This window comes from Pongo abelii, chromosome 1, assembly GCF_028885655.2.
Source record: "Pongo abelii isolate AG06213 chromosome 1, NHGRI_mPonAbe1-v2.0_pri, whole genome shotgun sequence".
NCBI lineage: Eukaryota > Metazoa > Chordata > Mammalia > Primates > Hominidae > Pongo > Pongo abelii.
In genome coordinates, this window is record NC_071985.2 from 193175390 (window position 1) to 193410970 (window position 235581).

At 42.3% G+C, this 235581-nt stretch overlaps 5 protein-coding genes, 1 long non-coding RNA gene, 1 other non-coding gene and 1 pseudogene across 8 annotated transcripts; 3 read left to right on the top strand and 5 right to left on the bottom strand.

Moving 5' to 3' along the window:
• Nucleotides 1-3705: 3705 nt before the first annotated feature.
• Nucleotides 3706-4201, top strand: LOC100449859 (large ribosomal subunit protein eL21-like). Its single transcript, XM_054537465.2, has one exon. It carries the CDS (start codon nucleotides 3719-3721, stop codon nucleotides 4199-4201), a length of 483 nt encoding a protein of 160 aa, XP_054393440.1. The 5' UTR covers nucleotides 3706-3718.
• Nucleotides 4202-19296: 15095 nt separating this feature from the next.
• Nucleotides 19297-36157, top strand: COL9A2 (collagen type IX alpha 2 chain). Its single transcript, XM_024251520.3, has 32 exons — nucleotides 19297-19461; nucleotides 20920-20994; nucleotides 22195-22230; nucleotides 22315-22377; nucleotides 23810-23863; nucleotides 23985-24020; nucleotides 24115-24138; nucleotides 24487-24540; nucleotides 24887-24940; nucleotides 25055-25102; nucleotides 25294-25350; nucleotides 25434-25487; nucleotides 25813-25866; nucleotides 26263-26316; nucleotides 26416-26469; nucleotides 26587-26640; nucleotides 28379-28432; nucleotides 28868-28921; nucleotides 29136-29189; nucleotides 30433-30477; nucleotides 30844-30897; nucleotides 31754-31807; nucleotides 32078-32131; nucleotides 32216-32287; nucleotides 32508-32543; nucleotides 32635-32679; nucleotides 32768-32800; nucleotides 32982-33128; nucleotides 33474-33528; nucleotides 33837-34025; nucleotides 34758-34835; nucleotides 35268-36157. The coding sequence occupies exons 1-32, from the start codon at nucleotides 19387-19389 to the stop codon at nucleotides 35465-35467; spliced, it is 2070 nt and encodes a 689-aa protein (XP_024107288.2). The 5' UTR covers nucleotides 19297-19386; the 3' UTR covers nucleotides 35468-36157.
• Nucleotides 36158-42614: 6457 nt separating this feature from the next.
• ZMPSTE24 (zinc metallopeptidase STE24) lies at nucleotides 42615-86673 on the bottom strand. Its single transcript, NM_001132985.1, is given in 10 exon segments — nucleotides 42615-44166; nucleotides 45587-45730; nucleotides 50533-50637; nucleotides 63746-63930; nucleotides 72948-73089; nucleotides 74867-75019; nucleotides 76459-76575; nucleotides 77118-77204; nucleotides 83948-84094; nucleotides 86537-86673. Coding segments are annotated over 10 exon segments (1428 nt in total). The 5' UTR covers nucleotides 86660-86673; the 3' UTR covers nucleotides 42615-43941.
• A 6587-nt stretch (nucleotides 86674-93260) lies between these two features.
• Nucleotides 93261-97082, bottom strand: TMCO2 (transmembrane and coiled-coil domains 2). The gene is made up of 2 exons (XM_002810992.4): nucleotides 96669-97082; nucleotides 93261-93664 (listed from the first exon to the last, which is right to left on the bottom strand). The coding sequence occupies exons 1-2, from the start codon at nucleotides 96903-96905 to the stop codon at nucleotides 93347-93349; spliced, it is 555 nt and encodes a 184-aa protein (XP_002811038.2). The 5' UTR covers nucleotides 96906-97082; the 3' UTR covers nucleotides 93261-93346.
• Nucleotides 97083-103953: 6871 nt separating this feature from the next.
• On the bottom strand, nucleotides 103954-184031 carry RLF (RLF zinc finger). Of its 2 annotated transcripts, NM_001131786.1 has the most exon segments (8): nucleotides 103955-109078; nucleotides 113212-113353; nucleotides 122165-122301; nucleotides 142349-142551; nucleotides 149733-149865; nucleotides 154660-154741; nucleotides 156298-156452; nucleotides 183775-184031. In NM_001131786.1, coding segments are annotated over 8 exon segments (5745 nt in total). In that variant the 5' UTR covers nucleotides 184012-184031; the 3' UTR covers nucleotides 103955-104422.
• LOC112130934 (U6 spliceosomal RNA) lies at nucleotides 167497-167603 on the bottom strand. The gene has a single exon (XR_002913105.1). It is a non-coding gene; the product is annotated as a U6 spliceosomal RNA (small nuclear RNA).
• A 116-nt stretch (nucleotides 184032-184147) lies between the features above and the next one.
• LOC129051482 (uncharacterized) lies at nucleotides 184148-197758 on the top strand. Its single transcript, XR_008515760.1, has 3 exons — nucleotides 184148-184452; nucleotides 187611-187715; nucleotides 197190-197758. It is a non-coding gene; the product is annotated as an uncharacterized LOC129051482 (long non-coding RNA).
• Nucleotides 197759-211673: 13915 nt separating this feature from the next.
• On the bottom strand, nucleotides 211674-212737 carry LOC100441615 (ornithine decarboxylase antizyme 1-like; annotated as a pseudogene).
• Nucleotides 212738-235581: the final 22844 nt, after the last annotated feature.

A 235581-nucleotide genomic window follows, 5' to 3' on the forward strand; every position in this document is an offset into this window, starting at 1 on the left:
ATGACACGTAAAATCAGTACACAAAATTAACAGTCACTGCCGGGCGTGGTGGCTCACGCCTGTAATCCCAAAAATTTGGAAGGCTGAGGTGGGAGGATCACCTGAGGTCAGGAGTTCGAGATCAGCCTGGCCAACATGGTGAAACCCCGTCTCTACTAAAAATATAAAAAAATTAGCCAGGCGTGGTGGCAGGTGCCTGTAATTCCAGCTACTCTGGAGGCTGTGGCAGGAGAATCGCTTGAACCCAGGAGGCAGAGGTTGCAGTGAGCCGAGATCGCACCACTGCACTCCAGCCTGGGCAACAGAGTGAGACTCCATCTCAAAAAACATTATAAGCAAATCAAATAAAATTGAAGACTGCCAGATTATAATTTCTGACCCATTATCTTTCACCCAACTTGGTCTTGAACAACTAGTAGCTATTTCTCAAATCCAATCCACCTTCAAGGTTTAACAAACAAATAAAAATATGTTCACACACCTTCAAAATAATCTGATACAAGTTCTGAAGATAGGCTGGGTGCGGTTCACACTTGTAATCCCAGCACTTTGGGAGGCTGAGGCAGGCAGATGACGAGGTCAGGGGATCCAGATCATCCCGGCTAACGGGGTGAAACTCCATCACTACTAAAAATACAAAAAATAAGCCAGGCTTGGTGGCACACACCTGTAGTCCCAGATACTCGGGAGGCTGAGGCAGGAGAATCGCTTGAACCCGGGAGGCAGAGGTTGCAGTGAGCCAAGATCGCACCATTGCACTCCAGCCTGGGCAACAAAAGCAAGACACCGTCTCAAAAAAAAAAAGAAATTAATAATAACCATTAATAATAAATGGTAGTTCTCGGTCGGGCGCAGTGGCTCACGCCTCTAATCCCAACACTTTGGGAGGCCGAGGCGGGTGGATCACCTGAGATCAGGAGTTCAAGACTAGCCTGGCCAACATGGTGAAATCCCATCTCTACTAAAAATACAAAAATTATCCAGGCGTAGTGGTGCAGGCCTGTAGTCTCAGCTACTTGGGAAGCTAAGGCAGAGAATCACTTGAACCCAGGAGGCGGAGGTTGCAGTGAGCCGAGATCGTGCCATTGCCCTCCAGCCTGGGCAACAGAGTGAGATTTGGTCCCAAACAATGAAAATAATAATAATAATAATAATAAATGGTAGTTCTTAGCTGCGGCCTTCATAATGACATCATTTAATTATCTTCTCACACTACAGGCCTGACACATAACGTCCTCAACAAATATTTGTAGGATAAAAAAATAAAAATAGTTTTCAGTCATGTTCTCTGTTAATCCAGCTTGTTGATCCTGGAGAGACTTTCTGGAGGTGGTGTCTTTAATGACCAACAGGAGTTTGCTGAGGATAATTGCACCTTCTATATTAAACAGAACAGTGCCTAGAGACAGAGAAAGTGTTCGGTAAATATTTTGGAAAGAAGAAAGGGAAGAGGAAGAAAGGAAAGGGAGAAGAGAGAAAAGAAGGAAGAGGAAGAAGAGAGGAGTGAAAGAAAAGCTCAAGAAGGGCCTGACACAGTGTCTCACACCTGTAATCCCCACATTTTGGGAGGCCAAGGCAGGAGAATCACATGAACCCGGGAGTTCAAGACCAGCCTGAGCAACATAGTGGGGCCTTATCTCTAAAAAAAAAAAAAAAAAAAAAAAAAGACACAAAACAACAACAAAAATCTTAAGATTTTTTCCTTTAAAACTTAGCCTTCACTTGAAACTCATCAAGGAGGTTTTAAATTTGAGCTAAGGATCTCTGAGACAGGCTGCAAATAGGATCTCTAGCAAGATGTGTTTTTTGTTTGTTTGTTTGTTTTTTGAGACGGAGTTTTGCTCTTGTTGCCCAGGCTGGAGTACAATGGCGCAATCTCGTCTCACCGCAACCTCCCAGGTTCAAGTGATTCTCCTGCCTTGGCCTCCTGAATAGCTAGGATTACAGGTGTGCACTACCACACCCAGCTAATTTATGTATTTTTAGTAGAGACGGGGTTTCACCATGTTGGCCAGGCTGGTCTTGAACTCCTGACCTCAGGTGATCCACCCATCTCAGTCTCCCAAAGTGCTGGGATTACAGGCGTGAGCCACCGCGCCTGGCCCAAAATGTTTCTTAGGGAGCTGATATCAATATACTTTAAGTCCTGATAGTCCCACAAGTTTCTTCTAATGTAGCTGTCAGCACACTTCTGTCTTATCTGAACCCCTACCCCAAGTGTGAGCTCTGTGAAGCTAAGGGCTGTATCTATTTTAACCAATGTTGTACATATTTAGTACAAAAAAGGTGCTCACTAAATTTTGTTAGTTCCTAAACTGGGCTGAGTTCTAGTTCTGGTAATGGCAGAGTAGATTTTATCTGACTAACTCCCTCATAGATAACAACTATAAATTCTGCTAAAAATATTTGGCAACGATAAAAAATAAAAACTGAATTAAGGCAGAGTAAAGTGACGAAAACCAGGCATAAGCTGGAAGGAGATTCAGTGTTTAAATAAAGGAACCACTCTGGGTGTGATCCACATTTATATGGATTTTCCACAAAGGAAAATTCTTCAGTTTTCACAGCACAGAAAGCTAGAATTCGAGCAGAAATTCAGAACTTAATTTGTCAATTAAATCAGAAAATAGAGTTCAGGCTGTTACAGTGACTGAAAATTGAGGGAGAAACTCCAGAAACAAAAGATCCAGAGAAAATAACCAAAAATCTGCAGGTAAACTTCCTCAAATCCTGAGCTAAGCCTTGAATCGCACATGCACAAATAAGACTCCAAGTCACTCAGCGGGGAAACCAATAGCTGGAAGGATGAAATTACTGAGCAAAGATTTTAGCTGCTGCTCACTACAAGGAAGACAATTTGAAGTTGAAATTCTGCCACATTATCAGGGCTTGGTAAAAGACAGTCCATCAAAACCCCAAAAGGACTATACCTAAGGAGAAAACCCTGTATCCTAAGATTAAGAGATATAGCCTATGAGTAGGAGCAAAATAAAAACTAGACTTAGGCCGGGCGCAGTGGCTCACTCCTATAATCCTAGCACTTTGGGAGGCCAAGGTGGGTCGTTCACCTGAGGTCTGGAGTTCAAGACCAGCCTGGCCAACATGGTGAAACCCCATCTCTACTAAAAATACAAAATTAGCCAGGGAATGCTGTTGGGTGCCTGTAATCCCAGCTACTCAGGAGGCTGAGGCAGAAGAATTGCTTGAACCCAGGGGATGGGGGTTGCCCTGAGCCGAGATCGCGCCATTGCACTTCAGCCTGGGTAAAAAGAGTGAAACTGTCTCAAAATAAATAAATAAATAAATAAAGTAGACTTATTCTAACAAAGGGTAAAGTCAAACACCCACAAGTTTGAGATGATCCACCAGTAATTTAACCGCTGGCAAAAAAAAAAAAAAAAATTGACACTATTCAGAGGAGTATAACAGAATTCAGAATCTCTATAACATATCACTCATGGTCAATGTGCAATAAAAACTATTAGACATGCAAAACAACAACAACCACAAAATGGTTGTGATCCATAGACAAGAGGGAAAAAAGTCAATAGAAACAGAGCCACAGACAATTCAAACATCAGAATTCGGAATCAAAAACTTTAAAGTAACCATGACAAATGTCCTTAAGAGTCTACAGGAAAGGATGGTTATATTGGGTTTAAAAATGAAGAATATCAGCCTTACGGCCAGAACCGCCACCTTCCAGTAATTTGCCAAAATGACAAACACAAAGGGAAAGAGGAGAGGCACCCGATACATGTTCTCTAGGCCTTTTAGAAAACATGGAGTTGTTCCTTTGGCCACTTATATGCGAATCTATAAGAAAGGTGATATTGTAGACATCAAGGGAATGGGTACTGTTCAAAAAGGAATGTTCCACAAGTGTTACCATGGCAAAACTGGAAGAGTCTACAATGTTCCCCAGCATGCTGTTGGCATTGTTGTAAACAAACAAGTTAAGGGCGAGATTCTTGCCAAGAGAATTGATGTGTGTATTGAGCACATTAAGCACTCTAAAAGCCAAGATAGCTTCCTGAAACGTGTGAAGGAAAATGATCAGAAAAAGAAAGAAGCCAAAGAGAAAGTTACCTGGGTTCAACTGAAGCACCAGCCTGCTCCACCCAGAGAAGCACACTTTGTGAGAACCAATGACAAAGAGCCTGAGCTGCTGGAAACTATTCCCTATGAATTCATGGCATAATAGGTGTTAAAAAAAATAGAAGACCTCTGGACTGTAAAAATGTTTCTCTTCATTGAATAGAAGTGTGGTGTCCTCTCCCCCAAAGAAATATTTAAAGGAAATTTTAATTGTGTCCTAATTCATTATGCAATGTCTTTACTATTCAAATTTAATGTATTTCTTGCCGAAAGACGTGAGGTAGCTTATTGTGCAACAAATTACTCAAGTGGTTAGAAAATGGCCAGGTATTATGTATGAAATATTTGTATTGGTTTGAAGACAGTGCCTCTAAATCACCAAGGAAGAAATAAAATAATTTACAAAAATAAAAAAAGAAGGTTATCAAGAGAGACTTGAAAGTAGTAGAAAAGAACCAAATGAAAATCCTAAAAAGGAAAATATAACATCTAAAATTTATGTATGTATGTATGTATGTATGTATTTATTTATTTATTTTTAGACGGAGTCTCACCCTGTCGCCCAGGCTGGAGTGCAATAGCACAATCTCAGCTCACTGCAACCTCCGCCTCCCAGGTTCAAATGATTCTCCTGCCTCGGCCTCCCAAGTAGCTGGGATTACAGGTGCACACCAACACACTCAGCTAATTTTTGTATTTTTAGTAGAGACAAGGTTTCACCGTGTTTGCCAGGCTATTCTCGATCTCCTGAACTTGTGATCTGCCCACCTCAGCCTCCCAAAGTGCTGGAATTACAGGCATGAGCCACCACACCCAGCCAATATCTGAAATTTAAAATGTGTTGGATGTATTAAGAGTAGATTTGACATAATCGAAGAAATAACCCATAAGTGTAAATACAAGTTAATAGGATCAACCAAACTGAAGCACAGAGGGAGAAAAAAATTGAAAAAAAAAGTGATCACAATGTTTATGGCCTACTGGACACTGTTAAAAGATCTAATATATGTATAATTGGAGTTCCACAAAGATAAGAGAGAGAGATTGTGGAGAACAACAAATATTTGAGGAAATACTAGCTGAAATTTTCCAACTTTGATTTTTTCTAAGCAGCAATCTATAGACCAGAAGATCAGAAACCCACAATTTGATAAGTACAAATAACACCATATTGGGATACATAATAGTCAAACCGTTATGGATAAAGAAAAACTTTAGGCTGGGCACCGTGGCTCACGCCTGTAATCCCAGCACTTTGGAAGGCTGAGGCGGGTGGATCACGAGGTCAGGAGTTTGAGACCAGCCTGACCAACATGGTGAAACCCCGTCTCTACTAAAAATACAAAAATCAGCCGGGTGTGGTGGTGTGTGCCTGTAATCCCAGCTACTCAGGAGGCTGAGGCAGGAGAATTGCTTGAATCCAGGAGGTGGAGGTTGCCGTGGGCTGAGATTGCGCCACAGCACTCCAGCCTGAGTGACAGAGCAAGACTCTGTCTCAAAAAAAAAAAAAAAAAGAAAAACTTTAAAGTGGCCAGAGATAAAAGACCTACAGGGAATCAAACATATGAATAATAGCTGACTTGTCACTAGAAACAGTGGAGCCCAGCCAACACTGGAGCAACTTCTTTAAAGTGCTCAAGTAGGCTGGGCACAGTGGCTCACACTTGTAATCTCAGCACTTTGGGAGGCTGAGGCAGGAGGATCACTTGAGACCAGGAGTTTAAGACCAGCCTGGCCAACATGACAAAACCCTGTCTCTACTAAAAATACAAAAACGAGCTGGGCATGGTGGTGCACATCTGTAATCCCAGCTACTCAGGAGGCAGAGGTATGAGAATTGCTTGAATCTGGGAGGTAGAGGCTACAGTGAGCCAAGATTGCACCACGGCACTCCGGCCTGGGTGATACAGTGAGACTCTTTCTCAAAAAAAAAAACCAAAATAAAATAAAGTGCTCAAGTAAAAACATACATACACACAAAAACACAAAAACCTGCAAACCTAAAATTTAATATCCAGTGAAAATGTATTTCAAAAATGAAGATAAAATGAAGAAATTTCAAATAAATTAAAGTTGAATTTGTCACCAGCAGAATCAAATGTATGAAATGATGAAGAAAGGACTTCAGTTTAAAGGAAAATTACACCAAATAGCACTTTGGATTTCCAGGAAAGAGGGAAGAACACTGAAAATAGTACATAGGTTGATGTGAAAGATGTTATTCTTTACTTTCTTAAATTCTTTAAAAGTCAGTGGACTCTTGGGGAATAATGTCAGCAAGATGGTGGAATAGGAAGCCCCAGACTTCATTCTCCCATACAGATACTGAGTTAACAATAACATATAGTCCAAAAGCCTTTATGAGGACTCCAGAAACAACTTAAGGAATCATGGGATTCCAGGCAAGCACAAAACCAATAGTAGCCATGCTGAAATGGGAAAAGAAGACAGTATTAAACGTGTTATTGGGATTTAATTCTAAAAATACAAGTGTTATAGGTTCCTATGAAAATAAAGCATTTTTGTTTATTTCTCTTTAAAAATAGTCAATGGACTCTTTAAAGCAGAAATATTAATAATGTATTGCAGGCTCTAAAGCATATGGAGAAATAAAATATATGACCAAAACAGTGCAATGAACAAGAGGAGTGGCAATGGAATAGTACTGTTGTAAGGTTCTTACATTATATATCAGGTGGCATAATATTACTTCTAGGTAGACTGTTGGGGAAATGTAAATCAAAACTATGATGACATACCATCTCACACCAATTAGGATGGCTGCTATCAAAAAAACAGAAAATGGCAAGGTGTGGTAGTTCATGCCTGTTAGCCCAGCATTTTCGGAGGCCAAGGCAGATGGATCGCTTGAGCCCAGGAGTTCGAGACTACCCTAGGCAACATAGTGAGACCCCATTTCTACTAAAAATACAAAAAAAATTAGCTGGACATGGTGGTGCTCGCCTGTAGTCCCAGCTACCTGGGAGGCAAGGTGGGAGGACCACCTGAGCCTGGAAGGTTGAGGCTGCAGTGAGTTGTGATTGCACCACTGCACTCCAGCCTGGGTGACAGAATGAGACCCTGTCTCAAAAAAAAAAGCAAAGCAAAACAAAACAAAACAAAAACCTCACAATATCAACATACAAAAATCAATTTTATTGCTGTATGTCAGCAATGAACATGTGGAAAACAAAATTTAAAATACCATCATAATCACTGAAAATGTTATACTTAGGGACAAAACTAACAATATGGACTGATATGTTGAAAACTACAAAATGCTGGTGAGAGAAATCAAAGAAAATCTAAATAAAGAGAGAGATCTACCATGTCCATGAATTGGAAGACCCAATATAGTAAAGATGCCAGTTGAGCTACAGGTTTAACACAATTCCTATCAAAAATCAAGACAAGATTTTTTTTGTAAACACAGACAAGGTTTTTCTAAAATTTATATAGGAAGGCAAAAAGGAACTAGAATATCTAAAACCAAAAAAAAAACAAAAAAGAATAATTAAAAAAAGAATATCTAAAGCCAGTTGGAAAATGATAAAGTGGGAGGAATCACCTACCTTGAGATCCATCTACCAATGGGATCCATTTAAATTGAAAAATAATTTAGTGATTGAAGGATAATTGGATATCCATAAGCAAAAAAATGAACCATGGCATAAACCTCATATTTTATACAAAATTTACCTCAAAAGTATCATAATTCAAATGTAAAGCATAAAACTATAAATTATTATTATTATTATTTTTTTTTTTTTTGAGACGAAGTTTCGCTCTTGTTGCCTAGGCTGGAGTGCAATGGTGCGATCTCAGCTCACCTCAACCTCCACCTCTCTGGTTCAAGCGATTCTCCTGCCTCAGTCACCTGAGTAGCTGGGATTACAAGCATGTGCTGCCACGCCTGGCTAATTTTGTATTTTTAGTAGAGACAGAGTTTCTCCATGTTGATCAGGCTGGTCTCGAACTCCCAAACTCAGGTGATCTGCCCGCCTCGGCCTCCCAAAATGCTGGGATTACAGGCATGAGCCACCGCACCCGGCCTAAAACTGTAAATTATTAAGATAGAGAACATCTGCTGGACGTAGGGCTCAGCAAGTTCTTAGACATGATACCAAAACCAAAATATGTAAAAGAAAAAAATCAATAAATTGAACTTCATCAAGATTAAAATATTTTGCTTTGCCAAAGGCCTGATTTTAAGAGTATAAAAAGCCAAGTTACAGAATAGGAGAAAATATTTGCAAACTATACATCTAACAAAGGACTCATATCTAGAATATATAAAGAAGTCTCAAATGCATCCAATTAGAAAATAGGCAAAAGACATAAACAGACATTTCAAACAAAGAGGTTATACAGATGGAAAACAAGCACCTGTAAAGATGTTTAGTATTAATAGCCATTAGGAGAGTGCAAGTTCAAATCACGGCAAGACATCATCACACATTTAAAACAGTAGAATGAGGCCAGGCACAGTGGCTCATGCTATAATCCCAGCACTTCAGGAGGCCAAGGCGGGTGGATCACCTGAGGTCAGGAGTTCGAGACCAGCCTGGCCAACATGGTGAAATCCCATCTCTACTAAAAATACAAAAATCAGCTGGGCATGGTGGCGCGTGCCTGTAGTCCCAGATACTTGGGAAGCTGAGGCAGGAGAATAGCTTGAACACAGGAGGCAGAGGTTGCAGTGAGCCAAAATCACGCTACCGCACTCCAGCCAGACCCTGTCTCAAAAATAAAATAAAAGAATAGAACAGCTAAAATAAAAATAGTAAGAACAACAAATGCTGGCAAGTATATGGAGAAACTAGATCTCTTATACATCATTGGTGGGAATATAAAATAACACAACCACTCTGGAAAACATTTTGGCAGTTTCTTTACAAACTTAATATAGGCCAGGCACGGTGGCTCACACCTGTAATCCCAGCACTTTGGGAGGCCAAGGTGAGCAGATCACCTAAGGTTGGGAGTTCAAGACCAGCCTGGCCAACATGGTGAAACCCCGTCTCTACTAAAACTACAAAAATTAGGTGGACGTAGTGGCACAGGCCTGTCATCCTGGCTACTTGGGAGGCTGAGGCAGGAGAATCACTTGAACCTGGGAGGCGGAGGTTGCAGTGAGTCAAAATCTCACCACTGCACTCCAGCCTGGGTGACAGAGTAAGCCTCCATCTCAAAAAAAAAAAAAAGACTTACTATAGGCTGGGCATGGTGGCTTATGCCTATAATCCCAGTACTTTGGGAGGCCAAGGCTGGAGGATCACTTGAGCCTAGGAATTCAAGACTAGTCTGGAGGATCACTTGAGCCCAGGAGTTCAAGACCAGCCTGGGCAACATGGTGAGACCCTGTCTCTACAGAAAAAATAAAAAAAATTAGTCAGGCATGATGGTGCATGCCTGTGGTCTCAGCTGTTCAGGAAGCTGAGGTGAGAAGATTGTTTGAGCCTGGGAGGTCAAGGTTGCAGTGAACTGTATTTGCACCACTGCACTCCAACCTGGGTGACAGAGCAAGACCCTGTCTAAAACAAAAACGAAAACAAAAACAAAAAACTTAATATATACTTACCATATGATCCAACAATCGCACTTCCAGGCATTTATTCCAGAGAAATGAAAATTTAGGTCCACACAAAAATATGTATATGAATGTTCATAGCAACTTGATTCTTAATAGCCCCAAATTGGAAACAACCCAAATATCCTTCAGTGAGTGAATGGTTAAACAGACTGTGGTACATCTATACCACAGAATACTACTCAGCAGTAAAAAGGTACAAACTATTGATACACTCAACGGTTAGGTGTTTCTTAAGGGAAGTATGGTGAGTGAAAAAAGCCAATCTCAAAAGGATGTGTACTGTACAGTTCCATCTCTGTAATATTATCATAGTGGACAAAATTACAGAGATAGAAACAAAGTAGTGGTCACCAAGGTTTAAGGGGCAAGTAGGGGAGAAAGACATGCTACCAGAAAAAGGTAGCATGGGGGATCTTTGTGGAAATGGAATAGTTTTGTGTCTTGATTGTGGTGGTGGCTATACTAATGTCACATGTGATAAAATTACCTAGAACTGTACATGCATGCGAGCACATACGAATGCCTGTAACACTGGTGACATCTGAATACAGTCTGTGGATTGTATTGTCAATTTCCTGGTTTTGTAATTGCTCTACAGGTATGAAAGAAGCTATCACTGAGAGAAATTGGATAAAAGGTCTGTAGCACCTTTCTGTACTATTTTTGAAACTTCCTATGAATCTATAATTAGTTCAAAATAAAAACTTAAAAATATTTTTTAATACCTCACTATTCTGTGGATCAGGAATTTAGGCAAGGTTTGGCTGGGTGATCCTTTCTCTCCATTTGGTGTCAACCCAGGCTTTCGGAGGTATTTAGCTGGTGATGCAGCTGGTCTGGAAGGTTCAGAATGGCTTTAGTCAAATGGCTAGTGCCTTGGTGGGGACAGCTGGAAAGCTGGGCTCAGCTTGACCTCTCTCCTTCTCCGTGTAGTCTCAGGGCCTCTCCATGTGGTTTCCCCAAAACAGCTGTCAGACGTCTTACATGGCGGCTCTTGTTTGATTTTAATATTTCAGAGGTAAGACACTTCTGGAGGAAACCAAACCCCAGGCACAGCCTTCCTTAAAAATACTGCTGAAGAAGAGTTGAGGAGATGGTCACTAGAAAGGAAGTAGTCAAGAAACTGAGAATGCAGCCTGTTGAATGGGTCGTTAAAGAAGTTGTTGATGGCCAGGCACGGTGTCTCATGCCTGTAATCCCAGCTGTTTGGGAGGTGGATGCGGGCGAGTGACCTGAGGCCGGGAGTTTGAGACCAGTCTGATCAACATGGAGAAACCCCGTCTCTACTAAAAATACAAAAACTTGACAGGGCATGATGGGGCATGCCTGTAATTACAGCTACTTGGGAAGCTGAAGCAGAAGAATTGGTTGAATCCGGGAGGCGGAGGTTGTGGTGAGCTGAGATTGCGCCATTGCACTACAGCCTGGACAACAAGAGGGAAACTCTGCCTCAAAAAAAAAAAAAAAAAAAAGAAGTGGTTGAGGCTGGGTGTGGTGGCTCACACTTTTAATCCCAGCACTTCGGGAGGCCATGGTGAGTGGATCACTTGAGTCCAAGAGTTTGAGGCCAGCCTGGGCAACACGGCAGAAATCTCCTCTCTACTAATAATACCAAAAATTAGTTGGGCATGGTGGCGCATGCCTGTAGTCCCAGCTACTTGGGAGGCTGAGGTGGGAGGATTGCTTGAGCCCAGCAGGTGGAGGTTGCAGTGAGCTGAGATTATGCCACTATGCTCTATCTCAAAAAAGAAAGTTGTTGAAGTGCACCGGGTGATGGCAGGATTCTGAGAGGCACACAAATCACTAGTGAGTGAGAGACAGTGACCCAGGGAAAAGAGAATGATGGCAACAAGGAGGAGGGATGATAGAATCAGTTGGTATAACAGCCGGGCACAGTGGCTCACGCCTGTAATCCCAGCACTTTGGGAGGCCGAGGCGGGCAGATCATGAGGTCAGGAGTTGGAGACCAGCCTAACCAACATGGTGAAACCCCATCTCTACTAAAAATACAAAAATTGGCCAGACATGGTGGCACATGCCTGTAATCCCAGCTACTCAGGAGGCTGAGGCAGGAGAATCGCTTGAACCCGGGAGGCAGAGGTTGCAGTGAGCTGAGATCATGCCACCACACTCCAGCCTGGGCAACAGAGCGAGACTCCTTCTCAAAAAAAAAAGAAAGAAAGAATCAGTTGGTATATGCCTAAGAGAGTAGGGATTTCTACAATCAGGTGTCTGGGAAAATATCTAAAGACACAATGTGGAGGCCAGGTGCAGTCTGGCCCACGCCTGATTCCAGCACTTTGGAAGGCCGAGGCAGGAGGATGGCTTGACTCCAGGAATTTGAGGACAGCCTGAGCAACATAGGGAGACACCTCAGCCCCACTACAAAAAAATTAAAAAATAGCCAGGTGTGGTGGTGCACGCTTGTGGTCCCAGCTACTTGGGAGGCCTTGAGCCCAGGAAGTCGAGGCTGTGGTGAGCCCTGATGGCACCATTGCACTGCAGCCTGGGTGACGGGGTGATATCCTGTCTCAAAATAAATAAATATATAATTTTTAACAAGAAACAATGTGGACACTGATTCCACTCCCTGTCCCTGAGGGATGTGGTGTGAGAGGATAATCAGCTTCCGGGTAAGAGGGCTGCAGGGGAGGACTGTTGTCAGGGATCATGTTGAGTTCTGTGGCTTGGAGGCAGAGGACATGTTCCCGGAAATTGAGAACAGTAAGGAAGCTGGCTGATTGTTGAACCCATGTCCCAGAAGACACCGTGGGAAGGTTAGGATGGGAGACTGGCAGAGAACTTGGATGCTGGGTCAGGGGAGGGAAAACAGAACAGCAAGGAGAAAGATTTTGGGAGATGATCAAGGAAATGATGTGAGTCTGGTGCATTTGGCAAGGTGTAAGAAGATGTAGTCCGTGAGCTCCAAACTGAGCTCTGAGAACCTGCCCCTGAGAGAGAAGGGCACAGTTAGGGAAGGTCCTTAAGTAAGGCTCAGCCTAGTGTGGGTTGGGGGTTGATTCAGTGATCTGTTACTTGCTGATTCCGTGGCACACGCCTGTAGTCCCAGCTACTCAGGGGCCTGAAATGGGAGGATTGCTTGAGCCCAGGAGTTCCAGTCTGGCCTGAGCAACATAATGAGATCCTGTCTCTTTAAAAGAAAATCGAAGGACTTCTGCAATTGGGGAGCACAGGGGATGAATCAGATTCAGTCTCTGTTCAAATATAAAATATCTCTATGACTACAGCTTAAAATTGTATTGAAAGAAGAGAAATCCTGAGTTAATTCTAATAAAAAGGAAATAGAAGGGACATTTATCTTCTTCCTATTTTTTGCTCTAGTCCCTAGGAGGGTGTGTCCAGGCTCTGTAAATTGTTCCTTGGAAGAAGGGATGAGGCTGGGGAGGGCACGGTGTCTATGCTCCCTCCTGGTCCGGGACCTGGCCTCTTAGGTCCTCATTTTCAGGCTTGATCCTGCAGAAAAAATTACCATGGTAGGTGGAGCAAAAACAGACATTTGAGTTGCTTTTTTTGTGTGTATCTTGATATGATCTTAAACTCTTGGCATTAATAGATTTTCTCATTTGAAACCATTCTGTCCTTGCTCTGTTGCTGAGGTTGGAGAGCAGTGGCGTGATCTTGGGTCGCTGCAACCTCTGCCTTCCAGGTTCAAGCAACTCTCCTGCCTCAGCCTCCTGAGTAGCTGGGACTACAGGTGTGTACCATTATGCCCAGCTAATTTTTGTATTTTTGGTAGAGACAGGGTTTCACCATGTTGGCCAGGCTGGTCTCGAACTCCTGACCTCAGGAGATCCACCTGCCTCAGCCTCCCAAAGTGCTAGGATTATAGGCATGAGCCACCGTGCCCAGCCCAATCTGTTAATATTTTATATGGGATTTTTGCATCTATGTTCGTAAAATAGATTGGCCTTTAATATTCCTTTCTCTTACTGCCTATCACTGGTTTGGGTATCAAGTTTATATCAGCCCCATAAATGAGTTTGAGAATGTTCTTTATTTTTCTATTCTCTAAAAAGTTTGTAGAATATTTGAATTAGATATTCTTTTTTTTTTTTTGAGAAGGAGTTTCGCTCTTATCGCCCAGGCTGGAGTGCAGTGGCATAATCTCAGCTCACTGCAACCTCTGCTTCTCAGGTTCAAGGGATTCTCCTGCCTCAGACTTCCTAGGAGCTGGGATTACAGGTGCCCACCACACGCCCGGCTAATTTTTTGTATTTTTACTAGAGATGGGGTTTCTCCATGTTGGGCAGGCTGGTCTCAAACTCCCGACCTCAGGTGATCCACCCACCCTGGCCTCCCAAAGTGCTGGGATTGCAGGCGTGAGCCACCGTGCCCTGCCAGATATTCTTTTAAGTGTTTCATAGAGCTTGTCTTATTGATTTATAAGAGTTCTTTGTATGTTTTCCATATTAATGCTTTGTCTTGTAATGTATACTGTAAATTATATAATTTATATATTATATATTATATAAATATATATATTTAGATATGTAATTGTATATGTAATATATATATGTAATTGTAAATATACATTACAATACAGGTGTGAGCCACCACACCAGGCCAACATGGAGTTTCCTTATACAGAAATGTAGATATATGACTCTCCACTTTTGTGACTTTTATCTGTAATTTTTATTGTAAAAAAATCTTAAAAAGTGTGATAAAGTGTAAAAAGTGTGATAAAGTCAACTTTAAGCATTTTTTCTTATCTTTTTTAGGTTTTGTGTACTGCCCAGAAATGTTTTCCATGACAAAAAAATTATTTTTAAAATTTCTTTTAGGCCTTTTATAATTTGCTATCTTTATATATAGGCCCTCAATTAATTTGTTCAAGAATATAGTTTTGGTATGCTGATACAGAAATCTAAGTTGAATTTTTTTCTGAATATATGGCCAATTACCTCAACATCTAGTCTACGCTTTCCTCACTGCTCTTGAATTTAACCTGTATCATAAACTAAATATACATACTTTCATCATAGATTTCAAATATTATATATATACATCTATGTTGCCCAGTCTTGAAATCTTGGGCTCAAGGGATCTTCCCACCTCGGCCTCCCAAAGTGCTGGGATTACAAGCATAAGCCACCATGCCTAGCCATTTGTTTTTACGTTTTTATTTTTATTTTTTGTGTTTCTAGAGACAGTCTTGTTCCGTCACCCAGGCTAGGATGTCATAGGCTAGGATGTCATGGCTCAATCACAACTCACTGCAGCCTCAAACTCCGGGGCTCAAGTGATCCTTCCACCTCAGCCTCCCAAGTAGCTGGGAGACACCACTACACCCTGCTAATTTTTTTTTTTTTTTTTGGTAGAGAAAGGGGTCTCACTGTGTTGCCCCAACTAGTCTTGAACTCCTAGCTTCAAGTGATTCTCCTGCCCGAGCTTTCCAGAGTACTGAGATTACAGGTATGAGTCTCCACAGCCGGCCAACATGGAGTTTTCGTATACAGAAATGTAGATATATGACGCTCCACTTATTCAGGGTCTCCCTGTGCCTTAAGAGTCCTATGTACAAAGTACATACTGAGGAGGCTGAAGTGGGAGGATCGCTTGAGCCTGGGAGGTCAAGGCTGCAGTGAGCTAAGATTGTGCCACTGCACTCCAGCCTGTTTCCAAAAACAAACAAACAAACACCCATATGCAATTGGCTGGAACCTCCAGTCCATGTCTTGTGGTCCAAAGCCTTCCCTAAAATTTATTTTTATATATATATATATATATATATATATATATATATATTTTTTTTTAGACAGAGTTTCACTCTTGTTGCCCAGGCTGGAGTGCAGTGGCGTGATTTCGGCTCACCACAACCTCTACCTCCCAGATTCAAGCTATTCTGCTTCCTCAGCCTTCCTGAGTAGCTGGGATTACAGGCATGCGCCACCATGCCTGGCTGATTTTGTATTTTTAGTAGAGATGGGGTTTCTCCATGTTAGTCAGGCTGGTCTCAAACTCCCGACCTCAGATGATCCACCCGCCTCGGCCTCCCAAAGTGCTGGGATTACAGGCGTGAGCCACCGCGCCTGGCCTAAAATTTATCTTGATTGGTTCCAGCTTTAAGCTTCAGCTACCACTGGATTGGTTCAGTTTATAACCCCAAGTGTGGCAGGATGTATTTTCCAAAGATGGTTGCATCAGTAATAAAAATTGTATCCCCAGGCTGGGTGCAGTGGCCCACACCTGTAATCCCAGCACTTTGGGAGTCCGAGGCAGAAGGACTGTTTGAGCCCAGGAGTTCAAGACAACCTGGGAAACATGACAAGATCCTATGTCTACAAAATATAAAAAATTAGCTGGGTGCACGGCTGGGCACGGTGGCTCACGCCTGTAATCCCAGCACTTTGGGAGGCCGAGGTGGGCGGATCACTTGAGGTCAGGAGTTCGAGACCAGCCTGGCCAACATGGTGAAACCCTGTCTCTACTAAAAATACAAAAATTAGCCAGGCATGGTGGCAGGTGCCTATAATCCCAGCTACTCGGGAGGCTGAGGTAAGAGAATTGCTTGAACCCAGGAGATGGAGGTTGCAGTGAGCCGAGATCGCACCACTGCACTCCAGCCTGGGCAACAGAGCAAGACTCTGTCTCAAAGTAAAATAAAATAAAAAATTAGCTGGGTGCAGCGGTGCATGCCTGTAGTCCCAGCTACTCAGGAGGCTGAAGTGAGAGGATCAGGAGCCCGGGAACTTGAGGCTACAGTGAGTGGTGATTCCTCCATTGCACTTCAGCCTAGGTGACAGAGGGAGACCTTGTCTCAAAAGAAAGAAAGAAATATATAAATAAATAAATTTTATCCCTCATTCTCTTCTTAAAATGTGACACTGGCTGGGCGCAGTGGCTCACGCCTGTAATCCCAGCACTTTGGGAGGCCAAAGCGGGCAGATCACGAGGCGGGCGGATCACGAGGTCAGGAGTTCGAGACCAGCCTGACCAACATGATGAAACCTCGTCTCTACTAAAAAGACAAAAATTAGCCAGGCGTGGTGGTGTACGCCTGTAATCCCAGCTACTCCAGAGGTTGGGGCAGGAGAATCATTTGAATCCAGGAGGCGGAGGTTGCAGTGAGCTGAGATCGTGCCACTGCACTCCAGCCTGCGTGACAGGGCAAGACTCCATCTCAAAAAAAAAAATTTTTAAATGTGACATTAATATTCATCCTTGAGGTGGGGTCTCTGTTCCCTCCCCTTGATCCTGGCCAGACCTTTGTAATTGCCTCAACGGTAAGAATGTGGTGAAGGTGCCACTGCATGACTTCCAAGGACGGGTCCTGAGTGGCAATTCTCTTCAGTCTGGTGCTCTCCTACTCCCTCTGAGCTGCTATAGAGGATATTCAGCTACCTTGAAGCTGCCATGTTGGAGAAACTTCATGGAAAGCCCACAAAGAGATAAAGGAGAGAACTGTCCAAGCAACTCCAGCTGTTCCAGCCCCAGCGGTTGAAGGCTTCCCAGTACCGACATCAGACATGTGAGTGAAGAAGCCTTCTAGGTGACGTCAGGCCCAGCCACCATCTGACTGTGACCTCATAACAGACCCCAGGCCAGACCGAACCAGCAGAGTCACCCCCGAATTCCTAATCCAAAGAAATTGTCATTTTAAGCTACTGTATGTTAGGGTGATTTGTTATGGTGCAACAGGTAATAAATACACCAATGTGTGCTGTCCAGACTGTGAAACTCATCCCCTTTCCATAATTTCCACACACAAAAAGAAAACTTACTCACACAAGGCCTTTTTTGTGGTTAGCCCACAAAAGATGAAGAGATAAATGATGTGAAACCAACAACTTAAAATTGAATTTGGACATCCCAGTTCTAAAAATCCTTTATAGGTTTACCCCACCCACCCCAAGCAATACCCACCATCCCTCTCTTACATCCTCCTCTTGCTCTCATCTTCCAACAAACTTCAAATTCTTCTTCACTCTGTTAGGCAGAGCAATTACATTCTCTCAAGCTCTTTCTCCCAAACTCAGCTCCAGGACAACATTTCAAAATCCAGAGCCCTTTGCTAACCTGCCCAGTGGAGTTGGACTTTTCTAGCTTCAACTAGGTTCATCATTTTAGCTGATCTGCCTGTGGCCAGCTTCCCCACACTGGATGCCAACCTAGTAAAACAGTCATCCATAAATCATAAGGAAAGCTAAAATGTATCAAGCACCTACTATGTGCTGGTTGGAGGTTAAATGCCTCGCATGAGTCATCTCATTCAATTTCCACAAAAACCCTTTAAGATAAGGACTATTTGCTGGGCACGGTGGCTCATGCCTGTAATCCCAGCACTTTGGGAGGCTGAGGCAGGCGGATCACCTGAAGTCAGGAGTTCAAGAGCAGCCTGGCCAACATGGCGAAACCCCATCTCTACTAAATAAAAATTAGCCAGGCATTGTGGCTCATGCCTGTAATTCCAGCTACTCGAGAGACTGAGGCAGGGGAATCACTTGAACTCGCGAGGCGAGGTTGCAGTGAGCTGACATTGTACCACTGTACTCCAGAGCCTTTTAAGACTCTGTCTTAAAAAAAATATATATATATATGGACTATTAGTGTCCCCAGTTTACAGATGAGGAAACTGAGACTTCATAGAGTTTAAGGTGCCGGTGGTCATATCTATCATTGTGACAAAGTCAGATTCCAAAGCATTTTACCAATATTGCCTAAGTGAGTGGGAGGGAAGGGAAGGCTCTCTGGAGTCAGGCTATGCTGGACAGTGGGGTTCGGAAACTCTGGTGAATAAAGTGGTAGTTGTTTCTATGAACATGGAGTGAGAAGGCCCAATCCTAAACACACCAGTGCTTAAGGCAGCTGCAGAAAACTAAAGGCAATAGAAAAAGGGGAGCTGGATCGCAGGAGCTTGGATGGGGAAGACTTCAACCACAGGTGAAGATGCCAACAGCTTCCTGCCTGGAGGACTGAAGAAGGGTTGGGCTTCACTGGAGACCTCCAGGAGACAGATTTGCTTGTTGGGACAGAGGTAGGGAGGTGAAAGCGAGGTGAGGAAGTTGGGGGGTGGGGGAGGTGCACACAGCTCCACTAAAGAGCTGGAAGAGGCCGCTGGAGTAGTCGTGAGACGGCTGATCCAGGAAGGACTGCGGTATATTAATATGGAAAAGGCCTGTTTGTTTGTGCTTGGAGAGGAAGGAGCCAGAGGAGAGGGGAGCAAGGTGGGCGGGAGCTGGGGAGAGCCTGCAGCAAGATCTGCAGAGCCCGAGGCACTCTCGGCCTGGGCCCTGGAGAGGACGTGGGGTAAGTGATGGGGCACAGGCTGTGCGTCGGGGGAAGGTGCTGGGGCCTGAAGGTCCCGAGGGGGACCTCAGACGGCCTTATGCCTTCTCACAAAGAAACTGGACAATCATCTCCGTCCCGCACCTCGGTCGCCCCTCGGATTACTAGGCTGAGGCGCTCGGGAAGCCCGGGCAGAGGACAGAGGGTGGACGCAGGAGGCTGGACCGAGCGGGGCGGAGCTGGATGCCTGGCGCCGGCCTCCCTCCCCGCAACCCTGCCGGTCCTCTCAGGTGACAGCTCACGCCGGCCCCCGCCCCGCCCCCCGCATATTCAGGAGCCCCGGCCCACCCCGCCCGCGAACAGCCAGCGCCGGAGGAGCGCCGGGAGACTCTGCCGTCGGTGCGTGCGCGGACCCGCACCCGTCCCCCTTGACCCCGCCGCCCGCCATGGCCGCCGCTGCGGCCGCCCCCCGCAGCCTCCTTGTTCTCCTCCAGGTGCTAGTGCTCGCTCTGGCGCAGATCGTAAGTTTCGCAGCCCCTCCGCTGCCAGGGTCCAGGGTGCCGGGCCTGGAGTCCGGGATGGAGGAGCTCTGCCTGTGTCCCGCGCCTGCTGACACCCCTAGCCCGAGAGGCCACCTGAGGACAGCGCCGCGGGCGGGTCCCCTCGGTGGGTGCATACATGGTGCCCATCGCGGCACCGTGAATGGAGGTGGCTGAGCCGGAGAGTCAGAGGGGACCCATCCCGAGACGCGCGGCCCGGCCTGGGACAGGCAGCGTGGGGCAGGAGCTGGCGCCCTGTCCTGGCAGCCCGGGGAGCCCAGGTGGCGGTGCATACAATGGTGCTCATTCACCCGCTGCGCAGCCTCCGCCCCCGCCGCCTCCCAGGGGGCGCCGGCTCCAACCAGACGCCGCTGTCGCCCCGAGGCGGCCTCTCGGCCCTGCCCGTCAACCCACGTCTCCCTTCCGAGGGCCTCCGGGGGCTGCGGGCGCGCAGGTAGGGCAGAGACCGGGCCCCGTCGGGTGCTGGGTGTGGTTCCGAGCTCGCCTGCGGGGCGCCAGCCTGGCACTTCGCGGCCTGGGGAGGTCGTGGGCACCGGGACCCCTGCCTGGGTCCGAGCTGGCCTCTTAAGAGGGCCGCCTTTTAAGATCTCTGATCTGTTCAGGGATGGGCAGCAGGATGCAGAATCTCCAGCTGTGAGCTCCCCTCATCTTGATATGACTTGTGACCTCCCTGAAACCTCACACCCATCCAGGGGCATTGAATTGCAGGCAAACGGGATCCAGAAAGAGGGTCTGCTTTCTGGGAGGCGCAGGCTCCTCCTGCTCCCCTGCAGCAGTCAGGACTTAGCGGAGGGAGGACCCGGCAGCTGTGCTGCCGAAGGGGCGCTCCGAGTGGGAAGATAGTACCCGCTTCACCTCCCTACACCTCCTTTCTCTGCGCCTCCCCCACTTTCCCGTCGGGTTTTCCCGCACCATGGGGAGAGGAGGAGGCGCTGTCTCTGCCTGTAGTTCACGTAAGAACAATAACCCGAGCCACCGCTCACTGAGGGCGGGCAGCCTGCGAGGCACAACCTTACATTCCATCTCTGATTTATTTGAGCTGTCCACGTCTCCATCTATTCCCCACCTCGACCGCGCAAGGGCAACCTGGCACAGTGGAAGGAGTCGGGCAGATCCAGGGCGGAGTCCTGGCGCCGCCGCCCACTCTCAGTGACCATGGACCCTTCATGTTCTGAGCCAGTTTCTGCGACTGCAAACTGGGGCCCGTAATAGCGCCCGCCTCCCGGTTCTGAGTATTCTGTAAGATAATGAATGCATGTAATGGCACACAGTGCCTGCTATGCAGAAGGTTCTCAATACGTGGGAGTTCGCGGAGGAGGTGCGCCCCTAGGACCCCGCTCCCAGGGTCGCTTGCAGCCCCGGGGACGCCCAGCTTCCTGCACTGTCTGAGGACTGCCCCACCCCGTGTGTGTTTTTCAGAGAGGTCCACCGGGAGAGCGGGGCCCCCCGGGGCCCCCGGGACCGCCGGGAGTGCCTGGATCCGACGGCGTCGACGTAAGTCTCTAACCTGGGACCAGGGCGGGAGGGAGGCAGCGGACAAAGGAGAACTTTGTGAGCGCTGTGGTGGGGGTGGGGACTGGGGTGCCCCTCGTCGCCAGTAGGCGGCGCCGGCCCGCACCACAAGGACGCCGTTTGTTCTGCAAAAACCTCAAACCAGCCCTGACATGCGGAGCCCGTTATAGCCGCCGACGGACAAGGAGCTGCTGTTCAGTCCGCCGGCCGCAGCTCACAGCAAGGCCTCATCCCCCTCCTCTCCTTTCCCCTCCTTGTGGAGTAGGAGGCGCCTCAACCCCTCACCCTGCCTCTGGCACATCTGGGCGCTTCTTCAGGGTCGCTTGGGAGCCTTGGCCAGACCACCGACCAGCTTGGGCCAGACTCCTGTCTCTTCCCTTCGGTTTTCTCTCCCCGATTTAGAATCAGCTGGGCTTGTTCCCTGCAGGGTGAGGGTTAAATACCTCATTCTGAAAGCTCCCGCAGGAGGGCCGCTTGATGTTTACCAGTCTGGACAGACTTCTATTCAACCTGGTGCCCCCACCCCCCAAACACAGGATGCTGGGCCCCCGGCCAGGCCCTGGCTGCTGAGGGCTCTGAAATGCCTGGAGGCCTCTCTGGGGCTGAATTGGACTCCACCGGCCCTGCCTGCCCACCACCAAGGGTCCTTTGTCACTGGAAGGAGGTCCTTCCCTCCCTGGGAACACTGAATTTCCCCCTTGCAGTCCCCCTTGCAGTCCCCCTTGGTCCTTGCCACTGGCTCAGCTTCCCGTTCTCCTGCCCTGCAGTCTGGAATAGAGCTGCTGCCCAACTCGCTCATCCCCCTTCACGTTTCTCCAAAAGCCCTAACCTTCCTCCCACACGTGCCCAAATCCAAGAGGCATCAGCTTGGAGCCCCCCGCCCTGGTAGTGGGTCTCACAGCTGGCACCTCATGACATCAGCACGTCTGTGCCTTCTTGCATGTTGCTGTCACCCTCTCCAACCTGGCCAGGGTTATTCTCCTGCTCCTATGATTTGTTTTTGGTTTTTATTTTTGAGGGAAAGGGGGCTCTTTTCCCAAAGATTGCAAGGCTTAGGGGACCTGGACAGAAGAGAGGAGAGTGAGGAGGAGAGCCTTTGGGAGTGGCCTGCCAGGGCCTGTGTGTGCCCCCTTGAGGTAGCGTGAGCCGTAGTGTGCTGTCTCACCGACTTGTATCTTGCAGGGTGACAAGGGGCCCCCTGGAAAAGCTGGCCCTCCGGTGAGTGCTTTATCCTCTTTGGCCTTTGATCCTTCCTGCTCTTGCCCTCCTCTGGCTCATGTTTGTTCCATCTCTGTTTTCAAGGGACCCAAGGGCGAGCCTGGCAAAGCTGGGCCAGATGGGCCAGACGGGAAGCCCGGGATTGATGTGAGTAGCTGAGTGTCGGGTGGGGTAGGGTGGGGCTCTGCCAATTGACCTCCAGGGCCTGGCTCTGGCATCTTCACTGATCTGTTCAGAGATGGGCAGCAGGATGGAGATTCTCCAGCTGTGAGCCCCCCTCACCTTGATATGACTTGTGACCTTCCTGGAACCTCACACCCACTCTGGGGCATTGATTTGCAGGCAACCGGGGTCCAGAGAGAGGGTCTGCTTTCTGGGAGGTGCAGGCTCCTCCTGCTCCCCCGCAGCAGTCAGGACTTAGTCTCACATTTCTGGCCTCCAAGGGTCAGGCTGAATATGTTGGGTGGGGCTGTCCTCGTGTGCCCTGTCCTTTCCTCTGCTCTTCCCCCAACCCCTGCCCACAGCCCCAGGCACGACTCAGGAGAGAAACATCATTTAGCTGATACCACAGAGCTCCCAGGGGGCCCCCAAAGTCACAGGCTCTTGAACACAGCCAGCCCCAGGGGCATGAGGACATCTGGTGGGGGTTACACTGGGCCAGTCACTGAAAGATGGGAGAAAGGAGAAAGCCCCATGACTTGCCTCTGCCCTGCTGGCTCATGAGGTGTGACCCCAGGGCTGGGACAGTCACCAGGGCCCCTTCAAACTCATCCACACCCTGCAATGATTACAAGGCGTATTGCCTTCTACATTGCATCGGTTCTCACATCTACCCAGAGAGGCACCCAGATGAGAAACTAAGGCTCAGAAAAAGTTGCCAATGGCCTGGCATGGTGGCTCATGCCTGTAATCCCAGCACTTTGGGAGGCCGAGGTGGGCAGATTACTTGAGGTCAGGAGTTCAAGACCAGCCTGGCCAACATGGCGAAACCCCATCTCTACTAAAAATACAAAAATTACCCAAGCGTGGTGGCACGTGCCTGTGGTCCTAGCTACTTGGGAGGCTGAGGCACAAGAATCATTTGAACCCAGGAAGCGGGGGTTGCAGTGAGCTGAGATTGCGCCACTGCACTCCAGCCTGAGCAACAGAGTGAGACTGTGTCTCAATTAAAAAAAAAAAAAGAAAGAAAGAAAAAAGAAAGAAAGAAAAAGAAAAGAGAAAGGAAAGAAAAAATGAAAAAGTTGCCAAGGCAGGACATCAAGTAAATGACCAATCTTGACCCATGGCTAGGTCTTCTAGACTCCTGAACCCGGAGGCATGAAGCCTGGGTCTGGCATGAAGCCAAATCTTTGGGCTTTGGTTTCTCATCTTTCAAAAGAAGGGAATTGTTCTGCCTGCCTCCTAGGGTTACTATGGGAACTGGGGAAAAGGAAAGAAAGGGGTCGAGGTTCCTAGGCCTTCATGAGCTATGGCGAAAGGGAGCCTCAGCCCACCCAGGAGGGACCCTTGAACCTGCCCTGCTCTGTGGGTCAGGGAGCAGGTTGGCCCTCATTGATCTTACATTTTCATTCTTCCCCAGGGTTTAACTGGAGCCAAGGGGGAGCCTGGCCCCATGGGGATCCCTGGAGTCAAGGTAAGGGGCCTGCTGGGGCCTCAGCATGGGCAATCTAGGGCCAGCGTTTGGGAGTGGCTGTAGAGAGGAAGTAGGAGCTGGGGAAACCCCAGTCTCTGAGCCTTTCTCGTTGCTCCTGCAGGGCCAGCCCGGGCTTCCTGGTCCTCCTGGCCTTCCGGTGAGTACAACCTGCAAGGGCTTCGAGGGACTCTTGGGGGAGAGGGGACCTGCAGAGGGAGCCATGAAGCCAATTTTCTTTCTTTCTGTTCCAGGGCCCTGGTTTTGCTGGACCTCCTGTAAGTCCTCAGGGATGGGGCAGGATCCCCAGAACTCCCAGGGAAGGAGGGACAACAGAAAGGCTTCGAGGGAATGGCTACCATGGGGAGGAGCCAGCTTGCTGTGATAGTGTCAGGAATAAGTGGACCTGCCAGAGACCCAGGGCCAGCCCACTCTGGGCCTGTCCACTGGCTCTGCAATTCTCTGGTCCTTAAAGCCTCAGTCTGTCAGTCTCTCTGCGGTTGGCAAAAAAAAAAAAAAAAAAAAAGTAAAAGTGGAGAAACGGGCTTTGGGTGCCTGTCTCTACCTTCATGCCCAGGGTATCTGACCCTCTGAGGCATCCTGACTGTCAACTCTCTGCTCCCCAGGGGCCGCCTGGACCTGTTGGCCTCCCTGGTGAGATTGGAATCCGAGGCCCCAAGGTGAGCCCCAGCCACCCTCTGTTCACTGCCTCTGGCCTTCTATCTCCAAGCTGGCAAGCTGGGTGGTCTTCTGGAAGTTCCTGGGCCTGCTCCTGGCCACTGGGAAACTCCTCCAGGTCTGGGGCAGAAGCCACTCCTATGAGCCCACCCGGCACTAGGTCTTTTAGGGACGCCAAGGGCTGGCCCCATCCCCTGTCAATCAGGCCTTCATCTCCCAAGATGGTGGATCTCACAAAGTGACCGGGAAGACAGGGTAGAGAGGGCAGCGGCAGGACCTGGAGGAGGGCACTAGGGTAAGCTGGTAAGGGCTGGTCAGGGGTATGATTTGGGCTTCTTTTGCTTCCAGGGGGACCCTGGACCAGATGGACCATCGGGGCCCCCAGGACCCCCTGGGAAACCTGTAAGTGTCCCCAGACCCCCGACATGGCAAAGTGCAGGGGAAGGAGAAGGGTCTTTGAGCAAGCCTGCGGCGGGAAAGGGTCAGGCCAAGCTCCATCTTCATGTCTCCTCTCAGGGTCTCCCGGGAACCATCCAGGGTCTGGAAGGCAGTGCGGATTTCCTGGTGAGAAGCGAGGTCTGGGGCGGGGCTAATGCAGGGGGGCGGGGCCACGGAGATGGGGGTGTCGGGAGAGATGGGGAGGGGCTGCAGTGCAAGGGTTCCACCAGGTGAGGTAGAGGAGAGCACGGGGCTTGGAGAGATGGGGGCGCACTGCCCAGCTGATTACAGGACCCTGTGGGATTTTCTTTTTCCAGTGTCCAACCGACTGTCCACCCGGGATGAAAGGTCCCCCAGGGCTGCAGGGAGTGAAGGTGAGAGCTCCTGGCCTGAATCTTGGGAGGGTGGTGCAGGTGACAGGAGGGGACCTCGTATTGAGCTTTCTCCTTCCCTTCAGGGGCATGCGGGCAAACGCGGGATTCTGGGTGATCCCGGCCGCCAGGGGAAGCCGGTGAGTGCAAGGGCTGAGGGCTGTGGGTCGGGGATACGTGGAGATGTTCCTACAGGGCTCTGTCCCCTTCTTCATCCCTTCCCCTTCCCCTGTGGGTTCTGGGGACAGAGCCTTGAGCTGGGGGCTGGAGGCCTGTGCTCCAGGTCGGCATGTCTCTGGTCATGTCTCCTTGCTTGGCCTTTCTCTATCTGTAACACGGGACTGTAGGGTTTGTAGTAGTCCTTCCTGTCTGCTTGTGCTGGGGAAAAGAGGTGGTATCTTTGCTTGTCTGTATATGTGTCTTTCTATCTGCCTGCCCGTCTGACAGCTCATCCCTGCCCTTTAGGGTCCCAAGGGAGATGTGGGTGCCTCTGGAGAGCAAGGCATCCCTGGACCACCGGTAAGGACCACCTTGCCTGAGTGGCCCTCTTCTCCCTCACCCCAGGAGCCCTTCATGGAGTCATTTCCCTGCTCAGGCCTCTAGCTTGTAAAAGAGACACCTGTGTCTAGCTGGGAGCATCTCTGGATGGGGAGAGGGAGGCTGAAACTGTCAGGAATGAGGGACAGGAACCAAAGCTGTCAGCAAGAAGCCCAGGCTGAGGTCCAGGTCTACCACTGTCCCTTTGAGTAATGCAGTGAGTCCCTCCTCATCTCTGAACCTCAATGTCCCATCCACGAGACAGAGACTCTGCTGCCTACCTCAAAAAGGCACTGTAAGATTGAAGGTGGGCATCAGACAAGGTATCATGAAGTGGGCCTTGCAATTGCCGTTGCTGTCATTTTTCTTTCTCAACAGGGTCCCCAGGGTATCAGGGGCTACCCGGGCATGGCAGGTCCCAAGGGAGAGACGGTAAGTGAATCTTGGGGTGTTCTACAAGAGCTTCCAGGAGCTGCCTTCTGGCCCCTGGAGTTCAGCCAGGACTGACCTGCAACCCTTTCCTCTCCCCAGGGCCCTCATGGATATAAAGGCATGGTGGGCGCCGTCGGTGCCACTGGGCCACCGGTAAGCCTGCTTTTGCTCCCCTACCCCCGAGGCTGGAGCTCCTACAGCTACAGCCAGAGTGGGCATGGCTCCCCCTGAGCCTGTGTGACCTGGATTCCTGCTTGTCTTTCTTGCCAGGGTGAGGAAGGTCCTAGGGGACCACCAGGCCGAGCTGGGGAGAAGGGTGACTTGGTGAGTCCTCAGGCACCCATTGTTCAGTCAGGGCCCCTGGGGAGTACTGGGCAGGACAAGGCGCCACCTAAGGCTGTGTGTGTGTGAGTGCGTGAGTGTGTGTGTGTGAGTGTGAATGTGTAGTGTGTGTGTATGTGTGTGTAGTATGTGAGTGTGTAAGTTTATCTGTGTGAGTGTGACTATGTAGTGTGTGTGAGTGTGAGTGTGTAGTGTATGTGTGTGTGTGAGTGTAGACTGTGTATATATGAGTGTGTGTGTACAGTGTGTATGTGTGAGGCTGTCTGAGTGTGTGTAGTATGTGTATGTGAGTGTGTGAGGATATCTCTGAGTGTGAGTGTTTGTATGTGTGTGTGAGTGAGTGTGAGTGTGTGTGTGTCTGCACAAGTGGGTGACCTGCTGGGGAGGACCATCTGTGCCAAGAGCCCAGTCAGCCCAAATTCAGACTTTAGGAGAAGCCCTGGGATCCAGTCCCATAGTCACTGGGGCCAGACAATGAGATTCCAGCAAATCAGCCATGGGGCTAATGGGATTTGGTCTGGATGCCAGTTCTCTTAACTCTTTTTTTTTTTCTAATTAATAGACCTATTGGGGGAAGCAGTTTTAAGTTTACAGAAAAATGGAGCAGAAAACACAGTTAACTTTTATTATTTTTTAGTTTTTTTAATTATTATTTTCTTTTTAAAATTTAAAAAATTCTTATACTTTTATTTTTCTATTAGACAGCAGAGATCATCTAGTTGTTTTGTTTTGTTTTGTTTGTTTTGTTTTGTTTTTGAGGTGGAGTTTTGTTCTTGTTGCCCAGGCTGGAGTGCAATGGTGGGATCTCGGCTCACTGCAAACTCCGCCTCCCTGGTTCAAGAGATTCTCTTGCCTCAGCCACCCAAGTGGCTGGGATTACAGGCATGCACCACCATGCTCAGCTAATTTTGTATTTTTAGTAGAGACAGGGTTTCACCATGTTAGTCAGGCTGGTCTCGAACTCCTGACCTCAGGTGATCCACTTGCCTCGGCCTCCCAAATTGCTGGGATTACAGGCGTGAGCCAACACGCCCAGCCATATCTACTTTTTTAATGCAATTTTTTAACTATACAGAAAACCAGTGAGAGTGATATAAAGAATCCCCATGTACCTATCACAGGTTCCAATTCAGTTATTAACATTTTGTCATTCTTGTGTCCTCTATCCCCCAACCCCCTCCTTCCTTTGCTTTGCTCTGATGTTTTCAAGTAAATCCTTAACATCCTATCATCTCAACCCTAGATACTTTTGTACATATCTCTAAACAATAAGCACTCATTCTCACATAATCACATTATCACAACTGACAAAATAAACAAGTACTCCCTAACATCATCTAATGGCCAGTCTCTGTTCAGTTTTTCCCTGGTTCTTGTTCAAATCGAGACTCATACAGCATCCACACACTGCATTCGGTTGTTGTGTTCCTTAGGCTGAGTGGAGTGTGGGGCCTTGGCCAAGGTCTCAGTGGATGCTGGCTCCCACCCCTGCTCCGGCTCAGCCCAGCCTGGCCTCCTGGCACTGACTTCTCCTCCCTCCTGCTGGTGCCAGGGCAGGAAGGGTACTCCCAAGGCTCTCTCCTCCGGCCCCTGCACGGTGTGGCCTGTGCCAGAGGAACTCTGGGACCCAGAGGCCACTGTTCTCAGTGGTTCCCCTCTCTGCACAGACAGACAGGGGGCCAACATCCTGAGGGTGACCTGATCTCTCTCCGCTTTGCAGGGCAGCCCAGGTATTCGTGGACCCCAGGGGATCACAGGCCCGAAAGGAGCAACGGTAGGTGCCAGAGGCCTAGGCCCACCAGGACAGAGGCCAGGGCCCAATTGCTTTGTCCAAACCCCCAGAAGAGAAGCCTGGGATGCTAGTCTGAACTCTGCAACTGGTGGGCTGGCTCTGTAACCTCAGGAAATGCGTCCCTTTCTGTGCCTCAGTTTCTTCACCTGTAAACAGGGGTGATGACATAGGGGAGGTCATGGGGAGCTGGCAGCAGTCGGGGACACCACCTTCCACACTAGGGAAGGACTGTGTTCCGTGACCGTCATCCCCTTCCCACTTCAGCTCCCCTCCCCCAGTTGGCCGGTGGGGCTTCCTGGGATGACCAGAGCCACTCCCTCCCTGCACACTGCAGCTGTCGCAGAGGAACAAGGGTGGGTGGCCGGACCCCAGACATCTCCGCATTGTCACTCTCCTTTGAACTTTCCTCCTGAGTAGGGCCCCCCAGGCATCAATGGCAAGGACGGGACCCCAGGCACACCTGGCATGAAGGTAGGAGTGGGGCTGCTGATGGGACTGGGGCAGGGGCAGGGCCTTGAGTCTGACCATGCGGATTCTAGACACCCAGGGCCTGGGGTCCTCAGGTCTGTCGTGGACATGCCCTTTCTTGCCTCTGGATCTCAATTTCCCTACTTGCATCTGGGTAGAAGCCATGGCCCTCTGGCTGGAGCTTTAATTTGTATCTCTGGTTATCTGTCTATCCCAGGGCAGTGCAGGACAGGCGGGACAGCCAGGAAGTCCAGGCCACCAGGGCCTAGCGGTAAGTGTCAGATGGAGCCACAGGGGCTGGCCAGGGGCTAGTGGCTGATGAGGTTAGAATCCACACACACCCAGGGCTCTTGCTCAATCACCACCTCTTGCCTCGTTACCAACTCTGTGACCCCTGGCCTGGCGAAGGCTTCATTACTTGGACAATTACTCTAGCCTTCTCTTTGGCCATTCCAGTCCTCCATGTTGGCTAAATGGGATCTGACCATTTCCGCACTATAGCACCTTGCATGGCTCCCCACCGCCTCCAGGAAAAAGTCATTCAGTCCAGTCCTTCAATAAGTAGTTACTGAGGTCGGGTGCAGTGGCTCATGCCTATCATCCCAGCACTTCAGGAGGCTCAGGCAGGTGGATCACTTGAGGTCAGGAGTTCAAAACCAGCCTGGCCAATGTGGTGACACCCTGTCTCTACTAAAAATACAAAAATTAGCTGGGCATGGCAGCTCATGCCTGTAATCTCAGCTACTCAGGAGGCTGAGGCAGGAGAATTGCTTGAGCCCAGGAGGCGGAGGTTGCACTGAGCCAAGATTACACCACTGCACTCCAGCCTGGGTAACAGAGCAAGACTCCATCTCAAAAAAAAAAAAAAATAGTTATTGAGCATCTGAGGTATACTAAGTGGCAGGTAAACACTTATAAACAGGACAGATGCAATCTTTGTCCTCGTGGCTCATCTTACCACTCAATGACCACCATAATCTGACCCCAACCTGCCCCTCCTGCCATATCAGCAATGGCCCCTCTCTGTCCTTCCCCTTCTCAACAGGCCTTGGCTTTTCTGCCTCCACACCTTTAGGCCTTTGCTGGTCCCTCTGTTTGAAATGCCCTTTCTGGTCTCTTATCGTTCAGGGCCATCTCCATTCCATACCTCCTGGAGTCCAGTCCATGGGAGCCTGCCCTCCCTCCCTGTGGGGGTGCTGAGTGGCCAAACCTGTTTCTGTGCACACATGCAAACTCGTGTTCCTGCGTGCACTCACATGGGCTCAGGCACCTGAGAGCACATACTCATCTCTTCCCCATAGACCCCAGGTCCTGGGAGACAGGCCATTCTCTGTGCCCCACTCCTCTGCCACCACTGTGGGAAAGTACAGTTAAGTTCATGATGCCGTGGCTGGACCTTCTGTTGTTCAGCTCCCACAGGTGGGGGAATCTGGATTGGGGATGGGAGGCAAAGCAGCAGGTGCATGGGGCTCCCCCATGCCAGGGCAGAAACTGACTTCAACTTCTTTCTGCAGGGTGTGCCAGGTCAGCCTGGGACAAAAGGAGGCCCTGGAGACCAGGTGAGGCGATCCCAAGCTGGGGACAGAATTGATCAAGGAAGTCTGGGGCCAGGAAGATCCAGGCCTCAGCCAAGTCTCAGAGGCTCAGCCAGAACATAAGCCCCTTGGGCCTAACCACCTCCCTCCGGCCACCTCCCACCCATCATGCACTCCTCAGCCTGCCTCAGTGCAGATAGGATGGCATGGCTTTAAATCCAGAGGAGAAACAAACAGGAAAATCAGGAGCCAAGAGAACTGAACCAAGAATACCCTCTCTCCCTCCCCAACTCATTTGGTTCCAGGCTCTGTTTAGGCTTCGTTGAGTTTCCCTGAGGCCAAGGGCCTGACTGGGCCACCCAGACTGACCTGAGAACTGTCTTCCTGCAGGGTGAGCCGGGCCCGCAGGGCCTTCCTGGATTCTCTGGTCCCCCTGGGAAAGAGGTAAATGCCCCCTGCCCTGACACAAGGGTTCCTGCTTTAGGGTGAGGCTGTGGGGTGGAGCCCTAACCTAGGGAGAGCTCTGAGTTAGTCTGGCTCTGCCCTGACCCAATGACCCAGGGAAGCTCTTTCTCCTCCCTGGGCCCATTTCCCTATGTACATTGCAGGGAGGGTGAGGACTGGCTCTGTTGTGGAGTGTGACTTTCCTAGATGGCCAAGTTGACGGGCTGGGAATCCAACAGGCAGTGTTGTTCGTTCATTTATTCATTGCATAAACATTCACTAAACACTTGCAACTATGAGTCTCCTCCTCACATGGAGGGTATAGTTTAATGGAAGAAATAGACATGAAATAAATGATCACGCCGGGCGTGGTGGCTCACGCCTGTAATCCCAGCACTTTGGGAGGCCGACGCGGGCGGATCACGAGGTGAGGAGATCCAGACCGCGGTGAAACCCCGTCTCTACTAAAAATACAAAAAATTAGCCGGGGGCGGTGGCAGGCACCTGTAGTCCTAGCTACTCCGGAGGCTGAGGCAGAATGGCGTGAACCCGGGAGGCGGAGCTTGCAGTAAGCCGAGATCACACCACTGTATTCCAGCCTGGGCAACAGAGCCAGACTCCATCTCAAAAAAAAAAAAAAAGAAAGAAAGAAATGATCACATGATAAGTAATTCAAATTGTGTTGGGTCCTTTGAAGGAAAACTACAGGGACCCAAAAGCATGGAACAGGTGGTCTGGGAAACCTTCCCTGATGAAGCAAATTAGCTGAGACCCAAGGGTAGGGAGGGGCTGGCCAGTTGTGGAAGGGTGGGTTCCACCAGGTCAAACGCTTAGCCCCAATTTCTCCTTCCTCCAGGGAGAGCCAGGGCCTCGAGGAGAAATTGGTCCCCAGGGCATCATGGGACAGAAGGTAAGTGCCTGGCACAATGGCCCCTCCCCAGGGGCCTCTGCAGCAGCTGGCACTGCTGGATACAGCACCTGCTCCATGCAGCCCAGCCTGTGAGATGCCTCCCCAGGCAGGGCCTGGGTTTGCTTTGCTGGTCTGCCAAGTGGAGCAAAGGACCCCCTGCCAGTGACAGCAGGAATGGAGGGCACCCTGACCATGCGGTGCCAGGCCTGGGTGCGGGAGGCCACCCCTGCTGAGAGCTGCTGAGGGTGTGACCTTCTCTTTCTATTTCAGGGTGACCAAGGCGAGAGGGGTCCAGTGGGGCAGCCAGGCCCTCAGGGAAGGCAGGTGAGTGCAGGCCAGCTGAGGTGGGCAGGGCGTCATATCCAAGCCCCTCATTCCATTTATTCCTTTGGTTTCTTTTCTCCTCAGGGCCCTAAGGGGGAGCAGGGCCCCCCTGGAATTCCAGGGCCCCAAGGCTTGCCAGGCGTCAAAGGAGACAAGGTGCCAGATGGGGCTGGGAAACACCTGGGAAAGGGGCCCTATAACAGGGGGAGTGGGGTCGGCAGGACTCAGATCCTTCCGGAGCCTCCAAACCTGCGGATCGCAGGGTTCTGGTCTGGTCGGCGAGGCGGATTTGGAAAGATGGCTGTGGCCGAAAGTTAGGTGGGGGACCCCGTGGAGGAGGGAACTCGCCAAACCCCTCACTCCCCGCTTTCTCCAGGGCTCCCCAGGGAAGACCGGGCCCCGCGGCGGAGTGGTGAGTCCCAGCACCCCTGTTCCCAGCCACCCCCAACCCTGCTCCGCCTCCCTGCCGCCACCGCGCGTCTGACCCGTGGTTCTCTCTGCAGGGTGACCCGGGGGTGGCCGGCCTCCCCGGAGAGAAAGGCGAGAAGGTGAGCGCGCGGCCTGGGGAAGGGCGGGGAGCGGCGGCTGGCCCCGGGGTCCCCACGGCTTCGTGACCGCGGCTCCTTGTGCCTGCAGGGCGAGTCCGGCGAGCCGGGGCCCAAGGGACAGGTGAGTCCTCCCCTCCCGGCGTTCTCCGACTTTCCTGGGCAGCCCTGGGACCTCCACTCTCCTGGCCCCTCCCTTCTCCCGGCCCCACCCCCTTCCTCGACCCCCACCACCCACTCTCACCCGGCTCTCACCCGGCTCTCACCTTCTCACCCGGCTCTGCTCCCACCCCCATCCCCCTCAGCAAGGTGTACGTGGAGAACCCGGCTACCCTGGCCCCAGCGGGGATGCGGGCGCCCCAGGGGTTCAGGGCTACCCTGGTCCCCCCGGACCTCGAGGACTGGCTGGGAACCGAGGCGTGCCAGGACAGCCCGGGAGACAGGGCGTGGAGGTGAGTCGGCCCCAGGGTAGGAGGAGATTCTTCTAGGTAGATCTGTTCTGGGGTGCGGCTTACCCGCCAAAGGCTAGGGGTTCCCAGAGACTCACCGACTTCCCCGAGACTGGTTCCAAGCCCCAGAGTAGACAGGAAGGCTGTGAGTGCAGACTGAGGGATTACCCCGCGACCTTCCCAGGTAAGCCCTTGGCCCTGCCCAGGTACAGTCTGTTCCTCAGCTTGGGAATTAATGACTCTGGACACCAGAGTCTCCTCCATGGCGGCCTCACGCTCAGCCAGGTGGGACAGGAGCGGTGGGCCCTTGTGGCCAGGGGCTTCTTCCTGAAAGGCCTCTGCTTTCAGGGCCGGGATGCCACTGACCAGCACATCGTGGATGTGGCGCTGAAGATGCTGCAAGGTGAGGGGCAGCAACCCCTCCTCACAGTCCGTTCCAGGGCATCGCCGCCCCTCACCCACTCCCGGAGCCTCCACGTGTTCACTTGTCTGAAAATCTGGAGTCCTGGGGGCTCCTTCCAGTCCAGTCTCCGAAGGGTTTCGGGACCTTGAATAAGTCACTCTGGGCCTTTGACTTCCGCAAAACAGAGCCCACGGAAGGTGGTGCTTTTCTGTCTGCAAACCTAGGGGCCAGGGCCCATCAGAATGCTCTGCCTCCCCTAGTGTTACTGCTGACACCCATCTCATAGACTTCCCTCTCCCTCCCTCCAGAGCAACTGGCAGAGGTTGCCGTGAGTGCCAAGCGGGAAGCCCTGGGTGCGGTGGGCATGATGGGTCCCCCAGGACCTCCTGGGCCCCCTGGGTACCCAGGCAAGCAGGGACCCCATGGGCACCCTGGCCCTCAGGGCATTCCTGGCATCGTGGGAGCCGTGGGTCAGATCGGCAACACGGGGCCCAAGGGTGAGTGCTCCTCTGCGGCGGGCATGGGGGCCAGGCAGTGAGGATTTGTCCAGGCCGGCCCTTTCCCCATTCCCTTCTCAGGATGACATACAGACCCTTCCCAGGTTCCTCAGCCACATGGTCCAGGAGACACTCCTGGGCTCTTTCCCAGTAGCAAACGGATGGCAATGAATGTGCTATGTTATCACTCGGGGTTTCTGGGGTTTGTTTTTGAATGTGCTTAGTGGTACCCCATAAGCATCTTTCCATGTCAATAGAGATGGGGCGGCACACCAGCAGAGCAGTAAAGCAGGCAGGCTGGAGCCACACACGGGTGTGAATCCAGACTCCCCTTTCTCATCGTGGCTCTCAGACGAGTTACCTACTAATTTCCCTGGGCCTTAGGTTTACCATCTGCAAAATGGGGACACTGAAAGTACCAACCTCATGGTGTGGCAGTGAGGACTATGCTTAGAGTAGTTTACATAGAGTTCGTCTTAGTTCACTGAGACACGGTAAATGCTAGATATTGTTATGCTTACTTTCCTGTAATAAAACTGTATTGGTTACATAATTTTCCATCCTTTGTCTGCACCTTCCTTTATTTAACAAGCCCTGTGTGATCATTTCCAACTTTCCTCTATTACAAACTAGCACAAAACAGGAATCATTTCTGTGTGTGAAACATAGCAAAAAATAGAGGAAAAGCATTTTCCAATTCTGAAAAACGAAGATTCCCTTTTTTGTCTACAGGAAAACGTGGAGAGAAGGGTGATCCAGGAGAAGTGGGACGGGGGCACCCCGGGATGCCTGGGCCCCCAGGGATCCCAGGTAAGCCATTGGCCCTGCCCAGCTGCAGTGTGTTCCTCAGCTTGGGAATTAATGACGTGTGGACACTGGGGTCTCCTCCATGGCGGCCTCACACTCAGCCAGCTCAGTCCTTGATTACCCAGCTTCTGCACCCCTTTGGAGCACCCCGGAGTCTCTGGGTGGTTCTAGCTCTGGAAGCTGGGTCTCTCAGGACTTCCCAGGATCCACCACCATCACTTCACAGAGGTGACGGAAGGGATGTTTGCTCCCAAAGCTCACTGATTGGGAGCTGGGGGTAGGGGACAATCACAGAATCTCTACCTCTGGGGCAGAGTCCCTTCTCCTGTGGCGTCTTTGGCCTCATTTTCTCCATCTGAAAAATTTCCCCACCTTCAAAATTCTGGGCCTGAGACAAGAGGTGCCCCTAATGTCTTGACTTTCTCCTGTTCACAGGACTCCCTGGCCGGCCTGGCCAGGCAATCAACGGCAAGGATGGAGATCGAGGGTCCCCAGGGGCTCCAGGAGAGGCAGGTCGACCTGGCCTGCCAGGCCCCGTGGGGCTGCCAGGCTTCTGTGAACCTGCAGCCTGCCTTGGAGCTTCGGCCTATGCCTCTGCCCGCCTTGCAGAGCCTGGATCCATCAAGGGGCCTTGAGCATCAGGCCCAGACAGAGCCCGGCAGGCATCCTGGCGGGAAGGACCAGGTCCCCTCTGGGTGGACATGTACCCATCCCCAACCCAGGAAACCATCTCCCCCAGGACCTTCTGTCTGGGACCCAGGAGTCCTGAGGAAAAGGAATTCTAAAACATGGGGGAAGGGGAGGTAGAGCACTGATGAGTGAAAAAGTGAGGCCAACACACAGGGCAAGTGGTGTCGATGGAGTCGAAGCGCTGAAGGAAGCGGCTTTCCTTCCAGGGAGCATCATTCGGCTGTTACCAAAACAAACATCTTAATCTGCACCATTCTCCACTGGCCATCTTGTCCTCGGGTCAGTGGAACATGGGCACCCCGGGAGGCCTGGGCCCTGCCCAGCTACAGTTCCACCCGTCAGCTTGAGGACTAATGACTGAGGTCTCTGCCAGTTCCTGATCCCATCTCACTCTCTGGACCTACCAGGTGACTGCTGCTGGGTGACTACCCTGAGGCGGCTATACCCTTAAGGCAGCCCCACTACTTCCTTCCCTGCCTCCCAACTCAGTATTTAAACATCATCTCCCTTCTCTGTCTCGCATAACTCCCCACCCGTTTCTCCCCAATCCACACAGGCCTTTCTGTAAATAAAAGCTCCCAAGTTGGGTACAAACCAGGACATTGGAGTTACTCTATCCTGGAGTTAACCAGGATAGAAGAGTTGTTGGGCTTCTCTTCTTGTGGATGGGGCAGTTGTTGCTGGGCCTCCATTGCCCAGGCAGGAAGGACAGAGGCTCCGGAGGGGGAGGGCAGGATGGGGCGTTTTCTCTGGGCACCTGAATTCTGAGCATTAGGATGGCATGGCAGTTTTGAGGAACATCTGTGGGAGGAACCTAGGAATGGAGGCAGGATGCTGACCTGCTGTGTAACTTTGGGTGAATCCCTTTTGAGCCTTTGTACAACTGTGGCAAGGACTCACCTGTATCTTGTTCATGCCAGTATAGCACACCCAGTGTCTTGCCGGGGTCTGCCACTTGGAAGGTCCTCTGTGAGTTTCAGCACCCACGGTGTGCTGGCCCTGGGGTAGGAGCTGGTAGTGAAAGATTGGAAGACCTTGTTCTTGCCTTCCAGGGGTTTCCAGGTTCATGAGAAAAACAGATATGGACTTGGATGAAAAAAAGTCCAGGAGAGACTAGCTCAGATCTGATCTGCACCACCTGGGGGTTCCCAGCCCATAGCTCTGTAGGCCTTCAAGGAGGAAGAGGAGGGGAAGGGGCTGAGGCTCGGGGACTCCAGCCTGAAGTCCAAGCATGTGCGGAAGCCTAGGCCCTCCCACCTTACCACAAACTTGGTTCCAAGTCCCCTCTATGCTGACGCATCCTTGCCCTCCTCCTTCTTCTCCCCACTACCCTCCACTAGCCCATCCTCCCTCCTCCCTCCTCCTCTCAACACACATTTATCACTAGTGACATCTCAGCCCCCCTACCCCAATCCAGGGGCACAGGAGGGACATGGTGGGGTTAGACTGAGGGCCACTGATGTGGCTTCATCCTCAGTGCTTGGGCAATTCCCAAGTTACAGCATCTCAGAGAAGGCCATGCTGCCACTGTAGCCGCCAAGGGCCCCCTGGAGTGCAGGGCACAGAGGAGGAAGGGAGAGGATGTGAGCTGCAGGAGGCAGCTGAAGCCAAGCCTTGGGCAGGCTCTCAGGTATTACATACCTGGTGGGGAGGAGGGTTCTCCCTTCCCTAGGCTGGATCCCTCACTTGCTCCTAGTGCCTGGAACCTTAGGTTTAGAGAGCCACTCTACTCCTTGAAGTCTCTTGATGCACCTGCCCTGGGAACCTTTCCTTATCCCTCTCTGCAACATTCCCAGAGATGGTCCACTGGAGGGTTTCAGCACCACAGAGAGGCTGATGACTCACAAATCTCATGCAGTTACACCTCATTCCTTCTGACAGCAATTTGAAGGGGCTGAAAGGGGGCTAATTCCTAAGGACCAGTGGTTGGTAGCCTATGTAAGACTCCCTGGTGGGTGAATTTCACTCAGACCATTTGCTGTGATCTACGAATCTCCTATATGCCTTTCTAAACTCACCTCTGTGCTTAGACTCTGGTACATTCCACTGCAGCCATACCAGCCTATGCTGTTCCTCTAACATGTGCACAACACACAAGCCATGCCCTTTGCTTGGAATGTTCTTCCCCAAAATATCACTGCCAGTGACCTTGCTTCAGGTCTTTATTCAAAACTGACCTCATCCTTACCCTGATATTCCAGAATACCATTCTGCTTTATTTTTTCTCTTCCACACTTAGCACTATTCAACATAAAGCACTAGAATATAAGCTCCACGAGGGTAGAAACTTTTGCTCTTATTTGCTGTTCTATTCTGCAGCACATCAAACAGTGCCTGGCACACAGCAGGTGCTCAATAAATATTTATTAAATGAATATGTTCAAGATGCTCAGAGGAAGATCCCACCAATCATCAAACCAGGAAGGAAGGGATCTGGTCTCCACTTGTGTGCGGCTGAGATGTGTTCTGAAATGGCCCAGTGTCTGAGTTTTATTCCCTCACCTACTGAGAACAGGGACCTGCCCTTTGACAGCTGAATCTTGGGAGGCAACAGTCTGATGCAAAAAAAAAAAAAAAAAAAAAAAAGTAGGAATTCAATTCCCCTGTTTACAATTAGGAAAAGGGGGATTTAGAAGCTTAACAGAAAGGGCATTGCACCAAGACAGCCCAGCCCCTCTGCAAAGGTACAACAGCAAACTGCACCTCTAAAATGCAGCCTGTGAGGAGAGTCCCACACCTGCTGCTGCTGACTCCTCTTTCAAACTTCATCTCTCTGGCAATCCTCTCCTCACCCTATAGGCCAGCTGAGTCAGAAACATTTTTTTTTTTTTTTTGAGACAGAGTCTCACTCTGTCGCCCAGGCTGGAGTACAGTGGCGCGATCTCAGCTCACTGCAAACTCCACCTCCTGGGTTCAAGTGATTCTCCTGCCTCAGCCTCCCGAGTAGCTGGGACTACAGGCACCCTCCACCATGCCCGGCTAATTTTTTTGTATTTTTAGTAGAGACGGGGTTTCACTGTGTTAGCCAGGATGGTCTCGATCTCCTGACCTCATGATCCACCCGCCTCAGCCTCCCAAAGTGCTGGGATTACAGGCTTGAGCCACCGCACCCGGCCCAGAAACATTTTAATTTTGTGCTTATTTACCTCATAGCAATTAGGGTGAATTATTAATATCACCAACAAGTATCAATTGTTGAGCTCTTATATTATTAGATACTGTGCTAAGTGTCTGCAAACACTATCTCATACTATCCCTACCACAGCCCTGTAAAGTAGGTATTAACTCATTTGCCATGTTAAAAAATAAAATCTCTGTCTCAATCCCACCTGTAGATACTATCCCAAATTTTTGCTCCCTTTTATGGGGAGGGTTGGTCTCACTTTGGCTTTTAGCTCACCACACTGTTCTCAGATTCCTGCACTGATTTCTCATGTCTCCAGTATCTGAACGTCACTTGGTCCTTAGACCACATCTTTTTCTCTGGCTCCTCTCATATCTCATTCAGTTTCATGGCTTTAAACTCTATCTATGTATCCCCCAGTCCAGATCTCGCTGCTTAACTTGATCCATTGATCCAACTGCCTACTCAACATCTCCCCTTCGATGTCTGATGGGCATCTCAAATTTAACCTGTCCAAAACAACTCCTGATCTTCCCCTCCAGAATCCCCGCTCCTGCGATCTTTCCCATCTCACCCAAGGGCAACTCCATCTTTTTAGTTACTTAAGCCAAATACACTGGAGTCATTCTCCACTCCCACTTTATCTCTTAGACCCCACATCTGATCCGTCAGCACATCCTGTTGGCTCAGTCTTAAAAATATATCCAGAATCCAGCCACTTACCACCTCCTGACTACCACTCCAGTCTAGCATCATTATTTCTTGCAGGAAGGACTGCAAGCCTCTCCCAACTAGTCCCCTGCTTCAACCTTTGCTCCTCAACATAGAAGCCAGAGTGGTCCTATTAAAAATTCAGATCATGTCACTTCTTAGCCTAAAACTCTACAATGGCCTCCTACCACACTCAAGGAAAAGCCTGAATTCTTACAATGGCCTACAAGGCCCTGCAAAATCTAGCGTCTGGGATGCTCTTCCCTCGACACCTCCCTAGAACACCTCACTCTTCATTTCCTTCAGGTCTTGGTTCAAACGTGACCTTCAGTGATGCCTTTTTGTGACCACCCTATTTAAAATTGCTGGCCAGGCATGGTGGCTCATGCCTGTAATCCCAGAACTTTGGGAGGCCAAGGCAGGTGGATCACTTGAGGTCAGGAGTTCAAGACCACTCTGGCCAACATGGTGAAACCCCATCTCTACTAAAAACACAAAAACTAGCCAGGTGTAGTGGTGGATGCCTGTAATCCCAGCTACTTGGAAGGCTGAGGCAGGAGAATCACTTGAACCCGGGAGGCAGAGGTTGCAGTGAGCCAAGATCGTGCCACTGCACTCCAGCCTGGGCAACAGAGTGAAACTCTATCTCAAAAAATAAAAGATAATAAAATAAAATTGCAGGTCCCACCCCCACCCAAACACCTCAGCCCCCCTTTTTTTTTCCAAAACATGTATCACCATATAAATGCATTTTAGTTGTCTGTCTCCCCGATACTAGAATGTAAACTCCAAGAGGTGGCAGATTTTTGTACCTTTTGTTTACCATGTATTCCCCATCACCTAGAGCAGCGCTTGGTAGGGTGGGGACAGATGGAGAAATACAGTCTCCGTCAAGTTTCTCACCCAAAGTCTTACTAGTAAGTGGCATGTTGGATTATAGAGCCCCAGGCTTAATCCTAATACTTTACCTGTTATCGACCATCATCCAGAGAGCCAGAGGGGAGCTCTGACTCAGCCAAGGGCAGAGTAAGGCGAGTCTGCTTCCTGAGTATTGGCGGTCGTGGCTTCACAGGTTTTTAGAACACACAGAGGTTTCTTCCTAGCTGTTTCTGGTCAAACTGTTTAGGAAATCCTCCTCCCTGGAAATCATCCTGGATAACAGAGAAGAGCCCAAGATTTCCTTATCCATATTGTCTAAATGGGACTATCCCATTCCACGATGGATTATATTTGCCTTCCCACAAAACTGAACTCAGCCTGGCACACATCGTTCAAGTTACTTGCTCACATCACTGTGGTCTGAAAATATTTCTGGATAAAAGTTTTGGATTACAAATTATCTGTAATTTTCTGTTTTGCCCTTAGGATAGAATGTAAGGCCCTTAAGTGGTAGTTAGCTTTCTGCTAATGATGGCAGAATACTCAAAACCATCAAAGATACAGAAAGTATATAAGAACATGGCCAGGTGTGGTGACTCACACCTGTAATCTCAGCATTTTGGGAGGCCAGGGCAGGCAGATCACAAGGTCAGGAGCTTGAGACCAGCCTGGCTAACATGGAGTAACCCCGTCTCTACTAAAAATACAAAAATTTGCTGGGCACGGTGGCTCACCCCATAATCCCAGCACTTTGGGAGGGCAAGGCGGGCGGATCCCCTGAGGTCAGGAGTTTGAGACCAGCCTGGCCAACATGGAGAAACCCTGTCTCTACTAAAAATACAAAAATTAGCCAGGTGTGTTGGCCCATGCCTGTAATCTCAGTTACTCGGGAGGCTGAAGCAGGAGAATCACTTGAACCCGGGAGGCGGAGGTGGCAGTGAGCCGAGATCACGCCACTACACTCAATCCTGGGCGACAGAGAGAGAGAGTCTAAAAAAAAAGAAAGAAAAGAAAAAAATACAAAAATTAGCCAGATGTGGTGGCTCCCATGCCTGTAATCCCAGCTACTCAGGAGGCTGAAGCAGGACAATCTCTTGAACCTGGGTGGTGGAGGTTGCAGTGAGCCGAGATCGCACCATTGCACTCCAGCCTGGGCAACATGGTGAAACCCCATCTCTACTAAAAATACAAAAAATTAGCCAGGCGTGGTGGCACAAGCGTGTAATCCTAGCTACTTGGGAGGCTGAGGCAGGAGAATCGCTTGAACCCAGGAGGCGGAGGTTGCGGTGAGCTGCGATCGGGGCATTGCACTCCAGCCTGGACAACAAGAGAGAAACTCCTTCTCAAAAAAAAAAAAAAAAAAAAAGTAGAAGGTTTCCACAGGGAGGGGAATATCACATGTAGGATCAGGGATAACAGTGAGCATATAAAGTATAAGGGCAAGCAGGGACCATCATTTGGTACTAAAACCACTGAACTGAACTGATCCTGGGAATTCTCCTATCCTAAACAGAGGCAGAATTTACAAGCAGTTCTCAGATCTCAGCAAAGGGCCAACTCAGACAAAGCCAGTATATACACACAACAGAGATTCTACCTTAGATTCAGAGCTTAACTCTGCTGGAGTTGTGCCATTTTACCCAAGGCTTTGACCTACTCAATTTTGCCCCTGCTGCACATCCACCAAGTCTTTCTTAGGGTGCAGAGTGCCATCTATTCCTTCATTGGTGGGCCTATCTACTCTTCCCTTGATTGGTCAATTTCTCAGGAACCTACCAGTATCCTTTTGGCCATCCCTATGCCTCTGCCATCCATAAAGTGTGGGTGACTAAGTCAGTCACATATTTAAAAGCTAATTACTGCCACCATATGTAAGGAAAACCAAAGAGGCAGCTGGAGCAGACCAGGCAGGCCCAACAATTTGAGGTTATAAAAATGGAGAAGGAATGATTCCAAATGAAGCTTCCAAGGAAATATCTGCAAGAACTGGTGATACTCTGGAGCAGAGCAGGAGCAAGACACTGAAGAGACTCTGTGTAAAGCACAGTGGTGGTGCTGACACCACTCATCATTAGGGCTATTTCTTCATTCCACTCTTCATTGCTAGCACCCAGTTCCTCTTGGGTAATAAACATATGTTCAGGTAACAAATGATACACAAATTGAACAAATGATACACAAATAACAAACTAAAGACAAAGTACATACATTTGCATTGGCAATGTTTAATGTTTCACTTTTGCAGAACTGAAATTTGTATTCAAAGGCACAGAAGGAAGGAAAGGCAGTTATCAGAGCATGAAGTCACAGATAAAGGATGCTGAATAAAAGGCATAGGACTGCTCCTCTTTAGCCTTAGGAAAATAAATAATGCAGTATTAAACTAGATTTTTATTTTTATTATATTTCCATGTGAAGACATCACCCAAATGTCAGCAGAGCAAAAGACTTTATGGTCAGATACCAAAGGCATACAGTTGATCCCACTTTGGAATAAATGCCCAGAAGGTAAGCATTATCAGTGAGTGAGAGCTCTAGGCACAAAATAAGTTCTCATTCAGAAAGTGGACAGAGATATGAAGCAGTGAAACATATAGCTTTAAAAACTGGAAATCTTTCATGACATTTGTTTTCAAAGTAAACATTATCTGCATTTCAAGAACTGTAATTTTCAAAAGTAGAATCAGGCCTGATTAAGTAGTATTTATGACTTACAGATAAAATTACAAAAATAAAAATGAAAACTCTTCTGCCCTTGAAAGAGATAGAAAACTATATTTTTTTCCCTGTAATGTCACAGAGATTCATCAGTATTTCACCCTTATGTCACTTAAAAAATGTTATTTTTAATTCGTCTTTCCTGTTCTGCCACTTTTAACATAGCAAAACGTGTTTAATATGGCCATCTCTGCTAAGTGAAAGGATGTATTATTTACTGCATGAATGAGAAAAAGCTACAATTTACCCCCAATGGGATCATATCTACCATGTGGGAAAAAAAGATAAAGACAGGGATTTTCCAAAAAACAAAAACAAACAAAAAAACCCCACAAAACTCAATGATTTAAAATATCCTATACATAATTTCTAACTTCAAAGCACTATGAGAAACTCTTGATCACTGTGTAGCAAGAAAGGGAAGAGAGAAATTAAAAATTTGGTAGAATAAGAGAGCATTTTTCTAAATACTTTCATTTAAATAACATTGGCCTTACCAACTATTACCTTTCTTATTTAAAACACTGATTCACCAGGTGAAATCATAACAGCATGAAAGTAAGACCAGATTTCAAGTTAGGTATGAGCACAATGATTCAGGACCACTGTTTCCGCCTCACAGAAAGGATTCCCATGGTGATGCTCCCTCTTTCAAACATATGCCCTCAAACACCTCACATGCAGATTCCATATAAGTATACAAATAAAACAAGTTCTGTATTTTTCCAAATAATTTTACGACTTGATGGTAAATTAGATGTCAAAGATAAAACTATGCCTTTAAAAACATTAAGCTTCAAAATTCATTCAGTGTTTTAAGAAATGAATTATTAAAATCATTTTTGAAATGACATATTAAATGTATTTAAATTGGCTTTTCTGTACTTAATTTTTCTTTTAAAAAAAAGTTTAAAAACATCAAGAGCTGGAACATGCTGCCAGGACAGAAATAATCAGAAATGTCTTCAGTCACAGACCCTAGGCATCTCAGTGTTGCTTCATAGTTTTCAAAGCTTGAAGTCTCTCTAGCAGTGGAGGATGAGAATAATGCCACATTGAGAACAACCAGTCAGAAACGGGGAATCCCAAGTTATCTTTGTTAAGTTTGATTAAAGCAGAATATAAGTCTTTAGCCTTCCCAAGTTTCTTGGCAAATGCATCAGCTTGAAACTCAAATCTGCGGCTTAGGACTGTTAGGCAAAAAGAAAGAACCTGAAAAAGAAAATGAAAGGGTTTTAGCCACTGTCCACCTCTTTGTTGTTACTGAAGGTTCCATGAGCTGAGACTGTACAGGAAGTTTGGCTTGGGATAAGAGGAATGGCAGGACAAAAGAAAGATCACTAATATTTAGGGGACCTAGGGTGAGGAAATTATAAATTGAGCCTTATTTTCCCCCAAGCAAACACGCCAGAAACACATATAAAAGTTAAACATCCCTAACCAAAAACTTGAAATCTGAAATGTTCCAAAATCTGAAACTTTTGAGTGCTGACATGAGACTCAAAAGTCATGCTCAGGCCCGGTGTGGTGCCTCACACTTGTAATCCCAGCACTTTGGGAAGCTGAGGCAGGTGGATCACTTGAGGTCAGGAGTTCGAGACCAACCTGGCCAACATGGTGAAACCCTGTCTCTAGTAAAAATACAAAAATTAGCTGGGCATGGTGATGCGCGCCTGTAATCCCAGCTATTCAGGAGGCTGAGGCAGGAGAACTGCTTGAACCCGGGAGGTGGAGGTTGCAGTGAGCCAAGATGACACCCCTGCACTCCAGCCTGGGAGACACAGCGAGACTCCATCTTAAAAAAAAAAAAAAAAAGGAGTTTTAAGATAATACATCTCAGTTCTCTGCCAAATTTATTTTGTTTATGTGGACAATGCTATATGAATATGATCTATGCCCCTCCATTTTTCTTTCCCGATGTCCCCACCATACATAATAGAAAAATATAATTCATTTAGCTCATCTTAACTCTACAATCTATCCCAAGAAAGAATTCTTCTGAATGGAGATACCTCAAGATCTTCAATATTATTTCTTAGCTCAATTTGGAAGCCTTACCAAACATCATGAAATGATACCATTGTCAGGTTTGTTATATAGTCTCATTAACCTATGTATTATCACTCACACGGAATACCCCTAATGAGCTAACACAGAGCAATGTTCTTAAGTTTCATTTACCACAAAATACCCGATTTTGATTTTGTGGGTTTGGGTGGATCCCTCAAGCTATATGGAGGCAGGTGGTCATGGAGCAGAGGAACAGCCGTACATAGACTCAATTAGTGTTTGCTTTGTCCCCTCACACACGTAAGATTTTTACCCAAGCACTGGTGGCCTAGGACACAACATTCCAATAGTTAATCTCCATCTACCGAGTCCTTTTAGGTGTTCACCGCTGAAGTCTAATTTTCTACTTATATTTTCCTAAGAGTATGCAAACGTTTATTTATTTGGGCTTGAATTTTTCTGCTACTTTGTCATACTGACCAGTGAATCAGGGGACTCAAAGACTTTGTTTCATTTATTTGTTTAAACTGTACTGTTCTATTTCCTTTTTCACTATCCTGAAAGCTCTAGATTTGAAGCAGGCAAGAGCATATGTGTGATAATTTTAAAGATCATACATTACCTCATTGTAAGGTGAAAAAATAAACTGGAAGATGATCAATAGTCCAATAAGAGTGGGTTGGCTGTCATAAAAACCAAATGCAGCAAAAAGCTCCTTTCGACCAATTAATACAGCAAATAAAAAAAAACACAGGAAAGAATTCATCTAGAAAGAAGGACATGAAATTTCTAAGTTATTACCAAGCTGATTTCACTATGGGATCAGTAGCATCCATAAAGTATAAGAAATCATAGTGTGGCCGGGCGCGGTGGCTCACGCCTGTAATCCCAGCATTTTGGGAGGCCAAGGCGGGCGGATCACGAGGTCAGGAGATTGAGACCATCCTGGCTAACACGGTGAAACCCCGTCTCTACTAAAAATACAAAAAAATTTAGCCGGACGTGGTGGCGGACGCCTGTAGTCCCAGCTACTCGGGAGACTGAGGCAGGAGAATGGCATGAACCCGGGAGGCGGAGCTTGCAGTGAGCTGAAATCACGCCACTGCACTCCAGCCTGGGCAACAGAGTGAGACTCCATCTCAAAAAAAAAAAATTCATAGTGTGATTTTAAGAAAGGTATTAGTGTGATCACAGAACAAATTATTTAAGTAGCTTTTTCTGAGACAGATCTCACTCTGTCACCCAGGCTGGAGTGCAGTGGCACAATCTCGGCTCACTGCAAGCTCCGCTTCCTGGGTTCACGCCATTCTCCTGCCTCAGCCTCCCGAGTAGCTGGGACTACAGGTGCCCGCCATCACACTCGGCTAATTTTTTGTATTTTTAGAAGAGATGGGGTCTCACCGTGTTAGCCAGGATGGTCTCAATCTCCTGACCTCAGATGATCCGCCCACCTGGGCCTCCCAAAGTGCTGGGATTACAGGCTTGAACCACCCTGCCCCACCAGTAATTTTTAGTTTCACTTTTATTTCAAAAGTAAAATAAAATGTTCCCAAATGTATAAACTGTATCATTTTCTATAAGAGCAAGCTTAAGTTGAGGCTCCTATCATTGAGGGTTTGAAGTGGTCAATAGCAATGGGATATTTTCTCTCTGTAAAAGGGTGAAGGGCTAGAATGGATTCTGGCCTTGTTTTATAACACTGTAATCAGATACAACGCCTCCCACCTGACTTTGAAGTGGAGGCGCCAAAGAAACAGGCTTCCCTTGAATCCTCTCTAGGCCCACTGGAGCTGTACCGAATAGTTAGAAAGGTCAGGGGAAAAAGTAGATCCATCTTGATCAATAAATGAGAGGAGAAAAAAATAAAAAATCTATACCAAAATACAACCTCTTGGAGTAAGGTTGGAGAACATACAACATTCTTTTTCTGTGCAAATTAGGATCTTGGAGGCCACATGTCCCTTATTTAAGTGTGTTGCTCCAAACCATTTGACCCAAACGAGATGACCCAAGAAGCTGTCAACTTAGAGTGGGGCTCAGAGCATAAGAAGGCTCACCAGCTGCCCCAGGACAAGCAGCTTCGACACTCATCCTTACAACTCAGTGGATCCAATATGACAAGCTCCAACAGAAAACTCCACTGAAGTTTCCTACACTTATAATCTATGCATCAACTTTTGTCAAGTAACCATTGTCCTTTTGAAAAATAACTTTTGGTTTGCTACTGGGCCCTACTACAGACTGAATTCCTGGCCATGGGATACCATGATCCTGCAAACTGAACTATCCCTCCAGAACTGGGTGCTATGTTAATCTGTTAATCTGCCTAGCCAGGAAACTGCTATGCCCAGAAGCACTTCATCCTCAAGGACAAGTGGTAGATACAAGAGTGGAAATGAAGCAAGTTATGAAGGCACCAGTAAGTTAAATAAACAGATGGCTCATACTCTAGTACACCAACTCCTGCCACCAACAACCCTCAACCAACCCTTACTCATATGCCATTCCCTATAATCAACTAGTTGAACAGGAACAAAATCAGAACCTATTTTACAATAACTTAATACCATATGCTGGCACCAGATGAAAGTGGACTGCTGTGGCATTACAGAGCCACTCAGGGATGGTCTTGGAAGGCAGTAGTGAAAGGAATTACTCTCGGTGAGGGGAACTTTAAGATGTATATCTCACTGTCTACTCAGCCTGAAAGGAGAGAGAGCCTGAGGCAAGGATACATATCCTAATTCATTAGCAGTGGGAAACAAATGGTTTGGCTGGATAATTAGGGCCTTGGAAAAAAGTAGAGGATGGCTAACAAGGAGATTTGGAAAAGAGGTATGTGAAAAACTTCCAAAATTACTGCAGAGTTTGACTATAGTTGGCCTAATGTTAATGTTCACCCAAAGAGTCCCATAGTCAAGGAGGTTCTTGGTCAAGTGGGGAAGACACCTGCTCTGTGAAGGTCAGCTAGCCTTTCTCTGTAGCCACTCCATGCCTTGGTCAAGGGACTTATGAATAGAGTGGCCACAGCGACAAAGATGGAGTTAATGTATTAGTCAACACAGACACCCTCCTCACTGGTGCATGCCATTTGCCCGATCTGTCCGGAGAAGCAATCAATCCCAGCCTTGATAAGGTACCACATCTCAGGAACCATTTAACCACCTTGTGGTAGGCTGATTCCATTGGAACCCTTCCCTCATGGAAGGGGCAGTGATTTTCCTTATTAGACTGAAAACTCAATTGAACCTGGACCTGGACTTATTTAATCTTACTCAGTGCCATGTATCCACACAACATAGCTTCAAGCCAAGGAATGCATTTCTATACCTAAAGATATAGGAAAGTGCCCACAGGAGTTCACAAGTCTTCCCATGTAATCCATCACCCAGAACCAGCTGGCCTTTTTATTTTAATTTTTTTTAGAGACAGGGTCTCCTTGTCACCCAGGCTGGAAGTGCAGCGGTGTGATCATGGCTCACTACAGCCTTGATCTCCTGGACTCAAGCCATCCTCCCATCCCAGCCTCCCAAGTAGCTGGGACTACAGGTGCATACCACCAAGCCCAGCTAATTTTTTAACCTTTTGGAGAGAAGGTGGTCTCGCTACATTGCCCAGGCTGGTCTCAAACTCCTGGCCTCAAGTGATCTTCCCTTGTCAACCTTCCAAAGTATTGGGATTACAGGCATGAGCCACTATGCCTCGCTCAGCTAGCCTTTCTAAAGGTCTGAAAACCCACTGAAGATTCAGTTAAGGCCACATATGCTCAGAACTAGTCAACACGATATAGTGCTTTTTCACCCAAAGCCTAAACATCTGTTGGTTTAGAGGTTCTAGAACCCAGAGGAGGAACATTATTGGAATTGCTTTCTTTTTGTATTTTCTACAATTTCCAATGAATATATAGTAACTTTTTTTTTTTTTTTTTTTTTTTGAGACGGAGTCTCACTCTGTCACCTAGGCTGGAGTGCACTGGGGCGATCTCAGCTCACTGCAACCTCTGCCTCCTGGGTTCAAGCAATTCTCCTGCCTCAGCCTCCCAAGTAGCTGGGATTACAGGCGTGCCACCACGCCTGGCTAATTTTTGTATTTTTAATAGAGATAGGGCTTCACCATGTTGGCCAGGCTGGTCTCAATCTCCTGACCTCAAGTGATCCACCATCTCAGCTTCCCAAAGTGCTGGGATTATAAGCGTGAGCCACCACACCTGGCAATGATTTTTAAATGAAAAAAATGTTTTAGACCGGGCACGGTGGCTTATGCCTGTAATCCCAGCACTTTGGGAGGCCAAGGCGAGTGGACTGCTTGAGCTTAGGAGTTCAAGACCAGCCTGGACAACATAGTGAAAACCGGTCTCTACCAAAAATACAAAAAAATCAGCCGGGTGTGGTGGCATGCACCTGTGGTCTCAGCTACTAGGGAGGCGGAGGCTGGAGGATGGCTTGAGCCTGGGAGGCACAGGTTGCGTGAGCTGAGATCACGTCACTGCATTCTAGCCTGGAAGAGAGAGAGAGACCCCATTTCAAAAAAAAAAAAGAAAGAAAAGAAAAAAATCTTTTTAAAAAAGCATTCTAGAGGCCAGGAGTGGTGGCTCATGCCTGTAATCCCAGCAATTTGGGAGGCTGAGGCAGGCGGATCACCTGAGGTCAGGAGTTGGAGACCAGCCTGGCTCATATGGCAAAACCCCGTTTCTACTAAAAATACAAAAAAAAAATTAGTCAGGTGTGGTGGCGTGTGCCTGTAATTCCAGCTACTCAGGAGGCTGAGGCAGGGGAATTGCTTAAACCCAGGAGGCAGAGGCTGCAGTGAGCCGAGATCGCGCCATTGCACTCCAGCTTGGGTAACAAGAGTGAAACTCCATCTCAAAAAAAAGAAAAGCATTTTAGGGTGGGCACAGTGGTTCACACCTATAATCCCAGCACTTTGGGAGGCCGAGGTGGGCGCATCACCTGAGGTCAGGAGTTTGAGACCAGCCTGGCCAACATGGTGATACCCTGTGTCTACTAAAAATACAAAAATTAGCCGGGGATGGTGGTGGGTGCCTGTAGTCCCCGCTACTCAAGAGGCTGAGATAGGAGAATCGCTTGAACCTGAGAGGCAGAGGTTGCAGTGAGCCGAGATCACATCACTGCACTCCAGTCTGGGTGACAGAGTAAGACTCTGTCTCAAAAAAAATTTTTTTAATTTAATTTTAAAAAAGCATTTTAATGTCTAACTTATCTAGGCTTGTTCCTTTTGATCTTCCAAGTTCTTACTCTGGAGGTGATGATAACAATAATTTATATAGTACTCACCATGTTCCAGGTGCTAGTCTAAACTCTTTACATGTATTAACTCACTTAATTCTTAACCAGTCCTATAAGGTATTATCATTCAATGAGGGGACAGAGGCAGAGGTTAAGGAACTTGCCTGAGGTCACACAGGTAGTAAGTCAGGTAGCCGTGATAGGAAACCAGGTAGCCTGGCTGTGGAGTCTGTCTTGGCCTCTCTTATATGACCTCTCATGCCTGCCATAGTTCTAATTTGACTACCATGCCATAAAAAAAGAATTGTCACTCCACACTTACCTGGCTAATAATGATATTTTTGACTGTATGTCCCAACTTCCAGTGCCCCAGTTCATGGCCTAGTACAGCGAGTACCTCCTCATTTTTACATCCTTGTTTCTTATTCTGAATTAAAAAAAATCAAAAATAAATTATTGAGAACCTTTAAAAAGTTTTATCTTTAACCCAGTAATAGCCCTTCACAGATTTTAACTTAAAGAAATAATCAGTTTTGTTCAAAACTGTTGATTGTCTTAACAAAACATTCCCTGAACCACCACTCCACATGACACAGTGGGTTAAGCACTGAAGATAGAATGACGAACAAGATGGACATTCCCAGACTACATAAAGCTCACAGTCTAGACTAACTTAGATTAGGAAAAAAAAAAAACTGGAAGAAATAGAAATCTTTATAATGGGACAATAGTTAAATAAATCATGATAAAGTTATATGATAGTCACATTATATTACAAAACCATTAGAAATTTTGTTTTCAAAGATTAGGGCCAATTGCAGTGGCTCACACCTGTAATCTCAACACTTTGGGAAACCGAGGCAGGCAGATAACTTGAGGCCAGGAGTTCCAGACGAGCCTGGCCAACATAGCGAAATCCCATCTCTACTAAAAATACAAAATATTGCTGGGCGTGGTGGCTCATGCCTGCAATCCCAGCACTTTGAGAGGTCAAGGTGGGTGGATCACGAGGTCAGGAGTTCGAGACCAGACTGACCAACATGGTGAAACCTTGTCTCTACTAAAATACAAAAAATTAGCAGGGTATGGTGGTATATGCCTGTAATTGCAGCTGCTCTGGAGGCTGAGGCAGGAGAATCGCTTGAACCTGGGAGACGGAGGTTGCAGTGAGCCGAGATCACGCCATTGCACTCCAGCCTAGGCGACAGAGCAAGACTCCATCTCAAAAAAAAAAAAAAAAAATAATAATAATAATAATAAATTAGCCAGGCATGGTGGTGCATGCCTGTAATCCCAGCTACTCAGGAGGCTGAGGCACGAGAACTGCTTAAAACTGGGAGGCGTAGTCTGTAGTGAGCCAAGATCATGCCACTGTACTCCAACCTGGGTGAAAAAGTGAGACTCCATCTCAAAAAAAAAAAAAGGGATTATGTTCTGACTTTGGAAAATGATTAGGTGAAGAAAGTAAGACACAAACTAAAAATATATAGTATGATTCTAATTATGAAACAATGTGAATGTGTATATAAAAATATACAAATATAAAAAGTAGACTGAAAGTATATACAAATGTTAACAGTAGTTATTATTATTTATTTTAGATGGAGTTTCACTCTTTTTGTCCAAGCTGGAGTGCAACGGCACGATCTTGGCTCACGGCAACCTCCACCTCCTGGGTTCAAGTGATTCTCGTGCTTCAGCCTCCTGAGTAGCTGGGATTACAGGCGCATGCCACCACACCTGGCTAATTTTTGTATTTTTAGTAGAGACAGGGTTTCACCATGTGAGTCAGGCTGGTCTCAAACTCCTCACTGCAGGTGATCCACCCGCCTTGGCCTCCCAAAGTGCTGGGATTACAGGCATGAGCCACTGTGCCCGGCCTAGTCCCATTCTCTTACTAAGGAGCAAATAACCAAGGACTTACCAGATATATGAGGTAAGCTGTTAAAACAGAAGATCTGATCCACAAAAAAAGCAACATGAAATAAACAAATTATATAAAGAGAAAGTTTAGAAAATTAAGATACTGCACCTAAGAAAAAATAACAAAATGCTGTAAAATGGAAAATTCAGATAAAAAAATTCTTAGAAATCCAAGCTGAAGGCCGGGCATGATGACTCAAGCCCGTAATGCCTGCACTCTGGGAGGCTGAGGCAGGTGGATCACGAGGTCAGGAGTTTGAGACCAGCCTGGCCAACATGGTGAAACCCCATCTCTACTAAAGATCCAAAAAAAAAAAAAAAAAAAATTAACTGGGTGTGCTGGTGCGCACCTGTAATCCCAGCTACTCAGGAGGCTGAGGCAGGAGAATTGCTTGAACCCGGGAGGAGGCTGCAATGAGCCGAGATCACGCCATTGCACTCCAGCCTGGGCAAGAGGGCAAGACTACATCTCACACACACACAAAAAAAAAAAAAAAAAAAAAAGGAAGTGCAATAAAAGGATTAAAAGATGATGAGGGAATTCTAGAAAGTAGAAAGAGATATATTTAAAATGGAAAAGAGGGTTAAAAAGATAGGACAGTTCAGTATAACAAATCCAGCACTCGAGTAAGAGGAGCCCTGAAAACACAGAATTTAAAAAATGGAGAGGAGAAAAATCAACAAAATAATTTCAGAAAATTTCTTACAACCATAGGACCTCGATTTCCAGAATAAAAGGGCCTAATGCATATATCACAGTGGATGAAAACAGTGTGATGCATATAACATGGTAGATGAAAACAGATCCCCATCAAGGTATGTGAAATTTTAGAACACTGAAACAGAGAAAGATCTAACAAACTTCCAGAAAAGCAAACAAAAACAAAAACAAAAAAAGTAACAAAAGGATCAGCAATTTTTTTTTTTTTTTTAAGACAGGGTCTCACTTTGTCACCCAGGCTGGAGTGCAGAGGCAGGATCTCAGTTCACTGCAACCTCCACCTCCCAGGTTCAAGCAATTCTTGTGCCTCAGCCTCCTGAGTACTGGGATTACAGGCGTGAGCTATCATGCCCAACTACTTTTTGTATTTTTTTGTGGAGACGGGGGTTTTGTCATGTTGGCCAGGCTGGTCTCGAACTCCTGGCCTCAAGTTATCTGCCTGCCTTGGCTTCCCAAAGTGCTGGGATTACAGGCGTAAGCCACCATGCCTGGGCCAGGATCAGTAATCTGAATGACTTCAGATTCATCAGCAGTGTTGGAATCAAGCAGGCCATGAAACAATGCCTTCACAATCCTGAAGGAAAAGTATTTCCAATCTAGAAATCTATACCCAGTCTAAGTAGCAAGCCAGTATGACAGAAAAATGAAGGCATTTTAAGCATACAAACTTAAAACTTTACCTATGTAATCTTTCTCAGGAAGGTACTAGAGGATGTTTTCTACCAAAATAAAGGAATAAATTAAGAAACAAAAAGTCATGGACAAGCCTGGGCAACATAATGAGACCCTGTTTCTACAAAAAAAAATTTTTTTAATTAGCCAGGCATAGTGGTGTGCACCTATAGTCCCAGATACTTGAGAGGCTGAGATGGGATGATGGCTTGAACTCAGGAGTTCAAGGCTACAGTGATCTATGATTGTGCAATGCACTCCAGCCTGGTAACAAGAGCAAGACTGTCTCACAAAAAAAGGGAAAAAAAAATGCATCCTAATTTGTAAATGTAAAAAAATAATAATAATTAAAAAAAAGACAATAAGCTCACAGCCAGATGCTTTCAACAGGAAAAACAAAGAAATCCAGAACATGGGCTGGGTGCAGTGGCTCACACCTGTATCCCAGCACTTTGGGAGGCCAAGGTAGGTGGATCACCTGAGGTCAGGAGTTCAAGACCATCCTGGCCAACATGGTGAAACTCCGTCTCTACTAAAAATACAAAAATTAGCTGGGTGTGGTGGCGGGTGCCTGTAATCACAGCTACTCAGAAGGCTGAGGCAGGAGAATCCCTTGAACCCAGGAGGTGGAGATTGCACTGAGCCGAGATCGCGCCATTGCACTCCAGCCTGGGGGACAAGGGTGAAACTCTGTCTCAAAAAAAAAAAAAAAAATCCAGAACACAGTAGAACACTATCTTTATCTTATTTGTTTATTTACTTTTGAGGCAGGAGCTCGTTCTGTTGCCCAAGCTGGAGTGCAGTGGTACAATCACAGCTCACTGCAGCCTTGATCTCCTGGGCTCAAAAGATCCTCCCACTTCAGCCTCCTGAGTACTGGGACTATAGGCATGCACCACCACAACTAGCTAATTTGCTAATTTTTATTTTTAGTAGAGACAAGTTCTTGCTATGTTGCCCAGGCTAGTCTTGAACTCCTGAGCTCAAGTGACCCTCCCGCCTTGGCCTCCCAAAGTACTGAGATTACAGGTGTAAGCGCTTGGCAGAATGATATCTTTAAAGTGTAAGAGAAAGAGCTGTCATTTCTGCATTGATATCCAAGAATAAGAGTAAAATAAAAACAAAACCAGAATTTTCCAAAGAAATTCCTAAAGCATGGCCAGGCGCGGTGGCTCACACCCATAATGCCAGCAATTTGGGAGGCCGAGGTGGGCGGATCACAAGGTCAAGAGATCAAGACCATCTTGGCCAACATGATGAAATCCCATCTCTACTAGAAGTACAAAAATTAGCTGGGCATGGTGGCGTGCGCCTGCAGTCCCAGCTACTTGGGAGGCTGACGCAGGAGAATCACTTGAACCCGGGAGGCAGAGGTTGCAGTGAGTCGAGATCACGCCACTGCACTCCAGCCTGGTGACAGAGTGAGACGCCATCTCAATAAAAAAAAAAGAAAAAGAAATTCCTAAAGCATATACTTCTGGAAGAAGGAAAATGATTCCTAAAAGGTGTGACGTGAATAAGGAATGTTAAGCAGAAAAACAGATAAGCATATAGACAAATCTAAATGATAACTGTATAAGACCAAAAAAAAAAAAAAAAGACAATTTGGGGGATAAACAATGAACAGGATAAAACTAAAATACAAGATGAAAGGGATAATGGTTTCAAAGTATTTAAGTACCCTGGATTGTTCAGCAAACAGTGATGATACTGTGTATTTTAAGATCTTCAGTAATGTGGGCATGCTTAAGTTTTAGCGGCAATCATTAAAAGAATAGTAATACAAGAACCTCCAAAGATGAATAATGACCCAAGCGGAATTTTTTTAAAACTTTCAATCAGTTCTTAGAAAAAAGTGGGAGGGTGTTTGTGTATGTGTTGAGGTGAGGAGAAGATGAGGGTGGAAAACAGAAAAGACGGAAAAGAGAAACAAAGGGCATAAAATAAGATGGTAAAAATAATTCCAAATATGTCAGTAATCACAACATACATAAATAAACTAAACCAGTCAATAAAAAGATAGTAACTGTCAGTATAGCTTTAAAAACAACCATAATAAAACCTATTGACATGCTGTCTTCAAGAGACATTGAAAATATAAGGCCAACTTAAAAGTAAAGGATGAATTAGATAGTGGTTTGGTGATGGTTATACAACTTTTTGAATATACTATAAGCCACTGAATTATACACTTTAAAATGGTTAAGATGGTTAATCTTATGTGAATTTTTTTTTTTTTTTTTTTGAGACGGAGTCTCGCTCTGTCGCCCAGGCTGGAGTGCAGTGGCACGGTCTCGGTTCACTGCAAGCTCTGCCTCTTGGGTTCACGCCATTCTCCTGCCTCAGCCTCCCGAGTAGCTGGGACGACAGGCGCCCACCACCAAGCCCGGCTAATTTTTTGTATTTTTAGTAGAGACGGGGTTTCATCGTGTTAGCCAGGATGGTCTCAATCTCCTGACCTCGTGATCCACCTGCCTTGGACTCCCCAAAGTGCTGAGATTACAGGCATGAGCCATTGTGCCCGGCGATCACTAAATTTTTTTTTTTAAAGTAAAAAGATGACCTCTGAGGCTGGGCGCAGTGGCTCATGCCTGTAATCCCAGCACTTTGGGAGGCTGAGGCAGGCGGATCACAAGGGCAGGAGTTTGAGACCAGCCTGGCCAACATAGTGAAACTCCATCTCTACTAAAAATACAAAAAATTGGCTGGGCTTGGTGGTGGGCACCTGTAATCCCAGCTACTTGGGAGGCTGAGGCAGAAGAATCACTTCAACCTAGGAGGTGGAGGTTGCAGTGAGCTGAGATCACGCCATTGCATTCCAGCCTGGGCGACTGTGAGACTCCGTTTCAAAAATAATAATAATAATAAAATAAAAAATAAAAACGATAACCTCTAACAAACACTAACCAAAGGAAAGCTGGGACACCTGTATTCATATCAGACAAAAATAAACTTTTTTTTTTTTTGAGACGGAATTTAGCTCTTGTTGCCTGGGCTGCAGTGCAATGGCGCGATCTCGGCTCACTGCAACCTCTGCCTCCCAGGTTCAAGTGATTCTCCTATCTCAGCCTCCTGAGTAGCTGGGATTACAGGAATGTGTCACCACACCTGGCTAATTTTGTATTTTTAGTAGAGACGGGGTTTCTCCATGTTGGTCAGGCTGGTCGCGAACTCCCAACCTCAGGTGATCTGCCCGCCTTGGCCTCCCAAAGTGCTGGGATTACAGGCATGAACCACCGCGCCCAGCCAACTTAAAGGCAAAAAGGATTATTTAGGAAGGCCACAACACAATCATAAAAGTTTCAATTTACCAGGAGGATACATTAATTCTAAATTTGCATGTATACACTGGCCTCAGAACATATTAATTCAAAATTGTAAGATTTGCAAAGAAAACTTGACAAATCTACTATAATAAAGGACAGTAACAGACCCCTATCAATAATGGAAACACCAAGCAAGTAAAATATTAATAAAGATATAAATATTTGAATAAAATAATAAACAAGTTTGATTTATTGGACACATACAGTGCCCTGCAACAGTTAGAGAACATATATCCCAGAAAGTTCAGGCTAAACATTTTGAAATAAACTTCAGCTACTAAAAAGAGCAAATTACGTTAAAAAAAAAAAAGATGAACTTGGAATAAATTTTGTTTCACACAGCTGAGAAAAATGCAGCCTCATGAGAACACAGACAACAAGATTTATTGGAATCTAGATATTCTACCACTTTTCCCCCTCTTTCACCAGTTCCTAATTTTTAAGGAAAATGACCACATATAGAGAAGCTAGGTCCCTTGTATGAGAAAGAGGGATAAATTATAATGATTTGCAATACACGACTGACATTTATGACCTCTTTCCTATTTACATTTTAGAGTTTGGGTCAGAGTACATTTCGTAGAGGCAAGAATCACATAACTAACGTCGTTCCTTAAAGAGCTAAGAGACACACACTTACCTTCAGGGAATGGCCATGAAGAAGGAGTGACAAACTAAAGCACCAATTTATAGACTACTCTAAAGGGAAAATTAAGAGTTACAACTGAAGGATTACATACAAAAATACTCACTGCAGAAACATTTTTAACAGCAAAAAATTGGAAACAATCTGCATATTCAATAAAAGGAAAACAGTAAAAAAAATGATAGTTTAGAAGACTAGAAATATATCTAGTATGATGTTTATGGTTTGTTGGATCATTATTTTTGTTATTGATGTTTTCTAACTTTTTTATTTTTATTATTATTATTATTATTTTTTTTTTTTTTGAGACGGAGTTTCACTTTTGTTGCCCAGGCTGGAGTGCGATGGCACGATCTCGGCTCACCGCGACCTCCACCTCCCGAGTTCAAGAGATTCTCCTGCCTCAGCCTCCCAAGTAGCTAGGATTACAGAAATGTGCCATCACACCCAGCTAATTTTGTATTTTTAGTAGAGATGGGGTTTCACCATGTTAGTCAGGCTGGTCTCAAACTCCTGACCTCAGGTGATCCACCAGCCTCGGCCTCCCAAAGTGCTGGGATTACAGGTGTGAGCCACTATGCTGGGCTGACTTTTCTACTTCAATCATAAGCAAAAATATAGCTAATGTTTTTGTTTAATAATAACAGTGATAACAGCTTCCATTTATTAACTGCCTATGTACAGACACTGTATGTATTAGATATTTTACAAACAGTTCATTAATCTTCACTACTATAAGGCAGGTATTAATAGCCTCATTTTACATAAAGTAACATGGTCCTTGGGCTTCTGTTTTCACCAGTCACCTGTTTTCCAATATGAATTATGCATTATTTTATAAAACAACCAATTCTCTATTGTTCAGGATATGCTCTCGTCTCTTGGTTTGATGTCTGGGTTTAGGAAGCTGTTTTAGAACAGCATCATGGTCACACTCAAAGATATGCTGATGTGGAATGATTACAGCTTAAACAGTGTGGATCACTTTCCACAGAAAGGAGACTTGTTTATTCACTAGAGATTCTTAGACCTCGATTTTCTTTTCTTCCCACACTAATTTCACATAAGAGAACAAAAATAGGTATTGCCCATCTATTAGTTTTCTTAGCATTTTCCTTTTTACAAAATTCATACAGTGCCTCATTTGATCCTTACAGCACCAAGTGGGGCAGATGGGAAGTATGGTCTTCATTTTAGAGATGAAGAAAAGGAGCTAAGAAATTAAAATGTCTTGCTACTAAGTAGTGGGTAAAATCCATCTCTCTGGAGCCTGCATCCTTTCTATCATATTTATCAACTGGGAAGACTTTCACATAACCCTATTACTTACTGGGGAAATACTTGCTGTCTTCTATAAAAGGGCAGCTTATATATATTTAAAATTATTTTCTTAAATTGCTTTTGAATATTTTGTATTTTTTAATTTTCTGTAGAGATAGGGGTCTTGCTATGTTGCCCAAACTCCTGGCCTCAAGCAATCCTCCCACCCTGGCCTCCCAAAATGCTGGGATTACAGGCATGAGGCACTGTGCCTGGCCTTAAATTGCTTTTGAGACAGGTTGTTCCAATTCTTCTATTGGTCTTCTGAAGGGTAAAATTCCAGCCAGGTTTCCTAGTTATCTTTTAAAATGTAATAGCCATTATGGACACACTCATCAAAATGTTAACAGTAGTTATCTGTAAGGGGCGGGATTTCATGTAACTTTAGTTTTTTTCTTTAAATTTCTGTTAAAAATGAAATGCTTCATGTTCTCTATACCATCTAGGCTAACACCATCTTTGCATCCCTTACTGCATTGTACATAGTAGGCATTCAGTAGCAAGTGCTGAATAAATCTGCTTCCTAAACTTCCACCACATCTGTGTACCCTCCATGTAATTATTTACTTATTTCTTTAAACCAATCCACTTTTTACAACTAGCCTTATCCTAAGTGACAATACATTTGTATGAAATCATGAGTTTGATACACTAGTTTCATTTTTTCCCTAATATATATTAATAGATATACAACTAATCAAATTTAAAATACTGATATAACTAAAATAACCTCACCAGTGGTACATGTGCTGAAAAGCAATAAAGTTAACTTGAGTCTATCTTTTTTTTTTTTTTTTTGAGACGAAGTTTCACTCTTGCTGCCTAGGCTGGAGTGCAATGGCGCAATCTCAGCTCACTGCAACCTCTGCCTCCCAGGTTCAAGTGATTCTCCTAAGTAGCTGGGATTACAGGCGCCCACCACCATGCCTAGTTAATTTTTGTATTTTTAGTAGAGACGAGGTTTCACCATGTTGGCCAGGCTGATCTCAAACTCCTGACCTCAGGTAAACCACCTGCCTCAGCCTTCCAAAGTGCTGGGATTACAGGTGTGAGCCACTGCGTCCGGCTTGTTGAGTCAATCTTTGACCTTCTTCTTCACTTCCCATAATATCAATATCTAAGGATAGTCATGCATCACTTGATGATGGGGATACGTTTTGATAAGTGTGTTGTGAGGTGATTTTGTTGTGTAAACATCATAGTGTACACTTACACAAACCTAGGTGATACAGCTTACTATACATCTACACTATGGTACAGCCTATTGCTCCTAGGCTACAAACCTGTCTATCATGTTACCATACTGAATACTGTAGGCAACTGTAACACAATAGTGAGTAACTGTATATCTAAGCATATGTAACCTTAGGACAAGTATGGTTACAAACATGGTATTATAATCTTATGATAGCATATTCGGTCCATTATTGACCAAAATGTCATTATGTGGAGCATGACTGTACTTTCAATCTATACTTTATTATGACTCTTGCACTTACTTGGACCTCTCATTCTGGCACAGGCCCTCATTATCTCATGCTTATCTTGGTCATCTTAATGCAGCAGACTCCTAGAAGTCTCCTTGCCTCCAATCTTTGCTCTATTCTGTATTCTGCCATCAGACTGAATCTTCCTAAAATAAGCTTTGGCCTCTACCCAAATTAATCTAAACTTTCCAGGCCACTGGAAACAATCACTTGATGGCTTCAGGAAAAAGTATTCAAAAAACTGGTCCTGGCCTACCTTCCTATCCCCATCTACAAGAATCGATTTAATCATTAGTTTCAGAACAGGCATTGTGAACTTTGTCTCTATTCATTCCTTGCCTTTAACCTGAAAAATCCCAGCCCCAAGTCACATTTCTACCTACTTCAAATAGCCTCACTTCTGGCCGGGTGCTGGTGGCTCACGCCTGTAATCCCAACACTTTGGGAAGCCGAGGCGGGCAGATCATGAGGTCAAGAGATTGAGACCATCCTGGCCAACGTTGTGAAACCCCATCTCTACTAAAAATACAAAAAGTAGCTGGCTGTGATGGTGCGCGCCTGTAGTCCCAGCTATTCAGGAGGCTGAGGGAGGAGAATTGCTTGAACCCGGGAGGTGGAGGTTGCAGTGAGCCGAGATCACGTCACTGCACTCCAGCCTGGGCGACAGTGCGAGACTCCATCTCGAAAAAAAAAAAAAGACAAATAGCCTCACTTCTAAGAAACTTATCTGACCATTAGAATCTGCATTAATATCTCCATTTCTGAAAGCCACACTATATCAGCTGCTGCTCATGACATTTACCATGCCCCACCTTAAACTCTAGGCTATTTGTCTCCTCTACTATAGGTTCTTTAGGGTAAAACTATGTCTATTGTATCTTGTCATGTAATATGTATTTAGACAGTAAAATATTTGTAGTTAATCAATGAAGCAAAGCAGGCTCTTTTTGTTTGTTTTGGAGACATGGTCTCACTCTGTTGCCCAGACTGAAGTGCAGTAGGGCAAACACAGCTGACTTTAGCCTTAACCTCCTGAACTCAAGTGATCCTCCCACTTCAGCCTCCCGAGTGGCTGGAACTACAGGTGCGCATCACCACGCCCGGCTATTTTTTTTTAATTTTTGAGAAGATGAAGTCTCACCATGTTGCTCAGGCTGGTCTCAAACTCCTGGCCTCAAGCAATCCTCTAACCCCAGCCTCCCAAAGTGCTGGGATTACAGGTGTGAGCCACCACACCCAGCTGCGGGCCCCTAAAGCAGCCAGCAAAATAAGTCAAATCCCATTCAACATACTTCAAAGGACCACCCAATTGTTTTTGTAGCCAAAGAAAACTATTCTCATAGACATTAAATGTCTGTAATTTCTGTGCTTTGCTTTTATCAGTGCACCATTAGCTAATGTCTAGGTTTAGCTATAATGTAGTCCACCCCATATGTGGATGCCTCTTAAGCAGGTTAACTTTCTTTTTTTTGAGACAGGGTCTCACTCTGTCACCCAGGATGGAGTGCAGTGGCACAGTCTCAGCTCACTGCAGCTGAGACTCACTCAGCCTCCTGGGTTCAAGTGATTCTCCCGCCTCAGCCTCTGGAGTAGCTGGGACTACAGGCATGCGATGCCTGGCTAATTTTTTATTTTTAGTAGAGACAGGGTTCCACCATGTTGGCTAGGCTGGTCTCTAAATCCTGACATCAGGTGGTCCACCTGTCTTGGCCTTCCAAAGTGCTGGAATTACAGGTATGGGCCACGGTGCCCGACCATAAGCAGATTAACTTTCTAAACTTGCATGATTCTCTAGTGTTATCACTAGGTTATTCTTTCTGGACTCAGTTTTTCTATTTATAAGATGACTTTAAGATGTCTTCTAATCCCTTCACAGCATTTTATTTCATCTACATATTTATAACAGGCTAGGTACTTTACTAGAACCTGTTTTTAGTGTCAAAACAGATGCTCAGATGCTAATCATTTTCTGGTACTCTCTACATTTTGGTAGAGAGTACAAGGTATTTCACACATATTATTTCACTTAATCTTCAAAACCCTAAAATGTAGGTATCTTTAGCCTAGTATTTCTCAACCAGGGGAGACTCGGCCCCACCCCAACCTTTAGGGGACATCTGGCAATATTCTGAGACATTTTTGTGGTTACAATTTTTACAGGTTGTAGGGGAAATGGCCCCTAGTGGGGAGAGACCAGGGATGCTGCTAAACATCCTGTGATGCGCACCACAACAAAAAAATTATCTGGCTCAAAAAAATAGTGTGGAGCTTGAGAAACCCTACTGGCCTCATCTTTCAGTTAAGAAATCAAAGATTTAGAAAGCTTGGCGGGGTGCGGTGGCACACGCCTATAATCCCAGCACTTTGGGAGGCCGAGGTAGGCGGGTAAGTTGAGGCCAGCAGTTCGACCAGTCTGGAAAACATAACGAGACCTCATCTCAAAATAAATAAATACATAAATAAATGAAAGCTTAACTTACTTGCACAGAGTTACACAGACAGTGAGTGAACAGGGATCTAAAATCATCTCTGTATGACACCAAAGGCAATGGCACATTCCATCACACATACAAATACTGATGACCGTTTCTGACAGTTTGTATTGTTTCTTATCATTGTCTCCTCTCCCCCATTTAGTCTTGATACTTTAAATTCTGATAATCAATATCAGTCAATCTTATCCAGGAAAAGGATTCAGAAGCAGCTTTCTCAGACTCTCAGGTCAGATTTGAGAAATGTCTTCTTGTGCTCCAGTTACTATATTTAGAATCTAAAGCTTGACAGTAGCAATTCACGTATTGTACTGTGATTGCATGACTATTTCCCCTTTAGACTGTAAGCTTAAGAGGAAGGTATTCCTTTTTATTTTTGTATACCTAGTGGCAAGTAAAGTCTCTCAGCACAGAGTATACATTTCATAAATGTGTGTTAAGCAAATAAAACAGACTAAATTACACAACGTATCCAAGGATACAAAGCTACTAAATGACAGAACCAGGATTCAAATCCAAGTCTCTCCATTGCCAAAGCCTACAATTACTCTCTTAATAAAGCTAAAAATTAGATGTTTATCTTCTCTTTATCTTGCTTGTGGGAATTCTTTGATCATAAACACATCAGAAATTATATATATATATATATACACACATTATATATATACACACAAGTTCCTGTTTTAAAGATAGCTTATAATCATATGAATTTTCTTGTAAGAGCTTCCAATTTTAATATCCACATTCTATAAAAGCTTGCAAGGTAGTTAGCATGTAATAATAGTGGTAATCTCTCCTAAATACCAGAACTATAAAGGAGCTATGGTTTTTTATTTGATAGTCTTCCTGAATTCAACACTCACTGCCTAGAAATTGATGTTATTTTGAGTTGTCACAGGAACTGTGTATAAAAACTAAGGTAGAATCTCTTAGGAAAAAATAACTCACTTTAACTTTAGCTTTTATTTCTTCACTGTTCCCTTCTTCCTCATTGCGGGGTTCCATGCCAGAATCCTCCTGGATATCTTTGTTTAGTACAGAGTACTCTTCTAGTAGAGTGTCAAACAAAACTATTCGCTTGTTCTTGAAGAAGCCATAAAAATAAGCATTGCTGTGGGAAGAGCGTTTAGATCCTAAGGAAAAGACAGTTCAAAGCATGGAATATAATTAAAAAATTTGGGGTCCTTTGGAGAGACTCCTAGAAATTGAATTACTGGAAAGGACATTAACATTTTCAAATCGTTTAATATGTGAAGAAAAACCATATCAACATAATTCACCACCAGCAGTGGAGAGTGTCTGTTTTCTGCCAATAAATGTGCTCATCACAGCTTTATAGCAGTAAGTAAATAAGTAAAGCCTAAACATCCAACAGTTACGGAATGATTCAATTATAGTAAAACTATGAAATGGAATTTTAAGCGGCCAGAAAAAAATTATACTTCCAAAGAATTTTAACAAGAAAAAGCTCACCAACATATTGTGAAGGATACAAAACTTCACATATATCAGGTTCCATTATCGTCAAGAAAAAATGTACATGTATTAGGTTGGTGCAAAAGTAACTGCGGTTTTTGCATTGTTGAAATTTGCTGTTTGATATTGGAATACATTCTTAAATAAATGTGGTTATGTTATACATCATTTTAATGCACATTTCTCACTTTATGTTTTTTGCTAATGACTTATTACTTGCTGTTTATTTTATATTTATTTTAGATAAGGGAAATTATATTAGACAAAAAGCAAATTCAGCCATGTGCAGTGGCTCATGCCTGTAATCCCAGCACTTTGGGAAGGTGAGGCAGGCGGATCACTTGAAGTCAGGAGTTCGTGACCAGCCTGGCCAACATGGTGAAACCCTGTCTCTACCAAAAATACAAAAAATTAGCCGGGCATGGTGGCGCACGCCTGTCATCCCAGCTACATGTGGGGCTGAGGCATGAGAACTGCTTGAACCCAGGAGACGGAGGTTGCAGTGAGCAGAGATGTCGCCACTGCACTCCAGCCTAGGCAACAGAAGGAGACTCTGTCTCACAAAGAAAGAAAAAAAAAAAGGAAATTCAAGCAGTTTTCTTCTTTGAGTTCAAAATGGGTCGTAAAGCAGCAGAGACAACTCGCAACATCAACAACGCATTTCGCCCAGGAACTGCTAACGAACGTACAGCGCAGTGGTGGTTCAAGAAGTTTGCAAAGGAGACGAGAGCCTTGAAGATGAGGAGCGTAGTGGCAGGCCATCGGAAGTTGACAATGACCAATGGAGAGCAATCATCGAAGCTGATCCCCTTACAACTACACAAGAAGTTGCCGAAGAACTCAATGTCGACCATTCTATGGTCGTTTGGCATTTGAAGCAAACTGGAAAGGTGAAAAAGCCTGATAAGTGGGTGCCTCATGAGCTAAGCGAAAATAAAAATTAAAAAAAAATCATTGTTTTGAAGTGTCATCTTCTCTTACTTTACACAACAAACCATTTCTCTATCAGACTGTGAGTGAGACGAAACATGGATTTTATAGAACAATGGGTGATGACCAGCTCAGTGGGTGGACACAGAAGAAGCTCCAAAGCACTTCCCAAAGCCAAACTTGCACCAAAAAAAGGTCATGGTCACTGTTTGGTGGTCTGCTGCCAGTCTGATCCACTATAGCTTTCTGAATCCCGGCAAAACCATTACATCTGAGAAGTATGCACAGCAAATCGATGAGATGCACAGAAAACTGCAACGCCTGCAACCAGCACTGGGCAACAGAAAGGGCCCAATTCTTCTCCAAGACAACACCCAACCGCACATTGCAAAATCAATGCTTCAAAAGTTGAACAAATTGGGCTATGAAGTTTTGCCTGATCTGCCACATTCACCTGACCTCTTGCCAACTGACTACCACTTATTCAAGCATCTCAAGAACTTTTTAAAGAGAAAACGTTTTCACAACTAGCTGGATGCAGAAAATGCTTTCCAAGAGTTTGCCAAATCCCGAAGCACAGAGTTTTACCCTACAGAAATAAACAAACGTATTTCTTGTTGGCAAAAATGTGTTGATTGTAATGGTTCCTCTTTTGATTAATAAAGATGTGTTTGAGCCTAGTTATAAGGATTCAAAATTCATGGTCTGAAACTGCAATTACTTTTGCACCAACCTAATAAATATTAACAGAAAAGCATAAGCCCATGCCTATTAGGAAACATACCAAAATGTTGAAATGTTTATCACTAAATTCTAGAATTAGGGATTTTTATTTCCTTTCTTTTCCCAAAGACTTTTAAAATCAGCATACCTACTTCTAAAATTAAAGCAATTTTTATAAAGACTGGAAGAAGACATACCTTTTTTTCTTTTGAGACAGGGTCTCTCTGTTGTCTAGGCTGCAATGCAATGGCATAATCATGGCTCACTGCAGCCTTGACCTCCTGAGCTCAATCAATCCTCCTGCCTCATCCTCCTGAGTAGCTAGGACTACAGACACATACCACCACGCCCGGCTAATTTTTTGTAGAGACAGGGTCTTGCTAAGTTGCTCAGGCTGGTCTCTAACTCCTGGGCTCAAGCAATTCTCCTGCCTTGGCATCCCAAAGTGCTGGGATTACAGGTGTGAATCACCACAGCCGGCCCATACCTAAATTTTTAATAGCAGCTAACAGTACCTGAACTACGGTTGATTTTTATTTTCTTCTTTATGCACTTCTTTGATTTCTAAATGTCCTACAGTATGCAGTGAGTTGAGTATAGTGATTAAGAGCATAGACTTTGGGTTCAAATCTTGGCTCTGCCATGTATTAGTTGTGTCAATTTAGAAAACTTTCTTAATTTCTTTAAGCTTTAGTTTCCTATTTATGAAGCAAGGCTAATATCTACCTCATTGGGTTACATTATGGATTACATGAGATATTCTAAGTGAAACAATTAATATGCTGTCTGATCTGTATACTACTACTGTTATTTATATACTTTTTTCAAAAAAGAAATGATACATTTATTTATCCTAAGAATTTGAAGTCTCTCACAAAAAACATGAATTTTCTATCTACTCATATTTCTAATGAAAAGTACTTGGCAGTATGTTTAGTAGTAAAACTTTGACAAATAGAAGCTATTATTTATTTATTGCATTATTACATTTCTTTTTGGTTTGGTTGCCAGGAAGAGCCAAACATGTTTGTTTATTTTGTCTGTGTTACCCTTTGAAGTCCCATCCTTCTATCTCTATCTTTCCTGATCCTAAATTTTTTTTTTTTTTTTTTTTTTGAGATGGAGTCTTGCTCTGTTGCCCAGGCTGGCAGTGGTGCGACCTCTGCTCACTGCAGCCTCCGCCTCCCGGGTTCCAGCGATTCTCCTGCCTCAACCTCCTGGGTAGCTGGGATTACATGCACACGCCACCACACCCAGCTAATTTTTGTATTTTTATTAGAGACGGGGTTTCATCATGTTGGCCAGGCTGGTCTCAAACTCCTGACCTCAGGTGATCTGCCTACCTGGGCCTCCCAAAGTGCTAGGATTACAGGTGTGAGCTACCACACCTGGCCGCTAATCCTAAATTTTTAAATTAATTTAAAAATATTTATTAAACACTATCTGAAGTTATTTATGAAAGTTAAGCAGATTGTATGCACACAAATAAAAGTAAATTAATGTCTTACTATCTCCCACCGGTCCAGGTATCTCAAAGTGTGGTCCAAGGAATACGCCAAAATCACCTAGGGGTACTTGTTAGAAGTAGATACTGGAAACACCTACTAAGTCAGAATCTCTGGGAATGAAGCCCAGGAATCTGTCTTTGAACAAACTCTCAAGGGACTTTTATACTTACTAAAGTTTAAGAATCCCTGGCAGGGTGCTGTGGCTCATGCCTGTAATCCCAGCACTTTGGGAGGCCGAGGCAGGTGGATCATGAGGTCAGGAGATTGAGACCATCCTGGCTAACACGGTGAAACTTTGTCTCTACTAAAAAAATACAAAAAATTAGTCGGGCATGGTGGCGGGCGCCTGTAGTCCCAGCTACTCAGGAGGCTGAGGCAGGAGAATGGTGTGAACCCGGGAGGCGGAGCTTGAAGTGAGCCAAGATTGCGCCACTGCACTCCAGCCTGGGTGACAGAGCAAGATTCCATCTCAAAAAAAAAAAAAAAAAAAAAAGAATCCCTGTACTGTACTGTAAGCTTTTTATATCGTTGTGCCTGGCATATCGCATACAGTCATGTACCGCATAATGACATTTCGGTCAACAGACGACATATAGGACAGTGGTCTCACAAAATTATAATAAAGCTGAAAAATTCCTATCACCTAGTGACCTCATAGCCACCGTAATGTAGCAGAGCACACTATCTTTTCTATGTTTAGATACACAAATGCTAATCATCATGCTACAACTGCCTACAGTATTCAGTACAGTAACATGCTAGATAGGTTTGTAGTCTAGAAGCAAGAGGCTATACCATACAACCTAGGTGTGCAGTAGGTAACACCATCTAGGTTTGTATGAGTATAATGGTGTTTGCACAACAATGAAAAGCCTAATGACGTATTTCTCAGAACATACTGCCATTATTAAGCGATGCATGACTGTATATTCAATGATGCTTATTTACTGAATGGATTAATGATATCGCTTGAGGTATAAAGTAATGTATTTGAGAACTCCAAAAACCAAAACATTCTACAAAAATGTAAGGCATTGCCATTTTTTGTTTAGAATGCTTCCTCTTAACCTCTTAGCAGCATTTAACATAGCTGACCGCTTTATCCTTAAAACACGATCTTCTCCTGGTTTTTGAGACACCAGTTTCTCCTGGTTTTCTTCCTACCTCAAGGGCCTCTCCTCCTTAGCCTCCTTCCTGGCTGTTTCTCTGCTGACTCTGACCCTGGTCCCCTTCTCTTAAGTGCCCTCATGGATAGCACTGAACACCATCTATGAGTCAGATACTTCTAAATCTGTATTTTTAGCGCTGACCTCTCCCTAAAACTCCAGACTCATACATACAGTTACCTATCTGACATCTCCACAGGGATGTCTATAGACATATTTGTTGTTTGTATTCTTGTGTGTAGTCTTTTTTCTTGTCCAATATTAGAATTTCCTTTCAGAGTTTAGGAAGTGTCACACTACGTGAGAGGCTGCTTCTCATTTGAGAAATCTAAAAGGCCAGATATTTGTTTCCCCAGCACGCCGAGCAGCTAGCCCCATGCCCTGGCTCAGTCAATCAGATGCGCCCCTTAGGGACTCTGAATAGTTAGCTAATTACATAAAAAAGCAAAGCAGTGAGGAATTAATTCTACAGGTGCTAGTGGCTGAATCCAGTGTTCTGAAGTAGCCACAGCAGTGTCCTCACCAGACAGGTTCTGCAATATGATTATAAGTTCCTAGCCTTCCTATGTAACAGCCCATTTTCTGAGCTTCGTAAACTTAATTTTCCTGTGGATTTTGTGAGATATCAAACGTTGTTTTTTTTTTTTTTTTTTTTGAGACAGGGTCTCACTCTGTTGCCCAGGCTGGAGTGTAGTGGCGCGATCTCGGCTCACTGCAACCTCCACCTCCCAGATTCAAGTGATCCTCCTGCCTCAGCCTCCCCAGTAGCTGGAACTACAGGTACGCACCACCATGCCCGGCTAATTTTTGTATTTTTAGTAGAGACGGGGTTTCACCATGTTGGCCAGGGTGGTCTCGAACTCTTGACCTCAGGTAATCCACTGCCTCAGCCTCTCAAAGTGCTGGGATTACAGGCATGAGCCACCACGCCTGGCCAAATACTGTTGGGTTTTTTTTGGTTTTTTTTTTGAGACAGAGTCTTGCTTTGTCGCCCAGGCTGGAGTGCAGTGGCACGATCCTGACTCACTGCAACCTCTGCCTCCTGGGTTCAAGCAATTCTTCTGCCTTAGTCTCCCAAGTAGCTGGGACTACAGGCGCCCGCCACCACACCCGACTAATTTTTTTTTTTTTTTTTTGTATTTTTAGTAGAGACAGGGTTTCACCATGTTGGCCAGGCTTGTCTCGAACTTCTGACCTCAAGTGATCCGCCCACCTCGGCCTCCCCAAGTGCTGGGATTACAAGCATAAGCCACTGCGCCTGGTCCAAATATTGCTTCAATAAGCAGTTTTTCTGCTTAAATCAGCCACAGTTGGTTTTTACTGCTTGCAGAACTCTAATACAATGTTTAATAGGTTCCTCAATATGTAATATAGCCATTAGAAGTCTTAATTCCCCACAAACCTACTCTTCTCCCATTTTTTTCCATCTCAGTAAACTACCATATATCCAACTGCTCAGGTCAAAAGTCCTAGGCCATTATCTTTGATGTCACTCTTTCCTTTATTCTCCCAATGCAATCAATTAGAAAATTCAATCAACTCTACCCCTAAAACTTGTCCCAAATGTATCCACTTCTCTCCATTAATTACTATTATCCTAGTCTAAGCTACCATTATGTCCTACCTAGACTCTTGCCTCTCTCTACAACATATTCTCCATACAGTAGCCCAGGATATTTTAAAAATACAAAGCAGATCATGTCACTTTCCTGTCTAAGCCTTCAATGGCTCTTCCCATTGAACTCAAAATCCAAACTCCTTACCCTGACTTACAAAGGCCTATGTGGTCTGATTCTTGCCTATGTCTCAGATTTCATCTCCTAACACTTTCCTGCTATGGTGCAGCCACATTGGACTTCTTCATGGTCCTTGAACAACTTCCCATTGACGTCAAATGGGCAGCTCCTCCCTTTAGGTCTCAGCTCAATCTGATGACCCAATCTACAGTATCAACTTATCAGACCAAACTAGTTTAATTCGCTGCACAGCACTTGCTATCTGATAATATTTTGAGAGCAAGATTCTTGGCTTTTCACTACAATCTCCCTACCAATTTACAAATATGTAATGTGTGTTGTTATTGTCAGCAACAACATTCATTCATTCAAAATATTTTTGAGACTTGTTATTATTGTTAACAACAATAAAAACACACATTATAGATGAGTAAACTGCTGTTTGGCAAAGCTAAGTTGCGCAAAGTCACACAAGTAGTTTGTCTCAAACTCCTGACCTCCCACCTCAGCCTCCCCAGTAGATGGGATTACAGGCTGGAGCCACCAAGCCCAGCACTGGTAATCTGTGATAGAGCTATGATTCAAATCCAAGCCTTTTGACCCTGAAGCCTGACGTCTGAAATGCTGCCCCCAACCTACTCAAATCTTGACTTCCCATTAACACCCAGCTCAGGTCATAACCTTCCATAAAGCCTTCCCTGACTATTTTATCTAAAATGAAAATAGCTCTCATACTCTGGATGTTGTAGGGGGAAAAAAAAAAGATAAAAAGAAAATAGCACCGATATATTTCACATATTGTATTGACTACCTCCACTGTCATAGCATTAACTATTATTTCACGTTATCTGATTATAACTTAAGGGATCAGCAACTTAGGTTGCTCCTTCAGTAAAAGCAGCTTAGAGACTATTCTGTTGTAATGATTAATGATTAACTTTCTAGTTTAATATTACCTAAAAAAAAAAGAGTAGTTATTTCAGAGGCTAACGAAGTAAGTATGAACTGGCTTATTCTACCATTTCTCCACAGACTTTTCAGCTCCTCCAATTATGCCTTTAGTTGGGCTGTATATCCTCAGGAGCCACTAAATGTCTGACATATATACATACATATATATATTTTTTGAGACAGAATTTGGCTCTTGTTGCCCAGGCTAGAGTGCAATGGCTTGCTCTTGGCTCACCACAACCTCCGCCTCTGGGTTCAAGCGATTCTCCTGCCTCAGACTCCTGAGTATCTGGGATTACAGGCATGCACCACCATGCCCGGCTAACTGTTTGTATTTTTAGTAAAGACAGGGTTTCACCATGTTGGCCAGGCTGGTCTCGAACGCCTGACCTCAGGTGATCTGCCTGCCTTGGCCTCCCCAAGTGCTGGGATTATAGGCGTCAGCCACTGCACCCAGCCAGATGTCTGAAATTTCTATGTTCTTCCAGTTGCTGTTGATTCATTCTTTTCAGTTGTGACCATCTCTGTTCTCCTCTAACCCTGTGATTGCTTCTGCTTCTATTCCTTCATCTAACACAGCTGCTTCTCACTGGTAATATTTTATTTTAGAGCAGGGATCAGCAAACTGTAGCTCACAGGCCAAATCCAATCTGCCATTTATTTTCATAAAGTTTTATTGAAACACAGCCACACTCATTTGTTTAGTATTGTCTATGGCTGCTTTTGCGCTATAATAGTAGCACTGAATAGCTGCAACAGAGAACAAGTGGCCCACAAAGCTAAAATATTTACTATCTAGCCCTTTACAAAAAACATTTGTGAAACTATAGCTTAGAGGAAACATAACTGAAACCCAGAAGGGTGAAGTTACTTGTCCAAGATCCTATAACTGGTAAGTGGCAGGGACAGAACTATTACATTCATTTATATGGACTTTATAAATTCTGAAAGTCACAGAACCTTACAACAGTTTCTCTCTACATCTCCGTAGGCTTCTTAGAGACTTTAATAAGTCAACTACCAAAGTCTCAAAGAAAGTAATAGACTGGGTGTTAATGGGAAGTCAAGATTTGAGTAATGGTCCAGAGACCACTTAAATCTCAAAAGTAATCATCAAAAAAGCAGAGTATAACAAATCTGCAGTACTCAGTGGTACTGCAGTCTTTGGTAATCAATCTTCAGGTGAGTCCTCCGGAACACTGGATATTTTGTTGGAGGAGACAAGCCAATAACACTGGCTTTGTTTAAGAGCCTCCAAACTAATACTAAACAGAATTTGACTATTCAAGAGTCCAACTTAACTACCTAAAAGAACTAGGCAGATAACAGAAGTGAATAAATCAGTCTAATATATAACATAATATAACAGAGAGTGAAAAAGCCTTGGCCCAAAAATTTAAAACAATACTGTAAAACCAAACAAACATAGCTGCAGACAAGAGCAGGATTGGGCATCAAGCCACCAGTTTCTATCCCTGGCCTATGTTATCAATTTCTGTAAATCTTAAAAAGCCAAAAGGTAAACTCCTAGCCTTTAAATAACAAATTTTAAAAAGAAAAAAACAAAAACTGATTTATTCTTTTATTAAAATTTTAAGAATAAAGTATCAAATAAAACAAACCACTTGGATAAAACTTTCTTATCCCCAGGTAGCCTTACCTTCCACAACATACACCTTTGTCAAAGGAAAATCAATACTCTTTGCCATTACTTCAATTTCTTCTTTAAGCTTTCCCTCAGGCAGAGGTGTGAATTTGTCAAATAAAGGGGCAATATAATCAGCATAGATTGTGACAAGAACCTGAAAAGTAAATGTCAGAATAACATATGAACATGTTCTTAAAGAAAAACCATTCTTTATTATACAGATTAAATTATATTAAAACAATTATGTTGACCTCAAACTTGAGAACAAGGAACTTACCTGCTCTGGTATTCCCAGGCCCAAATAGTACCAGATAGTAAGAGCATAATATCTGTCTGATGAATTAAATTGAAATGAGTAGTCTGATAACAGAGTAAACTTATGAATTTTATTTTAAAGGATAATGCTACTAACAGTGATTAAAATCTCTAGGTGGTAATAAGTATAGTCCTTTCAAAACTATCTTGGGGATTTCTGATGCTTCATGAGTCAATCATAACACGCAGTTCTGCCTTTTAGCCTAATCACAATAGACCTGAAGTCTTTCCTAAAAAAGAATTAGTAGGACTTGATTGTGTGCTGTTACTTGGTTGGCTTATCAGCTAAAATTAATTACCTGTAGTTCATAATTGTACATTGTGGTTGAAATAGCACTTCCTTAAGCATTTTTAGAGCATTTTCTCTGCTCTTTTTCCTCTTACTTTAATTTGCCATACAATAGATACCTGTAAATCCAACTAGCGCCCATTTTCTGATCTTGATCCCATCAATGGAAAATGAAACAATGAGCATTACGTAATTCAGACTAAAATAAACCTCAGCTGGGGCATGGTGTCACACACCTGTAGTCCCAGCTACTCAGGAGGCCGAGGCAGGAGGACTGCTTGAGCCTAGGAGCTCAAAGCTGTAGTGCACTATGATCATGCCTGTGAAACAGCCACTCTACTCCAGCCTGGGCAACACAGGGAGGCCCTATCTCTAAAATAAGATAAAATAAAATAAAATAAAATAAACCTCATCAATGGAGTTGAAGAGCTGACAGATGATAATTTCTGGGTGCACTGAACAGACCACTTTGGGTTTTTAAAAAATTATTATTTGTAGAGACAGAGTCTCACTGTGTTACTCAGGCTGGTCTTAAACTCTTGGGCTTAAGCAATCCTCCCACCTTGGCTTCCCAAAGTGCCGGGATGACAGGCATAAGCCACTGTGCCTGGCCCTGAACAGACCATTTTGACTGTGTTGTAGTGTTTGTGTTGTGAAGCACTTGAGAGTATGGAAAGAGAAGAGGAATAGGAGATGTGAGGGAGGGAAAAATCAGGGGGAAAAGAGTGAGAGGGAAAAGGAAAGGAGAAGAAGAGAGGCAGGAATAGGTGGCAGTTGGGGAGAAAAGGGAAGACAAAGGAGAAGGAAAGGAAGAAGAATGGGTAAAAGATAGAAGGGGAAGGGGAAGTAGATGGGGCAAAGAAGGGAGAGAGTGTCTAACGGGGAAGGGAAAGGCAAGGGAAGGGAAGCAGAAGAAAGCCGGTTAAGTATATGCTTTCTTTCTCTTGTCCCTCTTAAATCTCATTTCTCTTCAAAATAACCATGATTTTAGGCAGTGGAGGTCAATCAGGAGTCATTAAATTATCACACTTAGTCATTCTGGTGGCAACTCACAAATGCACAACCCAAAACTGCCTGACAACTGAATCATTAAAAGTGACTAACAACTAGTTTCTATGACCTGAAGAGTTAGCATAAGGAGAAGGAAATTTATGGTCAGTCAACACTCCTGTTTCTACAATCAAAAGTAGAAACCAAGGGGGAAATGTATATAAGCACCTATTTATATTTCAGCTGCTTCTTAAGAACTGTTTACATGCCAATGATGATTACAGTAATCTCACCAAGGAACTTTTGTAAAAGAAAATGAAATAAAGATTTTACTCACCAGAGACACAACTAATGTGAACAGCCAGGCATAAATAAAAAAATAGTCACCCCCAATTTTAATAATGTAAAGTAGAAGTGAAGACACAGGCAACAAAATACACTGAGTCACAACAAATTTCTTGATTGCATCTTTCATGAAGAATCCCAAAGTCTGCAAAAAGAAAAAGAAAACATTACCACAACAAACTGAGAAACTGGTTCTGCTTTTTAAAATAACTGATAAATACAAAGGATACATTATTAAAGCAATTTTTAAAATTAACATGCAGTGAAACTATATTATATGACATTAGGCAGCTTAAGACAATGGGTAAATGTCTTGCATTTTACAGCTGAAAATTCATTTAAACATTATTAACTGAGGACGAGTGCAGTGGCTCACGACTGTAATTCCAGCACTTTGGGAGGCCTAGATGGGAGGATTGCTTGAGCCCAGTAGTTCCAGACCAGCCTGGGCAACATAGTGAGACCCTGTCACTACTAAAAATAACAACAAAAAAATTAACCCAGTGTAGTATAATTCACCTATAGTCCCAGATACTAGGCAGGCTGAGGTGGGAGGATTGCTTGAGTCTGGAAGGTCGTGGCTACAGTGAGCCATGATCCTGCCACTGCACTCCAGCCTAGGTGACAGAATGAGACCCTGTTGCAAACAAACAAATGATTATTAGTAGCTGAAAAACAATAGACATTAGTGCTAAAGGAGTTTATAACATAAATTTCTTTTCTTTTTTTAAGAGACAGGGTCTGGCTCTGTTGCCCAGGTTGGAGTACAGTGGCATAATGATGGCTCACCATAGCCTCAACCTCCTGGGCTCAAGCAATCCTCCTGCTTTAGCCTCCCAAGCAGCTGGGACTACAGGTGCATGCCACCACAACTGGCTAACTTTTAGAATTTTTTTGTAGAGATGAAGTCTCACTATACTACCCAAGCTGGTCTTGAGCTCCTGAACTCAAGTGATCCTCCTGCCTTAGCCTCCCAAAGTGTTGGTATTACAGGCGTGAGCCACTGTACCCAGTCAAGACTTTCTTTCTTTTTTGTTTTTTGAGACGGAGTCTCACTCTGTCACCCAGGCTGGAGTGCAGTGGCGAGATCTCAGCTCACTGCAAGCTCTGAGAATGGGTTCACGCCATTCTCCTGCCTCAGCCTCTCGAGTAGCTGGGACTACAGGCGCCCACCACCAAGCCCGGCTAATTTTTTGTATTTTCAGTAGAGACAGGGTTTCATGGTGTTAGCCAGGATGGCCTCAATCTCCTGACCTCGGGATCCACCTGCCTCAGCCTCCTGAAGTGCCGGGATTGCAGGCATGAGCCACCGTGCCCGGCCTTAAGTATTTTTTTTTTTTTAAATCAATGTTGACCAGGTTGGCCTCGAACATGTAGCCTCGCCTCCCTGAGTGCCAGGGCAACCAGCCTGAGCCACCGCAGCCCCCAAGATTTTCAGCTATGATCTTTACCATATCTGTAGTTCCCTTTTTTCTCAATTCATACTCTGAAATAGTAAATTATGTTTAAATTATAAACAGTACAGGATAAAAGCACAGAAGTTTTTCCACATTTAAAAGAGAACATTTGTATTCTTTATTATACCTGTTGATTGAAACCATGTTTTTCTTCTATCACAAAAGTATTATAAAGACTCCATGGCAAACCAGTCAATGCACTGAAAAGTGTAGCCAACAGCAGAAACACCAGGGACTGAGTGATCTAAGCAAAAGCAAAAACAAAAATCCAGTTTTTATGAACTACTAGCAAACAAATGAAAAAGTATTTGCTGAGCACTTACTTACTACATCCCAAGCAATATGCTTGATTCTATGGATAACACAAGGTCTGAAACATCATCCCTGCCTTCAAAAAAATTTACTTTTGAGAGAAGTAAATGAGAAACAAAACAATTCCTTTTTTATTACACAGGCACTCTATGAAAGGTACCTTAAATCATATAGACAAATCCCTAAGATAAAGAGCCTGGATTCTTGGCTTACCACATGGAAGAAAGTCACCTGATAACTAAAAATACTCACACTGGACTATTACGTGATTGAGAAATAAACCATTGCAAATAAGCCTGTGATATTCTTGGATTTGTTATTGTAACTAATGTTATGCCAATACAGCATGGGTAACCAAGGACTATGCAGAGAGGCAAATCTTAACATTGGCAGAAGCCAAAAAATTAACTTTAGTAGAAAGCCTGCCAAGCTAAAAGAAATACCATGACAAATATATGCTAATGAATCACATACCTCATATTCTGGTCCAAAGCCAGCATAACCACAGAACCGTCCAGAAAGTCTCCAGAGATAAGGTATTCCTCCAAAGAGAAGAATAAGCTATAAAACAAAGCATACGTTGATCACAGTTGAACAGTACTAGAAACTATCATATGAGAAAGCATGGTATAAAGAAAGAAAGGACAAAATAATCATCTCTCTATTAAAAAAACAAAAGAGGCCAGTACGGTGGCTCATGCCTGTAATCCCAGCACTTTGGGAGACTCAGACAGAAGCATCGCTTGAGGCCAGGAATTCAAAACCAGCCTGGGCAACAAGGTGAGTTGAGACCCCGTCTCTACAAAAAATTTAAAAATTAGCTGGGCCTGATAGTGCGTACCTGTAGACCCAGCTACTTGGGGGACTGAGGTGAGAGGATTGCCTGAGCCTGGGAAGTCAAGGCTCCAGTGAGCCGTGATTGTGACACTGCACTCCAGCAAGGCAATAAAGTGAGACCCTGTCTCAAATAAAATAAAATAAAATAAAATAACAAAATAAAATAACTTTTTAAAAAATAGACCTATTTCACATTTAGCATAAATTATGCACTTAGATGAGTACTAACCATTGAGATACTAAATTTAGGTGGTTAAAATAACATTTTTGTCTGTATACTATATATGGATGAATTGTATATGAATTGTATGGTACATGAATTATCTCAATAAAGCTGTTCTAAAACAAAACAAAAAAAAAACTTTTGTCAAAAGACCACAACAAAATCACAAACTAAACTTAGAAAGGTTAAACAGCCGGGTGTGGTAGCATATGCCTGTAATCCCAGCACTTTGGGAGGCCAAGGCAGGCAGATTGCTTGTGCTCAGGAATTCGAGACCAGCCTGGACAACACGGTGAAACCTGTCTCTACAAGAAATACAAAAATGAGCCAATTATGGTGGCACGATTCTGTGGTCCCAGCTACTTGGGGGAGCTGAGGTAGGAGGATTGCTTGAGCCTGGGAGGTCGAGGCTGCAGTGGGCCATGATCGTGCCTGCACTCCAGCCTGGGTAACAGAATGAGACCCTGTCTCAAAAAAAAACAAAACAAAAACAAAAACAAAAAAAAAAACCTCGTTCGAAATCCAACAGCTAATGAGTGATAGAAATGGAATTTGAACCACATTAATATGGCTCCGTAATTGTCTTTTCTGTGAAAGAAAATAGTCCTTTTCCATCAGGACAAAGCACAGAAGTGGTGAGTCATGTCCACTTACTAAACTGGGGAACAGAATGGGCTTATCTGTGTCTTTGCTGGGTCAGGAAGAGGTGAGGTAGGGGCCAGGCTTTCACAGAAGGCTCTTCCTCAGCACCACCCTTTGTCTTGGTCTTGGGCAGATAAAGTGAACACAGACATTCACTAAATAACCAGGACATTAGGAGATAGGAAGCAGCTCAAAATTTGAAAAGAATGCATGTTTAAGAAATTCTACCGCCCAAAACACATACAACTTCATGGAACTCATTTGTCAAGAGGAATCAATTTGTTTTTTCTCTCTATAGGACAGCAGCTTAGGAACACAATGATCAATCACATTCCTTGAATAGAAGCACAATATTCCCACTGGTTCAGACATAGTTCCTCATGGTTTGAGGGGTTTTGGTACTATCATATTTCATGGGTACCCTTCCAACCTAATTCCCATTTTCATATATGTATCTACAAATAATATAGTGATTTATGTATGCTTTTAAAGAATGTATATAAATGACATCGTATTGTACTTATCAGTCTACAATTTGCTTTCTGTACTCTAAATTTTCTTAGATCCATCCATGGTGGACTTCAACTTTATTTGGTATTATCAGGATATTTCCTAAAGTGTTTATAACAAATTACACTCCCATCAGCAGTACTCCAGTGTTTCTGTTTTCCCACAATCTCACCCACACTTTAAACTATCCATCTTTTAGACTGTTACCAGTACATTGGATTGGTTTAATATCATGGGTCTCAAATATGGTCTCTGGACAGCAGCAACAGCATCTGGGAATTTCTTAGAAATGCAAAGTCTCAGGCCCTACCCCAGATGTACCAAATCAGAAGGTGGAAGTGGGGCCCAGCAGTTTCTAGGTAAACCTGATATACACTAAAGTTTGAAAATCATTGCTTTAATAAATTGTTTTTTTTTTTAAGAGACAGAGTCTCACTCTGTCACTCAGGCTGGGGAGCAGTGTTATGATCATAGTTTACTGAATTTTTGAACTCCTGGGTTCAAAGGATCTTTCCATGTCAGCCCCCCAAGTAGCCAGGACTGTATGCACCACCATACTTGGCTAATTTTAATTTTTTTACAGATAGGGTCTCGCTATGTTGCCCAGGCTGGCCTCAAGCAATCCTCTCACTGTGGCCTCCCAAAGTGCTGGGATTACAGGCGTGAGCTACTGCACTCAGCCCCAATAAATTGCTTTTCAAAAGGCTCCCCTAACACTATCTCCAGGTATTTCCACTTTACTACAACTAATTCAATCTTAGACATAAACCTTGTTTTCCCAAAAGACACGCTTTGGTACCACTGTCTGACATATGCTCTAGTTGTTGATCTAATTGACCTGGGATGGTATTTCTTTCAGCCAATTCCCAATACTAATAAATAATGTATAATTAAGGATTTATAATGCTTTTAGTAAAGGCTACAGCAACTATTATTAAAAGTCCAGTATTTAAATAAGCATCAAGGGTAGTTTTAATATGAATTCTGAATGATCTATAAATGCATTTGAAAATTGATACTGCAAACCTTGTTTAGTTTCTTTTGGGGACTGAAAAACAAAGCATGGTGAACTGTACAATGTCTCTACGTTGACAATTTCACTAAGCATGCTCCCAGGGTTGTTCTATGGCAAAATTAATGATCCCAGAAAAAATAATTCCAGTGCTTTGACATATATTATTTCACTACATTCCTTTTTTTTTTTTTTGAGACAGGATCTCACTCTGTCACCAGGTGGGGGTACAGCGGTGTGATCACAGCTCACTGCAGCCTCGATCTCCTGGGCTCCAGCAACCCTCCCACCTCAGCCTCCAAGTAGCTGGAACTGCAGGTGCACATCACCACACTCAGTTGATTTTTTAAAATTTTTTTTGCAAAGATGGGGTATCACTATGTTTCCCAGGCTGATCTCAAACTCCTGGGCTGAAGTGATCCTCCCACCTGAGCCTCTTGAAGTGCTATGATTGCAGGATTGAGTCATCATGCCTGGCTTCACTACTACAGTCTTGAAAAACAGGCAGGGAAAAGGGTATAATCATCTCTATTTAATAGATGAGGCAACTGAAACTCTTTAACTGAAAGGTTACTTTAACTGAGAGGTTAAAGTAACTTGTCCAAAGAAACCCAATGACTAAGTAATTCCTATGCATTGAGCTTCATTTATACTATCTCACTCACTTAGTCCTTGCCACAAACCATACAAGGTATGGCTTAACATCCACACACTTCTCATTTTATTTTTATTTATTTTTGAGATGGAGTCTCACTCTGTCACCCAGGCTGGAGTGCAGTGTTGCAATCTCAGCTCACTGCAGCCTCCACCTCCGGGTTCAAGCAATTCTCGTGTCTCAGCCTCCTGAGTAGCTGGGATTACAGGCACGTGCCAACACGCCAGGCTAATTTTTGTATTTTTAGTAGAGACAGGGTTTCGCCATGTTGGTCAGGCTGGTCTCAAACTCCTGACCTCAGATAATCTGCCCCCACCTCGGCCTCTCAAAGTGCTGGGATTACAGGCGTGAGCCACCGTACCCAGCCCACTTCTCATTTTAAAGATGAGAAAACTTAGGCTCAAGAAGGTGAAACTGCTCATATAGAAACATGCAAAAATTAGAGAAGCAACAATTTAAACTTTTCAACCCTGACCTACTCTGCTCCCCAGCCATTCCATTTCTTCAGTGGGCCCTTTATTGATATCTGTGAGATATTAGAGAAAGTGTCTGAGAGAGGCTGGACATTTTCTGTCTGGGTGCAGTGTCGTATTTATGTGAACAGTGGCAACCACAACTGGCCACACAATGATTCTGTTTAGGTTCCCTCAGGTAGAAAGTACTATGGCAAAAAATAAATAAATAAATAAGTCGAAGCTAATCTTCTCACTTGATCTCTGTGACCAAAACATACAAACCTGTTAATTCTAATCAACACAAAATAGAAACTAATGAACTTGTTTCCAAACAAAACAAGGTTTCAAAGTTACCCAAAATATTCTTCCTGCCAAGTGTAAATGCAGCCAGAAAATCCCCAGAGATAAATTTAGCACATTCATGTTGCAGTCTTTAGAGTTTCAAGAATGGTTTTTTCAATGTCATTTTAAAGACTCAGCAGAACAGAGTTTGAAACCCAGTTATCCTACTTATTAGCATGTCCCTTGGCAATTAAACATGCAAGCCCTTTAATTTATCCAAGCCTTTGCTTCCTCATTCATAAAAAGGGAATAATAATGCCTATCCTTTCTACTTCACTGTTGTAAACATCAAACAATAAATATAAAAATATGTATGCAGTGAAAATCATGACAACTATTAACTATTACTGTTCCCAACCTTAGCCCTTCAGTACTGCTTCTAGTTTGAGCCACAGTACATTACAAAGCTCTCACTTTATATAAGTATTCTCCGTATTTCTGTCATCTCCTAGAACAAAGAGCCATTCCTATGGTCACCAACCATAATTATCAAGCTACTGTCTATCTGTCCTGGCACTATTTACCAGGGACAACCAAGGAGACTGAAAATGCTTTTCCTATTATTTTACTATGGCCCTGTAGCAGGTAAAGTCAAAGGACTTCCAAGAAGCAAACATCAGAAAGAGAATAGTGTCTACCTCATTTAATTGCCTTGTCATTATTAAACAGAGAATTCAGACCTTTCAGAGATGAAGAAAATATGGGAGCTATTAATCAGTATAGAACAAGAACTCTGAGTATTACTTCTTCAGGTAGTGTTGTAAGTTGTTCAACAATTCTCTGGAACTGGTGAAACAGAAGGGGAAATGTCAGTTGACAAAACAGCAAAACTCAGCTGTCAGACATCGATTGCAGAAAGAAGAGGCAAATACACTTACCAAGCAACAGCGGGAAAACACGCAAAATATTAAATGAAGTTTGGAAGCAGCTAGTTTTTGGGGAGAACAATACATTTAAGATCTTGGATATGTTTAATGTATTTTTTAAAGTTACTATAATTCTTTTTTGAGCTCCCTTTAGTCTTTTTTGGACCAAGGCCATTATATAAATACATAAGTAAACTCTCTTTCATCTATTTAAAAAAAAAAAAAAATAGTGTCTAAATTAACCACTTCTACTTCCATCTGTCTCTGAAGGATGATTTCCTACTTGTGACCTGTCCCTAACAGAAGAAATGCTCAGATAAATTAACTAAAGCCAAGTCATTATTGAAAAGATTACTTAATAGCAATAGCCGTGTATCCTCAAAGCCAATGAGATTTTGTTTTCCAAATCATTTATTAATTTTTCTAAATACCAAAATTTAACTCTTCTAGAAGCATTGCCATTTTCCATCACCTTGAAGAAATAAGTGCAGTTTCTAATAATTTGGATCTAACCACACTAGTCTTATTATTCCATACTTGTTAAGAAAAATTTTGTGATGAGCTAGACAATTCTGTCATTTATCACAGCTACATAAAGCCAGTTTCTTTAACTCATGAAACAATGACGGTAGCTGATCATAATTCTTTTAAATTTAGGAATCTTTCTCTTAGTGGTACCAGTGGATCTAAAAGTTCTAGAGAAATGATGATGATGATGATCAGGATGATAAAAATAAAAGTGGCAGGGTACAGTGGCTCATGACTGTAATCCCAGCACTTTGGGAGGCTGAGGCAGGCAGATCACGAGGTCAAGAGATCGAGACCATCCTGGCTAACATGGTGAAACCCCATCTCTACTAAAAATACAAAAAATTAGCCAGATGTGGTGACACGCGCCTGTAGTCCCAGCTACTCAGGAGCCTAAGGCAGGAGAATCACTTGAACCCGGGAGGCGGAGGTTGCAGTGAGCCAAGACTGTGCCACTGCACTCCAGCCTGGGCGACAGAGCAAGACACTGCTCAAAAACAAAAACAAAACAAAACAAAAAAAGCAACAAAAAAACCCCACATTATTTCATTCAATAAATAGGAACTACATGCTGATTACGTGCCAGGCACTAGGTATAAAATGATGAACAAGACTTAACTATTTCTTTAAGGAACTACCAGTCTGCCAATTAAACAGTCAAATCAGGCCAGGTACAGTGGCTCATGCCTGTAATCCCACCACTCTGAGAGGGTGTGGTGGCATGCAACTATAGTCCCAGCTACTAGGGAGGCTGAGGTGGGAGGATCATTTGCGCCTAGGAAGCAGAGGTTGCAGTGAGCCAAGATCACGCCACCGTACTTCAGCCTGGGTGACAGAGCGAGACTGTGCCAGAAGAAAAAAAAAAAAATCCAGGCAAATTCAACATAATGAGATAAGTACTCTGACAGGAATAATGATAGGATGCTACCCTATCCACATTCGTCAGGCAGGGAGTTTCAAATGGTTGCTTAGAAGACATGACATCTCAGCTGGATCCTAATGGAAGAGGATCTTTTTCCTACCTGGCTTCAGGATAATAGTTCCCATATTCTATAGTTTTCAACTGACTAAGCAGTTATGTTTCTGTCTTTTTAGCTCCACAGCCGTTACTATCAATAACAAAGGTTAAGAAAGCATTCTGGGACTTTTAAGTGTGGTACCCTCTTTTGTGTTACAAAAATATCAAAATGAAAACAACCAGACAGACTGTCTCTCCAAGAAGTAAATTACTCACAGTGCCTTCAATTTCTGAATAGAGTCCTGACCAGAAGCTGAAAGTGCTTTTATCCAGTTGATAGAGTCGAGATTTCTCAAATGTTTCAGAATCCATGATCTGTCCTAACTCCGGTGGTACATGAGTTGTTGTTTTATATATCCTTCTCTGAAATATTTTAAAGAAAACACTTTAGTGAAAACAGTCGATTGTTTATTACAAGTCATTTATGATCAAACATTGAATGGTTTATAGCTTGCCACTTATATTTGTTGAATTTGCTTTATACCTACACAAATATTGCACTTGATCAAGTACATGAAACGACTGATGCAGGAAAATAAAAGCAGAACAAGAGAACCTGAGGCGACCTGACTGGTAAAACTATAATCAGGGTTGTCATCACACTTTAGTTTGTATATGTAAACCAAAGTTGTAACATCACAACTTTGTTACATGTACTACTCATTCTGGGTATTACATACCTCCTATAATAAGGAAAACAAATTCATGGAAAGGAGAAGCACACATGCTAACCGTGAGTATGAACAGATACTGAGGCTGCTCATTAAATTTGGTCCTAAATGCCAGAAACTTGAGGAGCACCACATGGAAACATATCAGGTCTGTGAGAAAAGATCAACTTTCAGCCGGGCACAGTGGGTCACGCCTGTAATCCCAGCAGTTTGGAAGACAGGGGCAGAAGGATTCCTTGAGCCCAGGAGTTCAAGACTGGCCTGAGCAATGTGGTGAAATCCCGTCTCTACAAAAAATACAAAAATTAGCAGAGTGTGGTGGTGTGCACCTGTGGTCCCAGCTATTTGGGAGGCTGAGGTGGGAGGATCACTTGAGCCTGGAAGGCAGAGGTTGCAGTAAGTCTGTATTGTGCCGCAGCACTACACCCTGGGTGACAGAGACTCTATCTCTTTAAAAAAAAAAAAAAAAAAAAAAAAAGGAGAAAGATCAACTTTCTCATTATACTAAATTATAAAAGGTAAGGGTAATTTCAGTCCAGGAAATGTAATACAGAGAATGGATACCAAATAAAATAATGGGCCACTACAACATGCTTTCCCTATATATTGTTGTGTGCCAATAAAAGCTGAGGGGAGGTCGAGCACGGTGGCTCACGCCTGTAATCCCAGCCCTTTGGGAGGTGGAGGCGGCAGGATGACTTGAGTCCAGGAACTCCAGACCACCCCGGGTAACATCTCTACAAAAAAATAAAAAAATTAGCCAGGCACAGTGATCTGCACCTGTGGTCCTAGCAACTCAGAAGGCTGAGGTGGAGGTGGAGGGGTCGTTTGAGCCCACGAGTTCGAGGCTGCCTTGAGCTATGATGATGCTACTGTGCTCCAGCCTGGGTGGCAGAGTAAGCCCCTGTCTCTAAATACAATAAATAGTCTATCCTGGCCAAGATGGTGAAACCCCGTCTCTACTAAAAATACAAAAATTAGCTGGGCATGCTGGCACGTGCCTGTAATCCTAGCTACTCAGGATGCTGAGGCATGAGAATCACTTGAACATCCCTCCCTCTGCACGCTGCTGGCAGTGTCACAGACACACTCGTCCCCTTGCAGACTCTCCCTAGTCCCTCCTAGTTTCTTGCAGTGAGCCGAGATCACGCCACTGTACTCCAGCCTGGTGACAGAACTAGACTCTAAAATTAAATAAATAAATAAAGATTAAAAATAAATGAACAAAAGTTCAGATCTCTAATCCACGGTTATCTCAGGTAAATTGTTAACTTTCACTTTCTATTTTACCATTTTAATATTTTAAACTAAAATAATGTTGATTTTATGAAAAACGAGAAATATATTTTATTTAATTTTATTTATTGATTTATTTTGAGATTGAGTTTCACTCTTGTCACCCAGGCTGGAGTGCAGTGGCACAATCTCAGCTCACTGCAACCTCCACCTCCTGGGTTCAAGTGATTCTCCTGCCTCAGCCTCCCAAGTAGCTGGGACTACAGGTGCGCGCCACCACACCCGGCTAATTTCTCCATTTTTAGTAGAGATGGGTTTTCGCCACGTTGGTCAGGCTGGTCTCGAACTCCTGACCCCAGGTGATCCGCCCGCCTCGGCCTCCCAAAGTGCTGGGATTACAGGCATGAAGACACCACGCCCGGCCCGATAAGTTTTTGTTTTTGTTTTTTCAAGCAGAAACAATGTATGCAGTTTAAGGAGAAACAAGAGTGCAAGTTCTTGGAAGGACTGCAAAATCCTATGGTTAGGCATGAATACATAAATGTCATTAGGAAGTTGGGTGTCTAAATCCTTTTAAAGGCTTATTCCAAAGATAAAGGAGGCCAAGTCTGGGCCCAAGGATCCCAAGGAAGCTGCAGGGAGGGCACAAGAGCCCAGGCCTTCCTCCAGGGCCTAACGGGATTGGGTCCCATGATAACGTTACAGAAAACTTCCTTGACGCACCAAGACCCCCCTCAATGCCACAGTCCGCCATCGGGCCAAGTTACGAGACTCAGCAGGGACCACAGAGACGAGACTGGCGCGGGGACCGGAGCAATCAAGAGTCTCAGGGTCGAAGCCAAGGCTAGTCCAGGGCTGGCCGGGTATGGGGGTCAGGTTGGACCCTGTCTAGGCTCACCTGCCGCTGTGCTAGGAAGGTCTCCCAAAGATACACTGTCCAGGAGAAGAGCAGCACGGCCCCGAAGATACGCTTCTCGGCCGGCATCTCCCACAAAGCGTCCAGCGATGCCCACATCCCCATGGCCACCCGGTTCCGCCGGCTCCTTCAACGTGCACCTGTGCCACACCGACACTCGTCCCCTCAGAGCGTCCCCGCGGTGTCACAGCAATATCCGTTCTTTCCGAGGGCCCCTACGCCGATACCCGCCCCCATCCCTCCCTCTGCCCGCTGCTGGCAGTGTCACAGACACACTCTTCCCCTTGCAGACTCCCCCTAGTCCCTCCTAGTTTCTACAGGAAAAGCCCCAGCCCCACCTTCCTCACTTCCGGCCCAAAGAGGGCATGGACCCAGATGCCTAGTTCCGGGCCCGGCTGAGCTGTGTTGCATCAACATTCTTCCCCCACGTCGTGACGCTGGGTTCCGGCCTAGGGTTCTGGCTTTCTTCCTGGGTTAGTGAACGCGGCGAAGACCTCCTCTTTCTAATTTCCAGAGCCGCAGTTCCATCCTCTGGGTCAGCGGCTTACCCTGACTGGGCTGCGGTATCTGCCCTCCTTCCCCCAACAAGGCGACAGGTAGTCGGGGCTGGGGCCGGAACTGAGTGGGCCGCGGCTCCCGCGGCTAGGAAGGACTGGACAGCAGCCGACTTCCCAGGCTCTAAAAATCGTGCCTCTGAGTTAGAGCTACCTCAAAAGCAAGACCAGGCATTAGAAATGGAGTCTTTTGGCCAATATTGGGGTGTTCGGAATTCAAGCGTATGAGAGAGTGGACGGTAGCGTTGAGAATTTTCATTTGAAGATCTCGTCTCAACCACCCCAAGTGTAGTCAGAGAAGGCGTTTTCCTTGCGAGAGTGCCCTGGAACAAAGCAAGGATAGCGTGCGTTAGACATACCTGAAATGAAAGCGTCTTACTTTATCTAGGTACATATTTGCATCAGTAAGGCGCAATGCCATTTCTCTCTTGGAATTCAGAAGTGAAATATGGTGACTGGGACGCCTGTACATTGCTTTGACTTAAAAATTGAAGTCAATTATTCTGACCGAAAGTTAATCTGATGATTAATTGGTTAAACATACTATCGTTGCTAATTAGCATAATTATTATTTACAATAAAGTGAGCTAAATAGCTACAACTAAAATATATTTAAATTACTGTGATATTGTGATGCTAAAGATGTGTTGAAATTAATATCTTGAATTTCTCAACCCTGCCTAAATGCCTCTGAGAGTAATTAGTATAATTAAAAGTCACTAGAGAAAGTGAATGACTCTAATAACAGGATAACAAATTCTTTTCAAGTCAGATGGTTTCCAGTTCTTTGCTTTCAACAAAATTAATGGTGGCCCATGAATTGTCAGCTGATGAAGGAACACTATTTGGTTTTTGGCATGCAACTCAGAAAGAAACCAAACGATTGATTGACATGCTTACAACAAAACTACTAGCATTCTCACCTATTTATGTAAAACCATTTCTCAGCACTTGTATCTGTGAAAACAACAGAATTGAAAATGAACCCTGTTAATCTACCAGTAGGAACTATTCATCCAGATAAATGAATTAATTGGTAGGTCAGCCCCATCTATCTCACTAAGAGATGTGTTCCCAATAGAATTTCACCTTTTATAACTGTGTATTATCAATATTTGCAATCGTGTCATTTTGATCCATTATATACTAAAGATTATTGTGATGATTACTCACTTCAGAAGAATTCCAGCATAGAGCCATAAAGTTATGCAAAATTTTTTTAAGGTTTACTACATATGTCATATTTTTATTGCAAAGAAGTGATCAATAAAAGTTGTTCAAACATCAAAGTATTACATTTGAATAACATTTTTTGTTAGAGTACAATCTAAATATGTTAGAGATAATAAAAGAACAATGTTGAAGAGCTCATTAGTGTATGTTTTAATGGATAATGGTGTTATTCAGGTGTTATGTAGATTCTCTTGAATACATTATAAAGAGTGATTTAACAGTTTTTAAAATTCTTTTCTTTATCCTGAAAAGTTGCAATGACTTAACAGTTTTATCTTAAAATGTCAGTATTTACAATTTGCAAGAATTTACATCCATTGCAACTATTTGAATTTATGATGGAACCAGTTAGATACCAACTTAAATATATGAGGGGTAAACACTTTTTCAAAATTTTCTCTCCCTCAGGCCATCATTGCTATGCCCTCTTCACTCTTGACTTCAGCTGTCTGTGAGTCCAAAGCCTCACAGGAGCTTCTACCACCCAAGCTTTGTGGCTAAGGGCACAGGTTAAGAGTCAAGCTGCTTGATTGCCAGCCACAGCTGCACCACGTATTAGCAAGTTCTTTGTCTGTGCGTCAGATCCCCCTCAGTAAAATGAGAATAACATAGTATGTACTTACTTTCTCGTATTGTTAGGATCAAATGAGAAAATTCACGTAAAGCTCCTAGCAATGTAGATGGCCCTGATTGCCCAATAAAGGTTAGCTACTGCTTGGGAGAGGGGCATCATAGCATTGATCTGTCACCGTGTGTCTGAAGAGATAGGAGAGTAGGAGGCCGAGGTGTCAGAAAGCCAAGACTGACTGGAATTCATTCATTCAATAAATACTGAATGTCTGTGAAATGCCAGACGCATCTCCAGGTGCCAGGGATATAGCAGTGAACCAAAGCCCCTCTCCTGGAGCTTACATTCTTAGCTGGGGTGGATGCAGTGTTTCATAAATAATAAGCAAATATTCAATAGTAAAAGTGGAAGTGGTGATAAGTGCTATGAAGAAAAAGCAGCAAAAAGGCAATACAGCATGTTGGTGTGAGGGGTGCTGCTTTACATAAGTTGGTCAAGGAAGCCTTCTCAGATTAACTGGCATTGGAGTCCCCTCAAAAAAGTAAGAGAAGAGGCTGTGTGGATATCTGAGGAAACTGCCAATCAGAGTGAAGAGCAAGTGCAAAGGCCCTGAGATTGGCCAGTGCTTATCATATCTGAGGAATGGCAAGAGGCTGTGGAAAGAGTAAGGAAGAGGGGGAGTGCAGATCCATGCCATCATGCAGTCTTTTAGTTAAAAGACTTTTACTTAGAATGAAAGAATAAGCCATTGCAGGATTTTGAGCAGAGCATTGCAGAGTTTTGAGCAGACAATCCTTCTCACTACAACGTGGAGAATAAATTTAATGGAGACTGGAAGGAGGGAGTGCAGTTAGGAGGCCATTTCAAGAATCCAGGTGATTTAGCAGTTGCCAAGGATATCAGAAAAAAAGAAAAAAGAATCCAGGTGAGAGATGGTAGTGCAGACTAATGTGGTGGCAGTGGAGAACTAGTGAATTATGGAAAGTGAATAATCACTTGTTTCTCTTTTCAGAAAGACAGTACTAATAGAAGGGCTGGCCTGTATGGAGTCTAAAAATGGGAACCTCAAAACAGGCTGTTGGCAGGATTTTGCTAAAGGAGAAAGACTGGCAGGGTGTGCTGGCTCACATCTGTAATCTCAGTTCTTTGGGAGGCCAAGGTGGGATAATTGCTTGAGTGCAGGAGTTCGAGACCAGCCTAGGCAACACAGTGAGACTTCATCTCTATAAAAATAAATAAAGGAAAATGACTGAATTTGAAGGATAAAGATTATTATCCCTAAAGTGATAGACATTGCTGTAGGGTAGTCCATCTACCCTGTCTAACCTAAATGATAGAGTTGCTCTCAAGCTTTTTCCCTATCTTGCCTTGATTCTCTGCTTACCAAGCATTCAAGGTCCCTTAATTGAAACTCTGGCCATAAGTGCTCCAGCCTCAAGAAAAGAATGATCCCCCTTGGCTGGGCGCAGTGGCTCACTCCTGTAATCCTAGCATTTTGGGAGGCCGAGGTGGGTGGATCACTTGAGGCCAGGAGTTTGAAACCAGCCTGGCCAACATGGCAAAACCCCATCTCTACTAAAAATACAAAAAAAAAAAAAAAAAAACAACCAGGCATGGTGGTGGACGCGTATAATCCGGAGGCTGAGGCAGGAGAATCGCTTGAACCCGGGAGGGGGAGGTTGCAGTGAGCGGAGATCACGCCACTGCACTCCAGCCTGGGTACCTTACAAGAGCAGCTGTTACTTCTTTTGCATCTAGCTCATTCTACTTCCTAGCTCATACGTTCTGTCTCTCATATAGGCTACTAATTCTATGTTACTCCCTGTTAAAAAAGAACAAAAACAAAAACCCTATAATGGTCCATTTATGATACTATAAAGCCCAACGTATATATGGTATATATGGTATGACCTTCAAGGTCCTTCATTACCTGACATCAATCTACTCTTCAAAACCCTTCTTTTTTGGCCAGGCGTGGTGGCTCACGGCTGTAATCCCAGCACTTTGGGAGGCCGAGGCGGGTGGATCACGAGGTCAGGAGATCGAGACCATCCTGGCTAACACGGTAAAACCCTGTCTCTACTAAAAATACAAAAAATTAGCCAGGTGTGGTGGCGGGTGCCTGTAGTCCCAGCTACTTGGGAGGCTGAGGCAGGAGAATGGCGTGAACCCGGGAGGCGGAGGTTGCAGTGAGACGAGATCGCGCCACTGCACTCCAGCCTAGGCAATAGAGCGAGACTCCGTCTCAAAAAATATATATATATATATATCCTTCTGGGCTGGGTGCAGTGGCTCATGCCTGTAATCCCAGCACTTTGGCAGGCCAAGGCGGGTGGATCACCTGAGGTCTGGAGTTCCAGACCAGCCGAGCCAACATGGTGAAACCCCATCTCTACTAAAAATACAAAAAGTTAGCCAGGCATGGTGGCAGGTGCCTATAATCCCAGCTACTCGGGAGGCTGAGGCAGGAGAATCGCTTGAACCCGGGAGGCAGAGGTTGCAGTGAGCTGAGATCACACCACTGCACTGCAGCCTGGGCAACAAGAGCGAAACTCTGTCTCAAAAAATAATAAAAATAAAAATATACTTCCATGATGATCCCGCTCAGGAATATTATCTTCCATTTCTTTGACTGCCTGTGTAATCATTTATGGGACACCTCAATGTCACTTCCTTTGCAAAGCCTTTCCTGGCCCCACCCTGTATTCACCCACCTGTTTTTGCATTTAGTGCACGATACAGTGAAGTCTCATCCAGGGGTGGCATTTTAACTCCAGTGGATCAGGCAGAAATTACAAATGGTCAAGATTACCCTTCCCTTAGGAAGATGCCACTTTGGAGACTGCTATTTTTTTTTTTTAAAGACAGGGTCTCACTCTGCCATCCGGGCTGCTTGCTGCAGCAATCTCCTAGGCTCAAGTGACCCTCCTGCTTCAGCCCCCTGAGTATCTGGGACTGCAGGTGTGCACCACCACACCCAGCTAATTTTTTTATTTTTTGTAGAGATAAGGTCTCACTATGTTGCCCAGGTGGATCTCGAACTCCTGAACTCAAGCAATCCTCCTGCCTTGGCCTCCCAAAGTGCTGGGATTACAGGCGTGAGCCACTGCACCCAGCCTTACATTGTGTCTTGTTGAGCAGCATAGCCAGTTTTTCTCCAGCATGGCAACAAATCACTTTATCTGCATACCAGATGAAATGTTTTTTTTCTGTAGACTTCCTCTGTGGGTATGAAATATTTCATTTAGGTGCCAGATAGTTACACAGTGTTTCAAATGACCATGATCTCTCTCATTTATTGGGGCAAAAATGCACACACTATAAAGTTGGTGGAATCTGAGGCCTGCTGAGAGAACCATTTTCTGCCACCTCCCAGGTGGGCCATCTCTCTCTCTCAGGGTACACACTCATTGAGTGGAATCTCTCCATTCTTCCCTCCCTGCCAAGGAGAATTCTCCTCTGTTCAAGATGTTATGGCCAGGTGCGGTGGCTCATGCCTGTAATCCCCGCACTTTGTTATGCCAGGGTGGGTGGATTACTTGAGGTCAGGAGTTCAAGACCAGCCTGGCCAACATGGTGAAACCCTGTCTCTACTAACAATGCAAAAATTAGCAAGGCATGGTGATGCACACCTGTAATCCCAGCTACTTGGGAGGCTGAGGCAGTAGAATCACTTGAACCCAGGAGGCGGAGGTTGCAGTGAGAAGAGATCCTGCCACTGTATTCCAGCCTGGGTGACAGAGCGAGACTCTGACTCAAAAAAAAAAAAAAAAAAAAAGTTATGACCCCACTGTATTATAATTCCCTGATCTGAAATTACTTGTCCATCCAGCCAAACTGAATGCTCCTGAAGCACTCAGGAAAGATTCCTAGGGGTTATCACAATGCTTAGCATAGAGTAGGTATCAGTAAAAGTTGGATAAAATCAGTCTCCTTTATGTCAGTCTGTATCTACTCCCACCCGTGTCCACTTTTGAGTAATTAATGCAGGAGACCCCTGGACTGCATATATACCTTTAGGCCAAAGACCAGCACAGGGGTCAGCCTACCTCTAAAGGACAGTCCACTGCAGGGCCCTCAAACAGCACTTTCCTACTTTTTATTATATTTAGTCTAACCTCGTCAGCATGGACCTCAAGACCATGTACCTGACCACCCTCCCTTCTCTTCCTACAGCCTTAGATTCCAGCCCAGCTATCCTCTCCCATCTATGGCAGCTTATGGTCTCCAGCCTGCTGAGTGTACACCACAATCCTAGAGACATTTTTAACTACCACTATACCCCACTATACTCCACCATCCATACAAGTAGAAGCTCAGCCCTATAAATAGAGAGCCAGTCTTTGCAAGGTAATTTCAATAGCGTTCTCTATCTTTATTGATACACCACTGCACACATGAGGGAAACAGTGCTTTCCTGGAAAAGATTGGAGTCCATCACATTTCAAATGGGGACGTAAACCCTGATGTGGGCAAGGGACTCTGGCAGTCAGAGCAGCTGCAGTAGGGCTCAGAAGAGCAATCCCTCTTTGTGGCAGGTTTTTGAGCAATGATTATCCCCTCTAGGTTCTTCATTTTGTTTTCCACTGTCTGAAGTTTTTTCAAAATTTTCTCTTGCAGACCCAAGGACAGGAAAAGATTATTATTGTCTTGAATTCGGAGACCACTTCCTTCTGGGTTGGCTAGCAAAGCCTCAAAAATATCTGAGCCCTTCTTGTAAAGTTTGTAGAGTGTGATTACTAACAACAATGTTTTCTAAAATGGAACAACAGAAGTTGAGTGTTAGTTGCTACAGTTTACTATCTATAAGAGAAAAACAAAACAAAAACCTAATAGTAACAATAATTCCTCATTCCAATAACAAGTCTCCCATTTAGCAAATTTTTTTTTTTTTTTTTTTTTTTTGAGATGGAGTCTCACTGTGTCGCCCAGGCTGGAGTGCAGTGGCGCAATCTCAGCTCACTACAAGCTCCGCCTCCCGGGTTCACGCCATTCTCCTGCCTCAGCCTTCTGAGTAGTTGGGACTACAGGTGCCCACCACCACGCCTGGCTAATTTTTTGTATTTGTAGTAGAGACGAGGTTTCACCATGTTAGCCAGGATGTTCTCGATCTCCTGACCTCGTGATCCGCCCGTCTTGGCCTCCCAAAATGCTGGGATTACAGGCGTGAGCCACTGTGCCCAGCCTTAGCAAAATATTTTCACACCTATTTCATCTTTTGATTTTCACTGCAAACTGGAGAGGTAGGCAGGTCAGGCACCATTTTCTGAATGTCTGGAAGTTACTTTGCCTCTGTATGATCTATTTATGCAGAAAAAACACAACTGGATAACTACATACCTTCTAGTTTGAACTCTGTCATTGTCCAAGGTTATATATTGGAAGTGGCAGAGCCAGGACAGGAATCTAGAAATTCACACTTCCAAGTACACTTTAGGACATAGTAGTCTGAAAAACTGGATTTCTTGGTCATGGAAAAGGTTTTTAAAATATACTAGGAGAGATCTGGGTACAATGGCACACACATATAGTCCCAGCTACTAGGGAGGGTAAGGTGGGAGGATCACTTGAGCCTAGGAGTAGTGTGCTATGATGGCACCTGTGAATGGCTATTGCACTTCAGCCTGGGCAACATAGCCAGACCCTGTCTCTTAAAAAAATTTTTATATATATATATATATTTTTTTATTTCTATAAAATAAATTATAGGTGTGGACCACTGCATCCAGCCCTCTGAGAGGCTGAGATGGGAGGATTGCTTGAGGCCAGGAGTTAAAGACCAGCCTGAGCAACATAGCGAACGTAGCGAGACCCTGTCTCTACAAAAAAATTTTAAAAATTAGCCAAGCCTGGTGGTGCATGCCTATGGTTCCAACTGCTCAGGAGGCTGAGGCAGGAGGATCACCTGAGACCAGGAGTTTGAGGCTGCAGTGAGCTATGATGACACCACTGCACTCCAGCCTGGGCGACAGAGCAAGACACTGTCTCTAAAACATAAAAAATAAATAAAAATTAAAAATAAAGCATATGCCAGGCACGGTGGCTCATGCCTGTAATCCCAGCACTTTGGGAGGCCAAGGTGGGCGGATCACCTGAGGTCAGGAGTTCGAGACCAGCCTGGCCAACATGGTGAAACCCCGTCTCTACTTAAAATACAAAAAATTAGCTGGGCGTGGTGGTATGCGCCTGTAATCCCAGCTACTCAGGAGAGTGAGGCAAGATAATTGCTTGAACCTGGGAGGCAGAGGTTGCAGTGAGCCGAAATCGCACCATTGCACTCCAGACTGGGGGACAAGAGCAAGACTTCATCTCAAAATAAATAAATAAATAAATAACAAAAGCATATGTATAGTAGGACAGATCCTTGCTAGGATAAGAAAAAAAATCATCTTGTTCCTTATTATAACAACTAGCACCACTTTTTTTTTTTTTTTTTTTTTTTTTTGAGACAGAGTCTCTGTCGCCCAGGCTGGAATGCAGTGGCACCATCTTGGCTCACTGCAACCTCCACCTCCCGGGTTCAAGCAATTCTTCTGCCTCAGCCTCCTGAGTAGCTGGGACTACAGGTGCGTGCCACCACACCCGGCTAATTTTTGTATTTTAAGTAGAGATGGGGTTTCACCGTAGCACCGCTTATTGAATATATGTGCTAAGATTTATACATACAATATCTTCTTTAATCCTCACAATATACATATATATGTGCGTGCGTGTACACACACACACACACACATTCCTGTTCAAGATTTAGGTCAGTTGGTTTACATTAAATGAGATTTTGGAGAAGAACTGAATTTCAAATCCTAAAAATTCGGTTCAAACTCCAATTTTGCCAGCTCTTACAAACTGTGAACTTGGGTGGGTGACAATCAAGTTCTCTTCATCTACAAAATGGAGCAAATAATCTCTCCCTGATTGTTATGCAGGATTGTGATGGTTTAAAATAGAAAGGATCTGTGACCATGATTACTAAACAATAGTGACATATGAAAATAAGTGAATGCTAAAAAATGATCCAGTAACAACTTCTCTCTGCATTTATCAAGTAAACTTGTCACTCTAAGGAAGCCGTTTTAAAAGCCTGTCACCTTAAGTTTCCACTGAACCTCAGTGCAACTCAGTTTCTTCACTTGTCATGTGAAAATAACCTCCATCCATTTCATGGAATTTTTGAGATTCTCAAAGCATTTGACTATATTGTATGTCAACTATTATTATTGGTGACTACACAGAAGTATGTAAAATCCTGTCTCTCACAATCCCAGCCAGTTAAATTCCTACTCCCCAAAGAGCTCCTGTATACTTATGGAGCCTTATCTTGTTAAAACACAATAATGAACACATTGTGATGACTTAATACATATGCCTCCTTATCAGTTACAGAACAATGGCATAGTAAGAAAGGCCATACTCGTGATCCTAGCTATACTTTGGTGCCTATTCTATAAACATAGTAGCACTCAAAGATGAATAAGTGATCAAAAATTTTTGAGGGTAAGGCTGTCTTTTCAGGTTACCAACATGTTTGGTCTATTTTATTACAGAAGACAAGCCAAAGACCATTGTGAGAAAAGCATTTTTATGCCCAAAGCCTAATTGATGGAGATTTTCAAGGATAACCTAGTTTCTGCCAACTTAAGAGACAAAGGTTCGCCTTTGCACATCTGCATGATCTTAAAACTGGTGGCAGCAATATGGGAGAGAACTAATCAAATTTCAATTTATAATTATATAAATGTTTGTAACAAAAGAGTATAACCTGAATTGACTGAATACTTCGTTTCCATAAGGCATATATTCCTATTCCCAATAAAATCAAGAAAGAAATCCTCAAGATGACTTGCACAGCCGGAGCAAGATTATCTAATAGTCCCAAACTTGTTTGCTGAGGTGCACTAGTCTCTCCCAAAAAACTTGCTTGTATCCAATTCCATACTGTGCTCAGAGAGAGAGACTCTAAGAGGTTGTCCCAGCTAGAAGATGAAGATGTTGACATTTTAATAAGCAGCAGCTCCAGGAACTACATGTGCAGAAGCTTCAGGAATCTAAATATGAGTTAGGGAGAGTAGTCTGGGGGCCTAGGTGTTCCAGAGCCATTGTGAGCTGTGCTTTGTGATGTCACTGTTCCAAAGGTCAGCTTGCTTCCCACTCACCCAACCAATGAATCTTACTCAACACCAACCAGGCACCGGCCTGGGTTTTCAGTTCATTCATATTGCTTTATCTGATCTTTGGCTAGTTCTGGCTCTAGCATAGTGCTGTCTAGTACAACTTTTTGCAATAATGAAAATGTTCTTTATCTGCCATGTCCAATATGGTAACCACTAGTTACCTGAAATGTAAATAGTGCAGCAGAGACTGAATTTTACATTTTAACTAAATTTGGCTGGGCATGGTGGCTCACGCCTGTAATCCCAGCACTTTGGGAGGCCAAGGCAGGTGGATCACTTGAGCCCAGGAGTTCAAGACCAGCCTGGCCAACATGGTGAAATCCTGTCTCTACCAAAAATACAAAAATTAGCCTGACATGGTGGTGCACACCTGTAGTCCCAGCTACTTGGGAGGCTGAAGCAGGAGAATCACTTGAACCTGGGAGGCAGAGGTTTCAGTGAGCTGATGTTGTGCTCCAGCCTTGGTGACAGAACGAGACTCCATCTAAAAAAAAATGTTAAATAGCCATATGTGGCTAGTGGCTTCTCTCTTGGTTAGTGTAGATCTACATTTCCAACAATTCAAATGGACAGCAGCTGTTGCAGCTGTTTTCACATAATAAAAAAAACTGAGGTGTATTGAGGTTGAATGGAAATGTGAGGAGATAGGATTTTTTATTTTTATTTTTTTGAGCTGGCATGTCACTCTGTCGTCCAGGCTGGAGTGCAGTGGCGCAATCTCAGCTCACTGCAACCTCTGCCTCCTAGGTTCAAGCGATTCTCCTGCCTCAGCCTCCTGAGTAGCTGGGATTACAGGCGCCCGCCACCATGCCTGGCTAATTTTTTGTATTTTTAGTAGAGATGGGGTTTCACCATGTTGGCCAGGCTGGTCTAGAACTCCTGACCTCAAGTGATGCACCTGTCCTGGCCTCCCAAAGTGCAGGGATTACAGGCATGAGCCACCGCACCCAGCAAGGAGATAGGATATAAACAGGGCTTTTTTTTTTTTTTTTTTTTTTTTTTTTTTTTGAGACGGGGTTTTGGTCTCACCCTGTCTCCCAGGCTGGAGTGCAGTGGTGCAATCTTGGCTCACTGCAACCTCTGCCTCCGGGGTTCAAGCGATTCTCCTGGCTCAGCCTCCTGAGTAGCTGGGATTACAGGCATGTGGCCACCACGCCTGGCTAATTTTTTTATTTTTAGTAGAGATGGGGCTTTACCATGTTGGTTAGGCTGGTCTCGAACTCCTGACCTTGTGATCCATCCGCCTAGGCCTCCCAAAGTTCTGGGATTACAGGTGTGAACCACCACACTTGGCCTTCAGTTTACCTTTAATAGTGGCATCCACCCACTCATCTGTCAGTCACTTCCACTCAGTAGTCTTCCACATCATGCCCTATTAGGACTTACTGACTTGTGCAATACCTACTTTCAAGCCTTTGGTAAATTCTTTCTTTTTTTTTTTTTTAGACAGAGTCTCGCTCTGTTGCCCAGGCTGGAGTGCAGTGGTGCGATCTCAGCTCACTGCAACCTCTGCCTCCTGGGTTCAAGCGATTCTCCTGCCTCAGCCTCCTGAGTGGCTGGGACTACAGGCACGTGCCACGCCTGGCTGATCTCTGCATTTTTAGTAGAAACGGGGTTTCACCATGTTGGCCAGACTGGTCTCGAACTCCTGATCTCAGGTGATCTTCCTACCTTGCCCTCCTAAAGTGCTGGGATTACAGGCATGAGAAATAGCACCCAGTCCGCCTTTGAAAAATTCTTATAGGTTCTTCATTGCCTTTCAAACAAAATCCAAAATCTGTAACATGGCTAACAGGGCACTAAAATGCCTGGTCCCTGCTTACCTACCAAGTCTTCTCTTCCTCTGCCATTTGTTCTTTCAACTCCAGCTATAGTAGTCTTATCAATGTCACCAACACACCAAGCTGTTGAACCACAAAGCCTTGGCACATAATTGGATAGCTCTTGTTCTTTGCCTGGCTTCCCCCTCCTCCCCCAGCTTGGAGTTCAATGCCTATTCACAGGTGCGATTATTGCACAGTACAGCCTCTAACTCCTGGGCTCAAGTGATCCTCCCACCTCAGCCTCCCGAGTAGCTGGGACTACAGATTATTGCCTGGCTAACTTCTATTGATTCTTTAGGTTTCCATTTAAACATTATCCTCAATGAAGCTTTTGCTGTCCTTTTTTGGTCCCCTTCTCATAAGCCCCTCCACCCCTCCTGTTTAAAAGCACTTTTACTTTATTATTTGTACTGTTTTAATGTCTGTCTTCCCTACTGGATTATTTTTTTTGTGGGGGGTGGAGGTTGGGGGGACAGGGTCGCACTCTGTTGCCTAGGCTGGAGTGCAGTGGCCTGATCTTGGCTCACCGCAACCTCTGCCTCCTGGGTTCAAGTGGTTCTCCTGCCTCAGCCTCCCTAGTATCTGGGATTACAGGCGCACGCACCACTACAGCGCGGCTAATTTTTGTATTTTTAGTAGAGACAGGGTTTCAGCATGTTAGCCAGGCTGGTCTCAAACTCCTGACCTCAAATATCCACCTGCCTGTGCCTCCCAAAGTGCTGGGATTACAGGCGTGAGTCACCGCACCCAGTCCCTTACTGGATTCTTAAATCTCTATGATGCAGGAAATGAGTCTTGTTCAACACCTACCACCCAGGGGCTAGCAGATGGTATATGCTTTGTAAATATTTGGCTTCTTAACCATTTAGATAGCTTTCCTACGCCTCTGGTCTTTTTTTTCAGGTTATACCTGCCAAATACATGTTGACAGATTTTTAAATCTCTTGCCTATCCTGGTTACCTTCCCCAGAGTGAATCAAACCTCCAAATGCAGTCTGTCAGAGAAGCCACTCCTGCAGGAGTAGACCAAGAAGGTCATAGAGGGATATAGGCCACTCTCTCTAGACACAGCTCTACATAATAGAGTATAAAATCAGTAGTATAAAGCCAGGAGGTATCGCAGTTTACCTTGGGGTAGGAAGAGGAGCAACTTTTCTGAGTTTTAGAAGTTTCTGGCCGGGTGCAGTGGTTCATGCCTGCAATTCCAGCACTTTGGGAGGCTGGGGTGGGAGGATTGCTTGGGCTCAGGAGTTCAAGATCAGCCTGGGCAACCTAATGAGACCTCGTCTCAAAAAATAACAAAAATGAGTAAGTTTCTTTTAGAAAAGAAAACTTGTCTTTTTCGTAGGTTACATGTTATTCACAGAAAAAAATATGCACGTTTCCCATCTCTATACTCAAATGAAGAAATGTCAGCACCATATGACTGTGGAGTTTGAGTTGAATAACCTGGCTTTCACTACACTTCAAATTGTATTTCCCACTATTCACCTTCACAAACAACACTCACATTACAGAACTGTGGTATTTTTGGTACTTCAAATACCACCTGCAACTTTCCGTCTGTTATTCCTTTATACTAAATGTCCCTCTCTGACATTCTTCTAGTCAGAAGAGATTGGAAACTGGGCTCCACCTCTATTTGTGCCAGCCAGGCAAGACACTTCATCTTGTTCTTTGTCAAATATATTAACAGCACCTACTTCATAGGATTATGAAAATTCAACATAATTTTATGTAAAATGCTAAAAAGCACAATTACCCTGAATTCTCACAGTACTTTCCACTTCCAGGCCAGTGCTTCTAGAAGTTTTCTGTGCCTAAGAATCACCTGGAGATCTTACTAACACGCACATTTGGGTCCAGTAGGTCTAGAGTAGGGCCTGAATTTATGCATTTTTATTAATAACAATTTCCTAGGTGACACCCATACTGCTGGCCCACTACCACACTTTAAGTAACAATGTTCTGAGATACTCCAGCCCTCCCTTCACCTTGTGAAAGCTTCTTGATGGCCCTGACAACTTTGTTTGTTTGTTTCCCATTGCATCTGGAATTGTATCTCTTTAAATGTGTGTACTTAAATATTTGGTGAATGATTATGTCTTAGGCAGTTCAGCTCAGTAGGCCTTTTGGGACTGAGAAAGGATAGATTGAGAATGGAATACCCCAAGGAAGGCTAATAAAAAACTTTCTTCTCCACAGTTCCTTACCCTATTTCACACATGGGCTCATGAAAATGGGGAAAACACTGAAGCAAGAGAATTCTGGGTAAAGGCAAGAATAGAAGTGTCTGGAAGTCTTCATTCCTACTCACCATTTTGGAGGCACTCTTGAATTGAAAAAGCTTTGAAAACAAAGTCAGTGCTTTCAGGTCTGTGCCAGGGTTGGGACAAATTCCAGAGATATCAAGTTAAAATGATTACTACAAGCTAAAAAAAAAACCCTTCGCCCTGTATTATTGTATAGTCACTTATGCTGGTTTAAACATGGAAGTCTTTTTTTTTTTTTTTTTTTTTGAAACGGAGTCTTGCTTTGTTGCCCAGGCTGGAGTGCAATGGTGCAATCTCAGCTCACTGCAACTTCCGCCTCCAGGGTCCAACAGTGATTCTCCTGCCTCAGCCTCCTGAGTAGCTGGGATTACAGGCATCTGCCACCACACCCAGCTAATTTTTGTATTTTTAGTAGAGACGGGGTTTCTCCATGTTGGTCAGCCTGGTCTCAAACTCCTGACCTCAGGTTACCTACCCGCCTCAGCCTCCCAAAGTGCCAGGATTACAGGTGCGAGCCACCGCGCCCAGCCAAAAGTCTTTAATAAAGATCAAATGATGCAAGCTGCTCTAACTGGGATAGACAGTGATCTTAGGATCAACTACTTAGGCTTATATTTGAATTGTTTTTTTTTGAGACAGTCTCGCTCTGTCACCCGGGCTGGAGTGCAGTGGCGCAATCTCGGCTCACTGCAACATCCACCTCACGGGTTCAAGCGTTTCTCCTGCCTCACCCTCCCAAGTAGCTGAGACTACAGGCGTGTGCCATCAGGCCCAGCTAATTTTTTGTATTTTTAGTAGAGACGGGGTTTCCCCATGTTAGCCAGGATGGTCTTGATCTCCTGACCTCATGATCCGCCCACCTCAGCCTCCCAAAGTGCTGGGATTACAGGCTTGAGCCATGGCGCCTGGCCTAATTGGGTTCTTAAAATCTGGGTTTAGTTCCACTGTGAATGGCCTCACGTGGTCCTTCCAGGGGCTACAAGTTCTGTGTGGTTGAATGGATATAGTTCAGTCTTAGTAGATTTCTCTTACTCTGGGCTAACCATCTCTCTCGTATGAGGAACTTTCACTAGGCCTACAGATGCTTCTCATGCTCAAATCACAAAAAGGGACCTTTCACCTCTACCTCCTCCCTTCATAAGTGAGGAAATTAAAGCCACTGAAGAAATTAGCTTGATTCCAAAGAAACAATAGCGGTCTCAGTCTCTAAGATCCTCATTTCTGCCACTTCTTTCAACAGAGTCTTACTCAGATCATTCGGATTTCTCAGAATCCTGTTACCTACTGGGATCTGAGACAATAAATGACTTGGTTATGGGGGTGCTTTACACTCAGGGTGAGGTGACAGAATGAAATTCCTGAAGAGCTGACAAAACAAGAAAATAAGATTTAAGGGTCAGAGAAAAGGTCTTGAAATTCTAACCACAACAGACTGGGCGTGGTGGCTCACGCCTGTAATCCCAGCACTTTGGGAGGCCGAGGCAGGTGGATCACGAGGTCAGGAGTTCAAGACCAGCCTGGCCAAGATGGTGAAACCCTGTTTCTACTAAAAATACAAAAAATTAGCCAGGCGTGGTGACACACGCCTGTAATCCCAGCTACTCTGGAGGCTGAGGCAGAGAACTGCTTAAACCTGGAGGGGCGGAGGTTGCAGTGAGTCGAGATTGCGCCACTGCACTCCAGCCTGAGCGACAAAGCGAGACTCCGTTGAAAAAAAAAAAATCTAACCACAAGGATGAGAGAGATGTTAGTTGTCTGAGTCACTTCATTTTTAGCTAATGAAAGTAGCTGAAAACTTCACAAGGAACAGGAAATAAAGCTGCTGTATTAGGACATACTGCTATCCTTCTCATTAGACACAGACGTCCCACAGTCCAATGAAACTCAACACATCTAAAAGCCAAACTCACCTTGGTTTCCATTATCTTCCCAAATATTCATTCCTTCTTTGTATACCTACTTAAAATGGTTGCATCAGTACCAAATCTTTTCCTTCACTCTCCCAAGCCCCCAAAATCCTGTCTCCTTAAATATCTCAATTTCATCTACCCTGCCCTCTGCTGCAATTGTCAGTAAATACACTCACCAAGCTTGCTTCAATTACTTCAAGTATACTGTTTCCAATTTCAGCTCCTCAAATCAAGTGAGCACTCCACACTTCAACTGATATATGCCTATAGACTCAAATCTAAACTCCTTAGTTTTCATGATTTAGTTCCTGCTATCTCTACAATGATGTCACTCTCTTGTTCCCCTTTTATTGCCAGCGTATCAAATTATTTGTAGTTTCATAGAAACATGCCCTCTGAATTTGCTATGTCCTTCATGTTCTGGTTGGCATATCCTCTCCTTTCTACTCGGCCAACATCTGGACATCCTCTGGGAGCTCTTGACTCCCACAGCTAATTACTCAATCTCAGAATTATCTTTCCAGAAAAACAAAAATTTTAAGATAAAAAGAACCTTGTTCTGGGATGGGCACGGTGGCTCATGCCTGTAATCCCAGAACTTTGGGAGGCCGAGGCAGGAGAATAACTTGAACCCGGGAGGAGGAGGTTGCAGTGAGTCGAGACTGCACCACTGCACTCCAGCTTGGGCAACAAGAACGAAACTCCGTCTTAAAAAAAAAAAAAGAAAAAAGAACCTTGTTCTGAATGATTTAGCTAATAAGAAATAAAAAAATTACTGGGGTAAAATGTTAATGGCATATTTCAGAAAATACAAGTGCAATTTCAGTTTACATGTGGCATGAAAACTCATTATGAGTAAACAACGAATGGGTGAAAAATTGTAATTTATTGAAACTCAACTCAAAAAATATAAGATGCTGTAGTGTACAATATATTACACAAAGCACCCTCAGGTGCACATTCAAGTCAAGTAAGAACTCCATATCCCTTTCCCTAGCCCTCCCACCCTGGGACCTTAGTATTTGTTCCATATACAATCATGCACACTTAATTTGAAAAAGGAAGCCCCAGTATATTTTGATGTATTAATTAGCACCAAACAAGTGTACAGTTCCATTTTTTTAATAAACAAACAAAAAATAAACCCAATCATTAAACCAACTGGAGAGCTAATGGACTCAGCCAATACTGCTGACATAGATATTATACATTCATGTAAATACAGCCTATTCTACCCTAAACAACGGTGTGGCTGCTTCTCAGCCTTTGTTCGAGTTGGCAAATGTCCCCATGTTGCAGTGTTGGAGCCAGTCTGTTACTAAAACAAAATTGCTACTTATGAACTTCCTACACAAAGCTCATCTGTCTTTTTTGTTGGAAATAAGTCTAAAATTGGTGTGGAAAACTTAGATCTTTCAAGAACAACCACTGGCCGAAGATAATGAAGCTGTTTTAAGGCAAGCTCTCCACAGTCTGTTAATGCTTTGTCCAATACGACCCTCAGGTTTTCCAAGGAAGGAACTGTTGTTGTTTCAGCTACTATTAAAGGTGGGATTGCAGTCAGGTTCTCATGAATTGTAGAGTCACTGGAAGAATGAGGTATGTCAACTTCAGGTTCATTGTCATTCACCATATTATTTGCCACAACATCCCCTGTTAAATCATTATTGGACTGTGAAGAATTACTTAATGTTAAGTGCTCTGAAGGCTCCCAATCATCAAAATCATCTTCTTTCTCTTCACTTTCCTGAATAAATTTCAGAAATGAAGATTCAAATCCCATAGGTTTGTAAGTTTTCAAATCAAATGACCGGGGCTGTGAATGTTTCCTAAAATTCTCTTTTGGGACATGGGCTGGATTTTTTACATTGTTTTCTTGCCCTGAACTATGCTGCCTAGTTTCTGATTCTTTGATCCTTGGTAAAGGCAGCTGGAAACTTGTGAAATAAGTCCCACTTTCAGTCCCATTGGGATTAGGTATGGAATTTTCTATTTTACAAGGAGGAGGAGGCTGAACTATATTACATTGTTCTAGGGAAGTGGTTTCTGAACTATGGTTACATTTCAAAGTTCCCCTGTAGAGCAGAGTATCTGCATCAAATACTGAGCTGCTTTCTATGCACCCTTTCTGACCTCCATCCCTTTCACTTGAATGACAGGAATCAGTGTTCTGGATAGGTGCACTACTGTCACCTGGGGAATGGCTGTGTTGTGTGCGCTCTGATTCACAGCTTCTATTTTCTTCTTTCTTTATACAGGGATCTGCTTCAGAAGGGGGTTCCTCCTTAATTTTGGTACCGTACTTAACGCAAACAACAAGGTTCTCCATCTGTTGCTCTAAATAGGCACTACTCATCTGATGAGTGCGTTTGTAATGCCTCACAATGCTGCTCTCCAACTTCACCACAGATAAGCATCCTTGAACCATGCAGGGGTACTGTGTGTGCTCAGAGTGCTCCACACACATATGGAGGGCCTCAGCTCTGGTTTTAAAACTTATTGGGGCTTTCTTTTCTTTGATTAAGCCACATTTTTTAGCCTTAGCATTAAATGATCTCCTGGTGGTCTGATGTTCATGCCCCTGAGTGTCAGCTGTTTGACATACCTTTTCACTCCTTAGTAGTCTCTCATTTGCTACTTTCTGGCTTCTAAACAAATCATCATAATAGTCTTTATGTCGGTAATATACATGTTGTGAGTAATTACTGCGATGGGTGAAAATCTGGCCACAGCCATTAAGATCACAATGAATTTCATAATCTGAATGTATTTCCCCTTCAATATTATGCTGTTCCATCAAGTGGTGCTTCAACTTGTTGAATGTATAAAAAACAGCAGGGCACTGAGGCTGGTTACAAGAAAACCTTGCTGCAGATTCAGCTTCGGAAAGTACTTTAGGCTCTTCAATATGGTCTAGGTTATGAGAGTCACTACAGTGCTTAGCAAGAGCTTTGGAACACAGGAAGCGTTTATTACATTCCTTATATTTGCAAGCAAATATCTTTTTACATTTGACAAGTTCTCTTTTGGTTCTTGCTTTGTCTTTCTCTAAACATAACTGTTCTTTGTTGTACTGATGTACAGTTCTGTAATGGCGAATTAAGCCTTTTAGATTGGTGAATGAGGAGTTGCAAGTTTTATGAATACAATGGAATGGTTTGTGGTATTTATTCAAAATATAACACAGATTTCCTTTAGCAACAGTTCGCCTGCTACCTCTGCCCTCTCTTCCTTCTTGTTCTTCTCTATGGCTGCCTATTGGTGATGAAATGTCAGATGTTTTACTTTCTGTTTCTTCACAAGATGATTCCAAATCTGTTTCAGAACTACATTCATCCTTTTTAGGATGACAGTGTGGTTTCTCAGAGTTACTATTGGGATCACCTCCAAGTTCTGCAGAACAATCACCTTTCAACCTATCTACTGAACATGGGCCTTCATGATCACACTTTTCATTATCTAATAGTTTGTGAGTTGCTCTGTCACTGCCAATTTGATGTTTATTTTTATAATGAATCCTAAGGTGTGTTTTTCTTGTAAATGACCTTTGGCAAATATGACATTGAAATGGGGAATACCGATGTTGGAACATGGTTAACTGAAGGACTTTTTCTTTTGAATAATTATGCTTTTTAAGATAATGCATTAACAGAGCCTCTCTGGTCACAAATTCATATTTGCATCCTTGAAGCTCACAGAAAAACGGCTTAGCCGCCAACTGTGCAAGGTACTGACTTGGCATATTTTCATCTTGATTCTGAAAATTAAGGTCTGAGATAGATGAAACTGACTGAAGAGACTTAGCACCACTGGATGGGTACCCCTGCAATGACCCTGAGAAAGATCCATGTGTTATTGAGTTTTTCAAGCTTAAATGTTTCAAGCGTAACAGAAGTTCCAACATGGTATCCTCTGTACAGGGCCTTTTAGAAGCACAAATGGAGGATTCTGAGGAATAACCTTGATGTTCTCGTTTACATTTAATGTGAATATTGTGATCCAGACCCTCATCTGGGGAGTCACTGTTTGTATCTGAACAGGGTTTAGGTTCTGCATCCAACTTTTCAGTTGTCTGATTATGTTCATTACCCAAAGAGGGAAACAGATCTTTCGTCTTTATCTTTTTGGGCTTGAAATGGTATGGATGAACCTTCCGTAAATGTTTCTGCATTCCTCTTGCATTTTTGTATGTGGAACCACAGCCATCAAAACCACAGGTAAACTTAGTCCCATCAAAACAAACTGCCATACTGGAACATTTTTCTTTTAAACTGGAGGGCCCAAAGACTTTCTCATTAGATAACAATACATCCTGCATAGTTTCAGAGTGATCTAGTGTGTCAATTAGCTCTTCATTCATTGAAGCTGAAGAGCTATGACTTAACTGATCACTAGAATTACTGTCACTGTTTTCTTTCAGGTTTTCTGCAGTTTCTGTATCTATTTGAGAATTAGCTGATTCTGCACAGAAAAGATCTTCAGGTAAATGTGATTTATCAGTTTGGTTAAGTAGATGGGGCTGATTAATACAATCTTGCTTTTCACCTGTTGCAGGCTCCTCAAGTTTCACTGATTTCTTTATGTCTCCATTTGAATTTTCAACATTATGCATTGAGAGGTGATTCTGGTATTCAATTTTGGAGTAATAGAACTTTTTACAGCCAAGAAAGTTGCATGTGTAAGATGCATCCCTAAAGTGTTGTGCTTCATGGTGGTAAAGCTGTCCCAAGTCACTGAAAACAATATTACAGCCATTTAATTCACATTTATAACGCAGATCGTCATGCTTTTGTTTATGGTTAAGTAGCTCATTTACTGATCCAAACCTAGCATAGCAATCTATAGATACACACATATAAGGTTGAGGCCCACAATGCACTTGTTCATGCTCTCGAAGGTGAAAAGCAGACATAAAATGTCGTCGACAGTAAGTACACTTCTCTCTTCTATTTTTCATATCCAAGTAGTGCTTGGCATTTTCATCATTATTTTGGTGTTCAGCTTTAAGATGCACACTTAAGTATTTAAATTGCTTAAACACACGGGAACAGTCTGTACCGGGACATGGATACAAATCTCTGTCTTGCAGGTGGCAATCTTCTAATTTGCTGAATGTGACATATTCATGAGACTCTCCTTTGGCTTGGTCATTCAATGAATGGTTTTGCTCTGGGATTGCAGAGGGGCTCTTAGGACAAATACCCTTTTGAGAGCCTTTTAACAGTAATTTCTTTTTAGAGCGGTCCCTTCTGCTTGGTGGCATTTTAACATGCTCCATCACATGAGGAACAAACATTTCTTTTCTCTTAAATTTTTTAATACAAACTGGACAGGTATAAATTCCATCTTCCATATGCATCTTAGAATGATGAAGAATTCTAGCCTCTATACATTCCCGCTTACATAACAAACAGAAAAACTTATACTGAAGCCACCTCTGATATCTTTCAGAAGAGCCAATGGGTTTTTTGTCTCTTTTCTCCTTATGCTGATCTGTCAAATCTCTTCTTCTATATTGTTTATCTTCTTTACCCTCATCATAGTCACTGAGAAATGACTCTAAAACATCTGTGTCATTAATGGACATTTCATAGCCACTTAAATCATCATCAGAATCTGAGGCTTCTTGTCCTAAAAGTTGGTGGCAGTGTCGTTTTAAAGTTTTCCAGTCCCAAAACTCAGGATCAAAAGGCCAGTGGGCTTTTAAAGCTAGTAAGAGCTCACATCGAAGAGAATTTGGAACTGGTGCATTTTCTTCATCAAATTTTTGATCTGGTTGCAAATACAGTTCTTCTAACACATTAAATCCATCCAAACTGGGTTCAATTAAGAATTCTGTAAGCTGACAGGCTCGTCTAACTTCTAAATCTTCTGGTAAAAGACAGGCAATTGTTTTACAAACTGATGCCTTCATTTCCTCATCTTCACTTGATCTGAGTTGAAGAGCTCTGACACACAGTAAAATTGACACCCCAAGACCAGCATCTTGTGCCTGTAAGTAAAAGAGGATAAAAAAATTATTTTTTTGCATACAGAAAGATTATATAACTTTCACTGATAAGGAATTTTAGCTTGTAAAAACTTTTAGAGTTCCTAAATTTTATCTTAAATCTTTCTTCATGAAAGTTACATTTAGATATTTCTTTCTCAACATGCAAAGAACTGCATTAGATGCTACAACTATGAACAATGTACATTTACTAGGCACTGTGTATTAAAGCAGTTCCTTACTTCCAAGGAATTTATCTGTACCCCGAATGCATAAACAATAAATGCATGTGAATCCAAAGAAATTCAGGATAAAAAAGGTCACTGGAGGATTCAAAATAGAATGATGTTGAGTAGAGGGGCAGGGTTTAAAACGGCAGCAACAGGAAACAGAGGTATAGATGTGAGTCTAAGATTAAATTCAATTTAAGAAATTCTCTTTGGCCGGGCATAGTGGCTCACGCCTGTAATCCCAGCACTTTGGGAGGCCGAGGCAGGTGTATCACCTGAGTTCAGGAGTTTGAGACCAGCCTGACCAACATGGAGAAACCCCGTCTCTACTAAAAATACAAAATTAGCCAGGTGTGGTGGTGCATGCCTGTAATCCCAGCTACTCAGAGGCTGAGACAGCAGAATCGCTTGAACCCAGGAGGTGGAGGTTACAGTTGAGCCAAGATCACACCATTGCACTCCAGACTGGGTAACAAGAGCGAAACTCCATCTCAAAAAAATTCTCTGTATCATGAACACTTGGATTTTTCAAAACTTCAAAGATAAAATAAATGATCCTCTCCATTTCCTCCTGAAAGAATTTGGTAATTTATAGTCACCGTCACATGTGTACTGAATCTCAGCTTTCCAGGGAAAAAACAGAAATCAGAAAATCTTGCCATGGCAGCAGGTTCTCAGAAACTAGTTTAAAATTAGGAAGACTTGGTCATATGTGATAAAAGCTTGGTACATACAAGATAACTCTTTTTATCTGAGAGGCTGAAATAAAATGCGGAAATGACATGAGCAAAGAAAAGCAAGATATGTCAGAGTGGCTTAAAACGCACTGCTATGAGCAGAGACTTTAGAATCAGACTTTGACTGCCTTTGAACCCCAGCTTCACAACAAGTGACAAGTTCTCAACCTCTAAACTTCAGTTTCCTTATTGGTAAAATGATAACAGTAATGGTAATAACAGATTTTCCTCCTAAGGTTATAAAGATGAAATAATAACGCTGGCACATTGTAACTATTTAACAGAATACGATGTAAAATAATGGAGTAAATCCACTGTTTAAATCAGTAAACAATTGGCCAGGTATTTAATTCTGTGTTGGGCATCATTCATTCTAAATGCTGGGAACACAAAGAAATCACTGTCATTGATTTACAGAACCCCTACTACATCCTAGGCACTTATTTGAAATAAACTTTTTTGCACATATTATCCTCATTTTATACACAAAAAAACCCCAACACTCAGAAGGTTAAGTTGCTCAATGTCACTAACCAGTGAGCAGAGGAGTAAGGACTTAAAAGCATTTAGGCCAGGCATGGTGGCTCACACCTGTAATCCCAGCATTTTGGGAGGCCAAGGCAGGCACATCACTTGAGGCATGGAGTTTAAGACCAGCATGGCCAACATGGCAAAACCCCATTTCTAATAAAAATACAAAAAATTAGCCAGGCGTGGTGATGCAGGCCCAAAGCCCCAGCTACTCGGGAGGCTGAGGCATGAGAATCCCTTGAACCTGGGAAGCAGAGGTTGCAGTGAGCCGAGATCATGCCACTGCACGCCAGCCTGGGCAACAGAGTGAGACTCCGTCTCAAAAAAAAAAAAAAGATATTTGGCCTGAAGAGTAGAAGAGATGTGGACTGGTAGGTGAAAAGGGAGTGAGTGAGTGTAGAATCCCTTGCAAACTGAGCCTCCAGCTTTTTTTTTCTTTAAAACTAGTCAAGTGTAATAGTGAGAAGGGGGGAAAGAGTAGAACAGAGTTCAGTCTGTAACTGACTGTGAACAATCAACTGAGATAACTCCCTACCTTTCAGACGAGCTGAGACTCTAGCTTTTTTGAAAGAGAGGCATTACCTAGCCTGTATCAGCTAGGATCTGGTTCTGTTGTGAATGGCAGACTTCCCACAACAGTAGTGGCCTAAAGAATATAGAAGTTTCTCCCTCTCATTTGGAATGTAGTCCAAGTAAAACAGGCCATGTTGCTTTAATGGCTCCACAGGACTAGACCAAAGGTCTCTTGACTTATTAGGATGATGTGATATAAGTTTATCATTTGTAAGTAAGAGCAGAGAGGACTTGGGGAAAGTCAGCTAAATTTTAAAATAATTCACAGTTTCTCAACAAGTTACTAACTCCTTTTGGAAGACTGTGAGGTGGACAGCAAAGAATGGCCATTCTTTCTTAAACAGCCTAATCTGGCTGGGATGATGGTAACATTTGAAAAATCACTAACACCACTTTTCAAAGAAAAGTAACCAGAAATACTATTATATATTCTGAACATATATGCCAAAAAGTTACTGAAAGGAGTAGTGAATAAATTTGAATCAGGATATGGAATGTGGAGCTGAATTTTGAAGAAATTGGTGGGTCTTAAACTAGGAAGGTGAGGGATCAAGACTGACTTGGCATACTGTTGCAAGTGCACATAGGATATAGCCAAGTCATTTAATCTTTGCTTTTTTTTTTTTTGAGACAGTCTCACTCTGTCGCCCAGGCTGGAGTGCAATGGTGTGATCTCGGCTCATTGCGACCTCTGCCTCCCAAGTTCAAGCAGACAGGTGTGGCAGCTTACACCTATAATCCCAGCACTTTGGAAGGCTGAGGTGGGAGAATTGCTTGAGGCCAGGAGTTGAGAACCAGTCTGGGCAACAAAGCAAGACCCTGTATCTACCACTGCTCCCTGCCAAAAAAGAAAAAGCCGGGTATAGTGGCACACACCTGTAGTCTCAGCTACTCTGGAGGCTGAGACGGGAGGATTGCTTGAGCCAAGGAGTTTGAGGCTGTAATGAGCTATGATCACACCACTGCACTACAGCCTGGGTGAGAGAGCGAGACCTGTCTCAACCAAAAACTGAAAACTAAAGTCAGAGATGGAGGATGTCAGGTTTCAAGCACCAACTTGTTGCACCCTTGCTGCTTGAAAATAGAGGTAAAGACTGAGTGTAGCTTCTAGTACCTGAGAACAGACCCAGATTGGCAGCCAGCCAGAAAACAGAAACCTTAGTCCTACAACCACAGGAACTGAAACCTGTCAATGATAAGAACAAGCTTTGAAGTGGATTTCCCACAGAGCCTCTGACAGAACTTAGCCTGGCCAACTACATTTTAGCCAATATGATAATCTTAGAAGAGAATCCTGCCACACTGTGCTGGATTTCTGATTTACAAAACTGAACTGATAAAAATGGACATTGTTTTAAGTATTAATTTTTGTGATGTTATTCAATAATAGAAATTTAGTACCTTTATTAAAGATTTAAACAAAACAAAATGTTCTAATGGCCAATTATAAAGTAATTGTTTAAACAGGCAAGTTCTATAGTTACCCTGAAATGTTCTTTTTTTTTTTTTTAAAAAAAAGACCAAGTCTCACTCTGTCACCTAGCTTGGAGTGCAGCGGTGCAATCTTGGCTCACTGCAACCTCCGCCTTCCCCGTTCAAGCGATTCTCCTGCCTCAGCCTCCAAAGTAGCTGGGATTACAGGCGCCCGCCACCATGCCCGGCTAATTTTTGTATTTTTAGTAGAGACAGGGTTTCACCAGGTTGGCCAGGCTGGTCTCGAACTCCTGAGCTCAAGTGATCCACCCACCTTGGCCTCCCAAAGTGCTGGGATTACAGGCTTGAGCCACTGTGCCTGGCCTCTTAAAATGTTCTTAATGTGACAGGAGACACAACTTCATTCACAGTAATTAGAAATAAATATCACTTAACTTGTTTGACCATCAATTTGTTTCTGATTAATTATAGGAAGTCAATCTGGAGAAACAGTCAGATGTGGTCAATTCCATTAATCTTATTACAACCCATTATTTCTTATCTTCCTTTAAAGGGAATTTCCTGATAAGTTATCTTCCCACTCATTTCTTTCCTCCAGCTACAGTTAGCAGAGAAGGCATAAAGTACTCACTTCAGTTTGTATAACTCTAATGAGGCAAAATAAATGCTGCTGCGTTTTAGCTATGACACCAAACTGACGACAGCGCTCCAAAAAAGTATCTAAAGAAGGGTCAATTCTTCTTTGCAGTTTACTCCAAAAAAGAGTCAGTTCCCTATAAAAAAAGAAGATCATGGTAAAACATTTAAAGTAACTGGTATTTGCTGCCCTGCCCCCGGCAACCCAATTTTTTGATCTGTAGAAAGCTGACAGTAGAGAAAACAAAAACTAGATTAAAAGCTGTCTATATTCACTACTGCTTTCTCCCAAACTGATACAATTGTTAAAAATCCTCCGTAACAATTCCCTGACTTCTCTCTTGTGTTTGGGGGGAAAAATAAAAACAAAACACTACCTCCTTAACAGTGGCATTTAAAAAAAACTTATTTAGATCCCATGTTGTTCTAAAAGGTTTTATCCTTCACATTGGTAATTAATATACTGATTGAATTAAGCCCTGTCCTAATGGGCAGAGATAATCAGCCATCACTAAACTAACAACGAAATATATATACAACAAATAGACACTCTAATGGTACACTTCTATACAGTGATCTTAAGGGCCCTTTCCAGATCTAAAATGTCAGGATGCTACTTAGAGCCTGTAGTTTGGAATGGTTAAATACTACCAGTGAAATAAGTAAAATGGCACTTTTTGGAAATGGCTAAAATACAGGAATCTCACAAAGATTCATTATGGAAACAAAAGGAAAGCTTGAAAATAATAAATTAAACAAAAACATTTAATGGGTAAAACACTCAAGCAAAAAAGCATTAGAAACTCAACAATGCCAAGGATAGAAATGCTAATGAGAATGTAAAATGTGAATGCAAGGAAAGCTAATAGTGAAACTAAAAAGAATGTTATCACTTCTAATAGCAAAACTAAAAAGAGGCCGGGCATGGCGGGTGGCTCACGCCTGTAATCCTAGCATTTTGGGAGGTGAAGGGGGGCAGATCACTTGAGGTCAGGAGTTCGAAACCAGGCTGGCCAACATGGTGAAAACTTGTCTCTACTAAAAATATAAAACTTAGCTGAGCATGGTGGTGGACGCCTGTAATCCCAGCTACTTGGGAGGCTGAGAACAGGAGGACTGCTTGAACCCGGGAGGTAGAGGTTGCAGTGAGCTGAGATAGCGCCACTGCACTCCAGCCTAGGCGACAGAGCAAGACTCCATCTCAAAAAAAAAAAAAAACTAAACTAAAAAGAATGCTATCACTTAATACATGTGGCTCTTTTAAGTAAATCAATGGATACTGATTAAATAATTTTCATTTAAAAATCTGTACTTTTTCATAAGCCAATTTAAAAACACTGATACCCTATATTGCTATTAACACAGACTGTCTCCCAGAAAGTTGGCTACAAATCCAAAGCTTAAGAAATGAAAACATGTAATTTAAAGTAAATATATTTAACGGAATTTATTTTCTTATATTTCTAAAGAGGGAACTTGTAAGGTGATTTTTTTTTTTGAGACGGAGCTTTGCTCTTGTTGCCCAGGCTGGAGTGCAATGGCACGATCTTGGCTCACTGCAACCTCCACCTCCCAGGTTTAAGCAATTCTCCTGCCTCAGCCTCCCAAGTAGCTGGGATTATAGGCATGTGCCACCACGCCTGGATAATTTTGTATTTTTAGTAGAGATGGGGTTTCTCCATGTTGGTCAGGCTGGTCTCTAACTCCCAACCTCAGGTGGTCCGCCTGCCTCGGCCTCCCAAAGTTCTGGGATTACAGGCATGAGCCACCGTGCCTGGCATAAGGTGAAATTTTTAAGTAGTTATAAAACTTGCTTCAAAGATTGAAATGAATATATGGTGTCTCAAAAGATAAATGACTGGCCGGGCGCGAATATATGGTGTCTCAAAAGATAAATGACTGGCCGGGCGCGGTGTCTCATGGCTGTAATCGCAGCACTTTGGGAGGCCAAGGTGGGTGGATCACAAGGTCAGGAGTTCAAGACCAGCCTGGCCAACATGGTGAAACCCTGTCTCTACTAAAAATACAAAAATTAGCTGGGTGTGGTGGTGCATGCCTGTAATCCTAGCTACTCAGGAGGCTGAGGCAGGAGAATTGCTTGAACCCAGGAGGTGGAGGTTGCAGTAAGCTGAGATTGCACCACTGCGCTCCAGCCTGGGTGACACAGCAAGACTCTGTCTCAAAAAAATAAAATAAAAAAAAAATAAATAAATGAATGAAGCTTAACAGGATGGCAAATTTGAGCTATAACAAATACAATTAATTTAAAATACCTTTAAATATTTGCCTTTATTTGGCTAGTGCTACTTTCCTAACCACAAGAAGTGAAAATTGAGATAGGCCAGCTGTGAAAATAGCCACCAACCAGGCAAGCTGGGATAACTGTTCATTTTAAACACACAATTGCTTTCTTCAGATTTAAGCAGGTTAAGTAATAAAAATTTTTGTAATCTGTCATATGTATGTGAAATCTGTCCTATTTGAACAGAACAAAAATTATCAAAGCCAGTAAATCCTGATTGTAACGATAAACGAGTAAATGATGTCAACTATCTAAAATTTACTGCAGGGCTGGGCATGATGGCTCATGCCTATAACCTCAGCAGAGGATTACTTGAGGCTAGGAGTTCAAGACCAGCCTGAGCAACACAGTAAGACCCTAAAATCAACCAAACAAAAAAAGCTTAGCCACTCTTGGTGGCACACCTGTAGTCCCAACTACTGAGGAGGCAGAGGCAGGGGGGTGGGAGGTGCGGGGCAGTCATTGAGCCCAGGATTTAAGGCTGCAGTAAGCTGTGATCTCACCAGTATACTCCAGCCTGGGTGACAGAGTAATATCTTCTCTCAAATAAAATAAAATTCACTAACTAAAGCCGGGCACAGAGGCTCATGCCTATAATCCCAGATACTTGGAAGGCTGAGGTGGGAGAATCACTTGAGCCCAGGAGTTCAAGCCTGCAGCGAGCTTCGATTTTGCCACTATACTCCAGCCTGGCAACAAAGGTAGATCCATTAAGTGGTAAAAGGCAGGTTGAGAACTAAGGTCTCTCAAATAATTTTTTTTTATTTTTTTGAGATGGAGTCTCACGCTGTCGCCCAGGCTGGAGTGCAATGGCATGATCTTGGCTCACTGCAACCTCCGCCTCCCGGGTTCAAGTGATTCTCCTGCCTCAGCCTCCCTCGAGTAGCTGGGATTACAGGCGCCCACCACCACGCCCAGCTAATTTTTGTATTTTTAGAGACGGGGTTTCGCTATGTTGGCCAGGCTGGTCTTGAACTCCTGACCTCAGGTGATCCGCCTACCTTGCCCTCCCAAAGTGCTGGGATTACATGCATGAGCCACCACGTCTGGCCTTTTTTTTTTTTTTTTTTTTTGAGATGGAGTCTTGTTTTGTTGCCCAGGCTCGAATGCAGTGGCATGATCTCGGCTCACTGCAACCTCTGCCTCCCAAGTTCAAGCAATTCTCCTGCCTCAGCCTCCTGAGTAGCTGGGGACTACAGGCACACGCCAACTATGCCCGGCTAATTTTTGTAATTTTAGTAGAGATGGGGTTTCACCATGTTGGCCAGGCTGGTCTCAAACTCCTGACTTCAAGAGATCTACCCACTTCAGCCTCCCAGAGTACTGGGATTACAGGCTCAAATAATTTTTTTCCTCCCAGATGGAGTCTTGCTCTGTCGCTCAGGCTGGAGTGCAGTGGTGCGATCTCGGCTTATTGCAACCTCTGCCACCCAGGTTCAAGCGATTCTCCTGCCTCAGCCTCCCTAGTAGCTGTGATTACAGGTGTCCGCCACCATCCCCGGCTAATTTTTGTATTTTTAGTAGAGACGGGGTTTCAGCATCTTGGCCAGGTTGGTCTTGAACTCCGGAACTCATGATCCACCCACCCTGGCCTCCCAAAGTGCTGGGATTACAGGTGTAAACCACCATGACTGGCCACTCAAATAATTTTTAAAACAGTAAGTTAGAATGTCTAGGGCTTGGTTTATTCCAAATTAAGTATTTCAGGCTCCAAGTATGTTAACTCCAAATAAGCACGATCAAAAATGGGCATTTTATGGTGTATTTTGTAAAAATATTTGCACAGTTATAAATTGATGTAAAATGATTACCCACCCAAATATATAAACATGCCTGAAACCACGACAGCCAGTATGTTACTCATGAGGATGCAAGATGTCACGTCAATCATCCATTCAAATCTGTACACTGGAACACTGAAATCAACATCCAATAGTAACCTACAGCCTGACAGATCAAACATGCACTAGGATAAGTTCTTCTTCAATTACTACAGTAATGTGACTTTTAAAAAAAAAGCCAACCATTGAAAATCACGGAAAATGATTCCATTGTATGTATGCTTCCAATGTTCAGATGATCTACTGTACCCTTGATTAAGCCCATTACCTAGCTCATTTCAACAAATTATATATACATTTATAAAAATCGGAAAGGAAATTTAGCTCTGTTAACAGCAAGAAACACATTTTGGTAGGAATTTAGCTACTAAGCAAGAACTTTAAATTACTCTGTGTTTTGGCCAGTGTGGTGGCTCACCTGAAGTCAGGAGCTCGAGACCAGCCTGGCCCACATGGTGAAACCCTATCTCTACTAAAAATACAAAAAATTAGCCAGGCGTGGTGGCTGGCACCTATAATCCCAGCTACTCGGGAGGATGAGGCAGAGAATCACTTGAACCCGGGAGGCAGAGGTTGCAGTGAGCTGAGATTGCACCATTACACTGCAGCCTGGGTGACAAGAGCGAAACTCTGTCTCAAAATTAAATAAATACATACATACATATATACATACAAACATCACTCTGTGTTTCTACATAGCAAGAAGCCCATGAAGTCCAGTTAACATGTTACACTGAGATTCAGAATTTAGGTATTTTAGGAATGAAGTAAATAAAACTGTGGAATTAAGGGATGATCATCCCCTAAAAAAGGCTATTACAGAAAAAAAAATTTTTTAAAGCTATTACAATAGTAATTGACCTCCATGACCTCTTTTCTCTCCCATACAATTCTGTTAAATAAAACACATATGCTAGTCTTCGCCAGTTACTGAGGACATAACTGTGAATTAGACAACATATTGGTTGGTATATCACAGTCTAGCTGGGGCAGAACAGACATGTAACTACATCTGAAGAAATACGAATGTGTAACACAAAATTTAAGCTTAGACACATTACAGAAAGCAAAGGCCAGTCTATCAAATACTCACTGAAAGCTTACTGTGGAGGTTCAAAATTCAACTTTATGACTTTAAAATGGCTGCAGTAATTACCCCTCTCTATATACAAACATCATCTCACTCAAAATGGTCACCTTTTTCAAATGCATGACTATTCCAATTATGTTACCACTGAGAGGCATCTACAGGGAGCTTACTCCTCTAGCACTTCTTTAATTTTCTTCAACAGCCAAAAATCTCTTGGGGTCAAGATTAATAAATAAGTTAAACAATAACTGCTATAAAGTTTAAAACATTTTTACTTTTTACTGTGGTTTGTAAATGTCTCTGAGCGAAATTTCTAAAATAATAAAAATTGTTCTGAGTGACAATTACATAGTTTTTTGTTTTTGTTTGGTTTTTTGAGACAGGGTCTCATTGTGTCACCCACACTGGAGTGCTGCGGTGTGGTGTCATCTTGGCTCACCACAACCTCCGCTTCCAGGCTCAAGCGATTCTCCTGCCTCAGCCTCCTGAGTAGCTGGGATTATAGGTGCGTACCACTACCATCCAGCCTTTTTTTGTGGTTGTTGTTGTTGTTGTTTTTGAGACGGAGTCTCTCTCTGTCACCCAGGCTGGAGTGCAATGGCGTGCAAACGCGGCTCACTGCAAGCTCCGCCTCCCGGGTTCACACCATTCTCCTGCCTCAGCCTTCCGAGTAGCTGGGACTACAGGCACATCCGCCACCAGGTCAGCTAATTTTCTGTATTTTTAGTAGAGACAGGGTTTCACCGTGTCAGCCAGGATGGTCTCGATCTCCTGACCTTGTGATCCACCCGTCTTGGCCTCCCAAAGTGCTGGGATTACAGGCATGAGCCACCGCACTCGGCCTGTTTTTTTTTTTGTTTTTTTTTGTTTTTTTTTTTGAGATGGAGTCTTGCTCTGTCGCCCAGACTGGAGTGCAGTGGCACGATCTCAGCTCACTGCAACCTCTGCCTCCAGGGTTCTAGCAATTCTCCTGCCTCAGCCTCCAGGGTAGCTGGGATTACAGGCGCACGCCACCACGCCCGGCTAATTTTTGTATTTTAAGTAGAGATGGGTTTTCACCATGTTGGCCAGGCTGGTCTCGAACTCCTAACCTCAAATGATCCACCCGCCTCAGCTTCCCAAATTGCTGGGATTACAGGCGTGAGCTACTGTGCCTGGCCAATAGCTACATAGTTTACATTTCAAATATTATCTTCATGGTAACTACACTCAAGAATGATACTCCCAAGACATAAATTCTAGCATGTGTGTTTAAAAATAAGCATGACTACTTTTATTATTGTATTTTAACTTTATTGTCACATTTAAAAAATACTGATATCTCTCTTATCCAAAATACCACTTAAGTTTTTTTCTAAACAAATACTCCTTATGTCCCACTACCTCAAGCATAACAAAAGAATCTATCTCATATGAACAGAATTCCTGTGATTAATTTTCCTTAGTAAAATTCAGTGTTTTTTTTTTTTTTTTTGAGATGGAGTCACTCTTGTCTCCTGGGCTGGCATGACCTCGGCTTACTGCAGCCTCCGCCTCCCAGGTTCAAGTGATTCTGGTGCCTCAGGCTCCCAAGTAGCTGGGATTACAGGTGTCTCCCAAAATGCCCGGCTAATTTTTGTATTTTTAGTAGAGACGGGGTTTCACCATGTTGGTCAGGCTGGTCTCGAACTCCTGACCTCAGGTGACCCACCCACCTCGGCCTCTCAAAGTGCTGAGATTACAGGCGTGAGCCATGCCTGGCCAAAATTCAATGTTTTATGTTATTCTAATATCCTAACTCCAGCATCCCACTACCAAAAAAAAAAAAAAAAGCTTTCGAAAACAATGGAAGGGGGAAAAAAAAAAAAAAAAAAAGATGTGGCCAGGCGCGGTGGCTCACGCCTGTAACCCTAGCACTTTGGGAGGCTGAGGCAGTGGATCACAAGGTCAGGAGTTTGAGACCAGCCTGACCAACATGGTGAAACCCAGTCTCTACCAAAAATACAAAAATTAGTCGGGCGTGGCAGTGTGCACCTGTAATCCCAGCTACTTGGGAGACAGAGGATGCAGTGAGCCGAGATCACACCACTGCACTCCAGCCTGGGTGACAGAGCAAGACTTCATCTCAAAAAAAAAAAAAAAAAAAAAGATGCAATTGCTCCTTGAATTGCTTGAAAGAAGCTTCCTTTTAACAAAGTGTGAAATGACTAAGATTTTCTTTCCTTTACTCATTATAGCTCCTGAGGAGGCCACAAAGGGAAATCTCTATTAATCTCTTCCTGCTACGGAAGAACAGCATTAATCCTAGAGCCACTAACAGCTCTGGAAGAGTGAATGGTGGCTGACTGAAGAAGGGGAGAAAAATTTTAAACACAATCTATAACACATTCTATATATGATTTAATTATTTGTACTGAAAACCTAGCTATAATGGTGGACATTTTTTCATTACAAAGAAATTATATTTAAGTCCCTATCCCACTATCTCCTTTCTCACAGGAGGTATAACTCTGGCATAGTGGATTTGGTGGTAAAAAACTACAATTTGAATTTCGGCCTACGCCAAGAAAACAAGTATACAGAAGAAAAGCACTGGATTAGAAGTCTAAAACCTGGGCTTGAATCTCAGCTCTACCACTTAAGCCTTGAGACCATGGACAATTACAAGTTTTCTCTGGTCCCTATGATCCCCCCACTGCCTCACCTGTGCAATGATTATTATGAGGACTGGGTGAGATTACAGTACACAAAATTTCTACATAAAATAATAAACAAAAAGAAATATAGTAACATACAATGGTATTAACCATAAAACTATAAAAATAGACAGACGATCCAGAGGGAGATCAATGAGGGCTGAAGTACACAAAAGGCTTTACTAGGTTTTCCTATAAACAAAATGCTCATTTCCAATTTTAAGCCATCCTTAGGTTCTGAAATACTCAGAGCTCCTCTAATCAAGATAATGCAAATCCAACCCATTCTTAGAATTCAATCTCAAATATTACTTCCTCCCTGACACCTTTAATACTCTGGTATACAGTGAACACCTCTCTCTGATCTCCTATAGCATTATCCATACCACTAATCTGATACTTACTGACAGAGAGTCTTACATTTTAGAGGTTTCCTGTGTATCAGGTTTGTCCCTTTGGCCTAAATAGATTCAATACAGTTAGAATGAAAGAACCACAGATACACTTACTGTTTCCTTTTTAGCAACTAAGTATTCTGTAGGCAAACAAGATATAAATTGAATTAAAACCAAAATAATGCAATTCAACTATATAGTTCCAAAGTTGCAAAAGAGATTACTATTCAAATGAATTTCCTTTTTCGTGCTAGTTTGACCTAGAAACCTAGATAATTTGATCCTTTTCATTTGTGGGTTCCCAAATAAGAATGGGGAGTGACTACCCAGAAGATACTAAAAAAATGAAAAGAAAAACAATCTAACACAGGTTTGTTTCATATTGACAAAATTTTATCTTCAAGGTAGAAGACATATATTGGAGTTAACAGACAACCCGTTATGGGATGATCAAGAGGAACATTTTACCTTTTCTTGACTAGATTAAACCAATGATATTTTTAATTAAATGATTGTGTGTGGAAGCAAGAAGCTATTCACAGGTCATGCTAGGTTTTAAATTAGAAACAAATTAACATTTTACATAAACCCTAAATGCTATACTATGTACTAACAAATAAAGAGTGTAAAACTAAATATACTTACCAAGAACAATATACACTTGCAGTTTGGAGCTGCTGGGTAAGGTAAGTCGTACAAAGAACAAATGCTGTGTTATCCTGCCCCTCAGATTCCAGATTACAAATGATGTCTAGTACTTCCTTGCAGTCGACCTTTGCAATCTATCAAAAATGAGATGACTAAGTCAAAAAGAAAATGGTGACTTTTCAGTAAATTTTGTTATATAATGTGAAACTTCTTAATGAGGCAAAAATTAGACATAATTTTCTCCTGCTAATGAATGAGTCTTCTTGCATGAATATTTCACATAAGAAAATATTAAAGAAGGGAGCAGACACTATAAGGAAGTTCTACTACAGTCTCAATACAGATAAAAACATTTTTGCAGTTTAAAAAAATTACTTACGAACATTGGTACTATATAGATGAGTCAAATTATATATAATAATCTCAGGTTATTTTTACCTGAAATATTACTATCTTTTTTTCTTTCCTGTTCCTGTCTTCCCCTAGTATCTATGACCACAGCTGGGTCACTCTGGTTACAGATAGTAAAACATATGGCTTATCCTCAATGTCAGTGGGGCTAAAGGAGGCCAGTTCAGGAACTGTTTTAAATACAAATGCTACATTAATGTCATTTTTTCATAGAAGGAAAATATCTAGTGTATTAATGAGTTTTTCAGACCATCAAAACCCTTTTTAGAAATACATCTTTTCATTTGTATGACTTAAATCTTAAAAAAACAAAAAAACAAATAAAAACCCTCTGGACAAATCAGTCAAATTTTTCTGGGGCTCCTTTCCTACACTGAAAAAGAGTATAAAACAAGTGAACTAGACTTTAAAGACCCTTTCTCTTTTTTTTTTTTTTTTTGGCCAGAGTGCAGTGGCGCAATCTCAGCTCACTGCAACCTCCGACTTCCGGGTTCACGCCATTCTCCTGCCTCAGCCTCCAGAGTAGCTGGGACTACAGGCGCCCACCACCGCGCCCAGCTAATTTTTAATATTTTTAGTAGAGACGGGGTTTCACTGTGTTAGCCAGGATGGTCTCAATCTCCTGACCTCGTGATCCACCCGCCTCGGCCTCCCAAAGTGCTGGGATTACAGGCGTGAGCCACCGCGCCCGGCTTTTTTTTTTTTTTTTTTTTTTTTTGCATCAGAGCAAATGAGGTAAACAGCTCAACTCCTCCAGAGTGCTATGCAGTTACAAGGGGGTGGTTCTAAGGCTCTAATTTTAGTCATATCTTCAGGTAGGTGCAGAAAGGCTTTTTTTAAAACTCAGCTCAAATGTTATTTTCTTACAGAATCCTTTCCTAACTTCTGAGGTCATGTTATTTGGTTCGCTGTCAAACACTCTCAAATTTCTCCTTTGTAGCACTTATTTCTAGAACTTATTTTTATTTTTTCAAATAAGTTTTACTGTATTTTTTTTGTCACATCTCAACATGACATCTGTAATACTGGCAAGGCAGGCAATATTATTTCTATTTCACAAATAAAAAATGAGTCCAAAGTTCATTTTTAAATTAAAAAATGTTTAAATTAGGCTATTTATTCTGCCTTGGGCCAACATTTAACCTACTCATACTGGCCTTTACATTATTTTTAGTTTTTTTAAGACAGTGTCTTACTCTGTTGCCAAGGCTGCAGTGCAGTTAGGGTAATCACAGCTCACTGAAATTTCCACACTTCTGGGCTCAAGCGAGCCTCCTGCCTCAGTTTCTCAAGGAGCTGGGACCACAGGTGTATACCACCACACCCAGTTTTGTTTTTTTTTTCTTTTTTCTTTTAAATTTTTGTAGAGATGAGGTCTCACTATGCTGCCCAGGCTGGTCTCAAACTCCTGGCCTCCAGTGATCCCTCCTGCCTCAGCCTCTCAAAGTGTTGGGATTATAGGCGTGAGCCAATGCCCTGGCCCTATTATTTTACTTTTTTATGCACTTTCACTATGGCTCTCCAGCTAGACTATAAACTTGAGGACAAGAGCACAGCTCTATAAATAATATCCCAAATCCACTGTAAACAAAATCCTGTAAGAAGAAAAATAGCCATATCAAAATGTATGTGCCTAGCAAAGCAGTGCCATTTGCTAAATACCTGCACTGTGCTAAGTACTGGAGATGCAAGCCAAGCTAATTTTTGCCTTAATGGATATCACAGTCTAGTCAGGGTTATTAGTAACGAAGCAGTTACTAAGAATTAAATAGCTACAATGAGAGAGTATCCTTTTTAAAAATATCTTTGGTAAGAAGAATCTAACCCAAATTTGGGGACCAAAAAAGACTTTCTGGGTAAAGTGGCACCTAAGATGAGTAGGAATGAATGAGTAGGAATAAGCCATGGGAAAGAGACAGTGAACTGAGAAAGATACTCCAGGACAAGAAAAACACATGCAGTGGCCTAATAAGAGTGAGCATGGCATAGAAATAGAAATAAAATATTTCAGTATAGTTGTGGGTAACCCAGCAATAATGTGGGAGCATCAACTCTTGAGAGTTGCTAGGAGTAGAAGCACTTTTGTTTTTCTTTTTTCTCTTTTATGAGACAGAGTCTCGCTCTGTCGCCCAGGCTGGACTGCAGTGGTGCGATCTTGGCTCACTGCAACCTCTGCCTCCCAGGTTCAAGTGATTCTCCTGTCTCAGCCTCCCGAGTAGCTGGGATTACTACATCACGCCCGGCTAACTTTTTTATCTTTTTAGTTTCACCATGTTAGCCAGGATGGTCTCGATCTCCTGACCTCATGATCTGCCTGCCTCAGCCTCCCAAAGTGCTGGGATTACAGGCATGAGCCACTGCACCTGGCCAGTACTTCTGTTTTTCTATTATCATTATCTCCATGCCTTCTAAGTTACCACAGGGATTGTTGGTAAACATGCTCCTGCACTGGCCTAAACAAGCAAAGTTTAACTTTCTCTACCAACGTCTCAAATTAAACTTAACTTTCTCCAATTATGCATTTTCAGCAAATACTAACATTCTTTTAATTAGCTCTTAATATTGCTGTTTACCTGGCATTTTAAAATACACGAATATGCCTGATAATTAAATTTCTGATCAAGAGGTTCATAACTCCTAAGCATGGTATCTCACACACACATTTTCATTACCTATTAACTTGACTGTTTTACTTCCATCAAGGTTTCTATTGTGAAGGCGGAACTAGTTTATAGTGGGGGCTTTGTATAAGCTTCCAATTCAAGAGCTCATTTGCCTTGCACTCACTTATCTGAGCTAATAACAGGAATATCACTCTAGACTTACTTTCCACTGTCATTTAACTAAATGAGACATCTGATCATTTTTACAAATGAGAAAAACTGAAGCCAGAGTTTTTTCATATCTGTTATCTGTTCCTCCTTATAGACTCTAAATCCCTTGAAAGCAGGTACTAGATCTTATTTTATACTTTTATCCCCCTTAGCACCTGTTTTAGGATCTTCACATGACAAGCACTCAGTTAATATCCTTTGACTTGAAGAGAATCTCAGTATTATGCCCCAAATACCTGTACCTTCTTGAATATAGAGGAAAAAAGATACGATAAAGAAATAAAAGTAAATAAATAACTGAAAAAATTCATGTAAATTAAAATGAGATAACACCTCACTAATAAAATATGGTTGTACTACTTGTCCTCAATCTTTTGCAATAAATACCTAAGACCACACTAAAAAACAAATATATGCCACAAAATACTTCTCAGCTAAAGTAAATTAAAATGAAGGTCACCAACAAGCTTTTGAGAGTTTTAATGAGCATCTAGGAAACATCTTATACTTAGATACTGAAACAATTTTTTGTTCTTAAATATAATTTCTAGTCCTGGGGCTTACAATTCTATAGCTGGTAAGACAAACTGAACATGTGTTTCAAATAATCAATTATGTTTACTAACTATTTTACCACTAAAATGTAAGTTCCCTGAGGGCAAAAGTCTGTTTCTTTCACCACTGTATCTTCAGTGCCTACAACAGTGCCAGGCCCATGAATGAATATCAATAACTATTTGTTAGAATGAAAAATAACTATAAGATAAATAACATGAAGAATAAATGGGACAGAAGACTGAAGACAGGAAGAATAATATTGACTGAAGTAAGCCACAAAGATTCCAAGGAAAAGATTTCTTGGGGAGATAGCAGAGTCTAGATGGATAGGGGAGAGTGTAGCCCAAAAATAAAAAGCTGGAATGAGCAAATTAATTAACGTGAGAGTAATTGTGGCATGTGAGGAGGGAAAAGGTTATCTGATGTAACGGCAATGAGTGATGTCATGTAGCTGACACTCAGTGAATGAAAGGTTAAATTAAACAAGTTTAGAGACTTAGGATAGAGCTAAATCATACACTGGGGGAAAGACAGACTGAATAAGGCCATGTCACAGAGTTGTGCAGTTTTGCATGGCACAAAAGTAACCAGCCAAGGGAGTTAGTGGGGGCTGAAATTCAGTCCACTTGTCAAGCCCTAATGAGGCTTTTGCCCTCAGAAGGCGGAAGACCTTTGAAAGGCAACCATATGAAGATGGAGTTAGAGGGTGATGGTACTTTTTGCTGATTTCCACAAAGTTATCATGCAGGCCGGTGATAACAGAAGACTAAAGGATCCGAAACTTACTCATGGGGTTTTATGGGGAAAACAGATAATTTTGTTGTTTTCACTTGGATATACATCCAAAAGAAATCACTTGAAATCCATAGTTTGATTAATTACTATTTACTAGATTTCTAATTACAAAAATATTTACGATAGAAAACCTAGAAAACAGAATAAAAATCATCCTTAAATCTTACAGCTCAATGATAACCAGTATTAACAATGTGAATTTTTTTCCAGTATTATGTCTACATACACGTTACACAGCATGGGTTTAATATGTGACTATTGCAAATATATATACATTTTAAAGAAAGGTGATACTATGCTGGTTATATGTTACTTTTTTTTACCTTATGCTATGTCGTGACTTAAGTAGGAGTTGGGTTTTTCTTTCCTTCTTTCTTTTTTTGAGACGGATTGCTCTGTTGCCCAGGCTGGAGTGCAGTGGCGCAATCTTGGGTCACTGCAACCTCCGCCTCCCAGGTTCATGCAATTCTCCTGCCTCAGCCTTCCCAGTAGCTGAGACTACAGGCGTACGCTCCCGCGCCCAGCTAATTTTTTGTATTTTAGTAGAGATGGGGTTTCACCGTGTTGCCCAGGCTGGTCTTGAACTCCTGACCTCAGGCAATCTGCTCACCTCGGCTTCCCAAAGTGCTAGGATTACTGGAGTGAGCCACTGCACCTGGCCCATTTATTTTTTACTATAAGAGACAGGGTCTTGCTCCGTGGCCCAGGCTAGAGTGTAGTGGTACGATGGCAGCTCACTGCAGCCTCGAACTCCTAGGTACCAGTGATCCTCTCCTCCTGCCTCAGCCTCCAAGGTAGCTGGGACTACAGTCACACACCATCATGACCAGTTTATTACTTTTTTGTAGAAATGGAGTTTCATATTGTTGCCGAGGTTGGTCTTGAACTCCTGGCCTCAAATGTTCCCCCAACCTAAGCCTCCCAAAGAGCTAGGATTACAAGCATGAGTCACCATACCCAGCCTTAAGTAAGAGTTTTTACAGATGTATTCAACAGCCCAGAAAAACAGGAGGGTGAGGAGAATATAGAGGCAAAGAGATCAATAAGAACAGAAGTGGCATGAGTGGACATTCTGGCATTCTTGTCTCCTTTTTTGGAGACAGAGTCTCACTCTGTCACCCAGGTTGGAGTGCAGTGGCACGATCTCAGCTCATTGCAACCTCCGCCTCCTGGGTTCATGCAATTCTACCTCGGCCTCCTGAGTAGCTGGGATTACAGGTGCGTGTCACCACACCTGGCTAATTTTTGTATTTTTAGTAGAGACGGGGTTTCACCACGTTGTCCAGGCTGGACTCGAACTCCTGACCTCAAGTGATCTGCCCGCCTCAGCCTCCCAAAGTGCTGGGACTATAGGCGTGAGCCACTGTACCTGGCCTGGTCTGTGGTTTTCTTTCTTAGGATGCCTTTGTTTGGTTTTAGTATCAAAGTAATACTGGCTTCATAGCATAAGTTGGGAAGTGTTCCCTCTTTTTCTATTTTTTGGAATACTTTGTGAAGGACTGGTATTAATTCTCCTGTAAATGTTTTGTCCAGTGAGGCCCTGTGGATGTGGGAAATTTTTAAATTACTCTCTTTACTAGTCATAGGTATATTCAGATTTTCTATTTATCTGTGAGTCAGTTTCTGTGGGTTTCTTTCTCTCTTTTTTTTTTTTTTAGACAGAGTTTCGCTCTTGTTGCCCAAGCTGGAGTGCAACGGCACAATCTCGGTTCACTGCAACCTCTGCCTCCCGGGTTCAAGCGATTCTCCTGCCTCAGCCTCCCGAGTAGCTGGGACTACAGGTGCGTGCCACCACGCCCGGCTGATTTGTTTTTTGTATTTTTAGTAGAGATGGGGTTTTACCATGTTAGCTAGGCTGGTCTCAAACTTCTGGCCTCAGGTGATCCATCCACCTGGGCCTCCCAAAGCGCCAGGATTACAGGCGTTGAGCTTCCGCACCTGGCCTCAGTGGGTTTTATCTTTCTAGAAATTTGTTCATTTCATCCAGTAATGTAATTTGTTGGCAAACAGTTGTTCAGAGTATTCCTTTATAATCCTTTTTATTTCTGTAAGGTTGATGGTATCTCCTTTTTTATTCCTGATTTGAGTATTCTCTTTGTTCTTGTTCAGTCTAACTGAAAGTATATCAGTTTTGTCAATCTTTTCAAAGAACTAACTTTATTACTTTTCTTTATTGATTTTATATTCTCTATTTCATTTATTTATACTCTAATCTTTATTATTTCCTTCCTTCTGCTTGCTTTCAGTTTAATTTGCTTTTTCTAGTTTCTTAAGGTGAATCGTTAGGTTATTGGCTTAAGATATTTCTTTTTTAAAATCAACATTTTACAAATATAAATTTCCCTCCATAAATATTGGTATGTTGTGTTTCATCATTCATCTCAAAGTATTTTCTGGGCTGGGCATGGTGGCTCATGCCTGTAGTCCCAACACTTTGGGAGGCTGAAGTGGGAGGACCACGTGAGCCCAGGAGGTTCAAGGCTGCAGTGAACTATGATTCTGATTCTGCCACTGCACTCCAGTCTGAGGGACAGAGTAAGACCCTGTCTCAAAAACAACAAAACAAAATACAACAAAAAGTTACTTTCTAATTTCTCTTTTTTTTTTTTCTTTAATCCATTGCTTATTTGGGAAGGTAGGTTAAATTTCACTTATTTGCGAATTTCCCAAATTTCCTTCTGCTATTGGTTTCTAATTTTATTTTACTGTAGTTAGAGAACATACTTTATATATTTCAATCCTTTAAAATTTATTTAGGTTTGTTTTACGGGCTAACACATGGTCTATCCTGGAGAAGAGACCATGTGCATTTGAGAAGAATGTATATTTAGCTGCTGTTGGGTGGAGCAGTCTATAGATGTCTGCTCAGTCCAGTTGGTTTATAGTATTGTTTAAGTCTTCCATTTCTTTGTTGCTAGTTGTTCTACCCATTATTCAGAGTGGGTATTAAAGTCTCCAATCTCATATTTGAATTGTCCATTTGCCTCTTTGATTCTGCTATTTCATGCATTTTGGGCTCTATCATTTCTCAGACTGGACAAGTTTGCTGATTCTTTCTCCTGCTAATTCAAATTTGATGCTGACATTCTCTAGTGAATTAACTTGAGTTGCTGCACTTTTTGACTTCAGAATTTCATTTTGGTTTTTTATAATTTGTCTTTTTACTGATATTCTCTATTTACTGAGACATTGTTCTCATACTTTAGTTTTTTTGTTGTTTTTTTTTTTGAGACGGGCTCACTCTTGCCCAGGTGGGAGTGCAGTGGCGTGATCACAGCTCACTGCAGCCTTGACCTCCCAGGCTCAAGTGATCCTCCCACCTCAGTCTCATGAATAGCTGGGACTACAGGTGCACGCTACCACACCCAGCTAATTTGAAAAATTTTTTTGTAGATACAGGGTCTCTACATGTTGCACATGTAGATGTTGCTCAGGCTGGTCTCAAGAGCTCCTCCCACCTCGGCCTCCCAAAGTGCTGGGATTACAGGTGTGAGGCACCTCACCTGGCCTCCTTTAATTCTTTAAGCATGTTTCCTTTAGTTCTTTGAATATATAGTTGGGCCTCACTATTTGCAGATTCTGTATTTGTGTATTAGCCTACTTGCTAAAATTTATTTGTAAAACCCCCAAATCAATAATCAGAGCACCTTTGTGGTCACTTCACAAACATGCGCAGTGTGACAAAAAATTTGAGTCACCTGACAGGCATATTACCAGCTGAGGTCAAAGGTGATATTCCTATGAGATTTCTTTCTTTTTCTTGAGTAAAACCTCCTCAGATTGCTGTAAAGCCTTTTTCAGAGTTCTAAAAAAGTTAATCTTATTCACTCTCTGGTTTCAAATGGTGATTAGAACTCTTAATTTCCAGCTCAGACCTCTCCTCTAAGTCTCACATTGTGTGAACACTGTTGTTTCTCTCCCTTTTGTCTTGTTCATTCTTGCATCCCCATTGCCCAGCAGACACCTCCAATGAATGTATACTGAATAAATGGAAGGCATTTCTGCATTATTTCTTATAATTACATGTGAATCTAAAATTACCTCAAAATAAAATATCTAATTTTACTTAAAAAAGAAAAAGGATCACCTTGGCCACTACAGAAAATAAATTAGGAAAAGGCAAGATTAGCTACAGTTAGAAAGGTTTCAAAATAATCAAGCAATTTAACAACAGTAATAACAGGCATAAGAGGCAGCCAACTGGCATAACAGAAGGTGGGTACAGGCAGCATACTTATGTTCCTAAGTTATTTTCCTGCTTAGGCTATCAATGTAAACTAGTATTCCGGCCAGTGCCATTAATATTTTATCATTACCTTTCTCTAGAATAGTGGTTTTCAATGCCGTATTTCCCTGATTAGTTCTGAGGTATACTGAAAACAATTTGTTCCTAGTAATAGATTTTAAAAATCAAAGTTGATAAATGTTTTATTTTTTCAAAAAGGAATCAAAGTAGATTTAAGCTTATTCATATAATAATACTTCATTCACTTGCATCCTTGAGTAGAAGAAAGGTGGGAGTTACAGTTAGCAAACTTACATTTCAAGTAACCCTAGATATCTTTGGGAAAATCATCTGTTAGGTTCAAAGACATTACCTGGCAAAAAAGGATACTGACCAGTTTTAAAAACATGAGACTCCTTTTAAACTGCAGTAATGCTACACACCAGTACTATGATGCTGCATGGACCTTGTATTATTTCTTAAAGAAATAAATGGTCACCAATGCTTCCATTTAAACCCTATCACAGTGTGTATCTGAAAGAAGGCTGAAATGTCCCGCTGAATTCTTGACAATGATATGTCTGATCGACTCTTCATAATGATCCCCTCCAGTGCAATCATACACCAACCAAAATACCCACACATAACCCATGAAAGTAAGATCAGAAGTGAGATCCAGATGCATACGAAGTTCTGGGAAGACGTCTCTTCAAAGCTATTTAAAAGAATTGTACTTTAGGAGATAAAATATCTGAACAAGTAAATCCTCAATTTCTTTACACAGACTTTCTGTCATTAGTGTATTCTGAGTGTATTATCTCATTCCTTGTATGATCACAAGGATAAAGTAGAAGTATTAAGACTTTCAAAATAATCAGGCAATTAAACACCAATGGTCTAACAGGCAGCCAATTAGCATAAAAGAAGGTGGTGGAGGTGGCATATTTTAAACTTAATTAAACCTTTTGTAATTATTCCTTGTTCAGAATTCATCTTAATCTTGATTCTTACTTAAACTACATCTGGAATTTCTATACTACTGTTTACTTTTTCTTCTACTCCCAAACTGAATTCCCACTGGGTCCTGTTTAAATGTATCTGCTCTATCATTTATACCTAGTGACTGTGTCAATTCCCAACAGTGTTAGGCTGGTGAGTAAATTGGATCCTGTTTGTCCTTTCCCTTTCCCCATCAGGAAAAGAAACAACCATCTGCTATTGTGTCTATCAACCACGTCAGACACCGAAGATGTAGTTCATTCAGGGATTAAGAATGAAATGGACCCCTGCCTTAACTGTGCCAAGAACTCTGCTGACAGATTTCTTGAGCTCTTTAAAATAGAAGTGCTTGATGTTTAAAATGTTATCTTTTCCATGTTGAAAACCTGATCTTTGCAAAGACTTCCCCTTTCAGTAATGAAAAAATATAGGAAACATCCACTTGGGACACTGGGCCACTGCCAAGTCTATAACTTTTATTAAAATCCTTTAATATGTAAAGTTAATAGCAATGTCATCTCATTCAATTCTACATAAATAAAGTGTCACAACCTAAAACTCTAGGATTCCATGAAATTCTTCTGCCTTCCAGACCTACCAGATATCTGAAAGGACTCACTCTTTACCCACTAGGTTCTGAATTTTTACTTTCAGATGACCCAGTCAATTAATCTTAATTGTATGTGTCTGGCTAAATCTTCCCCAGCAGCAGTTTCCCATTACATATGCCTATTATTGGGATACTCCCGGGTGCCAACATACAATGTACTTTTATTCCCAGCTGTTGCTCAAGTTAACTCTTCTCCTGAACTCAGGTGAAGTAGATGGCAATGTGTGTAACTCTGCTACTTTAGAACATATGCTGAATTTAAACTCTAATTAATCAACATCCAGTGACTCACTAGTAATTTTCCAAAGTAGACTACAGATTATTTTTAATTCTGTTGACACTTGCAAAAGAAAAGTATCACTAGGATAAGAGACTGACTAGTGGCTGGGCGTGATGGCTCATGCCTTGTAATCCCAGCACTTTGGGAGGCCGAGGCGGGCGGATAACAGGAGGTCAGGAGTTTGAGACCAGCTGGTCACCAGTAGAAACGGTGAAACCCCGTTTCTGCTAAAAATACAAAAAATTAGCCAGGCGTGGTGGTGCGTGCTGGTAATCCCAGCTGCTCGGGAGGCTGAAGCAGGAGAATCACTTGAACCTGAGAGGCAGAGGTTGCAGTGAGCCGATATCGCGCCATTGCACTCCAGCTTGGGCAACAAGAGTGAAACACCATCTCAAAAAAAAGAAAGGAAAAAAAAAAAAGAGAGACTGACTAGTTATGATGATACGATGATACTAGGGTTCCTTTAAAATAATTTTAAGATAACTTTATGTGTACTAAATGTTTTTGCATTGGTATATTTAACAAATTAATCCACATCATGATAAAAATGTTTTAAATCACACCTATATGTATAAATATGAACAGAATGATATATCACCAAGATGTTCCCAATCAGACCATGGCTTATCAGTGTCTAACACATGGAAATAGGTGGTAGAGTGGAAAGAAGGCTGACCAAGGAGCCAGGTGACCTGCATTCCAGCTGGGCTTGGCCTCTCTAATTAGCTTAATGCAGGAAGGGCCTTGGAAACATTATCAGCTTGGCTTCAGTTTCATCACTTGTAGAACACGGAGGGTTAGGCCAACAGATATTAAACCACTGAAATAGACTGAAAAATTTAATTCTTGTAGAGCAGAGGTTAGCAAACATTTTTCATACAAGGACAGACAGAAAATATTTTCAGCTTTTCTGGCCAGAGAGTCTCTGTTACAACTACTCACCTCTGCCACTGTAGCACAAAAGCACCCACAGACAAGAAATGAATGTGTGACTTCGTGCCAGTAAAACTTTATTTATAAAAACAGGTAGCTGGGTGGGTGCCAACCCCCTGTTGTGAATAGTATCAAATCGTATTTCCTATAACACAGTTCCCTGCAAACTCAACACAATCAGGAAAAATCCTGTTTCCATACATTGTTATTAATAAACCAGGAAAGATCAGGTATAAAACAAAGCTGATCATCTTCCCAGACTCTCCCTTGTCCCTCCACCCATTCTTTCTTCTAATTAGCAGCAGAGCACCACTATTCTTCCAGTCTCCCAAGCTAAAAGCCTTATGAGCCTCTTGAAGGTATCTCTGTACATCCTCCTCTGTTTTTGTCCTGTCAGCAAGTCCTGTCCTTTCTCCTCTTGCTGGCTACAATCTCTTGTCCTAAACATAACACATACTCTGTCTAGTCTTCCTAAAACACCACTTCAGTCATGTCACTTCCTAACTGCAAAGCCTTCTTAATTTCTACTGCATCAAATCTAACCATTAATGCAATGGAGTTTCCAAGCCGTTCTTTTCCAACCCCAACAGGTCTTATTTCTCACAAGACTTCAATATAACCACTCTCTGCCCTAGGCAGGGTATTTATTCTCCAGTGGATCCCTGCAAAGTACTCGTTAGGACCTGTGCTTTACTACCATTCAGTCATCTCCAAACCATTCTTTCCACCCATCCAAACCCCACCATTACTTAAAGCTCCAATTCAAGGATCAATTTTTCTATAAACACAGAATTCTCTATCTTTACACTTCTACTGAATTTAGGGCAGTAATCATAGAGCTTAGTACTTATCTTTCTGTAACTATTTTTGGCAAACAAACTGGGCCATACAGTTTGCTGTATTTGCCAATGCCTAATACAACATTAGAAACAAAACGGGTTTTAATTAAGCCAAGGCTGAGAGAGTAAAGTTGTTATTATTACAGGATGAGGAATCAAACCCAAAATGTAGTGTTTTGCTGCTGCTTTTGAATTCTTTTGGCATGTGTCAGGTGCTGAGAATAACCATTACTACATCTCAGTTTGATTAACTTTCCCAAACATAAAATACTGCAGCTGCTACTAGAGGTAAGCAATCTATCTCCTTACACACCTGATACTGCAAATAAATAAATTAGCATACAGGTTTATAGTTGGTCCCTTATGATCGCTTTTTTTTTTTTTTTTTTTTTAAGATGGAGTCTCACCCTGTCGCCCCAGCTGGAGTGCAAATGGCACGATCCTGGCTCACTGCAACCTCTGCCTCCTGGATTCAAGTGATTCTCTTGCCTCAGCCTCCTGAGTAGATGGGATTACAGGCACACGCCACCACGCCTGACTAATTTTTTGTATCTTTAGTAGAGACAGGGTTTCACCATGTTAGCCAGGCTGGTCTTGAACTCCTGACCTCATGATCCCCCCGCCTCGGCCTCCCAAAGTGTTGGGATTACAGGCGTGAGCCACTCTGCCCAGCCCATATGACTGCTTTTAAAAATGTAGATGAAGTCATAGGAGGCTATCTCTGTGTATACCACATTGTTTCTCTGTGCAAATTCAGGTTTCACCTCTGATCAATCTTGACTTCGACTGATCCTCCCTAGTTCTGCACCCCAGGCTTAAAGAATTCTTATACTAGAGTCTATATTTGTAAGGTGTCTAAAATATGCCAGGAACTGTGTTAAGTGCTTTAGATATTATCACATTTAAACTATCCAGCCATTTTGTGAGACAGCTACTACTGTTGTGCCTACTTTATAGATAACGAAAATAAAGCTACCTGGCCAAGGCTGTATGGCTAGTAAATGACAATGTCAAGATTCAAGCCTACATATTTTGATTGTTGCTTTCACTTCTCTAGATGTCTTGTGAAAAACATACTCTACCTAAGCTCCTCAGTAAATCCAGTCCAGTAATGAGCCACCCACAAGCCTCAGAACTTCAAAGTCCCCTCCCACCTTTTCTGAAGTTTCCCCTCTGGGTAAACAAAAGAAATAAAAACTTGCCTGCACAATAAGCCTACTTTAAGAACCAGAATCCAGGAAGAACCAGAAGGCTGGCAGTGCCAGTGAGTTGGATCATGTACATGAGATGTGTGAGTGTCAGATTAATATGTATAAAAGCAAAGCAGAGGCAGATCACCTTGGATTTAAACCCTGGGCATATCACTTACTGGACATCTTACTACTATGGGCCAGTAATATCATCTCTCAGAGCCTCAGTTAATTTCTATAAAATTCAAAGTTTTTCTATTTTTGAGACAGGGTCTTACTCTGTCATCCAGGCTGCAGTGCAGTGGTGTGATCTCAGCTCACTGCAACCTGCACCTCCAGAGCTCAAGCAATCCTCCCACCTCAGCCTCCCGAGTAGCTGGGACTACAGGCACATGCCACCACGCCCAGCTAATTTCTGCATTTTTTTTTTGTAGAGATGGGGTTTCGCCATGTTGCCCAGGCTGGTCTTGAACTCTTGGCCTCAAGCAATCCTCCCTCCTCAGCATCCCAAAGTGCTGGGATTACAGGCATGAGCCACCACACCTGGCCTAAATTAATAGATTTTTATAAGGATTAGATACCGACATGTTTAAAGCACACAGCACAGTGCTTGGAATAGACAAGTGAGCAATAAATGTTTTCTGCAGTTATATTTAAGGTTCAAGTAGAAAGTCTGAAAAGACAGGCAGTGCAAAGCATTTTATCCTTTGATTTCTTTATCACCAGAAAGTCTAACAAATAAGAACATTTATTAATGAGGCCCTAGGTCATAGCTTCAATCCCCATTTGAGGAAACTACATGTTGTCCACTTCACAGCCACCAACTGGCTGTTTCACCTCTGCATTCCGTATCTGTGCTCCTGTCTAAGGTCATTCCCCAAAACAAAGATGACTAGCATTCTGTCTCTATCTATACTTTCCCTGCCTAGACAATCCTCTCAGATTCAAGTTACTACTAAATCTCAAAGACCAGGCCACAGTGCTTCCAAGTGGAATGTTGCTAACCCAATATCCATCCCAGAATAAAGTCTGTGAGCACTTGAAAAAATAAGTTAGTTGATAGAAATGCAAAGACTACTAGGAGCCAGGACAGAATCACAAATTCCTGGAGTCAGTATTTTGGTCACTGGGAAGTATCTTAGATATAAGTACATCTTAAATTTCAACAAGGGGCCGGGAGTGGTGGCTTACGCCTATAATCCCAGCACTTTGGGAGGCTGAGGCAGGCAGATTGCTTGAGGTCAGGAGTTGGAGACCAGCCTGGGCAACGTGGCAAAACCCTGTCTCTACTAAAAATACAAAAATGAACTAGGTGTAGTGGCGCACGTCTGTAATCCTAGCTACTCAGGTGGTTGAGGCACGAAAACTGCTTGAACTCAGGAGGTAGAGGCTGCAGTGAGCCGAGATCATGCCACTGCACTCCAGCCTGGGCGACAGAGACCTTGTCTCCAAAAAAAAAAAAAAAAATTTTCAACAAAAAAATCTGATAAAAGATTCTCACAGTGGGGAGATATGATCTGGGCCATAGCGGGGCGTCTTAGCCATTTGAAATAACTATTGACCCAAGCACTGATCCAGGATGCAATCAACCTATACAGAAATCTGAATCACAACACTATACTTGGTTTCATCTTGGTTCATATTTTTATAAATATGCAGATAGCATAACTATATTTCAAAATAAAATAAAGCTGAGAGAGAGAATATAAAATCACAATTTTAAAATTCAAAAAGACCTCCAAGCAAAGTTTAAAAACTTACAAAGCATGAGTGGAATGTTCCAGCTTTGACATTCTGGTCATAACTCAGGTAATAAAGCTAGAAATCCTAGTAACAAAAGATCAAGGGATGAGGCTATACCTTTCATTAATTCATTCAATAAGTATTGAGTGCCCACATGGCTAAGCATTCTTCTAGAATACAGGGATATACCAGTAAACAACCTATGTTCCTGTCCTTCCGGAGTTTACAATCTAGTGGGAGGAAATACTGAATAATCAAATATGATGCCTAGTAGAAGTAGTAATGTGTACTATGAAGAAAATACAAATAGGCAGAAAGACAAAGTGATGGGGTCATTTTAAATGGGTCAGTATATATTTATAATAATGACAGCAGATATTTAGGGCAGAGTAGGGGGACAGGATAATATTTTAGATGAGACAGCAAGGAAGGCCTCTCTGATATGGTAATATTGAACAGACATGAGAACATTTAGAGCAGACATGAGGTAAGGGAGTAAGCCATTCAAATTATCTTGTGGAAGGCAATTCTAGTCAGAGGGAATAGCAAGCACAAAGCTCTAAGACAGGAACATCCTTGGCTTGTTCAAAGAACAACAAAGACAAGGTGGCCGGAGAGTAGTGGGCACTAAGATTACAAGATAAGGTGAGAAAACGTTAGAAAAGTAGCCAGGGCCCATGGCACATAGAATAAAGAATTCTGAATGTATTCTGAGGAAGACAGAAAGCTACTAGATAATTGTGTGCAGAGGAGTGGCATGGCATGACAAGTTTTAGAGAGATTATTCTGGCTATTTTCAAGATAAAATGTAGAGGCCAACAGTAAAACCAAGTATGCCAGTCCAAAGGCTTCTGCATTCATCTTTGAACCTCAATGCCTAACACAGCATTTGGCATATAAACCCTAAGGTTAATACCAACAAGGATAATATTCCTTATCCTATGTCTTTATTAATATAATATTACTGGTAGCACACCAAACTCAGGTTTGAATCCCAGCTTAACCACTTTAGCTTTGTAACCTTGAAGCACACAACCTAATCTGAGCCTGACTTTCCTCATCAATAAAATGGAGCTACCTCAGAGCTATTGTGCTGATTAAATGTAGCGAAGTATATAAAGCATTTAGCACGGTGCCAAACACACAGTGAGGACTAAAAAAACCCTCATAAAAGCAAAGTCCAAATATCAGGAATATCAAGAACTTAGTTATGGACATGTTAAATTTGAGATATTAGCTCTATAAGTAGAGATGGTAATTAGGCAATTGGATATGGGTCTGGAGGTTGGAGGAGGGAATAGGGCTGGAAAGAAAAGTTTTGGGATTCAGACCATAGTTGTTATTTAAAGCCAAAGATGAAGGAAATAAGCCTAGTTAAGTGTAAAAAGAGAAGACCCAATGACAGAGTCATTGGGTACTGCAACATGTACTCATTAGACAGCAAAGTAGAACTGAGAAAGGAGTAATCAATGAGATAGACAGAAAACTGAAAGTCATCATTAGATTTAGTGATATGGTATACTGCCAGGGGCAAAGGTCATATTAGAATGTCTTGAAAGAAGAAAAATGGGCCGGGCGCCGTGGCTCATGCCTGTAATCCCAGCACTTTGGGAAGCCGAGGCGAGCGGATCACGAGGTCAGGAGATGGAGACCATCCTGGCTGACACGGTGAAACTCCGTCTCTACTAAAAATACAAAAAAAATTAGCCGGGCATGGTGGCGCACACCTGTAGTCCCAGCTACTCGGGAGGCTGAGACAGGAGAATGGCGTGAACCTGGGAGGCGGAGCTTGCAGCAAGCCGAGATCGTGCCACTGCACTCCAGCCTGGGTGACAGCGCAAGACTCTGTCCCCCCCAAAAAAAAGAAGAAAGAAGAAAAATGTTCGATAGTAAATTAAGACAATTTGTTAAAGAAATTATGCTTAAAAAGCCAGAAGGAAATGGGGCAGTAGCTAAAAGTAGAAACAGGATCTAAAGCAGCGTTATTTTTATTTTATTTTTTTGAAGACAGAGTCTCGCTCTGTTGTCCTGTTGCCCAAGCTGGAGTGCAGTGGCGTGATCTCAGCTCACTGCAGCCTCTGCCTCCCGGGCTCAAGCAATTCCCGGGCTCAAGCAATTCTTGTGCCTCGGCCTCCCTAAGTGCTGGAATTACAGGCATGAGCCACCACCTCTGGACCTAAGAAGGGCTCTTTTTTAAGGACAGAATAAATAATAGCATAAATGCCAATGGGGTGGTTATAACAGAGACGGGGAAATTGATGATGTAATAGAGAAAAGGAGAACTGCTGTAGCATTATCCTTAAGGGAGACAACATCAATTGAAATACAGAAGTGAGGGAGGCTGGCCTTAGCTAGGAGAACAGATATAATTTATCTCTGGTAGCAGAAGAGAAGATGTACATTCACAGATGCTGGTAGATGAATAGATGTTTCAGAGACAGAGCTTATGAAAATTCTCTTATTTATCTTCTCAGTGCTTCAATTTTTTTCAGAGAAATAGGGAGTTAAGTTCAGCAACAGAGAATGAAACAGGGCAGAAAGTATTACAGTATAGTTTTGAAGAGTAAGAAAAAACTACGCAACTATCTAAGAGTGGGAGAATGAATGGGCTAAAGAAATATAGGCTGGGCGCAGTGAGTGGCTCACACCTGTAATCCCAGCACTTTGGGAGGCTGAGGTGGGCGGATCGTTTGACCCTGGGAGTTCGAGACCAGCCTGGGCAACATGACAAGACCCTGTCTCTCCCAAAAAATAAAAAAATAAAATAAAATAAATTAGCCGGGAATGGTGGCTTGTTTCTGTGGTCCTAGCTACTCCAGGGGCTGAGGTGGGAAGATCACCTGAGCCCAGGATTTTGAGGCTGCAGTGAGCAGTGTGCGCCACCACACTCTAGCCTGGAGTAAAATTAGCTGGCAGATTTTTCTCCATGTAAATTTGGCCCCATGAATGCAGGTCAACACAGAGAGAGTAGGTGAAGATTTAGGGATAATCAGGATACCGGTAGTCAAACAAGTACAATTAAGAGAGAGACCAGTGGCCGGAAGCAGTGGCTCACGCCTGTAATCCCAGCACTTTGGGAGGCCGAGGCGTGTGGATCATGAGGTCAAGAGTTCAAGACCAGCCTGGCCAAGATGGTGAAACCCTGTCTCTACAAAAATACAAAAAAATTAGCCAGGTGTGGCGGTGGGCGACTGTAATCCCAGCTACTTGGGAGACTGAGGCAGGAGAATTGCTTGAACCCAGGAGCCGAGATCGCGCCACTACACTCTAGCCTGGGCAACAGACCGAGACTCTGTCAAAAAAAAAAAAAAAGAGAGAGAGAGAGACAGAGGACCTCTCTCTCTTTGAGAGTGATAATGATGATCTGACAATGACGAAGCAGAGTTAAATAGGGAAGTGAGTACATAAGGTGGATAAGGGAGAATGAAAAGGTGACAAGATCAATAGATCTTGATTGATCCTGGTGGAGACTGTATATTAAAGGGAGTAAGGAGGAAAGATAGACAATTGTATTTGGAGAGTAAGACATTACAAGTAAAAGTTTCAGAATTACTACAGCATAAAACCAGATCCTTGGGACTCCTACATCTAATAAAAAATTTCAGTTCAGAGTAAGAATCCATATGTCAGAATTGAATGGCAAATAAGAGGATTAAAGGTAGATGATGAAATAAAGCTTAAGAATCTCTAGTTTTTTTCTGTATAATATGTCAAAAACCATTAGAGAAGTCTAACTCCAAATTTAAGAAACATAATAATTGAGGTTTTTTTTTTTTTAAAGGATGCAATCTGATAGATAAAATAGTTGTTTTTTGCTTTTTTGAGATGGAGTCTCACTCTTGTCACCCAGGCTGGAGTACAGTGGCACGATCTCGATGCACTGCAACCTCCACCTCCCGGGTTCAAGCGATTTTACTGCCTCAGCCTCCTGAGTAGCTGGGATTACAGGCGCCTACCACCATGCCCGGCTAATTTTTGTACTTTTAGTAGTACACGCTGAAGCAGGTGGATCAGTTGAAGTCAGGAGTTCAAGACCAGCTTGGCCAACATGGTGAAACCCCAACTCTACTAAAAAGTACAAAAAGTAGCCAGACATGGTGGCGCATGCCTGTAGTCCCAGCTACTTGGGAGGCTGAGGCACAAGACTCACTTGAATCCGGGAGGCAGAGGCTGCAGTGAGCCGAAATCGCACCATTGCACTCCTGCCTGGGTGACAGAGCAAGACCTTGTCTCAAAAAAAAAAAAAAAAAGACTCAACCCTTATTTTCCATGGTATCTAGTTTGGCCACTTAATTGTTCAGGATGTAGTCATGGAATCTAGAGTCCTATACTTTTCTGCTTACAAAATTAAATATATAAAGTAACTTAAGCTAAAATTAAGTGCCATTTTCTTTAGTTTATCCCTTGATGCCATGATTAACAACTTCTGCATTCCCCAAACATGGAGACGTCATTACTTTAAAAAGAAAAAACAACTTTCACATTTAAAGATTTCGCAGCAAATCATCACCCAAATAAGTAAACATCCCTCTGTATATTCTTTAGTTATCTACTTTTCAAATCCACTCTAAAATATTACATTCTATCTGTTGAGCAGTTAAATATACAATTAAAATCATACATTTTGGTAGCCTGAAAAAAATGAATCTTGGTTTTCATTCTAAAGGGAAAAAATAAACCATGCAATATATATATATATATATATATATAAATCTATTAAATTAATATCAAGTTTGAATGACGACAATTATTGACTTTACTCACCTCCTTAATAGCATCTTCATTAGGGAGCATAGAACATAAACATGTGATATAGGCTTGCTGAAAAGATGACACATTTGGAATTTCTTTAGATTCTGCACATAGTTTTGATAAAGCAGTAGCCTGAGGGATGCAGTTAGATTTCAACAAATGTTTTATTCGCATTTGCAGAAAGGAAGGTCCTTCTTGTGCAATCAATTTATTGACTAGAAAAAATGAAAAATAAGAGTTTGACAACATACCACATAACATGTCAGACTTGCTAAGATGAAAGTTTGAGATCTTTTTATTTGATTTTTAGTTAATAAAAATTTAGTTTATATAAATGGGAAGTTTATTCTGGTCTCAATATTCATCTAATAGAGATGAGAGGAAAATTAAGAAATAGTGAAATGAACTATAAGCATAAATGCAAGAAATGAAGCAAGTAACTTATGTAATATTAACAACTATCAACTGAATGCTTATGAGACATCAAGTTTTAAGCTGCATATTTTTATATACCTCTCATTTATTCTTCACACCACCACCAAGGCAAGTATTATTATCCCCAGTCTAAGGTTAGGAAAATTAATATTCACAGAAGTTAGGTAACTTGCCAAGGATTCCAAAGCCAGTGGTGCTCTTTCCTCTAAACCAGGCATTTCTCAAAGTGTGTTCCACCGACCAAAAGACCTGAGAGATAATCCTAGAAAAAAAAAGGATTCCTTGGTCAAATCTCTGAACAGTCCTGCAATAAAGAAAACTGTTCACTTTTATTTAAAAACCCAATGTTTCCTAAACTGATTTGACCAGAGAACCCTTTTATACATATTAGTAACCTCTAAAACATGTGTTCCTGGTTCAGTACACACTTTGGAAAATGCTACTCTGAAAGCTTCAGAAGTACTGAAGCTCAGTACTTCTGAACTGTACTGAATATTAGGCATTTGGTATTGACTGTACAGTGCTCTGGATGAGCCCTCAATTTTTTTTTTTTTTTTTTTTTTTTTTTTGAGATGGAGTCTCGCTCTGTCACCCAGGCTGGAGTGCCGTGGCGCGATCTTGGCTCATTGCAAGCTCCGCCTCCTGGGTTCACACCATTCTCCTGCCTCAGCCTCCAGAGTAGCTGGGACTACAGGTGCCTACCACCATGCCCGGCTAATTTATTGTATTTTTAGTAGAGACGGGGTTTCACCGTGTTAGCCAGGATGGTCTCGATCTCCCGACCTCATGATCCACCCGCCTTGGCCTCCCAAAGTACTGGGATTACAGGCATGAGCCACTGCGCCCGGCCGAGCCCTCAATTTTTGAATAGTAAATATCCAACAAGTATGTGACATCACTACATAGTATTACTTAAAGAATAGAGGTGAGAATATTGCATGTCAAGCCAAGTGGTGAGTAAACAAACTGCTTTAGGTGGTTAATCTAAAACAGTATCTCTCAGACTTGAAAGTGCCTTCTGGATCACCTAGGGAGCTTATTAAAATGCAGATTCTGATTTATTAGGTCTGGGACCTGAAATTTTTCCCAGGTGGGGTGGGTGTGTGTGTGTGTGTGTGTGTGTAGAGTAGCAATGGTTTATACTAAGTATAAACCACTGAAATTTTTCCCAGGTGGGGTGTGTGTGTGTGTGTGTGTGTGTGTGTGTGGTGTGTGTGTGTGTGTGTGTAGAGTAGCAATGGTTTATACTAAGGATAAACCACTGAAATTTTTCCCAGGTGGGGTGTGTGTGTGTGTGTGTGTGTGTGTGTGGTGTGTGTGTGTGTGTGTGTAGAGTAGCAATGGTTTATACTAAGGATAAACCACTGAAATTTTTCCCAGGTGGGGTGTGTGTGTGTGTGTGTGTGTGTGTGTGTGTGTGTGTGTGTGTGTGTGTGTGTGTGTGTGTGTGTGTGTGTGGGTGGTGTGTGTGTGTGTGTGTGTAGAGTAGCAATGGTTTATACTAAGGATAAACCACTGAAATTTTTCCCAGGTGGGGGGTGTGTGTGTGTGGTGTGTGTGTGTGTGTGTAGAGTAGCAATGGTTTATACTAAGGATAAACCACTGAAATTTTTCCCAGGTGGGGTGTGTGTGTGTGTGTGTGTGTGTGTGTGGTGTGTGTGTGTGTGTGTGTAGAGTAGCAATGGTTTATACTAAGGATAAACCACTGAAATTTTTCCCAGGTGGGGTGTGTGTGTGTGTGTGTGTGTGTGTGTGTGTGTGTGTGTGTGTGTGTGTGTGTGTGTGTGTGTGTGTGTGTGTGTGTGTGTGTGTGTGTGTGTGTGTGTGTGTGTGTGTGTGTGTGTGTGTGTAGAGTAGCAATGGTTTATACTAAGGATAAACCACTGGCCCAATTTTAACTATATATCAGAATCAATCATAAAATTATCCTTTAAAAAAAATAAAGAAAAACATATATATGTAATCACAGATTTCAAAAGGACAGAAAAAGCTATACAGTTAAAGTTTTTCTCCCTCCTACCCTGACCCCAGTGCTCTGGTTTCCCACCCTGAGAAACAACAAGTTTCCAATTTCTTGTTTATCCTTCCAGAAATAGTCTATGAGTATGGAAGACATTTTCTTTCGCCACTTAATATATGATACAGGTTATTCTATCATCTGTGCAGTTACAGCTACCTTCTTATTTTTAACAACTGAATAGCATTATGTGGTATGGATGTACTATAATTTATTTAACCAATCCCCTACTGATATACTTGCAGGCTGTTTCCAGTCTCTGTCAATCATCAATAATGCTGCAACTTACAACCCTATATATAGGTCATCTGAAATATGTGAATAAATCTACAGAACACATTCCTAGATGTGGAATTGCTAAATTAAAGGCTCTGTTCATTTGTAATACCGACTCATACTGCCAAATTGCTCTCCAAAAATTGTACCAATTTACATTCCCATCAGCAATATGTAAGTGCCCATTTCCTAAGGCACTTCAAAAAGTTCTGGATTCCAGAGCTCCAACTCTGGAGATTATGATTTAGCAAGTGGAGTCTGGACCTTGGGATGTATGTTTTTTGGTTTTAAATTCCATAGATACTCTAATATGTAGCCAAGGTCAAAAAGCACGGAGGGAAAACAGGTCACAATCACTTGGACTTTTCTAGTCCCACAGTTACTAAATTCCACAAGATGAACTCACAATCATACCCTTCACTCACATAGCTCCTTATTCCCTACTTCTATTTTCAGCAATGATATTCTCTCAATTATACAACAATAAAATTTTGGCATTATCTTTCCTTGATACTTCCTTTCCTCAAGGAAATCAACTTAGTTATTATGTCCTAGTAATTCTTTTCTTATTATCTCCAACCTAATTCATGCCTATTATTTCCTGTCACATGTCTCCCCTATATCCTATTCTGCCTGCCTAACATCAGATTCTGCTCTATTTATCTGCCATATGAGGTTGTAAGCAATTCTGCAAATCCCACAAGAAGCAACATACCTGACAACAGGCATATTACCTATACAACCTATCGCCTTACAAATTCCCACAGCATTTTACTTCTTTCCCCACATTTAGTTTTCTCGAAGAACAGTGATAAGGGATTATAGTGTACAAAGGTTAACATTTCAGGTTTTAGAATCACTGATCTGAGGTTGAAACCTGATTCTGACACATAGCTGTGAGACCCTTGGACAAATTAACTGACCTCTCTGAGACTCAAGTTTCTTCATCTGTAAAAAGGTTATTATATCCATCTCACATGGATGAACAAATTAAAGAAATACTAGAAATGCAGATAAGACCCACCACAAGGCCAAACATGGAGTAAATGTTCAATAGTACTTACTATTGTCTCTGATATCTCCTTTATTACACTGTCAGCAATTTGTGAACAAATATCATGTCTTGTTAGCCTTTGTATTCCCTACAGCACTAAGCACAAGGCCTTGTATATTATGGATGTTTAATTAAACCATGCACTTAGCAACTGAAGGGTCATCACTCTCCAATCAAAAACATTTTAACGTCACCTCACCTGGGCTCAAATTCTGCCTCCACAATTTTAACTACATGGTCTTGGGTATGTGTAATCTCTCACCTGTTTCATGGATTATATGAGATATGAAAGCACAAATACAGTGCCCAACACATAGCAGGCACTCTGAAAATCGTAGCTATTATTTCTATGCGGTAAGCTATTTTATTCAATAATTATAACTACAGTTAAACTGCTGCTAAATCAATTTTAACATATAGCTCAATCTTGTATTTTACAAATCATTTGAAGATATCAATCTTTAAATTTATTTATTGAAAGGAAATCTACCATATGCTTCAATATTTAAAACAATATGTCTCACTCCCAATCACAATCCTTTCTGTATCTCATTTCTTCAAACATTTCAATACAAAATTTTTTTTTAGTTTTTATATCCTTCCTTCCATCTAGATTTAACAATTGAACTGGTTTGCCATATTTCTTTGCCTTCTCTTTTTCAGAACCATTTAAAAGAAAGGTGCAGACATCATGACACTTTATCTTACACTATATACTTCATTATGTAAAAACAGTAACACTTAAGATCCAGTTGAAAAACAGCTCTGCCGGGTGCGGTGGTGCATGCCTGTAATCCCAGCACTTTGGGAGGCTGAGGCAGGTGGATCATCTGAGGTCAGGAGTTCGAGACCAGCCTGACCAATATAGTGAAAACTCATCTCTAAATATAAAAAATTAGCCGGGTGTGGTAGCACATGCCTGTAATCCCAGCTACTTGGGAGGCTGAGGCAGGAGAATGACTTGAACCCAGGAGGCGGAGGTTGCAGTGAGCCAAGATCAGGCCATTGCACTCTAGCCTGGGCAACAAGAGTGAAACGCTGTCTTTAAAAAAAAAAAAAAAAAAAAAAAAAGAGGCCGGGAGCGGTAGCTTACACCTGCAATTCCAGCACTTTGGGAAGCTGAGGGCAGATCACCTGAGGTCAGGAGTTCGAGACCAGCCTGACCAACATGGAGAAACCCCATCTCTACTAAAAATACAAAATTAGCTGGGCATGGTGGCGCATGCCTGTAATCCCAGCTATTTGAGAGTCTAAGGCAGGAGAATTGCTTAAACCCTGGAGGCGGAGGTTGCAGTGAGCTGAGATCACGCCATTGCACTCCAGCCTGGGTAATAAGAACAAAACTCCATCTCAAAAAAAAAAAAGAAAAGAAAAACAGCTCTTCCATGGCATCTTTACTGATCATGTCAGGTGAATATCAGGTAAAATTATCAACAATTGGCACTTATTACAGAAGACAATCAGTGGGATGAACATCACTGCTTTTTGGTATCAAATATGTTAAATATCTGGCCTGCAGGGGCAGCACAGATATAAAGAAAGCTTTTTAATCTTTTGACCTGAAATTAGATTAAGGGCCAACTGTGAAAGGAGGCAGGCTACATGTTACCCACCACTTATACTGTGGTCCTCAACATGATTCCTTAGATATGTAGGTATCATGTACCTATTCAGAGTCTTAAAGATAGTGAGTGCTTAATTAATATTTACTGAATAGACAGGATACCAAGAATGTTAGGTAAGCAATGCTTCTTCCCATTTCTTGATGTTTTTCTATGTTAAAAATGATTAATTACTGTTAACTCCAGAGGTGGGGTGACACAGTTGATTAGTATATCAGGGGAAAATACACTAAGGATGTTTAACTCAACCCCACCCTTTTTTCCTCTTGGGCTTGGGCCTGCCTGCACAAAACATGCAATTTCCTCTGCCCCAGTCAAGACTTATCTGGATAGGAATCTGCCCAATTCTGGGATGTTTCTGAAATTACCTGGCTCTAACAGCTTTTGTCAATAACAAAGGTGATATTTTAGCCTCCATCTACCTACATTTACAAGGGGATGCCGTTTATTAAGAACCTCAGTGGAAAACTATAAACACCAATCTTTTTCTATTTAACAGCTCTTTTCCTTATTCTTTTTTTTCTTGTCAGTGCAACTGGTAAGCACTAGAATGATCAGAGGAAACGGATCAAGAGAAAATCTAAGTGCCTTTATGCCCATCTTCTCACTATAGAGAGGTCCAAACACCATGTATATGGTAGGTGCTCAAGCTTGGTGAATGGATAAACTAACTGGGATATTTTAAAGGATCGACAATCAAATGGCTAGTTCTAAGACCTAAAGATATCTCAAAATGTGTAATAATTGTTCTAAAGTATGTTTTTATAGCAAAAAATGTACTTAACAGAGTGTAATCCTTTGAACTTTCTACTAACTTGACGTAAATGAAGTTACAGTTGTTGGCTCTATTAAACAAGATACTTTTGTGTATCTAAAATGCAAATGTCAATTCAAATCCATAATTTTTCTGGTCTTCAATTGACAATTTTGCAAATAAGATATTTCATTCTGGCCAGATATGGTGGTTCATGCCTGTAATCCCAGCACTTTGGGAGGCTAAGGCAGGAGAATCTCTTGAGTCTAGGAGTTCAAGAACAGCCTAGGCAACATAGTGAGACCCCCATATCTACAAAAAATAGAAAAATTAACTGTGCACAATGGCGCATGCCTGTAGTCCCAGTTACTTGTGAGGCAGAGGCAGGCGGATCACTTGAGCCTGAAAGGTAGAGGCTGCAGTGAGCCATAATTGTGTCACTCCAGCCTGGGTAGCAGAGGAAAACCTTGTCTCAAATTAAAACAAAACAGAATAAAAACAACAAAAACTTCATTCTTTGCATCTCTCTATAAAACAATGAATTCCAATTATTTCATATATATAAAATAAAAAAGAAATTTTTTTCACGGCCCTCAGTTGTTGCAGCCAAAAAAAAAAGGTATAAGCAGACCGGGCGCAGTGGCTCGTGCCTATAATCCCAGCACTTTAGGAGGCCAAGGCAGGTGGATCACAATGTCAGGAGTTCAAAATCAACCTGACCAACATGGTAACGCCCCGTCTCTACTAAAAAATACAAAACTTAGCCAGGTGTGGTGGCGCGCGCCTGTAATCCCAGCTACTCAGGAGGCTGAGGCAGGAGAATAGCTTCAACCCTGGAGGCAGAGGTTGCAGTGAGCCGAGATCCCGCCACTGCACTCCAGCCTGGGTGACAGAGCGAGACTCTGTCTCGGGGGGAAAAAAAAAGAAAAGAAAAGTATAAGCAAAGCTCTACTACACACCAAAGATTACAGCAGATTATTCATTTCTATCTCAGGAACTTTGTATGAACATTGTTACTCAATGCAAAATTTAAAAATGAGTGCAAAGGGACTTAAAAGTAACAATGCAAGAATCCTTACTTAAGCAAAACATTAAATGCTAATAGTTAATTTTTACTACTCAAAGTAAAAACAGAAAGACTAGATATATACACAAGTTAAATTCCCAAAATTTTAACCCATAATCAATTCCAACTTTCTCAGAACTAAATCCTCATCCAATATAGTCTTAAAACTTACCTTCCTCCGTTTCTACTGGCTGTTGAGACAGAATTTTAAGAAGAACTGGGTTTTTCCACACCCCTTCCTTGGTAACATGAACCAATATTTGTAGGTTATTATTCCCAAATTCCAATAATGCATCGTGTGACTCCTAGAACAAGAACAGCACACCCAGAAAATAAATTAACAATATAAAAATTAGTTTTGCCTTTTCAACATATCTGATACACCTAGGAACTGAAAGAACCTACACTTTGGATTTCCTAAAAATAAGTAACCAAAAAAGACTATACTCAAAGCCTTGTGAAATTCTGTTGCTGTCTTTTTTTTTTTTTTTAAAAGACAGAATCTTACTCTGTCACCCAGACTGGAGTGCAGTGGCGTGATCTCAGCTCACTGCAACCTCCACCCTCTGGGTTCAAGCAATTATCCTGCCTCAGCCTCCTGAGTAGCTGGAATTACAGGTGTCTGTCACCGTGCCCAGCTAATTTTTGTATTTTTAGTAGAGACAGGGTTTCACCATCTTGGTCAGGCTGGTCTTGAACTCCTGACCTCGTGATCCACCCGCCTCAGCCTCCCAAAGTGCTGGGATTACAAGGCGCTGAGCCATCGCGTCCAGCCTCTGTTGCTGTTTTTAGAAAAAAACTAGGATGGGGCCGGGCACAGTGGCTCATGCCTGTGATCTCAGCACTTTGGGAGGCCGAGGCACGTGGATCACCTGAGGTCAGGAGTTCAAGACCAGCGTGGCCAACATGACAAAACTCTGTCTCTACTAAAAATACAAAAAATTAGCCAGGCGTGGTGGCGCCCACCTATAGTCCCAGCTACTCGGGAGGCTGAGGCAGGAGAATCACTTGAGCCTGGGAGGCGGAGGTTGCAGTGAGCCATGATTGTGCCACTGCGCTCCAGCCTGGGTGACAGAACAAGACTCCGTCTCATAAATAAATAAATAAATAAATAAATAAATAAATAAATAACTAGGATGTTTTCACTAAGTAAAAGAGTGCCTTTAAAATGTTCACCTGAATTCCTCCCTGGTAAAATTATCACCACAATTCAAGTTAGGTCCTTGCATTACTGTTGGATATTTGGAGTGCCCTACTATTAGGATCACTCATATTACTAGCAGACTGAAGACTTGAATGATAGCCCTCGTGGAGGCTGATTTATTTTTTTTGTTTTGTTGGGTTTTTTTTTTGGAGATGGAGTTTCGCTTTTGTTGGTTCAAGCGATTCTCCTGCCTCAACCTCCCAAGCAGCTGGGATTACAGGCGCCTGCCACCACGCCTGGCTAATTTTTGTATTTTTAGTAGAGACGGGGTTTTGCCACGTTGGTCCAGGCTGGTCTCAAACTCCTGACCTCAGGTGATCCACCTGCCTTGGCCTCCCAAAGTGTTGGGATTAAAGGCATGAGCCACTGCGCCCATTTATTTAATTATTTTAAAGCCATTGGTGCCGCTTTCTTTTAAAGAATTCTGCAGTATTCACACAGGCTGCCTGTTCCTCTAACAGGAATTACAGGAGTATTACTTAGTGACACAAATCGTTATATAACTGTTTAAATTTGTCTAAAAAATTGCTATTTAAATGACAGGTGGCTCTATATAAAATGTCCTGAAAAGTCTAAGTTATTAACTCAGCAAACAAAATGTACTTACCAATAGTTTGTTCATTAAAGTTCTTATATTCAAGGGTGAGGGAAAGGGAGTCAGAAATGTAATTCAGTATAAATGATTACGTATATGTCTCACTGTCCTCTATTACTACTGAGGATTATTGATTATGGTGAGCTTGTTCCCATGTTCTAAAATTCTAATTTGTTTCCCTTATTTTAAACTCCTGGAATTCTCTAGGAACATAAGCTTCCATTTACGTCAACATTTCTTTGGAAAATATAAGCCAAAAATGTTCACAGGCATAAGAATATAGTTTAGTATTCACTCAAGTGAAAACTACAAGATACAAAGTCTCCCCCATCCCTTAACTTTCATGTTAAAATAGGCTTTTACTACACATATACACCCACCCACACACCCACCCAATATGTTGCATTATTTTCTGCTGAGAAAGGACTTAAAATATGGAATTGATACAGAAAGTAATATTTCTAATTATTAGTTCACCAATAGCAATATTTAACAAATGCTGCGATTTTCCTTTAACAGCTTGACTTGTCCTCAGGCTTCTTTCTTCTTAACTTAGAATGACTCGCATTTACTTTGGAGTGAGGAGAAAGAGTCCATGTGAAAAGTTAAAAATTTGAGGTGTCAGGTTTATCATATTTATAATGTCTAACTGACCTGTACCATTACACTTTAGCAGAAAATACTACCACCCACCATGATATGCAGCAACTGAAATAAAAACCACAGTTTTAGTTTCTTTTTAAAAGTTCTCTACTTTCTCATTTGTTAAAGTTCAAAATACAGTTTACTCAGAATAAGAATGGTGTGTAATCCTTTGTTACCAATAGACATCTAATATAGCAAAGTTATTTTTTAAAAATAACATTAAATCTACAAAACTACAAAAACTATGGTAGCATTTCAAGAATAATTTTTAAACTTCAATTTGTTTCTTTTTAAGGTGGAAATATCCTAGCCCAGTTCTTGAAATCTACAATACAGAAATAATAGCACAAGATGCTCACTCTTTTTTTTTTGCTAAGACCACTCTGCTGCCCTTTTCAAGATGTTCACTCTTGCACCATTTACAATAAATAGCAAGATATTGGTCAATTAAAGGCACAACCACAAAACAGAATTCTAGGTGATCATCAAAACAGGAGATCTACATATGCAATCTTAGATATATGTCCATGATTATTATGTAAAAAACCAAGTTGCAGAAAATAGGCTCTCATTTTTCATTAAAAAATCATTTGCAGAGTATATATTTTTATATCCATAGGAAAAAAGTTACTCAGCTGTAAATAGTAATTGAGAAATATTCTACCTGCAGCCTGCTCTGATAAAAACTGTTCTTTTACCAAAAGTATCCTTAATACCATTTGCTGCCTTGTCCATTTATAATATAAAATAAGAAAAATTAAGAGCTTTTTATCTTTTGGATTTCAACAGGGATCATGTCTTAACATTTATTTGTACCTCTACTACATTTATTTACTGAACACATGTTAAAAAATATATCCTACACATCTGATAAACCTGAAAAAGCTTACGCAAGTGGGAAAAGAGGCAACTATTTTATTCAAGCAAGCTATCTAAGAAAAGAATAAAGAAATATGAGCGATTTCCCTCTAAAAAGGATAGAGGTTGAGTATCCCTAATCCAAAAATCTGAAATCCAAAATGTTCCTCAAATCCAAAACTTTCTAAGCATCAACACGATACTCAAAAGAAATGCTCACTGGAGCATTTCGGATTTTCAGATTAGGGATGCTGAACTACTAAGTGTAACACAAATATTCCAAAATCCAAAATACTCCTAAGCATTTGAGATATGGGATACTCAAACAGTATTAATATAGTAGTAATAGTCCTAATTAGGATTTGCCCTTCTAGAATGCCATATGCCAGAACAAAACGACTGGCAGGCTTTAGAACACAGAGTGACAAAAATCAAAGTGCTACGCATGAAAGATGATTTTAGCAGCTGTACGGATATGTGAGATATTAGCACTGCATTACAGGGATTTAAATAGGCCAAGAACATGACAAAGAATCCTCTTCTCACTAAAGAGAACATTATATCATTTCATTTTGGGTTATGTATTCCAGAGGAAAGAAATGTTCAGATAATGAAGTGTGTCTGTTAATATGCACGTCTTTATTAGTGCCTCCATGAAACAGGTCTAAGCTGTGTCCTCAAGGAAGTAGTCAGCAAAGTAAGCTCAGGGTTTGAAATCTGCGTGTAACTTTGTCCAAGCTAATCAACCTCTCTTCACCTGTCTCCCCATTTGTAAATGGAGATTCAAATAATCCTCACACTATAAGGTTTGTAATTTGATTAGAAGATATAAAACAAGTAAAATGTAGTGTAAAGCAGTGATTGGTACATAATTAGTGATCAATAAATGAAAGACTGCATGCATTTATTTTTAGAGATGAGTCCTATTATTTTAGGGATGAGCCCTGTCACCCAGGCTGGAGTGCAGTGGTGTGATCATATCTCACTGCAGCCTCGGACTCTTGGGCTCAAGAGATTCTCTTGCCTCAGCCTCCTGAGTGGCTGGGACTATAGGTATGTACCACCATGCCCAGTCTATTATTTATTATGTCTCTCTTTTTTTTTTTTTTCCGAGATGGAGTCTCACTCTGTTGCTCAGGCTGGAGTGCAGCAGTGCAATCTTGGCTCACTGCAACCTCTGCCTCCTGGGTTCAAATGATTCTCCTGCCTCAGCCTCCCACGTAGCTGGGATTACAGGTGCCCGCCACCATGCCTGGCTAATATTTGTATTTTTAGTAGAGACAGGGTTTCGGCATGTTGGCCAAGCTGGTCTTGAACTCCTGACCTCAGGTGATCCACTTGCCTTGGCCTCACAAAGTGTTGGGATTACAGCTGTGAGCCACTACACCCAGCCAGGTACAATTTTTAAAGTGTTAGGAAGAAAAAGGTGAACCTTAGATGTAATGAAACAGTGTTTTGTATATTGAAGGTTACCAATAAGTATGCTACGAAGGATCCAAATACTGTTATTTTATAATCGTGTATGATTTTGATAGCTTTATGTTGTCTAAACTTTATGTTTGAATAATGAAACTTTTTTGTTGATTTCTAACTATGTAGAGGCAAACAAAACCAAATGAAAAAAAACCCATTTTTAATACATCCCCTTCATGTGAAGGGCCTTTTTATCATTTCATGACCTTAATACCAATATATAATAAACTTGTTTTTGTTCTAAGATTTCAATTGTAGTTTGCTGGGAGTAATTAATTAGGTGTCTTGGATACAGAAAATTTTTCTGAGTTAAAATCAACTCACCTGTAGAGACTGAAGGAATGGTAGCCAGACTTCACATGGCAGTTCACTTTCAGACACTGAAAGCAGTAATTCAAAACAACTCCTACAATAAAAATGAGTAAGTATATAAAGGTGGTTACAGTAATAAGTAGAGTATGACAGCAATACTAAAAATCTATTTTACATTTGTTTAGACTATTTTAAATGTTTTTACTCTTCAAAATTTGCTTCAGAGTTGTTATACTGACTGTTCAATTTAAAAAGGAGGAAAAAAGAAAGACCACAAGGCTTTATATTTACATTGTTGCTTTAGTACATTTGGTAAGAATATAATAAGCTCTTTAGAAATCACATTCCAAGCAGTTTTATTTTGTTTATTTGGGTGTGAAGAGGCACCCATATAGGACAATTCTAATTCCAGCAGACAAAAATGGGAGCTCATACTACTGTCAATTCAGCTGATAAAATGATAAATGATAAATGATAAATATATGTAAATGTTATCTCTAGGTTTCTGTCACTTGCAGAGGAAGCAGGAAGACTGGCAAAGTCGTTTCTTTACCTTTAAAAAAACCAAGCAAAAGAGTTTTCTTTTTCTGACTATTATCCAGAAGACACAGAAAAGAAATAACAGGAAGATTTTTTTGAAAAAAGAAATGCACTACAACTTGAATAATGAGCAACTCAAAATCCCAATGAATCAACGTCTCTCTAAAACCCTACAGAATAATCCTTTACCCCTTAGGGATTACAACAGGTAAAACAGAAACTAGGACTTGGTAGAAGAAAAAATATGATCATAAAACCAGGAATGCTGGTCTTCCATGAAGGGCCACTGGAAAACAGGTGAGGCTAGAAAAAAAATAAAATAAACCATCTAGACTAGAAGTCATCTCACTAAGCAATCTGTAAGTGGAACAAGGTGATGCCCAGCTAAAACTGATTGGCTGTTGTATCTTTTCAATTTGCAGATGAAAATTACAATAAAGGTGTAATTTTGTCTGCTACTATGCAGCTAAATATTAAAACAACAGCTAAATCACGTTCTTTTTTTTGTTTGTTTTGTTTTAAGACAGTCTCACTCCAACACCCAGGATGGAGTGTAGTGGCGCCATCTTGGCTCACTGCAACCTCTGCCTCCCAGGTTCAAGCGATTCTCATGCCTCAGCCTCCTCCCAAAGTACTGGGATTACAGGCGTACGCCACTATGCCCGCCCTAAATCATGATCTCTTTCTTAGGATGGTAATCTTATACTGTACCCTGATATTTTTTGCTAATAAAATTATTCTTAGTTCAAATATAATCAAATTGCAGAATTTCATGTTGTTTTTGCCAAGATGTTCTTCAAGGACTACCAGTTTCCAGGTATTCTGTCATTTAAATAAATCTATACCTAAGGGATAGAAATACATCATTCTCAGATTCCAAGCCTGAATAGGAAAAGAGACTCTAGAGGCAAGTTAAAGATGATGTTGCTTGGCTGGAGCTTCACTTGGACTGTATCTCCTGGGAACGTGAGTATGAAGGAAATTTCATTCAGTGGTATGACTGTAATGGTGCTCTGAAGAATAAATGTGATGCCACTGTAAAGAGAAACCAGGCAAACAATATGACCAATGGTACTCAATTTTAAGAGTGATTTAAGTTCTTAAACTTACAGTACTAATCTGCCAAGCACTAAGAGGACATCTTCACATTCAGTAGTTAAGTATGGACGTGCACTGGCAAAGCTTTGGATGGCAAGTCGATATACCTCCAGAAGATACACAATATGTTCTGACGCATTCTTGTTGCTTGCATATTGCAATAAGGTCTACAAAATAAAATTAAAAATTATTTACAAATAAAAATAATGAAACAGATTGTCTTTGTCCTCAAACACACCACATAGCTCTCCCATTTTTTTTCTAACAGATGCATATACCTTTTATTTGCCTTTTAAGGCTCTGGTTTGTTTAGAAGATTCTATTTTCATCACTTAATGAATGATTTCTGCTGAGTTAAAGAAATGGCAGAACTACTCTTTTGATGTCAGAATAATTCTAAGAATAGAGCCATAAAATGTCTAGTTGTTCTCACTATAGGTCTGGAGTTGCCATCTCTATAATTCAATAATGAGTTTTCAACCATGTGCCAAGCACTGGGTACACAAGAATAAGACTATGATCCCTGCCTTCTACAACAAGAGATGAATTATTCCTGAGTATGACTCTCAGTTCTACAGTGCCATAAAATCCTTTTTTTTTTTCTGGACACATGGAATTGATTAGGTTTCCAAGGGTTAATTTATGCTAATTTGTAAAAGGTTAATGTTATATTGATATTTTTATTTTTCACTAGCCCTGTATCCTCAACAAAATTATATTTATTTTTTATAAAGTTTATGAAGAAAATTACCATATAGGCCAAATGCCAGTTTATTTGGTTACAATGGGGGGAATAGTCCTCTTACCACACAGGGTACCCTATTCCTCATACTGTGGCATCTGAGAAGTTATCTGGTGAGTATGGAATCTAAACCAAAAGAAAATGAAACCACAATAAAGCCTGATAAATTACGTGTGTCCTATCACTAAGAATTTGTCCAAATGATGGTGGAAAGCTGGCTTATGTTCTCCCTGGACAGTGTTGAAAAATCACTGCCAAATTCATGTTTGGGGACTCTCCTTCTGAGTTCCATGGAGTTGTTTTCTCTCTTGTTCATATATATCTTCCTTCTGACAACTGATTAGGTTTTGCCTATGCTTAATTGGTATATCTAGTTAAGACGTGAAGTATGTAGTACAGCCTAACATAAGCAGGATACAGCCTTCTCCCTGGAATACACATTCTGTCTGACTGGGCTAGGGAGTTTCTAATAGGCTTTTGGTTGGGGATACTTCTATAGGCAAGTCTTATTTTCAGAGGATAGCTTTAACATGAGTGAAATACATCTTATCTGAATTCATTACCCTAGAATAATGTCTTCAAAGATTCCTAACTTCCTGTCTTTGATTTTTCTGCCTAAACAACTACAAATAGCTACAATAGTAGCACAGGATTCTGCTGGATTTTCTGCAGCTTTAGTTTCCACACAAATGGTCCCCGTATAAGTTCTGGTAACTGACTGTTAGCATCATCTTGATTACTTTAAAATTAAAAAAAGAGAGAGAGAGAAACAACTTACAAGGAAATATACCATAGACCATTATACCATATACAGTAAAAGTTCCCTTAACTAATATATTGCATTATCTGATCTTTGCATACCTGAATCATTATAGTCAGTTGAGCTATTTTTAGTATATCCACCTACTCAATTAAGTATCTTGCTACTTGGTCACAGTCACTTTAGATAAATGCCCTTCTGTAATTTCAGAAGAGCATCATGTCACCACTTAATCAAATCTCTAATTTTAATAAAATAAAAAAACTGCATAACATTATAAAACTGACCCCTAAGCAATCCTGCTTCCCAGCTGAATTAGTAGAGAAAGAATGCAGAATGGGTGTCTGTTATATAACTAAGATTTCACCTAATTTATTAAAATCAGCCAGGTGCTGTGGCTCACACCTGTAATCCCAGCACTTTGGGAGGCCGAGGCGGACGGATCACCAAGTCAAGAGATCGAGACCATCCTGGCCAACATGGGTGAAACCCCATCTCTAAAAATACAAAAATTAGATGGGAGTGGTGGCGCGCGCTTGTAGTCCCAGCTGCTCAGGAGGCTGAGGCAGGAGAATCTCTTGAACCCAGGAGGCAGAGGTTACAGTGAGCCAAAATTGTGCCACTGCACTCCAGCCTGGCAACAGAGCGAGACTTTCTCAAAAAAAAAAAAAGAAATTTATTTAAATCTATGTTACAAAAAAATTCTGGTTTAGGTCAGTAAGTTACTTACTGTCTGCATTGGCTAATCGAAGAATTAAGGAGTTTCAAAAATTTATATTTAGTGCCAGATTTTATGTTCCTTAAAGTCAGACATTATGTCTCATCAATCTTTATAGGCCTACCACTCCTCTACCCACTTCCACCCCCACAGGACATTCTCAAGTCTCACTAAATGTCTGCTGAATACATTCACCATTTTATTCATTTGACAAATATTTTTCAATAGATTATCACACATAAAGTGCTAGATGCGGTGGGGGCGGGCAGACATGTGGCCTATCCTCACAGAGCTTTCAGAATGAGTCAATACAACATGATGGCTGAAACCACACATGCAAATTAACCAACTGCTAACTAAAGTATGCAAAGAGAAGGACAGAGTGCATACAGATGGGGTTAGTCTTTCCACAATCCACCTGTCCACTTAGAATGCTCTTGCCACCAATCTAATAGCTTCTGACAGACATTCCACCAGGACTTCTATAAGTTACACAATTTCAAAGATTCAATACTCTTGAGGAACTTCCAGTTTGCTCTATACTAATTTATACTTTTTATATTCCTAAATTTTTACCCCCTCATGTGTTGGTTCAAATTAAGTACTGAGATCTCTTATACCCACTATAAGCATACTCTGGGTATGTGAAGAATGGCTGGAATAATCAATCTTCCTCATTATCACCTTTTTTTTTTTTTTTTTTAAATTGAGAGTCTCATTCTATCACTGCTGGTGATCCTCCCACTTCAGCCTCCCAAGTAGCTGGGACTACAGGCATGAACCACTGTGGCTGGCCAGGCATTTTCTTTTCTTTTTTTTTTTTTTTTTTTAATCAAGTCTCACTCTGTCGCCCAGGTTGGGGTACAGTGGTGCAATCTCAGCTCACCGCAACCTTCACCTCCCAGATTCAAGTGGATCCTTCCACCTCAGGCTCCCGAGTAGCTGGGATTATAACTGTGCGCCACCAGGCTCGGTTAATTTTTCTGTTTTTAGTAGAAATGGGGTTTCACCATTTTGGCCAGGCTGGTCTCCAACTCTTGACCTCAAGTGATCCGCCTGCCTTGGCCTCTCAAAGTGCTGGGATTACACGCAAAAGCCACCTCGCATCCAGCCTTTGTGTGTGTGTTTTTTTTTTTTTTTTTTTTTTTTTGAGACAGAGTCTCACTCTGTCGGCCCAGGCTGGAGGGCAGTGGCACGATCTTGGCTCACTGTAAGCTCCACCTCCCGGGTTCATGCCATTCTCCTGCCTCAGGCTCCCGAGTAGCTGGGACTACAGGCACCCGCCACCATGCCCAGCTAATTTTTTTTTTTTTTTTTTTTTTTTGTATTTTTAGCAGAGACGGGGTTTCACTGTGTTAGCCAGGATGGTCTCGAACTCCTGACCTGGTGACCTGCCCGCCTCAGCCTCCCAAAGTGCTGGGAGCCACTGCGCCCGGCTTTTTTTTTTTTTTTTTTAATGCAAGATTAGGTTGAAAGGATTACAGCCATCCAAATAACAGGATGGCTGTAATCCTTTCAACCTAATCTTGCATTTAAAAAACTGGACTAGGCACGGTGGCTCACGCCTGTAATCCAAGCACTTTGGGAGGCCGAGGCAGGTGGATCACTTGAGGTCAGGAGTTCGGACCAGCCTGGCCAACATGGTGAAACCCCATCTCTACTAAAAATACAAAAAGTAGCCGGGCGTGGTGGCGCATGCCTCTAGTCCCAGCTACTTAGGAGGCTGAGGCTGGAGAATTGCTTGAACCTGGCTAGAGTTCAGTGGTACAATCACAGCTCACTGTAACCTCAAACTCCTAGGCTCAAGTGATCCTCTCTCCCAACCACCTCAGCCCCCTGAGTAGCTAGGACTGGAGAAGTGCATCACCATGCCCAGCCAATTAAATTTTTTTTTTTTTTTGGTAGGGACAGGGTCTCTTTGCTGCCCAGTCTGGTCTCAAAATTCCTGGGCCTCAAGTGGTCCTCCCCCCTTGGCCTCTCAAAGTGCTGGGATTACAGGTGTGAGCCACTGTACCCAGCCACGGTCTCTTATTTTTCTTTAGGAACTGAAATCACAACTGAAGAGAAAAGGGGCAATAAATGATAAAGATGACCTCCTAAAGTTCATTCTACAGTAACCAAATTAATGGCCTCTCTCTTTTGTTTCAGTAAACTCATTCCACAAATACCTACTGTTTTGTACTGTGCTGGGAAGTGAGGATGGAGACTCTATTCCTGCCCTTGAAAGGCTATGATATATACTAAGGGGTCAGATATATATGTAAAAAATTAGCTCACTTAGGCACCATATTTAACTATTCGGTGCTCTCATTCACATCCCAAGCAGATTACCCTCAAATTACTCTCTCAAGTCCTTGCTATATACCTCAACTGCCTATTACATATTTCCATCTGGATGTCCTATTCAAATCTCAAACTCAGCATGTCCAAAACCAAACATCTTCCCCAGCAAATATGCTCTTCCTCCTATGTTCCATCTGCCTCCTTTCAGGAGCCAGAGCTAAAAAACTATCTTTGAAACCACCACACCAAAGTTTGTTGATTCTATCTCAGAAATATCTTTGTCTCCTGTCCCTATGCTTTATCTCTGTAGCCATTCACCTAAACCAGGCCCCCAATATCCCTCATCTAGACTGCTACATTGGTTCACTTCTCTAGGCTAAATAACCTCTAGTTCTCTATATGTGTTATAATCACGTATGTCTGTACATTGAAAAAATTAATGTCCAAGGGGAAAATGACTAGAAGAAATTAAAATGCTTACATGGTTAGCACTGAGGTAGCAGGAATACGAGCAATTTTTGTCATCTTTATACTTTTCTAAACTTCTCAAATTTTCTTTAATAAGCACGACTACATTTCCAAAGCAAAAAAAAAAATCTCCCCTCACCCTCAATTCTCTCTATATTTCTCACTACGTGGTTTCAAGGAGCTTGGCAGCATTCTGACTATTCTTTGAAACTATCAAGAAAGGAGAATTTCTTTCAGGATGGTCAAATTTAATGTTCAAAGAATACACTCCAATTTAAATTTCACATAGTTCAGGATTAACTTCCCTAATGAAATAATTATAGTTATATTTACTGAGCACATAGTATGGGTTAGGCACTTCCTAAGAGCTTTACAGGCCACTAAACTTATTTAATATGCACAACTCCATGAGCTAGGAGTTATTATCAGCCCATTTCAAAAATAAGGAGCCACTGTGAAGTTGTCTTTTGGGAATTTTTTTTTTTTTTTTTAATGAGGAAACATGAGAGATTGAATTATTTGGCCAAAGTCATCCAATAGGTAAGTGTAAGATTCAGGATTTGAACTAGAGCCATCTGGCTCCTCAGCCCACACTTAATCACCATGCTTTCTTTATGCCTTTTCACAATTCAACTATTTTAAGTGTGCTTTTAAATTCTGCCCCCTCACCCCCAGCATCAGCTTTAATATTTTGTAGCAAGTTGTGTCATGGTCATCATTTGGCCTTCTTCCTGAGTTTGCAACATCTAACTTCCATTCTAAAGTGAATGCTTCTGGGGAATATTTTCAAGCAATGGCACTGACAGATATCCTGTACTTCAGAATGCTGGTGGGTCACAGAAAAATGACAAAAGATAGCTAGTGTTTCTTTTTAAAGCTGTATGTTCTATGGCAATAGGAAGTTACGTGTTTTCTAATAGAGAGGGGTTTGGATTATTTCAAATTTTGCACATAAAGCAAGAAACCTGGATTTAAATTTCTCAACATGTGAAATTCCCAGAATTATACATTTCAGTAAAATGTGACTGCACTACAAGAGGTAGACTTCCAGGAAAGGGCAGCACTTGAGACGGATCTCTGAAGTATGAGCAAAAGTGAGGGGAACAGGAGGACTCCAAAGAAAGAACTTGAAAAAAGTCAGAAAAGATGAATAGACAACTAGATGACTAGAACAGATCGGAGTAAATGCTGAAGAGACTTAAATGTCAGTATGAGGAAGCACCTATTGATGGAGGTCTCCCATCAAGAGACTAAGCTGAGAGTGAGATGAAATGAAATGGGGAGAGAACAGCTGGCTGCTTACAACCAGAAAATTAAGTGGCTAGAGTAAATTAAACCCCCTAAGTCTTTAACATATGCTGCTACTATGCCCCCTGCCTCATCTTCTATATTGGTTATAGGTGGTTTTCTTAAAGCCAGTGATATGACTAACTTATTTATCTATCTATCTATCTATCTATCTATCTATCTATCTATCTATCTATACTTTTTTCATCCATCCTGATTAAATTTCACTGGATTCAGTCCATCAATCTCAGCCTACTAAGATTATTTTTAGATACCGATTCTGCCACAGGATTTAACTATGCTTTCTAGTTTTATTTCATTTTCAATTTTTAAAAATGCCTTTTACTGTCTTGTCATAAGTAACATAACACTGTTAAATACATATGCAAAAATAAAAATTTAATAACCCATAATACCACCACCCAGAAACAGACCGCTATTAACAGGCAATACATTAAGCTTGAGGGGTTTTCCTTTTCTTTTCTTTTTTTTTTTTTTTAGAGACGGAGTCTCCCTCTGTCACCAGGCTGGAGTGCAGTGGCGCAATATGCGCTCACTGCCACCTCCGCCTCTCAGGTTCAAGAGATTCTCCTGCCTCAGCCTCCTGAGTGGCTGGGATTACAGGTGCTCGCCACCATGCCTGGCTAATTTTTTGTATCTTTAGTAGAGACGGGGTTTCACCATGTTGGCCAGGATGGTCTCGATCTCTTGACCTCGTGATCTGCTCACCTCGGGTTCCCAAAGTGCTGGGATTACAGGCATGAGCCACCATGCCGGCCGCTTGAGGGTTTTTTTAAATGCCTAAACCGAACATTTTAATAGAATCATGCTATAACGTCTTTCCATTTATTGTAAAGTTTTCTTCAATGTCAGCGTTTTTATGGCTGCACAACTTTGTGTGGATACAATTTATTACCCAATTATTTATTTATGGACATAATGGCTTCTAACTTTGCAGTATTATATATAAAATATTAAGATGAACACCCCTATAACACTAAAATGAGCACCCCTTATCTAATTTTTCCCATGTATCCATGACAATTTTCTTATAATAATGTCCTATAAATGGAATTGCTGGGTGCATAATTTTTAAGGCTTTACACAGTGTCAAATTCTGCTCCGGAAAATTTGTTCCAATGTACATTCCTATTATTGGTGTTACAGGGTGACAGAGTGAGGAGCTGTAACAATTATTAGATATTATAATTTTAATATAACTTGTGAGGATCAGCTTAATAGAAGAAATACAATACTTTGTTTATTCAGTTTACATTCTTTTCATCACTGTTGCAGTTCAAGAAAATTTTTCATATATTCCTTTAATAATCTAAACACCTAATTACTACAGAGTTATCCATAAAAGACACACAGACCAATGGAACCTAACAGAAAGCCAAGAAATAAATCCTTGTATATGTGGTCAAATGAAAATGATTTTCACCCAGGGTGCCAAGACCATTCAAAGGGAAAAAGACAGCATTTTCTTTTCTTTTTGAGATGGAGTCTCGCTCTGCTGCCCAGGCTGGAGTGCAGTGGTGGTGCCATCTCGGCTCAATGCAACCTCCACCTCCCAGGTTCAAGCGATTCTCCTGTCTCATTCTCCCAAGTACTTGGTACTACAGGCACAAGCCACCACACCTGGCTAATTTTTGTATTTTTAGTAGAGATGGGGTTTCGCCATATTGGCCAGGCTGGTCTCAAACTCCTGACCTCAAGTAATCCATCCACCTTGGCTTCCCAAAGTGCTGGGATTACAGGCGTGAGCCACTGCAGCTGGCCAAAGACAGCCTTTTCATTCAACAATGTTAGGAAAACCAAATATTCACATACAATAGACTGAAGCGGGACCTTACCTTACACCATATACATAAACCAACTTGAAATGGATCAAAGATCTAAACATATGAACTAAAATGATAAAACTTCAGGAGAAAATATAGATAAATAGCTTCATTACATTGGATTTGGCAATTATTTTTTGACTATGATACCAAAAGCACAAGCAACACAAATAAAAATATATAAACTGGACTTCATCAAAATTAAAAACTTCTGTGCATCAAAGGACACTATCAAGAGAGTAAAAAGGAAACCCATAGAATGGGAGAAAATACAGCAAATCATATATCTTTTGATGCATTAATATCTAAACACATAAAGACCTCCTAAAACTCAACAACACAAAACAAGCCAATTAAAAATTGGGCAGAAGACTTGAAAAGACATTTCTCCAAGGAAGACGTACAAATGGCCAATAAGCACATGAAAAGATGTGAAACACCACTAATTAGGGAAATCCAAATCAAAACCACAATGAGATACGACTTCGCACCCATTAGGATGACTATTATGTAAAATAAAAGAGGTCAGGCCAAGTGGCTCACACCTGTAATCCCAGCACTTTGGGAAGCCAAGGCAGGTCCATCACTTGCGGTCAGGAGTTCGAGACCAGCCTGGCCAACATGGTGAAACCCTGTCTCTACTGAAAAAAATACAAAAATTAGCTAGGCATGGTGGTGGGCGCCTATAATCCCAGCCACTCAGGAGGCTGAGGCAGGAGAATCACTTGATTCCGGGAGGCAGAGGTTACGATGAGTCAAGATCATGCGACTGCACTCCAGCCTGGGTGACAGAGCAAGACCCTGTCTCAAAAAGAAAAGAAAAGAAAAGAACAGAACAAGTGTTAGCAAGGGTGTGGAGAAATAGGAACCCTTGTGCATTGCTGGTAGAAATGTAAAATGCTACAGTGGTTTGGAAAATGGTATGGTGGTTCCTCCAAAAATTAAACAGAAATACCATATGATCCAACAATTTCATTTCAGTGTACACATCCCAAAGAAGTGACAGCAGATCTTAAAGAGGTATTTGTACACGCGTGTTCACAGCAGCATTATTTACAATAGCCAAAAGGAGGAAGAAACCCAAGTGTTCATGAACAGATGAACAAAAGTGATATATCCATAAAATGGAGTATTATTCAGTCTTAAAAGGGAAGAAAATTCTGACACGATACAACATGATATATCTTGAGGACACTATATTAAGTGAAATATGGCAGTCACAACAAGACAAATACTGTACAATTTCACTTATATGAGGTACCTAAGAATAGTCAAATTCATAGAGACAGATAGTAGAATGATGGTTGCCAGAAGGTGAAGAAAAAAGGGAATGGGGAGTTAGTATTTAATGGGTACACAGTTTCACTTTGGGAAGATGACAAAGTTCTGGAGATGGATGGATGGATGGAGGTAATGGTTGCACAACAATGTGAATGTACTTAATGCCACTAAGTTGTACACTCAAAATGGTTAAGATGGCAAATTCTATGTTATGTATACTTTACCACAATAAAAGGACCAAAAAAAAAAAAAAGAGTTAACTTTAAGTCTAGAGATTTTAGATTCGAAATTTTCAAGAAACTGAAGTGGATGAACGTGCAAAAGGAAGACGACGGGGGCTGGGGGCAGAGAGGATAAATTCAAACTATCCTCCATTTCTGCATTAGCGAACCATTATTACTAAAAGGACTGATTTACAATACTTCTTAAATCTGGAGATTGTAAAGTTCAAACTTCATCATGCTGGGTAAAAGTATTACAATTCTGAGGTAGTTGTGTAACAACAGAGGGAAATAACAGGCATTCTGGCTACAGTTTTCAAATCTCTGCCCCATCAATTACCAGATAACCTCTCCAGGTCTCATTTTCTGACATCAGTCAACTGAAATTGACTACCCATTTTGTACCTGCATCCTACAAAATAGCTTTTTTAAATACGGTGGTAAAGGCTGGGTGTGGTGGCTCATGCCTGTAATCCCAGCATTTTGGGAGGCCCAGGCAGGTGGATCACCTGAGACTGGAAGTTCCAGACCAACCTGGCCAACATGGCGAAACGCTGTCTCTATTAAAAATACAAAAATTAGCCGGGCGTGGTGGCACAGGCCTGTAGTCCCAACTACTGGGGAAGCTGAGGCAGGAGAATCACTTGAACCCGGGATGTGGAGGCTGCAGGGAGCTGAGATCGCACCAATGCTCTCCAGCCTGGGCGACACAGCGAGACTCCATCTCAAAAAATAAAAATAAAAAATGGTGGTAAGGCTGGATACCAGTGGCTCATGCCTGTAATCCCAGCACTTTGGGAGGCCAAGGCGGGAGGACTGCTTGAGTTCAGGAGTTCGAGACCAGCCTGGGCTAAATATATCAAGCCCTCATCTCTGGGGAAAAAAAAAAAACACAAAACAAAAAAGACCATAGCAAGATCCCATCTCTCCAAAAACAAAAACAAAAAAAACACCAAAGACAGCTTTGGGTTCAAACTATTTTTTCAAAATGGTGGTAAAATACATACAAAATTTACCATCTAAACAATTTTTAAGTATATATTTCTGTGGTATTAAGTATTCACATTGTTACATTGTTGTGCTGCCACTGGAACATCTACCCACTGAACTCCTGTCATCTTACAAAGCTGAAACTCCGAACTCATTAAAAAACAACTCCCCATTCTCCCCTCCTTCTAGCCCTTGGCAACCACTATTCTATTTCCTGTCTCTATGTGCTATATAGCTTTCATAGCATATTATATTTTGTTTGAAAATGCAACATAAGAGTGTGGTATTGGCATCAGAGTAGACAAACAGATCAATGAAACAGAATAGAATCCAGAATGAGACACACATGTACGGCTAATTTTCAATAAGGTGCAAAGGCAATTCAGTGGAGAAAGCATAGATTTTTCAACAAATGGTGCTGCAACTTTTAAAAAAATCACTCATATATATAGCTATAGATATACTTATATAACACTCATATATATCTATTGATATATCCATATACCTATCCATATATATATGTTTTTATTTTTATTTTTTTGTGAGCCAAAGATTTATCTGTTCATTTACTGCATTTGAAGTACTCTTCGACGGCATCCTTGGCCTGAGACTCCCTGAAAAATATAGAACACTTCAAAAATTTGCAGGTCATCTTTGCACAGGGGCCAGGCTAATCTTCTCCGTATCGTTCCAATTTTAATGTATGTGCTGCTGAAGCAAGCACGAGTGATTTTTTAAAAGTTCTTTAGATATACCTATATCTATATCTAAAGAACTTTCCATCCATCCCTCACACCATATATAAAAATTAACTCCAAATGAATCATAGAATTAAATGTAAAACCTAAAACCATACAATCTCCAGAAGAAAACAGCAGAACATCTCTGTGGTCTCAGATTAGACAGATTTTTTAGATATAATGGGAAAAACACAATTTATCAATATTAAGAATTTATGTTCTTAGAAATACACTGTTGGCTGGCGCAGTGGCTCACGCCTGTAATCCCAGCACTTTGGGAGGTGGAGGCGGGCAGATCACGAGGTCAGGAGATAAGAGACCCTCCTGGCTAACACCGTGAAACCCTGTCTCTACTAAAAATACAAAAAAAAAAAAAATTAGCCAGGCGCGGTGGCAGATGCCTCTAGTCCCAGCTACTTGGGAAGCTGAGGCAGGAGAATGGCATGACCCCGGGAGGCAGAGCTTGCAGTGAGCTGAGATCACACCACTGCACCCCAGCCTGGGTGACAGAGCAAGACTCGGTCTCAAAAAAAAAAAAGAAAGAAAGAAATACACTGTTAAGGCCGTTTGTGGTGGCTCACACTGATAATCCCAGCACGGGCAGATCACTTGAGGTTAGAAGTTCAAGACCAGCCTGGCCAACATGGCGAAACCCTGTCTCATCTAAAAATACAAAAATTAGCCGGGTGTGGTGGCAGGCGCCTGTTCCCAGCTACTCAGGAGTCTGAGGCAGGAGAATCGCTTGAACGTGTGAGGTGGAGGTTGCAGTGAGTCAAGGTCGCGCCATTGCACTCCTGCCTGGGTGACAAAGTAAGACTCGGTCTCAAAAAAAAAATTAATTAATTAAAAAAAGAAAGAAATATACTGTTAAGAGAATAATAAAAAGAGAGAAGGCACAACCTAGGGAGAAAATCTTTGCAAAGCATATATCAGAAACACAAACACAACACCTCTCAAAATTCAACAATAAGAAAACAATTATTTTTCAATGGCAAAGATTTGGACACTTCGTCAAAGAAGACAGAAGGATGGCAAACAAACATATGAAAAGACACGTGACATAAGTAATTAGGGCCAGGCACAGTGGCTCACGCCTGTAACCCCAGCATTTTGGAAGGCCAAGGCAGGAGGATCGTTTGAGACCAAAAGTTCGAGACCAACCTGGGCAATGTGGCAAAATCCCGCCGTTACAAAAAAATTAGCCAGGTGTGGTGATACAAGCCTGTGGTCCCAGCTATTTGGGAGGCTGTCGTGGGAGAATCACCTGAGCCTGGGAGGCAGAGGCTGCAGTAAGCCAAGATCACACCACTGCAGCCTGGGTGACAGAGTGAGACCCTATCTCAAAATTTTAAAAAGCCATTAGGGAAGTGCAAATTAGAATCACAATGAACTAACAGTAATATTAGAGTGGCTAAAATGAAAAACACTGGCCACACCAAGTGTTAGTGAGGAGATAGAAAACTAGAACTCTCATACAGTGCTGATGTGAATGTAAAATACAACTACTCTGGAAAACCTGTCATCTGACCCAGCCATTCCACCTAGGAATTTACCCAAAAGAAAAGAAAAAGCATCTGTCCATACAAAGACTTCCACACAAAATGTTCATAACAGCTTGATTTGTAGTAGTCAAAAACTGGAAACAATTCAAATGTCTATCAACAGGTAAATAAATAAACAAATCATGAGATATCCATATAATGAATACTCATCAATAAAATAAACTACTGATATACACAAGATGAATGAATTTCAATAATTATACAGAGAGATGCCAAAAAAGAGAGACTATATGATTATAGTATTTATATAAAATTCTTAAAAATGCAATCTAATTTATAGACACAGCAAATCAGTAGTTAAGTGGGGATGGGAGGGTATGTATACAAGAGGAGGGTAAGAAAGGGAATACAAAGCAGTAGGAAGAAACTTCTAGGGATGATGGATATAATCATAATCTTGATGGTTTCATGGATATTAAGATATGCCAAAGCTCACTAAATTGTACTTTTTTTTTTTTTGAGATGGAGTCTTGTTCTGTCACCCAGGCTGGAGTGCAGTGGCACAATTCTGCTCACTGCAACCTCCACTTCCCGGGTTCAAGAGATTCTCCTGCCTCAGCCTCCCGAATAGAATGAGAATTATTATTATTTTTTTGAGTCGGAGTCTCGCTCTGTCGCCCAAGCTGGAGTGCAATGGCTCGATCTCAGCTCACTGCAACCTCCGCCTCCCGGGTTCAAGCAATTCTCCTGCCTCAGCCTTCCGAATAGAATGAGAATTATTATTATTTTTTTGAGTCGGAGTCTCGCTCTGTCGCCCAGGCTGGAGTGCAATGGCTCGATCTCAGCTCACTGCAACCTCCGCCTCCCGGGTTCAAGCGATTCTCCTGCCTCAGCCTCCCGAATAGAATGAGAATTATTATTTTTTTTCTGAGTCAGAGTCTTGCTCTGTCACCCAGGCTGGAGTGCAATGGCTCGATCTCAGCTCACTGTAACCTCCGCCTCCCGGGTTCAAACAATTCTCCTGCCTCAGCCTCCCAAGCAGCCGGGATTACAGGCACCTACCACCACGCCCAGCTAATTTTTGTATTTTTGGTAGAGACGGGGTTTCACCATACTGGCCAGGCTGGTCTCAAACTCCTGACCTCATGATCTGCCTGCCTAGGCCTCCCAAAGTGCTGAGATTACAGGCGTGAGACACTGTGCCTGGCCAGAATGAGAATTTTAAGTGAAATCTTGTTAAGTTCAAATATACATATATGTTCTCCATTTCACGTCACAATAAAACACAAGATTGATCCAAATGTGATGTTTTATGCACATTTACTGTTAGAACTTTATGGGAACGTCTGGTCTAGATTTAACTCCCCCTTCCACCCCCACCATAACAGAAAAGAGTCTTGGTTCTCCTGCTCAGGCTGGAACGCAGTGGCACAAACACAGCTCACTGTAACCTCAAACTCTTCAGCTTAAGGGATTTCCTGCCTCAGCTTCCCAAATAGCTAGGACACCACAATGCCCAACTAACTTTTAAGAAGTTTTTGTAGAGACAGGGTCTCACTACGTTGCCCAGTCTTGGTCTTGAACTCCCGGCTTCAAGAGATCCTCCTGCCTTGGCCTCCCAAAGCACTGGGATTACAGGTGTGAGCCACTGTGCTTGGCCCCTTGATTTAACATTTTCATTGACAATGTCCTTCAAGGACTGAAATCAAGATTTCACTATGAAGAAAAAACCAAATAAAGAGAGTGAGCATAACTAATGCAAATACTTTCAGTTCTAATCAGTAGTTTCCACTGGCATGGGCATTTATTCTACAGGGGCAAATAATCCATCAGGGAGAAGGAATATAATATTAATACTTATATTCAAATGAGTTTTTAAAAATCTCACCCCTTTTATGTATTTCTGTGTCTGTTTTATACAATATATAGGTATGGTACAAATAAAACATACTTTTAAAAGATTAATTTATTTTGATAAGAATATATAAGACAAATATTTGGAGATGACTTAGAAAATAAATCTTATATAGCAAACATTTTTCAATAGAGTTATATAAATTTTGGAGCAGAATCAAACCTTAAAGAGCATCTCATTTAGGGAGCAATATGAGGCCCCCAAATAACAAGCTGACTTGCCCCAAGGTCATACATCCATTTGGTGGCACTCTATTTGAAAACATATAAAGGTCACTTTTTTTTTTTTTTTTTTTTGAGACAGAGTCTCACTCTGTCACCCAGGTTGGAGTGCAGTGGTGCAATCTTGGCTCACTGCCACCTCTGTCACCTGGGTTCAAGCGATTCTCCTGCCTCAGCCTCCCGAGTAGCTGAGATTACAGGCGCCTGCCACTGCGCCTGGCTAATTTTTGTAGTTTTAGTAGAGACGGGGTTTTACCATCTTGGCCAGGCTGGTCTTAAACTCCTGACCTCATGATCCACCCACCTCAGCCTCCCAAAGTGCTGGGATTACAGGCGTGAGCCATCATGCCCGGCCAGGTCACAATATTTTTTAAAGTTAGCAAATGGAAAGCACTACAGTCTTTCCAGTTATTCAGCTATGACTTAGTCTTCCAGAGTTTAGAAGAACTGATTATAAGAGATCAGTAAATGATCAATAAATGACTACACTGACAAACCTCTCACAGAGCCACCATCAATCACAAAAGTGTATCACACATTCCAATGGCTTCAGGTTAGGCTATATCTCTAATTATAATTCTTTGGAGATGTTCTGCTTCATGAGAACTTCAAAGAGACCTAAAATCTCAAGATTACATGATCAGCCTGGCACGGTGGCTCACGGCTATCATCCCAGCACTTCGGAAGGCCAAGGTGGGCGGATCACTTGAGGCCAGAAGTTTGAGACCAGCCTGGCCAACATGGCGAAACCCCTTCTCTACTAAAAATACAAAAAATTAGCTGGGTGTGATGGCACACACCTGTAATCTCAGCTACTCAGGAAGCTGAGGCATGAAAATCGCCTGAATCCAGGAAGCAGAGGTTGCAGTGAGCTGAGATTGTAACACTGCACTACAGCCTAAGCAACAGAGCAAGGCTCTGTCTTTAAAAAAAAAAAAAAAAAGATTACATGATCATAATGATTGGACAAAATCTAGTTTTAATGACTTTTAACAACATTTTTAAATAGTCATAATATATGAAAAAGGTAAACCTCACAAGAAAAAAATTTAAATGTCTGATACATATAAAAATACCTGAATGTAGGCCAGGCGCGGTGGCTCACGCCTGTAATCCCAGCGCTTTGGGAGGCCAAGGCGGGAGGATCACCTGAAGTCCGGAGTTCAAGACCAGCCTGACCAACATGGAGAAACCCTATCTCTACTAAAAATACAAAATTATCCTGGCGTGGTGGCGCATGCCTGTAATCCCAGCTACTCAAGAGGCTGAGGCAGGAGAATCGCTTGAACCTGGGAGGCAGATATTGCAGGGAGCCGAGATCGCACCATTGCACTCCAGCCTGGGCAATAAGAGCAAAATTCTGCCTCAAAAAAAAAAAAAAAACCCTGAATGTTACTAAAATGCAAATTAGTGTAACAATCTGATAATTCTTTCCTATCACATTGTCAAATATTAATAAGTTTAATAATACAAGCATTGGCAAGGATTTAGTAAAACGGGGACTCCCAAACACTACTGGCGGAAGTACATATTCAACTTTTTGTAAGCAAGTATCCATCAAAACTTAAACATTCTCTCAATCCAGTAATTTCTTTTTTTGAGTCGGTGTCTCGCTCTGTTGCCCAGGATAGAGTACAGGCAAGTATCCATCAAAACTCAAACATCCTCTTTAATCCAGTCATTTTTGTTTTTGAGTCGGCATCTCACTCTGTCGCCCAGGATAGAGTGCAGTGATGCAATCTCAGCTCACTGTAACCTCTGCCTCCTGGGTTCAACCAATTCTCTTGCCTCAGCCTCCAGAGTAGCTGGGACTACCGGATAATTTTTGTATTTTTAGTAGAGACAGAGTTTCACCATGTTGGCCAGGCTGGTCTCGAACTCCTGACCTCAGGTGATCCACCTGCCTCAGCCTCCCAAATTGCTGGGATTACAGGTGTGAGCCGCCACACTCGGCCTAATCCTATAATTTCAATTCCAGGAATTTATATTATAGATAGAAATAACCAGCACTTAATATTTAAGGAAGTTCATGGGACACTGTTTATAATAACAAAATAACACAAATATTTAAATTATGGTGCATGCTCCAAATGTACTGATAAAGGGTCAACATATCAAATTAAAAAGTAAATTGCAAAAGGGTGAGTATTTGTGTTTTTAAGGACACACAAGACTGTCAACAGTCATTTCCTCTGGGAAGTGACTGGAAAGATTGAGGGCAGAAGGAAAGAGGCTTTTACTTTTCCTTAAACCCTCTGTACCGTATTTTTTGCCACAAGAAGTGCTTTTATAGCTTAAAAAAAATTTTTTTTTTAGTTGAGTGTTGAAGGTGTTGCTACCTGTAGAATTTAAAATCAATGTAATTTCTGATGGAATACCATGCATTTATTCCTTAAATACAGTAAGTCTACACATATTCTACGTGAAAAGATGTCTACAATAATAAGCAGGTTTTAGTATATAAGCTTGAAACCATTTTTTTCTAAAAATAGTACATATATATGTACACATCATACAGAAAAATTCTATAGATATGCATTCCTAAACTGTTAACAATGGTCTACCTAGGAAAAGGTAGTACTGGAGTACATAAGAGTGAATATGACAGGAGCTTTTACTTCTTATTCTCCCCTTTTATACTGTTCTAATTTTTAACAATTAGAATGTATGCATGAGTTGTTTGCACAATTAGAAATTGTAATATTTATATAAACGCACATTCTATATATATTTTTCCAAAAATCTGATAAATACACCAAGCTATTAAAAGTGAGTTTATATGGTACTTTCACTATCTAATTCATCTATTTGTAAATCTTGTTTCAAGTTTCTAGAATGAGCATCCACTAGTTTTGAGTCACAAAAACTAAAATATTTACATCTGCTTTATTACTTTAGGATACCTTATATATTTTAAACATATATCTGAAAAAAGCAAAGACAATAGAATCAAAAAAATGCCTATTTTATAAAATTATATATCATAAAAATGCAGTTCCCAAGCGAGGATATACATTTTATCACATACAATAACAATTCTTATAACAAATGTCCACATTAATAAGAAATTGTGCTGGCTAATGTGTCACATTCAGGTTATTTCCTTGGGAGTAAGAATACTGAGAAATCAGGCTGGGAGTGGTGGCTCATGCCTCTAATCCCAGTGCCTTGGGAGGCTGAGGTGGGAGGATCACTTAAGGCCTCAAGTTTAAGACCAGCCTGGGCAATAAAGTGAGACCCTGTCTCTACAAAAATTATTTTTCAATTAGCTGGGCACTGTGGCATGCACCTGTAGTCCTAGATATTTGAGAGGCTGGGGTGGGAGGATCACTTGAGCCTGAGAGTTTGAGGTTACAGTAAGCTAAGATTGTACCACTGCATTCTAGCCTGAGCAAGGGAGTATGATCCTGTCTCTAAATTAAAACAAACAAACAAAAACACTATCAAATCAGATGTCAGCACCATAAGCTGCTAGATCCAAATACTACTACTACTACTAATAATAATGACAACAATAGCACTCAAAAAGACAGGAACCAGACTTAGCACAAAAGTGGGGAGAAATAAACAAATACATTAGTAATCCCGGCCTAGCTATGTTGCAGCAATATAGGTAAACCTGTAAGAATAAATCTTGACTCAAGACACATCTGAAATATAACTCATTCTCAACTTTCCCCAAATTATAATACATTAAAATATTTTTCATATGTAACAACACACATAATTTAATCCCTGCAAAACCTTTGGAGGGGAAATTTTTTCATACAAAGCTCAGTCAGAGTCAGCTGGTTTTACAAATAAATTTTAGCAAGTAGGCTAATGCACAAATACAGTATCTGCAAATAGCGAGAACCAACTGTATATTCAAAGAACTGAAGGAAACATGCCTAAAGAATGAAAGGAGGCTGGGCAAGTTGGTACACACCTGTAATCCCAGCACTTTGGGAGGCTCACTTGAGCTCAGCAGTTTGAAACCAGCTTGGGCAACGTGGCGAAACCCTGTCTCTACAAAATACAAAAATTAGCAGGGCGTGGTGGCGCGTGCCTGTGGTCCCAGCTACTAGAGAGGCTGGGTTGGGACAACTGCCTAAGCCTGGGAGGTTGAGGCTAACAAGGCTACAGTGAGCTGTGATTGCACCACGGCACTCCAGCCCGACCAAGACCCCGTCTCAAAAAAAATAAAAAACAAAAAAAAACTCAGAATCATGTTTTAGGCTAAAACTAAATAATTAAAACTAGTCGCAGGCAGAAAGACAAGGCAATCACCTCTTCACCTCTGCACTTTGCTTTATTGCAGTGAAAAAAAAAAAAAGCAATGTGATTCTCGAGCTGATAAAGGCTTTAGAATATGGCAAAATGTTCTAGACCTGGTAAGTCTGGCAAATGCTGCACAATATGTAATGTCTCTCTTGGAAACTCACAACATATTTTAACATTTAAAATGTTTATCCCATGGCCGGGTGCGGTGGCTCACGCCTGTAATCCCAGCACTTTGGGAGGGTGAGGCGGGTGGATCACCTGAGGTCAGGAGTTCAAGACCAGCCTGGCCAACATGATGAAACCCCATCTCTACTAAAAATACAAACAGCTGGGTGTGGTGGTGAGCACCTGTAATCCCAGCTACTTGGGAGGCTGAGGCAGGAGAATCACTTGAACCCGGGAGGCGGAGGTTGCAGTGAGCCGAGATCACGCCACTGCACTCCAGCCTGGGCAACAAAAGCGAAACTTCATCTCAAAAAAAAAAAAAAAAAAAAAAAAAAAAAAAAAGTTTATCCCAACTTATATGAACATAGAACCCTTATTTCAAGAAGCACTTATTAATAAATATATCATATGGAGTGAAACACAGTTTAGGAAATTCTGATATAAGAAAAAAGAACATAGGCTCTACAGTCTAAAAAACTCACCACCACTTGCCAGCTGTGTGATCCTGGGAAAGTTACTTAACTTCTCTGGACCTCAGTTTTCTATCTGTAAAATGAAAAATCACACTACCCACCTGAGGGCTTGGCACACAAAAAGATCCTCAATAAATTATTCAGTCCCTCACATTTTTCATATAATGGATTGTATGTTGGCCTTGTGACAGCAATGAAAGTTTTATTATATAAATTTTTATTTATGTTGAAACATATTATTATTATTATTTTTGAGACAGAGTTTTGCTCTTGTTGCCCAGGATGGAGTGCAATGGCATGATTTCTGCTCACTGCAACCTCTGCCTCCCAGGTTCAAATGATTCTCCTGCCTCAGCCTGCCGAGTAGCTAGGGTTACAGGTGCCTGCCATAACACCCGGCTAATTTTTTGTATTTTTAGTAGAGATGGGGTTTCACCATGTTAGCCAGGCTGGTCTCAAACTCCTAACCTCAGGTGATCCACCCGCCTTGGCCTCCAAAGTGCTGGTATTACAGGGGAGAGCCACCGTGCATGGCCAAAACATATTATTTATATAAAATTTAATGCATTTTATATGAAACATTTTATTACATAATAAAAATGAGGTTCTACTCTTAGGTGATCAAGATACAAAGAACAATAAGGTGTGATCCCTGCTGGGAAGCAGGATAAACTGGTTGACAAAAAAATGTCTCTTTCTTTCTTGGCCGGACACAATGGCTCACGCCTGTAATCCCAGCACTTTGGGAGGCCGAGGTGGGCAGATCACTTGAGGCCAGAAGTTTGAGACCAGCCTGGCTAACATGGCAAAACCCCATCTCTACTAAAAATATAAAAATTAGCTGGGCGTGGTGGCACACACCTGTAGTCCCAGCCACTCTAGGGGCTGAGGCACGAGAATCGCTTGAACCCAGGAGGCAGAGGTTGCAGTGGGCTGAGAGCTTACCATTGCACTCCAGCCTGGGCAACAGAGAAAGACTCTGTCTCAAAAACAAACAAACAAACAAACAAAAAGTATCTTTCTATTTATTTATTTATTGAGACAAGGTCTCACTCTGTCGCCCAAGCTGGAGTACAGTGGCACGAATATGGCTTACTGCAGCCTCAACCTCCTGAGCGCAAGTGATCCTCCTGCCTCAGCCTCCTGAGTAGCTGGGATCACAGGTATGCATTACCATACCTGGCTAATTTTAAAATTTTTTTGTAGAGAGTTGCCCAGGCTGGTCTTGAACTCCTGGGCTCAGGGGATCCTCTCATCTTGGTCTCCCAAAGTGCTGGCTGGGATTACAGGCAGGAGCCACCACAGCTGGCCAAATGTTCCTATTTCTTGATAAAGACAGTTAAGACTTGCTTATTACTCTCAAAAATTCAAGTGGGAGATACAGGAAAGGGAGGAGATAAAGATCAACAAGCATTTAGTGAGTACCCATTAAGTTTTAGAGACTAGGCACTAGGTAAATAAAAGCCAACACCTTCATGGCACTTACATCCCAGTTGGGGAGACGACCATACAAGATTAGTAGTGATTTGAAGAAAAATAAAGCAGTACTTAAAGAGGTGAAAGGCAATGGGGAAGTGCTATTTTAGATAAGAGAGTCAAGGAAGGTCACCGGGAAAGGTGACAAGTATCTCGAACTGAATGAAAATAAAACAGGTTTTAGTCTTTGCAGTCTTGCAGTAAGTTGTACTTTCTATTCAGTTTTTGTCAACACTATTCAGAAGAGTATGATCCATGGAAGAAACAGAAACCACTAGAGGTCACAGTACACAGTAAGAGACAAGATGGTACCACAGTAAATGACAGCACCCAAAGTTTTCACTGCTCCACGGGTCACATTTATACTATGTTTTTGTCATGTGCATTACAAAGCTAGCTTTTGCTATGATAACTACTTGTCATGTAGTTTCTATTTAGATATCGCTAAAAAGAAGGCAGCGCAAGAAGAGAAGCTAATGCATTAAAAACTTCTTGAAATATATGAAAGAGGTAAGGCTCAAGAGCCTTCATGGCCATCAACCTCAAGGTAAGGGAACTGATTATACCCATCTTGGCATCTCCAAACTATTGTCCTATTAGGTGACTAACTCTTCCTCAATACTAGGCCTCTCATTTTCTCTCTCCATCAATGCTATTCCTCACTGCACACACGTAAATGTGTACATTATTATATGAATGTAGACTTAGATAAATAAATAATGTCTCCAAGAAATAGCCAAAAGCGCCTATCCTGTTACTTTATAGTAATTTCTTTTTTTTTTAAATTATACTTTAAGTTCTAGGGTACATGTGCACAACATGCAGGTTTGTTACACATGCACACATGTGCCATGTTGGTGTGCTGTACCCATTAACTCGTCATTTACATTAGGTATATCTCCTAACGCTATCCCGCCCCCCTCCCCCCACCCCAGGACAGGCCCCGGTGTGTGATGTTCCCCACCCTGTGTCCAAGTGTTCTCACTGTTCAATTCCCACCTATGAGTGAGAACGTGCGGTGTTTGGTTTTCTGTCCTTGCAATAGTTTGCTCAGAATGATGGTTTCCAGCTTCATCCATGTCCCTACAAAGGACATGAACTCATCCTTTTTTATGGCTGCATGGTATTCCATGGCGTATATGTGCCACATTTTCTTAATCCAGTCTATCATTGATGGACATTTGGGTTGGTTCCAAGTCTTTGCTATTGTGAATAGTGCGGCAATAAACATACGTCTGCATGTGTCCTTAAAGCAGCATGATTTATAATCCTTTGGGTATATACCCAGTAATGGAATGGCTGGGTCAAATGGTATTTCTATATTTCTAGTTCTAGATCCTTGAGGAATTGCCACACTGTCTTCCACAATGGTTGAACTAGTTTACAGTCCCACCAACAGTGTAAAAGTGTTCCTATTTCTCCACAACCTCTCCCTTTATAGTAATTTCTTATGGTAAATTTGCTTTTTACATACTAGATTTTACATTAGGGGTTCCCCCTAAAGTACTGTTTCAAGTGTCTGTCTCATGTGTGTATCATGAAGTCCCTACAATTGATTTAACAAATTAGTTTTGTGTGCCAGGCATCGTACTAATTGCTAGGTACTAAGTATACAAAAAAGAATAAACAAGATCCCTGCTCTTGTTGATTTACAAGTCAATACAAAAGACAAACATGGAAACAAATTATGTAGGCACCACGTTTATGTACTGGAAGCTAATAGAATACACTGGAGAAAGAACCACCCAATTCTGCCTGCTGAAATCAGAAAAAGCTGAAAGACCATAATATTAGAGCCAGGTCTTGAAGGATAAATAGGTAGATGGGGAAAGGAAGACCCTGGGTTATTCGGGCAGAGTGAGAAATGGACACAGTGGTAAAGGTGGGATCAAACCAACTTTTTTAATGAGGCTGGGAAAATGGGAGTTGGTGGTCCGGATTCTAAAAGGCTTTGTATACCAAGCTAATAAGTTTGAACTTTATCTTTCCTTTGGGGGAGGGAAAAATTGAGGTATTTTAGGGAATAAAGTGACGAACAAGATTATATTTATAATTTAGAAAGAACACAAAGATGAACTGCAGATAATGTCAGTCGGAAAACAAGAGATTAGTGAAGAGGTTGCTGCAACAGGAGAAAGCCTGAATGAAGACAGTGACAGCAATAAAATTAAGAGTTAAAAGTACAGGTATGTACAAAGTGTCCAAAAAAAAAATCCCAAACAAATAAGAGGAAACCTATCTAGTAAATCAGGAAAAGCTTCACAGAAGGGATGACATTTATACTGGGCCCTAAAGAAGAAAAATCTCCCATGCAGAAAATGAGAGAACCACACAATGAAAGGGAAAGACACGGCCTGAGATCTTGTTAACTTAGTTAATAAGTTTATTGGATCTTGAAAAGTCAAATGAAAATTAAAATCATCTTTCCCAAAATTATGTGCTTGGAAACTTACAGACAAAATTTTAGTCACAGGAATAACTGCAATCACATGTTGGTCTATGGACTGACTCCAAGTAAAGAACTCCTGAACAGGAGTAAACAAGTTGGATTCAGGTGATGGGACTGACTAGGGGAGGGCTGAAAAGCGTGCTGAGACCCAGGTTGTGAAAACTTTTTATTACAAAGCTAAGAAATCTGGATAACACAGACAATTCTGAAGGCATTTTTAAAAATAGATATTTTCTTATTAAGTCCTTACAACAATGAATTTGCATACAAAACATAAGTACTATTATCCATTTGCAAAAGAATTAACGTTTAAGGAAAATAACATGCCCAAGGTCACACAACTATTTCAATAGTGAAGCCAGCACATAGGCTATCTGACTCAGAGCCCTTGTACTCCCCATCACTAATCTAGGAAAAATGGAAATTTTAATGCAGTACTTACTTATGTTAGCCATCAAAAATCTACGAAGTCACTGTTAGTCTTGAACCTAAAAGTGTCTCATACAAACATGGTTTACTCATAAAATTATTTTGCCTAGTATTCTCAAAGTGTAATCACATAATCACTCAATAATTTCAATTTTGATGATGAAGTTTACTAAAAAAAAGTCCTCAAAATTTGTGTTACAAATAGAGACACCAATTGTAAAACTTAGGGAATCTTGGTCCCCAAAATACAGCAAAAACTTGAGAAGACATCATCAATTTTTCAAGAAAACAAAGAAAGACTGTTTTCTAAAGTTAATCTTATCCACACTGTCTGGCAGCGGTTTCAGAAAAGGAACTGAAGGAAAGAGAAAAACCACATCCCATAGTCACTTAATACAAATTTTCACTGAATACAGTTTGACCTAAGTATCATTTTCTTAGTAACTATTACTTTCAGTGTTTCATTTTATCATCTTCACAAACTTATGAAAATTGAAAATATGCCCAGAATGAGACAAGCTTCTCTATTCACTCATATGTTAGTTTATTTCTTGATTTGGTGCAATTCCAAAGATAGAGCCATTTCTTTTAAGTGCTGCAAGAGTTGGAGAGAATATGGTCCCAGGATGTTGCAAAAAGGATCTACTTGGTACAATCTAAGTCTCTAGGACATTTCTAACTAAATAACTGATGAAAATACATTTGTAGTATTAAGCATCCCATAAGCAGGGGTCAGACCTTTATGATAATGTAAAAATTCCTACTACCTATCTTTATATATTATGTGCTCCTCTCCTAGAGTCCGAGAAAACTGTCTTAACTAGGCTCCCATCTTCAGAACTGTCACACAATCAGTGTTCCTTAAGTAAATGAATATATCTTATTCTTCTTTTCAAATGTGAAACCAAGAGCTATTCAACAAAATTTATTGATGGTGAAAATTTTCCTGCTTCTTCATACAATTTTTACTTTTTCTGTATCTGGTCATCAAGGACACAGTTGATCTTATCTGGACTACAGGGGAAAATGTGTCAAAAATATGATAAATTTTGTGAAGACTTGTACACAAACTTTCTATTCTGATTGTATAAAGCATTATAAGGAGATAAAGGTCAGAAAATAAGATAGTTTTGCAGACATGGTTACCCAAGGTTATTAGCTAAGTGGTAAAGTCACAGTCAAGACCCAACTAACTCCCAATCCCATGTGCTTTCTATTACAATACAGTGTTACAGGAATACTTGTTCTTATTTCATTTATTAGTCTAAAAAACATTTTTTGGGAAAATTTTAGGTTAAAAAAACTTCATAGAAAAGACAAATTACAAATGCTTTCTTTTAAAAATTCTTCTGGGCCATCACATCTCTGGTGTCACCAAGACTCAAGACATTAAAATCTTACGTTAAATAAAACTGCAGTTGCAAGCACTAGACATAAAGCAGAATACATATATACGTGATCCTTTGACAAGCTTCAATGTGACTGGTTACATTCATTCTTGTCATCTTTCCAGGGAGACAACTCAAGCTTAGAAGCCTTACCCAAAACCCACAGTTGTTTTCCTGCACCACCTCTCTCCTTCCATTAGTTTCCCCTCCTCCCATAGCATTCTGGGTCCTTACCAATCTCTACCTTTGGCACTGGGATGCTTTCCCCACCCCAGACCTTCACGTGACTCATTTTCATCCTTGCAGCCCATAGGGTCTTACTAACTCAAGTGGCGTCTCCCAGTTACTTCTTTCTAAGCACATATTACAATTTATAATTAACCTTTTTACTTATTTTTACTAGTTAATTGTCTTTCCCATCAGGATATCCCATGAGGGCTCTCTCCTCACCATTGTCTCTACAACACCTCCTTTTCCATCATTAACAAAATCGCACTGGAAATACTGTCATTCCTACCACCTCCCACCAACTGTAAGTTCATCAAGGCTAAGTGCTGTCTTACTCATGTTTCCCCAGCACTTGGTAAAGTCCCTGGCACTATCCTATGAAGTTAGTAAAAATTTGTAAAATAAATTAGCTTACTAAACAAGGATGATTACTACTAAGGAAGCAGAGAACAACAACACGTTAACATTTAATAGTACAGGGCAATGTTGCAGGTTGTACACACAAAAATTGGAGTCGTACAATCCATGGAAAAGATTAGTAAGGACAAAATTCCATTCAAAGAGATGAGGTGCTTCTGCCTCGGCAGAGAGAGGGAAGAAAAGCAATCAAGCAAGCTAACTTTTATTCTACTCCGGACCAACAGACCAAATTGCCCCCCAAAATTATTATTTTAGAACGCCGCAATTTATTCAGCATACTGGACTACTTATTAGACTCCAAGTACCAACATACTACGATTATTTTGCATTTTCTAAGGTACAACAGATAAGGAGCCGACGGGTGCCTGTGAAACCCGACAGAACAAACATTGGAAGCAGAAATAATAATGGCCAATATTTATATTTGTAAAAGACTTGAAAACATACAGAAAAATCTCGGAGTGGTCATGGAGACTAAACTAAACACACCCATAAATATGTAATCATAGGTTAGGACCCACCATGGCACAGAAATGATCATACGACTGCCAAAAGAGGCCACACTCTACATCCCTCTTCCCATCCTCTTCTACTCAAAGAGTCAGCCTTATTCTCGGTAGCACAATCCTCTCAAAGAAATACAGAAAAGACGAAAGAACGGCTTAAACGTAAAAAAAAAGCAAAAACCAACTATCAACCGGCTCCGCAATCCCTAATCAGAAAGCCCTAGACGCCTTTCGAAGCCAACTGTCATACCTTTTAGGAGCCCAGAGGATGTTAACTCCAAAAATAAGTCTCTGGCCCCAACACACCTCTCTGGATTATTCAGAAAAACCCGGGTTTACCAGTTCGGAGATCTGCACTCCACTCAAAAAAGGATCGCCCGGCAGGGACAAGCAATCAATCCCTCAGGGGGCAGTGGCGCTCCAACCACCCGGCCAGGACACAGGCAACGGCGACAGGGCACAGCCCTTCCAGGGACCCGCCAGGGCCCTCCGGGATCTCAATAAGGCTCAGAGCAAAACGCCCCAGCGGCGGCCAAAGTCGAGCAGTGGCGCAGGGGGGCCAGCGGTCGAGCTTCCGAGCTGGGCCTTCCCGGCCCGGGGGCGCGGCGAGTCACGGAGGTGGCGCCTTTCAGTTCGGACCCGGCTGCTTGCAGAGGATCCAGGGCCTCTTTCCCTGACTTCCCCGCCCCGCCGCCCTCAGCCAGCCAGTCAGCCCCTCACCTGGCAGAAGCTACGGCAGTAGTTCAAAGATGAGACCTCCGACACCTCTTGCTCCCTCAGCTCTGTCTCCAGCTGCCACAGACACGGCCGCAGTCCCGAGGCTCCCGGCGCGGGAGATACGGGGCGATGACCCCGAACCATGGACTCAGTCTCGGCTCCATCTCCGGCTTCCGCTACCGCCGGAGCCTCAGCCCCAGCCCCGGCGACAGCGGCGGCGTCTCCCTTTCCGTCCGCCATCTTCCCACGGCCCACCAGCGCGTAGGCAACCAAGCCACGTGACTCAGCCCTGGCCCTGCCCCCGGCCGCCCGCGCACGGTGACGCACTCCTTAGCGACGCGGTCGCCCGCCTGATTCCGTCACTCGGACTCCGGGTGCTCCTCCTCTCAGTGGCCTACGCATCGCCAGTCCTGACAACAGCCTAGCAACAACTGGCTAGAGGCTATGCCCACCTAGACCCCTTTGAGGTCATGGGATCACGGAACCAGAAATGACTGTAGAGCAATCTAGATTTGAGGGAGATGACATTTGAACTGCGATCTGAAGGGACAAGAGGAAGGTAGCCCTGAAAGGAACATAGCGAAAAGCATCCCTGGTAGAAGGAAAATAAGCAAAGATTGTGAGGCCGAAATGAAGAGTAACATCAAGGGAACTTGGTTTATGATAAAGACGGCATTACAAGTCAGTGGGCGAAAGGACGGACTCTTCAATAAATGGCGATGAGACATTTTTTCCAAAAGGGAAATAAATAATTAGATTTCTACCTCAAACCATATCCAAAAATAAGGCCGAGATGGATTAAAGACCTGAAAACATTTTTCAGAAAATAAAAATAGCTTTATAATGTCAAAAATAGGGAAGAATTTTTTTTTTTTTTTTTTTTTTTTAGACGGAGTCTCACCCTTGTTTCCCAGGCTGGAGTGCAACAGTGCTATCTTGGCTCACTGCAACCTCCGCCTCCTTGGTTCAAGCATTCTCCTGCCTCAGCTTCCCGAGTAGCTGGGATTACAGGCATGCGCCACCATGCCCGGCTAATTTTGTATTTTTAGTAGAGACGGAGTTTCTCCATGTTGATCAGGCTGGTCTCTAACTCCTGACCTCAGGTGATCCTCCTGCCTCAGCCTCCCAAAGTGCTGGGATTACAGGCGTGAGCCACCGCGCCCGGCTAAGAATTTCTTAATAAAACCGGAAAAGCACAAACCATAAAGGAAAATATTTAGATTTGATTGTATTAAAATGTGTTACTTCTGTATAACAAGTTTAAAAAGATAGCACACAAAGACAAGCCACAGACTAGATGATATTCCCCATATATATAACCATTGTTTATTGTTGTTGTTTTTTGAGACAGGGTCTCACTCTGTCACCCAGCCTGGAGTGCAGTGGCACGATCTAGGCTCACTGCAACCTCTGCCTCCCAGGTTTAAGTGATTCTCGTGCCTCAGCCTCCCAAAGTAGCTGGCACTATAAGCGTCCGCCACCATGCCTGGCTAATGTTTGTATTTTTAGTAGAGGCGGGGTTTCACTGCGTTGGCCAGGCTGATCTCGAACTCCTGGCCTCAAGTGATCCGCCCGCCTCGGCCTTCCAAAAGTGCTGGGATTACAGGCGTGAGCCACCGCGCCCGGCCATAACCATTGTTTTGATTAGTATCCAAAACAGTTCCCGGGCTGGGCGCGGTGGCTCACGCCTGTAATCCCAGCACTTTGGGAGGCCGAGGCGGGCAGATCACGAGGTCAGGAGATCCAGACTATCCTGGCTAACACGGTGAAACCCTGTCTCTACTAAAAATGCAAAAAATTAGCCGGGCGTGGTGGCGGGCGCCTGTAGTCGCAGCTACTCGGGAGGCTGAGGCAGGAGAATGGCGTGAACCTGAGAGGCAGAGGTTGCAGTTAGCCGAGATCGCGCCACTGCATTCCAGCCTGGGTGACAGAGCAAGACTCCGTCTCAAAAAACAAACAAACAAACAAACAAATAGTTCCCAAAATCGAAAAAGGCAAACAATCCAATAGAAAAGTAAATTAAAAAGCTGGACGTTTTGGCTCATGCCTGTAATCTCAGTACTTGGGAGCCCAAGGCGGGAGGATTGCTTGAGTTCAGGAGTTCGAGACCAGCCTGGGCAACATAGTGAGACCTTGTGTCTACAAAAAATGAAAACAAAATTAGCCAGGCGTGGTGTCATGCACCTCTAGTCCCAGCTACTTAGGAGGCTGAGGTGGGAGGATCGCTTGAGCTCTAGAAATCAAAGCTGTGGTGCAGTGACCCAAGGTGGCACCACTGCATTCCAGCCTGAGGGACACTAAAAAAAAAAAAAAAAAAAAAAAGAGAGAGAGAGAGAAAGAAAAGTAGGTAAACAGACAGTTCACCAAAGAAGAAAACTGAATGGCCAATAAACCCAAGAAAAAACATATAACTTTGCTATAACTATCAAAGTACAAGTAAAACAACAATGAGATACAGTTTCATATCCATTAGATTGACAGGAATTTTAAATTAGTATAGGAAATAGGAAAATGGAACTTATATACCCCTGGTGGAAGCATAAATTGGCATGTCACTTAGGAGAATAATGTGTAATATTTAATGAAATAGAAGAGGTACATGTCCTGTAATTAAGCAATTCCTAATAACAAGGGTAATAACAATAATGGTCAATATTCATTGAGATTTAATATGTGCCAGGCACTTTTCGAACTTCTTTATATGTATTAACTCATTTAATTCTACTAACAATATCATGAAAATTTATTGCCATCATTTTACAATTAAATAAACTAGAGCACAAAGAAGGAACTTGCCCAAAGTGACACAACTAGTGATGGTGCCTGAAATTCAATCCTGGGTAGTCTGGCTCTAGAATCCACCCTCTTAACTGTCATGTTGCTCATATTCATTGCAGCACTATTTGGAATAACAAAATATTTGAAACAACCTAAATATTCAACAGTAAGAAATAGATAAATTATGGTATGTTCACACACTGAAATATACAGCCAAAAAACATATGAAAACTGCATATATCAACATAATAGGCATAAAGCATGATAAAAAAACAAATTGCAAGGGATATTTAATGTATTATTCCATACTGTAAATTTTGAAAACATAGAAAACAAATGCTCAAGTAACAAAATGTTAAAACTAGGGATATTATAGGCATGGCATATATCCCCTTTAGAATGGTAGGTAGTTCTTCTGGGAAAAGAGGAAGGGAGGGAGGTATAAGGAGCATTCACTGTATCTGTAATGTTTTACTTATTTTTTAATGTGAAGCAAATATTCAATTATACCAGATGCATTGAGCATATACTACGTGTTAGGCACTTTTCCAGGTAATAGAGATTCAGAAAAGAATATGTAGTTTACATTTTAATGGTACATGTAGCTAAGTATTAATTAATGTATTAGATCTGGGTGGTGGGCACATAATCTATAATATTATAGATATTATTATATAATATCTATAATATTATTCCCTATTGGCTGGGTTCGGTAGCTCACTCCTGTAATCCCAGCACTTTGGGAGGCCGAGGCAGGCAGATCACGAGGTCGGGAGATCGAGACCATCCTGACTAACACGGTGAAACCCCGTCTCTACTAAAAAAATACAAAAAATTAGCCGGGCGTGGTGGCAGGCGCCTGTAGTCCCAGCTACTCAGGAGGCTGAGGCAGGAGAATGGCGTGAAGGGAGGCAGAGGTTGCAGTGAGCCGAGATCGTGCCACTGCACTCCAGCCTGGGTGACAGAGCAAGACTCTGTCTCAAAATATATGTATGTATATGTATATATATATATATATATTATTCTCTTTTTTTTTATATCTTTGTAATACAAATAATTAGGTTTAGGCCAGCATGTCTGGAGTATGGTGCAAGAGAGAGAAAGAGGTGAAGATGAGATTGGAGAAGGAGCAAAGAGTCAGATCATGTAGGACAGTATAGCTCAAGGTAAGCAGTGGGGATTTGAAGTGTACTGAGTAATCATTGTTTTACCGCGTAATCAAAGCTTTAAGTGGAGGTGTAACTTTGTCTGATTTATACTCTTGCTGCCATATGAGAATAGGTGGTGAGAGGCGAGAATGAAAGCAGGGAACCTATTGTAGTACTCCAGATGATCAAGTTAGAGATGTATTTTGGAAGCAGAACTAACAGGCTGATGCACTGTTTGTGAGGAAAATGAAAGAATCTGGAATGGCTACATGGCTTTTGATTTGAATGGTGGGCAATGATGTTTACTGAGAAAAGGAAGGCTTAGGAAAGAACAGATTGGGGATAGAGTGAGGGAGAATCAAGAATTCTATTTGGAACAGGTTAAGTTTGATTTTCCTATGAGTTCCTATGAGACATTTAAATGGAGATGCCAGATGGGCACTTGGATGTGTGACTGTGGAGCTTCAGCTGAAGATATGGGGCCATCAGCTGTTCCACCTCTATTAGGCAAAAAGAAAAATAAATCTCTGGTGACTCCACCACATCTTCACTTCATCTAGCTTCCATCCCACTTCTTCGCTTCCTTTTATAGAAAAACTTCTCTAAAGAGCTGGCCAGACCTTCTGTTTCTACTTACCCTCTTCTCATTCTTACTTGAACTCTTCTCAGTCAGGTTTTATCCCCACCACTCAATGAAACAGCTCATTTTAACACCACCAGTGAGTTCTACTTTTGTGTGTGTCCAAAGGTGAATTCTCAGTCCTTGTTTAGTCAATCTCTTAGCAGTATTTGGCATTGTCGATAATTCCCCAACGTTTAATTTCACTTGGATTCCAAGTCTGCACATTCTCCTTGTGTTTTTTTCTTGATTTCTTTTTTTTAATTCTCTATTTTCTTTGCGATTTCTAAGTGTCCCAGGCATAGTCTGTCAACTTCTTTTCTATATACACTCACTGCTACACTCACCAGTTCTAATACATGTATATGCTTATGACAATACCACCCTAAGTCCAGGCAAGAAGGGCCCTGCCCTGGGTCCGACACTTTAGAGGACTACACAAACCTCTCTCTCTCTTTCTTACACAGACATACACGCACACACACACACACAGTAACTATATTAAAGAACACATGGGCACCCCTATCATTTGAAATCCAGCACTCAGCACAAGTACAATCTTAAATATTTGCTTTCTTGAGGCAGGGTCTCACTCTGTCACCCATGCTGAAATGCAGTGGTATGATCACAGCTCACTGCAGCCTTGGCCTCCCTGGACTCAAGCAAGCCTCTCAGGTCAGTCTCTTAAGTAGCTGAGACTACAGAAATGCAACAACAAGCCTAGCTTTTTTCCTTTTCTATTCTTTTCTTTCTTTCTTTCCTTTCTTTCCTTCTTTCTTTCTTTCCTTCTTTCTTCTTCTTTTTTTTTTTTTTTTTTTTTTTTGACGGAGTTTCCCCTCTGTCACCAGGCTGGAGTGCAGTGGGGTGATCTCAACTCACTGGAATTTCTGCCTCCTGGGTTCAAGAGATTCTTCTGCCTCAGTCTCCTGAGTAGCTGGGATTACAGGTGTGCACCACCACACCCGGATAAATATTTGCTTTCTTTACCACTACTATTCAGGCTTTAGGGAACCTCTTTATCAAGTCTCTTGCTCCATATATTCAAAGCTGAAAGGCACCAAAAGAATTGAAACCAGGGACGTGAACAAACATTTGTACATTTATGTTCACAACACTGTTATTCATAATAACCAAAAGATAAAAACGACCCAAATGTCCATGAATGAATGAGTAAATAAATGAATGTGCTATAGACATGCAATGGAATGTTAGTCAACCTTAAAAAGGAAAGAAATTCATTCCTGAAAAAGCGGGGGGAGGGAGGAAATTCTGACACGTGCTACAACATGGATAAATCTTGATTATGCTAAGTGAAACAAGCATCATAAAAAGACAAATGTTGTATGAGTCCACTTATATGAGGTATATAGAGTAGTCAAATTCATAGAGTAAGAAAGAATAATGGTTGTTGCCAGGGGCTGGGGGAGAGAGAGGCTGGTGGAGTTATTGTTTAACGGATGTAGAATTTCAGTTTGGGAAGATGAAAAAGTTATGGTGATGGAGGGTGGTGATGCTTGCACAACAATGTGAATGTACTTAATGCCACTGAACTATACACTTAAAAATGGATAAAATGATAAGCTTTACCTTATGCATATTTTACCACCATTAAAAAAATGAAAGACAACTGCATCCTAATGTCTTGAAGGTTTTGGGTTGTGCTACTTAAGAGAAATAGGCACACTGTTTTTGAAATGCTACGTAGAGAGTGTTCAAGCTACAGAAGCACTTAGGTAAGAGAAAACACAAATTAGCTTGTCATACTCTTCCTCTTAGATAGCACAAATGCAATTTTCTTGCATAACCATGTATTGTTTCTTGGTAGTGGCAGATGTTCCTTTTTTTAATTGTCTCCATACACACATATGCGTATACACTGATATATACATGTATCTGTCTAGATGTAACATGAGTAGAGAGTTAGACTGAACATTTACATAATCATAAATAGACAATGAACATTAGCATTGGGAATAACTATTTGTACAAAAATATTTAATAAGACTGAATTGTTTTTTAAATGAAATTTACAATTCTAGCATTATTTACTTAATTTTAATTTAAAATTGTGAAAGAAAATAAATAGTCTATTTTGAGCTTCTAAAAGTTGTTAGGCCCTAAGCAAGGTTGACTTTGGAGACTGAGTCACAAAGCATGACCTCTTGTTTACTGGCATTTTTGTTTTTTTATTTTTGTTTTTTTTTGACACAAGGTCTTACTTTGTCACCCAGTTTGGAGTGCAGTAATCTCAGCTCACTGCAGCCTCAACTTCTGGGTTCAAGAGATCCTTCTGCCTCAGCCCCTCAAGTAGCTGGGACTACAGCACACGCCACCACACCAAGCTAATTTTTGCATTTTTTATAGAGATGGGGTTGCTGGTCTCAAACTCCTGGACTCAAGTGATCTGTCCACCTCAGCCTTTCAAAGCCCTGGGATTACAAGCGTGAGCCACTGTGCGTGGCGGCCTTTTGTTATAGATTAACTTCCTTCCTTATTTTCTTTTACTTGGCTCAAACAAGAAAAAAAGACCCCTTGACTATTACATCCTTAATGTGAAATGTGAAATATACCCTTCCCCCAAAAGAAACACTGCATATAATCAATCAAATTGCTGTATCTATGCATTAATCTTGTATGCAAAATGTTGAAATCCTGGTAAGCTTCCCCAGACTTTGCTTATTTAAGCACCCTCAAACCTCTCCATTTCAGAGCACTGACCCCATCTTTTTGGAGTCTATATCCTCTCAGATGGCCACCCTCAAATTTACACTCGAATAAACTCAATATTTAATAATGTTGCCTGAATTTCATTATTAAGGTTGACATTTTGGCGACCATGAAGGGACCCAAGGCAAACCTTCACTCCAGTGATTCCTGTCATTTCACTAACAGCCAAAATCTTGGTACCAGCATGAACAACTTTTGTTCATCCACCCTCAAAGGAACTAATGGGGATCCCTGGTAAGGCTCCTCTCAGGTTGTAGTCCTCTTGGCTTTGATAAGGATTCAGACTTTATTCCAGCTATACACTCCTAACTGGAGGGAGTAAGAATTAAAGCTCTGCTGCAAGATAGGAGTTTCATTCGTTATTCTCTAGAGATTCTGCTGATCATAGATTTGTGACTTTCAGTCGGGTGCAGTAGCTCACACCTGTAATCTCAGCACTTTGGGAGGCCGAGGCAGGTGGATCACTTCACGTCAGGAATTCGAGACCAGACTGGCCAACATGGTGAAACCCCGTTTCTACTAAAAACACAAAAATTAACTGGGCATGGTGGCACATGCCTGTAGTGCCAGCTACTCAGGAGGCTGAGGCAGGACAATCACTTAAACCCAGGGGGCAGAGGTTGCAGTGAGCCGAGATCACACTACTGCATTCCAGCCTGGGTGACAGAGCAAGACTATGTCTCAAAAAAAAAAAAAAAAAAAAGTGACTTTCACTTTTCTGTGAGGTTAAGGTTTTTGTGTTTAATTACTCCTTAGAGTTTTTACAACTTTCTCTGTCATTCGAAATGTTGATAAGGTGAAAAACAGCTTATTTTTAAAAAGAGGAAGTAAATCTTTGTGGTTTAGGCAAAAATGTTATAATATTTAAAGTTAGCCAGGTTCTGAGGCTTGGTTCAATTGACAAATTCAAGCTTGCTTCTTGAGTGACCAAAATTATGAAATACTCTGTATAAGGATTTATACAGAGTATAAATACTCTGTTTCTCCCAGCTAAAAGGCACCTTAAGCAACTAAGGTCTAGTGTGAGTATCTGAGTTAATCACTCCTGATAAGTAACAGTCTCACAGGAAAACCCTTAAGTAGAATTTAAAGGAAACCTTGCTTAATCTGGAGAGCACACATAAAGGATTGATTACCCTGTATCTTAAGCATCCAAGTTTGTTGATATCATTGAGATTTGCATGTGGGAAGAACTGACTCAAGAGTGACACCTTGAGGAGCTATTTTCACAAGCCACACACTTGATCTCAAAACAACTTTCCCTAAGGCTTTTGGTCTTAGGGATCTCAAAGCAACTTTCTTGATCTCAAAACAACTTTCCCTAAGTCTTTTGATGCACTATGGGCAACTGTGCATCTAAAACTGAACCTTCCTCCTTAAGAGAGACCCACTATTAGAAACTCCAGCTGGATTTATAGTTAACACATATGACATGACGCCTTTTCAGGTACGTATTTAGAAAATTGCTCGTGAATAACTCACAATGACTCCAAATTATAATGGCCAAAATGGCGTGCCTTCGAAATGCCTAATCTAGTTTACTTGTATGCTCAATTAGAATAAGCTGGCTCTAAAATAAAACAGAGCAATTGGAAAAGTTATTTTCAATGGCATTTAGAGGCTTCCAAAAGAGGTTTTGATAAAGTTCTTTCTTTACAGAAAGAAAACAAAAGATTCTCTGAAACAATTTCTGAAATAAAGCTGCTGAAATTTCTCCTCCTCCCTTAACTCCTCCTTCTCTTTATCCTTCATTATCTCAACTACTTTTTCTTCCTCCTCCCACTTCTACTCCCGTTGTTCTGGCTCCATTTTGTGAGTAGCTGGTGTCTGGTAGGGGAGAACCTACCTTGGTTTATGAACCAAGGTGCAATCTAAAGGCATAGTTAAAGAATTCCCTGACTCTCACCTGGACCCTACTCATTTTACCAGACAATTTGAATGGAATATTCAAGCTTATGATCCTGTTGTGTTTTTTTTCTGATTTATACTAACTAGTTCACATGTTAACATCAAAAAGTAAAGCTAAAGGCGAGGCTTGGTGGCTCATGCCTGTAATCCCAGACCTTTGTGAGGCCAAGGTGGGTGGATCACTTGAGGTCAGGAGCTCAAGACCAGCCTGACCAACATTACAGGCATGAGCCACCGCGCCCGGCCTAAGGAGTCTTATATCTCAGTCAAGACTCATTCAAGGAGACTTATATAGACTCAGTCAAGGAGTCTTATATCTCAGGTACCATCTGAGTCAGGTACAAGAAAATAAGAAAGGAAATTAATCTATAACAAAAAGTCAAGATTAAGAGGTCATGCTCCGTGACTCTGTCTCCAAAGTCAATCTTCCACAAAACCTAAGCTTTTAGCAGCCCCAAATAGACAGACTATTCCTTTTCTTTCACATTTTCCTCTTTTCTTCAAGATCTTTGAAGAAAGCATTACATAAGAAGCATTAGTTAGAGAGTAGTTATATCTCACATCACTAGGAAGTCTCATTCCTAAAGAGTCATGTCCCACAGAGAGGAGAAATGTTTAATTCATAAGCCGAAAGAAGCTAAAGCCTAAGTATAAACAACAGAAGGAAAGTATAACTGAGTGGTCTGATTCTGGTTGTGTGGCTTATTTTCAATTAAGGCAACTTTTTAAGCAATTATTATTCTAGTTTTAGTCATTGATCACAAGCAAGCTGAAACACGAATCATGAGTAATTTGATAACTAGGAAAATGGTAACTATACTTATGATTATGATAACAATTACTTGAAGACCAGAATGAAAAAATGAACTTAGCCCTGAGGGTAACCAACTAAACAAGTCATTTAGAGGATCCATTTTCTTTTCTTTCTTTCTTTTTTTTCTTTTTTTTTTTTTTTTTTGAGACAGAGTCTTACTCTGTCACACAGGCGGGAGTGCAGTGGCATGATCTCGGCTCACTGCAACCTTCGCCTCCTGGGTTCAAGTCATTCTCCTGCCTCAGCCTCCTGAGTAGCTGGGACTACAGGGGTGTGCCACCATGACCAGCTAATTTCTGCATTTTTAGTAGAGATGGGGTCTTGCCACTTTGGCCAGACTGGTCTTGAACTCCTGGCCTCAGGTGATCCACCTACCTTGGCCTCCCAAAGTGCTGGGATTACAGGCGTGAGCCACCGTGCCGGCCTAGAGAATCCATTTTCTAACATCTTATAACCATTAGTCTTTTGAGTTTTATTTATTTATTTATTTTTGAGATGGAGTCTTGCTCTGTCCCCCAGGCTGGAGTGCAGTAGCGCAATCTTGGCTCACTGCAACACCTGTCCCTTGGTTTCAACCACCGTGCCTGGCTTTTTTTTTTTGATGGAGTCTTGCTCTGTTGCCCAAGCTGGAGTGCAGTGGTACAATCTCGGCTCACTACAACCTCCGCCTCCCAGGCTCAAGTGATTCTCCTGCCTCAGCCTGTTGAGCAGCGGGGATTACAGGCGCCCACCACCATGCCCAGCTAATTTGTGTCGTTTTAATAGAGATAGGGTTTCACCATGTTGGCCAGGCTGGTCTCAAACTCCTGACCTCAAGTGATGTGCTCACCTTGGCCTCCCAAAGTGCTAGGATTACAGGTGTGAGCCACCACGCCCAACCAAGTTATTCTTTTAAATCAAGTCTGCACTTCTCTAGAGGTATTAATATAGATACAACAAGTGATGTGTGCTACTGCACAGACTCCTCCTTTTTCAGCCAATACATAGTCAAAGGCAATTCTGTTATCTAGTATTACCTGGGCTAAGGAGGTCAAACATTTTGCTGCAATGCTTCTTGCATTGTCTCCAGCTATCTGACCGATACAAGCTGATAGGTTTTTGTTCATCTCTGTTAATATGAACTTCCAGCACTCAGGATTAGTATTCCCAAAATGCTCTGACCTAAATTATTTTAATACTCTGCTAACGGCTGGGCGCAGTGGCTCATGCCTGTAATCCCAGCACTTTGGGAGGCCGAGGCGGGCGGATCACCTGAGGTCCGGAGTTCAAGACCAGCCTGACCAACATGGAGAAACCCCGTCTCTACTAAAAATACAAAATATTAGCCTGGCGTGGTGGTGCATTCCTGTAATCCCAGCTACTCTGGAGGCTGAGGCAGGAGAATGGCTTGAACCCAGGAGGCGGAGGTTACTGTGAGCCGAGATCACGCCATTGCACTCCAGCCTGGGCAACAAGAACGAAACTCCATCTCAAAAAAAAACAAAAATACTCTGCTAACATAGGCCTCTTATCTCTGTAATAGAGAAAGGGAGGTCCATATATATACATATTCTCCTGCCTCTGCCTCAGCCTCCCAAGTAGCTGGAATTACAGGCATGTGCCACCACACCTGGCTAATTTTTGTATCTTTAGTAGAGACAGGGTTTCACCATATCCAATTCAGGCTCTTGACTGAAAATATATTCCCAAGCTGACCCTTTTTTTTTTTTCACTTCCTCCAGCTATACCACCCTAGTTTTATTCGTTAATATCTCCCATCTAAACTTAAGGAGTAACCTTTTTAGGGGACTAGCTATTTCTATTCTGGCCCTCCTGAAGTCAATTGTCCACACAATAGCTACATTAATCATTTTATGGGATGAAGAAAAGATTCTTCTTTTTTGTTTTTATTTTTTATGGGAAGAAAAAAAGATTTTTTTTTTTTTTTTTTTTTTTTTTGAGACAGAGTCTTGCTCTGTCGCCCAGGCTGGAGGGCAGTGGCACCATCTCAGCTCACTGCAACCTCTGCCTCTCAGGTTCAAGTGATTCTTCTGCCTCAGCCTCCCGAGTAGCTGGGATTACAGGTCTGTGCCACCACGCCCAGGTAATTTTTGTATTTTTAGGAGAGACAGTGTTTCACCATGTTGCGCAGGCTGGTTTCAAGCTCTTGCCCTCAACTGATCCACCCGCCTCAGCCTCCCAAAGTGCTTGGATTACAGGTGTGAGCCACCATGCCTGGCCTACATTAATCCTTTTAAAACATAATTCAGATTGCTTTGCTTCCCCTGCTCAAAACATTATAGTGACTTCCCATCACTCTTGGAAAAACATGAAAAAATCTTTACCAGAGTCTGCAAAGCCCTACCTATATTGGCCCCTGCTCCCTCTCTAAACTCAGGTACTACTTTATCTCACTCATTGGGCTCCAGCCACATTGGCCTTGCCATTCTTAAACAAGACAAACAAGCTCCATGAATTTTGCACTTACTGTTCCCTCTGCCTGTGGAACTCTTCTTTTTTTCATTTCATTGAGGTTCAAGTATCACCTCATAGAGGCATTCACTGACAACCCTATCTAAAAGAGCCTTGTCTATCCCCTTGCTCTCCTTCCACTTTTTAAATATTATTTGGCTTTTTTTGAAGGTTTTTTTTTTTTTTTGGGATGGAGTCTCACTCTGTCACCAGGCTGGAGTGCAGTGGCACGATCTCGGCTCACTGCAACCTTCGCCTCCCGGGTTCAAGCGATTCTTCTGCCTCAGCCTCCCAAGTAGCTGGGATTACAGGCACCCGCCACCACACCCACCTAATTTTTGTATTTTTAGTAGAGACAGGATTTCACCATGTTGGCCAGGATGGTCTCAATCTCTTGACCTCGTGATCTGCCCGCCTCAGCCTCCCAAAGTGCTGGGATTACAGGCGTGAGCCATTGCGCCCAGCCCAAATATTATTTGGCTTTGTGTTATCACTGTTGTGTGTGTCTCCCCTCTATAGAAGGTAAGTTCTTTGGAAGTAGAGTGACTTGCGTCATTCACCGCTGTATCCCTAGTGTCTGGTACAGTAGTTCTGGGCATATTGTGTGCACTCAATGTTATGAAAAAAGACAGTTTTAAAGCATATGGTATTTAAAAGGGTATTTAAGATCCACTGGGGAGAGTATAAACTAAGGGTCATAAATTTATATTCCTACTAGCCTTTGTCAGCTCACCTAAATGAATGACACAGGCTGGGTATAAAATGTTTGGAAAGAATGAGTTGATTAAGAAATGACCCAAGAAGCAGGTACTCAGCTCCAGAAAATTATTTCCATATGGGAATACAGAACTCATTTTGCTAGGTCTGCTAATTCTCCAAGATAAATTGGAAGTTCAGTTTTGGTTTTGATGTTGTTGTTTTTCTTTTATTTGATTTTGTTTTTTAACATGATTTCCTATTTTGAAAACTGCAGGCCAAATAATACCCACCTGTGAGTTCAGTGTGACTGATGAGCCAACGGTCTGCAACCTCAAAACAGAAAGAAGGAGGAGGGTCCAGGATCATGCCAACACTGAGATGTCAAAGGAGTAGGATCCAGCCAACAAAGAATGTTCAGAACCCACTGAACAGACAGAGGGAAAACCAAGAGTGTGATATTCCTCAAGAAAAAAGAAGAAAGCGGCAGGAAGAAGCTGAATGGTCAGCTGTGTAGGCTGCTGACAAGAGTTTGGGTAAGGTGAGGACACACAAATGTCCATTTGATGTGACATCATGAGTATTGGTTGGTAACCTCAACTAGAGAAGTTTCTGTAGATCTCTGGTACGGAATCCCGTTTGAAGAAGATTGAAGAATTAATGTGAGATATGAAAGTAAAAAGAGCAGGGCAGTTACCCTCTTGAGAAGTTTTTCTGAGAAAGAGGAGAATAAAACTGGGGCTGTGCTATTAAGGGGATATGAGATTTTGGAAGGAATTCTTAAAGACAGGTTTATTAGTATGTTCTCATGCCTGTAATAAAGACATAACCGAGACTGGGTAATTCATAAAGGAAAGAGGTTTAATTGACTCATAGTTCCACACGGCTGGAGAAGCCTCACAATCACAGCAGAAGGCGAACAAGAAACAAAGTCGTGTCTTACATGGTGGCAGGCAGAGAGTTTGTGTAGAGGAATACCCCTTTATAAAACCGTCAGATCCTGTGAGACTTACTCACTATCGTGAGAGCCGCACAGGAAAGATTTGCCCCCATGATTCAGTTACCTCCCACAGGTACCTCCCACAACACGTGGGAATTACAATTTAAGATGAGATTTGGGTGGGGACACAGCCAAACCATGTCAACAGGAGATTCTAGAGCATGGTTGTATGTGTATGGAAATGACACAGGAAAATAGGAGAAAATATAATGTAGAAAACAGGGTGGAGGGATTGCAGGAGAAAAGTCCTTGAGAAGGCAAGAGGGCATGGCATCCAGAATACAAGAAGTTTGATCTGCAATAGAAATTAGATATGTATTTTTATTTCAAAAGGAGGGAATCTAGAGAGTATGGGTACAGATGCAAGTAGGTGTATAGATTTGGCAGTGGGAGATTTGAGAGTCATTGCCTGGGTGCTTCTTTTTTATCCATGACTTGTGAGATAAAGCTGAGGTGGTAGAGAAAGGCAATGTTGAGCCTTTGAGGAGACAGTAAAAACTTTGTTAGAGTTGTTTTAGAGTGAGAAAAAAAAGAATGCATACTAGATATGTGCACGAAAATTGCAGGACAGTGTTGAGTGGCATCATTCATTTACTCAACCAATATTCATTGAAAGTCTACCATGTTTCAGGTACTGTCCTAGAGGCTAAAAATACATCATGAAAAAAAACCAAGTCCTGGGTTTTATATTCTTTTTTCCCTCAGAAGTTATAATACAGTTAATTTAATTGCAACTTTCTTTATCAGATTCCAGTTCTATGGATACTCTCAGGTCCCCCCCATACCCCCCAACCGCAACCACCGGCTTGAGTGAACCTGGATGTTTCTCAATACATCATCAGTAAGACACAAATGATGAGTTAGAGTGGTTACATTTTTAAGATCCATCTGTTTAGATTCATGAAACATTGTGGACACCTACTATGGTCAAGGTAAATTTTTCTCAATATGGGTAAAACCCAGAGGGCTCTAGGGTCAGGTTTGTCAGGTTTGGATCCCAGCTCCAACTGCTTATTTGTTGCGTGCCTTTAGATCATTTAATTTCGTTGAGCCTTGGGTTCCTCATCTTAAGATGGACATTGTAACAGCATGTGTCTGATAGTTCTCATAGTTGTGAGTCCTAATGAGATTTATCCAAAGAGCCGAGAAAGAGGCCAGATACACAGTAAACACTCAATGTTACCAGTATTACTCCTATAAGGTTCAGCTTCAGAGGATAACTTAGTTTCCTTTACTGTAGTCCCTCCACACCTACTGACTGTGGATGCCTTCTATTTTCACGACTTTGTCCTATGAGTGACAAAATGATCAAGAGGACAGACCCATATCGTGGATCATCAAAGGAGCTGATTGATTAGGCTAGAATTTCTGATTTGCAAATTCAATAACTTGATTCTATCATTTCACCTAGGTTGTGATTAAGGCACAAGAGCCCAAATTACTAATTTACCTTAAGAAATATAATGGTATCTCTATAGAAAAGTCAGCTTGGGAAACAAAATTGACACGGGAAGTTTGCTTAGGGAGGGTACAATCGGTGTAAAAGGAATGAGAAGATCTTAAACCACCATTGTTCCAACACCCTAGCTTCTCCCACGGTTATTTTTTATCCTTTCTCTACCCCCCAAATCTAATCAGGTTAGATTCTAAGTCCTATTAATTTGTACTCAGGAAACTTTCTTCCATATTTTCTCTTACCCATTTCTACTTCTCCATGCCTGGGGAATGAGAGTATATAGATAACACAAAATAATGTCCTCTAAAGGTCTTCAAATGAGAAGCGTTTGAAGAGAGTGGCTTCCAGGTGAGGGAGAGGATGTGCTTCAGAAGCACATTTATTATTTCCCATGGCTGGACTTGCTGCCGTCACCTCGCTGGGACCCTGGGAACATTTTGTTCCTTTCCCAGGGGCTCAGCATTCCCTTCTGGGAGGCTTTGTTGCTCCCATTTTGATGAAGGGTTAGGGGCCCAAAGGTAGAGAACCCCCAAAGGAGATGGGAATCCAAAAATCTCACAGATGCTATTTCAGACTTTCCCCTCCTGCCAAAGTCTCCCTGGAGAATGCTTCTTTCCTCTGCCCTTTGGGAGATTTTATATTTGTTGGATTTAAGGGAGGGGCAGTTCCTTCATTGTACCAGTACCGTTAGACATGCCCTACTTTGCTCTTGCTTGAACGATTGCAAGGGCTTCCCAACAGGCATTCCTGCTTCTAGTTCATCCCCTTACTCGCCGAGATTCATCTTCCTAAATTTGACTCCATTGTTTAACATTGTTCAGTCCCTTCTTGCTTCAAATAGAATCGAAATCTTCAGCCTGCCTATTAGGTTCTACCACCTGGCCTTATCACCTGCTATTCCTAAGAGCACCAGAATTTCTTGTTAGCACCCCATACACGTTGCTACCCCACCCCCCAACATATAATTTTCCTGCCTTTGTGTCTGCTCAATTTGTCACCGTTTCTTGGAACTCCCTTCCATGTGTACTAAATACAATCAACAGGGCATATCATCCAGTCATAGCAGATGCCCCCAGTTACATTAACCTTCAGCAAACCCTAAACTTTTTCTCACTTCAGGGCCTCTGTACTTGTTCTTCCCTCTATCTGGAACATTCTTCACTTGTCCAGCTTCTCTCAATCTTCAGGGTTGATCTCTTAAAGTAAAGTCCTTAATTTTCTCTCTTCTAGCATCCTGTTCTTTTTTTTCTTCATAGCACTTACCAAAATATGTAATTATACATTTAAATATTCATTTATTTGTTTAATCCTCCGCTAGACTGTAAACTTGCAGTATTCATGTCTATTTGCTCCCCACTCTTTTTTCAGTGCCTAGCACAGTGCAAGGATGTAAAAAACATGAATATTTGCTGAATGCATAAGTGATTGAATGGGTTATAGTGCATAGAACTCATGGTCTGTCATCAGTAAAATCCTATATTCTCGATCTCTTCTCTGCTTTAACTTAGACCTGGCTTTCCCCAAAGAACACCGTTTCTCCCAAGTGACATCTTTTCTCTTTTGTTCAGTTCATAGATTAGTGCCTGGCACAGAATAGGTGCTCTGCAATTATTTAATTGCTGTTTACTGGCTGTGTCCTTTTCCCTTTAAGCTAATGAATGGTTAGGAAGATAGCCCAACAGAATGAAAAGAAGTCATTCTGGAGGCAGACAGGCTGAGACTGAATCCTAGTCCTGCTGCTGACTAGCTGGTGATTTGACCAAGTTCGTTAACTTCTCTGAGCCACAGGGTTTATCTTTATGTGTAATAGAATTTTAACTTGGGCGGAGGTACTTTATTAGGTTGGCCCAAGGAGTTGATTCACACTGCCCCCTAGAGGACTTCTGTTTCTCAGACAACAGACTCCAAACCCTAGGAATGTTTGAGGAGCTTTGTGAGCTACTCAGACACACCTGAGGGAGAGGAGGGCTCCAGATCAGCCCTGTGGGAGTTGACCCCAAATCAGCCCCGCAGGGGTTGACTCCAGATCAGCCCTGCAGGAGTTGGGCTACAGACAAAAAGTTAAGTGGTCTTGGAGAAGGCAGCTCAGACATTGACAAGGTCAGCAGTCCTCGAGCAGCAGTGACAGTGGGAGTTTTAATGATTTCTGAGAATCAAGGAGGGGAGTTGGTTTGCAAAGCCTACTTTTATTGCTACTTAAGCATGTGATGGGTTATCCAGAGCTCGGAGAGTTAGAATATTGCTAAAGGTGAGGTCCCTTTGTGTTAACCATAGCTGAGGTCAGGGGTATTTCAGAGTCACATGTAAAATGGAGCATCCTTAATAATAAGTACCTGCCTTTCAGGGTTACTGTGAGGATCAAATGAGAAAAGAGTCATGTAACATGCTAATATGGTACCTGATACGTAATAATTGCTCAATAAATGACAACTGCTATTATTGTTGAAGATAAGGCAGCCTCTCCACTTTCCTTTCTTACACTACATGCTAAATTTATTCTCTAATAATAAAGTCAGGAAAAAAATGGAACAAAAATGTGATCAAATATGCACTTTCTTGCAGACAGTCTTTTGCTTTTTTTGTTTCATAATAAAATTATCCTATTAATAAATTAAATGTGTATAGTTAAATCTATTTAAAATCCATTCATAAATGGTAAAGTAATTATTATGTGGTTGCCAGTGGCCAGAGGTAGAAGTGAGGTAGAAATTGATGGAGAAGAGGCAAATGGAATCTTTTGGGGATGAAAGAAATGTTCTATATCTTTTTTTTTTTTTTTGAGACAGAGTCTCGCTCTGTAGCCCAGGCTGGAGTGCAGTGGCACGATCTTGGCTCTCTGCAACCTCTGCCTCCCGGGTTCAAGTGATTCTCCTGCGTTAGTCTTCTGAGTAGCTGGCATGCCACCATGCCCGGCTAATTTTTGTATTTTTAGTAGAGAAGGGGTTTCACCATGTTGGCCAAGATGGTCTCAGTCACCTGACCTCGTGATCCATGCGCCTCGGCCTCCCAAAGTGCTGGGGTTACAGGCGTGAGCCACCGCGCCCGGCCCATTTAATACATTTTAATTTAACTTGACTACTATCTGCAATAGCAATGGAAATGAATCAGTGGGGAAAGATAAGAGAGACAGAGAAAGAGCGTACACACCCATATTATAACTCTGACCTGGACACAGAGCTGGGCTCTTGGAATACAAACTGAAATAGACCTGGTTCCTGACCTCAAGCAGCAGCTAACTGTCTTATGAGGAAGACACACACATAAACGTATAATTTCTCCTTAAAAAATTAAATATTCTTGAATAATTAAAATATGTATTTGGTTTTGGAAAAATCTGTACAAATAATAGTAAAAATAAGCCTCCCTCCCACCCCTGTCTCTTGGTTGAAAGCAACCACTGAAAACAGTTTATTTTACAGCCATTCAGAGGCATTCTACTTACATACAAGCACAATTTTTATATGGTATGTGTATTGTTAGCTTTGTATATGGTAGCTTTACTCTCTCTGAATATTCCTTCTTTAAACAAACAAACAAACAACAAACAAACACTTAACATTCTACCCTGTAGATAAGTCCATAACAAAACCTATCAAACAGATGGTTTGCAATATAAGATGGTAAGAACAATGGGAAAGAAATGAAAAGAATGCTATGGTGTGGAGACTACTGGCATCTAGCAAGGGAAAGCTTCCTAGAGGATTGATGAGGTTGCCTTATCTCTTTTATGAGTATTCCAAGATAAAAATACAAGAGCTAATTAGTAAACCAAAAGCTCGAGTTGTATACTAAACTGTGTTGTCTACAACTCTGATTGTTGTTTGGAGTGGAGCAAAAACAGTTTGAGCAGGCCAGGGGTGGGGAAAAGGTATTGCACAGAAAGTGGGACTGCCGAGGGATGAGGTGATAGGTCTTGGTACAGGAAGCACTGGGAGCCCATTGTGTGCAGGGAGGTCTTTGGTTACAGACTTGAGTATAGTATTTCAGATGACCCAGGGACTGATTAGAAGGATTAAAGGATGCTTACTTGTAGTTCTTTTTTTTTTTTTTTTTTTTTTTGAGACAGAGTCTCGCTCTGTCGCCCAGGCTGGAATGCAGTGGCGCAATCTCAGCTCACTGCAACCTCTGCCTCCTGGATTCAACCAGTTCTTCCTGCCTCAGCCTCCCGAGTAGCTGGGATTACAGGCACCTGCCACCACGCCCAGCTAATTTTTGTATTTTTAGTGGAGACGGGATTGCACCATGTTGGCCAGGCTCTGGCCTCGAACTCCTGACCTCAGGTGATCTGCCCACCTCAGCCTCCTAAAGTGTTGGGATTACAGGTGTGAGCCACCACGCCTGGCCACTTATTTGTAGTTCTAACTAGCATTGCCAGATTTAGCAAATAAAACCACAAGGCATCCAGTTAAGTTTGGAGTTACATAAACAATAAATAATTTTTAAATATAAGTATGTATGTCCCATATTGAACTTAACTGGGCATCCTGTATTTTATCTGGCAACCCTATCTTTAACCCAACCATGTGAAAAAATCAAATTGACCACTCAACATCAGGCAGTTAATAACAATGACGAAGTGGGAGTTTTTAATTGGAAGAATAGACAAACAAGAAAATGTGTAGGGCTGGGGCCAAGATTTGTTTAAGTGAGTTTAGGGCTGGTGGAGCCTGGGCCAAGGAGATAACTCTGGTGATCTGGGCTGGCAGGTCTGGGGCTGAGGTAGTAGCTTACAAGGTCAGGACAACTAGGTTCAGAGCCAAATAAATGGTTCTCATGGTCAGGGATGGCAGAGTCATGGCAAAGGCAGCAGCTCAAGGTCAGGGTCAGTGAGAATAGGGCCAAGGAGATGGCCCATGTGGTCAGGAGATTGAGCAAATAAGAAAATATATTGAGAATAGTGAGAGCCAGGTTTCTTACTCTTGGAGACAATAAGTATGAAAAGGGGAAAGACTAGAACAAACCCTGTAATTAGAGTCAAAGGTGTGAGCCTATGGGGGGTGTGTGTGTGTGAATATTATATATTATATACAAAGACAGACAGAAGGGTAGATATGTGTGTTTATGATATATATAGTGGCTTTCCGATTTTTCAAAACACACTGGTTTGTAGCATTTGCTGATTTCCATGGTGTAAATACTCCCAGCATGAAATAATACCAGTTTCACAGCCACCCACAAAGTTCCTGAATATTTAACAAGCAGCTTTTGTAAGTCCATATGAGCCAACTCCACTATAGTACTTCAGAATGTACATCATATGTATGAGTGTGTGTGTGTGTGTGTGTGTGTGTGTGTGTGTGTGTGTGTGTCCAGACATATTTTTCCTAGTTGATATCTTGTTTCCTTGTCCTACTGAAAGGACTTGCAAGACCGACACACCCATAGCAATGAGTGCACCTAGCATCTACATCTTGACTTCCAAATATCATTCTTCACTAAAAAGAAACCAAAAGTTCTTAGAGAAATGGCTGATTTTGTGACTAGGGCAGTGAAAAATCTTACTGGTTCAGGAAGAAAGGAAGTATTCAAAGAATGAGGATGTAGTAAGCTGAGTAATGGCCCCTGAAGCTCTAATCTCTGGAATCTGTAAATATTATCATATACAGAAAAAGGATCTTTAGAGATATGATCACGGAACTTGAGATGGGGAGATTGTCTTGGATTATTCAAGTGGACTCTAAATGCAAACACAAGTATCCTTGTAAGAGAGAGGCAGAGAGAGATTACACAAAAGGAGAAGGCAGGAGGCAGAGACTGGAGTGGTGCAGCCACAAGCCAAGTGCCAGCTGGAAGCTGGGAGAGGCAAGGAACGAATTCTCCCCTAGAGCCCAGAGGAAGCATGGCCCTGTTAACATTCCTGATTTGGGCCCAGTGAAGTTGATTTTGGGTGTCTGGACTTCAGAACCCTGAGAACTGCAGCTGTTTTAAGCCACCAAGTTTGTGGTATACTGTTACAGCAGGCATAGCTAACTAATACAGATGAGAAATGTCAAAAGAACACAGGAGCCAGTGTAAAGAGGCTCCCACTGGCCAAATCAGGGACAATCTAGTCATCAAAGTTAATTATGATTGTAAGGAATTATAACTTATTGAATAAATTGGGAATCCTTAAGCCCACACTAATATAAATAAAAAATTAATTAAAAAGGATACAGGAGGCCAGGTCCAGTGGCTCATGCCTGTAATCCCAGCTCTTTGGGAGGCCGAAGCGGGCAGATCACCTGGGGTCAGGAGTTTGAGATCAGCCTGGCCAGCATGGTGAAATCCTGTTTCTACTAAAATTACAAAAATTAGCTGGGTGTGGCAGCGTGCACCTGTAGTCCCAGCTACTCAGGAGACTGAGGCATGAGAATCTTTTGAACCTGGATGGCAGAGGTTGTAGTGAGCCGAGATCTCGCCACTACACTGCAGCCTGGGCAACAGAGCAAGACTTGGTCTCAAAAAAAAAAAGAGGTTACGGGAAAGGAAATGATACTTTACTATAGAATTCAAATAATAAATGTAGAAGAAACAATGGACATAGGAAAATCTCTATTTGGTGGCCATTATAGTAATAATCCAGGCAAGAATCATTAATGGATGCTAAAACTACCAGGTGTAAATTCGTGTATATTTATGTATATATATAGAGAGAGAGAGAGAGAAAGAGAGAAAGAGAGAGAGAGAAATAAAGAGATAAGGAGGCAAATATGATAAAATGCCTCTGGGGGAGATTCTCCAGGATTCTCTGTACGAATCTTGCAAATCTTTTCTAAGTGTAAAATTATTCAAAACCATTTTTTTAATTGTGGCAAAATACACATAAAATAAAATTTACCAACCTGTCCGTTTTTAAGCATATAGTTCAATAGTGTTAAGTACATCTGCATTGTTGTGCAACCAATCTCCAAAACTCTTATCTTGCAATCTAAAACTCTATACCTATTAAGCAACAACTCCCCATTTCCCTTCTCCCCAACCCCTAACAACCACTATTCAACTTTCTGTCTATAAATTTGACTACTAAGTACCTGATATAGGTGGAATCATACAGTAGTTGTCTTTTTGTGACTGGCTTAGCATAATGTTGTCAAGGTGCTACATCCATGGTATAGCATATGTCAGGATTTCCTTCCTTTTTAAGGTGGAATAATATTCCATTGTATGGATATATCATATTTTGCTTATCCATTCATCTGTTGATGGACATTTGGGTTGCTTCCATGTTTCAGCTATTGTGAATGATGCTGCTGTGAACATGGGTGTACAAATAACTCTTCAAGACCTTGCCTGCAATTCTTTTGGATATATACCCAGAAGTATCAGTGCTGGATCATATGAAAATTTTATGTTTAATTTTTTGAGGAACTGCCATACTGTTTTCCATAGCAGCTGCACCACTTTTCTCTCTTTTCTTTTCTTTTCTTTCTTTCTTTTTTTTTTTTTTTTTTTGAGACAGACTTTTGCTCTTGTTGCCCAGGCTGGAGTACAATGGCGTGATGTTGGCTCACTGCAACCTCCGCCTCCCAGGTTCAAGCAATTCTCCTGCCTCAGCCTCCCGAGTAGCTGGGATTACAGGCACCCGCCACCACGACCAACTAATTTTTGTGTTTTTGGTAGAGATGGGGTTTCACCATGTTGACCAGACTGGTTTCAAACTCCTGACCTCAGGTGATCCACGTGCCTTGGCCTCCCAAAGTGCCGGAATTACAGGTGTGAGCCACCGCGCCCGGCCAACAGCTGCACCATTTGTCATTCTCATCAACAGTACACAAGGATTCTGATTTCTCCACATCCTCACCAAAACTTTTTATTTTCTTCATATTTTTGATAGTGGCCATCCTAATGCGTATGAGATTGTAGCTCATTGTTGTTTTGATTTGCATTTCCCTAATGATTAGTGATGTCAGACATCTTTGCATCTGCTTTTTGGTCATGTGCATATCTTCTTTGGAGAAATAACTATTCAAGCTCTTTGCCCTTTTTGTTTTTTTTTTGTTTTTTTTTTGAGACGGAGTCTTGCTCTGTCGCGCAGGCTGGAGTGCAGTGGCGCAATCTCAGCTCACTGCAACCTCCACCTCCCGGTTCAAGCAATTCTCCTGCCTCAGACTCCCACGTAGCTGGGATTACAGGTGCACGCCACCACGCCTGGTTAATTTTTTTGTATTTTTAGTAGAGACAAAGGTTCACTGTGCTAGCCAGGATGGTCTCGATCTCCTGACCTCTTGATCTTCCCGCCTCAACCTCCCAAAGTGCTGGAATTATAGGCATGAGCCACTGTGCCCAGCTTCTTTGCCCAATTTTTAATTGTGTTGTTTGTTTTGCTATAAGAACTCTCTGTATATTCTGGATATTAACCCCTTATCAGATATAGGAGTACAATTATTTTCTCTCATTCTGTGGGTTGCCTTTTCACCCTGATTGTGTCCTTTAGAGCATAGTTTGTTTGTTTGTTTGTTTTTTGAGACGGAGTTTCACTCTTGTTGCCTCGGCTGGAATGCAATGGCACGATCTCAGCTCACTGCAACCTCCGCCTCCCAGGCTCAAGCAATTCTCCCATCTCAGCCTCCTGAGTAACTGGGATTACAGGCGCCCGCCACCACTCCCGGCTAAATTTTGTATTTTTAGCAGAGACAGGGTTTCTCTATGTTGGTCAGGCTGGTCTTGAACTCCCCACCTCAGGTGATCCACCCGCCTCGGCCTCCCAAAGTGCTGGGATTACAGGCGTGAGCCACGGTGCCTGGCCTAGAGCATAGTTTTAAGTTTATCTATTTTTACTTTTGTTGCCTGTGCTTTTGGTGTCATATTCAAGAAATCACTGCTAAATCCAATGTTATGAACAATCGTTATAAACAATGTTATGTTTTCTTTTAAAAGTTTTATAGTTTTAGCTCTTATTTGAGGTCTTTGATCTAATTATTTTAGGTCTTTGAATTAATTACTGTATATGGTATAAGGTAAGGTTTTAACGTTATTCATTTACATGTGGATATCCAGTTTTCCCAAAACTATTTCTTGAAAAGACTATCCTTTCCCAATTGAATATACCTGGCACCCTTGCCAAAAGCCATTTGATCATATATAGGAGGGTTTATTTCTGGGCTCTATTTCTACTCCATTGGTCTATATGTCTGTCTTTATGCCAGGAGCACACTGTTTTAGTGACTGTGGCTTCATTAAAAGTTTCAAAATCAGAAAATGTAAAACGTACAACTTTGTTTTTCTTTTTAAAGATTGTTTTGACCATTCAGGGTCTCTTGAAATTTCACATAAATTTTAGGATGGATATTTCTATAAAACAAAAAGTTTTAAAAATGCTTTTCTATAGAAAGAGATGGCACCATTACCTATTCTTATAATTCAGGGTGTCCTTAAAATAGTCATGACTGGCCACAGACATGAAATTAGGGGCACTTTTGAGATATGCCTTAATAGTACTGGAATCCTGTCCAGAGAAAGTTGAAAAGCCCAAGACAATGTTTTATGAGATTTTTTCCTTCCCCGTTTGTGCCAATTAGAGCAGGCTCAGCAGCTTTCTGGTCCACCTCCCCTGAGGCTATTACATCAGAAAAGAGGGCTCATCTCTCATGGGTTTATTTGTTCTACGGGCCTTTTGGGGGTCATAAAGAGTTTAGTGGTTTTTGATAGGATTGCTTTATCTTATTCAAAGATAAAGATAAAATTTAACAAGTACTGCATAGTCACAACATCTTTTATGGCCATGGATCATTCAACAGAATAAAATGACCTTTGATTCATTTGCTCAATGTACTTGAAATCAAATCATTCAATATGACTTCTCTTTCTAAGATAAGAAAAATAATAAAGTATATTTTTAAAATATATGTACACAGATGCTGGCTCTGTACTTACTAAGTAAGGCTGTTAAACTCTTTATGCCTCAGATCTTTAAAATTGAAAACTAGTAGAAACTACATCATGGGGTTCCCCGAGGATCAAATGTGTTAATATATGCAAAATGTCTAGAACAATGTTATGTAAATATCAGCCATTATTATTCTTTTATTAGGTGTTGTGAGGATTAACGTAAATGAGATAACCCTTGTGAAGCTCATGGTACAGTGCCTGGTGCATAGAAAGTGCTAAATAAATATTGGCTATCATTATAAACAGATATTTCTGTGATTTCTTATGAAGCCCACACCTTCATTAGGTACATCTTACCTTTCTTTACAACTTGGATACATGGGGAATTTGTTATCACAATAAGCATAGATTGAGTCTTCCTCTGTCATCCAGGCTGGAGTGCAGTGGTGCCATCATAGTTCATTGCAGCCTCGAACTCCTGGGCTCAAATGATTCTCCCACCTCAGCCTCCTGGGTAGCTGAGACTACAGGTGCACACCACCATGCCTGGCAAGCAACTCATTTTTCAGGCCCTGTGGTTGCGTTGTCCAATATGGTAACCTGTGGCCACATATAGCAATATGTCTGTCTTTATGCCAGTATCACAGTTTTAGTGAAATATGAGTAATACAAATTGAAATATGGCTAATACAAACTGAGAAGAGCTGGCATGGTGGCTCACGCTTGTAATCCCAGCACTTTGGGAGACCAAGGCGGGTGGATCACCTGAGGGGAGTTCGAGGCCAGCCTGGCCAACATGGTGAAACCCCGTCTCCACTAAAAATACAAAAATTAGCTGGGCATGGTGGTGCACGCCTGTAATCCCAGCTACTCAGGAGGCTGAGGCAGGAGAATCACTTGAACCCAGAAGGTGGAGGCTGCAGTGAGCTGAGACCACATCACTGCACTGCAGGCTGGGTGGTAGAGTGAAACTCTGTCTCAAAAAAAAAAAAAAAAAAAAAAAGTAAAATACATACCAGATTTCAAAGACTTAGTACGAAGCCGGGCATGGTGGCCTATACCTATAATCCCAGTGCTTTGGAAGTCCAAGGCAGGAGGATTGCTTGAGGCCAGGAGTTCAAGACTAGCCTAGGCAACATAGGGAGACTTTGTCTCTACAAAAAACATAAAAATTAGCCAGGCATGTTGTTGTGCACCTGTAGTCTCGGGTACTCCGGAGGCTGAGGTGGGAGGATTGTTTGAGCCCAGGAGTTCAAGACTGCAGTAAGCTATGTTTATGCCAGTATACTCCAGCCTGGATGACAGAACAAGACCCTGTTGAAGAAGAAAAGAAGAAGAAGGAGAAGGAGAAGGAGACAGAGGAGAAGGGGAAAGAGGAGGAGGAGGAGGAGGAGGAGGAAGAGGAGGATGAGGAGGAGACCTAGTATGAGATTCAAGTGATTCTTAGTATGAGGAAGAAGAAGAGGAGGAGGAGGAGGAGGAGACCTAGTATGAGATTCAAGCTATTCTTCTCCCTCAGCCTCCCGACTAGCTGGGATTACAGGCGCCTGCCACCACACCTAGCTAATTTTTGTATTTTTAGTAGAGATGGGGTTTCACCGTGTTGGCCAGGATGGTCTCGATCTCCTGACCTCGTGATCCGCCTGCCTCAACCTCCCAAAGTGCTGGGATTACAGGCGTGAACCACCGCCTCATATTTTTATTTCTATTGGACAGTGCTTCCTTATATGGTAATAATTGTGATTGTTTACTCAAGTCATGACCATAGCTCTAAGGTGGAACTTTCATAATTTGACTTAATAACATTCTGAAATGTTTATAAACATATATTGATAATTTACTTCTACATTGTAACTATATTTTAACCATATTTCATGTTAACATCTCTTTATTTTATATTATCCTGGATTCAGGGCATATATATAGATTTAACTTGTTCCAGTTGATTATAAGTATTGATTTCCATATTCAACCTGTCATGGTTTGACAGTCCCTGGGCGTGAAAACTTTCTTCTCAAACCTTCCTGTTTGACTCCTGCAACCACCCTGTTTGCCTCCCCCAACATCATACTTGAAATCCCCAAAAAATTCCTCCTTCCCATCAGTAACAAAATGTATCAGGCATTTCTCTGCCTGGAGATTTGGCACTGGCCACTCTTTTTATGAAGGTTAACATGGAGGATTTAGGCACCAGGGCTGCAATGTATCATCTTCAGTGACCCGTAGGGTGTCAGCAGGGCCAAAAACAAAGCAAACATTTAACCATTTCATTGGCTGAATGAGACTTTTCAGAGTCATGGATTCAATTTAACTCTAATCTCATTATTTTTATCTTACTCTAATACAAATAATAATTCTAAATAAAATTAAAATTCTACATCAAAATCCTAATTATTTAACATTACAATCCTCCCTCTCCAACATTCCTGATCCCTCTTATTCTGCTCTATTTCGTTAATGGCACTTATACCTTCCAACATATCATGTCTCAATTTTCATTTCTTTTTTTTTTTCCTTTTTTTTTTTTTTTTTTGAGACGGAGTTTCACTCTTGTTGCCCAGTCTGGAGTGCAAGGGCACGATCTTGGTTCACCACAACCTCCGCCTCCTGGGTTCAAGCAATTCTCCTGACTCAGCCTCCCAAGTAGCTGAAATTACAGGCATGCGCCACCACGCCCGGCTAATTTTTTTTTAGCATTCATTTGCAGTTACAACATGTGGACAAACCCAGGCGAGGTGAGCGAGTCCACCGTTCCCACCCACCCGGCAGACGCAGGGGCGGCCCCAGGAGCTCGATGCCCAGCCCCGCTGCGGCCGCTACTACTCCTCGCCCAAAGACTCTCTCCCCGACGTGTAGGCCATGAAGCAAGCGTCGGGTCTCTTGGGGACAAGGGGCGGGATGCCCCGGTCTCACAATCTCAAAGCCCCAAAAGCTGAAGGTCCAGAGCAAGGCGGCTCTGTCCTCGTGGTTCTTGTGGAAGCAAATGAAGACGTGGTCGGCGCTCAGCTGCTCCTCGGCGAGCTGCTGGAGAACTGCAAAGCTATACTCGCTCCCCTGGGGCAGCGCACCACCAGGGATCTCCGATGCAGAGGCTGCCGCCGCTCAGCACGGCTCGCCAGTTAATGCGTTTGGCATCTGTGAGCCTGGAATGGACGTTGAGAATCCTCGTCTTGCCGTTGGACGTTAGAATCTCAGTCACATTCAGCCGATCGTAGGAGTAGAGTAAGTTAGCTGAAAGATTGTGATCCCTCTGACGATTCCCTCGCCCACCCGGAATCTTCAAGGGTGGGCGAGGGGCATCAGGGGTGCGCGAGGGGCATCAGGAGCACCACCGAGACCCGGGACCGGGTTACTACAGCAGCGGAGGGAGACCCTGGAACTCTTGCTGCTGCGGCCGCTGCGGCTGTGCAGGCTGAGGAGCGGCCTGGTGCGGCTGGCGTGGACGGTGGCGCTGGCTTTGATCCCCTTTCTTCTCTCTGGCAAAGCAGTGGCTTTCGAGGATTCGCTGCAGGGAGGAGTTCACCATCCGGCCCTTGGGATCCCAAACCAGGAAAACCTCTGCTGCGCCTCTCTGCGCCGTGCGCCCTTAAAGCACAAATTGAGACGTCCCTTAAGTTATCGAATACCTTAAATTTATATTTATATTTATTGTCATTTATTTTTATAAATAAATACAAAAATAAAATTTGAATTTATTCATCCCCCTTTGAATTTTTACATCCATTGACACTGGTTAAGTGATCTTGTAAAAAAAAAAATCTACTTTATTTCCTGTCAGTAGGGGGAAAATGGCTTCCTTTGCACATATTTTGTCATGAACAGCTTTGACAATAATTAAAAAAAATAAAACCCTAAGCAAGAAAGGAAATAAATTAATTTATATAAATTATAATTTACGGTTTGGCTTTGCTCTGGGTAATTACATAGTCCATGGAAGTAGTCCCTGCTGATTTCAACTTGGAATCAGCTTATAGACAAAGCACGAAAGACTGAATGTAAATGTTTTCCATCTTGATCATGTAAAAGTGAAACTACACATGATAGAAGTTGGAGGGTGAACGTGGGGAAGAATGCTGAAAGGAAAGGGAAAGTCTCTGATATCTGCATTTTAAAAAAACGAGGAGTCCGGCTGGGCGCGGTGGCTCACGCCTGTAATCCCAGCACTTTGGGAGGCCAAGAGGGCGGATCATCTGAGGTCAGAAGTTAGAGACCAGCCTGACCAACATGGTGAAACCCCGTCTCTACTAAAAATACAAAATTAGCCAGGCGTGGTGGCACATGCCTGTAATCCCAGCTACTGAGGAGGCTGCGGCAAGAGAATCGCTTGATCCTGGGAGGCGAGGTTGCGGTGAGCCGAGATCGGGCCACTGCACACCAGCCAGGGGGACAGAGCGAGACTCCATCTAAAAAAAAAAAAAAACAAGGCCGGCGCGCGGTGGCTCACACCTGGGATCTCAGCACTTTGGGAGGCCGAGGCGGGCGGATCACGAGGTCAGGAGATCGAGACCATCCTGGCTAACACGGTGAAACCCCGTCTCTACTAAACATACAAAAAATTAGCCGGGCGTGGTGGCGGGCGCCTGTAATCCCAGCTACTCGGAAGGCTGAGGCAGGGAAATCGCTTGAACTCCCGGGAGGCGGAGCTTGCAGTGAGCAGAAATCACACCACTGCACTCCAGCCTGGGCGACAAGGCGAGACTCCTTCTCAAAACAAAACAAAACAAAAAAAGAGACAGAGAGAGAGAGAGGATCTAAAACAGTCAGTCCTGTAACTGTATTGAGAGAAGAGGAGGATTGTGTTAGCTTAATCCAAAAATAGACAAATCAAGGAATGGTGGCATAGTATATTATTTAGAAATATGAAGGTAAGCACAAGAGAGGAAAAACGTCTTTCAATAGAGTTATTTTTAAAAAGCTTCCCATTGGGGAATGGGTCAGGGGAAGAAGGTGAGGACGGGTAGAACAGAGCCTTGTCTCGAGCAGCTACAAGACAGTGGACAACTGCACCTGCCCTCCAGAAAATATCCTTTATATAACAAGTTTTTTTTTGGTAAAACATGTGCAGTTAGTCATGTCTCAGACACTCTTGCAAAACTCATGACCACTGGGGAAGTTAGATAAGCATCTTTATGAGGGGTTATCTATGCTACAGGCATTGTTTCTGTGGGACTGCCTTGGTATGCAGGAGTCAAATATGGGTCATTATGTAGGCTTTGCTTGAAAATGGCATTACTCTTTCCATGCAACAGGCTGTTCTCCAAATGAAGAAAACAATTCCATGTACAATAACATCAAGAAATAATGTATTCAGGAATAAATTTAACAGAAGAAGTGCAAGACTTGTACAATGGAAACTATAGAATACCATTGAAAGAAATTAAAGTAGATCTAAATAAATGGAAAGGCCTCCTATGTTCATGGATCAGAAGACTTATTATTAAAATGGACATCTTCCCCAAATTGATCTACAGATTCAATGCAATCCCTACAAAAATCCTAGCTGGATTTTTTTTTTTGGCAGAAATTGATGAGTTGATTCTAAAATTCATATGCAAATGTAAGGGAACTAGAATAGCCAAAACAATTCTGAAAAAGAAGAGCAAATTTTGGGACTCTCACTTCCTGATTTCAAAACCTACTACAAAGCTACAATAATCAAAACAGTGTGGTGGTAGTGTAGGGATGACATATAGATCAATGGAATAGGAATGAGAGTTCAAAAATAAATTCTCCTATTATGACCAATTCATTTTTGACAAGGGTGCCAAAACAATTCAATCAGAAAGATAGTCTTTTCAACAAAAGGTGCTGGTACAACTGGATATCTACATTCAAAAGAATGGAAATTGGGGAGTGACTGACTGATAATGGGTACAAGATTCTTTTGGGAGTGATTACAGCATTCTAAAATAGATTCTGGTGGTGGCTGCCTGACTATGTATACTAAAACCCATAGATTTTACCCTGTTGGTGAATTTCATGGTATATAATTATATAACAATAAAGTTGTTTTAAAGCATGTCAGATGTCAGTCCTTTACTTACAATTCTCCGAAGTCTTTTGATATCATGTAGGCTAGTTGTCCTTGACAAGGGTCAGAGGAGAGGAGGATTTTTGTCTAGGGGAATTTAACAATGTCTGGAGACATTTTTGGCTGTCATACTGGCAGGGGACTACTAGCATCAAGTAGGAAGAGGCCAAGGATGCTTCATTTTTTTTTTTTCTTGAGTCAGAGTCTTGCTCTTGTCACCCAGGCTGGAGTGCAGTGGTGCGATCTTGGCTCACTGCAACCTCCACCTCCCAGGCTTGAGCAATTCTCATGCCTCAGCCACCTGAGAAGCTGGAATTACAGGTGTGTGCCACCATGTCTGGCTAATTTTTGTGTTTTTAGTAGAGACGGGGTTTCGCCATGTTGGCCAGGCTGGTCTCAAACTCCTGACTTCAGATGATTCACCTGCCTCAGCCTCCCAAAGTGCTGGGATTACAGGCATGAGCCACCAGGCCCAGCCCCAAGGATGCTTCTTAGTATTTTACAATGTTTTGAGCTAGGCAATCCTCTACAAAAAAGGATTATCTATCCCAAAACGTCAATAGTGCTGAGACTGAGACACCTTGATCTAGAGAAAAAGCAAGGTCCTTACAATGGCCTATAAAGCTCTACCTACTCTGGCTCTCTGACTGCCTCTATTGTCATCCCCCTCCACTCTCCTTATTGCTCACTTTCCTTCAGGCGCACTGGCCTAGTCGCTGTTTCTCAAACACACCAGGCTCACTTTTTCCTTGGAGCCTTTGCATGTGTTATTCCTCTTGCTTAAGAGCCTCTTCCCCCAATGACCACATGGCTAAATCCCCTATCTTTTTTCAAGTCTTTGAACAAATGTCCCTTCTCAATGAGACCTACTTTGACCATCCTATTTAAAATTACAACACTCCTGGCTGGGCGCGATGGCTCACGCCTGTAATCCCAGCACTTTGGGAGGCCGAGGTGGGCGGATCACCTGAGGTCAGGAGTTCAAGACCAGCTTGGCCAACGTGGTGAAACCCCGTCTCTACTAAAAAATACAAAAATTAGCTGGGCGTGGTGGCAGGCACCTGTAATCCCAGCTACTCGGGAGGCTGAGGCAGGAGAATCGCTTGAATCCGGGAGGCAGAGGTTGCGGTGAGCTGAGATCGCGCAGCCGAGATCGCGCCATTGCACTCCAGCCTGGGGAACAAGAGAGAGATTTCGTCTCAAAAAAAAAAAAAAATTACAACACTCCTGTAGTCACTAGCACTCCTTCCTGTCCTGTTCTATTTCTTTTTTTAAATTCCCTGTTACTTATCGCCTTAGAATCTATTGTTTACTTTGGTTTTTTAGCATGTCTATTGCTGTTGTCTGTCTTCCCTAAGCATCACAAGGGTCCTCATCCGTTTTGCTCACTGACCTGTCCCAGTGCTTGGGATATTGTAGCTGTCAATAAATATTTATTGAATAAATTGAATGAATACACTTGATTATTTCCAAAGCCTTTAAAAACATATAGGCATTCACTATTCAATATCTATCCCAAATTTCCAAAAGACATTTTAAAACCAAGTATTTATTAAAAATCTAAATTACGTATTGTAAATTATACCTAATAGCACATTCTTTCTTTCTTCTTTCTTTCTTTCTTTTTTTTTTTTTTTTTTTTTTTTGAGGCGGAGTCTTGCTCTGTCACCCAGGCTGGAATGCAGTGGTGAGATCTCGGCTCACTGCAACTCCCGTTTCCCAGGTTCAAGCGATTCTCCTGCCTCAGCCTCCCAAGTAGCTGGGATTACAGGCATGAAGCCACCACACCTGGCTAATTTTTGTATTTTTAGTAGAGGCAAGATTTCACCACGTTGGCCAGACTGGTCTCAAACTTCAAGATTTCACCACGTTGGCCAGACTGGTCTCAAACTTCTGACCACAGATGATCTGCCCACCTCGGCCTCCCAAAGTGCTGGGATTACAGGTGTGCGCTCGGCCAATAATACACTCTTAACTCTAGACAAGACTTTTTGAAAGTTCATAGATTATTCTCTTACACTCCTGACATCCTCCATCTCTGACTTCAGTTTTCAGTTTTTGGTTGAGACAGGTCTCGCTCTGTCACCCAACCTGTAGTGCAGTGGTGTGATCGTAGTTCATTACAGCCTCAAACTCTTTGGCTCAAGCAATCCTCCCGTCTCAGCCTCCAGAGTAGCTGAGACTACAGGTGTGTGCCACTATACCTGGCTTTTTCTTTTTTGGTGGGGAGCAGGGGTAGATACAGGGTCTTGCTTTGTTGCCCAGACTGGTTCTCAACTCCTGGCCTCAAGCAATTCTCCCACCTCAGCCTTCCAAAGTGCTGGGATTATAGGTGTAAGCTACCACAGCTGTCTGCTTCAGTCTGAGAGGCAGAGGTTGCAGTGAACAGAGAACACACCACTGCACTCCAGCCTGGGCAACAGAGTGAGACTCTGCTCAAAAAAAGAAAAAAAAAGATAATTTAAGATGATTATTATTATTATTTTAGAGCAGGGTCTCACTATGTTGCCCAGGCTGGAGTTCAGCGGCTATTTACAGGCATAATCACCATACGCGACAGCCTCAAACTCCTGGGCATAAGTGACCCTCCCACTTCAGCCTCTGGAGTAGCTGGGACTACAGGTGCACGCCACCATGCCCAGCTATTTTACTGTTTTGCTCAATACATGGCTCCTAGTTAATACAACTAGTTTGGCATATTTATATTGTCTTGAACTGAAATTTGAGTATTTTCTTTTCAGTATCTAAATATGGAGATGTTGCCTACAACTTTTAATTTAAATTCCCAGGTATGGTACAATTTTCTTTCCTGTCCTTTTTAGTGGTATTCCTTTAAAAAAAAAAAAAAAAGAAGTAGGGAACTATTAAGTTATATTGATAAATCTGACACCGTAGAAGCACAGAATCTTGGGGCTGAAAGAATTGCCAAAAAGAAGCAGGGAGTGGTGATTCACATCTGTAATCCCAGCCCTTTGGGAGGCCAAAGCGAGCAGATCACTTGAGGCCAGGAGTTCGAGATCAGCCTGGCCAACATGGTAAAACCCCATCTCTACTAAAAATACAAAAATTAGCTGGGCATGGTGGCATGCTTATAAGCTTATAATCTCAGCTGCTCCGGAGGCTGAGGCAGGAGAATTGCCTGAACCCGGGAGGGGAGGTTGCAGTGAGCCGAGAGCATGCCACTGCACTCCAGCCTAGGTGACAGAGCCAGATTCTGTCTCAAAAAAAAAAAAAAAAAGAATTGACAAAAATAATTTATTCCATCACTCCCTACCCCCATTTGTTGTTATTGTTGTTGTTTATTTTTGAGACTGAGTCTTACTCTGTCTCCCAGGCTAGAGTGCAGTGGTGCAATCTCGGCTCACTGCAACCTCTGCCTCCCAGGTTCAAGTGATTCTCCTGTCTCAGCCTCCCGAGTAGCTGGGATTACAGATGCCTGCCACCACACCCAGCTAATTTTTGTATTTTTAATAGGTGAGCCACCTCACCTGACCTAGACTTTTTTATTTATAAAACTGGGGGTGTGGCCGTAATCCCAGCACTTTAGGAGGCCTAGCCAGACAGATTGTGTGAGTCCAGGAGTTCGAGACCAAGCGGGGGAACATGGCAAAGCCCTGTCTCACAAAAAAAAAAAAAAAAAAAAAAAGCCGGCTTCGGTGGCTCATGTCTGTAATCTCAGCACTTTGGGAGGCCGAGGAGGGTGGATCACTTGAGGTCAGGGGTTTGAGACCAGCCTGGCCAACATGGTGAAACCCTCGTCTCTAGTAAAAATACAAAAATTAGCCAGGTATGGTTGCACGTTCCTGTAATCCCAGCTACTGGGGAGGCTGAGGCAGGAGAATCGCTTGCACCTGGGAGATGGAGGTTGCAGTGAGTCGAGATCACACCACCGCACTCCAGCCTGGGTGACAGAGTGAGACTGTCTCAATTAAAAAAAAACTTGTGAGATGATCTGGCTCCTACTCTTGGTCTCTTTATGCTGCACTCATTTCTCATAAAGATTTTTATGTCAATAATTTGTGACTTATTAAATAGATTTATTTGTGTTCTAATTCATAAAAAACAAAGGTATTTGAAGCCACTTATGTCAAGAACACAAAAAATAAAGTAGAAATGAAGATGGGACATTATAGTCATTGAGAAAACCAGGCACCCAGCTTTGGGTACAGAAGTCTGCAGTCCTTGGACACTTTGACCTGATTTATCTTCTTTTTGTTTCTATGTTTCTTTGTTTTTCTTTCAGTAATATTGTACAATCTCCTCTTTGCAGTATGGAGAATTGTTGGAAAACGTTCTCTGAATTTATTTTCTCTTGGTATATTGCTAAATATTGGGGAAGGAACAGCCTTGTTGTATGTGGTATCGGGTGTTCTTTTTTATGTCTTTATTTTATTTTATTTTTTAAGAAATATGTTTTTAAAAATAAAAATAAAATTAGAGACGGAGTCTTGCTATGTTGCCTAAGCTGGTCTCGAACTCGTGGGCTCAAGTAATCCACCCACCTCAGCCTCCTAAAGTGCTAAGATTACAGGCATGCGCCACTGTACCCAGCTGGTATCAGGTATTTTTGAGTGTCCATCTGAGAGCATTACCAAGGCTTATGGGAAGATGCTACGTGTTGCATTCCAAGCAACATGTATTTGCTTGGAATGTTTGTTCCAAAACATTCCAAGCATCAAGATCTCACAAGAAGGTAAGGCGGCAAACACCTCTTAATTTGGACAAAATGTCTTCCTCTTCCCAGCTCTCTCAGTCAAAAAAATCCTCCACCCACTACTGCTTATAAACTACTGATTATGGCACTTGATTGCGATGGAGGAGGGGCACTGGACTGGGATGGAATGGTTTAGTATGTGCAGGCTAAAGCCATTAAAATCCTTCACAAAAGTTGATTCCTCAGAACTGTGTCTGACCCCGAGATGCCATTGTGCCTCATGAGCTCCTAAAGTCTCCTAAGACCTTGCAAGCTATATGTAGCAGTCAGGTTAGGTTCTTTGGCTCTGTAGTCAGAATTACTAGCTTCAAATTCTGTTTCTTACTAGTTGTCTCACTTTGCCCTTAACTTCATGTCTTGGTTTCTACATTGAAAATTGAGGATGATTGAGCTCACTTCGTAAGGTGGTTGAATTTAATTAACTAACTAAATTAGTTAATTTCCATAACCTCTAAGAAAGTTCATGGTTCATAGTAAGTGCTCAATAAATGTTGGTAATAATTACTGGTCTTTTCTCCCTGGTAGGTATGGCTACTAACAAATACATAGCTTTCTGGTGGTTTTGATCTGATCCCCAGTGAAAGAGCACCAACATGACAGGTAGATTCTACACTTACTCCTCCCACAGGGTAATAATCTCCTGTTCGTCTCCAATCCCAGTTGTGTAACCGCCCAAGGAATTCATCTTGCCCACTGTCTACACAGAGCCGATTCATCAAGACAGGGGAATTGCAATACAGAAAGAGTAATTCAAGCAGAGCCTGCTGTGCGGGAGAACAGAGTTTTATTATTACTCAAATCTGTCTCCCCGAGCAGTTTTTAAGGATAATTAGCTGGGTGTGGTGGTGGGTGCCTGTAATCCCAGCTACTCGGGAGGCTGAGGCAAGGAATTGCTTGAACCCAGGAGGCAGAGGTTGCAGTGAGCCGAGATCGCACCATTGCACTCTAGCCTGGGCAAGAAGAGCGAAACTCTGTCTTGAAAAAAAAAAAAAAAAAGAAACTTATGACTCCCAAATAGAAGGCATATTTGAGACCAGCTACATTCTCTAAAAGTGTTCTGTTGTGTTATTTTTGCATAGCCTGATTAAACATTTAATGCACTTATCCAATTCTTTCTTACCTGTGGATTTTTTTTCTCTGATGGCTATAATCATATAATTTTACTAAGGGCCATTGATCATTGTAATTTAGCTTATCTGTTTATTACAAAATGCCATTTAACTATTACTAAGTCATCAAATTCTGGTAGCTGGCATAAAAATAACTCTGGGGCAGCCAGCAAGCAATCAGGAATTGCTGAGGCCTGTATAGTTCAATTACTTTGAGTAAAGTCTACACATTTCGATAATTGTTATGGTGAAATAATCTTGTGTGCATTTTTTATTTTACATAGAAATAAGAGTTTGTATTTTTTCTAAGTAAATAATGAACTGTGTCCGCTTGAATAGATTCTTTTTTTCTGATGGCCTAGTGTTGCTAGCCAAAATGCAATAAAGCTGAGCTTCAGGATCTTAGCGCTTTTCAGGCCTGAACTGCTAGCATTTTATTTTGCTTCTGAGAAGAGAAGAGCATTCTCATCAAAGAGCATATTTATTAATACACTGGCATATTTCGTCCCTGAGTGAGACAAGAGAATTAAGGATAGAAGAAATTTCAGTTCTTTCAAATCCACCCACAAGAAACAATTGAATGGAGACCTCCTAACATGAGGCTATTTTAAGAAGGGGAAGGATGCTTATTTATTGGGTACCGATAGACAAAGGAGTAAGCAATGACCCAACAGCCTCATTCTCCCTAATTGCCCATCCTTCTCCTAGCAGTGTTCTCCCTCAGGATGGAGGTGCCTGGAAGTGCTGCTAGTGGCCACTCCTGAACCACAGACTATCCTGGGTTAACATCTTCAGCTGTATATTCAGAAGGAAAAAGCCAAGGAGTCATCTGTGGTCTCAGGGCATCATCTGAACAAGCAATATACACCCAGCGAAGAACACTCTGTCCCCTTAGAGAGTTTCCAGTCCTTTCCCACGTAAACAGACTAACACCTGCACTCCTTTCCTCATCTTCAGGGCATGTCTGTCACAAACAGAACTTTCAGAAATCCTTTATGAAGGTATAGACTTCAAACTCCTGTGAGTTTGGTTATTATGAGTCTACTCTTTGAACCTAATCCTCTTTGGGCACACTGACAGAGCTCAGACCCTGGGCTAGGAAGTCCCTGTTTGGCCAGCTTGTCAGCCTCTATTGCTGTCATCCCTAGTTCACTTAAATGGAACTGCAAGAGTTACAACATTCTGTATATTTCGATTAACATTACTGTACTAGGGAAAGTAGTGATGCTTTCTTTCTTTCCAGTTGGAGATTTATTGTCTCTAAGTTGGGGGTCTTCTCAATCCAAGTTCGCCCTGTGAACATGTTGTGAAATTGTCATCTGAAGCAGGCCCCTCAAAGATGGTTGAGAAACCTTGCATTTTCCTGAAGAGCAGAGGACACTGTTTATCTTGGCAGAATTCCAAGCCCAATCAGTAGCTACGAAGAGCAAGAAGAAAGGAGTATGTGTTCAAAGCTTTTTCTTATCAAGTCTTTAGAGTGCAAGCCCTGGGAAAAATGCTGCAGGTACATTAGGATGGAAAGACTATGTTGGGAGAAGGCCCTTGGCTAATGAGAACATAGGTCTAATAGAATATTGAGGAGCCCTTTAAGGAGAAAACAATTAGCTTTTTCGAAGCTTTCCTTTTAGAGACCAACTCACTATTATTAGTAAATTAGACATACTAAGAAATAGATTATTCAAGAAAAAGGACTTCAGCAACAGAAGTAAAATGGGCAGAGTTAGATCAAGAGGGAGCAAATATTCAATAGGAAGCAAAGAGTAAACAATACATGCATTCGTTGCTAGTAATAAGGTAAAAAATGCTAGCAATAAGGTAAAAAATGCAAGAGAAAGCACATTAAAGGTTCTATTTGACCTTTCTCAAATAAAGAAAACTGTGTTTAAAATAGTAGCCCCAATTTCTGATGAGATTGTGACAAAATTAAGGTGAGAACAGGAATGAAAATAGGAATACCATTTGGGAAAACAAAATAGCCATAATTAGCCACAGGCTTTTATTGAGTGTATAGTTCAATGACTTTTAATATATTTGCAGAGTTGTACAACCATTACCACAATCTAGAAACAGTCTTGAAAATATTAATATCCTTGAAATTACTCCTGGATCAAGAATTAATAATAACAGCAGTTGTTATTCTGCGGCGAGTACTAGCTCAGAACCAAGCACTTTAAATGTAATTTATTCATTTCAATTCTCACAACAATCCTATGAGGAAGGTGTTATTAGTGACCCTTCTTGATAAATGCAATACTGAGATATAGAGAAGTTAAGAAATTTGCCCACACTACCATGGATAGTGTTAAAAACAAGATCATCTCTTTCCAGAACCTATACTCATAACCAACTACTATGCTATAAGGAAATAATACAACAAAAGTAAAAAGCTCCATGCAGGAAGAGTTAATTACAGAATTCTGTAAAATCCAATAATGGGCATAAGTTAAAGGCTCTACAATCCAACAAAGAATAGGTTTGGTAGATTTTGGTGTGTCTGCTACTCAGCCATAAAAAGAAAAATAGTAGACCCTGTAGAAATAAGGAAAATATTTATGAGATTCAATAGCAGAGTATAGTAGTTGTTGGATGAATGAATAAGCCAGCATAGCCCCTGCCTTCTTCAATATCTGTCCTTCACAAATGATCATCAGTTGCTGTATACCCAGGGCCAAGCCCAGTGTCTTCAATGCATGGGGCTCTCCAAGTGGCTGTGGGGTGGTAAGATCTCTTCACTGGGTGAGCCACAGGAAATGACTCCAAGAGTCAGGCTCCTTCTGAGCTGAGACCTGGCTGGGCATTGGAGATGTTCTCCAAGGACAAAGGTATTTGTTTTTGTTTTTGTTTTTTGAGATGGAGTCTCTGTCGCACAGGCTGGAATGCAATGGCGCAATCTTGGCTCACTGCAACCTCAACCTCCTGAGTTCAAGCGATTCTCCTGCCTCAGAGTAGCTGAGATTACAGGCACGCGCCACCATGCCTGGCTAATTTTTGTGTTTTTAGTAGAGACAGAGTTTCACCATGTTGGCCAGGCTGGTCTCAAACTCCTGACCTCAAATGATCCGTCTGCATTGGCCTCCCAAAGTGCTGGGATTGCAGGCATAAGCCACCGTGCCCGGCCCGCAAGGACAAAGTTTTGATGGTGTCCTCTGTGTCTGCAAAATATTGAAAAGACACCTGCGTGTGAACAAAATCTGGAAGACAGTATGCAAAAAATTAAAACAGTTGCAATGTTTGCTGGAAGAATTGTAGGAGGTTACTTATTTTTAAAATTTTTTCTGCAATGTTGTTACACTATCTTTTTCAGCAACGTTTTGAAGAAAAGGGATTTCCTTGATCTTCATCTTGATGTTCCTAAGACAAAAGCCAAATCAATGAATGACTCATTGCTGGCCACATCTGACCCAAATGTTAGACACTGACAAGACTCCATCCTCCAAAGAATATCTTGGTTAGAAGTATTTAATTGTTCTAGGTTCTGGAGATATGGCAAAGCATAAGATTGAATCCCTGCTCTCTCAAAGCTTACATACTAGAACTGTGTTGTCCAGTACAGTAGCCACTGGCCACATGTGGCTATTTAAACTTATATCAGTTAAAATTAAATTAAATTAAATTTAAAATTCGTTTACTCATTCACACTAGCCACATTTCAAGTGCATAGGAGTCATATGGTAACTAGTGGCTACTGTATTGGACAGCTCAAATATAACAATAATTCCATCATTGCAGAAAATTCTATTGGTTAGTCCTCTTTTAGAGAGAAGAGTTTGATAATAATCAAGTAAACAAAAATGGACAAGAGTAAACATTGCTCTGAAGAAAATAAAAAATAGTGCTGCCTTGTATTGTAGACTGATGGTCTTGGGAAGGCGTCTCTGAGGGACTCACATTTGAGCTGAAAAACTAATGACAAGAATGAGCCAGTCATGCAAAGATTTGGGTACAGAATGTCTTAGGAAGAAGGTGAGGCAACTGTAAATGCCATTGAGGTAGGAGGTGAAACTCATCTCCAGAGGCAGGGCTTGAACCTCGGACCAGATAGAGAAATAGCTAAAACAGGGAAGAGTCCAAAGCACCTCTCTGTAAGACACTCCCACTAGTGTGCCATGTCAGTTTACCATTTCCATGGCAACACCCGAAGTTACTGCTCTTTCTTTTCTTTCTTTTTTCTTTTTTTTTTTTTTTTGAGACGGAGTCTCACTCTGTCGCCCAGGCTGGAGTGCAGTGGCACGATCTTGGCTCACTGTAACCTCCTCTTCCCGGGTTCAAATGATTCTCCTGCCTCACCGTCCTGAGTAGCTGGGACTACAGACACGTGCCACCATGCCTGGCTAATTTTTGTATATTTTAGTAGAGACGGGGTTTCACTATATTGGGCAGGCTGGTCTTGAACTCCTGACCTCATGATCTGCCTGCCTCAGCCTCCCAAAGTGCTGGGATTACAGGTGTGAGCCACCACGCCTGGCCAGTTACCACCCTTTCCATGGCAATGACCTGATGACATTTTTTTCTAGAAAATTCTGCATAATATTCCCCTTAATTTGCATATAATTAAAAGTCGGTATAACAATGACTCCAGAACTGCCACTGAGCTGCTACTGTGGGCACACTGCCTATGGTGTAGCCCTGCTCCTCAAGGAGCAATACTACTGCTGCTGCTGCAGCTGTACACGGCCACTTCAATAAAAGTTGCTAACACCACTAGCTCGCCCTTGAGTTATTTCCTGGCAAAGCCAAAACCCTCCTGGGCTAAGCCCCAATTTTGGGGCTTGTCTGCCTTGCATCACCATGAAGTGGGAATAAGCTTGGGGTATTTGAGAAACAGAAAGAAGATCATTTTGGCTAGAATTTTGTAAGCAAAGAGGAGAGGGGCCTGAGATGAGTTTGGAGAGACAGGTAGGAACAGACTCTGTAGGGCTTCCAAGGCCACAATGTGGGGTTTGGAATCATCCTCTTTCTGTTTTCAGAGGGTGGTTAACCAGATGCTGTCTTGAGGTCTACAGATAAGTTTATACTTCTTGTTAGGTTTTTTGAGGCCATGAATTAGATATTCAGGCACCTGAGACCCTGGGGCAGAGCAGAATTGCAGAGCCTGACAATGGTTTTGCCAATGGTTTTGGAATTGAGCAGAAGATGGTGTCAGAAAAGTTGGGCTTGCCAAAGACAAATAGGAAGAGTTGGGGGATCAGCTAGCAGCATCCACAATCCCACTATCAGATGAAGCAATAGACTCACTCAGGCAAGTCAGTGCTTTCACAGGGCAACAGAGAGCTCCTCTGTGCTAGCTCCTAAAGGAGTAGTCAATACATGGTTATACCCATTTTGTTGGTCCCACCCTAAGAATGAACCTTTTGAATATTAAAGGGACACAGCATGGTTTAGGCCAGCACTAAGCATAGGAGAAACTATAGGTGGGTAATGAGAGAGTAACATCCCCTCATCCTGGAGTGTTCAAAAGCAGAGCCATCTTCCACCTTTATCTAAGACCCATCCATTCGATCATTTATTCTCTCAACCACTCTTGGTTGTGTACTTCTGCTCTGAATTGTTTTAGTTGTCAGGAATATAGTATTAAACAAGACAAGTTCTTCAAGTCACTTACAAAGCAGGTCATAAACAAATGGATATATAATATAATGTTAGGTGGAAAATGAAATCGTAAAGAGGATCAAGAGTGATAGGAGCATATATAGCTGGCCCTCCATATCTGCAGGTTCTCTGTCAGCAGATTCAACCAACCAGGGATGGAAAATATTTGGGGAAAAAAAGAGGGTGGTTGTGTCTATACTGAATATGTATGGACTTTTTTTTTCTTGTCATTATTCCCCAAACAATATAGTATAACAACTATTTACACAGCATTTACATTATATTAGGTATTATAAGAAATCTAGAAGTGATTTAAAGCATATGGGAGGATGTGTATAGGTTACATGCAAATACTATGCCATTTTATGTAAGTGACTTCAGCTTCTTGGACTTTGGTATTAGAGAAGATCCTAGAACAAATTCCCCACGGATACTGAGGGATGACTATATATTGCTTGGGGAAAGCTCTAAGGAGGTGACCTTTGAACAGAGATCAGAATGAAGTGAGGGTGAAAAACACGCAAATACTTGGAGGAAGAGCAGTTCAGGCAGAAGAAACAGCAGATGTCTTGGGGTGGGAGTCGACCTGGTGGCCTCATAGAAGCAGGAGGCCAGTGTGCTAGAGCTCAGTGAATGAGGGGTGGCCGGGTGAGGGATGCAACCAGAGACGTAAGGCTGGGGGTGTGGATGTAGTTAAGGAGTTAAAGGCCTTGAAGGTCATCATAAAGATATTTGGTTTTCCTCTTCTTTTTTTTTCAGAAGGAGTCTCACTCTGTCGCCTAGGCTGGAGTGCAGTGGCATGATCTTGGCTCACTGCAACCTCCACCTCCTGGGTTCATGCAATTCTCCTGCTTCAGCCTCTCGAGTAGCTGGGATTACAGGCGCCTGCCACCATGCCTGGCTAATTTTTGTATTTTTAGTAGAGATGGAGTTTCACCATGTTGGCCAGGCTGGTCTTGAACTCCTGACCTCAGGTGATCTGCCTGCCTCAGCCTCCCAAAGTGCTGAAATTACAGGCGTGAGCCACCGCTATTGTTTTTAAAGTCATGGCGCCAGAGGACATTATCTAGGGAGTAAGTATAAACAGAGAAGAGACCGCAGGACTAAGGGGTAACACTCTACCTTTAGAGGTTAGGAACAGGAGAAGCAAGTAGAACGAGAAGACAGAATAATATTTCATTGTATGCATAGACGGCATTTGTTAACCTATTCATTCTTCGATGAACACTTGGGTTGTTTCCACATTTTGGCTATTGTGAATAATACTGCTGTGAACATGAGTGTTCAAACATTTCTTCAAGACCCTGCTTTCAATTGTTTGAGTATATATCCAGAAATGGAAATGCAGATCATATAGTAATTCTATTTTTAATTTTCTGAGGAACCACCATACTGTTTTATCCAGCAGCTATACCATTTTATATCCTCACCAACAATGTACGAGGGTTACAGTTTATCCACATCCTCACTGACACTTATTTTCTGTGTTGTTTTAATAGTAGCCATCTGTGAAATAATAATAAATAAAAACCATTAAGAAATAAGAAATATGTCTCTGCCCCAGTTCATGAGACAGAGTTCCTAATACCCTTGCTGATAGGGGTGCTAGGAGAATCTTTTCTTCTAGTATTCAATCTTTGACCCGGTTCCTGACACAAATCTCCTTAGACTTTTGTAATTTCCAGAGTGGTAGGAGTGTCTGACACAGAGTTCCTAAATTACCTGGAATTCCCTAGGGATAGGAGCATTTTTTTGTTCTAATGAGGTGACTCTTGATAGACTTCTGGGTGAGTACTGGTCACCAAAAAGATCAAGATAAGATTAGAAGCTTTGAACTTTCAGTCCCATCAGCATACTTCTGGAAGAGGAGAGGTCTGGAGATTAAGTCAATAGTTGATCATGCCTGTGTGATGAAGCCTCCATAAAAAATCCCTGAACTATGAGGTTCCAAGAGCTTCTGGATTGCTAACACGTATAAGTGCCTGGAAGGTGGCACATTAAGAGAGGACATGGAAGCTCCATGCCCCTTCCCACAAGCCTTGCCCTATGCATCTCTTCCATCTGGCTGTTCATCTGTATACCTCGTAACATTCCTCATAATAAACTAGTACATGTAAGTACAGCACTTTCTTGAGTTCTGTGAGCTGCTTTTGCAAATAATCAAACCCAAGGAGGCGATCAGGGGAATCCCCGGTTCATAGCCAGTACATCATAGCCAGTACATCAGAAGTTCCGGAGGCCTAGACTTTTGACTGGCATCTGAAGCTGGGGCAGTCTTGTGGGGCTGAGCCCTTAGCCTGTGGGATCTGACTCTAACTCCAGGTAGACAGTATCAGAATTTTTTTTTTTTTTTGAGATGGAGTCTCTCTCTGTCACCCAGATTGGAGTGCCATGGCGTGATCTCAGCTCACTGCAAACTCCGCCTCCTGGGTTTAAGCGATTCTCCTGCCTCAGCCTCCCGAGTAGCTGGGCTTGCAGGCAGCTGCCACCACATCTGGCTAATTTTTGTATTTTTAGTAGAGACAGGGTTTTGCCATGTTGGCCAGGCTGGTCTCGAACTTCTGACCTCAGGTGATCCACCCACCTTGGCCTCCCAAAGTGCTGGGATTACAGGCATGAGCCACCGCACCTGGCCAGTGTCAGAACTGAATTGAATTATAGGACAATCAGTTGGTGTCTACTGGAGAATTGATTTATGGGGGTAGGAAAAAAGCAACCCAATCTGGTGTCAGTAGCATTTTGTGCTGCATTGAGTGTGAGATTAGGAAGAAAAGTTTGGTTTTTTCTATCTCAAACACCATCCTAATGGGTGTCAGGTGGTACCTCATTGTGGTTTTGATTTGCATTTCCCTAAGGATTAGAGATGTTGAGCATCTTTTAATCTATTTATCTGCCATTTGTATATCTTCTTTAGAGAAATGTCTATTCAAGTCCTTTGCCCATTTTTGAATTGCTTTGTTTGCTTATTTTGCTGAGTTTTAGAGATTCTCTATATATTCTGAATATTAATCCCTTATTAGATATATAATTTGCAAAAAGGTCTCCCATTCTGTAAGTTGCCTTTTTTACTCTGTTGATAGTGTCATTTGCTGTGCAAAATATTTTAATTTTCATGAAATCCAGTTTTGTCTATATTTTCTTTGGTTGCTTTTGTTTTTGGTGTCATATGCAAGAAATTATTGCCAAATCCAATGTTGTGAAGTTTTGTCCTATGTTTTCTTCTAAGAATTTTATAATTTTAGGTATTACGTTTAGGTCATAAATCCATTTTGAGTTAATTTTTGTATATAGTGTTAAATAAGGATCCAACTTCATTCTTTTGTGTGTGAATATTTAGTTTTCCTAAAACTATTTGTTGAAAAGACTGTCTTTTCCCCATTGAATGGTCTTGGCACCTTTGTAAAAAAATTATTTGAACATATATGCAAGGATTTATTTCTAGATTTGCTATGCTATCCCATTGGTCTATATCTATCTTTTAAAAAACTAAATTATTATAAAATTTATGGAAATATCATAGTTGTACATATTTTATGTACCTATACATATATAGTTGTACATATATCTATCTTTATGCCAGTACCACTACACTATTTTAATTACTGTAGCTTTGTAGTCAGTTTTGAAATCAGGAACTGTGAGTCTTCCAGCTTTGTTCTTCCATTTCAGGATTGTCTTGGTTATCCAGGATCCTTTGAGATTCCATATGAGTTTTTTTATTTATGCAAAAAATTCCTTGGGATTGTGATAGGAATTGCGTTCAATCTGTTGATCTTTTTGGATAGTATTGACATCTCATAATATTAAATCTTTGGATTCATTAACATGGGATGTCTTTTTATTTATGTGTTCTTCAATTTTTTTCAGAAATGTTTTGTAGTTTTCATTGTCCAAGACTTTAATCTCCTTGGATAAATTAATTTCTAAGTATTTTATTCTTTTTGATGCTATTGTAAATGGAATAGTTTTCTAAATTTTTTTCCAGATGGCTTATTGTTAGTGTATCAAAATGCAACTGATTTTTTTGTGCTAACTTTGTATCTCGCTACTTTGCTGAATTCATATATTAGTTCTAACAGTTTTTTTTCTTGTTTAATCTTTTTTTGATGTTTAACATCAGAGAGTACATGTACAGATTTGTTACAAAGACATTTTGCATGATTCTGAGGTTCGGAGTATGAATGAATCTGTCACCCAGATAGTGAGCATAGTACCCAATAGGTAGCTTTTCAACCCTTGCTCCACTCCCTCACTTCCTGCTCTTGTATTTCCCAATGTTTTGTGTTTCCCAGTGAACAGTATTTCCCATTGTTCCCATCTTTATGTCCAAGTTTACCCAATATTTAGTTCCCACTTATAAGTGAAAACATGAGATATTTGGTTTTCTGTTTCTGCATTAGTTTGCTTAGGATAATGGCCTCCAACCACATCCACGTTGCTGCAAAAGACATGATTTTATTCTTTTTAATGGCTGCATAGTATTCCATAGCATATATGTACCACATTTTTAAAATCCAATCCACACTGATAGGCACTTGGGTTGATTCAATGTCTTTGCTGTTGTGAACAGCACTGTAATGAACATAGAGGTGCATGTGTCTTTTTGGTAGAATTATTTATTTTCCTTTGGGCACATACCCAGTAATGGAATTGCTGGGTTGAATGGTAGTTCAAATATTAGTTCATTAAGAAATCTCCAGGCTGGGCATGCTGGCTTATGCCAGCATAATCCCAGCACTTTGGGAGGCCGAGGTGGTTGGATCACTTGAGGTCAGGAGTTTGAGACCAGCCTGGCCAACATGGCAAAACCCTGTCTCTACTAAAAATACAAAAATTAGCCAGGCATGGTGGTGTGCACTTGTAGTCACAGTTACTCTGGAGGCTGAGGCATGAGAATCACTTGAACCCAGGAGATGGAGGTTGCAGTGAGCCAAGATCGCACACTGCACTCCAGCCTGGGCAACAGAGCAAGACTCTGTCTCAAAAAAAAAAAAAAAAAATCTCCAAACCGCTCTCCACGGTGGTTGAGCTAATTTACGTTCCCACCAACAGTGTAGAAGTGTTCCCTTTTCTTTGCAACCTCACCAACATCTGTTTTTTTTTTTTGACTTTTTAACAAAAGCCATTCTGACTAGTTGAGATGGTATTTCATTGTGGTTTTGATTGACATTTCTCTGATGGTTAGTGATGATGAACATTTTTTCATATGTTCGTTGGCCATTTGTAAGTCTTTTTTTGAGAAGTCTGTTCATGTCTTTTGCCTACTTTTTAATGGAGTTATTTGTTTTTGCTTATTGATTTAACTTCCTTATACATTTTGGATATTAGACCTTTGTTGAATTCATAGTTTGTGAATATTTTCTCCCATTCTGTAGGTTGTCTGTTTACTCCTTTGATAGTTTCTCTTGCTATGCAGAAGCTCTTTTGTTGAATTAGGTCCCACTTGTCAATTTTTGCTCTTGTTGCAATTGCTTTTGAGAACTTAGCCATAAATTATTTGCCAAGGCCAGTATCAAGAACGGTATTTCCTAGGTTTTCTTCCAGGATTTTTATAGTTTTAGGTTTTACATTTAAGTCCTTAATCCATCTTGAGTTAATTTTTATATATGGTGATAGGTAGGGGTTCGATTTCCTTCTTCTGCATACAGATAGCCAGTTATCCCAACACCATTTATTAAATAGGGAGTCTTTTCCCCATTGCTTTTTGTTGTTGTTGTTGTTAGATAGGGTCTCACTCCGGCACCCATGCTGCAGTGCAGTGACATGATCACAGCTCACTGCAGCCTCTACCTCCTGAGCTCAAGCAATTCTTCACCTCAGTCTCCTGGGTGGCTGGGACTACAGGTGTGTGCCAGCACGCCTGGGTAATTTTTGTATTTTTTCTAGAGTTGGGGTTTCACCATGTTGCCCAGGCTGGTCTTGAACTCCTGGGCTCAAGAAATTCTCCTCGCCTCAGCCTCTTCAAGTGCTGGGATTATGGGCTTGAGCCACTGCGCTGGGCCTCATTGCTTATTTTTGTCGATTTTGTCCAAGATCAGATAGTTGTACATGTGTGGTTTAATTTTTGAGTTCTCTATTCTGTTTCCTTGGTTTATGTGACTGTATTTGTACCCATACCATGCTATCTTGGTTACTGCAGCCTTGTAGCATAAGTTCGAAGTTGTCTAATGAGATGTCTCTGACGTTTTTATTTTTGCTAAGGATTGCTCTGGTGATTCTGGCTCTTTTTTGATTCCTCATGCATTTTAGAATAGTTTTTTCCAATTCTGTGAGAAATGATGTTGGTGGTTTGATAGGAATAGTATTGAACTTGTAGATTGCTTTGGGCAGTATTGCCATTTTAATGATGTCGATTCTTCTAGTTCATCAGCAGGAATATTTTCCCATTTATATGTATTAAATCTAATCTCTTTCAGCAGTGTTTTGTAGTTCTCCTTGTAGAGATCTTTCACCTCCTTGGTTAGGTATATTCCTAGGTATTTTATTCTTTTTGTGGCTATTATAAATGGGATTGTGTTCTTGATTTGGCTCTCAGCTTGAATGTTATTGGTGTATATATATGCTACTGATTTTTGTATCCTGAAACTTTACCGAAGTCGTTTATCAGTTCTAGGGATCATTTGGCAGAGTCTTTAAGGTTTTCAAGGCATAGAATCATATCATCAGTGAAGAGATAGTTTGACTTCTTCTTTCCCTATTTTGATGCCTTTTATTTCTTTCTCTTACCTGATTGCTCTTCCTAGGACTTCCAGTACTATGTTCTGGAAGACATCCTTGTCTTCCAGGACATAGCGGACATCCTTTGGACATCCTTGTCTTGTTCCAGTTCTCAAGGGGAATACTTCAGCTTTTGCTGGCTCAGTACGATGTTAGCTGTGGGTTTGTCATGGATGGCTCTTACTATTTTGACATATGTTCCTTTGATGCCTAGTTTGGTGAGAATTTTATCATGAATAGAAGTTAGATTTCATCAGGAATTTTCCTGCATCTATTGAGATGATTGCATGCTTTTTGTTTTTAATTCTGTTTATGTGGTGAACCACATTCATTGATTTGCATATGTTGAACCAACCTTGCATCCCAGAAATGAAGTCTACTCGATCACGGTGGATTAACTTTTTGATGTGCTGCTGGATTTGGTTTGCCAATGTTTTGTTGAGGATTTTTGCATCTATGTTCATCAGGGATATTGGCCTGAAGTTTCTTTTTTTCTTTCTTCCTTTTTTTTTTTTGAGACAGAGTTTCATCCTTGTTGCCCAGGCTGGAGTGCAATGGCATGATCTTGGCTCACTGCAACCTCTGCTTCCTGGGTTCAAGCAATTCTCCTGCATCAGCCTCCTGAGTAACTGGGATTATAGGCATACATCACCACACCCCGAAAATTTTTGTATTTTTAGTAGAGACAGGGCTTCATCATGTTGGCCAGGCTGCTCTTGAATTCCTGTCCTCAGGTGATCCACTTGCCTTGGCCTCCCAAACTGCTGGGATTACAGGCATGAGCCATCGTGCCCGGCCGTTTTGTTTTGTTTTTGTTTTTTTTTCATTATGTCTCTGTCAGATTTTGGTATCAGGATGATACTGACTTCATAGAATGAGTTAGAGAGGAGTCTCTCCTCCTCGATTTTTTGGAATTGTTTCAGTAGGATTGGTACCAGCTCTTCTTTGTGCATCTGGTAGAATTTGGCTGTCAATCCATCTGGTCCAGGGCTTTTTTTGTTGTTGTTGAAGTTTTGCTCTTGTCTCCCAGGTTAGAATGCAGTGGCACAATCTTGGCTTACTGCAACCTCCGCCTCCCAGGTTCAAGAGATTCTCTTGCCTCAGCCTCCCAAATAGCTGGGATTACAGGTGCCGGCCACCATGGCTGGCTAATTTTTGTATTTTTAGTAGAGACGGGGTTTCGTCATGTTGACCAGGCTGGTCTCGAACTCCTGACCTCAGCCTCAGCCTCCCAAAGTGGTGGGATTACAGGCATAAGCCACCATGCCCGGCCCCAGGGCTTTTTTTGATTGGTAGGTTTTATGTTACTGATTTAATTTCAGAACTCCTTATTGGTCTGTTCAGGTTCTCAGTTTCTTCCTGGTTCAGTCTTGGGAGGTGTATGTTTCTAGGAATTTATCCATTTCCTCTAGAGTTCTTTAGTTATGTGCATAGAGGTGTTCATAATAGTTTCTGAAGATCTTTCGTATTTCTGTGGGATTAGTTGTATTGTCATCTTTGTTATTTCTGACTGTGCTTATTTGGATCTTCTCTCTTTTTTCTTTGTTAATCTAGCTAGTGGTGCATTACATTGATCTAGTTTCATATGTTGAACCATCTTTGCATTCCAGGAATAAAACCTACTTGGTCATGATGTATAATGTTTTTAATATACTGCTGAATTTGCTTTGCTAGTATTTTGTTGAGGAGTTTTGCATCAATGTTCTTAAAAAACATTGTTCTGTAGCTTTCTTTTTTTAATCTGGCTTTTAAAATCAGGGTAATTCTGGCCTCATAGAGTGAGTTAGGAAGTGTTCCCTCCTCTTCCACGTTTTGGAAAAGTTTGAGAAGGATTAGTGTTCATTCTTTAAATATTAGGTAGAATTCACTGGTAAAGCCATCACGTCCAGGGATTTTCTTTGTTAGGAGACAATGTCAGGAGATTTTTTTTTTTTTTAGACAGCGTCTTGCTTTGTCACCCAAGCTCTGGAGTGCAGTGGTGTGATCTTGGCTCACTGCAACCTCCACCTCCTGGGTTCAAATGATTCTTCTACCTCAGCCGCCTAAGTAGCTGAGATGACTGGCATGCACCAACACACCTGGCTAATTTTTTTATATTTTTAGTAGAGATGGGGTTTCACCATGTTGGCCAGGCTGGTCCCAAACTCCTGACCTTGTGATCCACCTACCTTGGCCTCCCAAAGTGCTAGGATTACCTACTTGAGCCACTGCACCCAGTCAAGATTTTTTATTACTGATTCGACCTC

Coding starts and splice junctions, on each gene's coding strand:
- LOC100449859 (XM_054537465.2), top strand. CDS start 3,719: ATGACAAACACAAAGGGAAAGAGGAGAGGCACCCGATACATGTTCTCT.
- COL9A2 (XM_024251520.3), top strand. CDS start 19,387: ATGGCCGCCGCTGCGGCCGCCCCCCGCAGCCTCCTTGTTCTCCTCCAG. Junction 31,808..32,077: donor AGGGCATCATGGGACAGAAG/GTAAGTGCCTGG, acceptor TTTCTATTTCAG/GGTGACCAAGGCGAGAGGGG. Junction 32,544..32,634: donor CCGGGCCCCGCGGCGGAGTG/GTGAGTCCCAGC, acceptor TTCTCTCTGCAG/GGTGACCCGGGGGTGGCCGG.
- TMCO2 (XM_002810992.4), bottom strand. CDS start 96,905: ATGTCAACATCTTCATCTTCTAGCTGGGACAACCTCTTAGAGTCTCTC. Junction 93,665..96,668: donor GAAGTATTCAGTCAATTCAG/GTTATACTCTTT, acceptor GTTCCATTTTAG/AAAACATTGTTGTTAGTAAT.
- RLF (XM_024247124.3), bottom strand. CDS start 142,510: ATGCGAATAAAACATTTGTTGAAATCTAACTGCATCCCTCAGGCTACT. Junction 113,354..122,164: donor GCAAGTGTATATTGTTCTTG/GTAAGTATATTT, acceptor CTTTTTTTATAG/GGAACTGACTCTTTTTTGGA. Junction 109,079..113,211: donor TTAGAGTTATACAAACTGAA/GTGAGTACTTTA, acceptor TTTTACTTACAG/GCACAAGATGCTGGTCTTGG.